The 288,358-nt window shown below is 35.9% G+C and overlaps 1 protein-coding gene across 3 annotated transcripts; it reads left to right on the top strand.

Annotated features, from left to right (window-relative positions):
* Positions 1-64,330: 64,330 nt before the first annotated feature.
* ALCAM (activated leukocyte cell adhesion molecule) lies at positions 64,331-286,300 on the top strand. 3 transcript variants are annotated; one of them, XM_004606735.3, is made up of 16 exons: positions 64,331-65,033; positions 223,059-223,159; positions 229,357-229,576; positions 236,336-236,400; positions 238,266-238,353; positions 238,979-239,161; positions 246,404-246,531; positions 248,293-248,425; positions 253,773-253,885; positions 256,609-256,744; positions 256,854-256,987; positions 260,111-260,243; positions 262,058-262,096; positions 262,389-262,506; positions 282,227-282,342; positions 283,862-286,300. In XM_004606735.3, the coding sequence occupies exons 1-15, from the start codon at positions 64,961-64,963 to the stop codon at positions 282,312-282,314; spliced, it is 1,752 nt and encodes a 583-aa protein (XP_004606792.2). In that variant the 5' UTR covers positions 64,331-64,960; the 3' UTR covers positions 282,315-282,342; positions 283,862-286,300. The 3 variants fall into 3 exon arrangements, with proteins under 3 accessions (XP_004606792.2, XP_054983114.1, XP_004606793.2); XM_055127139.1 differs by having other exon boundaries at positions 64,332-65,033; positions 238,982-239,161; XM_004606736.2 differs by lacking the exon at positions 262,058-262,096 and having other exon boundaries at positions 64,332-65,033.
* The last annotated feature ends 2,058 nt before the right edge of the window (positions 286,301-288,358 follow it).

Here is a 288,358-nt window from a genome sequence, read left to right as displayed (position 1 = left end):
AAGAACAAGCTAGGCCAGCTGTCTCCCCAAATTCCTGCATACGGAGAGTGGGAAGGACTGTTATGTTGATTTACAGAAGCTATAGTACCTAGGGTTAGCAATGAATATTTCTACAATTGTATGTGTAAGTTTAAATTCATCCTCTCAGATGTCCAACTTAAGAGTATAAGTAAATAATGTAATTTCCTAATACAGAAATCATAGTTATAATATATATTTTATTTTAATATTAAACATCATAAGGCTGACTTAAATATCAGTACAGTATTTATGCCACAATTCTTTTGTATCTACAAATAAAGTGATACCTTTGGCAACTAATTCAGATTGAATTTTCAATCACAGAACTCTAAAGAAAAATTGTAAACACTTTTGTTTTGAATTTGACAAGTTACCGATGTTTAGTAAAGGTATGTCCAAATTGCACGTAACTACTGACAGCAGAGATTTTTTTCAGAAGACTCTCATAGTCTCACAGTATAGTTCTTGGGAAAACATATTCAATTCTTACCTAAAAGAGGTATATAGAAGAAATCTCTAAGATATCCAGCTGCTTATCACTTTGTAGTGAACAGCTGGACCCCAGCCTAGACTCAACAAACTAATTTAGGAAGCATTTCAGGATAGGCATACAAATTAGGAATGTTCTAACAAGGATACAGACTCAGAACGCCTTTTACGTGTAGTGGATTTAGGAATATCCTTGCTGAATTTTGTAAAGGGAGTTGGAGCAAGAAAATCTTTTCAATTGTTGAAGCACACATAAAAGATGCTCTCTTTGTTAGCAATGACAGGAATAAATGCTTTTCCCCCCACGAAGTATTGACACTGGAAGAGAAATGTCATTGCTTCCTGCAGGACCTCCTCATGTCCTAGATTTTCTGAGAAGAGAGAAGTCATATGTCAAGCAAAATATACTGTCACCCTGGTGACTGAAATATTGTAGAAATGATTTCAAAAACAAGTGTACTGTATGTGGTCTGGAAAGCTCTCAGATATTTCACATTCTTTCATGAAATTCTAAGCTTGGTATTCTGTACAATATTTGATTCCAATAAAAGAGAATGATATAATTCTGTATGAATTCATGCAGTAATCTCATACTTCAATGCACATAATTATATGAGGTTAAGTTAATGCAGGTGCTAATTCAGTAGGTTAGGATGAGGCCACTGGACTCTCCATTTCAAAGTTGCAGATGAATTTAATAGGCTGATTAGTACAAACACTTGGATTTTGAGATTTTTTTGAATAGTCAACACTGACAGGTGACCACTGTCAAATCAATAATCTATTTGGACAGTGCTAGTCTATTACTATTGATGAGGTTTTGTTTGGTAAGAAAATAGTATCTCTAAACATAACTTATTAATTTGAAAAATATATGTTTGGGGTAAGAAAGAATAAATAACATAGAACTAAGTTTAGATCTTAGAGACCTAAAAGGACTGCTAGTAGAAACTTTGGCTGGGAATTTTAAATATCTATAGTTAGTGTCACCTTCTTTGAGCCAGTATTATTTAATAGAACTAAATGATCTCTGTCTACATCTCTATACATTTTTAATATTTTAATGCAGGGTTTTGCTTGGTGGTTAAACTAAGAAACTTGAATTGTTCATTTAGTTGATTTTTTTAAAGATAACACTGTAGCACTGTAGTCCCTTGTTCATCGATTTGTTCGAGAGCGCACCAGTAACGTCTCCATTGTGAGACTTGTTGTTACTGTTTTTGGCATATCAAACACACCAGGAGTAGCTTGTCAGGCTCCGCCCTGCGGGCAGGATACTCTCAGTAGCTTGCCAGTCTCTCCAAGAGGGATGGAAGAATCAAACCTGAGTTGGACGCATGCAAGGCAAATGGCCTACCTGCTGTGCTATTGCTCCAGTTCTTTTTTGGTACAGAAAATTTAAAGTTTTGGTGAATAATCCAATAAATATCTGTCCCAAATCTCTGAACATCAATTCTACACTTAGTTTTTCATTTTAATATGGTTTCTAGAAATATGGCATGGCAGTTCATAATAATAATAAGGTAGTATTGTAATTTTCACTATCTTTATATTTCCTATGATGCTGCAAAAGCTAGAGTGGTTAAAATTTCTGATGCCTATACCAAAACAAAGGAATAGCACCCAATGGAATGAGTGGTCATTGCATTATTTACTGCCACATGCTTGCAGTAAAAATGTCAGTTTCACTTAAGAATGTTCTTGATGATGCAGTAAAGATTATTAATTTTATTTCATCCCAACCTTTGAGGGCATGACATTTTAAATATAAATCACCTTTTCTGTACCCTGACATGTAATAGTAGTCTCAAGAAAAAGATCCTGTAAAATTCTTGGAGTTGCAATATGAACTAGCTGTTGCTCATTTAATGGAGCGGTATTTACTTTTTTAAAAAATCATAGAAAAACTACATTTATTCAAATAAGTATTTGGCAGATATTTTCTCAAATGTGGATGTAGTAAGTCTTAACACTTCAAGGAAAGAGATGACAGTATTTGTTGGCAGAGATAAAATTTGAGCTTTCAAGGGCGAAAAAAGGCAGAATTTTGAGATATTTATATCTGCCTCCAAGAGTTTGACAGCTTTTCAATACAGAAAGACTTTTCTAATGAGATTAACAAATGTTAGTACTTAATAATGTATAATAAAACACTTCAACATTTGGAAATCTGCATAATTCAGGGGACCAACATTTTCCAGATGACAAATACACAACATTTCAAAAGCATGTTAGAATATGCAAAAATGCCCTGCTAGTTTTAATATAATGGTGTCTAAAGGTTTATTGATATGGCTCCCACCACATTCAAAGTTTGGGTGATACAAAAAGAGTAGAAACAAGTTGACTAAAATACCAACTTATTTATTTCTTTTTTTTAAAAGCTATGTAGCTTTGTAATGTTGCCTATTGTTTCTTATGCCAACAAAAACATTACAAACAACTAAATAATGAAGAGATCTGATGCATACAATTGTCTTCTATTAAATCAGATATTAAATAAATTTGAAAACATATGTAAAATAATTCCACTGTGCTCGTTATTTTTGAAATATACATTGGAAAGTATGACTGTATTTATTGAACAGATTTATTGGGCAAGGAGATAGCTCAAAAGGCTGTAGCGTATGTCTTGAATACTAAGTGATAGTGCACTTAGACCCAGTTTCAATACAGCCAACCTGGGGACTTGAGTTCCATCCCAAACACCCTATATGATGAGCTCACCATGAGTAACCATCCTGAGAGCAGAGTCAGAAGTAAGTCCTGGTCATCACATATGTGACCCCAAAACAAGGAAAAATAATTACTACCAGACGAAACTATGTTTTAAGATGACTCAATGGACAATGAATATAAATTTAAATTTAGCTGAGAAGTAGGTAGCAAGAGGGAGATGCCAGACCCAGAGTCTCTATGGGGGCTATTCCCAGTTCAGTACTTAGGAGTAAACCCTGCCATTGTTTGGAGGACTATACACAGTACCAGGGAGCACACTAATATTGGCTACATGCAAGATTAGCAACTTATCTCCTGTATTATGTCTATGACTCCCCAAAATGCATGTTCTTTTATTTTAGCTGGGTATTCTACTCAACTCTATGTAGTCCTTTTGAATTGAGCTATCCTAAAGAGCCCCTTTTATATTTCTTTGCCTCAAGACAAAATAGAATTTGATCTTCCTTTTCCTGAATTTAAAGGAGTCATCTTAATAAGCATTTGTTAACCCTTTGATAAGAAATGTCATTGAATCTTCACCACAGCCCTAAGAGGTAGACATTATATTATGTTCATGTCATTGGTATAAAGCTGATATTGGCATGTTAAGAAGACGACTCAAGGTTTCAGGTAGTAAGAGGGTAATATTGAACCAAACTGAGAGTTTACAAATTAACAGAAGAACTTCTCTGCTTTCTATCAAGTTCACATATAAAAAGGTTAATATTATTATCCTGTTAGGTCACGCTTGCCATTATGATTTTTGTCAAAGTTCCATTTCTCAGAAGGAAAAGGGAGTAGAAGGGATCATGTTCAAATCAATGCTTATAACTTTGGGAGTTCCAAAAACTTCTAGTGAAGTTATGAAAGGACCAGATTGACTTGGAATGATTTTATAAAGTTGTTTTTTATATGCTTTCATAGTAAATAAAAATTGTTTTATGTGTCTTTCACTTGCTGATAAATATCATGCACATTTATCTGGTGAAACATATTTTTCCTCAACACAAAATTTTATGAGGACTTTATCATATAGAGTCTTATGTGATAGATCCCAGATATATAACAGACACTGCTTTCAACTACCATTCCTCAAGCAATAAAGAAGCATTGTTCAAATAACCATTTTTAGCAGCAACCTTCTATAAAATCTTAGGGCCTAACATTAAATCATATATCCATGAAAGTATTCTGAAGGGAACTAAGCTAATAACACTCAGTATGTTATTCGGTTTGACCTAACTTGATAGAAACTTAGTTTAGAAACCTAGAGAAATGAACAGGTAATATTTATTTTCTGGCATTATTATGCCTCAACAGAGCTAATGGCAAGTGTTGACTCACAACTCTTGATTAGACTTTCTGACATTTTCTGAAGAAGTGATATGTTTTGTTTATTAGAAAGAAATCTTGTGCTTTAGGTGCCAAACATTCAGGCAGTTGGCAGACCTGATTTTAAAATGCAGACATCTGTCATATACACTAAAAAGAAGCATCCTAAATTATACCTAAGTAAGTACAGCTACGCCTGGGGTTTTGTCTTTTTTTTTTGTCAAAAGATTACCATTTTGTTCATATTCCTTGAAAAGAACCAAGATCCAGGATTATAAAACTGAGATTAAATGATATTGGTGCTCAAGAGATCAGTTATTAAATTAAAGATAATAATGATATGATGTCCAGGATAAAATGTAACCAAAGTACCAGTGAATTTTTCATCAGAAAGGTGCAATGGAGAAAAACAAAATCTCAGGAAAGAAGTCAGCCAGATAGATGATTAAGTGACCAAAGAAAAACTTCTGAACTCTAAACAGGTAATGCAGGGCCCAAAGTTTAAATGTCTCAAAACCCAATCTATTTGAAGAAAGGTATAATACTATGACACTTCTGTTCAAAAAGAAATCCGATCAAGATCTAAAGAAAGATTCAGAGCAAACCTCAACTACCACCATTGCTGTCAAGTCCCCCTTCCAGAAGAGAAAGTTATATTATTTCTGGAACAAAAATCTTATTATGACCTATAAAAGTGGAATTATAACCTTCTACTATCTTTTTTTGAAGTTACTTAAAATAAAAATGAAGCCACAATCATGAGTCAATAGAGAATGAAGACCTTTGGACAATGAATTTGATAAAATAAATCTTTCAGTATGATAAGAATACTCTTTTCCTTTGGCCAAATAAAGTATGAAATTAAAATTTATTTCAATTATATTAAAAAATATAGAGCTAAATTAAATGTTAGAATATATACGTGTCAAAATTTCATGTGTTAATAAGATATTGTTCCAAAGCATATACAATAAAATTTTAAAAATTTTGATCTTATAATCATTTTAATATAGTTTTATATAATTTTTCATAAAAATTATTAGATTCATTTGTTCATTGTGTTCCAATAGCCAATTTTATGTGTATGTATGAAAATATAGATATAGACACATAGCTATTCATACTAATTATAGAAAATAATATTTAAGATTAAATCATAAAATGATACTCATTCACACTGCATTCTGTGAGAATATTTAGGATAAAATAGCTTTATAATTTGGTATAGGGGAAGCACTTTTGATTTTTTTAGTTCTCTTACCTAAGCAGTTCTGAAGGCTTACTCTTAGCTCTGTGTGCAGGTATTACTGCTGGAGGTACATGGGAGACCATATATAGTATCAGGAATCAAGATGGGTTAGCTGAATATGAAGCAAATTCCTTACATTCTGTACTACCTCTCAGGTCCAGGAGATTCCCTTAATACAAATTTTTCTAAACTTTGATATCATTTAAAGAAAATATATTTGAATTGTATTTGTTATAAAATATATGTGGCTCAATCATTAGAGTGGAGATTTAAAAATTTCTCTTTTAAATTTTTTAATCATTTTCTCAATAAAAATTCCTTTTTTTTCTTTTTTGGGTCACACCTGGCCATGCACAGGGGTTACTACTGGCTTTTCACTCAGGAATTACTCCTGGCAGTTCTCAGGGAACCACATGGGATGCTGGAATCGAACCCAGGTCAGCCACATGCAAGGCAAACGCCCTACCTGCTGTGCTATCGCTCCAGCCCCAACATTGAAATTCTTAAATTAATGCTGTTACTAGACGAAACTACAGAAAATTCTGAAGTTAGAAGATGAAAAGAAGTATATCATAAAGTTGTCCAGGACCTAAAATAGTAATATCTCATCATCAATAGATGACTTTAATCATTTATTTTACAATAATGATTCAAAACAGAATTCCCTTCTTTGTTCCATTTTTGTATTGTATCCTAAGAATGAGGCTAATAAGCTCATTGATTTGTTCAATTTTTTAAATGTTACTTATAAAACAATATTAGCATAATACATTTATGTGTGGCTTCATCTGAATTCCATTTGAGGTGTTGTCTCTCCAAAGTTGCCAATTATTTTTATGAGTTTTGTTTTATTTATCTTTTTCTAAACTTACTGGAAGTCCTTATTAATAAATGGGGGCTGAGAGGCAAACTTATGCACAGAGCAGTCAGAATTAATTTAACTATAGTTCTTTCTTAAATACAACTGAGAGGATTTGTCATAGCTCCTTGGGCTGAAAACACTGCTTGCAAAATTAAAGCAAGTAATTCTCTGTTTTAACCTTCTTTAGTCCTCTAGTGAGACTTAGGGATAACAAGAACTTCATGATTGAGGATTAGGGACTATGGCCATTTTCAATCATAAATGTATAATCTTCTCAAGAATTGTCTTAAATAGTAAAAAGGAGGGGAGGATGACTTTTAGGAAATAAAGGTTAAGGACCTAAAGGATAATAAAAAGAACTAGAGTACGTGGAGTTGGGGGTAGCTAAGGTTTAAACTCATTACCACAGGTCCTGGCTCTGGGCTCAGGGATCACTCTTGGTGGGTTCAGGAAACTATATGTGGTGCCAGGGATCAAACCCAGGTCGGTCAAGTGCAAGGCAAGTGCCCTACTCTGTCTATCTTTCTATCTCTCTGAGCCCCAAGAATTAAGTCAAAAAGTTATACTGTACTCTTACACTGTGGCTAATCCAATAATAACCCTATTATTTTTATTATATGTGTAAATTATTGAAGCAAAAACTAATTTCTTAAACTGATAACAATAGGAAAAGTCACCATAAAAAGTTGAAGGGCTACTGCGTTTCAAAAATGCTGCAAGTGGTTTAGATTCTCTTTCATTTCTAATCAATCTTTCTCATAGAAACCATTCCAACACTAGCTCTTTTCTTCTTGCCAGGGCAAGACCTGTAGCTTTATTTTTTTTTTGGTTTTTTTTGTGTGTGTGTGTGTGTTTTTACCTTAACAATAAAAGAAGTTGGTAACTCAGTGGACTTATGACCTTCACAATGTTATAGAAAAGGAAAAAAATGTAGTTAGTAATCAGATGCTGGCTGACAATTTTATTGAGAAAATTCGGGATGAGAAATAAGAGTGTCTAGGAACTGCAACTCTAATTGTAAATAGTAGTAAGTTCCCCATAAAGAAAAACAAGCAATATATGAGAGGAATTGTAAAACGAAAATGGAGAGAGAAAAAGAAAGTGAGAGGGGGCTGGAGCAATAGCACAGCGGGTAGGGCGTTTGCCTTGCACGCAGCTAACCCGGGTTCGATTCCCAGCATCCCATATGATCCCCTGAGCACTGCCAGGGGTAATTCCTGAGTGCAGAGCCAGGAGTGACCCCTGTGCATCGCCGGGTGTGACCCAAAAGGCAAAAAAAAAAAAGTGAGAGAAGGGAACTTAGTAGTAGTCTTTCCCTGCCTACCAAACCCTTTCAACAAAGCTAGAACAAAATCTAGAAGTAAAATTAACAAAGCATTGACTACATGTTATCTGTTTTGATTTAAGTATAAACACAAAAGGACTGGAGCAATAGCACAGTGGGTAGGGCGTTTGCCTTGCACGTGGCTGACTCGGCTTCGATTCCTCCTTTCCTTGGAGAGCCCAGCAAGCTACCAAGAGTATCCGGCCTGCACGCAGAGCCTGACAAGCTACCTGTGGCGTATTCGATATGCCAAAAACAGTAACAACAAATCTCACAATGGAGATGTTACTGATACTGATCGAAGATCAATGGGATGACAAGTGACAAGTGATGATTATTAGCAAAGTTCTTTTCTTCTTTGAACGTGTTTTTATATTAAAAATAATTCTTATAATTCCTAGTGATTTTCTGAAACATATTTCAACATTAAATAATTGTTAGATATACATAGACTAGTTATAGCTTCTTACTTTTTATAAATCTGTATTTGTAATTTACTCCATATGTTTATGTTTATATTAGCATGTTTATATGATTGACATCATGTGATCCTGAGGCAAAGAACAATCCAGATTCTAAGGAGAGTTAGTTTACATGTAAGACTCAACACACATGATGCTCTGGTTTGGTGAACATATCCCTTACATTAAACTTTGCAGTAGTGATCTGGACATGCAGAAATAAACTGAGGCATTTTATATGCTTCTGACATATAATAAGACTAAATAAATTAGGGGGCCATAGTGATAGCACAACGGGTAGGGCATTTGCCTTGCACGTGGCCAACCCAGATTCAATCCCTGACATCCTATATGGTCCCCCAGCACTGCCATGCGTAATTCCTGAGTGAAGAGCCAGGAATAACCCCTGAGCATCGCTGGGTGTGACCCCAAAATGCAAAAAAAAAAAAAAACTAAAAAAAATTTAAGACTAAATAAATTATATAACCTTCATGCTACAGAAGGTCCTTAAACATTCCTGCTGCAGTTTACCACACATACCCCAAAATATTTCATAACATTTACAGACCTATTTTCATATAAATAATCAGTATGTCTCTTGTACAGCTTTTATTTGCATCAGTCATCTGAGAACAAGCTCTGGCATACTTTTTACAATATAGACTTGTGCCATGAAAGAACAGGATTTAACTGTAGATTTAAAGAGATACTAAGCAATATTTGAAGTAAAACTGTTGCAGCAACATATATATTTCTCAACCTATGTGCCCTGTGGTATCCTTCACAACTCTTGCACCCTGTCTGCCAATGCCAATACAGTTTATTACATTTGATTGAAATCCTTTGATTTGCATTAAACAGTTTTTGTTTGTTTCTTTTGGCTTGAGATCCTGTTATCATTGAAAAATGCTAATGTCATGTAGACAAGCCAAACACTTTTCCTCATAAATATTGGATGTGCTAGCATTTTGCATGTTTTATACTTCTTTTGAATTTTAACATTTAACTCAACACAGTATTTACTTTCACTACTCATTGAACTAGAAACAGGACTGTAAAAATGATAATATAATGCCTGTGATAATTTTTATAATAAAGATCAATAACGTGACTATATTATGTATCATATAAACTGGACAATACTATCTTAAAACAAAAATTACTTGATGAAAATCAATATATGAAAAAGTTTAGGTGACTTACTTTGCAAAGGGAACTTAATTTATCTTCCACTTAGTCATCATTCTCTTCAGTGATTTTTAACATTTAGAAAATTCCTATTTTTAGTTATATTGGCTTCACCCATTATCTACCATTCCTAAATCAGTAATCAAGTATTTAATTGCATATCAGAGGCATTGTAAAATTTTAAGCTATTTATATAAAGCTTTGCAATTATAGTTTAGAATATTTTATGTTGATTTTAAATATGGAGTATGTGCCACACATTTATTTATTTTTGCTTAGTGGAAAGTTAGCATATTTTTCAGATTTTTTAATTAAAATATTATTTTTTATTAAGGCATCATGATTTACAAAGTTATCTGTAGTCGACTTTGGAACATACAATGACCTAGTATCAATCCCACCACCAGTTCAACTTCCCTCCACCAGTGTCTTCAGGTTCCCTCTCACTCCCCCACCACCTTTTAATCAGGCTCTGTGACAGGTAATTTACACCTTTTACTTTCAGTGTTTCTAACTATAGTTTGGATATATAGCTATACTACTATGTTATTCACCAACTGTACCAAACAATTTAAAACAAATCAACAGAAGTCTATATTATTTTCAAAAAAAATTAATATTTCATAGCAAATATTAAACAAAAATAGGTTATATTTTAATTTGTTTATAAAATTCTGATATAGATATGTAAATACATAAATAGGTACACCTCTCATTAATATAGTCAACTGTCTCCTAAAGTGTCTACCTGTGTTTCTGGACGTACGTCATTTTTTTGTGATTTTGGACTCACCTATGACATGATTCAGAATACTGCGAACCAGTAATCTCTTCAAGGAAAATTTTTCCCCAGGAAATCCAGGCAAAATCTAAATGGTTTCTTTTTTTTTTCCAGGGAAATTCAGGCAAAGTCTAAATGTTTCTCTCTGGGTCAGATATGAAATGATCTCTCTCAGAAGTAGTATATAAGCTATCGGCAACTGTATTGTAAACCATAATGTCTAAAATGATAGAGAAAAAGAGAAAGAGAGAGAGAGAGAGAGAGACTGAGACAGAGACAGAGAGAAAAGAGCTGCCTGCCATTGAGGCAGACTGGGGTGGGGAGTGGTTTTAAGGGGCAGGAGGGAAACTGGGGACACTGGTGCTGAAAAATTACACTGGTTGAGGGATGGGTGTTGGAGCACTATGGGACTGAAATGCAATCATGAAATCATGAACAATTTTATAATGCTCTATCTCACAGAAATTTTTTTTTAATTAAGGGGGTATGGTGCCACCAGCAAGTCAACCTGTACATGTGGGGAGAGCGTGTCAGCAGCCTGATGGTGCTTCATACATCCAGATACCCCACAATTGCTGCTGTGCCTTTGGCCAGACCCCAAAGGCCTTTGGCCAGACCCAACAATTTAGGGTCAAGTTTACCAAGAAATTTAATGGCCAAAAGTTAGGTATGTGGGAGCCACACCCAGAAACCAACTCTGGCTCAGCTATATAAGCTATTTATTGACCTTATTTCAGAGACCCATAAATCTCAAAAGAGATTAAAAGACGCAATTAGGGCCAGTGGCACAGAGGTAGGTGGAAACTCGTGACTGAGATCTCCAGGCCTGCTTGGATCAGGACTGGGGCTCCTCCTCCCAGGTTCCCCTTTTTCCAGTAGCTTGGCAGTCACACACATAAACAGCCCCCAGTGCCATGTAATCTCATCAAAGGCCAAGACCCAGAGACTATAAACTAAAGTTCCTGGGAGAGAATAATGCGGAATTTCCTCGACATTATATTCTATCCATATCAGGCAATACAAAACAAATCGTCTAGCATTGCCTTTTCAGCAATTTTGCGCAGTGGTGAGACTGGTGTCAAAATATCAAATGTAACCAAAGTAGAGAGTATGGGGGAAATTATCTGACACACAGGCAGGGGAAGGATTGGAACGGGTCGGGGGGGAGGGGGCCATACTGGGGATTTTGGTGGTGGAAAATGTGCGCTGGTGAAGGGATGGGTGTTTTATGATTGTATGACCGAAGCTCAAACCTGGAACCTTTGTAACAGTATCTCGCAGTGAATCAATAAAAAGAAGGAAAAGTAATAATAAAATAATATAATAAAATTAACATTCTGAATGTTTAAAAAATAATGTAGAGTTCATGCCCAATTCAATCAGCTTAATAATGGCTGAATAAGTAGCAGTATTCCTACATTATAAAGATTAATAAATAAAAGAAGTAATATATAAAGGAACAAATTAGGGGTATGACAAATATTCAAAAGCAACAGAAACTGAGAACCATTATTTTCTGGGAAGTTTGCTCTGGAAGGGGACAGATAAGATAAGATGGGGGGCAGGGACACTGAGACAATGGTGAAGGGAAGTGGGCACTCTGATGGAGGATTTGGTGATGAAAAATATTATGCATGAGACCTTATCATTAACTCTATTGTAAATCACAGTTCCTAACTTTTTTTCAAATGGTCTCTGACAGAAAAATACAGATCAGAAAAAAATAAGCACTTTGAGAATCATGTGATATTATACACCAGCAAGAGATGGTACTGTCAGGGCCCTGGAGTGAGCAGCCTCAATCTACATGGGAAAGGGTTTGCTCAAGATTGCTTTGATGCTCAGTTCTTTCAAATCCCCAGGAAAGCTCTCGTTGGGAACATGCATTTCCTTACCATATTGACTGAAAGGCACAGTGACCTAGACAATAAGAAGTGAAAATAGTCAAAGACTGTTCTTGGTTCTGGCACTTATTGTGTGCCTCTTGGCAACCTATCTAACTTCTCTGAACATCTGTTTTTTCAGTGTGTCAGCAGGAAATGCTATTAGCAATGAGTGTTTTTATGATAATTAAATAAGAGAATATATCTAGAGCAGAGTTGACACGTAAGTTTTAGGAATCACAAACAACATTGTAGTGTTTCCAATTATTATGTTACCAAGAGACAATCTCATCAACCTAAGTCATGACTCTGGGTTTTAAGTGGCTTATCATCCTTTTAAAAGTATTAGACTTAAATCTTTAAAACAGTCATTGTTTGAAATATCACTCAGTCTGTCCATGTTTTTCGCAAACTCATTTGATCAGGAATTTTGTTTATTCCTATGCTATACATGACTATGATCAGGGCTTACTTTTGGAATCACTCTCTACAGGGACAATATGAAATACCAGGGATTGAACCTGAACTGGCCACATTCAAGGCGAGTGCCTTGCCTGCTGTTCTATCTCTCCATCCTCTCAGGAATTTTATCAAGTAGTGATGTAGTAACACAAAGCAAAATACTTTAGTCAATATGTGGAAAGTGAAAAACTATGCTTTTAAGTGAGCCTTATAAAATATTAGAACCCTAAATACATTGCTTACCATATAATTTGGATAATGATTTAAATTTCCCAAGCCTGGATTTCTATTTCTTGGAGTCAAAATAGCAACAGAATAGTTTGAGAATTAAATTAGAGAGCATCTTTAGTATATAGTAAGCAGAAATTGAAATTATAGACTATCAACTGAGAATATCAATGGAGAGACAAAAGGGTAGAGTGTGTGGTACAATTATAAAATTATGAAAAACAAGGCTCTATATGGGGCAAGAATTACAGATGGAAGCCCAAGAGAAAGCCTGACAGGACAGGTCGCACGCTTTGCAAGCCCCATTGCATGGTTTCCTGATCACTACCACAAGCAACACATGAGTAATGATCTGAGAGTAGCCCTGGAATATAGCCCCCAAATTAAAACCAAATGTATATAGAGAGGAGAATGATTACTGTGAAATACATAAACAAATGGCTAATATTTTTACAGGATTTGTTTGTTTATTTCTTGTTTGGGGTCGACCCCTGGATGTGTTCAGGGATTATTCCTGACTCTGTATTCAGGGAACACTTCTAGCAGGCTTGGGGGACTATATGGGGTGCCCGGGTTTGAAACTGGGTCAGTCATGTTCTAGGGAAGTGTCCTGTCTGCTGTGCCATTGCTCCAGCCTCACATTTTTCATTTTTAAAAAAATATTACTCGTACCCCATTAGTTTATATAACATGGTTTTAAGAGTGTCACAATTTATGGTGCTGATGATGTACAAAGTTATTGCCTCCACCACTACTCTAATGTCATCTCTGCAAAGGAAGAACAGAAAGATGAGAGAAAGAGCTGAAGTAGCACAGTTCATGTCTGCATGTTCAAGACCCTACGTTTGATGCCTACCAACTAATGCTACCCCATCCTCTACTCTCACAGTGTGACTTGTGTAGGCATTGAGCTAGCCCACAAACACCAGGAGCTCTGAGGTCTCCTACTGGCAAAGAATTGTGAGTATTGACTCAATTCTCCTGACAATCACCTGTGATATGATCCCTGTAAAAGTAAATAAATATAAAGAAATATTAGAGTTTAAATCACATAGATATGCTATCAGACTAAAAGAAGTTAGCTCTATCAGAAACCATATTTTAATTATTGACTAGAGTGCATTCAAAAATAAATTATTGGAATATCTAATAAGTATATCATGATTAATTCAGTGTTTTCAGATTATCAGGTCTTACATTTAAATGTAATACAAATTAATAGTTCAAAAGGGTCCGTAATGATATGTGATGTGAGTACAGAAAAGGAGAAACTAAAACTAGGATATGTTAGGAAAATGTAGTGGTTCTGTATTGAATATCACAGTTGATAGCAGTGATATATGAGAAACACTTCAAAAGATTAATTCAGTGGGTTGGATGTTTGTATGCAAGCTTATTTCTGCTTGATTTATGAAATAATGTATATTATAGAAGAACAGAGAACTGAGAATCTGATTGAAGTTTCTGGCAATGACAAAAATAAACAATACGATAGTGACAACATTGTTGTTTTAAAGCATGTTTATAAAGATATAATATTTGGTCAATAGAATTAAAAATCCAAGTTTATTGGTTTAAATAAAAAGTCATTTTCTCACAAGAAATCTAAACAAACAAACACACAAAACTCACAAATATCAAAAGATATATTAGAAAGAAAAGGAAGGAAGGAAGGAAGGAAGGAAGGAAGGAAGGAAGGAAGGAAGGAAGGAAGGAAGGAAGGAAGGAAGGAAGGAAGGAAGGAAGGAAGGAAGGAAGGAAGGAAGGAAGGAAGGAAGGGAATGTGTCCATAATTTCCTGGTACCAAAAGTAAATTTCACTAGGTTTCTGATCTTCAGGAAGATTTTTTAAATCTCATATCTTATTTATATATTTATAAACTGGTGGCCATTTAGATTATTTCCATATATTAGTTACTATGAATAATGATGCAATGAATATACGGTACAGATATCTAAAAACCAGGTTTCAATTCCTTTGAATAGGTATTTAGAAGAAGAAAACTGAGAAACATGGCTGTTATATATTTTAATGGTTGTGAACCCCTTATATTGTTTTCTATACTGGCTGCATCATTCTATATTGTTTTGTTTATTTTTTAATTATTTTCATTTTTATTGAGTCACTGTGAGACACGCAGTTACAAAGCTGATCATGGTCAGGTTTCAGTCATACAGAGTTCCAACACCCATCTCTTCACCAATATGCATTTCCCATCACCAATGTCCCCAGTTTCCCTCCCACCATCATCCCCATGGCCTGTCTCTATGGCAGGCACTTTCCTTCTCTCTCTCTGTATCTCTATCTTTCCCTCTGCCTCTGTCTCTCTTTCTCCATCCTTGGGGCATTATGGTTGCAATACAGGTATGGAGTATGGAGATGTTATTACATTTGTTCCTTCACATGTTTTCAGCATGCAGTTCTTATCCAGAGTGATGATTTCCAACAATCTTAATCATGGTGGTCCCTTATCTGTCCCAACTGCCTTCTTCCCCAGCATTGAAGGTAAGCTCCAACAGTGGAAAAATCCCTTGTTTCTACTGTCCTTGGCTATTGGTCTTACATCAAGAGATTTTTTTTTAATATCCCACAAAAGATTCCAATCATTCTATGTCTATCCTTCTCTTTCCTCATTCAGTGTGATATTATCCATGTCCATCCATTTATAAGCAAATTTCATAACTTCATTTTCCATAACAAATGCAGAGTATTCAATTGTATAAATTTTATTGTGTACAGTCAAGTAGAATATCCTGACACAAACCCTCAAATATATGATCACCTAATCTTTGATAAAGGAGAAAAAAATATGAAGTAGAGCAAGGAAAGCCTCAACAAGTGGTGCAGGGAAAACTGGGCAGTTACATATGAAAAAAATATATATGTATACGGGGCTGGACCAATAGCACAGTGGGTAGGGCATTTGCCTTGCATGCGGCCGACCCGGATTCCATTCTCAGCATCGCATATGGTCCAATGAACACTGCCAAGAGTAATTCCTGAGTGCATTAGCTAGGGGTAACCCCTGTGCATCGCCGGGTGTGACTCCCCCCAAAAAAAAGCCAAAAAAGGAAAAGTGAACTTAGACCTCTATCAAACACCAGACACAATCAAAATGGATTAAAAACCTCAATATCAGACCTGAATTCATAAGAAACACAGAGGGAAATGTGGGCAGAAGCTTCCATGACAGTGAAACTAAAGACATTTTCAAAGGTGAAATACCACCAACCAAGTGGAAGCAAAGATAAACACATGGGGCTACATTAAACTAAAAAGCTTCTGCACCTCAAAAGAAGCAGTAATTAAGATACAAAGACAGCTCACAGATTGGGAAAAAAACATTTACCTAATAGCCAACTGATAAAGGGTTATAATCCAAAATATATAAGGCACTGGTAGAATTTTATAAAAATAAATACTCTAACCCCATCAAAAAATGGGGAGAAGAAAATGAAAACAGAAACTTTCTCAAAGAAGAAATACAAATATCCAAAAGTCAAGCGAAAAATGTTCTACACCATTAATCATCAGAGAGATGCAAATCAAAACAACAGTGAGATATCATCTCATACCACAGAGACCGGCACACATCAAAAAGATTAAGAGCAACCAGTGCTGGTGTAGATGTGGGGAGGAAGGAACCCTTCTTCTTTTTTAATTAAATTTTTTATTGTTTAATGAATCACCGTGACGTACACTTACAGACTTATAAACTTTTGTGTTTATGTTTCAGTCATATAATGATCAAGTACCCATGCCTCCACCAGTGCCCGTTGTTCACAATATCCCTCCCATCCCCTCCCATCCCCATCCCCCCACCTCCCCCAAACCCCCACCCCCGCCTCTGTGGCAGGCACATTCCCTTTTACTCTCTCTCTAGGAAAGAACTCTTCTTTATTGTTGGTGGGAATGTCCACTGTTCCAGCCTTTTTGGAAAACAATATGGGCTTCCTTAGAAGAGTAGAAATTGAGCTTCCATATGACCCAGCAATACCAGCTCTGAGAATATACCCCAGGGGCCAAAAAATGCACAACAGAAATGGTATTCGCATTTCTATGGTCATTGAAGCACTATTCATAATAGCCAGAATCTTGGAGAAGATATTAACTGACTACTGATTCATGATTACTTTCTACAGGTTGCTAATTAGCCATTAGTGCCATTCACACTTCTTAGTCTGAGTTTTTATTCCACTAAATGACACCACTTCTCATCCTCTTAGTTACCAAAGGCAACAGAAAATGGGAATTGATCTGTAAAACAGATCTTATCTTATAGTTAAGATATATAAACAAGATCTTACTAATCTTGCAGTGGAAAGGAGGAGGGAACTGAGATAATGGTGGCAGGAAGATGGTGGAGTTTATGGTGTTGTGGAGGATGTAGTGATGTGGAGAGAGTGGTGTCTAAATGTATGCATGAAAACTTATTGTTAACAGTATCATAAACCAAATTTAAAACATTTACAATTGGGGAAGTGACAAGATAGTAATGTGCTTGCTTGTCTTAAACACGCTGATTGGGATTTATCACAGCACACAATATGGTCACCAGAGCTCTGTCAGAAGTGATCTCTGAGCACAGAGCCAAGAGTAAACCACGATCCCCATCATGCGTGCCCCTCCCAAATAGCTAAATAAAAAAGGCTGGAAAAATGGTACAATGAGTACAATGAGTAGGATGCTTACCTTGCACGTAGCCCAAACAGATTTGATTCTCATTTTCCCATATGTTCCCTTCAGCCGAAAAGGAGTGAGTGATCCTTGAACAAGGAGCCAATAGTAAACCCTGAGCTCCATCAGGTGTGCCCTTCCCAAATAACTAAATGAAAGGGTTTTCAAAAATAGTACAATGAGTAGGACACTTAGCTTGCACGTAGTACAAACAAATTTGATTCTCATCTCCCCATATGGTTCCTCCAGCCCAAAAGAAGTGAGTGATCCCTGAGAACCAGAAGTAATCCTTGAGCACCTCTGGGTAAAGAAAGAAAGGAGGAGGAGAAGGGGAAGGGGAAGCGTATGGGAAAGGGGAAGGAGAAGGAGAAGGGAAAGAGGAAGAGGAGGAGGAGGAGGAGAATAAGGATGAGTAGGAGAAGAAAAAGGAGGAGGAGAAGGAGGAGAAGAAGGAGAAGAAGAAGAAGAAGAAGAAGAAGAAGAAGAAGAAGAAGAAGAAGAAGAAGAAGAAGAAGAAGAAGAAGAAGAAGAAGAAGAAGAAGAAGAAGAAGAAGAAGGAGGAGGAGGAGGAGGAGGAGGAGGAGGAGGAGGAGAAGGAGAAGGAGAAGAAGAAGAAGAAGAAGGAGGAGGAGGAGGAGGAGGAGGAGGAGGAGGAGGAGGAGAAGAAGAAGAAGAAGAAGAAGAAGAAGAAGAAGAAGAAGAAGAAGAAGAAGAAGAAGAAGAAGAAGAAGAAGAAGAAGAAGAAGAAGAAGAAGGAAAGAAGGAGGAGGAGGAGGAGGAAGAGGAGGAGGAGGAGGAGGAGAAGGAATAAAGAATAAATGGGTGGGGGGAAATAATATACAGAAGATGAGATCATTCTTTTTGGATGAAAATTGGTTTATCAGAGACATATTTGATAAGAAATTATACTTGAAAAATGTTGGGCAGAGCAATAGTAAAGCAGGTAGGGAGTTTGTCTTGCATGTAGCACATCCAGTTTGATCAAGGGCATTCCATACGGCTCCCTAGTTCCCACAGGAATAATTTCTGAGTGCAGAACCAGGAATAACCCTCGAGTATTGTCAGTCTGGCCCTAAAACAAAACAAAACAAACAAAACAGAAAATATATCTAATCTACATGAATCACTTGTATCATTTGTCATCCCATTGTTCATCAATGTGCTCGAGTGGGGGCCAGTAATGTCTACATTTGTCCCAGTCGTGTGCTAGTGTAGCCCAATGGCATCTGCTCGCTCCAGGAACACAAAGAACCTCAAACTGTTCATTTAGGGTTTTGATGAAGAAGTCTGACCATCTCGTTGGTGGGCGGCCACACAGTCTTTTGATGTCCCAGGAAATCCAATCCGTAACAGCTCCAGCCCAGCAGTCATCTCTAAATCACAATATGTGTCCGGCCCATCTGATTTTTGATGCCTTGGCAAACGAGACAGCGTCCCTGATTCTTGATTGTCAACGGAGGTCAAAACTCTGGATTCCTTCTCTGACTTGAATGAAACGTGATACTCCAAGAATAGCTCGTTCGATTCCTCTTTGGGATACCTGAATAGCATTCTTGTCCTGTTTTCATAGGGCCCAGGTCTCTGAGGCATATGTTAGTGCAGGAAGAACAGTGGAGTCGAAAAGATGTGCCCAGAGCCGGAGATTCTTTGTCCTCTTAACCACTTCTTCAACGCTCTTGAAGGTGTTCCACGCTGCTCTCTTCCTCCTGCACAGCTCAGGTGCCAGGTCGTTTGTCATGTTGAGTTCTCAACCCAGGTACACATAACTGCTGCATTCGGAAATGTTCATTCCGTTGAGAGCAAATGGAACATCCAGAACTAGTCTGTTTCTCATGAACATTGTCTTCGTGAGATTCAGCTGCAGTCTGACCTTTCCACATTCACGGTTAAAGTCGGCCAGGATTCATGCCATATTTGCTGATATTCGCTGTTATGAGAAAGATGTCATCAGTGAAGCAGAGGTGGTTTAGTCTATCTTCACTCCCATTCCTTCTCATTCCAGTCATCTCATAATGTTCTTGAGGGTTGCACTGAAGAGTTTCAGTGAAATGGTGTCGCTCTGCCGAACCCCTCTCTTTACGTCAGGGATCACTTCTTTGTAGAATGATTAATTTACATGAATGCAAAATATAATTTTATTCATATGACAACTTTATCTATGAATTTAACTTGCTTTGGAGAAGATTTTGCTCATTTTAAGAAGAAATATCTTTGGATTTTTAATTTTTGCCTTTTGATAAACTTACTTGTTTGGTGCAGGCGTCAATCACCTGGTGGTGTCCCTGGCCCTACACTGACTTATCAGGTGTACCTCTTCACCCTTACATGTAGCCGGTCCATCAGTGAGAACAGGAGCCTATTCCACTGGATAGATTCTTTGGGGACAATGATATTTAGTGTGAACAAATGCATACTTTTATTCTGGGTCACTCCCTAAAATTCACAGCAATCAGTCCATTGCTCAATGTTAGGCTGAGAATGCTGCACTGCAGCTGGGGACCCAGGGGGTGGGCTAGTAATGCTTGGGGGTCCTGCCTGGTGCCAGATATCTGATCGCACATGCACGGCAATGGCCAACTTCCTTTTTTTTTGTTATCTGAAGGAGCAGTGAGAACTACACATAAATCTCACATTGAGAAAAAGGCAGTTCTGACTACTCTTAGAAAAAAAATATTTTTAACAATGTAAGAATGAGTGCATTAATAATAATCTTTATAAGTCTCTTTTTTAAAAAGTCTTCTTCTGATCTTCTCAAGATTGAAACTCCACTGAGATAAAACTGGTGATTTGTCACCTTTCCTCCTGCAGGCCGTGGGGACAGGTCACCCCAAGCCCAGTTATCTATAGTTGTAGTGAGAAAGCAGAACTAAGCTTTCACTTCCTAGACTTCCTCAAGTGTGCAGTGATCTTCTCTTCTGGCTCACACTATTTTATTTCGTTCGCTTTTTCTATTATGCTTGGGTTATTTAAGATTTTAGTTCAGAAATTATAAAAAAATATTTCAAGTATCCAAATAAATATCACATTATTTCTCTTGAATGACTACAAAATGCTTCTAATATCATCTCCATGGAATGACCATTACTTTCTCTTTTTTTTTCTATAAAAGATGTTGGTTTAGTGTAAATAGTTAGTGAGATTCATCTTTTATAAAGCAGTATTTTGAAGTCATGGTAAACTACCTGAGTTATAAATAGAAATAACTGAGCAAGGAAAGCCTCAACAAGTGGTACTGGAAAAACTGGGCAGTTACATATGAAAATATATATATATTTAGGCTGAAGCAATCGCACAGGGGGTAGGGTATTTGCCTTGCATGTGGCAGTTACATATGAAAATATATATATATGGGGCTAGAGCAATAGCACAGTGGGTAGGGCATTTACCTTGCACACAGCCAACCTGGGTTCGATTGCCAGCATCCCATATGGTCCCCCGAACACTGCCAGGAGTAATTTCTGAGATGCAGAGCCAGGAGTAACCCCTGAGCATCTCCAGGTGTGACTCCCCCCAGAAAATAAAATAACTGTGAAATATTTTGTTCTATATAAAATAATTTTTCAGACTCAGCACTATGACACAAACACTGAGAAGCGAAAATGTGATTTCATTTACAAACCATTCAATTTTGTGGATGAGATACTACGGTATATATACATATATATACATACATATATATGTATATATATATATATACACATATATATAGTGGGTGTAGTTCATCAGTGGAATAATGTTAATTTTAAAGTATTTCCCTCTAAACGATACAAGGGGAACTTTAAAATGAATAACGACAATTTAAGATATAATGATCTAGTTAAAATATTTTCTATGTAAGCTGTATAATAATTCAAACATTTTTTCAAAATAATATATATCATCAAAACATCACGACTATCATTGTAATATCCAGTCACAATGATAAATATTCTCAGTATTTTTTAACAATGTTTGCAATAAATAGAAATATACCACTATTGAAGAATGTTGTAGTTATATTCATTATTACTTTCTGTATTATTAGTATTATATATGACCATATTTTATAATATATGAGATATAAATATATTCAATAATTTAAAAATTAAAATATTTTTTCTAGATGGCACTGTCTTTAATAGCTATCTGAAGCAGTCTATAAAAACAGAATTTATTTCTGTAGAAAAATTAATGAAGCTTTACCTAATCACTAATTAGAATGGAGTCCTGTTTTTAAAAGCGCAATTGAATGGAAGATTATTTAAAGGCTTATTTTGTGCCCTAATTCATGGAAATATGAATATGAAAACAGAGTGATATATGTGAACAGATTTAACTTCACTAATTTATTCTGATTAATCAGAGTTGATTATCAGCAATGTATAAAGAATCTTAATAACTTGAGAAAATACAAGGGTAATTGCCATGCATTGTCTTGTTAGAATAAATAATAGTTTAGAACACAAAATGACTCATCAAAAGAAAATTAGGACACATACACATGCCCAAGAAGTGCAGGTTATCAGCAATATCCCTTACATATTTTTGCCTTAAATGTTCTTAATTAGATCTGTTACAGAGCAAACATGGTTATTGATTCTTTTTTCTTGTCAAAGTTCTAATCTATTTTTATTTTTGTTTCCATGTTCTGAAAATTTATCCTGGATCTCTCCTTTTAGTATTTTTATGTAACTTTCCTTCACAGAACCAATATGATAAATCAGTTGGAAACAAATTCCGTTACTTTCATTGTTTCTAATGCCTTAACTATGTTATTTTTTTTTTGCTTGAAAATAAAATATGTAGGAAAAAAATTGCTTCCTGTCTCTTTCTACATCACCAAATACCACATTTTGCCAGTTTATTTACTGGCCTTTGAGAAACTTATGAGCCAAGGATCCAATTAGCAGAATCAGAAGCAGCCATTCTTGAAGGTAAAGCTATTTATCTCCACACACTCCCTTGTTCTTACTTCCTTTATAGGAAAATAAATTCAGAGATTTTTTGTTGGTTTTTTTCCCAAAACTTATTTAAAATTCCCAGTGATATTTCACTTATCTTTCTGAGTTTCTTCTTACCATATGTTTTTAGTCACTCATTCAAGTCTGCATCTGCTCATTATCTAGTATAGCATGTTCTTGGTATCAATTTCAAAACAATTGGAGTTTAGTTTTAAGTATGCATTGCAGTAATGAATCAACTTCTGCTTCAAATTGATTTTTCCCTTAGAAAGAACTATAACAGAATACTTGTTCATTCTGCTGAGAGTCGTATTAATATATTTGTACATACTTCGTGTATTAGTGAGTTTTTGGACACAATATTTTAACCTGAGAAAATCTTTTCCTTTATTCTACTCTAAATGCTCTATCATACCATGTCTCCTTGAATGTAATAAATACTGTACACTGTCGTCCTGTTGTTCATCGATTTGCTCAAGCGAGCACCAGTAACATCTCCATAGTGACTTGTTACTGGTTTTGGCATACTGAATACTCCATGCGGAGGTTGCCAGGCTCTGTGGTGCAGGCAGGATACTCTCGGTAGCTTGTATATACATACATACAGACATATATATTATATATATACATATATATATACACACACACATATCTCTCAGAGAGCCCGGCAAGCTACCGAGAGTATCCTGCCCGCATGGCCAGAGCATGGCAAGTTGGCGTATTCAATATGCCAAAAACAGTAACAATAGGTCTCATTCCCCTGACTCTGGAAGAGCCTCCAATCATTGGGAAAGACGAGTAAGGAGATGCTGCTAAAATCTCAGGGCTGGGAGGAATAGAGATGTTACTGGTGCCCACTCGCTGGAGCAAGTCGACAAACAACGGGATGACAGTGATACCATAATACAGTGAAATGCCATACAAATAATAATCAAATAGTACCATAAAATTTTGATATGGTTGTTATACATCACAGTTTGTCGTTTTTACAAATGTAAAATATATACATCTACACAGGGCATTAATATACATTTGCTAAACTGCAGACATCAAGGGATAGGGGATGAGTCAGCCTTCTCATCCACCTCCCTTCCCCTGCCCCCACCATCCCTGTCCCAGTGCCCTGGATGTCATGGGACCCTGGAGGTCATGCCCACAAATTGCCTCTGAACTAAGCAGCTTGCTGCAGAGATTTCTCCAGATCCAAATTAACTAAAATTTTACAATTCCAGGAGTGGCCGTATGACATCTTATGCCATTCATAACAAGCAATGTAAAAGAGAGTATGGGGGAGATTGCCATAGAGGCAGGGGGAGAGGCGGGATGGGGGAGGGATACTGGGAACATTGGTGGTAAAAGATGTGCACTGGTGGAGGGTTGGGTATTCGATCATTGTATGACTGAAACTCAAACATGTAAGCTTTGTAACTGTATCCACTGTGATTCAATAAAATATATATAGCACAGCGGGTAGGGCTTGCAAGCGGCCGGCCTGGGTTTGCTTCTTCTGTCCCTCTCAGAGAGCCTGGCAAGCTATCGAGAGTATTCCACCCGCACAGCAGAGCCTGGCAAGCTCCCTGTGGTGTATTCAATATGCCAAAAACAGTAACAAGTCTCACAATGGAGACATTACTGGTGCCCACACAAGCAAATGAATGAACAACGGGACGACAGTGCTATACTGAGCTATATACATTTGCGAAATGAATAAAGTACCTTAGAGCATTTTCGGTTTATCAGCAGTTAGATGGGTGTTCTTTGAGTTCCTGTATCTAGTGATAAACAAATTTTTCACCCTGTATGGTCCCCTGAACCTGCCAAGAGTGATCCCTAAGTGTAAGAGAATGTAGGGAATACCTTACACACATTTAAAAATATTTTTTTTAATTGAGTCACTGTGAGATACAGTTAAAAAGCTGTTAGTGATCAAGTTTTAGTCATACAATGATCCAACACCCATTCCTCCACCAGTGCACATTTCCTAACACCAATGACCCCAGTTTCCCTCTTGCCATCCCCCACCCAGCCTATGTCTATGGCAGGCACTTTCCTCATCTCTCTGTCTCTCTATCTCTTTCTCTCTCTCTGTCTCTCTGTCTCTCTGCCTCTCTCTCTCTTTTTCTCTCTCTCCCTCTCTTTCTCCCTCTCTGTCTGTCTGTCTCTCCTCCTTTGGGCATTATGGTGTGCAACACAGGTAACAAAGAAGTTATTGTGTTTGTTTCTGCATGCTGAAAGTAGATAAAGGAAGGGAACTTACAAATTTTTAAAATAAAATATTAGGGACCTGAGTGATAATACAGGGGCTAGGGTGTTTGCCTTGCACATGGTCAACCCGGGTTCCATCCCCAGCATCCCATATGGTCTTCTCAGGAGTAGTTTCTGAGTGCAGAGCCAGGAGTAACCCCTGAACATTGCCAGGTGTGACCCTAAAAGCAAATAATAATAATAATAATAATAATAATAATAATAATAATTTCAAATGAATGCACTGAAATTGTCATCCAATCAAGGGTTTGTTTATGTTTTGGGGAGTTGCCTGGAGGTTGAGGGTTGGCACACCAAGTGGTGTTCATGATTTACTCCTGGTTCTGCATCTAGGGATCACTCCTCCTATCTCAGGGGACAATATGGGGTGCTGGGGATCAATATGCCATGTGAAGGCAAGTACCCTTCCCACTGTACTATCACAAGTCCTATTCTACCAGATTTTTTAATTACTGTATTTGGACAAATTGTATTGCCTGTTAATAATTTGAAACAGTTTAATATGAATTTTATCTAAAAACAGCTAGTAAACATCTGTTGCACTGCCTAGATAATGGATTTTTGAAATTGAGCTAGTCATTTTATTTACTCATGTACAGGAAGTCATCTAACTCTCAAGTCTTAAACTTGACATAAATAATTTTTTGAGGGATTCATATTGGTGCTTTATGAAAAAACTGAACAAAAAATACTACTGTTAAAATTGGGCAGTCTTCTTGGTCTTTTTAATAATAGTTTTTCTGAAGTTATTCTTACTATGAGATTTTTTTTGTTTACTTTGTAAGGGGCAGAATTGCCAACAATGCATTTTCCTTTTTTGCATATCTTTTATAGATAAAACAATTCATGCCTTGATGTTTATGTTCTTACTAAGTTGCATAATATCAACACACTGTCTAAAAAGGATTTCTGTTGGCTGAATAAATTTAATGTTGTAGGGGTTTGTTTTAGTTTTGGTTTTGGTTTTTGGGCCACACCCTGTGGCATTCAGAAGTTATTCCCAGCTCAGCTCCTGCATTCAAAGCAGGCTTCAGCTCATTGAACTATCTATCCGATTCCTGAGAAACTTTAATGCTTTTATTATAACATTCCACAAACACTAATTGCTAGTCTTACTAGGAAGGGGTTTTGTTTTGTTTTTTCGTTTTTTAAGTATTCACTCTCCTGTGTTCATTAACTTCCTGTTATTTGAGAGAAAAAAAAACTCTTTAGGAATTTAAGTAAACACCAAGATGTGACATAACTGAATGTCAAAAATTATCACATTACAAAGTTTAGAATAAGATACACTTTGTTCTGAAGTGAAGAAAGATGATACATGGATTATGGGCAGTGTAAACCATTGAAAAGACATTTTAACTACAAACTGCGAATCTATATAATTCATCAGTTGATCTTTGGATAAAGAGAGGAACGTCCTAAAATGTCAATAATAGGTTGATATATCTTTTAGGATATGTTTAAGGTTTAATCTCCATCACATTGAAAATATGAGTAAATGAATTACTAATAGAATCAAACAATTTTTGTATAATAAATATTTGAATATACTATATTCTTTTTAGATTTTACTACTAGGTCTGTGAAGTTATAAAAAACTGAGTAGAAGACACTTAAATAAAAAAAAAAGAGTTCTTGGGAGAAAACATTAATTTAAAACCCATATCTTGTAGCTTGAATTTCCTTCTCTTTGTTTCCCCACTCCCTTGAATATTATTAACACAAAAAATAAAAAAATAAACAATCCAAAATAACACAGTGAAAAGATCTTTTAGGCAAACCCTAAGTACGCAATACTTAGTGTCTTCATGCATGAAGGAACAGCAATTAATCTTGCAGGGTTTTTTTTTCTAATATCCCTATCTTTACCAGTAATTACAAGCAATCTCTCAAAAACACAGTTGCCACATTTACTCCCATGTTGTAATGTCAGGCTTCTATAATCAGTCTAATAAGTTAGGAAATAATTTAAGTAGAATTTTAATTTCAATGAAAATTAAGTTTTGAATATTTTACCACCAATTAGAGTTAACTAATCTTTCTAAAATTTTTGCTGTTTGTTCTACTTTCCTCTTTTATTCATTTAAAGACACAAAATATTCTCACAATTTTAGATATTTATAGATCAACCTTTTGGGGGGTATTATACAAGGTTCTTAATTACTTCTCATTTACTGATCATACATTAGTGAGGATTAAGAGTGCAAGGATAATATAATTGATAAAGTCATATACTGCAGTTCTGAATTAGACTGACCTACTATATCATTCATTAGTCATGTGTCTTAAATTCTTTGACCTTTCAATGTCTCAGCATCTTCACTAATTAACTGAAAAAATTATATATTATCACATTGAATTACTATGACCTAATGCAATATCATATACTTTAGTACCATTGTATCTAGCATGAAAAAACACTCAACATACTTTAAGCACTATCATTATATTTTCAAAATATTATTTGTGCCAAAGGTCCTTTCTATTAGAGTGGACATTGAAAGTTTAGTACATTTAACTCAATCAATACAGTAAATAAAAAGCTTGAAATGATAAAGTTAAGTAACTTTAAATTACATAACCATTACTCCACAAATTAATAGGGACTCACCACATGTTTTTATTGGGGGGAAAGTGAGGAGAAGCTCCTAAGTAGTGCTCAAGGGGGTATGTGCCATTCATAACATAACTAAGCCACCAAATCAATGGTTCAATATAAGGGCCAGAAAGGGATACTGCTCAAGCTCTCCAGCACCAGAGACCACCTGATCCACATTGTTTCTGGGGTCTCCTGGGCCATACTTGGTAGTATTCAGAGGGCTATGTAGAGCCAGGAATAAAACCAGGATCACCAGATGGAAGGCATACATTCTAACCCCTTTACAATCTCTTAATCTCCCTAAAGTCATTTTTTCACCAAATCTAACTTTATTAAAGTATCATGTGTTACAGTTTGTAATTGGGGTTTTGATACAATGCTCCTTCATCAATCCCACCACCAATGTTTACTTCCCTCTATTGTGTTCCCAGGTTCCCTCACCCATCCTCACCCACCCCAGCCCCAGCCTGCGATCTTGACAATCACCTTTCATGTTTGGCTATTAAAGTTGGGTCTTTAATAACATGCATGGTGTGACCTGGGGGCTCTCCCTTTGGGAGACCCTGAGCCATAATCAAGTATGTGCTCTTTAGCCCAGCACAGCACAAGCAAATCTGTGCAAGGTGCACAACTTAAAGTATTTGACTTCCAGCAAGCACTGGAAAAAAAAGTGTACATGACAACCACAAGTGTGTGAGCATTGTAATTAAGTGTATGTCACCGCTGGTCATTACAACAACAATGAAGAGAAAGTGGGGGCAAGGCATCCTAATTTTCAATAAATATCTTCCTCTTCTTGTATCAAACATGATTCTGATGATTTTTTTTTAAATCTTTATAGCAGTACCAATTACTCAGAGCAATCATACTTGCTAATCTATGGTATTGACATCTGGCATCATTATAAGAAAGCTAGTTATTCTAGGCAATTCAGTCTACAAAGTAGAACAAAGGTAATATACAGGTAAATTCCTATGACTGGTCAGTCTTGTAAAGGAGAGATTTACAAAGATAAGATACTTGCCTTGCAAGCAGTTGTTTAAGTTTTCATTCTTGGTATCACATACTGTTTCAGAGCCAAGAGTGATCCTTGAACAAAGAGTCAAGAGCACGAGATGTGACCAAACATTTTTTTAAAAGAACAGTCTCCTAATCTTGCTACCAACTATAGGCACAGTTGGTCCATAAATTGTCACATATAGTAAATTCAGTCCTTCTATAAATGTCTAATTAGACCTCTTATATGCTATTATCTGTGTCAACACAAAGCGTAAGTCACAGTCTTGATGACTTTGTGTTTAGCAGGAAATGGAACATATGTTCCTTTTACAGTATGAAAAGTAAAATAAGTAAGGTCTGGCATTTAATACTGAGAAAAGCTGAAAGAAAGTAAAACATTTCTGATTCTTATAAAATGAATAAGTTAGATAAATGAAAGTGTCCAATATGGAATAAAAAATTACTGATGGCAGGAACATGTAGTGCAAAAAAGCATGAAAGAAAATAAGTGAGAAATTTAAGGAACTAATCACAGTTCATGCAGAAAAGAGGAAAAGAGAGTAAAACAATTAAAGTAAAATTATTTGTAAAGGCTAGAAAATCATTATGTAAAAACAGGTTGATTGAAAATTATCCTAAAGAGACCAAAGGTTTTGATAAAAATATAGTATTTTGCATACTTATAGTATAGACATTTGTATATTAATATATATGCAATAAATACATGACAATATATGCAATTATAATGTAGATGCTATGTACAGAGCATATGACATGTTTAATATTATGTTTTTTTTTTCTTTTTGGGTCACACCCAGAAATGCACAGGGGTCACTCCTGGCTCATGCACTCAGGAATCATCCCTGGCGGTGCTCAGGGGACCATATGGGATGCTGGGATTTGAACCCGGGTCGGCCGCATGCAAGGCAAACGCCCTACCCGCTGTGCTATCACTCCAGCCCCGACATGTTTAATATTATGGATTTATATTATAAACAATGTAGCTATATAGTACTCTATATTTACTTATCTAAATCTATACCTACATATGTACCCAATATGCTTTAGTTATACATATTTATCTGTTTATGGAGTCATAGATCTGTATAAAGGTATTCAGACATATCTACAGTATATATACATAAATATATTAATATATATGTACAATCTGATATATATGAGTATATATAGATAATAATGTGCATATATATAATAAGTGATACTATTTGTATACCATAACATATACATAGACCATATAATGCTAAACTAAGCAAAAGTACCAAGCAAAAGTCCAGGAAAAATGTACTAAGATGTAAAGGGTTAATCACTTCTAAAAGAGAAGAAAGTACATAGATTCATGAAACAAGCATTGCCTATATTCATCTTTGTGCTATCCATGGGATAGAGATCCAAGAGAACTAACTTATGATTCCTCCCTGCTTGATGGGCAGATAACAACCTTTCACCCAGAAAAAGTATCCCACATTAAAGAGATCTATATAATATGACTATGTATTCAAATCAGGTATCTTTCTAGTCTCAGATCCTTGATTACTGTGGCAATTATGACTGCTATTTACCAAATATTCCCAGCTGTCTTCCCTGGGGACACATGGGAGAATTATGTTGCCCAATCCATTTTAAAGTTGCACTGTGACACTTCCAGACTGAAGATTAAATAGTCAATGTGTGATTAACCAAAGCATTTATTTTCTAACCTGGAAATCATTGAAGCATACTGTTGATTTATTGTGAAGCAAATAATAAATAATAATAATAAATCTTATCTCTTAGTAGTAGTACCCCAAATGCAGTGTGTCTCTGACTTTAAAAATCTCATGAACACAGATAATAAAATGTCTGTATCAGCATAGTGATAGCACAGCGGTTAGGGCGTTTTGCCTTGCACGCAGCTGACCCGGATTTGATTCCTCCATCCGTCTCGGAGAGCCCCGAAAGCTACCGTGAGTATCCTGCCTGCATGGCAGAGCCTGGTAAGCTCACGTGGCATATTCGATATGCCAAAAACAGTAACAAGTCTCACAGTGGAGACCTTACTGGTGCCTGCTCAAGCAAATCGATGAACAACAGGACAACAGTGCTACAGTGCTACAGTATCAGCCTACTCACCTGATACCTACTCACCTGATATCATTAGCTCCCTTCTGACAAAGGTTAGACACATGTGAGCAAGCAAACAAATTTTGTTTTTTCAAAGCTCTAAAACAGTGAGATTGTTATAGCTGCAGAACCTTGATTATCCCAACTATACAATTAATGATATAACTCACTACAAAGGGAAACTGTGCTAGTGAGTGCAAAGTAAACAATTGTTTCAACAATTTAATGTTAAAATATAATTTAATTACCTAGAATTTGCATTCATAAATCAATTGTTCCTAAACTTATGTAATTACTCCCTCAATCAATAAGGATGACTTTGACAACAGGCTATAGAAGAAGAGTTTCCGATTTCTAAGGCTGTTACGAAAAGCATAAAAGCATAGAACTTGGACTCTAGGTGCCAGAAGCTATGTCATGTTAAGAATCAAGAACTAAGCAGAGGGGCTGGAGCGATAGCACAGCGGGTAGGGCATTTGCCTTGCACGAGGCCAACCCAGGTTCGATCTCCGGCATCCCATATGGTCCCCCAAGCACTGCCAGGAGTAATTCCTGAGTGCAAAGCCCAAAAAGAAAAAAAAAAAAGAACTAAGCAGAGACCAGCATAGGAAGGAACTGGGTCCACCAACCACTTCCAGCTTGACAGTCATGTGAGCAAGTCCTTGTAGAAGCCCATTGTTCTTATCTTATCAAGCCTTCACAAGATTGTAGGCCAAGTCACCATTATCATTCTGCCTCATGAGTGACCCTGAATACCATAATTGTTGACTTGATCCACTGTCAAATTACTGACCTACAAACACAGAGCTATCAAATGTTCACTTTTACTGAGTATTGGGATAATTTGTTACATAACATTAGATCGCTTATACATTAATTTATTCTAAACTAATAAAAATCATGACTACTATTTTAAGAGCAAATTTACAACCACAGAGATCCTTTAAATCAAACAACAGTTCTTATACTTCAATATGGCTGCTATATTGAGATTCATTGATGCTTAGGCTTTATCAGATTGTAACAAAGAGCTCAAGATATTAGCCTTTCTGGCAATAAACATAAAATGGTTTTCTGTGTTCATTTCCCTCTATTTGATTCATTAGCCTACTCTAGCTATTTAAAGCATAGCAACTGCAGAAAAAAATATATCATTCTGAATAGTGGCACCTTGATCACATTGTTTCACTCCATAGCTAGTAAAGTGGCTCTTTGTCTCAAAATGAACACACTTTTGACAATAGACACCAGAAACCTCCTGCAAATCATCTACCATGAAGTTCTCGAGTTAAAAATTAAATGGGGGAGGTTGAGAGACCTTGACTACTCCAAATCTCATTCTTGGCAAGACTACCACAGGGTCTGCAGCCAAGAGTCACAAAATTGTAACTTATGAAAGTACTTTATGTGCCTATATAGCTCTCCATTCATTAACCATTGATTAAATGCCTGTGAATGCCAAATATTGTGCTAGGTACTAAACAGACTAGCAATTTTTAGGACTCCATTTTTCCTCCCCTTGACCCCTTATTGTTTTTTAAAAATTCTAGTGTTGGAATAAGGCAAACAGAATGACTTTGAAATGTATATAAAGGAGTGTATGAAGCAATAACTCAAACATATTTTCCTAACATTTTACTTGGGATTAGGATAAGTAAACTACTTGTTAAAAATTACTATTTAGTAGAATATAATAAGGAACAAATGCTTGAATATATTTTAAAGATTATTTCTACCACATTTCCACTATTTGATTAATCTGTACTGTTTGATTTATAATCATTCATGAACTTAATCAACTTATTTTTATAATACATAAGAATCTCATGGAATTTGATAGAATTAGTTACGGTTTAATGTACATTAATTTACTGGATCTAATCTTAGAATTATTATATTAGAATTATTGAGATCCTTTATTTTCTACACTGCAAACAGCAAAAGTACTTGTCAATTGATGGTAGATATATTCGAAATATTAATTCAGTGCATGTAGCTAATTACTAAAGAAAGACTTTTGGTAATTAATTATTCCAAAGAAGTATCAATTTCCTGTTTTAGTCATATAAAAGAGCTCTCTTTATCGGCATTATACAGACTACTCAAGGTAGTCCAAGTGAGAAATGCCAACACCATGAACCTATTGGACAGACAAAATAATTTACAAATTGAATCTTGTCAGCTTCCAGTAATAATCAGAATTGTCACTAATTGTAGTGCTTAGCCAGGGTTTGAGTCCCTAAGTTAAATTTGGGGCAAGGAAAGCTAGGAAGTTAAGAAAACCATATTCATGAAAGTATAGGTCAGTGTTTAGTACTATAAACACCATAATTTTAACAGTTTAATTGTTAATATGGTTGTACTGCACTTGGGTGAAGTCACTAAATCATGATAAGATGGAAAGCTGTTTTTTAAAACATTCAAAGGATGGAGGGATGGGTTTTGGAACACTGATTGAAACCGGATCATGAACAGCTTTGTAACTGTGTATCTCACAGTGACTCAATAAAAATGAATAAATAAATTAAGTATTCCAACAATATTGCTAGTGCTTTAACCATATGTGGAATTCCTTTCATCATTGTGTTCAGTCAGTTTACTAACAGCACAAGTAGACGTCTCATTAGTTTCATAGGAATTTATTTACTTGTTTGTTTTTTTTGGGGGGTAACACCCAATGGTATTCTGGACATATTCCTGGCTTTGTATTTAGGGATCACTCCTGCTGGACCATTATTTACCACAATTGACTATTAATGGTTTTAGCTATTTCCAACAATTAGACTGAAATTTTTTAAAAAAAGATATTAGGGACATACATATATTGCAATATTTTTGACAGTTTCAAAATCAACTCCAATCAAAGAAAATTCAACTGCAATATGTTCCTGTTATATACCATATAGTCATCCCACTTAACATTGCATTTTTTTATTTGACTCGGCTGACCCCTCAGAATTCCAATTTCAAGACAAAGTAACATTTTCAAAACAAGTTTCCAACATTCTAGAGAGATTGACTTTCTGTTGTGTATATTTTACCTCTTGATTACTGTTTGGAACTCTAATTAGTAGATTCATAGATAATAATATATTGAAACAAGAGGAGAAAACTTCCAAATATCTTTAAATGAAAGGAAACCAAGATTTATTGAGAGTCTATTATAGGCTAGAGCTATCACCTGTTACAACTAGTTTTTGCACATATGCAACACAATTTAAGCTTTCTATATTTAAATAGGGTGTTATATTCCTACATCTCTTGGTACCAAGTAATTTCTACTGAAAATAAACATTTGTGTAAGCTAACTGAGCATGCTCAAGCACTTAAACAGATAGATATTAAAATATGTAAGTTTATATATTCTATATGACTATATATTTTCAAGGTATATGTGAAATTTTACATTATATATGACTCACACTAACCCTTTTATTTTTTCTATGTTTTTTTAAAAAAATTTATTAGTAAATCACCATGAGGGACAGTTACAGACTTACAGACTTTCATGCTTACATTTCAGTTATACAGTGGTCAAGTGCCCATCCCATTTTCCACCACCAATGGTCCCAGCATCTTTCCCACCACCCCCACCCCATCCTCCCACCACCTCACCCCCCTTCGTGGCAGTCCATTCCCTTTTGCTCTCTCTCTCCTTTTGAGTGCTGTGGTTTGCAGTAGAAGTATTAAGTGGCCATCATGTTCAGTCTAAAGTCTACTTTCAGCCTGCATCTCCCATCCCAAATGGGCCCTCCTAGGACCCTTTACTTGGTGGTCCCTTCTCTATCTGAGCTGCCTTTCCCCGCAGCATGCAAGGCTGACTTATAAGCTATCACACTAACCCTTTTAAAGTAGATATTATCAAAATTCACATTTTATAAATAGATAAATGTATACTAAATGATATTGATGATTTTTTATAGTTACAGCACAGTGCCAGCTTTGTGAAATAGATATCCCTGTAGAACTATACCATTATCACTGCACTGCATTGAAGAAAATGATAAGCATCTTGACACAAGCTTAATAAGCATAAAAACAGAATTGTCATATATTTCATGTAGAATCTGAACTTTGTTATATGCTTTACATTGATTGAGCACAGAATGAGCCGACCTACCTAATAAACAGAAGAAAGATTATGTCACATGAGAAATGGCAAACTCATTCCACAACATTAAAAAAAAATCATCTTCAGGAGCTAGACCTGGACTCAGAGCCAGGAAGGAATAACCCCTGAGCATCACCAGGTATGACCCCCCCGTGAAAAAAAAATTCCAGAGTACCAGCAATACCAGAACAGTCAACCCAAATTCAATTCCTGCAACCTTATATGGTTCCTCAAGCATATCTAGGAGTGACACATGAGTAGAACACAAGAATTAATTCTTAAGCACTTCTGTGTATAGCAAAAAAAAAATTCCTGTGTTGTAAATCATTGTTAAAAACAATTAATGATATTTATGCAAAATATGGAGTTTTGCAATATACAAGTTTTTAAAAGTATCATAAAATAAAATACCTCAGAATTCTTTTCGTTTTTTGTTTTGGGGCCACACTCATAGTGCTAAATTGTTTTTTTTTTGTTTTTTGTTTGTTTGTTTTTCTGTTTTTTGGGTACACCTGTGATGAACAGGGGTTACTCCTGGCTCTGCACTCAGGAATTACCCCTGGCGGTGCTGGGAATACCATATAGAATGCTGGGAATCCTAGCCAGTATGGCTGCATGCAAGGCAAACACCCTACCCACTGTGCTATTGCTCCAGCCCCTCATTGTGCTAAGTTTTTACTCGTGGCTCTGCACTCAAGGATTACTCCTGAAAAGGATCAGAGTACCATGTAGGGTGTCAGGGGTTGAAACCAGGTTAGTAGTATGAAAGGCAAGTCTGTATGGACTCAACTATATATTCAGCCCTTAGAATTGTTTGAACCTTCAATCACACAGATAAATTTTTGACAAATGAGCTTGCTTTAATATTTTGGTTAAATAAAAACACTTGTTTTATGATTAAAAAAATAGTTTTGTTCTGTTTTGTTTTCATGCACCCCAGGTGGTGCTTAGGTCACCCAAGTTTTACATCTGATGAAACTTGGCCATCTCATCAGAGGCCCAGAGCGAGTATGGCTATGCGGCTATGTGCTTGGGAGACTATGTAGCATTCGAGATATAACCTACATCAGCACATGCCTTCTACCAAATCCCTGTGGAGAACCCCTGGCCCCAAAGATATAGAATTTTCTAATTTACTTCCTTAATTTGTTTTTTTTTTCATAAAAGCTTTAATTATTTCTATATGCATAGAAAATTATAACAAAGATATATAGCTTACACAAATAGGGAAATCTTATGTGCTACACCACCAAGTTAAGAAAGAACAATGCAAATAATTTTTTCTTGTTCCTATCATCTTCCTCCTGCACATAGAAAATAATAGCAAATTATTTTCCTGACTTTTAAAAATTCATTGTTTAATTTTTTTTAGCTTTCTAAGGTAATCAAATTGTAATCTGACATTTTCAGTTTTTCTTCCTTTATACTTTTTGCAAATGAAAGCATCCTGTGTTTATTCTGTGACTTACTTATTTTTTAATATTGCTGTGACATTCAACTATGTTGACCTATACCTCTATTTTTGTTACTTTATAGTGTTTCATTGTATACTTCAATTCATGAATTATATGCATTGTTAATGAATACATGAATTATTTCTCTTTTTCTCTATCTGTTATGCTCTTAATATGTTTGTACAATGTCCCCTGGTGCAGAAACCATTTAGCATGCATATGCACAAGCAGAGTTGCCAGGCCATAGAGCATAGTAGAGTGTAGGATAACATAGCCTCAGGTAGTTTAGGTTTATTGGGTAACTCCCATCACAATGCTCCCATTCCTCTGTGTTTATTTGTAGCTTCTTTCTTAGTGTTCTTTTGACTTGTAAATATTGTTTTCCTCTTCGCCTTGAGTCCTTTACATAGTTTATTCAGGGCAATGTCCTTTTTGTATAGACACAGGAAAACTTAGCAAATGCTATGATTTTGTAACCTGGGAGTCATTTGACTCTACATGGTATTTTCCTCCTGGGCATCTGTTCTCTCAGCTAAACCTCAGCTGCCCTTACTTCCTAGCACCCCAAAAAGCAGGGTCCCTATGAGGGATGGGATGGACCCAGGGCAAGCGGTGAGTTGTGTGCTACCCCAGCATTGAGATGGGCCTGGCCAAAGTGCCTAATGCTTAAATATAAGTTAAGAGCTTGGTCATGGACAAATGCTATCATGATCCAAACAGTGATAACTTGATTCGGATCCTGCTAGGGTTAGGAATGATTAATCTGGCCTGAGTGCTGTAGTCTGAGTCTGTGGCAAGATGTTGCCAAGAGAACTGCCTTGCAAGCCTCAATGTATCTCTTGCTATGTCCATACAGAAATAACTAGTATTCAGATGTGAAGAAGTTCTTGGACAAAGGAAAGGAGAAAAACCTTATGAGGTATTTTACCTGCTGGCAGTCAGGAAGGGCTTTGGAGTGCCCGCCAGTAGGTTGTGTTCCCTTTGAACCTGGCTGCCCTCTGGAAGGGCTTTCTTATGTTGATCTTGCTACCTGGCTGTGTGTAGCATAGAGGGCAAGGTGAGTAGAGACAAGTAGAGGGAGAGACTAGTGAAGGAGGAGAAACCAGAGATGTGGCAAGTGCGGGAGATGTGGCAAGTCTCTTAGCTGAGAAAACAGATGCCCAGGAGATGAGAAAGATGGAAGATTGAATAAACGGTAACTAATCAGCAACCAGCTTGGTCCTCGTTCTTCCTTCGCCGGTTCTTGGCCAACGGCCGTCCCAATTCAGCCCATACACAGCGGTTACAGAGCACTGAACATGGGCGGTGAGATAGAGCCGCCTGGAGAGTCTGCAAGTGCACATGCCCCTCAGAGTGTTTTAGTTTTTTTTACAGTAGAGTTTTCTTTTTGCTATCCATCCTCCATTTATTCCATAGAAAATAGATTTCTTTAGTAGAAATTTTCTTCTCTAAGATCACATATGACTGGAACACAGTTCTTACAGATTTAATGAAAGTACAAAAAGAAATAAAGAGACACTTCCCAGTCTAGTTCTAAAATTCTGGACATGTGCCCTGATATGTTCTCTTTTCCTTTCATGAACTAACTTTGAGAAACTTGTGTGCCTGCAACTCAGCTAACAGACCATTAAAATAATGAACAATAGCCTAAAAAGTGACTAAAGAGATAGATGATAATGTGTGGAAGGTGCCATTCCCCAAAGTCCCATTCACTTGGGTTTGTTATATGAAAAATAAATTTCACTAAGACTTTATATGACAGCATCTTAGCCTCAATCCTGGATTATATGAGCATTTCAATTTGACTTAGTTACTCCCAGTATATTTAAAATTAGTAGTATTAGTGATGCAGATAATGCTTGGAGAAGTGACAGCTGATTTTTGTTCTTTTCTGATTCCCAGGTTCTTCAATATTCTCAAGAATGAAAATATTGAGTAATAAAGATGCTCAGGGTTCTGGAGCTATAATACAGCGGGTAGGGCATTTGCCTTGCACATGGCCAACCAGGGTTCCCAGCATCCCATATGGTCCCCCAAGTAATTCCTGAGTGCAGAGCCAGGAGTGACCCCTGTGCATCCCGTGTGTGACCACCTCCCCCCCAAAAATGCTCAGACTCAGAGTTGGGAAGTAGAAAAAGTTTAGTGGAAAGTAGAAGAGAAAAGATGAAAGGATCCCCAAGTGGGGAGGAACTTAGTATAAGACTAAGTTACCTAGGGCTATTTTTTGTGGGGTTTTTATAGGAAAACTGGGCCTTTGGGTTACAGGGAATGCAGGGAAGTTAAAGATATGAGTTTTCCTGTAGACACTTTTAAATGAAAATTGGGTTCTTGGCAAGGGTTACAAAGGATGCAAAGATCTGACAGATCCTTGTCTGACCATTTGCCTTAGGAATTTCCCATTTTTTTAGCCTCCTGGTGAGTCTAGAATTTTATGATGGAAAATTGTTCACTCCCTATTTATCAGAAAGAACCCAGGAATTTTCAGGAAGTCAAAAGTGTTGAATGGGCCTACCAAAAAATGGACTAGTCACAGAAGCTGGCAAGAGTAAATTGAAGGATCCTCTTTCATCACTCTTACCAGCTTAGTAGGAGAGTTACTGCCATTCTAAGTCTTCCTTCATATTTGATACTGTCAATCATTTTGTTTTACTTTATTTTATGACACACCCAGAGATTGTCAGGGTTGTCTCCTGGTTCTCTGCTCAGAGATCATTCTTGGCGGTGTTCAGAGAACCATATGTGGTCTTGAGGAATGAATCTTCATCAGCTGCAGACAAGAGACTTACTAGTATCTCCATCCCCTTGTCAGTCATTTTAACTGTGCCACACTAGGAGGTATCAAATGCGAGTTCCTTGAGTTTTAAGCTGCATTTCATGATTTGTATTACTATTTTTATTGCTTTTTTTAAAATCATGTTTCTACTAAGAAGTCCACATTTCTCCTTTGCCATTTCCTTACTAATGGTCTTTCTTTATTTTGTATAGACTTCTTTATAATTTGGGGGAACACACTAGTCCTTAGCCAGATATATGTGATTTAAATATCTTTCATTTTTTTCTATTGGATATTGTGGATAAGGGGCTGGAGTGATAGCACAGCAGTCGGATGTTCGCCTTTCACGCAGCCAACCCGAGTTCCTCCGCCCCTCTTGGAGAGCACGGCAAGCTACCGAGAGTATTGAGCCCGGGCAACAGAGCCTGGCAAGCTACCTGTGCATATTGCATATGCCAAAAACAGTAAGTTTCTCAATGAGAGATGTTACTGGTGCTCGCTCGAACAAATCAATGAGCAACGTGATGACAGTGACAGTGACTGTGGACGAATATTTCTTTTCAGTGGTAGAAGATGGAGGTGATGTTTGAGGGAGCACACCCAGCTGTACTCAGGGCTTATCTCTGGCTCTGTACTCTGTACTCAGGGATTACCCCTAAAAGTGCTTAGGAGATCTTATGTTATGCCCACCATCACAGTGGAGTTGGCCCAATGCAAGGCAAAAGCCTAAAACCCACTGCCACCCATCTGCCCAGCTCTCAGCTTGGTTTTTAATAAAGCAAATGCTTCAGTTTGTTTTTCACTTCAATGGTTTTCTTTGTTTTTTATATTGATACTGTGAAAGAAATACTTGTCCTTCCTAATGTTGTGAAGATATAAATGTATGTAATCTTCTACAAGCTTTAGGCTATTGCTTAAAACCTTTAGTTTAAATGTTTGGGTTTACTAACTCAAATTCTGATAAGCTTGTTTGAACCAAAAAGTAAAGGGTGGAGTGAAAATTAGCAAATTGTAATTTCAAATAAGTACTGGTATCCCCTTGGGCATTTGTATTTCATGTGATTACCCTCATTAATGTGGACTGGAACAAGCAAACAAAAGCCTGTGAACAACTTTAAAGACACTGATTCCCAAAGTTTCCTTAGGTGACATAACAAGAATGGATGTCAAGCCCTTCTGTTAGATATACACTTAATTACTTACGTGAAGAACTGTCTGGACCTGCTTAATAAAAGGTACACATGAAAAAAAAAATCTGGAGTTTATATTCTAGTTCTAAATGTGGTTGATAAGCTAGACATACCTCCAACTGTGTAACATGGTTGCCAAGATATCTAATGAGATGTCAGCCTCCATTAAAAATAGAATGTCCAATTCCTGGGGAATAAATTTTCTCCTGTAGTTTGTATTACTTAGGCAGCCATTTGTGTATAGCATCTTATTCAGCAGCAGTTCTTGAAGAGGCACACAGGTAAACTAGATGTCACCAGGAAGAGAGGTGTCAGTTGTTTGTGGGTTGAGAGGCTGTTACAAAATTAGAACATCTTAGCTTGAAATAAGGTGATAGATGGGTTACGGCAATTATTTAAAAATGATCAGTGTCTCCTTATGAAAGAGAGGACATATGTTTGGATAACTTGAGCTGCTATGACAAAATACCAAAACAGGCTGAGACATCTGAGCACATGTCTGATGATTTGGTGAGGATGCTCTTCCTGGTTTGCTCACAGCTCCTACAGTGCTGTGTATTTGCCCTGCCTTTCCTCAGTGCATACCTCAGGACAAAGATCTCTCCTTTCTCTCCTTAGTATCCTTTTATTTTAGGACACTAATCACATCATGAGGATACTCTTCTCATAACATTACTATAAATTGTAACGTTACCTTGCAAAAGATCTATCACCAAATACTATGACTTTCAGGACTACAGTTACAGCTATAAAGGTGGGACCTAAGGGAAGGAAGAAATACAAATCTTTAGTCCATTGGACAACAAGAATATTTTGTTTTTCCATGTAAACACTGAATACCTGAATACCGATAGATAGACTTTCTAAAGATCTTCAGAGCAATTGACAATGTCTTTAAACTAATCTGATTGATTAAAGAAAGTGGTGACTTACTTCCTTCAATGCTAATGGAGTCAAAGTGGATTCTGCAGACCATTTCCCAAGGATATGTCTAGTAATAATTAAAATTTCAAGTACATAGTACTGTCAAGAATTTATCCCCATTACTATGTCTGAATTTTCTTATAAGATACTCATAGTCACCATTAGATGAGATCTATTTTGTCATCATCCTATAAGCTTCTATCTGAAGCTTAGAGAGGTTTGGAACTTTACCCAAGCTCTTAAGAGACACCTGGATGAGTGAGAGGAGATCCAGGTTCCATTCCCAGTACTGCATGGTCCCCTAAGCACCTCCTGGAGTAACGCCTGAACGTAGCGTCGGGATTAATCCCTGATTTCCACTGGGTAAACTCACCAGTAAAAACTTTACCCAGTCACATAATGTGTAAAAAGCAGAAAGTTTGGCTGTCATCTGTCCAGACACTGAGTTCTTAACCCTTCCATTTTCTCATTTTTCAATAGTGTAGAGTAATTTACTTCTGCACCAGGAGACAAGCTATACTACCCAGCTTTCCAATTCTGAGGCTATTTGATCACAACAAAATAGAAATATATTACCTTAGAAACATAAAATAGTGTGGCTATCAGACACTAGAGAAAATGGAAAAGGGAGTAAGTAAAATTTAATGAGAGAGGGAAAGGTCTGGAACAATCCTAAGTGCAGGGCACTTGTCCAGGGAAAATACATTCCTGACTGGGTGTAGATAGGGGACATTTCCTGAAAGTTGTGCACACATGAAAAAGAGCTAAATGGGGTGTAGGAGGGGGCAAAAACATAGACATACAAAATTTTTCCTTGACATGCAAAGACAGCATTTGGAGATCTGAAGTGATAGGCCAAACATCACAATTTGTTAAGAGAACTAAAGGAAACAGGGAAAGAAATGTAATTTCCAAATTTGGTGTTCATGACCTGCAGTGAGTTTACTTTAGTGAATTTTTTGCCTTGTAATTAAATAACACAACCCCCCCTTAGGAAAAAAAGAAACAGTAGCAGAAAGATGCTTATTAGCTTCAAATGCACTCTTATTAAACATTCATTAATTCATGCATGTGTGCATTCAATTAACAAATATTCACCGAGTTCCCAGTAGGCAATTTTTCAATTTACTGGGCATATTTCTTGGCACTAAGGATATAACCGAAAACTGTAGTTCTATCTGCACCCTACAAAAAAGTAATTTTCTTTTTTTACTGAATATGTTCTGTTAAGCAAAAAAGCTCATGCTAAAAACAAAACACCTAGCATGTGGGAACTCCTGAGCTTCATTCCCAGCACTGCATGGCTTCCTTTCCTGGTGACCCTGGAGTACTGGGAGTTGTCCTTATTAACAACAAAAACAAAACTCAAGAGATAGCCCTGCAGATAAGGCGCTTGCCTTGTTTGCAGTCAATGTGGGATCAATTCCCAGCACCATATATGGTCCACAGAGCCTGCCAGGAGTAATCTCTGAGCATAGAGCCAAGAGTAAGCCACGAGCACAACAGGCCTTGGCCCCAAACCCAAAAAAGTAGGTTGGGGGTTGGGGTTAAACATAGACGTAGTACAGGGGTTAAAGTCTTTGCCTTGCACATGTTGATCCCAGTTTGAACTCTTACAATGAATGTGGCCACAGAGTGATTCCTAAGCACCAAAGCAAAATAAACCCTGAGGTATGACTTAAAAACTGAATAGGCATAAAACAAAGCAAGCCAAATATGTTCAATATAAGTTGTGTTAAATAGTCAGAAGAACTAAGGAGGAAGAGGAAGACAGAAAGACTAAGAATCATGCATGAAAATTTGTTGGAAATTTTGGGAGGATTTTAATCAGTCAAATGTTAAAGGAGGGGAAAACGGACAAGAAAAGAGGATGTGTTATGAAATCCCATAAAGATTTAAAGTTCATGTTTATGAATCACAGATACTGCAAAGCTCTTGTGGCAAAGTAAAAAGGACAGGAGAGAAACTCTTCCCTCTTAGCTTCATTTCTAAATCGTTAAATAGGATGTATGACATTAGCCTTCTAGGCCACATAGTGCAATAACTCTTGTACATCAATACCACAAACATGAACACTATTGTAACATGTTACCCAGACTGTAATAAACTAAACTAAAACAAAAACAAACTAAACAACCTCCATGGGCCACACAGTGAGGAATCTGGCAGGTGAAATATAAAAATGTATACGTGTAAGTCTGTTATAAAAAAGTGAATTTTGGAAGACTCGTTCACTATTCTGTGTATATTAATATATGTAAACACAAATGTAAATACAAATATCCATGAAGGAAAGAAGAGGAAATTTTTGTGAGAAGGACACATAATATAAAGCATACACATGTTCACATATGTACACATGTTGCACTCAGTATATATCCTACCTTCTTTATTTCACCTTGTACAATTACTCCGACAAAGAATTTGAAAATCTGTAATGGATTTAGACTTTCTTTGAGCCTCACAGGAAACTCTGAGGAGGCCCAGCACTACATATTCCTTTCACATTCAGTTCTCTTCAGATTACTGTACACTTTGCAGAGCTTTTTTAATCACCCCCTGAAATACTGGTTTCTACCTCTGTCTAAGACATTCAACAAAATGGAACTTGTCAACTGTGTTTATGGTAATAAATCTCCTTTCCAACATTTCTCCTGACATTCTAATACCTTCCTGAACATAATAAAAAGGTCATTTTCCACCTGAATTCATCTTCTCCAAGCTACTTTATATTTTTGTAAATCCAAGTTTCAACAAGTTCGATTTTCTTCTTTCCACAGCATTTTATTTTCGGTAACCAGGCTAAAAATCCCAACTGCAGCGCCCCCTCTCCCCCACCCCCCAAGCTTCTCTAATTGCTTGAGTGGGGATTATATTTTATTGGCTGACTGTATAATGTAGATACATTGTGAAAACTGAACTATTCCATTTTTTCTGGAGTGACAGAATGAAATGCTTCCTTTCGCATATTACCCAAGGACCTCTTATGATTTTACTTTGCACATCAATTCAATAACGTTCCACGAATCAGTTGTGTCAAGATCAGTATTCTCAGCCAAATATAATACAATCCTCAGAACCCCTCGGAAAGAAAAGAAAGGCCTTTCACTTTGTGCAACCACCTCCGCACGCTTGCCAGGGATTTCACAATCAAGTCTGGGATTTATAGCAGAACAACTCTGGGAGTTCAAGAATCTTTGGTTGCTGAGAATTTCTTCCGGTGATGTATTCTTGGTAAGTTCAGGTGTTGATTTAAGCGCAACTATGATTTCTAGACAGCGACAGCGTTCTCTGGTGTCATTTGGAATGAAAGAATAGGAGAAGTGAAGCTCTGCGCACAGTTAAGAAAAAGCCTTTCACTTCTTGCAAAAGGCTCCACAGAGGCGCATCCTTGTTAATTCCGTTTAACGTAACGCTCCTCGCTGCGTTAGCTGATCTAGGGCTGCCAATGAGGATTCCGGCCTTGAACGGAATCTACTGACGACTGGAAGGAACCAAGACCCGGATTTTTTCTGCAGGAGGAAGGGGCCCAACGATCTGGGGCACTAGTCGCTCTTCTTGTTCCTGGAAGGCGGCATGGAAGTGTGAGTCCACCGCTAGGGCGCCACCCGCCGGCTCTCGCCTTGCAAGTTCCCGCGCCAACAGCCCGCAATTTTGCGGGTCCGGATGGAGACAGGATCATCCACAGAAAGTCTTGGCTCAGGGAGGCAGCGATTTCTTATAGAAAAGGGGTGCAGGGACCGGGGGTGGGATGGGGGACTGGGGGGACTGATCAACTCTCCAGGAAATGCCAGGGGCCCAGCTGGCCCGCGGTCTGGAGCCGCTGGATGGGAGTGAGCGCCAGGGGGATGAGTGACAGCTGCAATGGGCAACTTTGGAACTCACGGAAGAGAAGGCAGGGAGAAGGGACATGGAGAGAGGAAGGTCGGCTGCCCGGCACGTGCAAGACCGCAAGCTCCAAGCAAACTCTTCTTCCCCAAAGAAGAGGAAATCAGAAGACAGGAGCACCCTCTTTATTTTCGTTGTTTCTGGTCTCTATCCAGCATCCGCTGTGACACGCAACGGCGGCATTATTTTCTTCTGTAAATAAAGTCAGCAGCACTGCTTCTCTCTCCACCCCTTCGTTCTACTTCTATTTACCTCATTTATCTTCACCCACCTCATTGCCGCAGTACCACATCCCTACATCTCCCCATTGGATTTCTCCCACCCCTGTCCCACGTCATCCCCATCCCGGTCGGTGTTTTGGACATACTGAAAGAAGTTGACTCATTCCTATGCTCTATGTAATCAGGGTTTTGATTTTATTTTTTTCCCCTGCATTTACTACTCTCACTAATTTGTGGGCTTTCACGCTTAAATGTTCGAGTTCTTTTTGATGCCAAGAGTTTCATTACTGAGCTCTGCCCCTCCTTTGCTCCCTTCCTTGCTTCCGGAATACACATTTTCATTCCAAAGCACTTGCATTCCAACCCCTCGCTGGGTAGCTGTTTTGCCCTCAGGCTCCCAGAGCACATCAAAGGAATCGGCTTTATTGCCCTTAGACCCAGACTTGCTGCCCACTGGTAGGGCTGCTCTTTAGACTGAGAATCTTCACCTTTCACTCATTAAAAAAAAAAAAAAAAGTCTCTTTCAGTACTTGGTGGCAAAAAAAAGCAACTCAAAAGTTTAAAACATAGTTAGAAGAATTTGAACCATACTCTGTACCTGGAGCACAATACATTCCCTCCTCTCCCCTCCTTGTCCTTCTCGCCACACCCTCCTCTTCAAGACTGCCTCAGTCTCTATCCTCTGTAAAGTTAAAAATCAAGATCTTACTATCAGACATCAGATAGCAGGAAGAACTGGTGTCCGGACTGGAGTACAGAGGTTAAGGCAGTTGCCTTTCAGGCTGCTGTTCTAAACTCCCCCCCTCCCCCCAAAGCACGTCCAGAGAGATTACCCCTGGCAAGCACTGAGCCAGGCAGTACCTACAGCACCACCTGCTGTGATCGAAATGCCCCCAACCTCCCCACTAAAGAACTGTCACTTAGTAGTGCTGTAAATGAGCACAACCATTCAACCCACAGATTCCTTAGTTGCTCCCGTCTAGAAGTCATTGAAGGTTTGAAATAAATGTGTTTTTTTTTTTAATGTAAGAAAAAAAAATCTCTTGTTCTTCACTCTCCTCCTCCTACTTCCCCAAATGTCTTCAACATTGTTGAGATAGTTAATCTTTTAATTGATTGAGTCCTTAATCTATGCCAGGTTTAGAGGGAGAAACTTAACAGGCATTTTTGTCTTTGAATTTTGTAAGGACCTTCATAATGAATGATGTGAACTCCATTTTACAGGTGAGAAAACTGGGGATTAAAGAAGTTGAGGAGCTCCCTCAAGCTCATCTACCTGGGCTGTGCCAGTACAGAGGTTTGAAAGTCAGACATCCTGACTCCAGTCTTGTGTGGCCCAGCACTTCTGGAGAGTCACTTTTCATTTGAGGAGTCAGACTTGTAAACAGATAAATCGAATTCAGAGAAGGTAAGTGCTAGCACTGTAGAAGTACGGAGGAAGCATGACTAAGACTGCCTCCGGGAACCAGGAAAGGCTTTAAAGACAACTTGACATTTGAGGTGGGTCTTGAAATATGAGTAGGAGTATCTCAGGAAAACAAAGGGATGGAGGGGTGGAGAGAGGCGCATTTCAGGTTGAGGGAACCCTAATAAATAATGACCCAAGTTAAGAAAGCCTGCACAGTATGTTTAGGCAACAGTGAGTTCAATCTGACTGAAGCCTAGGAGTCAGGAGTGTTGTGAGATGAAACTAAGATAGCCAAAGATGAAACCAGAGACTAGTCAAGGACTGCAGTGATGTTGCTAGCAAATTTAGATTGCATCTAATAGGCAAAATGACTCTGGTGGAAATTTTATTTATTGATTTCAGGGGGAGGGGCTCCCAGGTGGGACCTGGGCCAGTCCCAAGGATATGAAGCTAACTGGGCTGACTGGACTCTAGTTCAATGCTGTGGCCAGAGGATTTCATGCTGCTCAGATCCTGCCATGCATAATTAAGGTCACTTGACAGTGCTCAAGGGTTTTCAAAGCTACACCCTGAAATTCTTGAGAGGCCCTTTGTTGCAGGGGGATTGAATCCTAAGGGGCTAGGATGCATACCCTACAGGTGACACTACCTACCTGCCCTCTAGTAGAGATTTTATTTTTTAATTGAGATTCTGTGGCTTATAACACTATTAATAATGGTTTCACATACACATAGTTTAAGATCACTCCCATCACCAGTGTACCTCCTCCCTTTTCCAAAGATCCTAAGACCCCTCCCGCCCAACCCCTTCCCCAACTCAATTGTATGGATCAGTTTTTCCATTCCTTTGGACATTTGGTACTACCTCACTGTGTATCTGTGAATCCCACACATGAAGGAGCTGATTCTTTATCTATCCCTTTCTTTCTGACTGACTTTTAGCAGTGATTTTAATGACTTAATCAAATCTGTCTACCTTAAGATTACAAAGGAAAGTCTAGAGGATGGTTAGTAGATTATACCTAGGGAAGGTAGATAGAAACTTGCTATGCAAACAGTGGAGACCTGCAATAGAAGCAGTGAGAATGAAAAGGAGATTTTATTCGCCGAAAAATATTGGTCTTAGAGCTTTTGTTTACTTGCAATGTTAAGAGTACTGGGGAACCTGTAATGATCAGTGGTAGAGAACTTCTCTTGTTCATATTAGGTCACTAAATCAATTCCTGGCACAACCCTCTTTCAAATTCAATCCCGGCAGTACTAGCCTTGGTGATCCTCATCATCACAGCTAGCTTTAAATCTGGCCCCTGTTCTTGACAAGCAAACAACAAAACAGAGGGAAGGTGGAGGACATAAGAAGGATAAAAGAGTTTTAAGCATATGGTATTTAATTTGCAACAAAATAAGCCTTCAGAAAACTATCACATACTCTTTTAAAAAGTTGTCTATGTAACATTATTACAATCGTTGTGTATATATCTTCCTGTATTGGTGTTTTAGCTTTTGGAAAGGTAGATGTGGGAAAAGTGGTATCACTGGTACATATGGGAGTACTATTTTCATTTTTTTGGAGAACTTTTCATCCTGCTTTTCATGGAAGAAAAACCAGATAACATTCCCAGCAAGCCTAAATGCTGTTTCTTTTTGCTTTTAACACATCCCCACCAATACTACTTCCGGTATTTTTTTCTTTTCCTTATTTGTAAAATATTTTAATTTTTCACATTAAAGATTTAAAATATTAAGGTATTGTGATTCACACGGTTATTTATATTTGAGTTTCAGATGTACAATGTTCCAATACAAATCCCACTACCAGTGATGACTTCCCTCCATCAATATATTCACAGGTTCTCTCCAACCCCAAGCCTGGCTCCTTGAAAGACACAGTTTTAAGTTTGGTTGTTAAAGTGTGGATCTCATGCTTACTGTATTATCAGCTCTGTAGTTAAGAAATATCCAACTACTACACCTCTCTATCACCTATGTGATCTCTATCACCCTGATCTCTAATTTTGTTATCTCTCTTCTGACCCTTTTTACTCTCACCCTCACCTCCATTTCTTTCCTCCCTTTATGTCCTGTCTCTTTGATATATGACATTTATTCTCACTGGTTTGACATGAAATCTCATTGTTCTTTTGAGTTGAATTTTCCTGATACATCTATAAATTTTTTCATAGGTCTATATAATTCATCTAAGAAAATGTCAGTTCATCTCTCCCAATTTTTTTAAATGGAGTAACTGGTTTTGTGTTGTTGGGTTTGTTAGTGCTTTATGTAGCCTGGAATTTAGGCGTGTTTGTGCAAATAGGTGCTTCTATTCAATAACATATCTTTTTATTTTAGCCACATTTGTTTAGTCATGTAAAACTTTTAATTTGATGTAGTCCCACTTGTTTGCTTGCTGTCACTCTCTATGGAGTTGAATCATAGAATATGCCTCTGAGGTCCATACCCAATCAAGTTTTGCCTACGTTTTCCTCATTGTATGGCATGGGTTGTGGCAGACTCTTGAGGACTTTAACCACTTAGAATTAAATTTTGTGTATGATATGAAATATAAGTCCAGTCTCAAATTTGTATATATGTCTACAAGGTTTTGTCAGCATTATTTATTGAAAAAGTTTTACTTGTTCCACTTCATGAATCTAGATCTTTTTTCATAGATTAACTGTTCAAAATAAATCTCTGAAACATCAATTTTATTCCATTGGTCTCAGAATCTGACTTTATTTAAGTACCATACAGTTTTGATTATTATAGATTTACAGTATAATTTAAAGTTAGGAAATGCAGTATTTTATATCTTTTTAAATTTTTTTTTATCAGAATAGCTTTGAATATTTATGGAGTTTTAGCACTCCATATGAATCTTTATAGATTTGTCCTGATTGCTTGGAGAATAGCACAGGAATTTTTTTTTTGGTGATTGCATTGAATCTGTATAATGGTCATTTAGACAGCATTAATCCTTCGAATCCATGAGTATAAAATATTTCTGATATCCTAGTGTTTTATTCTTTTTATTTCCATTTTTCAGTTTTTGATTTATGTTTTTCAAAACCTATGCTAAATTGACTGCTAGGTATTTGATTTAGGGAGACAATTTTAAATGGGATTGTCTTTTTCATTTTTTTCTCTTCTATCTTATTGTCTGCATACAGAAATGTAACCACTTTTGTATCACTACTATCTTGCTGTATTAATTTCTAGTTTCAAGCACATGTAAATGGAGACTTTAAGGTGTGCTAGTATATTCTTATGTCATCTGCAGATAATTTAACTTTGTCTCCAATTTGTAATAACTTTTTTTTTGCCTGATTACTGTAGCAAGAACTTTTTGTCCTTATTATTATTTTGATAAAATTTTGTTGTTTTGGTAAAATTCACTAGCAAACTCACATGAACCTGGGTTTTTGTTTTTTGATGAGATTTTTAATCAATCTTTCAATTTCCTTATTCATGACTGGATTATTCCAGTTTTCTAGTTCCTTTCTATTCAGTTTTGGGAGGTTGCATGATTCTAAAACTGCATCCCACTCTTTTACGTTATTCAAATTAGTGAGCATAAAGTTATTAATAACAATGCTTATGATCTTTTGTCTCCCAGGAATCTGTTGTTATTGTCGCCCCTTTGATCTCAGAAACTATTTTGGTTTCTTTTATTCTATTCCTCATGAGTCTAGTTGCTACAGTTTTTAGATTCATTAGGAATTTGGTTCCATTTATTCTGTCAGTCATTTTCCTTATTTCTATATTATTAATTTCTGCCCTAATTTTTGTAATTTCATTCTTGTACTTACACTGGGATTTATTTATTTTTAGTTACTTAAGCTGTAGCATAGAGGCAGGGCATTTGCCTTGCATACGGCCGACCTGGGTTCGATTCCTCTGCCCCTCTTGGAGAGCTCGGCAAGCTACTGAGAGTACTTCGCCCACATGGCAGAGCCTGGCAATCTACCCATGGGATGACAGTGACAATGACAGTGACTTAAACTGTGAGATTATTATTTTGAGATTTTTTAAATTTATACATGTAAGCCTGTATTGCTATGAACTCTCCCCTTAGTGCTGCTTTTGATGTATCCTGTACTTTCTCATATGTACTTTCTTTTCAATCTCTGACTTTTATAGGTATAGTTATAGCTTCTGAATTCAATAAAGGTTAGATTACAAAATCAGGCAGTATATAAGAATGTTAATATCTTCCATTCAGAAACTTCTATGCACATATTTTTAATATATTTAACTCATAATTTGTGAGGGCAGGTCCAAAGTTACTCTTAAATCTATTTAACAGAAAATGAAGCTGAGGTCAATAATTTGGTGAAGTATGTTTATATAATAATATATGGAATTGGGATTTTTAAACTATAGTTATCATGTTTCCAAATGCAGATTTCATATGCTATGTTCTGAGGTAGGAAATTAGAAGTTCTTTCTTCTAACTGAGTTCTCTGATCTTTGATGCCATTATTATCTTTTCATAAATGTACTTTGGGCATCCTTGATCTCACATTCCTTATAGCCTATTTTATGAATGAATATGTCTTAAATAGTCTTACTGTGGATTCACTGTATTGCCAGTATGCAAGATAATATGATTCTTTTTTAAGATTTGTGATTTACTGCTGAAAGAAAGAACAAATACAAATGACATCAACGTACAATCAGAAACATAGTTAATCAAAACTCTTTTTAGTGTAGACATGAAGGATCAAAGGCTATTGGAAAAACAGCTAATGTTATTCAACACTTTTCTGTGCCAGGAACTTCATGTGTATTATTTTACTTAGGAAAATTGACTTGGGTGAAATAGCCTTCACAGTCTCACATGAATACTAAATTGATGAGCCAGAACTGGAGCAACACTTTATTTGACATGAAACTCAGGCTTTAAACACTATTAAGTAGACAGTGAAGACTGAAGTCAGTTCTATGTACAATAGTCTGCTAGAAAATGTTTACTCAGAAAACAAACAGAAAAAAAAGTCTTGCTCTTCACTGTTCGCGCCGATATCCATAAGATATAAATAGTAATAGTGGACTCAAGATGCTAATGTTGCATCACTGAAGGCAGTTTTTGGCATCTTTGAAAAATTCCTTTCCTAGTATACCAAGATAGAGATACTTGGTCAATGTGTAAAAGAAGTGGGAGAGATTCTGAATAATTCTTGGACAATGAAAATCTGACACAGACACATGAACAATGAAGTTGAGATTAGATTAGTTATGCTGTAGATAGACTAAATTAATGAATTACTAAGTATGCATTGATATTTGAATAGGGAAAACTACTTGCTTACAATCACTTGAGGCAATTTGCCTGAAAACCTGAGCTTTATTATTTTATTTTATTCAGTTATTTTGTCTGAAACTTTTGTTTGCCTGTGTTTTGGTCAAACCTGACTGAACTTATAATTCACTTCTGGCTTTATATTTGAAAGAATATCAATGCTTGCAATGCTCAGGGGACCTTATGCAATCTGTGGGTTCAGACATGGTCAGCCACATGCAAGCAAGTGCCTGCCCCAGCTCCCTTATCTGGAACCTTAAAGTAGGCACTTGTCTTAAAGATTTGCTAAAACTTAAAACACTTAAAATACTGAAACTGGACCTAGATAAAACAAAAGAATTGACAAATATGAATTCCGATGATCTACTTTTCTTTTACTTTTTGACAAATCCAAACATAGACTAATGAAGTTGATAAATTGATATAAAAGAACCTTAGCAAATATGGACAATTAAGTCAAAAGAGTGAGTGGTTACACTTTAAAAGAACTCCTGGGGCTGGAACAATAGCACAGAGGGTAGGGCGTTTGCCTTGCACCTCGCACGCAGCTGACCCAGGTTCGATCCCCAGCATCCCATATGGTCCCCTGAGCACCGCCAGGAGTAACCTCTGTGCATCGCCAGGTGTGACCTAAAAAGCAAAAAAATAAAATATAATAAAAAAGTAAAAGAACTCCTAAGGAAATGCTTGTTGTTTCATACAGTTGGAATGTATCTTATATTGTCCTTTTATCCAGAAGAAGTATATATATTTACAACAACTCACAATATTTCTTTCACCATTTATTCAACATTTTTCCATGAATTAATATCAAAGCTTCCCTAATTACTTATATAACCATATTGAGCATAGGGCAGTAAGGAAAAACAGACTAATAACAACGAATTATCAACTACCAATACTAATGAAGAATTCCTGTCTTCTCTGATGCCAATATTCTACTTCTTAAAAGAAAAAGAGGATAAAAATGAAATTAGATTTGCCATGTTGTAAAATATTTCAATATAACCCACCTCTCTCCTACTGTTCCCCAGTAATCAAAAGCTCTTGTTTTATACAACCTGAAGAAAAAGCACATTGGTATCAAGTACGAATACAAAAATAATACAAAGGAAATGACATGCAAATTTGTTGTTTTTGTCTGTTCTTTGGGAAATAGTTCCAGTTCCTATAATTTTGAGGTGCCAACTTTAATGTAGAGGGAGACAGGGAAGGGAGTGTTGCCAGGTAATGTAAATATCTCCAAAAAAAAAAAAAGGTAGCCAGCTGGATAATGGAAATGCCTAAGTGGTAGGAATATAAACACTGAGAATGGAACATAGGGCAGGTAACTTCGTCTAGAACCCATTTTTAGGTCTAAATGAACAGGGCCTCTTTGAAGCCTGTGCTTTTCCAAATGTTCTGCAGAGTTGGGGAGAGCATAGAAAATCAGGTAATGATCAGAGAAACAAGGAAAGCCAAAGGGACAAAGAGTGCAAGCACAAACATGGAATAGCAGACCACGGGTTGCCGGCAGGCCGTCAAGAGCACTGAGGGAAGAACAGCTGAGGGGGCAGAACCTGCACGACACAAGTGTAGACCAAGAACCAGTGAGAAATCAGTATGAGGCTGGTCATAGGACACGGGGGAAACCAAAGTTATCTTCTTAGAGCTATTAAATAAATGGTTATACTTTCATAAACATGGAGTGTTGTGTGTTAATTTTATGTACAATGACTCAAGAATCCACACAGGAGCTAAACCAGTTTTTCAGCAAGAACAACAGCATGTGTCAACACACAGTCTGGTTTCAAGGGTAAATATGATTCTGACCGGACAATCCTGGGTCTGGATCTTTGTATTCTAAGTAATTCACCCAAGATATGACAGAACCAATCAATGAGGTAGAGGACTTCTTTGTCTATTTTCTGTTTGGATTTCAATCTCTGGGAATACAGACTCCAGTCTAAAGGTTCCATCTTTCCAGTATTCAGGAAATTGGGCAGCAGCAAAGGAAAATGAGAACATAGTCAAAACAAGCGGAGTCCTGAAGAGCTAAAAGATTTGAAAAATCCTGAGAATTTTTGCTCAAATACCCCTGTTGGGATACAAAGGAAATCACTCCAGATCCTAGGGTCTCTGGGTTCAATTACTTAAATTGAACTGAGCTGGAACAATTACTCAAATAATCATCAAACAGATAGAGGGGAAAGCATAAAAACCTTCTGCAGAGGAGAGACTTGGAAAAAAATGAGTAGCACCACCTGGTCTTATATGGCATCTTTAGATAACTTACCCAGTGTAGAGGACATTAGGAAAGAGAAAAAGAAAGTTCTGTTAATCTTGAAGTACACACTTAAAAACAATTTAAATTCTGCTTTTTCCATTGATTAGATCTTACCCCAGGAGACTCCCATAAGAGAACTGTTTATATGTAAATATCTCTTTCAAAGGCAACCTTCATACCTTCAGGGAGCTTCCCACAAAATTCACCTTTTGCAAAAGTCATTTTTTCCTGTGTCAGATTTTTGCTCCCCTACATGCTGTGTCCAAACACACACAAACACTTTATTTCCCAGATAATTAAGCCAGTAAATTATGTCCCTCTTTATCTTAGGTGTATTGTAATGGGTTTTTGTCACTTCCGGTTGAAGAAAGTTTTATATTCTTACAAAAATCCACAGAAAAAAAAAAATTTGGACCTCATGAAAAACTCCTAATATAAGACAAAGATTGTAAGAAATCTCCCTTACTTAAAAATCAACAGAAAGAAGGAATAGAAAAATACTGAGAACTAAATCTCATCTTTGGACTACATTCTAAGATATGTTAATTTGTTTTGTTTTGTTTTTCTGGTCTATGAATCATGTCTCTTTGGGCATCTCTTTTATTGACACACAGACCACAATGCTTTCATTTCTGTTTTCCCACATTTATCATGGCTTTATTATTTAATGCATAATCCTGCACCGTATGGTATACATAATAAAGACTGTGTTCATTTGGGAAGAAAAAAAAGAAACAATGATGCTGCTGATTATTTTTGAATCTGAAGAACTCATTGGCACTAGAAAATAATTTTTCATCTTATAATCCATATAGGAATTTGAGTAGATAGTGAAGAATCACCTCCAAATATTGTAACTTGAGAGTTGTTCTTGTTTTTCAGGTAAGATACCAGAAGTTGAAAGAAGTAAGCAATGACTTTTGGTGGTGTAGAGTAAAGAGCTGAGGAACTCACAACTTCTCAGACATACTAAATAAATCTTCTTTTCCTCCTTCTCCTTTTTCTCTTCCTCCTCCCCATCCTCCTCTTCCTTCTCCTCTTTCTTCTCCTCTTTCTCCTCCTCCTTCTACACTTTAGCAGTGTTCAAAACTTACTCCTGGCTCTGTGCTCCCTCAGGGATTATTCCTGGCAGGGCTCAGGAACCATAAGCAGTGCTGGTAATTTAATTCAGGTCTGCAGCATGCAAGCCATGTAACTTACCTCCTGTACTATCTCTTCAGTTCTCATTATGCTTCTTGATACATGCTTCTCAGCCTTGGAAAAAAAAAACATAAAAAAAACACCCTAAGGAATAAGCCTGGACTTCGAATTCTATTGAAATATCCTTCGATCTAAGAAAAATAATTGAAGATATAATCCACTCTTGAACAGAATGTTTCTGTTCTAGATTTGTAACTCAGATGCCAGTCCCTATAAAAAGTCAAATTATTTTCCTCAAGAGATGTTTCAATTAATTAGTTTTAACTGAGGTACAAATCTAGAAACAATAGCCAGAAGATAATTTAATTCATCCCCTGCCAGGTAAAAAAACTTTATGGATTCTGGTGATTTTAATGAAAATACTAGTTTATAGTATTTTATGTTTTGACTTATTTAGCTGTTTTATGTTTTGTATTTTATCATCACTTTAACCTTGAGGTGCAATTATTAGGATAATGGTTTGCCCTTACAAAGAGAATAAACACATTAAAAACCTCCATATAAAGATAAAATGCTATACATTAAATATTTGTCCTATAGCACTGCTATCCAAATAGGCAATGAATCATCTATGTTTGTGGAATATATTACTTCAAAGTACAATTTTGCTAAATTCACCCTGTACAGAACAAAGTATAAAGTACATTCAGGCTTATAATCTTGAATACTGAACCATCTTTGTAGACTTTGCAATATTGATATTGCATTCATAATCATGAGTTAATAAATGTTATACAGAATGTCATTCAGAACATGTCTTTTTTAGAGAGTTTTGATAAATGCACTGCTTTTAAAATTAATTGATTATAATATGCGAATATATAATCCTGAGACATTGACCTAAAATCTATAGGATATCTTGTGTATTTACCCTACCTGAAAGTGGTTAATTTCCATTTAAGCAACAGTATTATTCATAGCTATGTACATTGTTGTTAAATCTTCTAGATCCTGTGATATCTATTAATTCATACCTATCATACGTAGTCTAGCACTGAATTTTGTAACTTTGCTGGAAATATTTAGTGTTTTGAAGGTTAAACTTCAAGCTACTAAATAAATTTGATTCAAAGAAGCTGACCTGTATCATTTCTATAATTATCTTGCACAAAAAAGTATTATTTGAGTTGGGAGAGATCACAGTCAGGAACAAATGCTTTCTTGAGCAGGACTCTAGTTTGATTCTCAGCACAGAATGTTCTTATTGCCACTCCCAGCACCACCTGTGTAGATTTCGAGGTTCCCTAGCATCAGTGGGTGTGATCCTGGTGGTCCTCAGTATTATATGGCCAGAACATTAATCAGTGCAGCCAAATTAAGTGATCATTGTCCACCAATAGTGGGCTTCAGAACACCACACAATTCTTAGGAGCCCCCAAATAGTTTTATATTCATTTGTGTCTTCATCAATATATTAATCAAATATAATTGTATCCCTATGTTTATGTATAGTCTTGCCAAATAGAAACTAAAAATATTTTGCCCTTTGGGTTTCATTTCTAAAAGCAAATAAGCAACAAGCAAGATATCCAAGGTCCGTATTTATTATGTAATATGGTAATAGTTGATGGCAAAAATATAGCGAGAAAGATAAAGAGTATTGAAGATTTGGATTGAAATGTTAAATGTTATTTATGGATAACTTCATTTGGAAGGTAACATTTGAACAAATACTTCCAATGAGTTCATGTAGTAAAACACACTAGTAAATTAAAAAAAATAGAGTTTTAATGATTTGAAATCACTGTCACTGTCATCTCATTGGTCATCAATTTGCTTGGCCGGGCACCAGTAACGTCTCCATTGTGAGACTTGTTGTTATTGTTTTTGGCATATCGAATACACTACAGGTAGCTTGCCAGGCTCTGCCGTGTGGGCGAGATACTCTCAGTAGCTTGCCGGGCTCTCTGAGAGGGGCGGAGGAATTAAACCCGGGTTGGCTGAGTGCAAGGCAAACGCACTACCCACCGTGCTATCGCTCCAGCCCTAATAATTTGAAATACTGAGTAAAAAGGTCCTGAGGTGGAAAAATTATTTTAGGAATAGTAAGTTATCTCTGTGGTTCAAATTGATCAAACAAGAGGAGGTAAAAGGACACTGATCAGAGTAAGTCTACATTAGAAGGAAAAGATTTATTTGTATTTGTTGTTTTGTTTTGTTGTCTGGTTTTGAGGTTACAACAAGCAGTGCTCAGTGATCACTCCTGGTGGGGCTCAGGGGATGATATCTGAGCCAGGGAATACCCTCAGATCAACTGATTATTTCTCCAGTCCAAAGAGTTGTATTTAAACAATAAAAACTCATCTAAATTACTTGACAAGTCTTGGAAAACATTAAAATTCTAAGATTCTTATATTGCATCAATGATTCTTCTTTCAGTGTTATTAATACTTCTTTTCTACTTAATATCACTTCTCATTATACATTTAGACGAGACATATTCTACACTGCAATATTATACAGTGCCGCTTTCCTGTAAACTCAATGGTCTTACTTAATTTAGGGGATATATTATGACTGTCTTGGGTCTAGTGGTTAATTAATTTGGCTTTCCAGAAGACCTTAAGAGCATGGTGAATTGTTTGTTTTAGAAAATGAAATATACGTTGTTTTCATGATTCAAAGTCATATGCTTATCTCAAATTCTTGAATGAATTTATCAAATTATAATGTCTGGTGTGTATATGATAAATCAGAGATAATTCTAGGAAATGTTTTTGAAAATAATTGTTGGAATTTTTCTTAAAGTTGTCAAAACATTTGATTAACTCATACTGTAACTCATTTTCATCTTATTCAAAACTGGAAGAATTATTTACCTCAGTTGAAGGATGAGAGCTCTGAAGAAAAACTCATAAGTTTTTATACCTTTTGAGCAAATTTTGTGCATATTCAAAAATCACTAATGATTTATAATTTTTTTATACTGAGAAATTTTGACATTTATTTCAATTGCAATAGTGATGTTCCATAGTCAAATAACTTAGCGATGCAGTTGTTTTTTTTTTTTTAATTGCTCATGACTGAAACAGGAGGAAAAATGACTAAGTGGGTTTCTTCTGAAGCTAAAATAGTTATGCATTTCTTTTTGTTCCCAGACATTTAGCAATCTAGTTGAACATAATGTTTACCATAGGCTTTGAAAGTTTTAGCTCTCCTGAGCTCCATGATATATCTTTATAAGCTAATATTATTGAAGATGTGACTTGGAGAATTTTATTACTATGAAAACTGACACTAACTACTAAAGTTAAACAATAAAATCTAGGAAGCATTTCTTAGGACAGCCAATTTATTTTCCAGTGACTATCTAGAGTGACTTTGGGGATTCTTAGGGGAGGGGCACAGTCACACCTTGACTCTGTGCTTAGGGGCCATACCTGATGGTGCTCTGATATTATGTAACTGCTGGGATTTGAACCAGGGTTGCAGTCACATTTCTATGCTAGTCAAGCACCTTAACCTTTAAACTATATTTCTAGCCCCAAAGTGAGCTTCTTTTTTTTCGGGGGGGGAGGGGTATGATGAAATTGGGCCATATCTGATGGTGCTCAGGGCTTTCTCCTGGCTCTGTGCTCAGGGATCACTCCTAGCAGTGTTTGGGGGACCATATGTAGTGTTATGGATCAAATGGGGGTTGGTCATATTGAAGACAAGCACTTCAACCTTTGTACTATCACTCTGGCACAAAAAGTATTGATGTAAAAAACTTTGAGGTCTAGAAATAGTGTATATATTTGTATATATGCATATATGTACACATACATACATATACAGACTACATATACTCACAGATATCTGTGCCTATTTAATAGCTATATTACTCTAAAATTAATATAATACCACTTAGTTCATATTTAACGTATGTCATTATTAGTGCAAAAGCCTAGTCCATATCTTGCCTAGTCACTTAGAACCTTTGCTAGTCAAATTTATATTCTTAACAGGGCCTTTTTTGTTTTATTCCTATTGATATAAAAAATTTTCATTGGTCTCTCCTTACAAATAGTTTCCTCACTATATTTCAAAGGTCAATATCGTAACTAGGAATTGACTCTCTTTGCCTTTCTTAAATCTTACTCTGCTTAGTTGTGCTATAACTGTGATTTATAATTAGAAATATGTATTTGCCTTAGATCCTATTTCTGGCACAGAAATGCTTTAGGAATTTCCTGAGGAAAGTGATAAAGGTGTCTTTTGATACTTCAATGAGCTGCTTTTGGAAAGTCCCCATGTAACAGAAAGGTAGGGGCTGGTTGCCAAGGAACCCAAACCTGTGATTAAGGGTTTGGTACTTTCAGTCACTGCCCTGAACTACCTGGGAGGGAAGAGGTGCAGGAGATGTAGTTCAATCACAATGGCTAATTTAATTAACCATGTCTACGTAATGAGGCATTTATAAAAATCCAAAGGCAAGGACAGGGAGAACTTTTTTGAGGTCAAAACACAGAGTCCAGGAGAGATTGTCTATTCAGAAAACAGAGATTATCAGCCCTTTCCACATTCCAATGCTGTATGCATCTTCCATCTGACTGATGCTATCTCTAGGTAGATAGGTCTGGAATTCATTTGTATTATAAGACACTCAGTTGTTATCCCAGAGTTGTTTTGTGACTTGTACAGGAAATATACAAATCTGGGATGGTGCTTAAATTACAAAAAAAAAACAAAACAACAACAACTAATAAAGAGCAAAGAAAACATTTTTCTTCTCTTTAAAAACTCTTTATGACCTTTTCCATAACTCATTTAAAAAGTATTTGTTGTTTAAATTTATATTTTTAGAGAACACTTTAGCACAACCTAACCATTTATACATTTTATGGAGCAGCCAATATATATATATATATATATATATATATATATATATGAAGCATTGACTAGAAATGCGTATTTGCTTATTCACAAAAGCAAAGGTTAGAGAAAGAAGAAAGTGAATCAGATTTTTGTAGATCTTGAATTTTTGTTCACACACTAGGAAGGCTCACAGAACACCATGATCTAAGGTATAGAGGAACGAAATAACACTGGCTTTCAAAGCCATCTTTATTAAAAGTATCTCTGGAAGAAAAATTACAGCAATCAGAAGAAAAAATAACCACTTCAGAGTTTCAAATGGTGGCATGTCTGATGGGACTATGTTGTCACATACTAATGTGTAAATATCTTAGTACAGGAAGGTTCAGTCCTGGCCTGAGCCTTCAGGGCTCTGAGTTCTGATCTCAACAAACTGTCAGTAGGAAAGTTGCCTGCTGTGCTGCTTCCCTGCTTTAAGCACATTGACCAGGTTAATGATGAATTCTTTTATATTTAAGATGCAAAACTGTATCAGGTAACCTGAATTGTTTTCCCTTTGCTGAACATTATTCATTGTAGCTCTTGTAAGTAATAAGTACCCATACTGATGTCCTGGTGCATGACTAAACTGTCTGAAAAATGCCATTGGAATATTATGTATTCTCAGTAATAATATAAGCAAGTCTGATCCAGATACATCTGTAATGTTCTTCCTCTAGGCAACCTTCCCTAAACTTTGACGTACAAAAGCTCTCTTTTCTACATTGTTTCATTAAACTTATGTTCTTACATTTACTTCTTACTCTACATGATTGAATATGCTAAATTACTTTCGTTTTTGTGATTTTATAAGCACTGTGTCTGGTTCATGAAGAGAGGGTGTATTTCTTTTTAACTTATGTCAAGGAAACTATGATAGAAGTATTAAATTTTTGTGAAGATGAGTTTATCTTGAAATCAAGGGCCTCCATGACCAAAATTAAATAATAAACTTATTATTAACATATTAAAAGAATTCTCTTCATTTCCCCTTGTTATTATCATGGTTATGACCAAAGATCACACACACTTTGTTGCTGTGATCATTTGCTTGTGATTCTTGCCACAGGTCACATACTTTATTATGATACACATGCACATTTTGGCTACCCTGTCCCTCAGGGTTATGCATTTTGTTGTGCCACCAAGGATTGGGATTGGGTGGTGAGGAGACTAAACTCAGAGAATGATAAACCTCAGGTTTGCAAGGTAGTTGTTTTTGCCACCAAGCTGTCTTGGGGCCCTTAAACTTTTCTGCTAAGCAAAGAGAATAATGATGATGTCACTTACCTATGAAGTACATATTAAGCACATGTGAGACCCTAAGTACTGATAAACTAAATGGATGATAATGAGCAAAGTAGATAGAGATGGAACTCTACAGTCAATGTGCCCAGGGTAGAATTATGACTGTGTAATTTAATGAATCACAAGGTTTTCCAATAACCTTGGAAAACATACTTCTATCTTGGCACTTCAGTTCATTCACAAGTAAAATAAAGATGATAGCACCTACCAAATCAGTTATTTGGTGAGGGATGATTAATCAATTAATTCATATTAATTGCATACAATAAATTATAGTAAGAGTTCAATAACTTACTAATTGATAAATTAAAATATACTTGAAGGCCTCTGATTCCAGATTCATGAGTATTGGCTCTATCCTTATCCTTCCCTTTTTAATCAGCATCACTGACCTTTTCACTTCCCAGCCAAATTCCTAATTAAATTTTTATTAATTTGTAATTTCTATTTCTATTTTTATCAGGTGGTTTCATATAGAGTAGTTTTAACACCATTTCTGTGACTTTAGCAATATACGACTGACTAATATTTTTGAAGTTACTGCTCCAAGTGGTGTATGAAGGGATTTTCCTACACTAAGACACATTTCTCTGTAAAAACAACTCTGGAAGCAAGTGATTATACATATAAATATGATTATCCACACATATGTGTATACTTAGATACATGCATAACACATATTTAGGAAGTCCTTCTAGAATTCTATTAAGTATATTCATATATGTGGAACAATATTTTTAGTTTATGTATTTTGTTTCTACTGAGCTGTACACTCCAAGGTAGTACTTTTCACACCTTGATTATGAGAGGCTGGCTTTTGCTCAAGGATTCTCATTGAAGGGAGTACAGAGCCACGATTCTAACAAGACTCTGCACTACTTACTGGAGCCCAAACGATTGTAACTGACAAGTTATTTGTCTGATCCTGAAGCGTACAGCAATCACCGGAGACTTGCAGTATTGTTATTTTCTACAAGTAAGGAAGCATGGTTTAGGGAGGCTAAGTTGGCCTCAAGATTGAGTAGCTAGTAAATGTCAGAGACCAAATCAGTGTCTTCCACAGATCTACTTTGTAGCAATTATGCGGTATTAACTCCCGCCCACACCCGCTAAAAGAAGGTCAGACAAAGTCCAGGAGATATCCTAATGGAGTTAAGATGATTTGTTCTAACAGAAGCTACTCAGAGTCTCAGTTAACAATTCCCTAAAGGAATTCTACAAGATCCCATCAAATTCTAACATTTCAGCCAAACTTAGCTCAAAGAATATAAAATTAAAGGGCATTTACCCCTCAACATTAGCCTTCCAGTAGATTTCTCAAATGCAAATGAAATGTTAATCCTAAAATCATACGGGGAAAACTTTGAGAGGAAAAATTGTCTGAGCAGCTCTATTCTAATACTGCTAATGTAAGGTGAACTGGGAGGACAGGACTGACAAGTTTCATGCATGAACATAAAATGCATTCAAAGACTCTAGTGAATGGTGTTTGTGTTTATGTGTGTGCGCCTGCGCGCGCTGATTTTATTAAGCTTCTCCAGCCTACACTTCTTCTAGCCCCGTTCTAGCTGCCTACTCCAAGCCTTCTAATGAAAACGCTGTTTGTGATGATTACTAGTTGGCATTCCCTGCCGAAGATCGGTCTCACAGAGGCGTGATCCTGTGATATAAGAAAGACTATTCGATGCCTTAGCTAACTGGTTCTGCGATCAAGATTTTATTATGCTTCTGGGATGAGACCTGTGATTTCCAATCCTAAACACTAAGAGTCACTGAGGGCGTCGTCAGCTCCACCCCTGTGTCCTAGAGGAAAATACTTCATGCTCTCTGCCTGATTTCAAAGCGACGCAGCTTCCTGCTGTTCCGCCTGGGAGGCGATTCCACCCTTAGAAACTGACCGAAAAGCCGGTGCGTTTAGCCTGGGGTGCCTGGCTGTGGAATGGAAAGATAGGAGCTGGGTGTTTCATCTGTGTAACTTGAAGATTCTGGTTAGTCACCTGAAATCGCCGTTTAATTCAAAATTGAGAGGCAAACGCTCTGGCTTTTGTAGACTTTGGGAAAATCCTTCTGACGAATTTCTGAAAACAAATTTCTGATTTCATTTCCCGGGGAAGGAGCGGTTCCAGCCGATCTGGCAACGGCCAGTCGACTCCAGAGATCTCCCCCTTGCCCTCCGTCCACCCCCTCACCCAAGGTGTGTGCAAGAGAGAGCAATGCAGGGGTGGGGGGGGGGAGAACGCTATAGGAATCAGATCATTACGTGAACTGCCTTCGGTCAGAGACGAGCTGCTCAGAGCTCCCGGGGGACGAGTTTCCACCTTTGCCACCTCTTCCAGCCCCTTTTCCTAGTCTCCAGCCTTTGGACCTGAGGTGCTCACCCCACGTGAGCGCCCCAGAGTCACCGCCCAGCCCCCATTCTTCTTAAAAAAAAAACAACAAAACAACAACACAAAAAAACTATCGCAATCTTTCAGTTGGTCGAAAACGTCCCCGAGGTGTGGACTACTGGGATGGGCGTCAGCGAGAAAGGCCGTTTGACTTCTTGAACCGTGGCGAGGTTGGGTGGGGAAGACGGTCAGAGAAAGGCGCTAGTAAAGCGTCAGGGAAGTGGCGGTGCCGGCGGCCCACCGGGCGCGCGCGACTCTGGTGTCAGTTCCCTATTGGCGGGCGTGGCCAAGGGGGCGGAGCCTCGAGAAAGTCCCGCCCGCTCGGGAGCCGGGCGACCAATGAGCGGCTCCTGCACCTTGTACCCGAGCCGCGCTCGGAAACTCGGACTTGGTCCTGCAGCGCCTCTAGGCTGCAGATCCGCGCTTCAACCACCTGCTCGGCGTTGCGTCCTGGGAAGCCGGGAGGAGGCAGAAACGGGAGGAAAGAGGCGGGAGGGAGGAGGAGAGAAGCCGCTTACACACGCCTTCCAGTCGCTCCACTCAGAGCAGCCGGGAGATCGCTGCTGCCGCCGCTCCTCACACTGCCGCTGCTATCCCTGCCACCGCTGCTGCCACCTGAGGAGACATCCAGGACCCGCCGCCTCCCTTGCCGCCACCCCCGACGATTCCTCTCCAGCACCAGGCTTTTGATGCACATTGCCGCTACTGCCAATTAGCATCATTACTATTATTAATTATTATTATTCCAAGACCCGGAAAAATCATAGTGCGGACAGAAAGAACTACGTCCACCTTTGCGAATTACTCAAGTGTCTCTTAGGAAGGAGTCTGCAGGTCCCGGGAACCGCTGCAGCCTCGGGAGCCGAGGGCGGCAGTTGCAAAGGAGGGAGTAGTTGGGGCATCGCCTGGTGGAAAGTTGCGTGCGGCCGAGCCCCGAAGGTGCCGCTCCACAGCCTGGGGGAGCTGTGAGTCTAGGAGAAGCCTCTGCCCCCCGCGTCCGGACCCCCGGGTGTGCAGGCCGTGTGGGGCCAGGGACGACGCCCCCTCCTGCGGCGCGGACTCTGTCAGCGGCCCCCTAAGGAGGAGGAGGAGGAATATGGCTTCGAAGGCGGTCCCCTCCTGCCGTCTGGTCTTCTGCCTCTTGATGTCCGCTGCTGTCCTCAGGCCAGGTGAGAGGGATCCCCTGCGCTGGCCTGGGGGAGAGGGGGCTGGGATCTGGGTCAATTTCCTAGGTTCCGGGCCTGGGCCTCGCGCCCCCCGGGGCCGTGCGTCCAGACGCTTGGGAGAGGTAAGAGGACCGCGGTCCGGTCCGGTGCTGGCCAGTGGATCGGTCACTTGGGCCATGCTATTTGGCTCAAGTTTTGGGCAGCGATTGGGGGCCACTGGGTAAATGTCCAGGAAACTTTGGGTGAGGCCGGGAGCAGGTTTCGGGGGCCCGCGGGCAGGATTCCTCCGGCCCTGCCCTCTTCCCTTGGCCGCGACACCCCTATTTGTGGGCGAGCTCGCGGCCTCAGACAGTCTCCCCAGTTGCTAGTTACCCAAAGTCCACGTCACTGAGCTCCGGGCAGTTTTTCTTTCCCGTAGCTCTCGGAGGAAATCACCGCTGCACTTTTTCGTGATCGAACCTCCTTAACTTCCCCTTGGTGTGGGATGAAGAAGGGGGGAAGAGGGGGTGGAGGAGCCAGGGAGGACTTTCATCACTCCCTTGAAAACCCGCCTAAAGCTTTCAGCGAGTTTAACAACGCGCCCCCTCCCCCCTCCGAAATGCCAGTGGGGTGGCCTGCTGGGGCTCGTGGATGTAGGGTTGACGGCTGGCAAAAGGACACGGTCAGAACGCAAAGGAACAATTTGTGAGCCCATGGGGGGTGGGGGGTGGATTCTCCACCCCCCACCCCGCCCCATTACATGTGATGTTTCAGCACCGCAGCAGCTCTCACTTCTGTAAATGAACCTTAGGGGGAAGAAGGAAGACAAATAAAGGCAAAACCCCCAACAACTGAAATACCTCGCTGGGAATCCCACCCTAGGGACGTCCCCTGGCGTTGTCATCCGGAGACCTGCCAGGCGTTGGACACATGTTGTTGCTCGCGGGGCTTTCTGCCCTGTTCGCTGTCACTTGGTAGACCAGCAGGTTCATTTTCCTGGCGAAACTGGATGGATTTGGGGAGTGATCGGGGTCATTTCCCCCACTGTCCTTTGAAGTTTTGATTCGCGGCCCCGCTTAGCAAGAACAACTCCTACTTCCTGTTATTTGGACTTCAGTTTCTTTTCTTACCTTTTCTTTAGTTTCAAAAAAAAAAAATTACTAAACATTTACTTCTCTTTTTACATGTTTTTGGCCAAGGTTGGCCAAATGTTTAACCGATGTTACTCTGAGGCCAGAGAAGGGATTCAGAAAAAAATCCTGTGGATCTCCTCAAGGGAAGGGAGAAAGTGGGGCTGGGATCTCGGTAGATCCTGAGGGTCACAAGTGTTGGTGTGAGCTAGCGCCGCTGCGCGCTGGCGGGTGCCCGCGGGGTGCTCTGTCTCGGATCTCTTTATGAAAGTTACATTTCTAGGTGAAGCAATGACGAGTTTACCTGCGGCTTCGAGATAGGAGGAAGTCGTGTCCATGACAGATATCGGCTTTGGCGCGGGGGTTGTGGAAGCAGAAGTAAAGCGGGTTTAAAGAGAAGGAAGGTGGAGGTAAAGAGCCCCGGGAGGCAGCCAGGACTGACCCCCACTTGGGTTTGGGAACCCAGGGGATTTCACTTTGTTTCAGGATCCGGGTGTCCTAAATCGCAGGGAGGGAAGGAAAGGAAGGACGCTCACTGGCGCCCAGCTAAGACAAGGTAGGCGGAGGGAGGGAGAGGTAGTTTGTAAAATGCAAAGGTCCAACGCCCACAGCTGGTTTTCAGTGTAACCCCTTCGAGACCTAGAGAATGTTTAATACAACCTATACCCCACCTCCGGACCACAGTCCCTTTCTTTCCCCGTGCTCCGGGGCTGAAATTGATTTCTGGTCTGGCCACATTCGAGGAGAGGTTTTTCCGCCACTGGGGGTGAGATTCTGCTTTCAGATAGATCTTCATTGAGATTCTTCTGGTGCCCGCAGGCTCCGATTCAATCCGGCACCGAACTGCGCCCTTGTAACTAAGGAATATCACTCTGGCACCGACGGCCAACCTTGGCAGATCCCGGGGACAGGAGCTCGGGGTCTCAGACTCCCGGTTTCATTGAATTGACCGGGATTGGCGTGGGCTTGAATTTCTCCTTGCGGTGCCCGTGCCTTTTAAGAGAATGCGGTAGGACCACTCACCACTGTGTGTGCCCAGACTCAGGACTCAATCCTGGATGGCCAAGTGCACCTCCTTAAGAGACCCAACACAGTGGAGGCCAGCGGAGTGCAGTGCCAGTGGCAGGCATTGTCAGAGGGACTCACTGACTTCCCTGCCTATCTCCCTTCATTTCCGGAACAGTTTTAATTTTGTGTGTCCAATAGGAAGAGGACCCCAAGACTGAGTTTGTGGAACTGCACCCGCAGTTCATTTGGTCTGTCATCACTACCTAAGCGCTGATAATATTTGAGGCATGGCATGTTACCTGCTTAGAAGAGGGGGGAAAATAGACATGAGCCATGAAAACTGAATTCAGAGGAAGGCACTGAAGTATGTACTCAGCTTCCCAGGGAACAAGAATCTCATTATTCTTGTAGAAAGAGCGTCAGCCTGTGGTGGCATTTTGTATTGCTTAAAAAAAAAAAATTTAAAAAAAAAGGAAAAAAAAAGAAAAAAGAAAAGAAAAGGCTTTCCTTGATTATTTACAAGGCAGTGGGATCTGCAATATGCTGTTAACTATTTCTTCACTTAAGAGTCATCTGTGTGTTCCCCTATGTGAAATTTTTCTGATTCATTCACTGATACAAGGTTCATTCAAAGCCAGAGACACAGAAGTAAGCATACTAGAAGCTTCTCCCGCTGCCTCAGGGAGACATGATGTTTGGAACACATCAGTTTATCGCAACAGGCCTTGGGAAAAGCATAAACTCTTAATAATGACCTTTCAGACTACCTGAGGTGGGGCTATTAAAAATTATTAATTAAAAAACTGCAGGCTGCTGAGTCGTCAGTAAATATTGCTTTTTCCTTGATGCTTTATTTATTCCAATAGCAATTTACAATTTAATGAGGTACTATTTTCAGTTAAACTGCTTTTCTTGGCTTGGCTCAGAACCATCTGCCTTCAGGCACTTGAGCAAGTCATTTCGCCTTTTGGGGGCTCAGCTTCTCACATGTAAGTGCAAAGGTAGACTCAGGATCTACCCTGAGATTTCTGCCTGCTCAAAATTCTATTCCTAATTACTCAGGGTAAAAGCTGATCTGGGCGAGGCACATGCTTTTCCCAGTCTTTATTTTTCTCATGTTTTCAGGCAGTGTGGATGAACATGATTCATATAAATGTAGTACTAGAAAAATGTCAGTGAATCTGAATAACTTTTTTTCCATTTCCCCTCTACATTTATAAGCTCACAATATCTTTGATTTCTCCTCCATATATGAATAGAGAGCTAGGTAGGTAGATAGGTAGATGTTGATGTATAAAGTGACAGAGAGGAATTTGATTCTCATTCCTGGGAAAATAGACCCCATCATGAGAAAGATTTTTTTGGATTCAAAAAACTTCATGAGTGTAACCTATCCCATCTGCAAATTGGCCTCTATTCATATAAACTGTGTATGTAAATTGTTCTATAAACCATGCATTACCTGGAAATGAACAAGGGCCTCTTGCATGTAAAACATGCAGCCAACCCATTGAGCTATCTCTCAGGACCAGAGTCATCTATCTTTTTAAATATATTTTTGGAAAAGAGTCCTTGTCAAATCTTTACATATTAAAATTTAGAAAACTCATAAAAAGATCATAAAAAGTCCAATAAAATTATATATGTTTAACTTTTTAGTTATGCCACATAAGAATGCTATGACACTGAGGAAATTATATTTTTGCTTTTTTTTCTCTTGTAAATTTTTCTCTTTGTGTAAGAAATGGCCCTACTTTTAGTAAAATCAGTAATTCCCTTGCTCAGCATTTAGAATTTTCAAACTGCTATATTTATTGAGATTTTTAGTATAGTGTACATAGAATAATACTTTAATTCATCACACTTAATTATTACAATGAGCACTTTATTAAAGGAAGGGAAAATGCTTTTTTCCCCCACCCCCTTTTCCTGTTTGTTCTTCAGTTTTCATGCCAATAAACACAGCCTTTGCAAAACTGAGCACTCTGAATTGTCAGCATTACTTGGCATATAAGATGGCAGCATTTTTATTAGATAGCATTTTCAGTGCTTTATATAATTATCTTGTCTCATATTCTCAAAATCATCTCACTCAGTTGTGGTCATTTATTTAGTATAAAACATCATCAAAGAGTTCTAGCTCCTTGACTCTCTTAAGTCAAGTAGACACATGTGTTATAGATCCCAGATATGCAGAGAACAGTAGGGGTGTAGTTATGACACAAGGCACCTTTGCATCACTTCCCACAAGTTTTAATTATTCATTGTTACTTTTCACTGTGGTCCATCTCATTTTTAAACACATAAGTGTATGTGGCATATTAGATGATAAGTGAACTTACTGGAATGAAAAAGGAAGTTTTCTTGGGAGTGGTGGATGATGATGAATGAATGTAATTTGAGAATTCCTTTGATTATCAGCATTTCAAGTAGGAAATTATAAAGGAAGGGCTTGTATTCACTCAGTGGTGAGCACTTCTTTGCGTGTGTGAGGCCCTGGGTTCAGTCCCTGACACTGCAGCTTTCCCATGCACTGAGGACTGCTGAGAGCAGGCCATCCCCCCAAAATCCCATAGCCCCCCCCATTTTTTTCTCATTCATTTCTTCAGTGGGTCAGAATTTCTCTTTCCTATGGAGAACAAAGTCAAGGCTAAAATATGTTTTCTTTACTTTTGAGGTTTATGCAGTAGGTTTTGATAAGGTTAAACCCTAGTGTCATTACACATATTCTCATAGTAGACAAAATATTACTATATATTTGGGGTTATTGATATTTTATGCTGCATAAATTCTGTATTTAGCTAACATTTGTATTTTCTTTGCTTTCACCTCCTGTATTGCTAGAGAATACCATATGTATTTAAGTTAGGTTCCCACTGTGCTGTGATTATTTCATAATCTATTATAATAGTCCATTATTGTAGTGTATGATCCAAGAATGAAATTAGCTTTTAGCGCTTCTTCTTTTATTTATTCCATCAGTTCTCAATTATGCATTCCATTGAGAATCAGTGGGAATCAGAGTAATGCAAAGTATGTAGCAGTTAAAACCTTTCTAATTAAAGGTTACTTAATTAGACTTGGAGTTGAGGTACTTGAATGTTTGTGTATGATGATCTAAGAATTTATAGTATTGTTACATATTGAAACTTAGCTTTAGAAGAATAGTCAGAAATTAGATGTACAGATTCTCTGGCTTGCTTTCCCTCTACAGTCCTCCCCCGACAAAGCTCCTTTCTGTACCACTTCATGAAGCAACCAGTCAAATATCCAAGAGACAATCATGGCATATGCCTGATGTGCTGATTCAAGTCTTAATAGTGTTCTTTTTTTAGTCCCCAAAGTGCAGTTTGAATGATAAATTACATGGTCAACATAATTACTAATGACTTGCTTGTCTGCATTTCTCTCTTAGAGTTACTTAACTATGAGATATACAGTCCTCATCATGACTGCATGCATATTTCTAACCTTTTAAATTTAAGTATTATCTACAGTGTACTATCAGTAAGGGACTATATACCTCTTTAATGTCAAGTATGAAAGAAACAGAAGGTTAAAACCTGGTTCCCCGCTGTTTTAGGTGTGAAGCATTAAAGATCCCATGATTTGGAAGGGAATCGAAATTGCCCTGGTATGCTATAACAGTGATGTTTGAAATTCGCCTGGAATATATTGAGTATGGAGTTAATAGGGAAGGCCTATTAAGTGCTTTGGTTGATTGCATCACTTTAATTATTCTTCTATAAGGTTTCTTAGAATCTTCAATTTCAATTTTGCTCTAAAAATGATCAGAAATATATACAAAACTGAAGGAAACCATTCAGTTTTATTATACACTTAAACTGTTGTATCTATTTGAAGTGTTTATTTAACTTTGGACAGTCAATAATATTAAGAAGAATTTGTGCCAGGACTGACCACTCTTACTGAATCACCTATTTATTATCTGCTTTATCTATTTTGGAGAGTCTCAAACACTCAGAAAACCCACAAAATAGATAGAAGTAGGAAAGGAAAAAGAATATTATCTAAGCACACAAAGTAAAGGATGCTATAGTTTGTCCTTGTTAAATAGTAGAGAATTGGCCATAGTGACTATTTTCACTGAAGCTAAAGAAAAGTCTTGCTAGTATATTCCTAGTATTTTCCTAAGTTACTGGGAAGTTTTGGGGTATGGAATCCACCTATTTCCAAATGGGGCAGCCATGAAATGAATTGGTAGCTACTCTTATTTTTCAGCTAAGGGCTAAAGAGATAGTATAGTAGGTAAGGCACTTGCCTTGCATGTGACAGACCCTACTTTTTTCCTGGTACCACATATGGGACACCATTAGGAGTCACTCCTGAGCAGGAAAACCCCTTGAATATTCCAGGTATGGCCCAAATTTCTACCCTAAATTATCGTTTAATATGCTGTGTAACAATATCTTCCAAAAAACAGTGGTTTAAATTTAAAAAAATGTTTTAAAAAAACCGATTCTATACAGCTTATTATTTTGCTGGTTGTCAGGCTGGACAGTTGGATATTTTCTTGATTTGAGCTGGATACCTTTGTTCTACTGTAGTGTGCTGTAGATTTTCAGGGGAAGTTTTGTGCAGGAAATTAGGTGATTGTTGTTCAGGGAAAACTGACTCACTGCCATGGTCTTTAATTCTCAAATAGTCTTCTTAGTTGAAGCAGGCTTCTTTGAGAAAGCAAAAGTATGCAAGGATTCTTCTGGAAAATCATCATTTCTGCCACAGTCTGTTTGTTCGTGCAGACAAATCACAGATGCAGTTCAAATTCAAGGGTGGAGAAATATTTGTGCTTTGCAAAAGGTGTGGATCAATAGAATAGGGACAACTGGGAGGACTTTTGCAATATTCTTGCACAACAGGGCCAGGGAAATAGCTCAATCAGTTGGCTGGAGTGCTTTTTTTTTTTTTTTTTTTTCCTTTGCCTGGAAAGCTCAGTTTGATGTTCCTAGTGTCACTGAGAATAACCGTTTGCACTGAGGCATGAGTAGCTCTTGAGTAGCACCAGGTGTGGCATCAAAGCCAAAAGGAAATGTGGTTTTTACTTTAACAATAGAAGTGGATTATGTGGTAGCAGCAGAGACCTTTACTACACCTCCTTACCTATGTTCACAATTTACATTCTCTGTTTTTCTAAATCCTTGGGCAAGAAATTAGATTATAGTTTCAAGCAGTACTCAATAAGATTATTGTTGCATACTGCTCAAACCTTAACTTCTCCTGGAATAAAATTATGAAAGGTTCTAAGTGAGTTTATGATGTACATGTGTACACATATGTATGCCTTTGTGTGGGTTTGGGTGGGTGGTGAGGGAGGAAAAAGAGAAAGAGATAGAGATAGAGAAAAGGAGGGAGTGAGAGAAGAGAGGCGGTGATGTTTAAAGTCATGCAAATCATGGTCAGAAGCAAACATGTGATGAGAGTTTGTTGTTAAAATGCTGTTAAATGTTCATTTTCTTACATTCTCTTCTTTGACATTGAAGTAGATGAAGCCACGGGTTAAGATTTTACTTAGAATTCCATAAGGAAGTATAAAGAGGCAAAAACTATTCTTGGTTTCATTTAATCCTGGACTTGAAGAATCAAGGTTTTTAATCTGTAAAGAATCTTAGAGTCACTTAGTAATTTGTTTACCATCACATCATTGGCCAGTTCAAGACTAAAACTCATGTGAACTGATGATTGAAAGATCAATATGTTCAAAGTACTGTCCTTGTTACTAGCAATACTACTATAAACTAGTTACTAGACAGTATTTAAGGTCTTTTCAATTCAGGACATTTTGTTCTCTCTGGAAAGTAGAGAATAATCAACAAATTGTATAGTTAATTATTTGCTAGAAGTTCTGATAAGGATTATGATATCTGATATAAATATTTTAGATCACATTGACCATATTTGATTTGGAGGTAAGAAAGGAGTCAGAGAGCTCTTTTGGGAACTGTTATCTAAGCTATATTTTCAAGAAGATGAGCTAAGAAAATGAAATGAATAAAAATATTACAGTGTAAGCAGCATGGCTTCTGACTTTAGGAGGTGGTCAAGAATTTCTTGACGTTGCTCAAATACTTTCCTGTAATCTCCCTAGTTTGCTTTCCAGTGTGGGGTTCAGAAAAAAATCTCTTTCATCCTAATCAAATACTCATTCACTAGCAAATATTTGCCTATAATATCCCCACCTTTAAACAAATCAGTGGGAATATATACACACCATTTGTTACCTTGCCTTCTTAAGCACATTTTATGGGTTAAGAAATTATCCCATCCAGTACATGTATCTTACAACTTTGTTAACATGGGGCATGGATTTTATTGTATGCACCATAATTTATTGAGTTCTTTAATTCTTAGAAAATAAGATTGTTCCCATCAGTGAATGACCTACTATATGTGTTTGTCCACATGTGCAATTGGTTTGTAGAAAAAATGTTCTGGAAGTGAAACTGTTTAGACAGAGGATATAAAATGTTTATCTGCAGACCAAACAGTGTAGACTGTGTTGTGTATTTAAAAGTTGCTTATAGAGTAGATCTAAAAAGTTATGTTAACAAGAAAGAAATTTAAATGTGTGTACTGATGGACCTTAAATAAACTGGTAATATTTAATAGTGTATTCATATATAAACTAACATTTCATATGCCTAAAGACAATGCTTTATTTCAAAATCTAAATAGTATATGTATTTATAAAATTAAAAAAATATTATAGGATTGTCCTTTGTTTTTAGTTCCTCTAAAACTCTGTAATAATAATATCACCTAAAGAAGCATACAAAATAATAGGTTGGTTCTCATTTATGAATAGCTTATGGGAAAAATGAGAAAGATAAAAGTGATAGCACACATCCTCACGTACAAGGCAAGAGTATATGCAGATTGGTGTATTACCAGGGCCAGAGATGTGGAAAATCAATGGATTTATCATTTCTCTTTCAATGTAAGAGGCCAACCTTAAAAACACTAACTATATATATGTCATATTCCTTTTTCTGAAACAATGGGCTAAGAGACAGTGACATGTGACCTCTACAAGTATTGATAGTTTTTGCTTACACAAATAGTTTCCAAATTACTTCCAAGGTTCACTTGTAGGTGTGTACAACATTCACTTGGAGGTATATATTGTTTGGATTGTCTTAACCAGTGACATTTCATAAACCCTGTAAGTAGATGTTATTTAACAGGTTTCAGTTCTTTTAGCAAATTGTATGTATTTGGTTTTGTGGTTTCACCCAGCAGTTGTCAGGGCTTACTCCTGGCTCTGTGTTCAGGCATCACTTCTGGTGGTTTTCAGGGGACCAGAGATAGTGCCGGGGATCGAGTTAGGATTGACTGAGTGCAAGGCAATCACTTGAACCTCTCTACTATCTCTGAGGCCCAAGTAAATAATATTTCAGACTTCTTCTAAAAAGTTAAATTTAACAGATTTTTGCCAAAACAGTTTAACAAACTGATAAAAAATACAGTCTTCTATAAATTTTAAAGAAAACAGTGCCCTTAGATATGCCTCAACCTATCTTTTATGGACCTATTTAGAAAAGTAAGAATAAAAATATTTTATCGTTCTTTGTTATAGAAAATTTATAAATATTCATATGCCAAAAGTTTATAAGTACATGCTGCTGCTATACTTTTTAAAAGCACAGTAATGGATATGTATAGTAGAGCTGATGTTAGTATACATACATTGTAATATCATGAATAAAGAAAACTGTCTCTGCCTGGCTTTTAATTTTAAATGTTCACACCTGTAGCAAATCTACTTTATTTTCAAGTATATTTCTTTGCCTGGTGATAGGTATGCAACTTTCCAAAAATGTTTATGTTGCTTTTACATTATTTCAGATCTGGGCTTGACTCAATGTAAAGAATGGTTTTGCTATCAGATCTAAGAACAAAATGTAATACATATTTGGATTTACCCTGTTAGATTAATCCCTTACTCGACCCAAACCCAATGGATAATAATCTCCTTCTCAAATGGAATTTTTATTTAAGAAATGGCTGTTTAGTATAAGATCAAAATTGTTTTCCTTATCATACTAGAACGAACGACAAGTAAGTGTTTATTAAGACAAACCCTGTATCTGCTCAGCTATTTTTCTCTTTGCTGATAAGCACTATGTCTCCTTTATAAAATAAATGATAAAATAGCATAAAAGAATAGAGTTTTAGTATGTGGTTTGGAGGTTATCATTTTTTAGAATTGATCCAAAATGGTGAGAAAGGATTTGAACTGCTTGAATATTAAGTATTTATTTCTATCTTTCGGCACCTAGTATGGTTATACTTCCAAGCTATTTTAAAAAACAATTTTCTGCTTAGTTTTATAGACATACAGTGCTCACAGGTCTCTGTTGATGCGTAACATAGATTTCATTGCCAAGAACTGAAGAGGCTGGGCTTTGGATCAGAGCATTAGTTTGATTTCTCTTCTTTTTCTTTTCTCATTTGTAAAATGAGCAGAGCAATGCAACCAAGTGAATCATGAGTCACATGATTTAGTAATCGTATAATATGTCAGCTTATTCATATAAAAATGGTATGTGCAAAACTTCTTTTACTGATTGGAAAATTTACTTACATTGCATCTAAAAATCTTTGACGTTTCCAAATTAAGAATCTTTGTAGGATGTTTCATAGCCCCAAAGTCTAAAAATAAAGTTTAAGTTTTATCAATTTAAGGAAAACAGAAAAATACAAATCGGAACTGAAAGTCTTAAATTATAATTTCTTCACACACAAAAACTATTAAGAAAAAAAGGAATGCATGTTCTAAAAGAATGATTTATTTAATTAGTGATACTATTCCTCAGAATTAACATGTGTATGTAATTTAATCATTTGAAAGGTTTTAGACCTTACAGGAAAAAACTAAATTGTTGTAATATAGTCTTATTGAGAAAAAAATTGGATTTTAAATGCAAGGCACATTTTCCAAACTGTAATTCAATAGAGGGAGCTCCACTACTTTATTATTATGAGCACTGTTGGATGCTTATACTTATTATGATTTTCTGGTGACCTCTACTTTAATACTGAAATTATTAAAAATCTGTCAATTTATTCTTAATGGTGTTTTAGAAATAGTGATATCTTTTATTATTGGGATTAAAATTTGTATCAGCAAATAACATGTGTTTAAATCCCCAGTTCTCAGTTCTTTGTGACCTTTAGAGTATAAATAAAGAGAATATTTTAAAGTAGGAACACTTGGGGCCGGAGTGATAGCACAGCGGGTAGGGAGTTTGTTTGCCTTGCACGCGGCCGACCTGGGTTTGATCTCCGGCATCCCATATGGTCTCCCAAGTGCCGCCAGGAGTAATGCCTGAGTGCAAAGCCAGGAGTAACCCCTGAGCATCGCTGGGTGTGACCCAAAAAGCAAAAAATAAATAAATAAATAAATAAACTGATAAAGTAGGAACACCTTTGAAAAGCATACATTAAGATAGAAAGACATCCAAGGACAAAACCCACTAGTTTCAATGATAAAATACTGAAAAAAATTTATATTAATTTTGTAATACCTATTAGATGGAAAGTTACATATTTGAATAAGAGAGAAAAGATATCTGGTATTTTTCTCCACTACTCTGCAGAGAATTTTAGATATGTAATTATCAATTTCTACCTCGAAGTAAACTATATTCACTGTATTTTTTACTTCCCCAAATGTCCCTTTCATTTTTTTAAAGATGATATTCATGTCTTGACAGTTCACTTACTTTTTATGGGATTTACTTTTGTGAAGTTTGTATAGGTTTCAACTAGAGGTAAATAATAACTTATTTGAGGCTTAATTATGAAAATGTTTTTTCACTCTATAGACATTTATAAATATATACATACACCTTGAAATTAACCATGTGAAATTAATTACAAATTAATTTTCTATTGGAGAAAAAGTGAACTATTGAATATGTGATAGTTCTTTTAGTTTGATTAAAATGTGGGCAAATTAATAAAATATCTCTATTTTTTAATTCAAAACATAAATTCAAAACAAAATATTGCATTCCCAGAAAACTGCATCATTCCACTGAAATAGATCCCTTCATCTTTTACTACACCGCACTATTATCAATGAAAGAATTTGCTTTGATCATGTCTCCAGCATAGTTTAGAATTATCAGTACAGGAGAAACTTTGTAAACATTTTATATTAAAATTAGTTCTTATGGAATACTGGGAGTTGAGGCAGGTTGCTTGTTTATTACAGTTTAAGTATTCTTTAGGGTAAATGTTTATTTTATGTTCTGTTTTGGGGGGGTCATAGCCAGCAGTCCTAAGGACTTATTTACTCCTAGCTCTGTAGTTAGGGATGACTAAGGGACTCTGGAGTGCCTGGGATCATACCTGGATGGGCTTCATGCAAAACAAGCTCCCTATTCATTGTACCATTGCTCTGGTCCACAGAGGTTTGCTTGTGTGTGTGTGTGTTTGTGTTTTTTTCTTTTCTTCTTTTCTTTTTGGTGTTTGAGTCATACTTGGTAAGGTTCGGGAATTATTGTCAACTCTGTGCTAGGTGTCGCTCCGAGTGGTTCTCTGGCGACCATGTGATACCAGGAGTCAGCTGCATGTAGGGCAAGCAACTTGACCCCCTCTACTGTTTCTTTGTTCCTGTGTTTACTTTTCTTTTGGTGGTGGGGAATGTGCACTGGTGAAGGGATGGGTGTTTGATCATTGTGTGATTGTAACCCAAACATGAAAGCTTGTAACTATCTCATGGTGATTCAATAAAATTAAAAAATACCCACAAATGATCTGCTCAAGGTCCTAGCAGATGATTATAAGAATTTATGGAATAAAACCCATATCTTTAAAAAAATTGAGAATATCGGTCCTTCACACAAATTATGATTTTTGAATCCTGCATCTTCGTCTTCATTTCCCACCCTCTCTGCTAGGTGACTTCAGACTAATGGTCCTAATCAGTACAAGAGGGATAACAGTACCTGTTTTATAGGGTTTTTGTGAAGGATAAATAAACTAATACATATGAAGCTCGTTTAGTAGTATGATTGTTAAATAATGTTTTCATTAAATTGTTAATGTTATTCAAGTGTTTAATTTTAATATTCCCACTTTTGTAAAAATATGATTACAAGCCCATTTTACTCTTATGAGAGCAAAATGAAGAGAAACTTCGTGTTTACCAAAATTATAAAATAGTCAGCTTCTGGCACTTCCTTGTTTTGCCTTTATTTTCCATTCAAGAAATGGCTATAAATTAGTTATATTATTAAATGGCCATAACGCTTGGAATCTACTGCTTTATAAAACAAGTTATTCAGGAGCTGGAGGAATAGCATAGGGTTTAAGGCTGCTTGCATGCAACCTACCCAGATTCCATCCCTGAGCAAAGGAGCCAGGAGTTGCCTCAGAGCATCACTGGATTCAGCCCCAATTGCTCTCTGAGCAACCAGAAACAAACACCAAGTCCTTTACATTCAAAATTTATACATTAATACATATTACTTATGATAGTCTTCATCCAGAAATACAGTGTCATTGCATTGCATTCCTGAGGTTGAGTCTAAATTCAAAGGAAAATTTAAAACTAAAATGGAGTCTATAGTTTATGAGTCTGAAAGCTTATTGCTTTTAGTCATAAGTGGAAATAAACCAGCGGTAACTTGTGTAAGTTGAAACGTATGTCCTTAAAAGGCAGGTATATTTATATATTACTTGATATATTATAATAATTAATAATATTGTATATTACATAGGTTCAGAATAAAATGGAGCACAGTGCCCATGAGATAAAGAAGTTAGAAATAGTTTGATTTCCAAAACTTCAGAGTAGTACCTCTCTGTTTTCTTCTCCTTTTTGCTCTCAAAATGATGTAAAAGTAGAATTGTAACTTTTGGACTTGAAATACTTCAGTGGGTCACTACTAGTCTATGAATGAAATACACACTTCTTAGCATCACTTGTGATATATTATTCAAATGTTATAATATTCTTATATTATTTAAGACTCTTTTATAAGTCCATGCTCCTAATATGTTTGACATTGTGTCCTGGCCTTCTGGTTCCCTGCAAAGTAATTCATGTTACTGCCTTATGAAACTCAGGGCTATACCTGGCATCGCTCAAAGTCATGTGATGCCAGGGATTGTACCAGGTCAGTGGCATGTCTTGTGCACATCTGTACTGTCTCTGTGATTCTCTTGCTAACCCGTGGACTATCACCTACTCCATCTCTTTTCTATCTTTTTGGCTCCAAAGAAATGGCAGTTTCTTGTGATCCCTTAGGAGAGAAATCATAAACAGGCAGCATAACAAGGACTGAAAGGGGTCCCTTTATCGTGGCTAAAAGGATCTGAGCTGAGCTGACACTCAGAGGAGTGTTTCTGTGAGTCTTTTGATTATTTTCAATGTAGTATTTAAAGTGGGGAGGTTTAATCGTGAGATTTCTGAGGAGTGTGAAGGTTCCCCCCCCCCCCAAGAAACTGGGTTTCATCCTTTTATCTCTTTATACGGCTCTATTTAGCAGTTGTCAAAAACAATTGCAAAGTACTGTGAATGGGTAGGTGTATCAATTATCATGTGAATATATTGCAGTGAGGCTGTAATGAGGGAAAGTGGGCCATGTGGGAGAAAGAGAAAGACAACAGCATGCTGTTGTCTCTGGATGCTATCTCGGATTCTGCTGCTAGAAACGGGTCCAGAACCATCCCTCCGAATCCTTTGCTGTAAGCAAAATGTCAAAGGACAGCTATAAAACTGAATTCTGCCAGCGATTTTCTTCCCTTTCTCACTATTAGGAATATTGCCTGAATTATTAGATTTGGGGGATATAGAAAAAAATACAGACTTTCTATTAGCAGTGCTATGATCCCACCAAACGATTTTCCCAAAAACATCTGAGATAGTTGAGAATTCTCAGCTTTCCATGGCAGCAGAGTAATAATGAAATGATCTGCAGGTTAATTTGAAATTATTTTCGTCATAATCAAGGATTGTTTCTTCTCTGTAAGTAGAATTGTCTGGGAGTTGTGTTTCAGAGACTCTGACTTCCATCTTTGATTCTTAGTCACTTGACCTGGGGGTTGAAGGCAAGGCCAGTGGCTGCTCAGGACCTATGATGCCATGAACAGTCTGGCTCACTCCTGGCGGTGCTGGAGTCCTCAGGGATGATGTTCAGGGACTAGGTGGTGCTGGAAATTGAAGCTGGGTCTGGCACATGACTAGACAGGCATGCACTCTCATAGCTTACTGTTTCCTGCCCCCTTTCTCTAAATAGATTTTAGAAGTTGTTTGATGATAAGGGATGTGATCACAAGAAAGTTTAGTGTTCTAATGAAAGCTGTATGGGGAAAAGTAATGCCGAAGGGCAGCTGTTATTGCTGAGAAAGCTCTTGGAGAGAATGGGAAGATATCTCTGCAGAGGGGAAAGAAAGTTAAAACTTGTTACCTGTCATGAAAGAGAACATGCTATTTAAAAAAAAAGATTGCTATATATTGTTAAGGAGAACTTGCATCATAATATAAGACATTTTTTTCTTTTTCTGCTTTTCTAAGATAACTATGTGATTATGCTACCTGATAATCCCAATTGGAATCTTTTATCCCAGTAACTAATGATAGCCTGATTTGTTTCTTGAATGGGGCTGGAAAGAAAATTGTAATAAAAAATTTTGATGTCAGTGCCTCTTAAAATTCAAAGAATCACTGACCTAAATTAACAGTACTTATGAAATTTTACAATAACAGAATATGAATTCATTTTCCTTTGTGAAGATTAGGAATACTAATGATATTAACTTGCGTTATTCTAAAGGTAAATTAAAATTAAATTAAGTAATGCTAAATATTTAGTGATCAAATATAGTGTATATATTGTTTTCCAACTTAGTATATCTGATATACTTTGATCTGTTGTGAGTGGAGAAGGTTATTTATACTGATTCAGCTTCTGACTGAACTACTAAGTATCTAGAAAAACTTTTTGAAATGCTCTCCCTCAGGCAGAACATGTACTATTCATGGGCTGGTCTTTTTCTTTTGTTTTGATCACCCATTGTTGATCAGGGGCTACTCCCAACACAGTGTTGTGGGAACTGTGTTGTGCTGGGTTTTGAACCCTGTGCCTCCTTCCCATGAAGCAGATACACTCCTTCCCAGAACCACCTCCAGGCCTTAGTATGCTACTGAATAATCACTTGCAAACCCCAGAGATCAGTGGGCTTGACACAAGATTTGGCTTTTGTGCTTCGACTTCTCTCCACCTGAAGAGTGGAGTACAGTTAGAATAGTTAAGTTCCCAAACTAAAGTAAAGAAAAATGAGTGTTGAGTGGGTTGTTCCTCAAATCTGAAAGGAATGTTTTACAGTTTATAGAACTGAAGTAACAACAAAAGAATGTTTTAGAGTTTACAGATCTGAAGTAGCAACAATAGAAGAAAAAAAATGAGGAGGATGGAAAATGAAACAACAAAAACGTTGAAATGTCTTTGGTTAAACAGGTGCTTCTATATTTGGGTTCAACTGCATAATAGTTTGCACATGTGCCAATTGAATGTAGCCATTCAAAGCCAACATCCACCATACATTTGGTTAGAGGTTTCTTCTGGTTGGGTTATTATAGATAGAACTCAATTAAATTAATCTCATTGATTGGCTAGGACATTATTCCCTACATTTTCATTTTATAAGACATTCTCTACACACTGCTTTCCAACTATTTTTGTCATGATTCATCTCCTAGACTAGACTGATCATGGTATAAAGTCAAATATGCTTTTAGTTTCTTAGTGAGTTGTGAATTTTTACTTTAAAAGTTAAAATTTTGCAGAAAGGTGTGCTCTATTTTCTCATATTGAATTAGGCAAATTTATAAAAAGAAAGTCTTTTTTTTGATACAAAAGCATAATGCAGAAACTCCTAAATATTTGGTACCATTATATTAATTTTTCAGGCAGTTTTCAATGTGAAGAATGCTATCATTCTGAACTTAATCCTTTAATGTGAAAGCTAACATCAAAGCTTGTATGAATAAATTATTCAACATACATAATTTCTTCAACAGTTTTAGTGTCTCTGGATAATATGTTGCATGGACGGGATTTCAAATTGGTAAATTTTTAGGCTTATTTCCTTTTTTACCCCCAGTCATTTTCTAAATAGAAAAGTATAGAGCCTTTACAAAAAGAGAAGTAGAATAACTGGAGTAATTATAATTTCCACAGCAATGAATAGTAGTCAAATAGGCTACTCTTCCATAAGTTTGTCATAAGAATGACAGGGGGAAATTAAAATAAAACAAGCAATTTTTTTCCACTTCCACCCTTACCCTTCACCTTCTACACACACAAAAGAACCATCAAAACAGAGCTCAGAAACATTTCAAACATGAGGTCATCTTTTACCTTCTTGTTGGTTATTTACTTTACTAAATATTACACAATCTATTAGCTTTTATTTGTTTGAATGTTTGCAGGAAACGGAATGTACTATTAAAAAAATAACATTGATTCTCAAACAGAACCAGAATATGCTTGTTAGCCATCATCACTGGCTACATGATTAAATGTGATTGCTTCACAAATAAGAAAATAGAACAAAAGAAGAAGTAAAGGAAACAAGTCCCAGGCAAACAGGTCATGCCCTTTATATAGAAAGATTAGGAATGAGGAAAAAAATAGTGCTGGTTTCTCACTCTTTAATTGAAACAGTTATCAGGATCATTGTGAAGTTAATAAAAACAGTGACCAGAATCCTTTTTCTCAGTGAGCACTGAATGCCAGTGGTCAGCAGCACGTAAAACTGAGTAGGAAATAGATGACCCATGTTTTGATTCTGTCTTAGGGTTAGACACTTCTCTTTTTGTTTTTTCTCGTTTCTGCTTTCCACCGTCCCTGTTTAATGATAATGCTAGGCTCAAATTGAGTGACTTCTTTTCATGTGGTGGTGACAGTTGTGTGATTTTATTCCATTGACCAACAAAAATGATCTTTGCACGGTTTTACTTTTGTATTATTTGTACTCTTATCAGTCTACTCAGTGATGAGATAGTCATATAACATTCTGTAGATTGAAATCTCAGTCACAGTGGACCATAAGTGAAATAATTGAGCCATGGAAATATAAGTGTAATAAAGGCAAGCATTAATAAAGTGTGAAATTAAGATAGACAAGGAGGGATACATTATTATCCTACTGAAAAACTTATGAGGCTACAACAATAGACTTAATTTCAACCTCCTATTTTAAATAAAGATACAGAGAAGATAGATTTAATTTAGACCAAGATTTGATTTATGGAGTAGTAAGGTTTAGAGAAGGAAGGAGTAAAGAGGGAATTAATAGTCAGGATGAGAACACTGACCCAGGAGTCCTTTTGTGATAATTTGATCATGATCAAACTCATTTGCAAATTGGTAATACATATACTTTTTCCTCTGAATTAATAATACAACTAAACTTCATTAGTTCCTGATGAAAAGAAATTTGTTTAGCAGTTTTTTTAATTGAATCACCGTGAGATACAGTTACAAAGCTATCATGATTGAATTTCAGTCATACAATGATCAAACACCCATCCCTCCGCCAGTCTACATTTTCCACACCAATGTCCCCAGTATCCTCCCGCCAACCTTAACCCCCCCTCCCCCAAGCCCTGACTCTGTGGTGGATAATTTCCTTCCTACTCTCTCTCTACTTTGGAACATTATGGTTTTGTTTAACAAAAAGAAAACAATATCTGATTTGAGACTCTTCCAGAACCAAAATTTAGGAAGCTATTTCTTTTGAAAAATAATTACTTAAATATATAAATGACACATATTACTCAGATACTGAATTATTTTATTTCTGGTATCAGCTAAAATTATATTTCTTCTTTATAAACAAAATACAACAAAAGAGTAAGAGAAACACACTATTTCTAAAAGGCTACATGAACTTTCTCCAAAAGTTTAAATTTATATTCAGTTTTAATTCTAAATGCCTTTAAGTATGGGTTATTTTAAATTTGGGTAAGTTGCTAATAGGTTATATTTTTGTTTGTATGGTGAATTCTTGTCCTCATAAGTGGAAGTCTCCAGGATTTTAAGGCTGTAGTAATATACAGAATATAGAAAAATTTTATTAAACATTTTTTATCAATCACTGTAAATTTTAAGACATGTATACACATGTATATACACAGACACATGTGAAAAAGTAGTTTTGTTGCTCTAATTTAGAAACTGTAGACATGGAAGAATATTTACTCAAGTCTGTTCAGTGGAGATTCAATGAAAGAAATTTACCAGGGCTAAATTCTGTGAGACAGAGTTAACTCTTCTGGAAATTACTGTCCATTCAAAGCTAATTCTTTTTAAACATAAATTCATGCAATACCTTATTTATAATTCACCTGATTCAAAGAGACATTGCTTCTCTGAAGTTTCTCTATATTGGTATATTGAAGTTTCTATATATTAGTGTATATGAAGTTTCTCTATATCTCTATATTTCTCTATATTAGTAATGCTACTAAACCTTTTAGTAGCATTACTAATAAAAAACTTGATTCTTTCAGATTTTGGCACTCTATGTAAGGAGTCTTACTTTCAGATTGTGTTTTTGCATTTAGGAATTGTTTTCTTGCTTTCCAGACCCTCCTTTGTAATTGATGTTCAGTGTATATCTAGTCAAGCACTTATTCAATGGACACTAAATTTCAAAACATTTATAAATGTGTTTAAAAAGGAACACCTGAAAGAAAAGATACTAAAACTATGACAGAGTTTTTTTAAATATTTTTTAAAAATTGAATTATTACTAAACCTCTATAGATAATCAATAGTTCAAGATTATTTAACTGACTTCTTATTATGTATTAAGGCTGGACTGAATTAATAATGATTTAGTTTATGAGCTGGGTTAACTGGTATATAAAAGTTACTTTGAATGCCCTCAAATGGCTATAGTAACTTAGCAGATAAAAGAGCAAACAAAAAGATTGTGTGTTTGTCATACAGTTCTAGTCCATTTCTTCCAATTCATATCTTAAAGAATGCTACATCAGTGGCCAGAATATTATGTCACTCATTCTAAATATGGTAATAGACTGTAGAACACCCCAAATTAGAAGGATTTCAAAATGAATTCTTAGAAGATTGAAACCACCTAAAAAATAAACAGAATAGTTGGGAAAATATGCTGATTGTGTTTTGTTTCCCGTTTTCATTTCTGTATATACTGGAAACGCATGACTCATCAATAGTATATCAACTTGTATCTGAGTTGCTAGTACTCAGTGGTTATGTGAGGGGGGAAGGAAGCAACAATATCATCTGAAACATTTTTAGTTACCTGTTGTAGGTACACAGTCAGGTTCAGGAAGTCTAAGATTACTGGGTTTTTATATGTTCAAGAAGCAATTTCTGTAATTTCTGTGATTTTCTTGAAGATATATAAGTGTATGTATATATGTATATATAAAGAATTTCCTTTATCTTTTTTAACCTCAGGTGATTTTGTTAAAATACATTTTTTAAAAATGCAATTTCAGAGAATTTTTTCTAATTGTCATTTTTTTTGAGAAAACCTGAAACGTACGTATTCTCCCAAAAAATCCTCCTGAACATTATTTTTCTTATTCAAGTTACTTTATGTACACAGCTCTATGACCTTTACTTAAAACTCACGAATTTATTATCATGTGAAAAGTTATTTAGATCAGAAAATTATTTTCATTTTAAATATTAGATTAACTGCAGCCATTCAGGAAGTATGGCAAGGTGATGACTGTATTTTGGAAAATAATTTATTAACTCAATATCTTACAAAGATTGTCTTAGTTAAATCCATGACCTTAAAGGATTTTTCTCTAAGTACAATATAAGTATTTTTATAATTGACAAAAATATTCAGGGTTGGTAATAATATCTACAATTTAAGTATAAATATACTCACATATATTGTGTGTGAGTGTGTGTATGGCTATGGGTTTACTTCTGGCTTTTGTTCTTGAGGGTCACACCTGTTTGTATTAGGGGCCTATATGCTAAGTCCAGGATCCAGCCTTGATTGGCAGTATACAAGACAAGTTCCTTAATTGCAATACCTATCTCTCTAGCACCTAATACAGAGATTTTTTTCAATGATAGTAAATAAATCTTGGTTTTCAAAATAATGCTTAAACTTTATCACGGAAAAACATTTAGCATTCGTGATTTAAGTTGTAATCAAACAGTGCCTGCCAACTTACTATAGTTTGGGGATTTCCTAAGCAGTGCACAGGAATCCCACCCAGTGACACTCTGTGTATCATGGGGTGCTTTGGAATTGGGACCTAGTCATCTGTTCATGGAACTTTGGTTGTTTGCAGATCCTGGAAATTGTCAATAGTGCTGCAATGAACATAGAAGTGCAGATAACATTTCTGCTGTGTGTTTTTGCACCCCAGTGTATATTCTCGGAAATGGTATTGCTGGGTCAAATAAGAACTCAATTTCCAGATTTTTGAGGAATGTTCATATTGTTTTTCAAAAATACTGAACCATTTGGCATTCCCCCCAGCAATAGAAGAGAGTCCCTTTCTCCCTGCATCCATGCCAGCACTGGTTGGTCTTGTTCTTTTTTATGTTTGCTGGTCTCTATGGTGTGAGATGATACCTCATTGTTGTTTTGACTTGCATCTCCTTGATGATTAATGTTGTAGAGCATTTTATCATATGTCTTTTGGGCATTTGTATTTCTTCTTTGAGGAGGTTTCTGTTCATTTTTTCTCATTTTTTGATGAAGTTGGATGTTTTCTTCTTGTAAAGTTTTATGAGTGCCTTTTATATCTTTGATACTAATCTCTTGTCATATGGGCATTGGGTAAATAATTTTTTTTCGTCCTGTGAGCTGAGCTTATATCTATGGTACATCTACACAATGGAATACTATGCAGACACCAGGAAAAATGAAGTCATGAAATTAACTTATAAAATGATGGACATGGAGAGTATCATGCTGAATGAAATGAGTCAGAAGGAAAGGGACAGACAGAATGATTGCACTCATTTGTGGAATATAAAAAAAAAATAGTATGAGACTAATGGTCAAGGGCAGTAGAAACAAGGGCCCGGGAAATTGCTCCACAGATGGAAGTCTGTATCAAGTGCTGAGGGAGAAGGCAATTAGGACAGAGAAGGGACCATTATGATAGTGATAATGGAAATGATCACTTTGGATAAGACCGGCATGCTGAATGTAGGTAAAATTACATATAGTAACCTCCCTGTACCTCTATTACAAACCACAAGGCCCAAAAGGAGTGAGAGAGAGAAAGGAGAAAAGTATCTGCCATAGAGGCAGACTGTGGTGGGGGTGAGGGTGTTGGTGCAAAGTAAACTGGGGACATTGGTTGTGGGAAATGTACACTGGTGGAGGGATGGGTATTGGGACATTGTATGACTGAAACCCAACCATGAACAGCTTTGTAACTGTATCTCATGCTCATTCAACTGAAAACAACAACAACAACAATAACAATGCTAGTACCCAGTGAAGGTGCTGTGCTGCTCAATACTTGTGCTAACCTGACTGTGCTCCAAACATTCAGGTTTGCACCTGATGATGTGGTAGACCATCCAGATTCAACCAGGCTTAGTGACAGGCAAGACATGTACCTTACCACCTCTATAGCTCTCAAGCCCCATTTGCTAACTCATTAATAAAGGATTTGTGCTGGTAAAATACTTTAACATATACATTGTACCTCTGGGGAAGAGGTCAACCATTTTGACCATGGTTGTGCAAAATTTTATATTTTAGGTTGAACAATATTCAGTGGAGTTTTTCAAGTGATGTTTTACATAATGTTTCCTTAAACCTATAAAGTTGATATATAAAACTTTGTCACTAGGAAATGTAAAGAAATGTAAAAATCCAAAGACATTTGGTCACCTATCTACCACATGCAGATATTTTTTCTCTTATAAGTCTTTCTCTGGGATATAGTTATTCTATCTGATTCCAAGTATTTTTATAACAATTTCAAAGGAATTGATTCAGCATAGCATGCGATTCAGCACCTATGCTATTTATGATTTTATTTCTGTAATAGGAGTCAAAGGAATCTAGCCTAAGATAAATTGGGAGGTATATAATGGTGGGGGGGCAGATTACAAGAAATTTTTATAACTGAGGGAGATGTTACAAATAGAACTGGGAATAAATTAGAATCAGGGTCATGGATGTTGTCAGTCCTGTCTCTATCTCTGTTTCTCAGTTCTTTCTCTGTGCCTTCTTCTACTCTCTTTCAGCAGACTATCAAATTTTGGTTCAACTGCCAGATGGCAGTCTGTAGCTCCTGTATTTAGTTCTCTTCCTTTTGGTAAACTGACCACCAGTGTGTGCTTAGTTCCAATTCTGAATTCTAACAAAGGATCTGTTTGACTTAACTTGGATCAGTACTTATTTAGAACCAATCACCTATGATAGAAGAAGAAAAATTTGGCATATTTCTGTGTAGTCCTGTATAAATCAGCAATGTGTAAGAGAGGGAACTGGGAAGGTAAAATGTTTTTGCTTATTATTGCATTCTTTAATTAACTTAATATCTATTGTGTGTCCAATATAAAAATGCCATGACATCTACTTATTGTGCTAGGTAAAGGTGAGAAAGTTACAGTGTTGCATTCAAATGGTGTAAAAGAGCATCAGAGATTGCTCAGTGGTAGAGCACTGATCTTGCATGCATGAACTATAAATCAATAACTGTCACTGATCCACATGCTCAATGCAATCCAGATGGCATTGCTATTTGAGATCCTTGGTACCACATAAAATTGTACACTCTGATATACCCAAAGCCAAGTGTGTGTGACTCTTAAAATTAAAGTGTGCTACTTCTGGCAAGTACCACAGCCAAGTATGTGAACACTTAAACTAGGTGTGGATATTGTCAGCAAAAGCAAAAGGAAAGGAAAATGCAAGAATTTTTAAGAGAATACAGAGTGTGCACAAAATCTTTGATGAGCAACATGGACAATGAATTGTGGTGAAAATCATGACTCATAAGGAGTTGTAAAGTAAAAAGTTTGACCATTTTGAGAATGTTATGATAGCAGAGACATAAATTTGTTATAGGTACCATCAGAATAAAAGGAGCAAATTAAAGGGGAAGAACCAATTTGGAAGCACTGGGGAATGATTGAGCAGTGTTATAATCAGAGGAAGAGGAGAAGTGAAGTGGAGAAGTGGAGTGATGCATAGGAACATTTTGAACTTCTTTCTTAAAACCTAAGGCTAGAGAAAGCTGTTAATACTGCTTCAAATTAAAAAAAGAAATATATGTATGTATTTAATTTTTGGTTTGGGGCTTACCTGGTGGTGTTTAGGGCGTACTCCTGGCTCTGTACTAAGGAGTCATTCCTGATGGGGTCGGAAGACCACATGGAATGCCAGGTATTCATGCAAGGCATATGCCTTACTTGCTGTACTATCTCTCTGGCTCCCAATGCTACTTCAAATTTTAAGTCAAATTGTAGTGGAGTTAAGTTTATGCAAAATTTGGTTTTGATCACAATGTTACAGCTTGTGAGTTAAACTAAAGTGGGTTTCACTGCCAGCTGTTTATTTTTTTGATTCTTCTCTTTGTCCTTATTGTGCAGGATGTCAGTAGTAAAAGGCATGGCTAACCCCACAGATGGCTTTCAAGGAAAATAGATTGTCTCCTTCTGGCTTATCGTTCTTTCCCACAAATTATGGCTTCTGGATTCATCTTTTAGCAGTTTTATAGATTTTATTTTGTTTTCACACCCAGTTATACTTGTGTTTTTTTTTTTAATTGAATCACCATGGGAACAGTTTCAAAGCTTTCTGCTTTAAGTCTCAGTCATACAATGATCAAACACCCAACCCTTCACCAGTGCACATGTTCCACTACCAAGAACCCCAATATAGCCCCCCTCCCACCCCCCACCCTGCCTGTGTGGTGGATAATTTTCACTTTACTCTCTCTTTACTTTGATTATATTCAGTTTTTGAGAAAAAACTCACTATTATTATTTGGTATTTCCCCCCAACAATCAGACCTGCCAAAAAGGCATCATTAGATAATTTGTTTTCTATTGCTGAAAATGAAGAGGATATGATGTTAAACGACCACGAGAGCGGCCTCGTGATTTTGGAATTCTGGTATTTTAGTAATTAAAATATTTTAATTTAAAATTAATATTAAAATAAATACTCAGAGGTATTTCTGCCAGCAGCCGCTGTGTTCTGAGATTAGTTTGTGTGCCTCTGGGATCATGGCTATTCAGGAGTGGAGGAGCCGTTCATGGGCGGCCATTCGGGGTCTTTTCTGGGCGGGGAGCAAGGCCAGTTCTGCCCCCCCCCCCCGCCATTTCGAGGTTTCCCTACTGTCCCATCACTGCAAGCTCCTACCTCTCTGCCCAATTGGCTCCGAAAGGTGGTGGTTGCCATGATGCTGCAAAGAGGAAAAGGCCAAGCGACAAAAACCCTTCCCCTCCCGGGGTGGCATGGGGCTGTAGCTTAGTTTACAGTCCAGAAGCATTTCTGCCAGCAGCTGCTGCATTCTGAGATTGGTTTGTGTGCCTCTGGGATCATAGCTGTTCAGGGGCGGAGGAGCCGTTCCTGAGCATTTTTTTGTATATCAGGAAAGGTTTGGAGAAATAGTCTTTGTCCCCACATACCGGAGCCTGTTTGTAGAAGCTCATGGTCGCCAGGATTCCATCAGGAGAAGGCGGGGAGACTACACCTGCTCCATCTGGGGCAACCCGGTGTTATCGGCTCTGTCTGGGGTCTGGAGCATTGTGGTGCCCACCGGCCAGGATTCTTCACTCCCATAGGTACTTGTGTTTACTTCTAGCTCTGTGTTCAGGTTCACTCAAAGGACCATGCCTGTGCGGTAGACTGAACTGAGGTCAGCCACATGAAAGGCAAGCACATTAACCCCTCAACCATCCATCCATTCCCTACATATTTTCTTTCATATGCTAATATATACAAAAGCAATTTTAATTTTGGTTTTCTTGTGATGAGTAGTTGCACTCAGCCCTTCTCCTGTGCTACTACCAGTTCAGAAGTTTTCCCAGTAATGCTGGGGGCACTGCATAGTGCCAGGAATTGAACCTGCATTATGCAAAACATTGTTCCAGTCTATTTAGCTGTCCTCTCATTTCCTAGTTATTTTTCTGAGCAGGTTTGTATATCTTTCAGTGACAAACTGTATGCATTCTTTCATTGGCTTTCAACCATTTTTCAGATTATGGTGACAGGTTTCCTGTTGCAGATGAATTGGATTAATTTTTAACAGCAACAGTTTTTTGTAAGGCTATATCAAATGGTGTGCTAGAGTCAAAATATATTACTTTGCCCAATTTCTCATTTCTTCTAAAGTTTGTAATTCAAATAAAAATACATTGAAAACATGTCTCTTAAAATTATACTATTTGAAATGATGATGGCCATTACTCTGCCCCTTGAGGTTCATAGTTTTTCCTTATAACATTTGTTTCCTTATTTAATGGGCAATACAAGTTTAGAGTTTATAGATACAATTCATTTTACTTTTCCAAAATTTTATTTTTATTCATTTTACTTCAATAATTATTTTGAAAAATAAAACATCTTTTTGTAGGTTTTGCAAACATATGTAAAATGAACCTATTTAAAGTGCCAGTCTTGTTTTTTGATACATAATTCCGTGAATATTGTGTTAATAAATAAGAAACAGTGAACAGTTTAAGTAGATGACTGTATAAAATATTTTTTCCCAGGTATAGAGAATAATTTTAATTGAAAGCATTTTTCAGGACCAATACTTCTTCAACAATTTTTTCACCACAAATAACAGTTACAGAGTTTCAAAGGATACCTGAAAAGTAAAAGAAATCCTGAGACAAGAGAATAAGAATGGAAGCATCACATTGCAGAACTTGAAACTGTATTAGAGAGCAATAGTAATCAAGACAGTGCAGTATTGTACTAAAAATAGATACATATATCACTGGAAGAGAATTGAAACCCCAGAATTACATTTTCACATAGACAGTTAATTTCTGGTAAAGGAGCTGAAAGCTCCATGACATGGAAAAAGAAAAGTCTTTCAGTAAATAGTGCTGAGGAAAGAGGAGAGCCACAGGGAAATGAATGAAACAGAATTACTATCTCATACCATGAAGAAAATTAACTCAGAAATGTATTAAAGTCTTGGCTGTTAGGCCTTAAGCCATAAAATGTATCAAAAAAAACTTAGGCAAAACAGCTAATTATATGGCATCCTAGTTATATTTGGGGAGTTGACATTATTGGCAAGGGAAATAGATAGATAAGTGGAATTATAGCAAACTAAAAAGCTCTGAGTTGTGAAAAAACTCACTAGCAAAATGAAATATTAATGAGTTAAATGAAATATTTATATACCATGCTTATGACAAAGAGTTAATATCAAAACTGCATGAAGAACTCATAGAATTCAATGACAAAAAAACACCCCTTGTTAGAAATTGTGGAGAAGACATGCAGATGGTCAATGGCGCATAGGGAAATGCTAAGTATTACTACCATCAGTGAAATAAAAATGTAAAGAACAAGGAAGTACACTTCATGTTAAAAAAATTAAAAGAAATTACAATGTGGGGGTATGGAGAAGTAGAAACTCTTACACACTGCTGATCTCTATGGAAAATTATTTTGGAGATTATGTGGAGAATAATTCAAATGTTAAAAGTGAATCTAGTGTATGGCCCAACAATTCTACTCTAAGGTATGTATCCAAAGAATACAAAAGCACAAGGCTGAAAATATAGATACATTATGCTCATTGTAGCACTATTTACTATTCTGAAGACCTGTAAACAAACCAGTGCTCAGCAATAAATAAGTGAATATATGTAGTCTATATAAATTGTGGGATACTATGCAACTATAAGAAAAATGAAACCATTAGCCATTATCTGAATATAACTGGAATGGTTCAAACTAAGTGAAAATATGTCGGAAGGATAAAGACAGTTATCAGATGATGTCACACATGTACAGATTATAGAGTGGCAATGCATAAAAAATGGAATAAAAACAATTTTGGAAGCAAACTTCTGGACTCAGTGGTGACAAGATGGGGACCATGAAAACAGACTGAAGTGGAGGAATATTTTTACTTTAATTGGTTGGGGTGTAATAGCATCCCTATGAAAAGGCTCAAAAGTGTACCCCTAAAACACATTCCATGTATAAAGTTCTGCTATTGCATTAGAAATTTTTTAGAAGAAAAAATAAGAGGATAAGACTAGAATGACATGCAAGGATGCTATAAGATGGTACAAACAGACAAGAATCGAGAAGCATTTAGAACCAATACATTCTAAGAGTTTTCTGGCAGTACTAGAAACAGAGAAAATAAAGCAACAGATTCTCCCTTAGATCCATTAGACAAAGGATAGCCAGCCAATACATTGATTTTGGATTTTTGCTTAATTTTCTTAAACAATAAGTTTATCAATGCTATTTACAAAACTATTTTTAAACATTTAATTAAACTTTAAGAGAAGAAATTTATGTTGTTTTAAGTAAAAAGCAAATAAACTAACAACATATTCCCCTCAATAATCTAAAATTATTTATGAACTTAGGGGATCTTTTAAAAGCACATTTTTTGGGGGACTGTGAGTGGTGGTGGAACATATCCAGTAATGCTGAAGGGTTTTTCCTGGCTCTGTCTTGGTGCATGCTTAGGGGACCATAACATGGTGCCTGGCATTTGAACCAGAGGTGCTGCATAAAAACATATTTTTGAATACAATAGATTATAAATTTGAATAAAAATTTGCCATTCTTATGAATCTTTAAGAAAGTGACCTTTCCTTCCATAAGTGGAATTTACTTACCACTCCTTATGATGCCTATATTTATGTTTTGAAATATATATATTTTAAAATCATCTCTTAAAAATATTTATTTTTGGTACATTTATTTAAAAAATATTCAGGTAGTATCTGCTGTGGGTTAGTGTATATAGTGATTATTTAGGTAGCGAAGACAGTGTGTTCCCATTAAGCATTTTATGTCAGTGGTTCTCAAACTTAGACATGCGTAAGAATCACCTGAAGAGTCAGCTAAACTATGATTTGTTGAATTCTGAACCCCATTTGCTCTGAGAACTTGTACTATGGGGTCCAGAATTTGCATTTCCAGTGAGGTTCCATATGTTGTTGATGCTGCCGGTGATGAAACCATACTCTGAGAACAGCTGCGCTAGGGCAGGGCAATGAGCTTTCTCCAACAGGTCTCCAATTAGCGTACCCTCTGCTGACCCACGCCCACTTTGTAGTCATTTCCAGTAGTTAAAATGCTGTCCATAATGTAATCTCGTGTGTGTGCCTTGAGTAGAGATTGTGTAGATCCTTATGTGATTATCAAGAAATTTACAAGGTCAGATAGATGTAATCTTCAAAGACAAAGCTACCTTGTTTATCCGGGTAAAAATGTATCATCAGCATTATGGCCTGATTTCCAATTTAATCATCACTTTATTTTAACATAAAGCTTTTTCTTCTGATCTCTTGGTAACACTCCAGCTTTCCATAGTCTTTTAAAAGTGATGGCCAGCAGTTCATTTATTGCAATAATTAAGATGGATAGCAGCATGCCAGCTGGAATGACTACACTTGTGTTTGTTGTATAAATTATTTTCCTAGTATGAAAGCCGCTTTTATGGCTCTTGCTTTCGTCATATCTTTTATACCCTAAACGAATAAATATAACATCATTAGGGGAGATATTTGCAAAGAAGCTGATACTTTTTACCAATTTTTAACACCATTAATTTGTGTCTGCGTTTTTCTTAGGATTGGAAATTGCTTTTCACTTTGTTCCTTCTGCCAAGAACAACAAAAAGTCCTTCTAGCCCTTATAAGCTCTCTCTCTCTTTTTTAAAACTACCTTTCCTTCCTTTATTTTGTTCAAATTCTTGACCCCTTTTTCTTGTGAATCTTAAGTGATTTGGTGGTTCATCCAAAATACATAAAACCACAAAACCAAGTGTGAATTTCTTAGTCATATTTGAAATTCCCTTAAATCACAGATAGCAAGAGGCTTATTATTTTTTAATGTTACTAGAACCTGATGTTCTTTGCATTTAAAAAAATATAGCATAGATTCAACAGAAATTATTTAGATCTAGTTTGGATTGGATTTCTGTATCTGTCGCAGAAACTAACACATTTCAGTAAATATTTTCTGACCTCACTAGTTCTGTTCTTTGCATTTTGGTTTCAAAGGAAATTGCATGTCTCTTATCTCTTGGTAGTTTAGGGTAGTCATTGTTGATAGGTTTACAATTTTATCTTTCTTTCATACTTAAAAGTTAAGTGTGACATTCAGGATATAATTATCCACATGCTAGATAACTAGTTTAATTTAGATTAGCCAGCAAGCAATATTTTGTCACAATAAATTATAATATTGCACATGTGTACGTAAGACATAAAGGACTTACTATCTGTAACACCTTAAATTCATTTACCATATTTCAACTTAAAGGAAAACAAGGCTATATCATCTTTATTACTGTTAATTCTTTGTCCTGTAATACTTTAAAGCCACAGTGTGCTAATGCTTCCAGTTCAGTCTTGCAGGTTGGACTTTCATGACCACCCAAATTGTGAAAACACTGCTTTCCCTGAAAAATCCAAAAGAGCCAGTCTACACAAAGACAACAAGGATCACTCTGTTTAGAAATTTGGCTTCCTTTCAGCAGAGTTGTGATTGCCCTGAGAATACAGAATCATTCTTACCCACTGGCTAAAGTTAACTTAACAGACAAGCCTGCATCCTCATATGTAAATAATTATCTTAAAAAATAGCAGATATTGCCCAAATCTATATATTTAAACACCTACTATGAGTAGTTACTCTCTATCATTGACTCAATGACTTTCTTTTTATATAAAGGTTATTTTTGTTGCATAAATTTTATTTCATTTATTTAAAGAACCATGATTTAGAAAGTTATTATAGTTAAGTTTTAGGTTTGCATGTTGTCAATTTGCATGCTTGCAAATAATTGAAGTAACAGCACAACGTGTGGCAAGAAGTAACAACATTGTCCTGTGAGAGCTGATAAAGTTCATGTAGGTGAATTTAAACCACAAAAACAACATCTCTCTTTTGGATTATCAATGATATGAAGTATACTTGTTATAGAATAATTTGGATATTTGAAAGCTTCTAATTTGCCATTAGTAAAACAGATATGTTTAGACTTTGAATGCTAATTTTTGTTGTCTATTAGAAATGTCAGTTATATGTAAATAGGTTAACCGGATACTATTTTGGGAAGGGAGGTTGTGTTTAGACCACACCCAGTGGTGATTAAGGTTTATTCCTGGCTCTGTGCTTAGAAATCACTCTTGCAGTGTTAGGTATCAAACCAGGATTGGCTGGGTTCATGCAAGGTAAGCACCTTCAACCCTGTAATAGCTCTTGGCCCACAAAATACTATTTCTATATATACAGAGTATTTGCAGGGATTTCAAAATAAAAAACAGTGTTATTGTTCATTTATAGTGTTGAAGGAAAACCTGTAAGTTGGAGACTAAGTAAACAGGACATGCACCACCTCCTCTGCCCACGCCTCAGTTTCATTGAGAAATAGTTGATGTGATGTTGTGTAAACTTACAATGTCCAGGAGGTTGACTTGGTGATCTGATAACTTTATAATATACAAAGTTATTACTGCCAGAGCAGTGGTTACCACCTCTATTTTATCAAATGGTTACTATTTCATTTTTACATGAGAATAATTAAAATTTATTCTCTTAGCAACATTCATGTGTATGATATAGTTTTAATAGCTATAATTACCATGTTGTACATTAGCCCCAACTTTATTAATCTTACAAATGCAAATTTGTAGTTTTTGAGCAACAATATTCTATTTTCTCTACCCTCACTCCCTGACAGCTACCACTTTATACCTCATTTATCTTGGTATGTCTCTATTAGATTTTACATGTAAGTAATATCATACGACATTTTTCTTTCTCAGCCAGACATTTGATTTAGCATAATATCCTCAAGGGCTCATCTGTGTTTCTAACTGTAGGATTCTGATTTATATTAGTTAAGTATTTTAATTATATTTAACTTATTTTATATTATGTCATCCAATTAAGTTTAATCTAACCTATCTAGTCTCTTATTTCTTTTTTTTTTTTTCTTTTTGGGTCACACCCGGCGATACACAGGGGTTACTGCTGGCTCTACACTCAGGAATTACCCCAGGCCATGCTCAGGGGACCATATGGGACGCTGGGATTCGAACCCAGGTTGGCCGCGTGCAAGGCAAACGCCCTACCCGCTGTGCTATTGCTCCAGCCCCTAGTCTCTTATTTCTTAAATATTCTACTCACATACACACAAATTGACAAACACAGCCTGTTTCCATATATTGATTATTATAAATAATAGTCCCTTAAGTATGAAGTGTAGTTTTTTTTAATATTCTGTATTCTTTTTGTAAAAGTACTCAGAGGATAGAAGAGAATATCACATGATAGTTCTGTTTTTAACGTATTGAGGATCCTCTATACCATTAACTGCAATGCTTGTACCAAGTGCAATGTATCATTTGTGTTTACTCATTTTACTTACTTAATTTGTGTGTATTCACATGCTTCTGTGTACATGTCTCACCCAGCTGTGCTCAGTGTTTACTCTTGACTCTCTACTCTGTAATCATTTCTGAAGTTGTTCAGGGAACTATATGGTGCCATCGATCAAACCCAGGTCTGCCATGTGCACACAAACGCTGTACCCACTGTATTATCTGTCAATCCTACTTATATATATCCTTCAGTAGTTTTATAGATTCAAAATAGTAAGCATTGATAGTATGGTAAGCATTAAGCATTAAGAAGAATGTTCAACGTGTTTCAGTTTCAGTTTCAGCAATGAGTAAAGGACCCTCAGTATCTGATACGGAGTCCAGGTGGAGGGAAGCCCTCTTCCTAGATAGAAATGAGGAAATATTCAAGTGAAAGTTTTCTGAAAATAAGAGTGGTGGTGGTGGATTTTTGGGGTCATGGAGAATAGATTAGACATTAATGTGTTACTCTGAGACTGAGGTCAGATGGATCTTAGCATCTTAAACCATGCTTGGAACCCACTTGGACTTATGTAGCTGAATGGGGGGAGGGGGGTGCATAAAAATTTTGACAGCAATAAAAGGCTTCTGAATCACAGCCACTGAAAAAAAAAACTAAAAGTGAAACGCATCATGTATCTAAGGTGTTTCTGGAAGCTCTTGCCCATGTTTTAGGCAAAAAGGGGTTGTGAGTGGCAAAAGTTTAGGGCATCTGAGATAGATCAAGGATTAAATTTCTGTTTAGTCATCAGCTAGGCAGGGGCTCTTTCATAAGTTATTACAACCTGCTCCTTTGATTTCCATCTGTAAAGGGACAACGATTATACCTTTTTAGTACAGTTATTGAGATCATTAAATTTTAAAATGTACATTAAAGAATTTCATACATAAGCTAAGTACCCATTAATGAGTTATTATTGCAAACTCATATAAGGAAAATAAAAGGGAACAACCTCTGAACTATAAGAATTTTATAAGCAGGGATAAGATGTTGTTATAGAAGCTAGACCTTGATCAGAGTATAATAAGAAGGTAATGTAGGCCTTGATACTGGCTCCAAATGGAAGACTTAACATTTTGGTCGATGGTGACCTCTTCCGTGTTGAAAGAAGGTGGGTAGAGCCAGATACTCAGTGACAAATAACGATATGAACTGTCCAAAATTTATATCTTGTATTTGATGGATCACCAATGAGATATACAGTTGTAATTAACTTTTATATAAAATTTCCTGGGATATTTCTTTAGGGACTAGAAGATAGAAGTAACACAATGTCCAACAGGACAGAATTTTCAAGAAAATATAGTACTTGATAATTTTGTTATAATAAATATATTTTCCTTATGATCAGTGATTTTCACCAGTAAGATTGGTTGTGTATCCACTTATCCATTAACTTTTTGTCAAGTTTCTAATAAGTTATACAGGGACTTATAACTGTATAACTCTTATACTGGAGCAAATAGCACAGCGGGTAGGGCGTTTGCTTTGCATGCGGCTGATCCGGGTTCAATTCCCAGCATCCCATATGGTCCCCTGAGCACCACCAGGAGTAATTCCTGAGTGCAGAGCCAGGAGTAACCCTTGTGCATTGCCAGGTGTGACTCGAAAAGCAAAAAAACAAAAAAAACCTAATAAGTTATACATAAGACATTACATTTGGATATATGATAATATCTAAAACAAGTGTAATCCCTGTTTCCAGAGTACATACTGTGTAATAATTTATAAAATACTTACCTAAGGATTTGCATAAAATGACAATCCCTTTATATTTGATTCCAAAGTGGAAAGTACCAAGTAGTTGGAGAAGGAGATTGCAGGGGAAGGAAGAGATAAACTAGAAATGATGTAGGACAGTTGTGAAGGATATTGGGCACTTGGATGGTGGTGAAGTTCTTTTGTGCAGCAAAACTATAAAAGATAACACTATTGTAACCATTTCTGCTAAACTAGAATAACTGAAAAACAAAATCTCCCCACTTTTTCATGTGGTATTTTTTATACTAGATAGAAGAAATTAACTAACACTGCCAATATCATAGTAAAATGTTTTCAATGATAATGGTCTTTCTCATTAATAAATATGTAGATGCTTTGAAACAGACAAGATGCTTCTATACTTTTGAAAAGTTTTGGCAGTTGAAGAAAATATTAATAACTGAGTTTCATCACTGGCAATTAAATAAGAATCTCGGAACTTGAAACATAGACATCAGTGTTTTTTTTTTTGTTGTTGTTGTTCTTTTTTTTTTTCTAAATAAAGACTCTGGATTTGATTCTGAAGTATAATTGTGAACGAAAACCATTGTTTGAGAGAGAAAAGTGAAATAGCAAGGCCTATATAATTCTGGAATAATGACTAATAGCAAATACTAAGGGAAGAGAATGATAGAAATACTACTTCTGAAACTACTAAACTCTCCCACATTCCCTTTTCATATGTTTTAAGTATGTTGCTTATATAGAAAACTACCAAAGTAATTTATGCGTATATATTATAGTAATTTTATTTATATTAAATAGAAAGTTCTGTCATTCTAGTACCAATTCTAGACACAGTGTGAAGACTCTTATTTATCCTCACAAAAAATAGGTCATTGTGCCATTTCTTGAAAATGCAAGCTATATTATTGCAAAGAATTCAGGCTAGATATATATATATACATATATATATATATTTGATATAATAGTGCACACATGAATTAAATTTGACACTTAAAAATTTTAAGTCACTGGTTTTATTTTATCCTCATAGTCACCTTTAATGTTATAATAGTGTCATTGGAACAGCTGTACCTTTTGCAGTTTCATTCTCCCAAGATTGTCAATCTGGGTCACCCAGAATTAGCACAATGGGAAAGGCAGGTTGGATAGACTGTTTGAAATCACAAAGGCAACTTGTCTTAATTTGGAGGAAAGAAGGTAGTATCTTTCATAATCATTACCATAAAATTCACCAGAGAATCAGAGTTAGGTTCAAAGCAAATCAGGACAGAGAATAAATGATCATTATGTGTGCACTTGTGTGAAGTCACATGCATGTTTATGTTAGACTTTACTAACTTGGTTTATGATCTACTGTTGGTTTGTTTGTATATCCAAATGCTCACTTACTTATTCTGTTTACCTCTCTGAATCAGGCAGGCATTAGTTGACTTAGGAGCATGTTAGAAACTTTAATCACTTTAAACCCATACTTAAAATGTTTCTTATCCATCATTTGTGGAAAAATATTTGATGTTGCCCTATTTATTCCCTATAGGGATTTGTTTGAGGATCAAATATTATAAATGACTGTAGGATGCTTTAAAATTTTATGAACAGTTAATTTCAAATGTTCAAAAATTTCTTTAACATCAACATACATAAAAAAGAGCAGTGTTTTCTCATAATAGACCCTTTAATATTTAATTTTTGGTTTATCCCTATAATTTTCTATATTCTTATGCTCAGTACTTCCCATAATCCATTAATCGAGTAGGTAAACATCATATAATATTGAAAGACATTTCTATTAGATGATCTTTCAATTATTCATATTAATGGAAGAACATTTATGCAGATCTTATAACATGACAGACTGTCAGAAAGATCTAAGGGAAGATGAAGGTGCATAAAACCAAGAGATTTTGATCTTAATACATTTGCTGCTGTGTTTCTGTACACTGTGGATAATTTTGTTAGAGGATATTTGATCTGGGAAGCTTCAGCTCATCTGTACAATCAAGGAAAGCTGGAAGTGGGGAAGATGTCAACCACAACTCCCAAAACCCTGTGAACTCCTCTCTTAGTATAAGAAAGTGTTTCTGTCATAGTATGATAATAGGAGAATAAATAGTAGTGAAATAATAGTAGAAATAGAAATAGTAGTAAAAGAATAGTAGTAGTAAATGCAGCAGACATAGTAGTAGCAGCAGCCATTGGAGTTGAAGGACTCATAGAAATAGTATCAGTGGGGGGAAAGAAAAATATCTGTCATCTGCTGACTAGATATTGACTATTTTGAAGTCTTTACATATTTGAACTCATTTAGTTCTCACAATAGAACTTATAAATCGATCATGTTCTGTTTTTTTTTTTGAGTATTGGGAGTATTATCTATAAAAACACTATTCATCACCAGCGAAGGGCCAAAGGGTATGAAGTCTCAAAGCTTCCAAGTGCTAGTTGATCCTTTGAGCTGAATAGAGACTTTTAGCAGTGTTCTTTTAAAGGCAGCAGAAGTCCTCAGGTGACTTTGAGTACCTGCAACCGAGGATTTTGCTTCTGATGCTGAAGAACAGTAAATAGAGAAAGCAGCACAGTTCACTATGTTTGGGCATGAGAAGGAAAATATAACTTAAAAGAGTACAAGATGTTTTAGTCTAAAGATGAAAGGTATAAAAAATGTATAGCAAAATATAAGAAATCTAATCACCAAAGAAGTTTGTATTGTAAACAGGTATAAAGGAAAAAGGACCCATTTGGGGCAGGTCATTTTATAAATGGAAACAAGTTGCTGAGGAGAAATTGAAATTGTTTTCCCTGGCGACTTTTAGTGTCAGAATTGATAGTGTCAGCATAGAATGATATGAACAAGACCTGGAGAAAGAAGAGATAAACTTCCAGACTCCTTTCAGATTTATGAAACAATTTTTTTAGTTTTTAATATCTTAAAAATTAGTATCTCAAAATAGTGTTGATAATAAAAAAGAAATCTGTGTATCTAAATAACTAAGATTTCAATTTTGTTAGTATTTTAAATTAACAACCTTGAACTTAACAACCTTGAAGGCCATGGCGAAAAAAAAAGGAACATGGTAAAAAAGAATAAGACTAAAAAAAAAGTATTAGAAACAAATGTGCTGTATCTCCTTGTGATAGGTAATATTTAAACTATATAATTATAATAAACTTGAAATACAATTCCCTAAATTTAAAGAAGTATATTCCTTTCATAGAAACATTGTAATAAACTGGAATGATTTTTGTACTTAAAACTAGTAAAATTAGGATGTATGTACCTTGCTTTCATACAAGAAATTAATCTTTAATTATACTTTTGTGTTTGGCAAATACCTGAGTTTTTTTTAATAAATTTATTTATTTTTAATTAATGAATCACCATGAGGGTACAGTTACGGATTTATACACATCTGTGCTTATGCTTCCCCCATACAAAGTTCGGGAACCCATCCTTTCACCAGTGCCCATATTCCACCACCAGTAAACTCAGCATCCTTCCCATCCTCCCCAATCCCATCTCCCCCCCACCCCACCCTGTCACTGTGGCAGGGCATTCCCTTCGGTTCTCTCCCTCTAATTAGCTATTGTGGTTTGCAATAAAGGTGTTGAGTGGCCACTGTGCTCAGTCTCTAGCCCTCATTCAGCCCGCAACTCCCTTCTCCCACATGGCCTTCGACTACATTATAGTTGGTGATCCCTTCTCTGAGTTGCCCTTTCCCCAGAATGTGAGGCCAGCCTCCTAGCCACGGAGTCAACCTCCTGGTAGTTGTTTCTACAATTCTTGGGTGTTAGTCTCCCACTCTGTTATTCTATATGTCATAGATGAGTGCAATCTTTCTATGTCTGTCTCTCTCTTTCTGACTCATTTCACTTAGCATGAAACTTTTCATGCCGATCCACTTAAATAAAAAATTTGTGACCTCCTTTTTTCTAACAGCTGCATAGTATTCCATTGTATAGATGTACCAAAGTTTCCTCAACCAGTCATCCGTTCTAGGGCATTCGGGTTTTTTCCAGATTCTGGCTATTGTAAACAGTGCTGCGATGAACATACATGTGCAGATGCCATTTCGATTATACTTTTTTGCCTCTCTGGGATATATTCCCAGCAGTGGAAATACCTGAGTTTTAATTCAGAATCATATTTTTTGAGTTGTCATATTGTTTCCTTCACATGTGAGATGATTTACAATCTTAAGGCTGTGTTCTCTGGAAGAAAAGTGACTTAGATATAGGGCTAGAAGTCAACATGAGCAGAAAACAAATGATGCTTTCATTTAGTTTACAAAAAAAAATCTTAAGGGCCCAGAGAGATAGCACAGCCTATAGTGCTTTGTCTTACAGGTAGCAAACCTGGGTTTGATGCCACACCTTATGTGGTCCCCTGAGCCCACCAGGAATGATCCCTAAAAACAGAGCCAGGAATAAGTCTTGAGCATTACCTAGTGTGGTCCCAAAGCAAAACAAAATGAATCAAAACCCTAAGCAAAACAAAGAAGACCAACCAACCAACAAACTTTTTAATTCTTGAAAATACTAGAATATGTGAATAAATTAATTATATATTAATATCCATCAACATTTAAATATTTTATTATATATTTGGGGCTGAAGTTATAGTGCAGCCGGTAGGGCTTTCACCTTGCACGCAGCCGATCCGGGTTTGATTCCTCCGCCCCTCTTGGAGAGCCTGGGAAGCTACCAAGAGTATCTCACCCACACAGCAGAACCTGGCAAGCTACCCATGGCGTATTCGATATGCCAAAAACAGTAACAACAAGTCTCACAATGGAGACATTACTGGTGCCCGCTTGCGCAAATCAATGAGCAACAGGATGACAGTGATACAGTGACAGTGATTATATATTCAGTAACAGCTGATGGGTTTTCACCACAGGGAAGATTAAGTCTTTGTCTGAGGATTTGCTAAATTTTTGTTGAAAGTTAATATTTCTGTACTAATGTTTTTGTATTTGAGATTAATTGGCTTCTGCGCTACATTCCCATCCAATTTGGTGCTTCTACTGGATGTTAGTATTGTAGAATTTGGAGATATTATGTGCCTGTGAATCATGTGGCCATGTGCTCCAGAATATTCAGAATATGGAACTGGGCAGTCCAGCTGTTGGGGTGTGATTACGGCTATTGGGGCTGTGGTAGGGTGGAAAGTAGGTCTGCTCTCTCCTGAGATCAACCCAGAGGGGTCTCAGCTGAGACTGGAGTATCAGAGAAATGTTTGTGGCTGGTTGATCTCTTTGGAGATCCATATATGAGTCTCTGAAACGGGGCTGGTAAATGAACTTACATGGTAGTTGTGGGTGGTGGGCACTGCTTCTGCAGCTTCTGGAAGTATGTGGAGGTAGGGGAACATCACCCATCCCAACTCTGAGAAGGCCCAGAGTTTTCAGAAAAACAAACAAACCAGTAGTCAAAAACCCAGTGTACCTGGAATGACAGCACAGCGGGTAAGGTGTTTGCCTTGCATGCGGCCAACCCGGGTTCGATTCCTCAGTCCCTCTCAGAGAGCCCAGCAAGCTACCGAGAGTATCCGCCCTCACGACAGAGCCTGGCAAGCTACCCGTGGCGTATTCGATATGCCAAAAGCAGTAACAACTTCACAGTGAAGACGTTACTGGTGCCCGCTTGAGCAAATTGATGAGCAATGGGAAGACAGTAGTACATAGCTACCTGAATTTTTTGGCAGGAATCTCTGTGGAGCTCAGTTGTGAGGTGGTGGCGTTCCCCAAAGGGATGCTGTTGAGGTGTGAGTTTGGCTGCAGGGGCTTTGGTAGGGTGGGGACTTAGCCTGCCCCCATCCTGAGATGTTCCCAGATGGAGCAGTTTAAATCTGCTACATCAAAACCTGGTTTAAATCAAAGTTTTACAACTAGCTGGTTTTATATCCTTAGGTAACATCTCTTAAGTTTTTTTTTTTTGGCTTTCATCTGTAAAATATGAAGTGTTATTATTTACCTATGTTCTTCTAAAGATTAAATTAATTTCTGAGTTACCTGTTTGGGACAATGACTAATGTTAAAATGTCATCAGAGATTCTCTTTTATATGATTTAAAATGTCTGATAACACCATGTAATTTAATTATTGAGAAGGTATATTTGTACAGTAGTTTTCTGGCACTGGATTTCTGTATAAACTTGGTGTATGAATTGAGATGCAAATTAGTTTTTCCCTCTTTTATATACACATCTATTTCAGTATTCCAACCTGAAAAATTGTGCTTGAGTCTGGAATATGCCTAGACACAAGAATTAAAACAAATCTGATATCTAGTTCTTGCAGGCAATAGAATAACTTCCCAAACACATCTCTGAATTCATTTGCCATTGTAAACTTAAGAGGGTTGGTATTTATCTAATATATCATTTAGAATCATATATATAGAATGTCAAGAATTTCCATCTGTGTCAGCTAAGATTAAAATTAAGAGTAAATATAAAATATGTCCATAGCTGATCCTTTTGCAATGTTTGATCATTGTATGTTCCTTTACTTACAATCTTTTTATTAAATAAACACAAAGGAAAAGAAATAAAAATAGAATGCATAACATTTTTTAATTAAATATATACTCATTGAGTGGGAATCAAATGATATAGTAGATCATTATCTTTACTTAGCCTTATAATGAACATGTGGTAAGGTGTTATTAAACATTAATCAGCTCAATTTAGCAGTTTCAATTCCTACTATATGCAAATTATGCCCAGTACTGATATAGCTAACATGTGAAAAATGACAAGTCTAATGTGAAGTTTGAAGCGATTTGAATATAGACAGATTGGAGTTGAAAAAACTTAGAACATGTTGCCGGTACTGGAATATAGGGAGTGAGTGTGTGTGTGTGTGTGTGTTTGTGTGTTTGTATATTTATTTGTAACAAATAGCCAAGGAATCAACTAGCGGCAGACAAAATCATGAAATAAAGCTATGTGTAGAGAGACCCTGCAGGTGGTAAAGTGCTCGCCTTGCATTCCTCTAGCATTGGTTTAAGTCTCTGGCATCAGATATACCAGGCATTGCCATGGCTGACTCCAGAGCAGGGTCAGGAATAACCACTGAACACTGCTGGGTATCCCAGCCCCCAAATATGATCTAGAACTAAAGTTAAACTAAAGTTATAATGCAAGCAAATGATTTAAAATTCAGGTTAAAAGTTTCTTTGAACTAATTTTTGAGAACATATTAAAGGCTTTTTGAATAGTAGTTATGAAATGAAATGAGTCGTGTTTGAGAAAGGCAAACCTGCTGCTAGAATTAAAGAATGTGTATTAGAATTGTTCTTAGTTTTTGGCTTCAAGCATTTCTGCCATGGACATTTTAGACATAGTTACTTGACACTGAGATAAGACAATTTGGATGTAAAGGATTAAGTAGCTGTTTGACAACTTGGGTTCAGAATGTGATTTAAAATAGTGGTCAAGGGCCAGAGCCATCATAAAGTGGATAGGGTGCTTATCTTAGGTGCCAACCTATTTTTCTTTAGAAAACTGCAAAGTTTTCTTTAGAGAGCCTGTTGGTATAGTTGATGGATCCATGTATGACCCACAGCACCACAGATGACCCTCCAAATCCTGCCAACAGTGAGCCCTGAGCTCAGCCAGGAGTAATCTTGTCCTCATCCCCTCCCCCCCAAGAGAATAATATATGGACAGCAATAATTTATGTATATTGCCTTGGTAAAAAATATGGTAATAAAACTCACTGGAACTATAAAGTGAGAGAGTATATAGTCAGTTTGCAAACTATATTAGAAAACAAAATGATAATGTAAGTTTGCAATTCCTTGGTTGAACACAATTATTCCTCCCACCCATCACAAACAAAAGTTTACAAGCCAAGACTATAAGAGAAGCAGCTAGTAATTCACAACAGTCTTTCAGAGCAGTAATTATCAATTCCCTCGCTAGTTTATACACAAAGCTTTTTCTCTGATGCCATCTTTACCACACTTGCAGAACAGATGTCAAATTTAACACAAAAAATTAAATGCATTCTATAGTGTTAGGATTTCTTTTCTTTTTTCTTCTTTTGTTTCTGATGTTTTTGTTTTTAGTTTGTTTCTTTTTTAGTTTTGGTCACACCTAGCTGTGCTCCGGGCTTGCTCTTGGCTTTGTGCTCAGGAGTCACTCCTGGCACAGCATGGGGGAATATAATGCAGTGTTGGGGCTTATCCTCTGGTCTGCTCCATGCACACAAGGCAAGTGCCTCATGTGGTTGACTCTGTTTTTCAACTCCCTCTTCCCATGACTTTTCATGTTTTTGTTTTCTGGGTTTCCCAAATGGTACTCAGGAGGCTTAGGAGCCACCCCACTGTGTGTGTTTAATCTGTTGCAGTTCAATGAGAAGGCCTGGAGATGAAGTGCCGCTTGGCCCTGGAGTGCTGACGATCACAAGGGTCACACTCAGTGTTGCTGGAGTAAGGTGGAGGTATGTGCTGATAGTTTATCAGCCCCAGTACTGACTGCTGAGCCTGACATTATCTCAGTATTTTTGTTTGATTTTTTTTCTTCTTGGGTCACACCCGGCGATGCACAGGGGTTATTCCTGGCTCATGCACTTAAGAATTACTCCTGGCAGTGCTCAGGGGACCATATGGGATGCTGGGAATTGAACCTGGGTTGGCCGCATGCAAGGCAAATGCCCTACTTGCTGTGCTATTGCTCCAGCCCCTGTTTGATTTTTTTTTTTTTAACAACAAAATTACCTTAGTCAATTATGTGGTGAAGTGGTTTAGGTGAAAGTGCCTCTGACAAAGAACGTGAGGTCCATTTATCTAGAACAGTTTTAGGGAGTTTGGAAATAGCGGAAGCCTTCTGAAAGCTCTGATGCTCAGAGCAAGAAGCCAACTTGATCTGATCCACAGGCTGAGCAGTGACCGCAGAGCTGACCCAACGCTATTTTAGGTAGTAGACCATAGGGCCCATACCAGCTTAGAGAGTCTTGGCTTCTCTGCTGTTCTGCTTGACTTGTCAAGCTAGTAGCTGAAAATGCTGCAAAGTTTTCTTTAGAGAGCGTGTTGGAATAGTTGATGGATGCCCATTTTCTATGCTTATTTACTGAGAGACTCTGGGCAGGGTGCCTGAATTTGCTCATTCTCAGTAAACACAAATTACTCGCCTTCATCTCTTTGGTCTCCAGGAGGTTAAAGGATTAATTAGCTGAAATAAAGTTCTTTAGAAAGAACTATGACCGATATGCTTTTTCTGAAACCATAAATCATACAGATATCTTTCATTTTGTGTTTTGTAATTAATGATTATGTTTTCAAATAAATTTTTTAAAGTGTTAAGTGAAAGATAATCAGAGATCACTAAATAATAAGCCTCCGGGTCTAGTTTTTACATTAAAAGTGAAACTCATGTTCACTAATAACAGTTTCCAAACATCATTAAAAAAGTAACTGTTGATCGGCCCAACAACCATATTAATGCTAGTTATGGAACATTAACACTTCTCTGAAAACAGTCAATTTGTTGAATTCAAGTGGTCCTATATATATCTCAGTTCTTAATTATGTTTAACTTCTTAAGTATTTGTGATGTAAATTTTTTCTGCCATCATTTTTGTTGACGAATCTACCCTTTCTTTTTGAATTATTTGTACAAATTTATGACAAAATATCTGTCTTTGTACTTTTATTAGAGACTTGTCTTTGATGAAACATTAAGTGACTGATGCAAGTAGTAAGCACATTTTGCAGACTGAATTTATACTGTCATTCTATATGTTGTGTGATTAAAATATAGTTAGTATAAGTCAGATAATTGGGAACCAAAAGTGTATGATGTATTGTTTTTCTTATATCTTTCAATTGACATTTCCATTGAACCGTATGTATTTCTACTAAGAAACACTAGTATTCTAGGTGGTGCTCTTTGGGGAAATCATATAGCTCACCTGCTCATCTTCTGCTTTTTTAAAGTTACTGTACTCCCATGCATTTATACCTGATTCAAGATTCCATCTGATATCCACAACTTGTTATCTCTCTTTCAAGGATAGGATAACCCTTCTCAGTTATTTGCATAGAAGAACAAGTTCATTAGGATGTCCCCTTAGAACTCTAGACTTCTGTGTGGAAGCTTCAACCATGCCTTGAACTATCTTTCTGCATGTAGTATTTATTTAGTTATTTATTTATTTCCCCCCTTTTTTTGGGTCGCACCTGGTGATGCTCAGGGGTTTGCACTCAGGAATCATTCCTGGAGGTGCTCAGGGGACCATATGGGATGCTGGGAATTGAACCCAGGTCAGCCTTGTGCAAGCCAAAAGCCCTACCCACTGTGCTATTGCTCCATCAATAAAAAAATATATGTATAAGATTAAATATAAGATAAAAATTACATTTAAACATATATGTATATATATAATTACATATATATACATTTATATCTATCCCTTAGTACAGTTTTTGGCACATGGTTAAGAGTTCCACAATTGTTTACAGATAATATGTTTTGGATAAAATAACTTGGTGGTTGCTATGTTGTTGCTTCATATTGCTTTTCCTTTCTATGTTTCTAATCTTTATAAGTGATATCCAGCCAATTTTTAAATGATTATCTGAATTATATTTGAGATATATTTACTTATTATATACAACAATAAATAAATTACTTGTTTTTACTTTCTAGATATCCTTTAAATAAATACTTTTTCTCTGTTTCCATAATAATCATTCTCTTAATTCAAGCCATAGTTAAGTATTCCTTGACTGTCAGGACTTCACAACTCATCCCCTTACCTTCTTTTTCAGACTTTGCAATTTTCATATTATAGCTGCAAGAGCTTTTCCAAAAATTAAAATCTAATCATTATCCCTTGCCTAAAATATTTCAGTAGCCTCTCATAACTTCTTATTTTTTGCTTTTTTGGGTCACACCTGGCGATGCACAGGGGCTACTCCTGGCTTTGTACTCAGGAATTACCCCTGATGGTGCTCAGAGGACTGTATGGGATGCTGGGAATTGAACCCGGCTCAACCGAGTGCAAGGCAAACTCCCTACCCGCTGTGCTATTGCTCCAGCCCTCTCATAACTTCTATATATAATATTGAAAAATTTTCAAACTGAGATCTGAGAAAGACCCAGCAGGATGTGTCTGTTTCAGATTGTCATCTGTCTCACTGCACCCAAGTTTCAACTTTACTGAACTTTATTTCCCTCCAAAACTCCCTGCCCCCATTCCTCTAAATGCTTTTTAACATTATTTCCTCTGCCTGGAAGGCACTTCTATTTCCCCTGATTAATCCTTATCCCTCAGATTTAGTGACTTTGCCCAGAAGCTTTTCTGATACTTTCCTCCCTGCCTGCTCCATGTTTGGCAATTTACTATTAAATTCTTTGTAACTTTTACATTTCTTTCACTTTATTTTGTTATTTGGATTCTAATAGCCTCCAAAATATTTTAATTTTTCTTGAATTTGAGATAATTTCATTTCCTCACCATTTTGGCCACTATGGTAAAGAACATACCTATAACACAGACCTAGAATGGTATTTAGTGGTTGAATAAAATGAATGAGCTATAGTGAGAAACTTACAGACTTTTGTTAGCCATTCAAATCCGAACTTCATTTCCAGTTTGACTATTTGTTATATTTACCTTGAACAATTTTAGTCTTAAGTATTTTCTAATCAGGAAATGGGAGGTAATTATACTTTCCTCTGGTGGTTATGAAAATTAAAGGAACATATGTAAAGCACTTAAAGAGGAGTGTATGTTCTATAAATGCTACTTCTTTGTTCCCCACCCCACCCACCTCCAATCACATTTAGAGCTGTTCTTTTGAAAAAGAAATTGATTTTGATAAATGTGAAGTTTTTGTGTCCTTTCATTATATATTTTCCTCTTATATACAGAATAAAACTTCTTCATTCTTTTTACCAGTCTTTTGTGAGTGATTGATAATGAGCTATTTTTCTGCCTCTGGGGTTGGGGAAATTATCCACATCACATTTTCTCCAACAGTACTTGGAATTTCTTTTTCTCTATCTAACTTCAGGAGAAAGGGTGATCTAATGGTTAAAAGTCCCCCCAGAAAGACCCTTTTCTGATTAAGTACTGTGTTTGTATGGTCCCTTGGTGCTTACTCATCCTGAGTGAAGAAATGTGTTTCATTTTTATTTCCTTTACTGTTGTATGGCTCTTCTTATTCTTAGAAAGATCTTTAAGTTCATTGTTTGTAAACTCTGATGAAAATCTCATGTGTTTTAAAAACGTCTCTATTTCAGTTTTTAGAAAAGGTAAATCATATATAATAAAGAGGGTAAATATGTGCCTCTTGATTTTTAGAATATTATAAGGCAGTCTTCACCAGCCATCTATAAAATTAGATTTCCGTTTATAACATGGGACACTGTGTGTTGCCTAGCCTGAAAGAATTATTTAAATGCCCCAAACTTGCTGAGAGTTTGAGTCTGACATCATTTTTCCTTGGATCTTCATTGAGTCAAATAGATTTGCTTTTTTCAATAAGCTTGCATCAGGAGATTTAAAAAAATGACAGTTGAAATTCACTTCATAGAGCAAACTTTCCCGAAGACTTGGATTGTGATGATTGAGGAATTGCTGCCTTTTTTCTTTGAAGACTTTGTTTCTTTGGGTTGATTTTGCTTTGATGTATTTGATGTATTAAAACTCATCTTCCTCTGAATTTGGGGTGAATTTACGTTAATTGTGACTGAAAATGCAAATGAGTGTTATAATGTTACTAAATTGCATTTGGAACAAAGCTAGCATTTGGTATTTTTGGTGTTAAATGATATTTTCAGTTTTTCTCTCCTAAAAAAGTAGAAAATAATGCTAGATGTTACATGTGGATCTTTTCCTGATTTAGAAATTATATCTACTATATCAAATATCAGAACATTTCCTTACATTTTATATGTCATGATATACATACTCTTTAGTTTCTACCATTTTTTTAACCTTCATTCAGATTTCCATTTCTGTGTTCCCTTTAACTATTGCTAGTCTACTTTATTTCAAGATCATCCTCTCTTCTATTCTAGTACATCTACAGGACTTGTGATTTTATAATCCCTTTAAAAGGGTGCTGTAAGATAAAAAAAAACAAAGTTCTGTTATATCAATAGGTATTATAATTATTGCAACACAATAATTTTCCTTTGTTTTCTTCAAAAGTGCAAATGTCATACTATTTGTTGAATTACCATTTGTATTATCACATGCTGTTGTTAGGCCATACAAACTATTAAATTTAGAAATGAATTTCTGAAAGTTTATAAATTCAATACTCAACTTATTCTGAGTCACATTCAGATTGGTGCCACTTTTCATTGTTGCATTTTGGAAAATTTTCAGTTAAGTTTGGACTATAAAAGACATTGCTAATAAAAAATGAAGGCTGAGCAGGAATGGGAAATGCTAATGGTTTTAAAGCACTAATGGGAAAATACGATAATAAGTGAAGAGAAATGTATATTAAACTTTCCCTGAGAAACTGTAAGAGTGATGACCTGAACTATTATACAGAAAACCCAAGAGCTGTTATATCCAAGGATTATTTTGACAGGGAGAATTAGAAAAAATGAAAATGGATAACACTGTAGCACTGTCGTCCCATTGTTCATCAATTTACTTGAGCTGGCACTGGTAATGTCTCCATTGTGAGACTTGTTGTCACTGTTTTTGGCATATTGAGAGGAGCTTGCCAGATTCTGCCGTGCGGGAGGGATACTCCCGGTAGCTTGCCGGGCTGTCCGAGAGGGACAGAGGAATCGAACCTGGGTAAGCCATGTGCAAGGCAAACTCCCTACCCTCTGTGCTATTGCTCCAGTCCTTAAATGGATATATAGTGTTAAATTTTTGTAGGCCTTAGTTAAAAAATACAATTACAATAATGTCCTTTTAGTTGTTTAATGAAGCAAAGAACAGAGAGCAGAGAGTTTTTTGTAGAATACATGCTTTGCCCTGAGTTTTATCCCTGTCACACAGAGTAGCACCAACCTGAATATTGCTGAATATACCCTTAGTGTAACAATATATGTAGCATGCTAGAAATTTTAAGGATTCCCAAAGGGGTCTTTTATTTTCAGTCAAAAATCTGAGACAAATAGTATATTATCATAAATATAATCAGCGGATTATAACCAGAATGAATATAAGCAGAGACTTAAAAGGCAGCTCCCGGAAGAGAGCAACGCAGAGAGTCTTTTGCCCGCACGCCTGGCTGTGTTCCCCAGGGCCCCTCTGAGGGGATGGGCTCCAGCTTCCCTCCCCGCCCCGAGCAGAGCTCCTGGTGGCCAAAGACCTCCAGAGCCTAGCCACAGCCATGCTCAAGGCCCCTCTCCACATGTTCGGATGAGCCTCACATATGAAGGAACCGGCAGAGGAACCCAGGTGTGTGGGACCCGGGGCTGAGACCTCCAAGGCCCCTTGGATCCGAACCGGGCCTCCTCCGCCCAGATTTCCCATCTCCCAGTAGCTAGGCTGTCACATCCATGGACTGCCCCCAGCACCATGGAATCCCATCAATGGCCAGCATCCAGAGACTTAAAAGCAAGCTCCCGGAAGCGACCAAGCGATATCTCATATCCTACTTCTCCTTCTGGTAGAACTTGGCTAACTACTGGGAGTTTCCTGCCTCACAAGATCCCCATGGTGTATTAATATGCCAAAACCAGTAACAAGCTGAGTCTCATTCCTCTGACCCTGAAAGAGCCTCCAGTATGGCATCATTGGAAGGATGAGGAGAGAGAGGCTTCTAAGAATCTCAGGGCTTGGACGAATGGAGATGTTACTGAGACTGCTCGAGAAATTCGACAATCAATGAAATGATGATGATGATGATGATGATGAGATGATGATGACGACAATCAACTGACTATAAAAATTAAATTTCCTTAGAGAATGAACAAATAATGACTTACAGATTTTTGCCTTTTTAAAATTATTTTTGGTTTGTGGGCCATACCTGACCATCCTCAAGGTCTACTTCCATGTGGGTGCTTGGGGATCGATCCTCTTAGTTCTTGGGTATGTCGTGCTGGAACTCAACCCTTAGTTCGTACATGCAAAGTATATGTACCAGCACTTTGCATGATCTCTCTAGCTAAAATTTCACATTCGGAAAGTCACACACTGTAGGTAATGTTGAGGGACATTCCCACAATTGAGTATTTGTTGAGTGCCTGCTGTGTGACATGGACTGCTGTAAGTTTGCTTTCCTAGTAGTGTATGTATGTGGAAGGTGATGGGACAGAGAAAGAGAAATAGACTTTTTCATGCTTCTACTAGAAATTCAGCTGTACAGGGAACCAGCAGGAGTATTCTTGGAGATGCTAGGGAGGACATGCAGCGCTGGGGTTTGATCCTTGAATTTTTTTCAGTACAATTTTCTTGGTTTCTCAAAGATGTCTTCATGTCTGAAAATAAAAAATCCCAATATAATGCCACAATAGGACTTCAGGGGAAAAAATAAAGACGAGCAGACACTTTGTGGCTGCCTCTCTCAAATAGGAGATATGTGAGTTTTACTCTCTAAAGAACTGCCTAAGAATTGACTCAGTTTTATTCCCCAAGAATCCCTGAAGTTTCTTCATTTCACATAGTACAATGTATAAAAATAGTTGCAAGGTACCAAGATACTCAAGGTCCATGTGTGGAATATGAGAAATCTACCTTTATTTATTTTTTGCTCTGGAAGTGGCAGTTTTCCTATCCAACTTGCCATATTTAGAACATTGTTTGAAACAAACATATTCCTGCAAAAGAAGGGAAATAATTTCCTTTAATATTCAGTACCTAGATGACAGATATGCGATATCATTTGTTACATACATAGAGTTTTGTATTTCAACCTAATTGTGAAGACCATATTGACTTAAAGATAGTCAAGGCTAGATTCTACACTGGAAACCACTTTACAAGAACTCTGGTTTGTCTAAGGGAAGTTGTTTGAAAGAATCAATCTTTCTCTTTTTGGTATTATAAATGTTATTATGTTTATAAAGATTTTTATTATAATATCTAAATATCAGCCAAAGTGACTTAATTATAAACTGAACTGTCAAGGGGCAGAATGCGGTGATATACTGGATAGTAGTGAAATTATATATACCATGATCTTGGAAAATAAATGTCCTATCAAGTAATAATTTTACTTGTAAGTCTTTTGTAAGTCTTAGAACATCACTTTCTCAATGCCACTCCTGTAACATTCAGTTCATCAATCAGGTAGAAAAGATTGTAAGGTTTCATTTCTGAATGTGCTTACAGTGCAAAAAGGACACACACATTTATAAGAAATCACTGTGTTGTGGAATGAGGAATCTGTTCTATAGGAGAGCTTTGCCATGGTAACATAGATAAGGGCACATTATATTTTCATGGAAGTGCCTAACTTACCTGTACTCTACAGAGCAGGGTGTGAAGAAAGGGATTATCAACTTTATGGGAACATGTTATAAGAGAATTCAGATTTTAGACTCAGTTTAGTTGTAATTTAAACTAGGACACAAATGGTGAGTTAACAATAACTTACATCTGGAACAATTTCTTTTTAGGATTGTCATCCTATGAGCAAATGATTGTTGAACATTTATTTGTATTTTTGACTATTTAAAACACATTTTAGATGGCAGGTGTTTTACTTATATTACTTCGTTTTAGTAGCAATAACTCTTAGAGGTAAGGGTTATTGGCTTTATTTCAGAGAGGAAGAAGTAGCTTCACAAAGCATACGTGCATGATTCTATTTATTTGGTTAATATTAACAGCCCGTAACTAATTAAATTAAATGGATAAGGTAACTTGAAAATGGGAAGACAAATTCTGGAATTGAAAAAATAGTAATTGTCATGTGTTTATTTTATTTCCATAAAAATTAGGTTTGTGTTGAGCATAATAAAATAGCAGATATCAATCACCATATAATTTACTTGCAATATTTTTAGTGTAAGATGATATTATAGTTGGAAACTTGAAGAATCTTCTTCACTCTTTTAAAATTAGAAATGAAAACAGTTTACTCTTAATAATATCTACTTTTTATGCAGCTTCTTCTACTCCAATGAGTGATCAAAATAAAGAAAGCACTGATAAGAAAAAAAAGTGCCATAATAAAAAGTTAAGATTTGATAACACCTAAAAATCTTTGCTTCCACAATCTAACCCAATCCATATTATTTAAAGTGGGGCACCAAAGAACTCTTGTTGAAATGACTTGTGGGAGATTTTTTTCCACTCATAAGTTAAAACCTTGATGAAGTTAAAAACATTTTAGTCCACTTTTAGGGCTTCAGTTTTAAACAATTTTGGCCTCTTCAAGGTCTAATGCTTTTAACCATTAATTCCAACATTATTTCCAGTGGCACTGGTAATGCACTCAGACAGAAAATGTGTTGACTTTCCTTCTTTTTACTTGACTAAATGTACCTTATGGAGACTGATTAATGAATTAATGCTTCTGAATTTTTGCTTTGCCTCCTAGATATTTTATAACCTCTAGCAAAATCTGCACTCTCCCAGACTATACGTGATAAATGGTAAAAAGAGTGCCCTTTCCCTTTATGGGGCTTAAGTAATCATTTAATGTGTGCAATATGCTGGTTGTTATAATTACGGCATGGTATTAGCGTTATTTAGTGAAGTAAGAGCAGAATACTGAGCAACAATAAGGTAAAACAGTTCAACTAGTGTTTTATTGATAATTATAAATTTATACTAGATAAATGCCTCCTTCCACCCCCCATCCCCATTGGTCACTTCCAAAAAAGTCAGTGTGATAAAAATGTTCTAGTGGTGAAAGCACTAATGGAGAGAAAGAGCAAGAATAGTCATTACTTTAGGGAAGGATTTAGTTCAGCAACTAAAGATGCTTTTCAGGAGTTACTAGATACATAACTAACAGCAGTATAGTTTTCTTTTAAATTAATAGTAGCCATCCCATTTTACAACATAGTATATAAGTTAGTCATATAGTTTTACTATAATCTTATAATGTAAGCGTCTACTATTACTTTTGAAAACAGCAACTGGTCACTAGTGCATTTTTGAAAAACTAAGTGAAATAAAAATTGTATATGGGATCTTCATTTATATGTTACAAATGAATTTAAAAACCTTTAGAATAAAACTTTATTGTAATAAGTTATTAACTATGTTAAGTTATAGTATCCTTAGTTTCTTAATATAATAGCCTTGGTACTTTGTAACATTATTTCATTTCTGTTCTTCAATAAAAATATCTAATATACTTTTTTTAAGACCTATGGGAAAATACAAATAAATATGTAAATTTTGTGACTTTGACTTTATCTATGGAGTATCATTTCTTACAGAATATTATAGTGGGGGACCGAAAGAGCAGTGATCTAATGAAGGCATTAGTCAAATGAGTTATTTTAGGATTTCAGTACTGTGTACTCTAATTGCAGTTAATATTTAACCACATTTTCCTGTGTATCACTGTATCACTGTCATCCCTTTGTTCATGGATCGAGCTGGCACCAGTAATGTCTCTATTCCTCTCAGCCCTGAGATTTAAGCAGCCTCTACTTGTCTTTCCCAACGATTGGAGGCTCTTTCAGGGTCAGGGGAATGAGACTGAACGTTATTGTTTTTGGCATATCAGATATACCATGGGTAGCTTTCCAGGCTCTGCCCTTTTGGGCGGGATACTCAGTAGCTTGCTTGCCAGGCTCTCCGAAATATATATATATATATATATATATATATATACACACACACACATATATATATCCTATATATATGTATATATGTATACATATATGTTTGTATATATATTACTCTATGATTTGTTGCCTATGATGTATACTGTCTGAACTCCATAAGATATGGTGCTAATTACAGATATGTAATTATGGAAAATGGGTAGGAAGTGTCTTATAATGTGTTCCGTTGAGTCCAGAGTCCAAGGTCACAAAGTTCCACGTACTTCATTCATGCGTGAATCTCAGCCGGAACGTGTGGAAAGTGGCCTGGATTGTTGGGTAGAGGTGGTCGGCTACCAGGGCTGGGTCCCTTGGGGCGGGGAGGGTTCTCACCTGCTCCCCTCTGTGGCGCCCAGAGTGAAAACAGCCTGGCGCAAAGTCCCCTGTGTATCTTTTTTAATATCTGTTTATTTCAGAAAAACAATCAGGTATTCTAGAATTTTGTACAATTTTGTACACTTGTACAAAACAGGCATGTCTGTTTCTATATATTAGTATTTATAGTTCATTATTAGTCAAATTACTTCATTTGACATCATTGTCTTTTCAAATGACTAACTAGAAAATATAATGAACATATATCATCTTATTTTATAAATAAGTGTTCTAATTCTATAACATAAAAATATATTTTAGTGTGTAAAGTCCAAAGCAATATAACTTTAATTTGGAGTCTGTAGTTATGGGTTCATGTACTTTCATAGAGAGAACAGTACACTAGTGAATGTCTAATTATGTTATAAATTACGGTTTCATAGTGACAAATTTATCTTTGGTCAAATAAACTACACTTATCTGAATTATTTCGGATAAATGCAAATAACATTGTTATTTAAATAAACACATTTTTGTTAAGATTTTAAATTATTCACTCACTAATATTTTTGGCATATATACTAGATGCATTTTTCTAGATACATATTTGTGAGTAGTTAACTGCAGCTTTGCGGCCTCGGGATATCTTATAACCTAACTTCTCCCTCTGGGAGAAACTAGCAAGCAACTGAGAGTTTCCTGCCCACATGGGAGAGCCTTGCAAGCTTCCCATGGTGTATTTATATGCCAAAGCCAGCAACAAGCTGGGTTTCATTCTCCTCTGACCCTGAAAGAGCCTCCAATGTGGCATCGTTGGCAAGGCCGAGTAGAGAGAAGCTTCTCAAATCTCAGGGATAGGACGAATGGAGTTGTTATTGAGACCGCTAGAGAAATTCTATGATCAACGGGATGATGATGATGATGATGATGATGATGATGATGATGATGATGATGATGATGATGATGAATTGCCAGCTCAGAAGCCACATACATACTATTTGTTAGAAACTTGCTTTTACTTTCCTTCATTTTAAAAAAGTTTTAAAGAACTGTGATTTACAAAGTTACTGATAGGTTTAAGGCTGTAAGACTTCAGCACCATCCCACCACCAGAGTCTGCCCCCCATCACCAACGTTTCCATGCTCGCCTCCAACTCCCCAACCTGCCACCTTGACAAGAAAGTTCAGAGTTCGGTGGTTGCAGCTTAGATCTTGTGTTTTAAGTGTTTTTGAGTCAGTGCTTTGTATTTATAGCAATGCCATTTTCCCAAAACATCTGTATAACCGAAGCTCCAAAGCTCTTGACCCCTGTTCACCCCTGCTCTTCTTCCTTCCCACCTTGATTTCATTCCTCTATACTTCTCCCTTGACCTTGACCCCAGAGTCAGGGTCAAGATAAGTAAGTCAGAAGGACAAACACAGGAAGATCTTACTTATCTGTGATATGTCGAATAATTGGACGAGGAAATGTAATATAGTAAAGGGGGCATGCCTAGATAGGAACTGCTGTAACTTTCTGTGCAACACTTTCCATATGTATGAGAAATTGTGTCTTCTCTAGGGTAATTTTGATTATAAAATGAATACATACATGTAAAAATGTATGAAACTTGGCTGAATCACAGTGTGGCCTCAATGTATCCTATGTATTATTTACTATTTATATCTCATGTTACCACTATGAGAAATCATTGAGTAGAAATCTATTCCTATTTTATAAGGAGACAAGCTGTCATAAGTTAGACATGTAGTCAAAAGTCAGAATTCTGCTTAACAGATAATTTTTAGTCTAAAATCACACTTTGTAATAATCTGAGGATTAAAGAACACTTCAAAACATTTTGGTATATTAAAAAAACAAAAAAACACATGTTGGTATATGGATGAGATTATTTTTTTTTTGTATTTTGTTTTTTAACCTTAATTTTTATATGGACAAAAAGCCATAAATATTCAATTATTCAATTTTAGAGTTGAAATTGATTAGATAACAAAGTTCTAATATTAAATAAATAAGTATAAAAATCTATTTTTATATGAAATTTTTGCATATCATCAAAGTGTTGAGTCTTTTATCTAAGAATTTACTAAACTGGGGCTATAGCACAGCTGGTAGGGCATTTGCCTTACACGCTGGCCAACCTGGGTTTGATTCCTCTCTTGGAGAGCCCGGCAAGCTACTGAGAGTGTCTCGTCCGCACAGCAAAGCTTGGCAAACTAACCGTGGCGTATTTGATATACCAAAAACAGTAACAACAAGTCTCACAATGGAGACATTACTGGTCCCCACTTGAGCAAATCGATGAGCAACAGTGGCAGTTTTATTGCTAGTTGAGCCTTGTGTTTTATTGTTTTTGTATTTTGAGTTTAGTTGGCTTTTATGTTATTTTTCCACCTAGTTTGGTGTGCTCCTACTGAAATTTCAGTATTGAAGAATTAGGAGATTTCTTCCAGTCCAGAAACTTCATATGGTTTGGGCCAATGAGTTGACATAGTGGTGGCTGTACGAAGTGGGTCTTGCTGCCGGCTTTCCTAGAAGGACAGGGCTATGCCAGTTTAGGCTGCCCACCTCCACTCTGAGAAGACACTAGAGTTTTCAGCCTGAATGACCTGAAACTTCACAGTTTGGCATCTCTGTAGAGGATATTATTGAAGTGATGAAGTTGAGCTGTTGGCATGGCTGCAGATGTGGAGTGTGGGTGCAACTGCCAGGCCTTTGGCAGGGCGGTGCCCCAGCCTGCCTGCATCGTCATGGCTCCCCAGAGTTTTTGTTCATGGGACTGGTGTGGCATTTATTCTATCTGCTTGGCTTGCATCTCCTCAGAGATTTAGTCGTGAATCAGTAGAGCAAGGCTGCTGGATGAGTCAACACAGCAGTGGCTATGGGAGATCAGGAATAAGATTATTGATCATACTGAACCATTGGCTTTACTCTTTTAAAAGCAAATTTTTTTGATTTTAGATTTATAGCTAGATGATATTGATTAATTACAAGTCCAGTTGAGAGTCTATCTAGAAAAGGCACTGTGTGCCAGTTGAAATTTATTACACTTGGTGTTTGAAGGCATTAATGATTTGGAGGTGTGTATAAAGGTAACAGAAAAAACAAATTCTTCAGAAAGGAACTTTGCAAAAGAGATTAATGAGAAAAGTGAACAGGAATTCAGGAACTTCTCTTTTAAACTATGCTAGATTAAATGGCAGCATACATGGAAACCATTTTAGATATCAGAGACATTTTGAAGGAACAATTTGGCATAGACCAAGATAGATAAAGAAGAATAAAGAATAATATTATTTCTAATGGGAGATGCTGATTTGAATCCCATTAGAAACAAATCAGAATTAAAGACCCGCTGTGTTTTAGCCACTCGCCATAGCTAAGTATTGTGGAGTTAGTGGTAGAAGTAGAACTGGAACCATAGGCATTTGCATTATCTCTATTCATAATTTCACTTTTATTCCATCATAACATACGACAGAATTTTAAGCTTTTTGGATTCTACTTGTAGAGAGGATGATTGAGATTTTAAGGTTTCTTTACGGTATTTCAACAGAAAATAGAGATATTGATGCTAAAATGAATAAACTTTGAAATCATGATTTGAATTCCTAACGACTATTAAAATTACAGTTCTTTGAATGTAGTTGGTGATCTCTGAGAAAATTGCTTTCTTACTTTAGTTCAAGTTGCACTGTATGTTTAGTGATACAGTGGATCTATTTACTTAGTTTTTTGCATTTTTTTTTTAATGTATACTATCTAACAAGGTTTTGGTTTGCCAGGAAATCTAGAATTCCCTTGTCTTGGAGGAGTTTCTCAGCTGTCAGAAAAGAATCCTTCATTTAGTGGAATCTTGTTTTTTAGTATTTCTGCTAAACACTTCTAAGTTTTTAGAGAACTTATCTTTGTTCTCTAGCAATAACTTAAATAATAATTTATTGTAGAAATCAAATTCATTATACTGTTAAAATCATATAATTACTTCTGTAAACTACAGATGAAAGCAAGCACAGAAAATTATATTATAAAGTTTTTAATCAGTTCCTGATTAGCTGTAAGCTTATGTTTTGAATGTACCATGCAGCACTTTATAATAAGTAGGCATAAATTAAATAGCCACTAATATGCACGTGGCAAAAAGATTAATACTACAGCTACTAGACATTTTTTTGTTGTTGTTGGAAGATTTTGTAGTGTAAGTTTCTATAAATGCTTATAGAATAACAGATTACTCTTTCAGAACATGGATAGCAGTCTTTACCTATTTTCTATATGGTTGGTTATTAGTTCATCTTTTAGAAAACAGAAAATTTTTTCAAAAATGAGATTGCTATAAAATTTCACTTGTTTGTTCTTTCTTAAAATGCTCATTCTTCCAGTTGGGAGGTACAATTTTTTTAGTATTATTATAAAACTTTTTATTTTACTCTTTTTGTAGGGCTTGTGTTGTGTCTTTTTTTCATTTTACATTTGTAAATAAGAAACAAAAAACCCAAGTTGAGTATAAATTATTTTTCATTCTATATTTCGTGATTCAAACTTTCTAAGTCATTTAAGCAAGTCAACTAATCTGTTCATTACATGCTTTTCTTTCATTTCCACACCATCCAAGGAATTGCTAAGGACTGGAAATGGGTCTTTGTGATGTATAGTTAGTGAACATATAGATATAATTTTCTAGTGGTAAAATTATTTTTCTTATTTTCAATATGATAATATATTAAATATATTTTTAATATTTTCCAATATTTTATAGAAACCAAAAATACTGAAAAGTGTATTTTTAAATAGCCCTCAATATTGTTAATAAAAGAAGAATATTCAATTGCTTTTCAGTTATGCATATTGACTTATCAGCTGATTAAACAACAAGGATTCTTTTGAGTTAGACTTAGGTGTTCACTGTGCAAAAAAAAAAAATCAATAGAATTCAATAAGATTTATAGCTAAGCCCTGGACATCTCTACTGGCACAATGACCGTATTTTTGATTACCTTTAGGATTAACTGAAAATTGAACAAGAATATAACATTCAGCAAAGTTCTAGAGTGTATGTCACTTTGTGTTCAAAAAGGCTGTTACCTCATTACAATGTGTGTGTGTGTGTGTGTGTGTGTGTGTGTGTGTGTGTGTATGTGTGTGTTTTGGACCACACCCAGTAATGCTCAGTTTTTACTTCTGGCTCTGCACTCAGGGATCATACCTGGTATTGTTCAGTTTGGTGGATCATATGTGGTGCTGGGCGTGGGATTCAGGTTGGTAGTGCATAAGGCAGACACCTTACCTGCTGTACTATTGCTCCAGCCCCAAGACATATATTAAAGGAGGCTTCTCCTTATGCAGTTACTATTTCCCTCAACTGTAAAATATAAATGAACATATACGTATATTTTTTCTTAGACAGTATAAATATGCCTGGGATTAATAATGAAAAATGGCCCTTAGAATTATTATTAATAATCTTTTAAAATTTATTTTATTATTTTTATTATTGACTGGGCTGGAGCGATAGCACAGCGGGTAGGGCATTTGCCTTGCACATGGCCAACCTGGGTTTGATTCCTCCATCTCTCGCAGAGAGTATGTCAAGCTACTGAGAGTATCTCGCCTGCACAGCAGATCCTGGCAAGCTGCCCATTCGATATGCCAAAAACAGTAACAACAAGTCTCACAATGGAGACATTACTGGTGCCAGCTCGAGCAAATCGATGAACAACGGGACGACAGTGCTACAGTGCTATTATTGACTAAATAATAAGTTTACTAAAATGTTGGCAGTCTGTACTTTATCTACAATTATTGGGATATTTATCTAATGCTTAAAGAGTCTTTAAATATTAGATAAACATAAAACAAAATAAAAAACATATTTCATCTGGAGAGATAGGAGCTGAACTCAAGGTAAAATTACCATCTTGTTCTTAATGTAGAAGGAGTGGTGAAGGAAGAGAAAAGGAAAGTCACTTTCCTAGCACAACTACCATTGAACTTTCTCCAGTTTCTAGTAATTCCTTTTGGAGGGCAAGTGGAGGGCAAACAAACCTAGAGAGGGAAGATAGTGAACTAAAAGAATAGAATAACCAGCACGGATAATCTTTCTCAAGTATTTCTATTAGCTGAGCTTTATCTCTTTTCTTGACATGCCTCAGATATATCTTTGCTCCTAATGTGGTTATCTGAAAGTAATAGAGCAAAAGGAAGGAAGAGTAGTTGGAAGACAGGGTGAAAATAAGCCCCTTCTATCTCTCCCTCCCACGAAATAAAAGGATACTAATTTGAATCCAGGGTTGTCTTAGAAGTTTTTTTTGTGGTGGTGAGAGGTAACTGCGTACATCAAGACTATTAATGTCAATACTATTGTAAACACATAACCTAAACTATTATCAATTAAGAAAAAAAACTCAGAACAAAACCCAAAAACCCCATCTTATTAAAACCTGGAGGACTTCAAAACAAAACAAAAACCAAACAAAATTTCCATTGTTGCCACTTCTTGTCCTCAGTCCCCATCTCTATCTCTCAATTATCACCTTTGGCTGAAGAGTGTCTTTAGTAGAGGAAAGAAAAGTGAACCTAGAGACAGAGAACAATAGTCTCCCTTAGAGTCAACTCTTAATCTAGTTTCCCTGCCTGACATTTACCTAGAGCAAAGTTTCTTAACCCCTTAACTTCTGGAGGAATCTTATTTTTGTGTACTCTATGGAATTGTAGGCAAACTTTGTGAGGTCTTCGAAAACTTGAAGGAGACAATCTATTAGCTTATTAAGAGTCTTAAATATTACCTGGTATTTATTTGGGTTCAACATAATCTAATTCCTCTGAACATTTTAACTTTACTCCTTAGCTTTTCTCTCCAAGTTTTCGCCAAACATTTTCTTCCTTCTGTGCCCTCAGAGTTCTTTTCATTGGAAAATGCTTATGAAGAAGTTTCCAGACAGAGAATTTTGAGATTAGAAACAATCTGTATTATTCATTAAAGTTAATTTCTAGAAAATTAAATTTTGGATTGAGATTATATATCTTTTACCACCTTCACACGTAGGAATTTTGAGAAGAAAGAAAAATACTTTGAAATCTTTCATTTGTGATTCTGAAGCATCTGAACTAAATATTTGAATGTTCTCAAAAGCCTGGAGTTGCTATGTGCACTCAGGATCACACTACTCAGATCCTTTGTAAACTCCCCATGACTGAGTAAATATTATTATGCAACCTTGGAATTAGAGCTTAGTTTCTTTTGTCCGAAAGATTTTTCCAGAGCTAAAAGATCGTTTGGACATAATGTTCTTCACAGGGCTTAATAAACCTAGAAATAATAAAATCTAAAATGAAAACCTTGTGATTATGTTTTTAACTCTTAAATTTCCCCTCTTATACCTTATAAAAAATTTTAATAAAAGAAAAAGATTTTTCTAAATTATTGTGATAGTCGTGTTTTCTTGTATTGGAGTAGCCTAGTTGAATACTCTGTACACATTATTCAATAATATATTAAAACATACATAGGTGAATACTGGTAATATGTATACATATATATACACCATTGTTTAATTCTGCTAATTTTATTAGAAAGGAAGTTGATATTGAGTAAAGTACAAGTAGACTTTACATTGTTGACTTCTAATCAATATTTCAGAACTGCTGCTTTAAAGAAGTATTTTGTGGAAAAACTACACTTATCCCTTACTAATTCTACACATTCTTTCTTGAGGTAACCTGATGACTTCTATGTGTGGGTTATTATGCAGAACAAAGGTAAAGTAATAGAACTATTTTCTGAAACTGTTAGCCACCCCCCACCTACCATTTACTATAAATAGAATGCATTGTTGAGAGGGCTTGCAAGAAATAAGGTAGAGTTGTATTGCATTTGAGTTGTCACCAGTCTGGAATTGGGTAAACAAGCCTTAAGAAAGAAATAAAGAGTACTGTATAGATTGCTCAGTAGTAGAATATGTGTTTCATTGCATGTGTGAGTTCTGGGGTTCAGTTCCCATCATGGACAAAAAAATAATAAATGAATCTTTAACTTTTATGATTTAGAAACTTGTATTTCTCCATTTACCCAGTAGCTATTCTTTTTCCTTCACGTTAGACATAAAGGAGACACTCTTGATAATTTTATTTATCAAACTACAGTGTGATTTTATTTTAAACTATGGCTAGAATCTATAATCTATGCTTCTTTTATACACTGTTCAACTTGAGCAAAAAATAAATCAACATTTAAAATTTTAATATAATGGTATCTGTAAAAAAGTTTATTTGCTTTTTAAAACTTAATATTATATTTCAACCATACTTTTTCTAACATCCTTTTAGTTGCTACATCATTAGATAAAGACAATAAAAGTATCTGCCTGAAGCAAATTTACTGTAGTTCATTGTCAAACAGATCTCCAAGAAACCAAACAGAAAAGGAATAAAAAAGGAGAGGCATGATTTATTAAATGTCTTCTACACCTGCTTCCTTTATCTTCTAGACCTGTTTACCAGAGTTCATTTGATATCCTTGATATTTTTAAAGACATACGGTATAGGATCCAATGGTTATTTTTATCACAGCTTTTGAACATTTGTCTCATAATATTAAATTATTAAGGATAATGGCCTAGTATTAAAAAATAATAATGTTCCATATGTAGGGGATCTTCATGAAAGCTTTTCACTGAGAAAAGGTTAGTTGCCAAGCAGATTGGTTATTTATTAAGCTTGCTTTGTAAATATAAAGAATATTTAAACAGCTGGTAGCTCTATGATTCTGTCATTAATCCTTCCTAGAAAATGTGACAAGAAGGGATATTTGATAGTATTCACAAGATGATGGTTAAAAAAAAATGCTTATGCAGTTTTTAAAACATTTCTGCAAAAATAATGTGCAATCTACTTTTTATTGTACTAAAAGTTTACTTTTAGAATATATTTGCTTTTGTCCAGAATGATAGTAGGAGGGTTAAGGAGCTTTGCTTGCATGCAGCTGACCCAGTTTGACCCTAGTGTTATGTCCCCCAAACCCTGCCAGGGTGATCCGTACATGTAGAGCATTGGGTAAATCCTGAACACACCCTGGTGTGGCCCAAATGAAAACAACAAAAAATAAAAAATAAATGAAAGAATAGTATTTATTGCTAATTTATCTGGAGCGATAGCACAGCAGGTAGGGTGTTTGACTTGCTTGTGGCTGACCCAGGTTCGGTTCCTCAGTCCCTCTCGGAGAGCCCGGCAAGCTACCAAGAGTATCCTGCCTGCAAGGCAGACCCTGGCAAGCTACCTGTGGTGTATTCGATATGCCAAAACCAATAACAAGTCTCACAATAGAGACGTTACTGGTGCCCACTCGAGCAAATTGATGAATAACGGGATGACAGTGCTACAGTGCTTATATTAAGATATTAAATCAGACATTTGTTAAAATTTTTCTAATATTAGGAAATTTCAAATTTTCAGACTTTAAAAAAAACGATTAAAAGGATTTTATAAAACCTAGCTAGATAATGAAAGACAAAAACCATCCATTAATACATTAAAAAAGCATTGTACATAATCAATAAAACCAGTCTACAATAGAGTAGATTATAATTTTCAAAGACATATTCTATTTGCATATTTAATTCACCGCTGTATTTTATTTTGTTTTTTTGCTTTTTTGGGTCACACTCAGTGATGCTCAGGGCTTACTCCTGACTTTGTACTCAGGAATTACTTCTGGCGGTGCTCAGGGGACCATATGAGATGCTGGGAATTGAACCCGGGTCAGCCGAGTGCAAGGCAAAAGCCCTACCCGCTGCTATTGCTCCAGTCCTGCTACTGTATTTTAAAATATGTTTAATTACCTAATATTTTTTTGTTTGTGAAAAATTTTTGAATATTGTACACTCTCTACACTCTCCTTTCCCTGTTGCTTTACTACTGATGACTTATATTATTATGTTATATTTGTCACAACTGAGAAGTTCATTATGGAGCAGAGGTAGTATAGCGGTTTAGGCATATGGGTACATGCTCTCCTCCATTGTCTGCTTGCATTACCTTGGCTGTTACTCTTGTGCACAAATCCCAAAGCTGGGAATAATTCTTGAGCACCACGGCTATTGCCCATAAACCAAGAAAAGACAAAAAAATGTAATTAAATTATTTATTTCAATGTCTGGGCTTGAACTTGGGGTCTCAATGAGACAGATTTTCTACAGTTGAACCAAATATTAACCTGACATGATTATCATTAGAATATCATTCTTTACTCAGATATTCTTAGTGTTAACCTAATGTTATCTTTGGGAATATTAGGGTCCGGGTTACATTTCATCATATCTCTTGTTTTTGTTGTAGTATATATTGTTTTAACTTGAGGGGTTTCATGCCTCGAGGTGTTCAGGGCTTACGCCTGGCTCTGCACTCGGAGATCACTTTAGATGGTGCTCAAGTGACCAGATGTGGTGCTGGGGATCAAACCTGGTTCGGCTGGGTCCGAGGCAAGTGCGCTACTTGTAGTACTATTACAATGACCTCATATTATCTCGTTTTTATAAAACTAAACAATAATTTCAATTTTTTTGTTTAGGCAATTTGATTGCATCGGTGTTAACACAGGTAGTTTTATATACAAAGTTGTTGCTCCTACTCAGAATGCTCAAGATCCTCCTCCACTGTCTTTAGGTCACTTCTAGTATGTTTCCTCTTTCTCCTCTTTTGCCCTCACTGCTCTGGTAATCACAATTTTGTAATCAAAGACCATGGGTTTGTCTATTCAAGGAGTGCGAAACATATTTTCTGCCAAGGGCCTTTTGGTTATTTCTGAATATTTATGGGCTATACAAACAGGCAGATTGTTTGGGAGAGCCAACGAGAAGTATTATTTTAGTCCAATGATATGCCAGAGTCAGAAACATTCACACACCTTATATAGCCCTTATATAGCTATTCCCCATTCCTGGTCCTTGTTTACTTTCTATCGATGCCACAGATGAATGAGAACATCTGAATGATCATGACTCAGAACTGCTTCTTGGCAATGATTATTGATGTATTCTTACCACCCCAAGCCCATAGCTCCCATAAGCCCTTTTCTGATTTTGACAGTTTAATGGCTGTATTATTTTACTGGGGTTTGCTGTTCTCATGACAGCAAAATGACAGCTTTTAAGGAGAATAATTAGTGGCAAAATACCATTCTCAGATATACCAAAGGTGTACATCAACATGATTTCTTACGATTGATACTCATCTGTAATCATTGGTTTAGTTAGTTCTTTGTAGTTTTCTCCAGTGTAACTTATTTTTGCCTCTTTCCATGCGTGTACCCTTTGAATATGTGCAGATCCACTTAAGAAGTAGATATTTATGCTCCACCTCCTTGATGGTGAATTGACTACCTTTATTATTTCTTATTTCTGCACCGAAGATTTACTTATGCCCCCACTTACTCACTTATTTAATAATGTATTTATATCATTGTAGGTATTTGTTATGCTTTTGATTCTTGGGCATAGCTCATAATTTCTAATTTTGTTGCTCCAGTTTCATACATTATCTTAATTGCTTAGGCATATTTGAAAGTTCCTAGCAGTGACAGAAACATAATAGTGACTCAATAAATAATTTCCTGTGAATCTAAATGTAGAAAAGTGCCTCTGAGCTATATACACTTTATTGAAGTGAATTAAATCCTTACCTGCAACTTACCCCTCCCCCTTTATACTCAGAAAGAAAAGGATAGGTGATATCATGTGTAATTAAACACTGCCACTGCAAATGTAGCAATATAAGCAATCATCAAAATGTAACAGTAAGAACAATAAAATTTTATTCAGTTTACAATTTTGTGGGTTTAGCTGATTCAATCTGAGTTTAGAAGGTCTAGATTTCATTTACTCAAGTATAGTTTTATATGAGTGGTGCAAGATTGGTCAGGGGAATTAGCTGACACTACTTAGCCTTCTGTTAGCATGACTGGGGCAACCCAACTCCAGACTAAATTGCTTCTCACAAAGGAGCCCAGTTTGGTATGTTCTCATGGCACTGCCACAGGCAGAAATATGTAGCAGTGGGCATATGCTCATTTCCAGTCTCTGCTTGCATTACTTTTGCTGTTATTCTTGTGGACAAAGCAATGTACAAGATGAGCCCAGATTTCAGAAGTGGGAAACAGATTGTTCCTTTTCCATCATTAGGCCAAGTGTGGTGAATGTTGGAAGGAATAAAGAATAAGACCATTAAAGCAATCAGTCTACCGTGCACATATACACAAGAGAAAATGTCTAAGCTTTTATGGGTGTGTTCATTGTGTCTGAAATGTTTCCACCGTTTTGTTTTTTTATGAATTATGGTAATAACTGGAAGTGCTGCTTATCATTAACTGACTATTTCAAAAGGTGTTCTTTCCAAACTGATGACCAAATCATTTAAAAATAGAAGATGGTAATTTATTTTTCAATTTTGCACACATTTTGGCTTATAAAATGAAAGCTTATTGAACAAAGACTTTTAAAGAGGAGTTTATTTCTAATATGAATGAGAATTTCATGCAGCAAAGCTTGAAGAGTAATAATGAGCAGGTCTGTAAAACGAAAGATTCAGCTAAGCCTGTTAATCTCCATATACATTTATGCCAGAATTAAACATATGAACAATTGGTTCTCAGTGAATATTTGAGTAAAGACAAACTCTTACTTTAAAGAGGTCTCCATGGAAATGCTCTTTCAATTAGAGTTATTGACAATGACAAAATTTACAATTTGCAGATTTGTTGTTTTAGTTTATTTAAAATAAAATAAGCATTGAAGAATTCATGCATGTCATATCCTATTTTTCTCTAGAAGAAAATTAAATGAGAAAGAAATTACTTTTTTCTCAAAATATTTGAAAATAATGAGGTGTAATTAAACACAGACTTTTATGCTTACTTCTTATATTCTAGAAATAATTCTGAAATAAGTGGTTTCCTTTATGCTTCCTTTCAAAAGCTGTCTGTATTTGAGACAGCATTTTATAGTGAAAAGTATAGAAGTTTCAGGTCTGAGGAGATACAGGTTGAAATCCAGATTTTTCCTTTGTACAAATGGCTTAGCTGGGAGTTTTAACATCTGAAAGCCTCTGTATTCTTATGTGTAAAAAGTAGCATAATGCCTGTCTGGATTTTAATGAGAATTGAATGAATTTTTTTATTTTTATTAAAGAACTGCAATTTACAAAATTATTGATAGTTGAGTTTTAGGCCTATAATATTTCAACACCAAACCTACCAGTATCAAATTACCTTCACTGGTATTATCATATTCCTTCCCCACCCCCAACCTCCGCCCCATCCCTGTCAGTCAACATGATATGTACATTACAGAGTTCCAGTGGTTTCAGAGTTGTTGTCTGTGTTTTGGATATATATGGCTATACCACTCACCCATATTACCAGTATAACTGAAGCCCTGATGCCTGTCCTCCCTAATGGAGGACTTCCTGTTCTTTTCAACTCCTCCCCTCCACTTGGTTTCTTTCTTTCTCTACTCCTTTCCTCTCTAAACACTGGGGTGAAAGGTAATCTAGGCATCTTCCCTTTATTACAACACATTTTCTTATCCATTGGTAATTAAATGATATTTAAAAAGTCAAACTTGGCACATTGCTCCACTTATAACAGGTCCTTCTTAATATTGTGATATTGCTGCTTTCTAAAGCTTAATACTTTACTTCTCTTTAGCTACTTAAGATATTTATGATCTTGGAGAGGTGGCTCATGGGCTGAGCACAAACTTAAGATGCAGGAGATCTGGGTTTGATCGCCAACACCAGATGGTTGCCTGAGCACTGCAGGAATTGATCTCCCCAACACAGAGTCAGAAGTTGCACTATTTTCAGGGAGGACCCCCCCAAACCATAAAGAGAATAGAATAATATGAGACCCACTGATTTTAGATAAACCTTGTTTTCTTTTTTCTTTGTTTTTTTAGGTCCACCTAGCGATGCTCAGGGGTTATTCCTGGCTCTTCACTCAGGAATTACCTCTAGAGGTACATGGGGGATGATGGGATGCTGGGGATTGAACCTGGGTTGGCCGCATGCATGCAAGACATGCTTTCCCCACATGCTATCGTTCTGGCCCAATAAATATTTTAAAAAATTAAGTCTGTCTTATGATGGGCCTTTATTATTCTGAATTTCATAATGCTTGCTATATAACAATGTAACTGAAATATGAGCATGGGAAATAGTTTTTTAGAAAGAAGCTTTAAATGCTGCAGAGTTTGTATAAAAAAGCTTGTACACATTAGGAAATATTCTTGTTTCACTCTGTCTAAAATGAAATAGGAACATATATAACTTGTTTAATATAGCGAGTTTACCCCACTAATGTCAAAGACTTTTATGCATGTATATGTATGCATGCATACATATACTTGCATTATATATATATATATATATCACTGTAGCACTGTCATCCTGTTGTTCATCGATTTGCTTGATCGGGCATCAGTAACGTCTCCATTGTGAGACTTGTTGTTACTGTTTTTGCATATTGAATATGCCATAGGTAGCTTGCCAGGCTCTGCCGTGTGGGTGGAATACTCTCGGTAGCTTGTTGGGCTTTCTGATAGAGACAGAGGAATCAAACCCGGGTCTGCCGCATGCAGGGCAAATGCCCTACCTGCTGTGCTATTGCTCCAGTCTATATATATATATATATATATATATATATATAAATTATATGTATTTGAAAATTTTGTATGCATATACATAATATCTTGTAACCTACTTCTCCCTCTGGGAGAAACTATCAAGCTACTGAGAGTTTCCTGCCCACGTGAGACAGCCTTGTAAGCTTCCCATGTTGTCTTCATATGCTAAAGCTAGTAACAAGTTGGATCTCATTTCCCTGACCCTGAAAGAGCCTCCAATGCAATGCGGCATCTTTGGGAAGGCCTAGTGGAGAGAGGCTTCTAAAATCTCAGGGATAGGACAAAGGAGAGGTTACTGAGCCCGCTTAAGAAATCGACAATCAACGGGATTTCGTGATTCGTGATATTTTATATATGCATGTATATTATATGTAAATGCTGGGAAACTTCACAAGGACTTGAGCTTTAAGAAATGGCCACATTACAAACAAATTTTAAACTTTAATTTACTCTAGTGACAATGAAAACTCTTGCTTTTAGCTATAATAATCAGACTTCAATGTGACATACATTTGTACAGTCTGCTCTTAGTTAAACTTGTCTGCTATTGCCAGATGCTTGTGGGAAATCCTAGATGATGCCAGATTTGTACTGCCAAATCAGTAAAAGATAGTTTTAATCAATAATATATATGTTTGATATGCAGTTTTCAAATAAGAGCTTCCCCTGTATGAATGAAAGATTCTGGTTATATAGCCAAGGAGTTTTCTACTACAAGATGCTGAGTATTATGCTGGATGGAATCCATGAATAAGAGTTTTGTCTAAGTCATTGGATTCTTAGTTTTAATTCTTTGGAGCTGAGTTGTCTGGGGTTCTAAACAGAGCTTGACATGATTTCCATCTGTGTAAGAAGTCTATGCATACTTCTTGAGAATCTGATATAATTAAAACTGGAATATAGATAGTGTATTTGAGTTAGGGTGAGTTAGGGGGAGGGTGGCTTGAACCATATACAGCGATGTTCAGTGGCTATTCATGCTCCTGTGAATAGAGCTATTCTCTCTCGAAGTGTCTCCTGGTGGTGCTCAGGAGCCCATATGTACTGCAGGGAATCAAATCTATTTCTGCTACATGTGAGTATCTGCACTTTCTCTCTGGCCCTTTATTTAAATTTTGAGGTGTGCATTTGATGAGCTGGTAAGTTTACAAACTAAAGTATCCCGATGCAAAAGCAAGTGCTCCTGGCTGTGTCCAGAAGACTGAGTGATTAAGAGAAATAAAAGTGTTTATTTGCAATCCCATTTCCCTCCCTAGTCATCACTTACTTCATTGTCCAGCAATAGCAAAATAGAAAAGGGTTTTAATTATAACTTGCAGTAGCGAAATAGGAAAGGGTTTAATAATAATACTGAGTAGTCTTAAAATATAAGATAAAGATGTCCTTGGTATTCAGAAGTCATGATGCACATTAACTTTAAAATTTATTCTCCCCATGAAATGACTTTCTCTTTTCAGTTCTTTGGTATGTATGGAATTAATAATGTACTGCATTAAAACAAAGCCTTTCATCAAGGAACTTCAAAGCACTTTGTATTTGTCCCATTCTTTGTTTATTTCATGTGATAGTAAATTACTTTTATATATTGATGTAATAAACATGAAAAATAAAGTGAAGTTGGGGAAGTTTGAAAAGCACATACAGGACTTTGTCTTAAGTACTTGTTTTTTCCGTAGTCCATGCTAAATTATATTTCAATATATTCTTTTAGTTTGCTAAGATCTCTTTCTGTCAATTAGCTTTTAATTTAAAATGTTTAATCCTTATTTTGAAAATACAATAGTGTTTTACTTTAGATTTTGAGTTTACTTCACTAAAATTTTATATCTTAAAATATGTAAATGTATTCTACATTGGCCTTTTTATCCTCTTGGCCAATTACTAAAGTAATTCATAGATATGTTCTTACTGGTAAGTAGGGATAAATTAAATTTGTCAGGACACTAAAGTGGCATTGTATAGATTATGTTCCATTGACCTAAAAGATAGCTAATTTTCTACAAATGAAGCAGTTTATATCTTAACTCATGTGTAAGTTTATATTGGAATTTAGAGGTTGCACATGAAATAATTGCTTAATGAGGTCCTATTTAGTAGAATACACTCTGCAATTCCTTGTTATTCCTCCCCTGATGATATTACACATATGCAAAAACGACAAGCTGTTCTGCATGTGAATAGCAATCTAAGCTTAAATATTTTAAGCTCTTAGGTATGTTATTCAAAAGCAAGTCTTTAGCAATCACCTATACTACAAGAGCTTTTAAATTATATTATGATTTGCTGTGTTATAGTCTTTCTTGACTAATAGTGTTATGACATTGGCGAGTCTTTTAACATTGTTTAACTAATAAATGAGGGCATGTATATTGATGATTCCTGAAGTCATTTTCTGCTACAATATAACTTATTAAATTTGCTAGATTTTAACTCCTAAAATATCAGTTGTTCTTTCTCTGTCTCTAAACCAGCCTTGTTATTGGCATGAACGTAAGGGTTTATTGTAAGTTATTTCAGTTTCATAGTCAGCGGTGACAAATAGCCAATAAGAAATCACACAAGGTGAAACATGTTACCTAGAATTGTTAATAACAACTACAAAATGAACACTTCTCTTTATACTTTTAAAACTTAACTGAGTAAGTTGAAAGTGGCCACAGAACTTCTGGACATTTTGGGAAGTGAGACACTATGACTCACTTTTCCCTATCATATTTGTTGTATGACTTAACATCATATAGCATGATGCCATTTATATTTTTTCTACATGTAGGGCCATAGCAATTAATATTATGATTTTGGAGGTTATTACTCAGTAGCACATAATAGCACCTTAAGTCAAATGAAATACCAAAATGAAGTATACTGGGTCAGAGCCTTCAAAATAATAGGATATGATTGATTTCAGACAAAAATCAAAGGTTTAGATTGTGTGTATGCATGTATATATGTGTGTGTGTATATATGTGTGTGTGTATATATATGTGTGTGTGTGTATATATATGTGTGTGTGTGTGTTTAGTATATATAATATAGTTTAAAATTGGGGGAATTGATAGCTTCAGTCTTCTTTTCCTCAAGATTTCTTTTACTATTCATAGTCTTTCGTGGTTTTATACACATTTCAGTATGGTTTGTTCTATTTCCTTAGAGACTGCACAGGAATCTTAGAGATTGTATTTGCGTCTCTAATGTTGTCTTTTGTGTTTTGTTGCTTAGTTTTGTTATTTGTCTTGTTGATATTAATACATTTATTAATACATTAGTGTATTTCTGGGGAATTACGTTCACCAGGTTATGATATGATGTTCAATGTTTTGTTGAATTTGGTTCAGCAAGAATTTTCTGAGGATTTTTGTTTATATATTCATGTGAGATATTGGTGTAGAGTTTTTGTATGTTTGTTTTATATTGTCCTTGTCTGATTTTACTATTTGGGTTATATTGTCCTCTTAGAAAATGTCTGAAGTTATGCTCTCTTTTTCAGTTTTCTTGTTGAACAATACAGTTAGGTATTTTTTTAAGATTAAAATATTTTAAGATTAAGTTATGTTTTTAAGATTAAATTTAAACAGTAAGATTTGGCCGAAGTCATTAGTGAAATCTTCTGGTCCTCAACTTTTCTTGGGGATGTATTTTTTATTTATATATTACTATTTCAAATTCCTTGGTTTCAGTTGATCTCAGATTTTCTACTTCATTTTGACTTAATATTTGAAGGCTGATGAGATTATAATTTGTCTGTTTCTTCAAGTTATTTAGTTTATTGGTATAAAATTCTTCAATATATCATGGCACTTTGTATTTCTGTGATAACTGATGTGGTATCTTTCATCTTTGTTTACATTATTTGAGTTCTCTTTCTTTTTTCTTTTTTAGTAACCCTTGCTAAAGTTTTATCAGTTTTATCTGTCCTTCTGAAGTATTAATTCAGTTTCATAGATATTTTATATTGTCTTTTTGATTTTTAGTTTATTTATGCTCTAATTTTCTTCTGTCCTTTTACTATTTTGGGCTTAATTTGTTGTTCTTTATTATATATATTTAAGCATAAGCTTAAATTATTTTTTCAGATTTTCTTGTTTCCTTAATTAGAAAAGTATTGCTTGAACATTCCTCTTTGTATTAGGGTTTTATGATATCTTGTAGGCTCTTCTACTTTTGACTATGTCATAGACCCAGTAGTTATGGTACAATGCTTTTTATCTTTTATATAGTTAACCTATTTTTTGTAATTGATTTCTAACTTTTACTATTATGATTATAAAATATACAAGGTATGGTTTGAAATATTAGAAACCTCTTGGTGCTTGTTTAATCTTTCAACATGTGGCATATCCCAAGAATGTTCCATGTACACTTTATCAGACCGTGAACTTAGTTTTTTTTTAGAGCTGGCATGCCCTGTAGATGTTTGTGAAGCCCATCTGAACAAATTTATTATTTAAGGATGTTATTTATTTTTCAGATTTTTTTTTGCTATTTGATCTGTCTATTAATGAAAGTATGCCGTTGAAGTCGCTTAATACTATTGTCATAGGTTTATTAATAATAGATTTATGTATTTTGATTCTCCTTCATTTACTGCATATATAATAACGAGAGTTGACTCTTCTTAATAAATTCATCTTTCCTTTATTATAGAATCACCATCTGTCTCATTATCTTTTTTATCTTGAAGTTTTTAAAAATGTGATGTAAATGGGCTCTACCTAACTTTTATGGTTTAGTCTTTATTTGTAGTGTTGCATTTTAAATATTTTACTTTGAATTTATCTTTATCTTTGGATCACATATTAGCCCCTTTACAACAGAAAGTCAAGTTTTAATTTCTGATTCAGTGAATGACTTGGTTTTGTTTTGACTCTCTTCTCTTATATAGTTTCTTTCAGTTGATGCTAGATGTCCTAGATTACAGTCCATCAACTTAGCAGCAGTTCATAAAAACAGAAACTTCAATAAAAACATCTTTTTTTTTTAAAATAGCTTTACTCAAAATTTCTTTAGCAGAATTTCCGTGGCCTGATGTGGGTCACGTGCCCATCTAAACAAGTCATATGGATTACTCCTTTGTGTCTTTCCTTTGGCTCAGTTATGTGAGTTCTTGTCCCTAGAGCCTGTTTGGTTCAGGAGTGGGAACATTGTCAAACTTACTGTACTGAGTTCACTGAAACCAAGAAAAAACGCAGTCACAATCTGGTTTTGTTTACACAAGATAAAATGACTGCTGAGCTAATTCAAGCCATGTATATTTACTCCAGTAAAGTCAAGGAGGAAAGAAAGTAAGAAAGGGAAATTCCATTTTCCAAAAACTACATTTTGAATGTTTTTAGTGTTCTACACATTGATGCTCATTATTGAACAATTAAAAAAAAAACAACTTGTTTATGTGTTTTTACCAACACATTCTATATGTGTGTGTTGAACTCTGACAAAATATCTTATATTTTGCTTTACTCTTTTACTTTTTCTAGCAGTATATCATTAATGTATATTTTTGATAGTCAGCTGAAGTTTATAATTTAACAGCTTTGGCAGTTGAGAAACTCAATATCAAGATGTTGTCAAATCTTGATATTGAAGGTCTGCTCTCCAATTCCTAGCTCACCTCTTCTCACAGGATCTTCACATTATGAACACAGGAGATTTCTAGAATTTTCTAAAAAAAATTATGTAACGTGGAGCTGAGCTTGGCCACACCTGCTGTGCTTTGGGTCTTTTCCTAGCTCTGTGATCAGTGTTTGTTCTCTGCCCTGCTCAAGGACCCATGTGGTGCAGGGAATCTAGATCTGACCAGGTTCTGCCATATGAAAGGCAAGCACCTTGTACTATCTTTATGGCCCTGCCATTCCTTCACTCTTTTGCGGCAAATATCGTGGTACTAATGAGCCACCTTAGAACATATTGCTGTCTGGGGGTCATGCAGTATTAGGATTCAAATTTTGAGCCTCATATCTACAAGACACACATTCAACCACATGAGCTATAGGCCTTGGTACACTAGGATTTGTTTAATCATCTCATTCAGGAGCATTCCACTTTTAAGATCCAATCACTTTTTAGTGATCAACACCTCCAAGTACATTTGAAAATAGTACTTAAGTATAAATTTTAAGCATGAATAGTACCTAAGCATACATTTTTAAGCATAAATAATACTTAAGCATAAATTTTGAGGAACAAAAAATATTAAGCTGCAATATTTGGTGTAATGTAGTTTATAATAGAAGAAATTCTTGGATATAGTTGAACTCAAAACTGGTTTTTCTCAATTAATTCAGTCCAATCACTATAAGTTTGAGTGTAAATTTTAACAATTTTTTGCCTCATTCTCTTTATAATTCATTAGTACCAACAAAAGTTATATGACTGAGCCATAAACCTGAAAACTTTGTAACTTTCCACATGGTGATTTAATAAAAAGTTTAAAAAAAAGTTATATACTTCTGAAGATGTCATAACAGAATTTAAACTTATAATATGTCATATGTTATGGTAATCTTTATAGTTTTTTATTAAAAACCAGATTATTTTAATATGCTTTTGGGGAGCACATTGATTATATTTTTATTATAGTTTTTTTTCATTCTGGAATTCTTTTTCTATGGTAATAATGTAGCTCTGTGAAAAAGGTAAAATTAATTTTTCTTCCTTTTTCTTCTACCTCACTGTATCCCCAGAGTACATTTTAGACAAAGCAATTCTAAAAAGAGTATTTCTTTTTTTACTCTTGATATTACTTGAAAGATTATTTTTTTTCTTTTGTAAAGGAATTAAATCCAAATGATTCAAAGAAATCCTTGACTCTTTCTGAAAGAAGCATTGACTAATTTTTATATGTTAAAACATAACATTTCATTCATATTAGTTAATAGAAAAGTTTTATGAATAAGAACATTTTTATTAATGCAATTAATGAAATCAAAATAACCTGGCTCATAAAAAATGACATTTGCACTGGACGCGTGGACCGTTTCAAATAAAATTAAAATGGCAAAATAAGATTAAATCACTAGATACAATTTTGATATGTAAACAATCATGTGGAATTCAGTTTCTACAGGGTAATTACTTAGTTATATGTTCTGTGATTTGTCTATAGGAATGGTCTTGTTTTAAAATGAGCTCTGATTGTACAAAGTATAAGTAATGTAAGTAGCAAATGAGTGGAAATTACAGATGTGGAGAATGTAGGCTGATATGAAGATTGAGCTTTTCATATTCTATCATGGAAACTTGGAGCCAATGTTGCTCCAGATCTGGAAGGTTTTGTGCTCAAATATCAGTGTACAAGTATTCAGAGCACAGAATGAATCCAATTCTAAGTCAGAGTGAATGACTACTGTGGCTATTATATATTTCCTCAGGGAGTCTTCCAGGCTGAAGGTCAGAGCAAATGTATAGTTAGTTTACAGAGAAGAATCCCTGTGGTAACAGAACTTGATATTTTTGTTGTTATTTTTATTACCTGTAACATAGCTAGAAATTCTGGTGATAGAGATATTTTTACAATTTTATCTGTTAATATAAAGTTAGTTTAATAAATGCTAGTATATATTCTAGTGTGATGACTAATTTATGTTGTCATGTGTTATTTTTATGCCCAAGACTAACATTGCTTCATGACTTGTAATTGAGTAAAACTAGGGATTTCAAAGTTTTTAGCAGAATTTGTAGAATAAACGACTCTTTTATTTTCTTCTATACTTTTTCATTTTGTGCTCCATCATTTTAATTACAATGCATTTCAATAATTACTGTTGAAAAATAATATAACTTAAGGTTTCCATAATTAGAGGCTGATGAAAGTAATAGAAATCAAAGAAAAGCAATCTAGTTTTTAAGTCATCTAGATAGCATGATTTCTTTAATTCTTAAAAAAGAAAGAAATGAATAAAACTGAATAAATTTTGCCTTTTAGAATTATAATTTTTAATATTTACATTCAAATTTTTTCTAAATGTTCTTAGAATACATTTGTATGACCATTCTGTATTCTAAAAACTGTTGGATTTCAGGGTCTAAACAGCTTTAATTTTGAATTTAAACAATGTATTAAGCAGTTTCTGAGGTTGCATGCTATAATCTCTTCTCTCATTTCATTATTTAGTTGAGAGCATTAATCAGAAATATTGTAAAAATTGAATAGCTTTCCTTTTAGTCTCATTGTAAATTATAAAAAATAGATTAAAATGACAGTATATATAAGATATGCTTTTGGCTAGTACCTTTGGAAAGGTTAACCATTGCTTATACCTCCTCACAGTCATTTTCACCAAATTGTGAGCTAAAGGTTCAGTAAAACATGAATTCTTTTCTTGTGATAAGTTCAAATTATATTTTCTTCTTTTTTCTTTATTTTATTACAAATTAAAGCAATTTCTTTGTCACAAAGCATCATTTGACTTGCTTTGCATTCAAAAGCATATAAATTTATAAAATATGAAAAGACTATTTCCTTTGATATCAATTGATGTGAGTTGATATGTAGTATTGATAATACTAATTGATATTTTGTACTTGCAGGGGCATATGTGTATCAGTGAATATTAAATTGATCAAAATTAAATTCTTGAGAAGTTAAGGAGAAAAGACTTAGAGAAAACATTCTGGTGTTGTACACAATAGTATGAAATAGCAACCAAGTTACCCACTCAGTAAAATTTGGAGCCTAGAAAATCCTAAGAGACCGTGAAAGAAGAAAGGAAGGCTTCTTTCTTGGAGGTGGTATGTAAGCTGGGAAAAGTAAATTAGTGAATAATGATAAATTTGAAGGACAAAGCATTTTTATCTTTTTTAGTTCATTTGTGAGTCATCGGGGTCTTCTCAGATCTGTATTTTACTGTTTTTTTTATTTATGATAGAATAGAAGAGGAGCAAAGGTGAATCATATTCTCTAATTTTTTTTTCTTTTTGGGTCACACCCGGCAATGCTCAGGGGTTACTCCTGGCTCTTCAATCAGGAATCACTCCTGGCGGTGCTGGACAGACCATATGGGATGCTGGGAATCGAACCCAGGTTAGCCTCGTGCAAGGCAAAAGCGCTACCCGCTGGGCTGTCGCTCCAGCCCCATATTCTCAAGTTCGAACTTCTCAAGTTCAGGGAGGGACAGCAAAGTGTCGTCTTTCAGCCCAGGCTCCGGGTGCAGCAAATGAGAATTTTTCAAGTGAAATAAAGAAACATAGTGTTTGGCCAGCTTTAAAGGTTTGCCAAGTTACTGACCTCTTATCTCTAACATGTCCTAGAGAAAGAAGTTAGCTAGTAGCAGTAGGCCTCAGGCCTTCTGTGAGTAACCAAGATTTATTTGTGTTAATTATTTCCCTCTTAAAAGCATGTTAAACAAGAAATTTAAGTCTATTCACACAAACTTCTACCTAAATTACCTCTATCAGATAACCAAGCAAATTGCTTTTTTTTATGTTATCTTAGATCTTCATCCCAAGGATTTTTTATTTTCCCTAAGGAGTAGAAAAAAGGTATGATACTTGGCTACTTGTTTCTTGATGAATTTGTTTGAGTAAGTAGAATGTGGACTTGGAAACAAGAAAAGAAAAGGTGAAACAGGAAGAAAGCACTAAAAAAGAAACAATTTTTATGTTTACCTAGCATCATGGGATGAATTAGAAAATACTTTAAACATCTTGTTCTTGATTGCTGATGCCTGTGCTAATGTGAAATAAAAATAAGTGAATTTATGACTTTGGTTCTCTGTATCAACCATAATCACAAGGTTATGAGCAGAAGCTAAAATATCATTTGAACATTTGCCAAAAATGCACAACACTTTGAAACCAAATAAGAATAAAAAGAAGCATGCTGGAGCTGGAGTGATAGCACAGCGGGGAGGGCGTTTGCCTTGCATGCGGCCGACCCGGGTTCGATTCCCAGCGTCCCATATGGTCCCCTGAGCACAGCCAGGGGTGGTTCCTGAATGCAGAGCCAGGAGTGACCTCTGAGCATCGCTAGGTGTGACCCAAAAAGCAAAAAAAAAAAAAAAAAGAAGCATGCATGTTCTGAATTTGATTATTTTGTGAACTTCTCGTATTTTTTTAGCTCATAACCAGATAAATGGTTCTGTTTTTTTCATGTTTGCATAGCAATTGACTCTTGTAGCTAAATGATCTCAACAGTGTTGTTGCTATAATGGCCTACGTTCCTAGACCAGCATCTATAGCAATCCTTGGATCCTTGGATCAGATTGGTACTCCCGTTTTGGTAAAAGGAAAAGACTGACTAGAAGAGAACATTGCTGCCTTATTCATTATGTATAGCTCATTAATTCCCTTGTCAACTTTCCTTTGCTTTTAATCAATTGAAAGAGAATGTCTTCACAGATTTTCGGTAGGAAACATATGGAGCTGTAGCTCATCAGTAATGTGTGAACTTATATTTAAAGGTGCGGCTGACCTTGACTATGCATCCTTCCCAAATTGCCTCTTATAAATCCTGTGATCAATAAATGAAACAGTAATCCAGTCCCTTCACAACTCACCTTCAAATGTCGGTTTTTCCCACATCTCATCTACGCTTTTGTAAAACATTTTCCCCCTGTAAACAAAGTCCAATCTTAAAAAAACTTTCACACAAGAGGGGCTAAAAAATTCTTGTTAGTATACAACATGGTAATAAAAGAATGAAAAGAATGATTTAACAAGGTTGGTGTGAAATTTCTAAATGGATGCTGCATTCTTCTAAGAAGTCATCCTTAATGACAATAGATTAACTCTGGGTACTGGAATAGCATGTAGGTTATGAATGTGTCTCCTTTAGAATGACATTTAGAATGTATTTTCAAGTTGCAGTACCTTATATGTGAACTTTACTTTTTCATATTTTGTTACTTGTGATACAAAGTTTTACTATAGGTGAGCTTATATCATCATCAGTGTTAGGGTAAAAAAATACAGTAGTATTTATAGTACATCAGGGTATTATCTTTTACATATTTATGAATGTCACTGTCACTGTCATCCCCCATTGCTCATCGATTTGTTCGAGCGGGCACCAGTAACGTCTCTTCATTGTGAGACTTATTTGTTTATGTTTTTGGCACATCCAATATGCCACTGGTAGCTTGCCAGGCACAATAATCTCGGTAGCTTGCTGGGCTCTCCGAGAAGGGTGGAGAAATCAAACACGGGTCTGCCACGTGAAAGGAGAATAATAATGATAATGATATAATGATAATAATAATGATATGGCTGGGCTATCGCTCCAGGTCATTTATGAATGTATTGGAAAAAATTAATATTGGAAATGAATTAACTTCAGTTTTTGAACTGGGTAAAATTTTATATTATTAAAAACATTGACTAAATACAATGGTTTTGGCCTATAGTAGTTGTTTTGTTAGTGTTTGTCTCCTGTCTCCTACTTAAACTGTTGTGAAAATCACATTGTATGTGTTACTGTGTTTCTGTGTAAAGTATGATGAGCAAATGACCTTTGCCAAAGATGGAAAAGTATTTAGAAGCAGTCATTTAAATCATGGCTGTCTTAAGTTAATAAAAGGCACATAATAGAATTTAATTGCTAATAATTAAAACCATACATAGGGTTTTTCTAAAACAGTTTTAAAATTGGGAAACATGTAATAAATAATTTGAAGTTTTTTCCTTAAAAGTATAGTAAAGCATGTGTGTGTGTGTGTGTGTGTGTGTGTGTGTGTGTGTGTGTGTGTGTGTGTGTTTCAATTCAATTGTAAACACTGGATAAATGTAGAATGAAATGTCTTAGCTTTTCAAAATAGGCATAGACAAGTTTCAAATGGTTCTGCATAGCATATAAGCTTGCTGACATACATAATTTCAATTCAGGTCAGTTAGAGCTTTCATTCTTTGAACTGAATTCAAAATTCTCTTACTTTTGCAGTATTACAGAGATAAATCAAATGTTTCCTTAATGCCTACTTTCATTGAATTTACACCCAATTTGGAGGACCGCTGTCACAGTGCCAAAATATACAATGAATGTTTAGCAACATTTTCTAATATGCTAACAGAGATCTGGTGCAATGGGAAAGCATAGTCTAAGGACAGAACTTATTTTTTACCTTTAAAACAAAATTCAACCTCACTTAGCTTCTCACCTCCCTCTGCTTCTGGGACTGACAGGATTAAATTAACAGGAGGGCAACATTGAAGATTAAGCTCTCTGTTTCATCCTACTCTAGTAGACCTAGCTACTGAACCATTTTCCGGGTCCTTTCTTGCTGAGAACCCTTTAAAAGCAGAGCTTTGAGAATTGCCTCAGCACTTGTGGACACTGCCAGATTTGAATTCACAGACCTGAATTTTCTGCATAAGTGTTTTAATCCACATAACTATAGTCTGTCTCCAACTAGTTTCTTTAAGATGGTTCAAGGCCACTGCCTTCTCCATCCTAGAGCAAGTATTGGTGCTTTCTCTAATGCATTCAAAATTGAGGTGGTTCCTTTCACAATAACATAGCATTTTCTTTTCTATAAATTAACAAAGTACTGTTAACCACATAAATTAAAAAATACATCTCATGCTTATTCTGAAAATGAAAAAAAGAGTTGTGTAAAATGTTCAAGTAGGTGAGTTAGTGTCTTCAGTGTTCCCAGCACTAGTTCTTCCAGTGAGGACCAAAGGGAAGGATTATTTCAGTTTGTGAAATTATTTGTTAGAACTCATTCCCTTCTTCCTTGCTCTTTTATAATATTTTTAGCATAAAAATTAAATGCTAACTTGTCAGGTAAGCATTACTGATATAGGGGCTGGAACAATAGCGCAGCAAATAGGGTGTTTGCCTTGTACACGACTGACCCGAGTTTGATTCCCAGCATCGCAAATGGTCTCCCAAGCACCTCCAGAGTGATTCCTGAGTGCAAAGCCAGCAGTAACCCCTGAGCATCGCCGGGTGTGACCCAAAATGCAAAAAAAAAAAGCATTACTGATGTAGTTTTATAGTAACTCATGACTCCAATTATTTTCTAAATAAATATAAACAATGACATCAAAATATTCAAAGCATCTCTACAATTTTATATAACTTTAATAGTGTTTCTAGAACATTTAGAATATAGCAGTTAATTTGATGTATGATAAATTAATATTTATTTTTTTTAAATTAAATATTTTAATTTAATTTGCTGGAATGATGATGTCACTTATGGCTGTGCATGGGGCTTAGTGTGGCCCCCATGCTCAGGGATTACTCCTTGTGGGACTCACAAGACCATATGAAGTATTGGGCATCTCATCAGATCTGTGTGCCTTACCTATTGGACTATCTCATAGACCCCAAAACAAATAATTTAAATGAATTTATCTTTGTCTGTAATCTAAACAATATTTATAAGCATCTCAAACGAAGAACAGAAAGAAAATGGAAACATTAAGTTTGAAGACATAAAATCACCACATCACAAAATTTTTATATATTCACATACAGTAAATGCTGGTTATGATGATATAATATATATAATATGATATAATGTAAAATATTTTAAAAAATTAATTATGAGAGAAATATGTATAAATATTTCTTAGAAATTAATTTCCAAATATTAGAAAATGAATATTTTAAGAAAAACCTACTACCTTTCCATGAAAAGAGAGATATTTCTGTTTATGATTTTAAAGGATAATTCTAAAAACTCAAACACATTTTGTAATATGCTATTTTTTTACATTATTTGCGACTCCATTTCAGAATAGATTGGAGTTTAATAGTTAAAACATTCACTAATAAGCACATGATTCATAAATCTATGTAGTAAAACAGTAGTTATAAAAAGAATGAAAATGTAGTCATCTTTTTATAATTTTTTAAAGAGTGGACCAAAAATATAGGAAAAAAGAATTTGATGGCACATACTGTAATTTTATATAGATTTATGACATTGGATGGTTGCTCAACATAAAACCTGTTATATAGACATCACTACCAGCAAAAAGCAGCTGAAAAGGTGAATTGCTAATGATATAGGAAACACTTTACTTAAAAGAGAATTTAGTTATTTAAAGACCAAATGACACTGAAGAATATTTTGGTAAAATTCAGAAAGTATTTGGATTTACAGTGCTGGATTTTCTGATCATTTAAATATTTTTCATATACACAGAGAGTCTCTTGCCTACACGCCTGGCTGTCTTCCTCCGGGGCCCCTCAGAGGGGATGGGCTCCAGCTTCCCTCCCCACCCTGAGCAGAGCTCTTGGCCACCGAAGACCACCGGAACCTAGCTACAGCCATGCTGAAGGCCCCTCTCCATATGTTCAGACAGGCCTCATGCATGAAGGTACTGGCAGAGGAACCCAGGTGTGTGTAATCCCATCAATGGCCAACATCCAGAGAGAGACTTAAAAGCAAGCTCTCAGAAGTGATATCTTTAGCCTATTTCTCCCTCTGGGAGAAACTGGCAATCTTCTGAGAGTTTCCTGTCCACCTGGGACAGCCTTGCAAGCTTCCCATGGTGTATTCATATGCAAAATCCAGTAACAAGCTGGATCTCATTCCCCTGACCCTGAAGAACCCCCAGTGCAACATCGTTATGAGGGCCGAGTCGAGATATACTTCTAAGATCTCAGGGAAAGGACGAAATGAGATGTTACTGAGCCCGCCCGAGAAATCTGTGATTAACAGGATTTTGTGATTTTGTGATACACAGATGATGATTGTATGCAAATAATATAATTATTATAAAGTCTAACACAATTATTATTAGAAATGACTTTTTTCTTTAAATTGAATCCATCACTAACTAAGAAATATACAATAGCACTGTTGTCCCTTGCTCATCGATTTACTTGAGCAGGCACCAGTAATGTCTTCATTATAAGACTTGTTGTTACTGTTTTTGACATACCCAGTACGCCACGGTTAGCTTGCCAGGCTCTGCCATGTGAGCGGGATACTCTCAGTAGCTTGCCAGGCTCTTTGAGAGGGATGGAGGAATCTAACCTGGGTTGGCCGCGTGCAAGGCTAACACCCTAACCCGCTGTGCTATCACTCCAGTCCATTATACAATATTTTTATGTATTTTTATTTATAAAACTTTCAACTTTAGTATATTATAAAAGTAGAAATATGGTAATATATGTTTACATATGTACATACTATATTTAAAAACTTGATATCTTTGACCAACATAAAGTGAATATCCACACAGCTGTGCTCAGAGGTTGCTCCTGGTTCTTCGCTCAGGAATCTCTCCTGGCAGTGCTCTGGGATACCTGGGATTGAATACAGGTGGGCCATGTGCAAGGCAAAAGAGCACTTTACTTGCTGTACTATCTCTCCAACTCCTGATGGGAGTCTTTTTAAGTTAAAAAGAAAAATATCACTTGCACATATTTATTATCCTTCAAAAACAAAATAAAAAACCCAGAAAGCAATAGGACTGGGGAGATTGTTCAATAGGTAAGGCATTTGCCAGGCAAATCGCTGATGTGTGTTGATCCCTGGCACCAGACCGGGTCCCCTGAGTCCTGCTGCTGGAAGTGATTACTGAGAACAGATAACTGACGCGTAAACCCAAAAATCAATAAAATCAGAATGCAATTTTACTTACCTCTGAATCTCCTATAACTCTAACAATCTTGTCTTTCTCTGTGACCCTGATTTTTTTTTTAAACCAATTCTTACTTTGAGACATGACTGTGTCTCCACCCAGTGATCCAAATAATGCTGTGGCAGTGGAAACTTTACAACAGGGTCTTTCTGGAGTGCTCTCCATTAGGTGGAGCTTGAATTTCCGTTATAAAAAATCATTGATTTAGGAATTCAGTCAACACTGCACTTGAGCAACAAGCTACCAAGGCACAGATGCTCACGAAGCCATCTTTCTTATCTCTGCAATTTTTTTTAAGTGAAGCAAGATAGTTTTTATTGAACAAAATATACTTAGAAAGATGTGAGGGGGAGAAGGGCAGAAATATGTGTTCAAGAGAGAACACAAGCTTGAAGAACCAGCGAAGAGACAGAGAGAAGAAAGTGAGATATGTGTTCAAGGGAAAACAGAGGCTTGAAGAGGAAGCCATTATCTCTGGCATTTTCTGCCCTTCCCCCGCTAAGCTCTGTTTCTGCAGGCTGGCAAGGGCACTCAGCTCTGGAAGAGAGGGTGACAGATCCCCTTTCATGGTGAGCCTCCACAGACACAGGGAGAGACTCTCGCTATTCATTGAGTCGCACAGCTGTGGCTACTGGATCCTGCTCCTCTGTCAGAAATGAGGGTGACGTTTAGTTTAAAGAAGAAAGAAAAGACCGTTTAAGTTCTAGTGTACTGTTTTAGTCTCTCTGAATGTATCTTTCTTCAGTTTCCTTGGTTTAAAATTCACCTTCTATTTTATTTTATAGTTGTCAAGTGTGTAATGTCTTTTCCATAGGCGCATATAAAAATAAAGCCTTTTTCATGCTTTTTAAAACATGTTTGTCTTGATGGCTGTTTGACATTAATATTTAACCATGATATTTTTCTTTATTAAACTCTGGACTCAGCTTAAAAATAGATCCTTGTTTATTCTATTTCAATTATATTGACTAATTTGCTGACTTCAGTTTGTGTGAAATAGTAATGGTTTGGTGCGGTTTTCACCTTTTTTGGTGAACTGAAAGCTTTCATATTTGATAGGAACAAGGAACATTGTTTAAATCTTCAAGGACTATAAGCAAGTTTACCAGGCATTTTTAGAAAGATAAGCAAGAGGTGGTAATTTCAAAACTGGAGAAGTTTTAAAAGTACATGAAGAGTTAAATCAGTAGAATAAATAAGTATGCTAATTAGGGCATAATTTATCTCTGAAGAAACATATTTATTGTGTCTGCTATCTGATTAGATGGCTTCAATGTTCAATTAATCAGTTTTCTTTCAATATCATTCCTGAGAACTCTTAATTAATCTGTTGCACTGCAACCCTGTTTATTCTATTAGCAATTCCTTGCCCCGTTTCAAATGACAAAACCCAGGAACTGTGCCATGTAAAGACTTTATGTCAATGTCAGGGGAAGGTTGATAAGTGACTGACTTTTTCCTTTATTAGGTTAATCAAACCAATCGGCCTTATAGGATTTACATTTGTCAAACAAATGTAATAGGTTGAAACTAATGAGAAATAGAGGAAGGAAATCATTGGGAGAGTGGTGGTATTTTGTGTGTACCTCGATGTTATATTGCATTCATCAAATGGATTTTTATTCCTATTTTATTTTCAAATAATGAATTTGAAAATTACGGTTAACCTAAAGCCAAACTTGTCTGTTAGGCTATGTCCCCGCAGCTCTTATCAGCTAATCAGAATGATAGGTTCATGTGCTATGAACTACCATTCATGTACCATTCATATTGGTTCATGTGCTACCAATCATATGCAGCCACATAGGCAAATATGCAAATCAACCAACGGAAAGAGTAACCGCCATTTAAAGTTACAGTAACCAAAACATAAACCGTTTACATCCAGGCCTAGCTAGGCCTGAGATTATGGGATGTTGTATACCAACATTTCCCCCTTTTTTGTTTAAAATGACCAGAAGCAAAAGTGATTTCCTCTTCTATTACTTTCTTGGTACTATTTATTGCTTTTTGATATTATTCTTAATTCGTCTTGGAAGCTTTAGCAAAGAGTTATCTGTTTGAAAGTACTCTGTATAACAAGGAGTAGGTACTGTTAATAATGGACGGCTTGTGTACCACACTCATTAGAATCACAGGACCTCAGAATCTTGTCTCGTCAATCCTTCCTAGAAAATGTGACAAGAAGGGATATTTGACAGTACTCCCAAGATGATAGTAAAAATAAAATTGTTTGTGCAGTTCTTAAAACATTTTGTAATTTTGTATAAATTCTGCAAAAATAATGTGCAATCTACTTTTTATCATACTAAAAGTTTATTTTTAGAATGTGTTTGCTTTTGGCCAGAATGATAGTACAAGGGTTAAGGAGCTTTGCTTGCATGCAGCTGACCCAGTTTGACCCCAGGGTATATGTCCCCCAAGCCCTGCCAGGGTGATTCATACAGGTAGAGCCATCGGGTAAATCCTGAGCACAGCCTGGTATGGCCCAAATGAAAACAGAACAAAAAATTAAAAAATTATAAAAAAAATAAAATACCCTGTGACATCTTTCCTTCTCTTTTCTTTTCTCCTAGTATTGACTTAGACTCAGATTATTTTTCAATGTTCCTTTCTTGCTTTGTATTTGCAAGAACATGTTGATATACATGGCAAAATTTACTTAGCGATCTTTTTTTTTAATCTTCCCAGAGCCCAAAGTCAACTGTCATTTTATCAGAATCACCTCACATAGACACACTTAGTGTTCCAAAAGGGTATTAAAAATTTTTACTTGATCACTTATTACCCCACTTAAGGTCTAAAATACCTCTGAAAGCATAGGGTCGGGTTCCTTTAATTGTCAGAGTGCCATTAACTCCTTGAGGGAAACTAATAGTAACAATTATGTTTGCATTATGCTTGAGTACTTGTAATTTGCCAGATAATTTTTATGTAAAATACAGGTTTTTAAATTAATTTTACCTTAAAATCATCCCACATGCTATTATTTCACCCAGTGGCAACTAATGAAAAGCTATTTTAAGTTTAAAAAAAAGTTAGGCTTGGTACAGTAGAAAATATGGGGCACTAATACTAAGAATGGCTAACTCCAGGTATTGAAAATGTCAAGTCATTGCCTTTCCAATTTCTAAAATGTTATCCTCTGTATCAACTTTACTTTTGAACATGTCAACTTCATTTTATTATTGGTTTAGTTATAAGACACTATGTCTACCTGTGTTCCTGTTATGACTCCTTCATTAATCAACTGCTCTGTGCTATCTTTTAAGGGAGAGAGATTATGTGTTAGTACTTTTGCTTGCTTGCTATGAATAATACTTAATATAGTGCTAGCACATGGTTAAATATCCTTAAAATGTAGCGTATGAGTGACTAATCTGACAACAAACTTTTTTCTGATTACCTGATTAGGATAAGATATTTTAGTATTTTAAGACATTTAAACTAAAATGTTATTTGTATATTTTTGCTATGTGTGATATTATTTTGCCCAAGGTCTTATTTTTGTTAGAAGTTTTTTCAGAGTTAAGTTTAAAATCACTTGTATCACTTGTTATCCCGTTGATCTTCGATTTGCTCGAGCAGGTACCAGTAACATCTCCATTTATCTCTGTCAAGTGCTAGTATCTACTCACTCCAGGAACATGAAGAGCCTCAAACCGTTTGTTCAGGGCTTTGATGAAGAAGTCTGACCATCTTGTAGGAGGATGGCCGCATGGTCTTTTGATGTCCAGTGGAATCCAGTGGGTAACAGCTGTAGTCCATTGATCCTCTCTAAAAGGACGAAGAACGTCCGGCTCCGGGTACATCTTTTCTACTCCACCATTCTTCCTGCACTAACATACGCCTCAGAGACTTGGTCAGAACTCCGGATTCCTTCTCTCACTTGAGAGAAACATAATATTCTAAGCATAGTTCTTTCGATTCTTCTCTGGGAGACCCGAATAGCATTCTCATCCTGTTTTCGTAGGGCCCAAGTCTCTGAGGCGTATGTTAGTGCAGGAAGAATGGTGGAGTAGAAAAGATGTACCCGGAGCCGGAGGTTCTTCGTCCTTTTAACCACTTCTTCGATGCTCTTGAAGGCGTTCCACGCTGCTCTCTTCCTCCTGCGCAGTTCTGGTGACAAGTCATTTCTCATGTTGAGTTCTCGACCCAGGTACGCATAGCTGCTGCATTCGGAGATGTTCGTTCCATTGAGAGCAAATGGAACGTCAGGGACTAGTTCGTTTTTCATGAACATTGTCTAGTGAGCCACATCTATTCAAGCATAATCATCCAATTCGGGTTTTTAGGCATTCGATTGAATCAATGCTCATGGCGAAGTTCGTATTGACAAGGACACTGACACCACCAACGCCTCTGTTGTCCCATGTTCCGAGGAACTGTTCTCCAGTGTCAAAAATGGCGTGATGTGATCAGTGCCTTCTCATTTCGGTCGAATCATTGATGTCGTACTTGATCTTCTGCGCTTGCAGCATTAGGTCCTCAGTGGATGCTTTTGATGCCAGCATACGTGCATTGAAAGTACAGACAGTCATTTTAGTCTTTCTTCGTTTTGGCAGTCTAGTTTGTTCCTGAGATTTTATCAGCCTCTCCTTGCTCATCCTTCTTAACGCTGCCATATTGGGGACTCTTTCGGTGTCAGGCAACTGAGACCCATTGTTGTTACTGCTTTTGACATATCAAATATGACATGGGTAGCTTGCCAGGCTCTGCCGAGCGTGTGGCGTAGTCTCGGTAGCTTGCCAGGCTCTTTAGAGGGATTGGAAGCTTTTAGGGTGGCCTCCAATCACCCTTACAGGTGTTCACATGATTCACGCCATATTTGAACCCCATCAAATATGGTGCAGAAATTATGAAAAATGTATCAAGTGCTGTGTGACGCATGGCAGTGTCATGGCTCCGTGGTCTGGAAAGTGACCTGGAGCGGGGTTCTGGATGGGTAGTGGAGGTAGTGGAGTTCCACTGGTGATGTATCTATCTGGTGCCAGTAGGGTGGGGTGTTTGGGTTTGATCTCTGGGGCGCCGGAGATTGGAGGAGGCAGACAGAGGATCTTGTTCATTGAAACAGAGGATCAGGTTTCCTTGAGACTGGAGTCCATGATCATAAAGTTCTGCTTTACCTGGTTCTGTGAGGTTTCACTCATGCGTGAGGTTCGACCCGAGTGTCTGTCTGGAAAGCGGCCTGGAGTGTGGCAGTGGTTAGGTAGTGTAGGTTTAAGATATGTATTGTCAAATTTAAAGTATATAAAAACAATGCTTAAATGGCACAAGTGGATAACAGATATGAATATAAATGGAATGAGTTACAATATTATAAGTTGACAATGACAAGATACTTGTAAGTTAATAATCAGATTGAGTCCTAAAAAATTATTTCAGTGTTATAGTAGGTAGAAGATGTCCTTTGTGATATTTTTTAGCCAATTTCAGGAAAAGTTTATCAATTGTTTGTGTAGCAATTATTTATTCAAGCTTGAATCAGAAGTATCAAGCCACTACTTGTAATATTTTTGGACTCATACGTAATTTTCATTTGATTATACAGTCATTCTTACACTTTGAAGTTCAGAAAGGTGAAATGTTTCTTCTTAATATGAATACAATAGAATTCACAGATAGACTTTTAGCTACATTAGATTAAAATAAAACTAAGTCAAATTCACGAACAGCTCACCCTTCAGGTAATAACAATTTCATTTAGGTAGATAAGTTTATTCATGCATACATATTTGTAAAATTGACTCCATTTAAAAATGATTTGGTTCTTCAAATGTAATGTGCTTTATTATGTAGGACATACAATGTTTAAATTTTTCTTAAGGACTTAACGGTGATCAAACGAATAGCAATTACACACTATGTGCTCAGGGACTCTTTTTAGGTTTTAGAGGATTTCGTGTCTTCTTTGTAAATTATATATCTACTGCTACAACCTTCTTTGACTCATTTTTCATTATTTATTTTATTTTCTTACCTGTACCACTTAAGGTGCTTTCAATCTTTTTTAAAAAATAGTGCTAGGAAGATAAGGAAATCAGAATGCAAATGAGTAAAGCCAGTGCAATAAGATTATGGAGGATATTAGTGCAAAGTGCTTAATGGGGTTTCTGTTTTTTTGTTTTTTTTTTTTTTGCTAGAAGAATTGCAAGCAACTAGCAGCCCACAAAACCAGGAAAATGTTTTGATTCTGCAGATACTTGGGTAGATCTCTGCAGAAGAATCATAACACTTTCTGACACAGAGAAGAACATTCTGTGTCTCCATGCTTCCCTTATGCCCTTTATTCTCCCTGAAATGTCCTACCATACCTCACTTGGCTTATTTGAAACACTGTTTAAAAATTGCTCATCCATTCCCAAACGGTTTTGTTAGATGAGGCTCCTCTGTACCACTGTCAATTGAGACATAGCACTATCTTTGTGCTTACAACATTGTTTTATAATTATTTGTTTAATAATCTTTTTCCTCCATGGCTTTGAAAGCTTTTTAATGGAAGTGGCTATGTGCTATTCATCTTTTAACTTTATAATTTAGCACAATGTTTGGAAATTTATAGATAATCAATATATATAAATAAATAAATATATATAATAAATGAAAGTCTCCTGGTATTGTGCTAAAAAAATTCCTAAACAGCATACTCATTATAAAGATAAAACACTAGGTTTCTTTGAGCTATTTATATTACAGCTTTCCTTACTGTGCATGCAATTCAGTAAAGATAAACCTTTCAGTTGAATTGAAACAGTGCAACTGAATCTCAGTACTCAGGGAATTTACCTCAGTCAAATTTTAGAGAAATGTTTGGATTGCTCATCATCATACAATCTTAAAGATTTCTTAAAGCAAAGAATTAATATATTAAATACTAGGGAGTTTAAGGTTACTTACTCTGGAAAGTACCTCATGTTTTTATTTTAGGTGTATATATATTTTCCTTACCATACCATGTTAGAAATTCAGACATCAGTGGAAGAGGGCAGGGTTCTATTCCTGAATACAGGGAAATGGTAATTATCTTTAAGTATGCAAGAGTGCCCTAGTTGTTTTATCTTCCATATTTAGTTATTATGTATTTTTTTTAATAAGCTACTGCTGTCAATACTTATCACTCTGGAAACACCTACTTAAGAATTTCAGTTTTTACTTTGTTGCATTGGTTAGCTTGTTGTATAATAATTTTTGATTGTTCTTTTTGCCACATGTAGTAATGTTTTGGAATATTTCCAGCTTAATTTTTGAGGGTCGCTCTGAGTTATGCTGAGTGGACCATATAGTACTAGGGGGTACAACCCAGGTCTCCCCCATGCAAATAATGTGCTCCAGCCCTTTGAATTTATCTCTCCAGTTCCTAAATAATTAAGGTCTGAATATATATATATATATACATATGTATGTATATATGGAAACACATCCATTTATATGTGTGTATATGTACATACATATATATGTAGTTAAGATATACTTGAAATAGGTAACTAGTCTTTTTGCTGAGTGTGTGGTAGCAAGGGTTTATATTAAATCTATATTATGGGATTTCATATTTAAATGTAGAGCATCATGTATTCAGTTATCAAAACGTAAAACCAGAGAAGCAGTTATTATTTTATTTTCAATGTCCTAGTTAACAATCAGTTATTCAACAAATGCTATCATTTTACTTATGAAACAGTTCTGCCCCAGATTTAATTGTCTCTTTATTTGGAACTCATGTAATTTTTCATGACCTTCTACAGAAATAACCTGTCTAGTAGCTCTAACATTAATCTCAGTTCCTCCAGCCTAACCATTATATGCACCTCCTGGAGATTTTTCCAAATACAAATACTTTTAGAATTACCCAAAAATTTTTAGGAAAAAAAAAGACCAATTTAATCATTTATTAAAAAGAATTAACACTATGTTTTGAGTACTGTGATTAACACATATAAAAACGTTTTCAGGTTCATATTTCTTCTCTGTTTCCTCTCCTACCACCCCCCTTGTCAGATCCTGTTAGTACATTCATTATTCAGAATTATTAATTCTTCCTGAATGCATAATGCTGCCACTTACATTCAAGTCTCTGCACATCATAATACTTTCTGTTAAATACCCTTCTCTCCTTGCCCCTCAAGACTTATCTTGTCTAGGAGGATTTTCTTGACACAGCTGCTCATTCTTGGGTAGAGATACTTTTTCCCTTTAATGTTCATGTAGTTATGCTTTTTAAAAATTTATTTATTTATATTATTTTTTAATGAATCACCATGGGGAACAGTTACAGACTTATAAACTTTCTTGCTTACGTTTCAGTCATACAATGATCAAGTACCCATCCCTCCACCAGTGCCCATTCTCTACCACCAATGATCCCAGTATCCCTGCCACCGTCCCACCCATCCCCCCCATCCTACCCCACCTCTGTGACAGAGCATTCCCTTTTGCTGTCTCTCTCCTTATGGGTGCTGTGGTTTGCAGTAGAGGCATTGAATTGCCATCGTTCGTTCTGTAGTCTACTTTCAGCATGCATCTCCCGTCCTGAGTGGGCCCTCCAAGCACCCTATACTTGGTGACCCCTTCTCTATTTGAGATCCTTTCCATTTAAATGATCGTTTAAATCATGTTCTTTGTATCTATGTTTCCTTGCATTACTTTCCTAATAGACTGTGAAGATGGAATATTATCTTGATCATCTTAGTATTTCCGTGGTTTTACACATCACATAACAAATAGTAAATATTTAGTTAAATCTTCTGAAGAAATTCCTCTGAATGGCTATTTGCCTGTGTTAGATTGGTGATAAGTTGGTGGTGCTAACATGGTGCAAGCACTATTATATGTCATGGTTATTTGAAAAAGTCTCTTGCATTTTCTCTTCCAATGAAATTGTGAACTCCTTTAAGGCAGATCTCTCTTTCCCGCTCTCTCCCGCTCCTCTCTCTCTGTCTCTCCCCCGCCTCCTCCCTACTAAAAACCCCTGCATGTTGAAAGTACCCGATTTATAATTGAATTAAATTTTAAAGGAACTCCAACAAATTTCCCTGTGGTATATTGGAACTTCCAAAGTGATGACCTCATTGCTGTGTGCTCATAAAAAAGATATAAAGACAGAGTTGGATAACTTCCTAGGGAAATCATTTCTCCTCTCAGTTCATGTTTTCCTCTGGCATCTTACTCACTGACTGACTAAGCTTTAGTCTTGGGCAAAGAAGTCAGGAAACTGTGAGAGGAAAATTTGTGTCATATAGAAGAAGCTCCATAGAAAGAAAAAGTAAACTGAAATTTTGATGGCAGAAAGAATTTGAAGAAAATCCTAGGCATTTTCAAGTAAGAAGCTTCTTCAGTGAGAGAAGGCAGAATGAGAGAACAGTATTCAGGGGAAGGAAGCAGTCAAAGTGAGGTAGTTTTGACAGTCTGTGGTGGATACTCTCTCTGGTATGACTAATTGAGAATTGATTGCGCATGCAGAAAGGTTATGTTTTATTAAGGGAAACCTTTTTTCCCCTTTGTCTTTATGAAATCCGCTTCTCTGCAGATGCTATTCCCTTCCCATACTAAACCTTCATTAATTTATAATTCACCGCATTGCTTTAAAAGCGCTGTGCAGATTTCCTGTTTCTCTCACATGCAGTGCTTCTAATAGAGAAAGTCAAGTGGGATATAGGTTGAAATGTTGCTCCTCTTGAGGGCTGTATGCCAGACTTGCTGGTGCCAAAACATTTCACCAATCATCTCTTAGATCATAGTTAATATTACGAAGTACCATTTTGCAAGTGCTATGTAAGTAAATTGGGGTCCTAAAATTGCTTTTACTGTTGAGTATAATTTTACTCTAGTTTCTAGAATCTGTAGTCAAAGCTAAATGGAGTCTCCAAGTGGGGATTCTGGTAATTTTAAGGATAAATATACCCACACTGGGAGGGACACCATTTCACCAAAAGCAGACACTTTACAGAGGTAATGGGAATGGTTAGAAAGATATAAGTTCCAGTCCATTATCCTAAATGCTCCCTCTGTTAGAATATTTGATAGAACTCGAACAATCACTGGGTGCAGAGATAGAAAGACAAGTCAAAATGTATTTTCAATTTCTAAGTGCCCATCATCCCATTAGCGAAGATAGGAATTGAAGGATTTTATTTGGCAACATTTTTCATTGAATCCCACTTTATAGATCTAGCTAATTATCTACTTGTCTTATGTATTTACATCTATCTATGAAGGAAAATTATAATTCAGGTAAATTAAAAAGTTTTTAACTTATTAACTAATAAATGCATACAAGATATGTAGAATATTAACTCAGGTCTTAGAGATTTCAAGTAAATTTAATGTGTGTATGGGGGAAAATATATGTGTATATTAGCATGGCATATGATGCAACAGTTCACATACAACAGCACACATGTTCTAGGCGTAAACTAAATAATAAAGCAAACTCTTTTGCAATTAGCAGACATATGTGCCTTGAATCAAAGTGAAATCTTTATTTAGCATTGACTGATCACTGCCCAAAACCAAGTCTAGTGGGCAAAGATCTTGTAATTTTCTAGGAGATAGTAGAAGATTTTTTATTGCTTAATTCCATGCTGTTACTGTCACTAGGTAATGCTGAAATTTTGTGAGAGCCAAATAAAATGCATCTCTGAGACAAGTTCACCTTCAAATTTTTAGACCTTTAGCCATACTGAACTAAAAAAATAGAGCTTTTGAGCAATTCAATAGTAGTACAAGCAATTCATAATTAAATTTTAGTTTAAGGAAATGAGGTATCAATTGTTAATGGTATAAATATGGAAAAGGAAGGACCATTGGGACTGAGACTAAATAATAATTGTGTGTAGAAGTAGGTTTTATTGGAAACTTGGAGAATGTGTGACAATTCTCTTGTCAGTGGCCATAACAAGGGAGAAAACATTCTAGCAATAAACAGTATGGATCCTAGAAGTAAATTTTTAAGACAGTGAATAACATAAATGGAAGCAAAAGTAGGAATGGAACCATTTCATCTAAGATCTAGTTTTCTGTAATCTCTTCTGTGATCTACCAACACCTACTGACCTAAAGTAACATAGATATTCATTAATTAAGTATATATTGATTACCAACTATATAAAAAGCACTACTCCATAAGGTTATGGAATATATGAATATAAGGCTATATTCTTAGCTCTCATACCTGTTACAAAGGTATCACAAGAGTTTTGCAGAGAAAAAAGAAGAATAAAATACAGAGGAAGAAAAACTATTTTGGGAAGGTTGATGTTGGTATGATCTCTAAAAGATTTTCAATTATATAAATCCTTAAATTTTATTCAAAACCAAATTACATGTATAAAAAACATATTTGACTTTCTAATTTTATTCTGTCTGTCTTGAAATATAGTGCTATAATTTACAGATTGAATTACTTCATAAGCTGAAGGATCTATGTTTGATGATATAAAATATTTGAAAATATTTCTACAGATCATAAAGAATATGAGATGTATTTGAGAATATTCATGTTTATTCTATATAACAAAGTAAATTTCAGTACACAAAGCTAACTAAAGTCTATGTTGATGTTTAAAACTGAATTTTGCTCTTAAATTACAAGCAAATTGTTGTCAATGGTTCCAAAGCATGAGTTGAGGTTTACGTAGTGTAATATAAAATATGTACTTAAGAAGCTTATATTGCATAGTGACAGTCAGTTCAAAATGCTGTATTGCTGACCTAACCTTTCCAACCGTTTCTCAGTCTTTGGATCTGGGCATTTTTCCAAGATACACAGAATATTAGCTGTGCAGTCTCTAAATTTAACTTGAAAATCGAGAGAGATCAGATCTATACATACAAGAAAAATAAAGTGTCACCATGACCATCTTAAATATGCATTTTGGATATTATTTTTAAAAGCTCTTCCTTCATAACGGCATATAACAAAAATCAGTTTATTGTGTAACTCATAAAACCATATTTTTAATCATGAAACAGGACACAAATCAATATTCTTTAATGATTTTTATTAAATACTTCACATCTCAAAGAACATCCCAGTAATTTGAATTTCAGTAATATTCTACTTTCCTCATTTCTTTTTCCTATTGTGTCAGCATATCATCTCGGGTGACAATCATTAGGAAGTTTGTGTCTCTAAGGTTGACTTTCTTGCGTTCATTTTACCACCTGCTATGTTGGAATTTTTATTTTGTCTTTGTTTTGATTTTGGAGGCCACCACAGTGGAGCTTGAGCACCCAATGATGGTTGGTGCCTGAGGACCTGATGATTGGTTTCTCTTGCTTCTTGATTTGGTGATACCTGCATTTGGCATCACTCTGGGTCCACCATGGCCACACTTGGTGGGGTTGGAGGCATAGATGGGCATGGATCAAATTCAGGCTTTGTGCGTGGGATACATGTTTTCGATCTCTCTGGGTCCTCTGAAGGATTTTCTGTTTTTTTATCTTCACAGATATATTTCCCTTTGTCCCTCCCCCAATTTTATTTTATTAAAACACTATGAATTACAAAGTTATCTATAGTTGGGTTTTTGACATGCAATGTTCCATCACCAATCCCACCACTGTGTCAGCTTCCCTCCACCAGTGTTCCCAGGTGCCCAATCTAATGTTTCTTTTTATGCTCAGTAAGTCTATGTGCAAGCAAAGGTGTAGCTATCTTCTTTAGGTTAAGTACCTTTTAAAACAGAACTTTCCAACAGTAAACAACTTGATGCACTTTCTTAAGACGATGTGATAGGAAACTAAACTTCCTTTTTTTTTTTTCTTTTTGGGGCACACCTGGCAATGCACAGGGGTTACTCCTGGCTCATGCACTTAGGAATTATTACCACTGGCTGTGCTCAGGGGAACCATATGGGATGCTGGGAATCGAACCCCGGTCGGCCGCATGGAAGGCAAATGCCCTACCCACTGTGCTATTGCTCCAGCCCCTAAACTTCATTGTTACATATTTTTTAACCAGTACTTTGCAAGAATTGGAAGATTTTGAGAAAGGGATCATTCATAGTTAACACCTGCATCACAAGGCAAGGATAATTCTCTTGAAAAGTTTGAAATCTGCAATTACTCTAAGAAAATAGTCTGTTGACTTCTAGAACACAGATGTCCAACTGTATTTTTCAAAGTGAATGTGTTAAAATATGTAACTTTGGATTATTGAGACCACAGATTGAGAGATGCAATAAAGTTATTTAGAAGTTTTGGGAGATTTTGTTTGTCATTGAAGTACTTTCTCTGAAGCTAATTAGTCAGTGGAAGGAATAGCAATTTATGGTACTGCAAATTACTTTATCTGGATGATTGGCAAATTATAAAATTTGCATCTTTCACAGGGAAGGCTTTATGTTGTACAGATATTTTGTTCACCAGCAGTAAGATTCAAACATACTAACAAAATGTGCACCTTGTTTTGTTACATTTGGTACCTGTAAAGTGTCTGGTCCCCTTGAAAAAACAGTAAGTCTCTATACTAGTATAAGTAGTTCATGGGATAAGGGCAGCCACGTTTTAGTTAAATCTGTTGTTTTCTATGTACCAAAAATGATTATAAATGGATATGTTCAAACATTTTATCACCAGATTTTTACTGAAAGCTATTGATAAAATATTTGACTATGAAATACAAAGTAATATCAATAATTCTAAACATTTTGCATATTAGCTTAATACTGTGAATAATCTTAATTTTCTAACCTAAGATTTCTGTACATTGAGTATTTTTTCTTTTGTTTTGTTTTGGGTTTGTCTTTTTCACCATACCTGAAGGTGCTCAGAACTTTATTCCTGGCTCTGCACTCAGGGATCATTCCTGGCTGTGCTTGGGAAATTCCATGTGGTCCTATGGATTGAACCCAAGTCAGTTGTGTGCAAGGCAAGTGCCTTACACACTGCACTGTCACTCCAGCCCCTGCATACTAAATTTCTTTGTGGGAAGGTATACTAATATATTCTGGTATTTGGGAGCACTCTTGGCAGTGCTCATGGAAACTTACCTACTGCTAAGGACCAAACCTTGAGCTTCTGCTTATAAAGCATGTTTTCCATCCCTCTGAGAAATCCCCCTGGCCCCTGGCGACCAATTTTTTTTTACTTTCAAAACTTGAATAGAGGAATTATTTTCTGCTTAAAAAGCATGTAAGCAAATCTAATAATCTGACTCCACAAAGACATTACAAATCTCTTCCAATGAGGGTCCTGGCTTTTTTCCCTTTATAACGTTATGTCACACTAGGACAAATAAGTTTATTGCCCTGGTTACTCTTGGAATGATGTAATCTATCTTCTTTTATAGGAAACTATTTTTTCATTAAGGGACAGAACAAATATTTGGAGGAGTAACACTTTCCAGTAAAGGTGACTGCAATTGTTAATTGATAGCATTTTAAGATAAGGGCTCTGGTTTTCTTTCGGAAAATAGCCATAAAATAATGTTATAGTAGAAGTTATTGAGTAGAGATCGAAGTATAAAAGAGTGCTTGATGAAGGTGATATTAAATATATACTGCACTTTTCAAATATTTTTGAGGTATCATTTACATGTAGGCATTTTTTATACAGTTTGATAAGTTTTGAGCAGGAAACTAACAGTCTAGGCAGAACATACAGCCTGTCAATCATGCACCTAGCTTCATGCTTTTCAGTCATCCTCCCATTTTCTCTGTACAGAAACAGTGTTTTAATTATGGACTAGATTTGTCTGTTCTTGAGTTTTCCATAGAAGAATTTTATTATTTAGAAATTCTGTTAATAGAAATAGATGAGAAACTAAATAAAGCATCTTATATTTCATTAAAAAATGTAAATTGTTGTGCCAAATTAGAAGAGATGTGTTCTGGGTTCAGTGAAAAGAACTTGTGTATAGAAACTGCTAGAACATACAAAAGAGTGGGTATAGTAATGGCATAATCTTGAACGAAGGGAAATATCTTTCTGAGCTGGAGAAGATAGGAAGATATGAGAATGCATACTCATTTTGGTGTTCATAAGCACTATCACCTGTCTTTTTCTAGGAAAATTCAAGAATTGGTAAGGATCAAGTGAATGAGGGATGCTGTGTAAGATTCAGTTGCTGTTTGTGATTTGTAGACTTTGTGACCACTTTCAGAATGATGTCTGGAAACAGCTCTCTCCAGTTTGCACAGGTTTTCTCGTTCCAGCTTTAAAGAGGCAACTTGTTTATCTGAACTCAGCATGGCTGATAATTCTTCGGAAAGACTAGGTGGTTTTTCATTTTGGTCTCAACTCCTAATATTGGCAGTAAGCACTAAAATACATTTATCAATAAAATTCTAATCCCCTAGTTTGGGACGTTTGTATCTTTAAACTCTTCAAATATAACCTCTCTTAGACTAAATCTTACCAAGGATCTAGATAATTGAATAGGGTCCACTGAATAGAGACAAAGGGATAAAGAAGTTGTATCACCTGAAGAACTACAAGAAAATCGATGTCCTTCAAATCTCAATGCTTTATATTCAGTTTCACTAACAGAATGATATAGGTTTTTAAATTGTCATCTATGCCACTAATTTTGCATTAATATTTTATTGAAATCAATTTATACAAGATTGCTTTTTAATTAAAATGTTAATCTACTTTAAAATTTAAAATCTTATTTGTTTTTTGATCCTTAATGTCTAACTCAAAGAATGCTATGATAGTTGTCTTTATGTCTTACTCTACAATTATACTTTAAGTATTCAGCATTGGAAAGAGTTCCTGCCCTTCTATGTGCAGATTCCCCTAATTTTCAGTGCTTTTTGCAGCTAATAAGCGCCCTTCTGGTCATCTTGAATGTTCTCCAAGAAATCATAGATGAATAGGCCAGTGTAACTCTGCTCTTAAGTGAAAATAGCAGCTATTTCATCAATCAGGGGCTAGAGATCAGGTAAAAACATTCTTTAACACTGTGCCATCTTCACATTTTTATTTAATGGTTACTCATTTATTAAGACTCAATATGTTCTGAAGATTCTTCTCCTTGTTTAAGAAGAGTCTAAGTGCTTTCTTATATTCATTTTTATATTAAAATTTTTTCCTTCCCAGATCCATTACTTATCAAAGCAGTTCTTTTTTATGTGCCAAGAGACAGCTCAAAGGTTAACTTGTCCATCCAGTTTAATCAGGAGGTGACTGTACTCTAGTATCCCTGAGACATGCAGAATGAAAAGGTCATGGACCCCAAATGTTTAGAACATGTTTCAGCACATCTTAATTAGTGAAAAATGACCTGAATTGACTCTGTTTAGGTCCATGTCAAATGAGCAAGCAGATATTTGACATCCAGCCTTAGACACTAGAAGCCTGAGTGTGGAATTTGCCCAATAGGAGTCCAGGGGTCTAGTTCCAACAATTTGAATAAATAAGACTTTTGAGTTTTATCAATTCTGTTTAGGATAAATAAGTAGGATGTGCAGAAATGATTTACATTAAGCAATATGTCAGAGAATGACTTAGATCAAAAAGTCATTTAATCAGTTTACTGAGAAATAGAAAGATCCTGGACTCAGGAACCTTGTAGAATGAGGTACAATTGTCAACCTCATCATTTAGTAGTTTTGTAATTTTGGTGGGTTAATGTAATCTCTTTAAATTTAATTTTCCTATTTGTAAAGTGAACATAATGTTAATTCAGGGCTCTGGTGAGAGTGATATTGGCAAGACATGAAAAATCCACTGGAACCTCTCTGGAATATATTACATGCTAAGTTAATATTGGCTTCTCTTCCTTCACACTTATTGAGAAAAGAAATATTCATGTAACAAAACTCTGGTGCTTTCTGTGGATAGAGTCCTTCAGAAAGTCAGTGTATAGATGAGTTATTTCATGAATATAGAATCAAACAGAGGGTGATACTTTATCCTAATACTATATTAATATATTATCTTTCAGCCTAGGAATATTCTTTCTCTGAGATTTTTTTATATGAAATAGTATCCTTAAACCCTGATTCGTTTAGCCAGTAGGATAATGCATTTTAACTGTTAGTTTGTAACTTAAATGAACTTAAAAGTAAGCCAAAAGTAGAGACAAGTTACCAGTTACACTTAGGAAAAAAAATGTAAATAGCACAGGGTAAATTCAGGTAATATTCTTGATTTTGTTGGTTTTGCCAGAGAGTCAAAGTAATAAGTAAGCTATGCACTAAATTGATTGGTTTGTTTGCAACTATTTTTAAAAATCAACTTTAAGTTTTAAGATTTTAATTGCTTACTATACTTTTCTGTGGGCTGGAGTGATAGTGCAGCGGGTAGGGCATTCGCCTTGCACGCGGCCGACCCGGGTTCGATTCCTCTGCCCTTCTCGGAGAGCCCATCAAGCTACCGAGAGTATCTTGCCCGCACGGCAGAGCCTGGCAAGCTACCCATGTTGTATTCAATATGCCAAAAACAGTAACAAGTCTCACAATGAAGACATTACTGGTGCCCGCTCAAGCAAATCAAAGAGCAATGGAATGGTAGTGATACAGTGATACTTTTCTGAAATACCTCCCTTTAGAATCCCTCTAATTTATTTTGTATTTTCTCGGTTTATTGACATTAAAACTCAATTCTAGACCACAAAGAAACCTTTTTTCCCCTTCAAGGATAGGGGGAGTGGCTAGTAGTTTGTGCCACACCCAGCTGTACTTTGTGTTTACTTTTGACTCTGTACCTAGTGTTAGCACTTGGTGATGCTCAGTGGACCTTTACAGATGCTGAGATTACAGCAGAGTTTTCTGCGAGCAAGTCAAGCACCTCATTTCCTGTATTATTTCTCCAGCCCACGAAAGCTGTTTTAATGTACCAGCTAGAAATGTGATCTTCTCTGTCATATTTGAGGGAAAAACATAAAAATATTGGCTAACTTAATCTCCCTGAGCCTGACAGAGTTTTGATATCTAATTATTGTCACCTGCTATTTATACTATGCATATTAGCAATGGGCAGTTATAATAGAACAGGGCTCGTCAATGTTTTCTTATATGGTTATGCTTCTACCAAAAAGCATGATAGCTCTGGAATGTAGTTTTTCAGTTCTCATCCACAGAGGCTCATGGCACATTCCATCTCCTGGCTGTCCTCCCACATTTATGTGCTGGAAAATATTTGGATCATTTTAGCTTTGATCCATGAGATTTATGTGATCTTTTCTATAGGCTCTCAAAACCAAACAAATCTGGTCATAAGAGAGAACAAGATGGTTTTGTTTTAGAAAGCTAAAATCAGTCTCTTCAAATATCTATAAAACCCAGCTATTCAAAAGGTTGCACTCATGTTTGAAGCCAGGCTTTAAGGATCAGTGACTTCATAATTGCCATCTCCTCCACTGTGGATATGCACCTTTGGCTCTGTCATTGCCACAGGTAGTGGTTAGGCTTTGTAGCATTTGGTTTAGCTAGGTAATTGGGATGTATCCTTTGAGGTTTGAGCAATTACCTGAAACATATGCTGTTTTTTCAACAACATCAAATAGATTATGTAGACTTTGTTACAAGAATTTTGATGCTGTTGTTACTTGCCCTCCCATAATTTTGAATTAAAGATGTAATTAGTCTCTGAATAGAACAGTTAGTATGCACTCTGCATGTCAACTCCTCTCAGTGGTGTTCATGAAAACTGCATCATGTGTTCCATACGGCAATTCTTACACTAGATTGAGATATTATGTGGAAAATTTTGTGAGAATATATTTTCTCTTGTTGTGTGAACAGGTATTAAATCTGGCAAATTGTCCCCAGAACATAGTTAAATAATACCTTGGAGATTCACAGCAACGGTATGCAATAATTGGTTTAATTTTTTAGGTAGCTGTGTTTTCAGTGATAAATAAAAATAATTAAAGTTTCTTCATCCATAAAAGGAAAAGTAACATGCATTATTTTGTGTGTAGAAGTTTTTAATTTTACCTCTTCGTTTGTGGGATTAAGTGATGTTTCCCTGAAAACTTAATAGTGTAAAAGATTGAGATTATTGACATGTTAAACTATATCTTAAATTATATAATTATATTATTTAAATTATATAACTTTACTTCTGAATATATTTTTAAGAAATATTTTTTGTTGCTTTGTTTTTGTTTGGAGACACACCCAGTTATAATCAGGGCTTACTCCTGGCCTCTGTGCTCAGGAATCAATTGGCAGGGTTCAGGGCACCAGATGGTGTGCAGTGATCAAAACTGGGTCTGCCTCATGCAAGGCAGTAAGCCTGAAAGTATTGCTTTAAAATGTTCTTTGATATTTATTTTTCTTCTTGTTACAAATAAAATTCTAGCCAGTGAATTTATTTAACTGTTCGGTTGAATATCACCCCTCATAAAACCTGAAATAGAGCAAATGATAACATCATTTAAGGATTCTGTGAATGCTTTGGGGTTGGTGTGTACCTATGATTATTGTTAGAATAGTTCTGCCACATCTGTGTAGTTATAGTCAGTCACATTCCTAGTACTGTGATGAGGATAAAAATTCAGCAAGGCCTTCTCTGTAACCGACCATTCTCTTGGAAGTATTTGCTCGCATGTCAGTAGGGAGAGATTGTTTGTTTGGAAGCCAGGATGTTGGCTTTTAGCCATAGAGAGAAGTCTATTAATGCAGAAGGTTTTAAGTGTATTGTTTCTTCATGAATACATTTTTTAAAATGGCACACATAACTCTTTATAATATGTTGCATGTGATGCTGGGTATATGCTAGCAAAATTTAAAATGAGATTTAAAAATCATTCCAGTTGCTAAGAGGAGAAATCACTCAAGTAAGTCTGCATAAATAAAACACTAAATTGCAATATGTGTTCTGTTCATATGTTTCTGTTTCTTACTTACCTGAAACTAAATTGCTTGTTAAGTTAGCATTTTTCTTTAAATGTTCCTTGCTACTGAGTAAAATAAAACATATACATACATATATATGCATATATATGTACATATAACATATACTTAACTGGAGTTTGTGCTTTAAATACAAAAGAGTTCATCACAACATTCACAAAATCTGACTAAAAGTTTTACAGCAACAAACATAACTGCCTTGTAAATTTTGTTGAAAATTATCAGATTATGGAGTAAGACTGAAAGAAGACCTTAACTACATGTTGTCTCTGATTATTGGGCTAACTCATTGCACCTAGGAGAAAAAAAACAACCACAAATTGATTTTGACTAATCTTACCAGCCTTCTACAAATAGCCAGTGTACATGATCAACTGACAACCATTCTCTCCAGTCCTTCAAATGCATTTTTTGATTCATAACTTCACTTATTCTTTCCACTCTCTGAAATTATCTCTGTTGAATAATATCCATTCTTCAAAGCTGTTTTTTTTTACTGTCACTTGAAGATGCATGTTTTTGTAGCACCATTTACTTCACTTTAGTAGCACTGTTATAATTAAATAAATAGCTGTTTCATATTCTCATACATTTACTTTTCCATAAGAATGTAGGGTATTTTGACAGAGAATATTCTGAGATCCTTAAATATTGATAGTTTACATATGGGACATTCTAAAAATAATTACTAAACTAATAAATATATAATGGTATGAGTGTATTTTAATTATTCTGAAAATGGTTAATTTTTAATTAATTTTTATTGTTTGATTTTATACATGTAATAAAATCAGTTTCTAGTTTCTTAACTATTGGAGTAATTTTAAACTTTCTGCCTTTCACATTTAGAGTTAAATTAAATATTTTGCAATTTGGACGACTCTCAAAAAATTAGATATTGAATTCCCATTTGACCCAGCAATACCACTGCTGGGATTATATCCCAGAGAGGCAAAAAAGTACAATCGAAACAACATCTGCACATGTATGTTCATCGCAGCACTGTTTACAATAGCCAGAATCTGGAAAAAACCCGAATGCCCCAGAACGGATGACTGGTTGAGGAAACTTTGGTACATCTATACAATGGAATACTATGCAGCTGTTAGAAAAAAGGAGGTCAAGAATTTTGTAGTTAAGTGGATGGGCATGAAAAGTTTCATGCTGAGTGAAATGAGTCAGATAGAGAGAGACAGACATAGAAAGATTGCACTCATCTATGGTATATAGAATAACAGAGTGGGAGACTAACACCCAAGAACTGTAGAAATAAGTACCAGGAGGTTGATTCCATGGCTTCGAGGCTGGCCTCACGTTCCGGGGAAAGGTCAACTCAGAGAAGCGATCACCAACTACATTGTAGTCGAAGGCCATGTGGGGGAAGAGAGTTGCGGGCTGAATGAGGGCTAGAGACTGAGCACAGCGGCCACTCAACACCTTTATTGCAAACCACAACAGCTAATTAGAGAGAGAAAACAGAAGGGAATGCCTTGCCACAGTGGCAGGGTGGGGTGGGGGGGAGATGGGATTGGGGAGGGTGGGAGGGACACTGGGTTTACGGGTGGTGGAGAATGGGCACTGGTGAAGGGATGGGTTCCCGAACTTTGTATGAGGGAAATATATGCACAAAAGTGTATAAATCTGTAACTGTACCCTCACGGTGATTCTCTAATTAAAAATAAATAAATTTAAAAAAAAATACCATGAAAAAAAAAAAAAAAGATAAAAACTTTTCTCAATAAAAAAGTAAATTTTGCCTATTAAATAATCATATTAATAAGAAAAAAAAAATTAAATATTTTGCTGTTGTTCAAGTACAAATTGCTCAGTTACAGTGCTTTAAATTGTGGAATCAATAGTTTGTAATAACTTTCAACTTTCATTGTAAAAGATATTATACATATTTTAACAGTGGTTTCTTTCAGGGTTGAGAATTAAATTTATAAATAAGCATAATCAATTGAATATACTGAGTACCATAGTTTGATAAATGAGTTTTTCAAACATAGTATTTTGAATCATAGCATAAATGGTTACTAAATTTCATAATTGTTTACATTAAGATCCTTAAAACATTTTATTTTATTTTATTTTATTTTTTTTTTGCGTCTTTGCATTTCTTTTTTTTTTTTTAATTTATTTATTTTTAATTAGAGAATCACCGTGAGGGTACAGTTACAGATTTATACACTTTTGTGCTTATACTTCCCTCATACAAAGTTTGGGAACCCATCCCTTCACCAGTGCCCATTCTCCACCACCCGTAAACCCAGCGTCCCTCCCACCCTCCCCAATCCCATCTCCCCCCCACCCCACCCTGCCACTGTGGCAAGGCATTCCCTTCTGTTTTCTCTCTCTAATTAGCTGTTGTGGTTTGCAATAAAGGTGTTGAGTGGCCGCTGTGCTCAGTCTCTAGCCCTCATTCAGCCCGCAACTCCCTTCCCCCACATGGCCTTCGACTACAATGTAGTTGGTGATCGCTTCTCTGAGTTGACCTTTCCCCGGAACGTGAGGCCAGCCTCGAAGCCATGGAGTCAACCTCCTGGTACTTATTTCTACAGTTCTTGGGTGTTAGTCTCCCACTCTGTTATTCTATATACCATAGATGAGTGCAATCTTTCTATGTCTGTCTCTCTCTTTCTGACTCATTTCACTCAGCATGAAACTTTTCATGCCCATCCACTTAACTACAAAATTCTTGACCTCCTTTTTTCTAACAGCTGCATAGTATTCCATTGTATAGATGTACCAAAGTTTCCTCAACCAGTCATCCGTTCTGGGGCATTCGGGTTTTTTCCAGATTCTGGCTATTGTAAACAGTGCTGCGATGAACATACATGTGCAGATGTTGTTTCGATTGTACTTTTTTGCCTCTCTGGGATATATTCCCAGCAGTGGTATTGCTGGGTCAAATGGGAATTCAATATCTAATTTTTTGAGAGTCGTCCAAATTGTTTTCCAGAAGGGCTGAACCAGTCGGCATTCCCACCAGCAGTGAAGAAGGGTCCCTTTCTCCCCACATCCTCTCCAACAGCGGTTGCTTTTGTTCTTTTGGATGTGTGCTAGTCTCTGTGGTGTGAGGTGGTATCTCATGGTTGTTTTGAAGATCCTTAAAACATTTTAAAATCATGCAAGCCTGAAAAATTGTTCTAAGAAGCTTGTAAGATCATACATATAAATATTTTAAAACACTTAGAATTAATCCTCAGCCTTTTGCTTACCTCCAAGCTCAGTTTTTGGTAAGTTAAATGAACATTTCATTCCAGTACAATAATATGTCTAATTGGGGAGGTTACCTTATGTAGTCTAAGTAACAAAGTACTTAGTACTTTAATCATTATTTTAGATATTTTGTTGTTATTTTCCTAATTTTATTCTTCTGTAGTTTCATTAGTAATTATTAGTAATTTCAGTCATTTTACACCCAGGACTTGTTTTATCTTCCAATATGCATATTTGTCTTGGTTTATGTACCATGTATACATGAACAGTTTGTGTAGTTTGCCCTTGCTGGGTGTAGTACAATGTAAATACAAATTAGGTCAGGATGGTTGGTTTTGTTTAATAGGTCATCTGCATCCTTACTATTTTGATGTCAATTTCTATGGATTGCTGAAAATATGTTAAAATCTCCAAAGATCATTCTAGAATTTGTATTTTTCCCCTTACTTTTGGCCATCTTGTACTTTATTGTGCTTCATGTACTTTTAAAAAAATTCGTTCAGATACGTTTATGATTACTGTCTTCCTATTTACTTTCATCTTTATCTTTTTTGGCTTATTTTCTTGGTTTTGGTTATACCTAGTTATGCTCGGGGTTATATGCTTTGGAGTCAGTCTTGGTAGTTCTCATGGAACCATGTATTTCAGAGGATTAAGCCTGAGCTTGCTGTATGCAAAGCATGTGCCTGGACAGTTGAAGAATGAATAAAGTTAACTGTTCAATGAAGGGAATTTCAGAGAGTTGAAAGAACAAGTGAAACTATGAATAAGAAAAATGTGTTTAAAGGACCTGAGGGAATGATTGTCAGTGGATTATGTACTCTGGCTCCTCATAGAAGGTAGGCAAGATTATCTGAGGCTACTTGTTCAAATAAAAATCACCTTATTCTTGACTAATGGCAGGAGTGATTCCCCCCTTATTTATTTAATTTATTTAACTAGGTCACCTGGAGGTACGCAGTTACAAAGTTGTTCATGATTGGATTTCAGTCATACAATGCTCTAACACCCATCCCTTCACCAGTGTACATTTCATTTTCCACCACCAATGTCCCCATTTTCCCTCCTGCCACCCTGCCCTCCAGCCTGCCTCCATGACAGCCCCCCCCACCTTCTTTCCCTGTCCCTCTGCCACTTGTGGTAATGTTCCAACCATGGAACAGCCCTCCTGGCCCCTGTCTTTACTGTCCTTGGGTATTAGTCTTATACTATGCTTTAATATATATTATTATGAACCGATTTTTCTTAGTTTCTGAATATCCATTCCTTATGAACTTTGATCGTATATATTAGTCCTCTAAAAGCCAGTCACATCCATTTGTAGAACTTTCAATCAGATCTCAGTCTACCAGGATTCCACTCACAGTTTTCTCTTTTCTGATACCAGAATGACGTCATCCTTTAATCATAGCAACTCTGCACTGCTTCAACTATATACATTCAAATACAGAACCGTACACATTTTGTCTGTAGTTTTGTTAACAGTCTGTTAAAAAATTTCTCTGGAACAAAAAAGCCAGTGGAAGTAAGGAAAATGTTAAAGCTCTGAAATTTCTACTTTAGACTGATTTTGAAAGCTACTATTTCTGGAGTGTGTGTGTGCACACATCTGCATGTGCACAAGTGTGTGTGCATATTGTACTCCTGCAGAAGCTTGGAAATAGTTCCCAAGAGGTGTTTTGAGAAGAGAGCTGAGTTCTGAACCATTGACTTAACAGAAAAGCGTAGTGTTTCGATCCAGATTCTTTCAAAGCAGGGTTTAGCATGGCAGTCGTCTGGAATCATTGAAAAGCATGCTTGGCCAACGTGCAACAAACACGATTGTCTCAGGCTGAGGGCTTTTCTTCAATCAAAGAATAAAGCTTGAATCTAGATTTAATTTGAAAAAGTGTGTTTTTACTTCAAACCTAATGTGTTATGAAGTAAGATTTCATATAAGATGTTTTTTTCCAAGAATAATATATTCATGTTGGAAAGTACCTCTTAGGGATACAGAGTGCTGTCAATTTGTTCCCCTGATCTTACACAGTAATTCTGCAAAATTTCTTGCGTGAAGATTTCGTCCTGTTTCCACTCTAGTGGAAAGAAGGCACCAGAGAGTAAAATCGTGTTGTCTGATTGATGAGATTTTGTTCAGGCCGTGGCAGTGCATAACTCCTCTCATTGACCTGTCTGTTGACCCCCCAGAGAGAGTAAGACTAGCACAACCTTGGGGCATAAAGTTTTGAATTTTTTTTCTAGCATTGTTTACAAGAATAATAATGAGCAGCAGCCATAAGAAAAGAAAGCTAGAAAGCTAAGAGAAAATCTGTAAGCTGAGGTTGTTTACTATAGTTAATAAGACTTAGACCTTCTAAAAACAAATTTGCATTAAAAAAAAAACATATACAAAAGCACTACTTTTCTGTAGCAAAAACCAAACCCATAACTGTAGCTCATAATCACCTTTTTAAGTGCTATTTCATGATTGTAAAGTGAAATAGGCAGAGTAAGACAATTGTATTTGTCATCATAGATCATTCTATGTGTCTTTGTATATTGAGAAACATCTAGAATTTTATTTTTCCCTGATAATAACGATGACTTTGCCTTGCTTTCTGAAGGACAAAAAATTCACAGGACTTCTTCAATAGGTCACTGTGTTAAAAATATATTAGACATTAAAAGGATTGAAAATTAAATAATGATGAAAAGTATAATGTTATTCTAAAATAAGTTTTTCTTAATTTTTCCAAGTGGCCCCAAACTAAATGAAAGTTGTAAATGTTATTTGTAATAGAAGGGATCATGTAGAGCATTATTTTTGCTTATTGACTTTTTCTACATATCTCAAAAAGTAAATTAAGACATATGGTAACAAATTTGGGGTTAAGAATTTTTGATGAAACAAAGCTATTTTCTTTTCAGTCTTTTCTACATAAAATCACAGATGTTGTTTGAGATGCATTATCAAAGATAATTTATATTTATAATTTAAAAATTAGAACAAAATCTATTGATTTCTTTGTTATTTATTCCTCTGGTTATTACAGAGTAAGATATATAAAATTTGATAGGTTTCATAATTGTAGACTAACACTGAAAACTAAGTTTAGTGAAAAACATTTTAAAAAGTCAAATACTGCTTGAAAATTGATTTTGTTACATTGATTCTAATACTATAATGGAAGAAAATTTCTAAATTTTCAAGGAAAATACATTTACAGAGGAAATATTAGGTAGTGCTGAATCATTTTCACAATAATCACTTATTATTAGTAAATGTGTGTTTTTTTTTTTTTCGCTTTCTGGGTCACACCCGGCGATGCATGGGGGTTACTTCTGGCTCATGCACTCATGAATTAACTTCTAGAGGTGCTCAGGGGACCATATAAGATGCTGGGAATCAAACCTGGGTCGGCCATGTGCAAGGCAAATGCCCTACCCCCTATGCTATCTTTCCTGCCCATTGTGCATGGTTTTTGCTGTTTGACAAACAACAAGTCTAGTAAAGACCACTAAAGAAACCTATTACTAATATAGTAGTAACTACAGAATGTTACTCCAAGGCAGAAATCAGGATAGAATTGGAATAGTCTTCACAAATGACTGTGTCAAAATCTGATGCAAAAGTTTCATCAATATTTTTGTATTACCTATATTTTATATGAAAAGATATGATTCATTTGATATAATTTATGTGAAATTGTATTAAAAGTATAATCGACTATTCAAAGCCTCACGTATCATGATTTGTGACTGAAATTGGGTCCTCTTCCCTGTGAATCATTAATTTTGCAAGACATTTATCTGAGATCTTGTAGGAAAAAATATATCTGAGAATATCTAGGCAGTCATGACTACTTGGGAAGTAGAAAAACCAAACCATCTTTCAGGAAACTGAGTTTTCATTTTTCCCCATCTAGCTTTCCAGTGCTACTCAGCTTAGAGATATTAGCAGAAACTTAGGAGTAGGTTAAAATGAGTTACTAAGTATACTCATTACTTCATTTTATTATTAGAAATGGCATCCTGAGTCCCTGGTAAAATATTTCTCACATATGACCTTTTCTGAAACTTAGCATGCTTGATATAAATTTCTCTTTAACTTTCTCCATTAGGGCAGGAACGGTCATCACCATCATTTATTTATTTATTTTTTTAATTAATCACTATCATTTGTGGAAAAATTACATATATTAGTCATTATAGTGAACGGTAATAGAATGGGGAATAAGAGAGGAGGCCAGATACTAATAAAATTGGAGGGACTTTGTAATTGATTAGGTGCACATGACTGAGAAAGAGATATCTAGAGGAATACCCAGAAGTCCCAGTTGCTTGCCTGCATAGAATATTTAATTTGTAATCAAACAGAAATTATAAACAAAGAAATCTAAGGATGACAAGTGAAGAAAATGAGAAAATAATTAGTTTAATTTGAACTATACTGAATTTCACATGTCTATGAAACAGTCAGATGAAGAGGACTTATGAATAACTGCAGTAGGGATCTAATAAGAGAAGTTCACTGAAGGTTGAATAGAGATAACTTAATGCAGTTGTTTAACCGAAGCAGCTAGCAGCAGGGAATGCACAAGACTACTTAGAGGATAGAAGAATAGCAGGAGTGTGAGGTGCCACGAATTCAAACAAGGATTGTGTGCTATAGAATATGTGACCCAGAAGATGCAATGTCGTAAAAGGGGTGATGTGAAATAAACATTTAAAAACAATTTTTAAAAGATCTTTTTTTTCTTGCTTTTGGATTACACCCAGCTATGCCCAGTGGTTACTCCTGGCTCTGCACTAAGGAATTACTCCTGGTGGTGCTCGGGGGAACGTATGGGATGCCAGGGATCCAACCAGGTCTGTCATGTGCAAGGAAATGCCCTACCTATTGTACTATCGCTCTGACCCCTAAAATATCAGTTTTATAAGATGATGTGCCCTCATTCCCAGGGCTTAACCTGCCAGGTTTTGTGCACAATGCAATTAAATTCCAAGTACTTTTAAACAATTGGTGTGGTTTTATACAAATCTCTTTTTTTTCTTTATTTGTAAAATTTAGAAGTCTAATGATATTTCTTAGCTTTATTATTTTTCATATGGTATTGGAAATGAACTGAAAAGCATGCCATCAGAAATTAATTTCTATGAGTAAACTAAGTCATCATATGGCAGGTTCATATTATATGTCAGAAAATTCACCATATACTAAATTGTTGGAATTACACAAGTAAGAATGTAGGAGAGTAATTGTTGGTGTCTTTGTCCCACTAGATGAAGTGTTTCTATTTTAAAATTACTGGTAAGACAAAGCAAGAATATATATATACATACATATATATGTATACATACATATATATTTTGTATTTCATTTCTCTAGCAGAGTTTCCCAACTTATTTGTCCTACCACCAATTTCAATGAAAAAAAAAATCACTCAATGCTCCTCTGGAAAGCTACCTTTTCTAAACAAATAGAAAGCACACCCCTCCCCCAATACTCGCCCCCTCAAACTGCACCCAGATGTCCTTGACCTTTGACCTTTTAACACCTTTGGGCCAATGCCTGTCCTTTATCTGGTTCCTGGGCAGTGAGAGCCTGGGTTCTGACCTTCTACACCTGCGGCCAATGCTGGTGCCTGAAGATCACTGGCCCAGGCGACCACCAGCCCACTGGGCCTGGCAAAGCCCCCCCGGGCGCCATCACAGCCACTAGGAGCAGCACTGCTTCAGAAACTGATTTATTGTACAGGGCCATAGAACTCCCCACAACAGAGTAAGTTTCAGAAACCATCTGAGAAGTTCTCCCTACTAATCATCACACACAGGAAGTTCCCTTGAGAGAGAGAGAGAGAGAGAGAGAGAGAGAGAGAGAGAGAGAGAGAGAGAGAGAGAGAGGAAGGGGGAGGGAGAGGGAGAGAGGAAAAGAGTGCCTGACACAAACGCACAAATATGGAGGGGGGGCAGCAGCAGTTGGGAGAGAAACTGGGGACATTGGACATTGGTGGTGGCAAATGTACACTGGCGAGGGAATGGGTGTTGGAACATTATGTAACTGAAACCCAATCATGAACAACCTTGTAACTGTATCTCACTGCGTTTCAGTTAAAAAAAAAAAAAGCTTTTTAGGGGCTAAAGTGATAGCACAGTGGGTAGGGCATTTGCCTTGCACATGGCCATCCTGGGTTCGATTACCTGCATCCCATAGGGTCCCCGGAGCACTGCCAGGAGTAATTCGAGTGCAGAGCCAGGAGAAACCCCTGTGCATCACCGGGTGAGACCCAAAAGACACTGCACTTTTGTCCCGTTGTTTGCTTTTTGGGTCACACCGGCGATGCTCAGGGGTTACTCCTGCCTCATGCACTCAGGAATTACTCCTGATGGTGCTCCTGGGACCCTATGGGATGCTGGGACTTGAACCTAGATTGGCCATGTGCAAGGCAAACGCCCTCTCCGCTGTGCTATCACTCCAGCCCCCGAACTGTATTTTCTTCCTTTCTATTAATTTTTTTAAGTGGTGGTGGTGGTTGCAGGGTGGTGGGGTTGGATCACACCCGGCAATGCTCAGTGGTTACTCCTGGCTCTGCACTCAGGAATCACTCCTGGCAGTGCTTGGACAATATGGGATGCTGGGGATTGAGCTGGGTTGGCTGCTTGCAAGGCAAATGCCCTCCCCGCTGTACCATTGCTCCTGTGCATAAGCTGTATTTTCAGCTGTTTACCTTCACCTGGGCTGGAGCCATAGCGTGGCAGTGAGGGTGTTTGCCCGGGACTGTGGCCAACCAGGGTTTGATTCCTCTTTCCATCTTGGAGAGTCTGGCAAGCTACTGAGAGTTTCCCAACTGCACGGCAGAGCCTGGCAAGCTTTCCGTGGCGTATTCAATATGCCAAAAACAATAACAAGTCTCAAAATGGAGACATTACTGGTGCCTGCTCGAGCAAATCGATGAACAACAGGATGACAGTGACAGTGACAGATGTATATATGTATACACACACACACATATATATGTGTATATAGATACATATACATACATATATATGCATATATGTTGATATATAAAACCTAAAGGTTGGTGAGAGTTTTTTTCACAAGCTTAATCCAAATGTTTGCTGCATTCAGGTGTTAGGAAAATGACTACCAAATCTAACTGAGTCAGATGAACAAAAATAGTGAATCGCTTTAGTATTAGTAAAAAATATTAATACATATCTCAATTGTGGGACAAAGATCTGACTTACACACATTAGCTGAAAAAATATTTATCTGACAAGCTTTCTTCACTGAAGCCAAATGTGATTACTTTAAGTATATTATCGCTGCCATGAAGAAACAAAAATATATTTGTACATAGTAATAGCAGGGTCAGAACAATCAAAAGAGAAGGGAGAAGTGGAATCATTAACATCCAAGTGCATTTATACAGGATGATAATTATCCCCAGGTGCTCAGGTTAATATGTTTTCAATGGAAACATGTGGAATAAACAGCTGTCGTGGATATGTGCCACAATAATGAACACTTTGCTCAGTCAGGGAAACAATTGTGAAGCTAGTGAACCAGTACATGCCCAGACCTTAGGAAAGCAAATAACTGAGCTCAAAAATAAAATTAAAATCATGAACAGCTTCTTTGGAAAGTAGTAGGAATCTCTAAAATATTCTCAATATTTATTTTTCATGCCAAAATATTTTCTCAAACAATTAAAACATAATAACCTTTTGCTCATCGCCTATTTTTTATGATCATATATTGAGTTATGAAAATAAACTCCATATGCAGATAAAAATTAAAGTAGACATTCTGATGAAATGCAGTCCAGCATCTCTAATACAACATAAAAAGAGGCCTGTGAATGCTTTATCCAGATTGCTGGCATCAGCACTCACAGAGAAACTGCTCCTGGTTTTAAAGAAAAAAATAGTTCCTATGTTTGCCTAGACAATATCTTCTATTGATATAAATTTGAAAGAAATCTTACAATTATAGCCCTGAATGACGCATAGCAGAGTCCAGTTAATTTTTTACACCTGTGTGCACATCACATATGAGTGAGAGAGTAACATGTAACCTAAATGTACCCCTTTCTGTATAAAATGTTTCTTTATAAAATGCTTATAAAATGTAACAGACTAAATAAATACAGCTTAACCCAGAAAATTAGACTGGAGCAGTAAGTCTAGATAGTCTATATTTTTACCTCAAAAGTGCAGTTTCATGTTGTTGAAACTAGCATTTGACTTTTTACTGAGCATTATAATAATAAATATTCATTTTTAAAGGAAATGAGAATTTGTTACATGAAATAACATACAAATATAAGTTTTGATGCTGTATTGATTAGTAACAAATGTCACTGTCAGTGTCATCCCTTTGCTCATTGATTTGCTCAAGCGGGCGCCAGTAACGTCTCCATTGTGAGACTTGTTACTGTTTTTGGCATATCGAATACGCCATAGGGAGCTTGTCAGGCTCTGCTGTGAGGGCGGGATACTCTCGGTAGCTCGCTGGGCTCTCCGAGAGGAGCAGAGGAATCAAATTCAGGTTGGCTGCGTGCAAGGCAAACACACTATCTGCTGTGCTATCGCTCCAGCCCTAGTTACAAATGTTATCAACTTATCAGATGTACAGTTCTTAAATCTAAATCAAGTGAGGACTTGCTCTTCTTGCTGTTTTATTAATTACCAAAATATTGAGATTTTTTTCTTAAATTTTTTTTTTTTTTTTGCATTTTGGGTCACACCTGGCGATGCACGGGGGTTACACCTGGCTCTGCACTCAGGAACCACTCCTGGTGGTGCTCAGGGGACCATATGGGATGCTGGGATTTGAACCCGGGTCGGCCGCGTGCAAGGCAAACGCCCTACCCGCTGTGCTATCGCTCCAGCCCCCTTTTATCTTAAAATTTTTAAAAATTATTTTAAATTTCTTTCTTTAAAAATTTATTTTATTAAGCACTGTGATTTAAAAAGTTATTCATAATTGGACTTTGGACATAAAATGTTCCAGCAATGATTCCTCCGCCAGAGTTAACTTCCTTCCACTAGGGTTAATAGTTTCCCTCTCTAACCCCAACCATTTTGACAGATACCTTTTTAAGTTAGGTTGTTAAAATTTTGCACCTCATGATATCAGTGTTGTAGACAATGGTGTAGATGTTTAGCTCTATCATTCCTTAATGCCACCAATGTTCCTGAATCCCTTTTACACTTGCCTCTTCTGGCTTCTCATCTATCTCTTCTCTTCCTCCTTGCACCCTCCCTCCCCCCTTGTACCCCAGCCCCTCATGCCTCATCATCCCTTTATTTCCTTCTCCTCCCTATAATCTGAGGCCAAGGGTGAAGATCAGATTTCTTGTTAGAAAGTTGTTAAGACAAACTTTTATTGGACTAGACGGTTGCTTCTATAACTTTTAACTCAAACATTCGAAAATTAAATATATTTGTAGCAACTTCAATCTTTTTAAAGTTAATTTTTTTTTAGATGAAAGAGTTGATCCTCCAATGCTTCATAAAACAGCATCCTGCTGGGATTATCACAGTCATTATGATGATAGCCCTATTGGAAAAGACACCAGTCCAATTTATTGAATGAAGACCTTAATATTGTAATAGATACTTGTAAAGCTCAGCTTGATTTTTTGTTTGTGTATTTTGAAGCACTCAAGCATAGTAGATACTTATTGTACTCAGCTCTTTGAAATGTTGTGGCACTTAACTGAATTTTCACAGAAATTGCTCTTCACTGAACCAGACTGTTATATCAACTCATAAAATTTAATATATATTTTACCTTGTAAATGATTATCCATGAAATTAAAAAAATTATATTTAACCATAACTAATTCTTTAAGGGGGAGGAAAGTTGCCGGAAACAGTAACTCTAATTCTTTAAGGGTGAGAGGGAAAGAGCAGGACAGGAAATCAAATGACAAAGTTCATATAAGGAGGAAGAAGGGATTAACATTTGATTTTAACAAGGCTAGTATGTATTATATATCATTTTGAATTCTCATCTGATGCATGTTGGAGAGAAAGCATCTGCTATTATCTCACTGTTTATATAATTTACTACAGAAGGGATGCATATTCATGTTTTTAAATTAATTCAGTAGATAGGAGGCGGTTAGGAAGGTCAGCCCCAGACAGTGAATGTACATATCCAAAGACTTTATTAAAAATAGAGATGGAAAATTTACTTCAGGAAATGGTTTCCATTTATCTTTCAGCCATTTTCAAATGTTAGCACAAACTCTATCTTTAAAATGGATGAATCACATTTTGAAAATAAACACTTGTATTGAAATTAGGTTATTTTTTAGCAGTGGATTATTCTTGTGCTATCTCTCTGAGCAGAGCCTAGGACATATTTATTTATTTTGTTGCTGTGCTTGGCTAAGATTTAAAATAGGTTAGTATTTAAGGAGGAGGAATTTTGCCTAGTCCTGTAAGATTTTTTTCTTTTCATCCTATGAAAGGACTTCCATGTGTGGAAAATAATATCCAAGAGTCATAAATTTTATAGGTAGAATACTTCTTTTACAGATTTAATCAGAGGTTGGAAGATAGCACTGAAATCAAAGGCACATGGGATTTTCATATTCTATACCCCTGATTTAATCCCGGGCACTTATGTCATCCAGAGGTAGCTCTGGCAGGCTCTTGAGCATAGATCCCAGGGACCCCAAAAATACAGAGCCTCAGCATTGAACTGCCAGGTGCAACTTACCAGGAGTGGTAATACGGGCCTCTAAGCACTGCTTGGGAGTAACCCCTAAAAGAAAATGTCTGGCATACAGAATTGTTTGGGCCCAATGACATTTTCAATAGAAGCCCACTGCTCCTTCTATTCCCTCAGTCTCAGATCCTCACAGAAGTATCTGTCTTCCAAATTCTTCTTAAATTTATGCCCAAAGGAAATTTCAAGTAAATTAATGCTGGTACTACTTAGGGTTTAAACTTAAATCTATATAATCTCAGTTCTGGGCTAGATGGTTTGAATTTCTATTTAGTATCATATACATCTTAACTTAAGCCTAGAGCAAAGTGTAATTTGTAGGATCAACTCTTGTAACTTTTTTTTGGTTTATGTTATAGGATTATCTGAAGTATTCCTGCTTAATTTTTCCCTATTGGCTTTACAGTATCACTGTATCACTGTATCACTGTAGTCCCATTCTTCATCGATTTGCTTGAGCAGGCACCAGTAACATTTCTACTGTGTGACTTGTTGTGACTGTTTTGGCATATCGAATACGCCACAGGGAGCTTGCCAGGCTCTGCCATGCGGGCCAGATACTCTCAGTAGCTTGTTGGGCTTTACAGTAGAGAGAAAAAAAAGAACTATGCAAAACTAGTGATCCAAGAGTTATATCATAGAATGAAAGAGAGGACGACACCTTAAGAGCTCTTATTATTTGTTTTTATTCACCAGAAATTGCAATTTCCTACAATTATGATTTTGTCACGAGTGACACTAGTACTTAAGAGTTAGGTTTGGGCTGAGAGTGGGAACTAGAGTTGAATTTTTTTATCCTTATCTCAGGAATGAGACTCTCAAAACTTACAGAGTGAGAGAAAGCACAAGAATAGGTGAGTAAAGTTTATGATAGTATAAGGAATGATTAAGTTGCTAGTTCAAGAAAAGTTTCTATATTAAGACAGGTAAAATTCCTGGCATTACACCAAGTGCCACCAAACTGAACATAAAGTTCAATCCAGGTCAAAATGGAGACTTTTAAAACTCCATGGGAAAATAAAGCTAAATATTAACATTGACATAGTCCATGACAAAATGAAAGTAAATAAAGTAAATATAAAACATCAGATTCCTAACAGTCTTGATAAAGGTACAGAGAGAAATCAAAATAAAATAAACCCATTAAACTGCCTTTTTACTAACACAGGAGAAGAACAAGAGCATGAAATTTAAAAAGCAAAGTTAAAAAAAAAGAGTTGAGAGAATGAGTATAAAAGAAGGAATTGAACTATGAGTAAGATAGAATAAGACTCACTACTGTAAACCAAGTTAACTTCTCTTCTCTGGACTTCACATATTTCTTGAAAAATGAGATTAGTTTGAACCAATGATTTATAATGTCTTAGGAATTTAGAGATTAATGATTCATGACTATAAGTTGAATAATGTATTTTCTGCAACAAATTTATTTAAGCTCACAGATTATTTACATCAAGATAGAAATTTTGTTAAATGTGTGTCATATTATAAAAATACTGCATGAAGTTGCTGCCGGAGTTAGAATATTAAAATAAATGAAGAGCCTACTAATTTAGGTTCCTATGTGAAAAATGAGAACTGCTAGATTTTAAAATTCCATTGTCGAATTTTTTCTTGTGATTTAATTCGCTTTATTGGAAAATAGTTTAAAGTAGCAATGAGAGGAATGGAAAATGATTAAGCTAGGTGTACAAAAGTATTTTTGGTGGCAATAAACAGATTGAAGAATAAGAATCTAGAGAAACAATTCAGAAGGCATTTAGGACATGGTCCAACATACTATCTATATGGTATCTCCCAGGGGAATTCATTCTCTTGAACACAAAGATAATAGGTATGGCTCCCATATCATCACAAAAAAACAAAATATGTTGAACATTTTATTAAGTTTGATGGATAAGTCATTCAAGTGTTTAATACATTTTAGAAATTTGCCACCCAAAGTGTCAAACTGTTTTATCATCATTTTTATATTAAATGGGTATATTATAGTTGTCTTGAAAAAATCTCATTCAGTGTATTACATTCTCCATGGGGAAATATGGCTACAAAGTGATGTCAGTGTAAATATACACATTTGGGCTACTTTGAGGCATACCCCAATCTATCTTATCAAACTGACTAAAAACTACATTCTTTAAAGATTGTCTTGGCATAGAAAAAATGACTTATTTCTGTAAAAAAAATAACTGGATATTTTCTCTATATATCATTTGAACTCACTCAGCTTGGTCTCACCTAATGATTTTCACCTGCATTTTCACATTCCAGTCGTTGTGCCAGTAATATTTTAGAAGTAGGATTAGTACTGTTGTTCTCATATCTGATTCCAAGTGCATCTTAAGATATTTTATTTTTCTAGCAAAGTAATAAGTACTTTGGAGAAATGCAGTTCAACAATATCTTCAATTGTAAGTGGCCTCTTCTAAAAGTTTTCTTTATTGAGTTTCTTGGTTGCAAGTGTTTTGGGCATTGCAGTTGTCTTAATCATCTTGTATTTTCTGAATACCAACTTTTAAAGCTACTTCTGTCTGGGCACTTTTACAAACATTCAGTTGATGTTTTAGCACTAGAAGAGTGATGTCAAATGATTATACTGGGTAAAGCTATTTTAATGATGAAAGAACTCCCACAAATAAAGATAAACTTTTACTGAATCCACTTAGCCTTCAGTGCCTTTGAAAACACGAGTAAAAATACAGTTCTTTCTTATTACATGCTTACACCCTATAATGTTTTGTGTGTATATGTTTTCTGCTGTCATTTAATGTGTCTTTTTTCACATGTTTTAGAAGTATGACTTAGAAAAAATGGATATAAATTAGGATTGTGGTAACTAAGTATTCTCTCCATATAAATTTTAAACAAAAAGATATTAGATTCTTTTCTTTATCACTTATTGAACTTACATAGTAAGTCATGGATATTATTGGCATTAACTTTTTGAGTAGCCATTATTTTTGACTCTTTATTGACTCTCTTAAATAAAAACAAATTTCCAGTATATGTAATTTACTCATTATATTAACCTAATAAATATCAATTAACAGGGAAGAATTCTTACTCCAAGAAATCAACTTCTAACATGCTTTGAGCATCATTTATGCCTATGCTTATACTCAGAACATTTGTTTATTTGCATATTAATGTATATATGAAGACTGCTATGTACCTTGATATACCTTATATTTATATGTGAGATATATGGTATATTAAGTTTATATAAAATATGTAAGATATATTAAGGAATATCATATCATGTATCATATATCTTATGTATATAAGATATATTTAGGTATATAAAAGCAAGAGATAGATAATTGAATATGGTTAGGGTATTGTAGAAAATAGGCTTGCCATTATCAATTACATGTAAGCCAGAAATTTCATCAGTAATGCATATGATAAATAACTAAAATGTTGCTAAATATCTTTTTGTTCAAGTAATACCAGGTATTGGTTTCATAAAGTAATCTATTCCCATGGAGGAATTCCAAAGGAAATAAAACAATGCAGAATTTATTTTAAAAATAATGATTAGTAAAAATAATGATTAGTAATAATTAGTAGTAATAATTAGTTTCATATTAATATGACATTTCTACCATCTAGCCAGAAATTTGAAAAGATCTTCTAGAAGAATAAGTAGACATTGGGCTTATTACGCTTAGTGCAGGAATAAGAGTTGATAGCTTTGAGCACTGAATAACTGAGACTTTAACCTGAAAACTTTGTAACTTTCCACATGGTGAATCAATAAAAGAATTAAAAACAAATAAGTAAATAAATAAATAAATAAATAAAAGAGTTGATAGCCATCAAATACCTTAGCATGACATTTTTAAATGTATTAGCTAATAAAATAGTTTTGCTAAGCTTTGCTCATGCCAATTTTGTTTATCTAGCAAAAAATAGAACTATTGACTTACATTAGGTTTATAAACCATCATTTTTTAATTTATTTTCTCCGTCAGGATTTATGGACATTTTTATGCTGTAAGCCATCATATTTCAGTTTTGATGGGTAGCCTATTTGAGTTAACAAGGAAACTTTCCGAAGGAAATGGAATAATAGGCTGGTGACATAATGCTATTATACAATTAAAAATGAAATAAATTGCTCCCTTATTGTGGTTTCAGTTTTTCCTATTTGAACAAGCACATTCATTCAAAACTATGGGGAGGGGGTGGGAGAGAAGAAAGAAAAATGCACAAAAACATGCAAGCAAAAACATAGACATAGATACAATATTTATGCGCTAAAACTTCATGTTTTCCAAATTAAAATTCTAACCTCCCTTATGTGAAGTTTAGTTCTTTACTACATTTTCAGAAAATTTCTATGTAAAATAGACACCTATTGTTTTTATATTTTTATGCTCATAGTTTTGCCAAATAAGTCATTTAATTAGATTTTTTGAGTCCGTCACAAATAAATTTCAAATTGGATATAAATATTAGTACACATTTTAGATTGCTGTTCTATGCACCGTGTATGTAGTGTCAGTATCTATGAAATGCACGAAATCAGCACCAATTGAATGAATGTTTTTTAGTAAAACACTTTGCATTTTTTAGTTTCTAACTTCTCATTTGAGGAATAAATGTTATGGGGTATATTGGACTACTGTGTCACTGTGAAATACCTAACTTTAAGCCTTCATGTATATGACCATGCTAATGCAGTAAAGGGATGATGATGGTCATGATAATGATAAAGCATGTGGTGCATAGTCAAATGTAGCAGGCTTAAGTATGTACAGTAGTGATACCCCCAGAAAAATATATGTTTTGTATTCCAGAACTCCTGATTGTGCTATTTTCTCATGCTAAGAGGATTTTTGCAGATGTAATTAAATACTGTTGAGATGAAAGAAATTAATCTGGATCCTTAAAGTCAGAGAACCCAATTACAAGTCTTAAAAGTATAAAAACTTGCCTGGAACAGGTTAAAATAGATGCAGTGTTGCTGCACCCTTTACCTAAATCTACCTCTGAAATGAAGGCCTGCTGAGGGCTTTAAAGTTTCTTTGTCAATGCCCCTGAAATGACGTTTCTGTCAGAAAACTGAAGCAAGTAGAGAGGAACTTAGCTTTTTGTTTCTTTAGCATTAACGGGTAGGGTGTTTGCCTTGCAGGCGGCTGACCTGGGTTCGGTTCCTCCATCTCTCTCAGAGAGCCTGGCAAACTACCAAGAGTATCCCGCCCGCAAGGCAGTGCCTGGCAAGCTACCCATGGCATATTTGATATGCCAAAAACAGTAACGTGTCTCACAATGGAACGTTACTGGTGCCAGCTCGAGCAAATCACTGAGCAACAAGATGACAGTGACAATGACAGCTCTGAAAATTCTATAAGTCCCTTAAGAGTTTGCTCTACCTCAGTCTCTTAGTAAGCAGGATCTTCTTTGATTTGAACTGTAGTACAACTGGAGCATTTGGTGTGAAGAAAGTGGGAAATGAGCAAGTAAAAGTATTTACTAGGTTTTAATATGGGAGAAATGAAGGAAGGAAGATGGTTAGAAATAGAAAGAGAACGTGTAAAAGAGATATTTTTCCCCCAGGAAATCTATAGATTCAAGTTTAAAAAAATAGAAGAGAGACTTCATTTAAATTTTTATAAAATGTTATTTTAGGTATCATGGTTTAATGATAGGTTTTTTGTTTAAGTGAATTCCATTCAAGAACTTTGCACCCCACCAGAGTGCCTGCTTCCTTCCACATTGGCTCACAGATCACTAGACTAAGTACATGTTTTCAGACCCTGTTGTCTTTGGAATGTTATTCCCCTACTATGTTTCTTTATATCCTACATATTAGAAAGAAGATTCTGTATTAGTCCCTCTCCTTCTGTCTAACTTCACTCAGCCTGATACTCTCCTGTTCCACCCTGATCCATCCAGCCACTTCATCTTTTCTCACAATCTTGTAGTATTTCATTGTGTGTATGTATCGTATTTTGGCTATTTCCAAATTTTGGGTGTTGTGAATGCCGTAGGTGTACAAATGTCTTTTCTGATAATTAGTGAGGCAGAGCATTTTTAAATACCCTTTTGCCCATATGTATGCCTTCTTTAAGGAAGTTTCTATTAATCTCTTCCCCCATTTAAATTTTTTTTCTTGTAAAGTTTTACTTTATATATCTTGGATATTTTCAAATGAGTGGCGCGTGAATATTTTTTTCCTCTCTGTGGTGTTCATTTTGGACGTTGTTTATTTTGTGACTCAGAAAGAAGCTTCTCAGCTTGATGTAGGCTGATTTGTTTATTTTGCTGCCATTTGTTGGCCAGTAGCATTGAATCATTGAAGATATCACTAGATTCAATGTCTTGAAGTGTTCTACTATGTTTTACTCAGTATAATATATGGATTCAGGCCTGATGTAGAGAACTTTAATCTATATTGAGTTGACTTTTGTAAATGCTTTTTTAGAAAGGAGTATGATTTCAGTTTTATGCCGGTGACAGATGAATTTTCTAACATCATTTGTTGAAGTGGCTATCCTTGCTGCACTTGATATCTTTTGTTCCTTTGTTGAAGATTATTGTTCATGTACCTGAAGGTGTCTCTGTACTCTCAGCTCTATTGTTGGTCGGAGAGTCGGTTCTTATTCCAGTGCCATACTGTTCTTATTACTACAGGTTTATAGTATTACTTCAAGTTGAGGGAAGAAAAGACTCCCAACTTCTTATTTTTTCCCTAGGATTTCTTTGACTATTTGCAGGATGCTTATTCTGCCATTAAATTTCAACACTGCTGATCTGTCTTTAAAAACTATTATGGGTATTTTTATGGGGAGTGCATTGAATATTTATAAAATTTTGGGCAGGTTTTTTGTTTGTCCATATTAACCCTTGAGCAGGTGGTATGTTTTTATTTTTGTGTGTCCTTTCCTACTTATTCTAGTAGTCGTTTTTAGTTTTCTTTGTTTCAGTCTTTCAGCTCTTTTGTTAAGCTGATCTGCAGAGTTGGGTTAGTGAAATAAAATACTTAGTGGAAATCCTCCACAACAGAGTAACAGCAGCTGAAGATAAAATCAGTGAGCTCCAAGAGGGAATGCAAGAAACCTCTTTGAAGCTAACAATATGGAAGGGAACCTCTAAAGATAAATGAAAAGCCTGGGAGGGAATTATGGGATGAGTTCAAGAGAAGCAATATATGAATCATTAAAATCCCTAATGAACAGGAAGTCAATTTCAATTTCAATGAAGATTTCTTAGCCAAAGGAATCATAGCCAAGCAGTCACCAGAGTTGAGTGTTTTTTATTTGTGCCTTTGTTTTAACTTTAACAGCCTGACTACTTTCTAAGCTTAAGTATCTCCATTTATAATTAGCTCATATATTTAGCATAAATTCTGATAGTTTCATGTGAATCTTGAAAATATCCAACTCTTTTCCCTATCAGATAAAAATAAGAGGCATTTGAAAATAGATTTATGTTTTTCTACAAAATTCAAGTTTTTATAAATGTGAAATAGTGCATAACACAACAAAATCAATGTCTTGCAGTTTCTTAACATTAAGTAATGTTTGTCACAAATAGGAATATGTCTGAATTTTGCAAACTAAGTAACTTCTTTTATAGCAAGTTGTTTTAGTTTCATAGAAAGATGTATAACAGTATAGTATAGTGATATTTATCATTCTTAATTATTATCTACTATCATGAAAATTTGTAATTCTTCCTTCCCCACAGATAAATCAATTCTGTCCAAATAATGTTGCTTATTTACAAATAATGTTGCTTATTATTTTGTTTGTGCAGTGAAAGGGAAAAAGGACAGAGATCTGTACCTACTTTTAAATAACAAATCTGTCGTCAGTCACTGAAATGGAATTACATTTTTTAATATCTCTCACTTTCTCAAGTTTTTTTTACATGAGATACTAATAACTACATGCTTTCCTCCTTATGTCCCCTCTTTTCTACTCTATAAGGTTCTTTTACATCCTTGATGTTAAGCAGATTGATAGAACAGAGGAACCAACATAGATAAGACGTTATCTATAAGTACAGTTATGAAGTAATTTATTATTGATGGAAGAGTTTATTCTAGTGAGATCAGTTTTCTCCCCTGCTTTATGTGGTTAGGTATTTTGGATGTTCATTTAAAGAGAATCAGGAGAGAGAGAAAAAAGGGAGGGAGGGAGAGAGAGAAATAGAGAGAAAGAAAGTGTGTGTGAGAGAGAAGAGAGAGAGAAGAAAGAAAGGAGAGAGAGGAGACAAAAAGAAATAAGAAGTGTTGAAAAGATTGGCCTTCAAATATGAAGGTAATAGAACAGTTATTTTTCATCTCCTCTGTCATCCTATTACTTCTTTCTAAGTAATCTTAAAAGCTATGAAAAGACTTCTCTATGTTTGAATAGAATCAATGAAGAAAAGAAAGTTTTATAGCATTCTTTAAGGAAAGAAATCCATTGAAGTATAATTCCCACTTCAACCCAGAAAACCATAAGCATGTTTTAAAAATTATTTTATTTAAACTACAATGAATCTTTCTCTATAGGAAAGTGGGCCTTTTAAAAGATCATAGAATATGGAGAAGGTAAAAAGCTATTTTTCTGTACATACAAAATAGAAAAAAAGAGATAGTGTAGGAAGAAAAGCATTCCCCCACCTTTCTGGATAATAACTTTGTATAAGTTCTTTTTCTCTTTATATTTTAACCTATGTTTAATATAATAGTTCACCACTGTAATTTTCAAAACATGAAAAGTAAAACACACAATACAGGTGTCTTTCAGATAAAAAGAATTTTTGTTTATATGTTGTTCTTTGGGACTGGAGTGATAGCACAGTGGATAGGACATTTGCCTTGCACGCAGCCAACCCGGGTTCAATTCTTCCCTCCCTCTCAGAGAACCTGGCAAGCTACCGAGAGTATCCCACCCGCACAGCAGAGCCTGGCACACTACCCGTGGCGTATTTGATATGCCAAAAACTGTAACAACAAGTCTCACAATGGGGATGTTACTGGTGCCCACTCAAGCAAATCGATGAACAACGGGACAACAGTGCTACAGTGCAGTGCTATATTTTTCTTTAGTTGGTTTGTATTTTCTCGAAATAAGGACATAAATGACTCATTTTTAAATAAATGTATTCTAGTGCTCTCCTGTTCACTTTGTTCCTTAGAGCATAACTACACTTGTTAAGGTTTTGCAGTGAAAGTTTCAGTTTCAGATATTCCCTCTTGCTGTAACCATGAATGTATTCATACCTGAAAGACTATGACCCAATTTTGAAATAAAATCTTCCCAAACAATTTCCTAGCCTCTTACTGTTTAGAAGGGGGGATGTGACAAGCCTTTACAATGTACCTGCTTTTTGCCAGAGTGACTGATGGTCTACATTAGTTATCTACTTAATGCTGAATTGTATACATGCTACACTTATTCCCATCTCACAATTGTGGAGTAGAAAGGCACAAATAGATTCTAGATTATAGATATAAAATGGCTTCATTTTTGGGTAAAACAAGAATAGTTGAACACCATCTCTCTGTTGTTTTTAAGTATTATATTTTGCCTAACTCCTCTGTGTTTTCAGGCCTGGTAAATAAAATGTAGAAGATCAGAATAGCAGAAGTTTTTCCAAAATTAAAGTGTTTTAATAAGTACTATGAAATCCAGGATTCATATTTTAATATTAAAAAATATGGGGCTGGAGCAATAGCACAACGGGTAGGGCGTTTACCTTGCATGCAGCCGACCCAGGTTCGATTCCATATTGACCCCCAAGCATTGCCAGGGTGATTCCTGAGTGCAGAGCCACGAGTGACCCCTGTGCATTGCTGGGTGTGACCCAAAAAAGCAAAAAAAAAATAAAAATAAAAAAGAATCATATTATAATTTGCCATAGATTAACTTGCTGCTATCATGATGTTTGTCACTTTGATATGGGTATGTGTAAGTGCAGGACTATATGTGTTTTAGTTATCAGCTTATTAGTACACTATATGTTTATTTGTATTGTAACAATAGGAGTCTTTCCCAGCTCTCAGCTCTGTTCCCCTGGTAGATAATCTAAGAGTATTCCTTTTTTTATTATGTCTCAATATTTTGTGCCTGGAGCTCTTCTCTGCAAGTAAAGCAGCTGGCTTTTGAGGAATCTAGTAAAACCTTCAACTTAAAAGCCATCAGAGACATGAGTTGACACAGTAATGAAATAAAAGTTTAAATAAAAATGTTTTAGGATGTTTTTAAATATTAAGTTAAATGATTCCTTGCTAAAGTCTTAATCTTCTATACTAAAATGCAATATAGACTATGATGCAATGCTTTTAGTGTTTTTCCTATTAAAAAATTGTTTTTCTAACATTGCTCCACTATGTCATACAAATGTTAATGTTTTCCCCAGTTTGTTCTTATGTATATTTTAAATGATGTGTATGTTCAGCAGTAGAGTGGGCACATTTTTTCCCTTTGTTTTTGGATCATACCCGGTATAACTCAGGTTCTGCTCTTGGCTCCGTGCTCCGAAGCCACTCTTGGAACGGTCAGGGTACTATATGTATTGCCAGGAATTGTACAAAGACCAGCTGCCTGCGTGCAAGGCAAGCTAACCCCTGTACTATCTCTTCAGCTCCACATCTCTTATCATTAAGCAAATGAATAGTAATAAATTGCAAACACATATTGACATGAGGTTATTCTCAAGTTCATGAAAGTTATTAAATTATCATCTGAATGGAAAGGATATTAGATCACTCTAAAATTACATGTGAAGCAAAATTTTCAAAGTCATGTAGAATGAAGAATCCAAATTTCTATATCTAAGAGCTAGGAAAAATAAATGGGGGTTGAGGGTCACACCTGGAGATGCTCAGGGTTACTCCTGTCTCTGCACTCAAGAATCCCTCCTGGCAGTACTCGGGGAACCATATGGGATACTGAGAATTGAACCTGGTCAGCCATGCACAAGGCAAATGCCCCACCCCTCACTGTTCTATTTCTCCGGCCCAAGCTAGGAAATTTTTTAATGTAGATTTTTGCTGGGGTTGTAGGTCAGTGAAAGAGCACATGCTTCACATGTGTGAGATCTGAGGTTCAATTAGGTGGGAGAAATTGTATGTGTTTAGCATCCTCTAAAGTAAAGACTAAATAGAGAGTAAATTTAAGTGAATTACCAGTTAAGACATGTGATCTGACAAGAATGTAATTTAAAAATCAGAATGTAGAAAATACATCCGAGGCTTTTTTTTCTCTATGCTTATAATATTGTCAGTTTAACAAATGACTTGTGAGATGTCTTTTCTGAATTTCTAACCAAAGATCTCACAGAAATAACATGGCTTTGATTTCCAAGCATGCATAGAGAAGGTTCTCAACCTCCTCTTGCTAGAGAAACGAAATATTTTATATTAAAGATGTGTTCTATAAAGCACTTTATATCTGTCTTTCTACATACCAATTAAATGCTTCTTAAAAAATATTTTTATTGAGGTCATCTTGTCTTACAAGCCTCTATGAGGTTTTAGAGGAACAATTTCACACTTTTAGAAAAATACACGCTGCCACATTCCACCCAGCACTGGAGTAGCAATATCCAATGAAAGTGTGTTTGTTGATTAAAAGCCACTAGGGTTGGGGAGATTGTTGCTCGATTTGATTGTCCTCTCAAGTTTGTTTCGATAATTATGCAGGTCAAAGGTCATCAGGGTGGCAAGCTCAATCTCACACATTTCCTTTTTCTTGTGAAAAGAGCTGATGTGATTGCCACAAAGAAAACTTTAAATAGTTAAGTTTGAATGTAACTACCCTCTATTCTAAATCTTTTCCTTCTTCAACTGCATTTAATGTCAGTAATTTCTAGGAGGACGCACTTTCTGAATTTGGATTTTAGAGTCTGGGAGGCTCAATGGCAGCACATCACTGGTGTAAGGCCCTAGCTGGCACACTGGATCCCTGCCACACCCCAAACCTACCCCACCCCCCCAATTTGATTTTCAGAATTGCTATTCTAATGAAAACTGCTCATGATTTTTTTTAATGAATGCCATCTTTTATTATTTTTTTAATTATCTAACAACTACTTAATTTTCAGAATCTTTTTCTATATCAATTTATTGTGGATCAGCTTCTCTCACATAATTTACTCCTGGTCTTCATTATGTATTTTGGAGAGGACACTCATTGAATAAAATTTCTCAGTTCATTTCTTACACGTTATACTTGATTTATCAGCATAGTTCCCACAAACTGACAGTAGCATAGCTTCTTTTGAATTCTGCTCCCAATGCTAGGTATGTGAATTATTTTGAATATGTGATGAAAATATATCAGCAAATATTAAAAAATGAATATTTTAGGAAGGAAAGTCCACTTTCTGTTGCTATTATTGTTCAGTATTAAACATAGCAAAAGTTAAATAGAAAAGAGTTAAAAAATTCATTTTCCAGAATGATATGTTATATACAATAATTTACTTTTTGTTGTTTGCTTTGAGGCCCTGCTTGCAGTGTTCAGGGATTTCTCCTGCCTCTGCACTTGGGGGTCACTGTTGTTGGGAACCAGGGGGCCATACGGCATGCTGGGATCAAACCTGGGTCAGCCATGTGCAAGGCCAGCAGCCTAACTGTTGTACAATCTCTCTGGCCCTTAATTTTTGTTTTGTTAAAATAAATTATTCTTATATTAAGGTAATTTTCTTCATTTTCTTTGTATTTCAATATGGTCATTTGACAAACAAGAGAATGTAATGGAGATAAGTAATTTTCTTCCAAATCTCAACACTTAATAAGTACTAATATCAAGTCAAAAATATAAGTACTTAATTGCCAAATATTTAATATAAAGTGTTGGTTAGTTGATAGTGAAGAATTTATGGTGAATAGTAAGGATTTTTAATAACCTTATTACATAGAAGTAACTAATTTATCTATGCTTTCCACCTGATGAAAAGTTTTAATAAAATATCTATGCTGACCAAATGGTATTAGTATCAAATAAACATACTAAAACAAAAATGACTTGACCATTTAATGTTAATATACCAATAATGGCTAATTTTTTCTTACCCTTCTTTCCTTCCTTGCTTCCTTATTTCTTTTCTTCTTTCCCTTTCTCTTCCCTCCCTCCCTCCCTCCCTCCCTCCCTCCCTCCCTCCCTCCCTCCCTCCCTCCCTCCCTCCCTCCCTCCCTCTCTCCCTTCCTTCCTTCCTTCCTTCCTTCCTTCCTTCCTTCCTTCCTTCCTTCCTTCCTTCCTTCCTTCCTTCCTTCCTTCCTTCCTTCCTTCCTTTCCATTTTCCTTTTTTTCCCTTCTCCTCTCCCTCTGTCTTCCTCTCTGTTTCTTCTTTTAGATTTTGTCTTCTAAGTAAAGGTTTCATGTGTGGTGAGTAGTTAAGTAACAAAAAAAAATTATGATTTTAAGTGTTTCCTATCTAACTTTAGAAACTATCAGAAAATACTGATAAAATATTTAGAGCTTAATAGTGGGAAGAGCATCATTCCATTACATGGTTCACTGACTGTCATACATACAGTTGAAAATATATTACCATCGTGCTTTCATTTGTGTCAACCTTCCAAAAACTCAGTATCTTAAAAATAGCAAGACCAAGTTTGAACTAATTTATGGTATAGTGTTAATAAAACAGAACGTCAGAGAATCTGAAGATTTCTTTTCCTTGTGTTAGTCCTGCTTTTTACACTGAAAGTTGTCTGTTATTTTTTTGTTTCCTAACTTAAATGATAAATGGCATGCTTTGAATAATCTCTTTTTTCTTACTTATATTCAGTGTCTTTCAATCATTAGCGATTTCCTTATAAACACTCAACAATAGAATATTTTATAAAGTCAGTGGCCTCTTTTTTGGCCATCTTACCCAACCAGAGCGCAGCCCAGAACCTGCAGAGGCACGGGAAGCACAAAGAGTTGAGCTGTTAAAATCAATGATTTTTGTCCACGATCTAAAGCTTATGAAGAGGACAACTTGGGTCTTCAGTAACAATTGTTTACCTTTTAAACAAAAATCTCTTTTTAACCTCAACTCTTTCCTTTTCAGAGGTTTGGTATTTTACTGACAAATTGGAAAGAGAGTAGAAGGCAATCACAATTTAAACCAATACGTGGGGAGAATTTGGTAGGCTCAGAAGTGCCAGGCAAATGTGAGCTATGAGCATTTGCAAGTGTGTCTGCTGACTGGACTAGTAAAAGAAATCATTTCGAACAACCCACTGCACTTTCAAAGCCTTATTGGGCTGAGGCTGTTGTACTGGCAAATAAGTTTAATCTCTTCAGTAGTTCTCAAGAGCCACACTGGATTATAGCAAACTGTATACTAAAAGAAATAATTGAGTTCTTATAGAAAAATTCATTTATAACTTGACTGTTTGGCTTAAGAAATGATGAACTTTGCAAAGGCTGTTTTTGTTTGATTTGTTTTGGGGCCACACCTGGCAATGCCCCGGGCTTCCTCCTGATTCTTTGCTCAGGGCTCTCTCCTGGTGATACTCAGGGGGACCATATGGGGTGCTTGGGAGTCAACCCAGGGCAGGAGCATGCATGGCAGTCCACCCTGTCTGTTGTACTAGCTCCATGGCTCAAGCAAAGGTATGTTTACATACTTCAGAAACATTATCGCATCATTTTAATTGAAATAAGGGAAGAATGTAATAGGATGCACATTTCCATCTAAAATAATTAAATATTTAACATGTACAGACAGGATATAAAAGTAGACAGATTTTAATTTCCAACAAAATTTTATCCGAGTGAACCTGAATACATGAAATATCACTCTAATTTTATAATGTATTTAATTTTTATTATCCATAAAAAGCTAATTAATATAGAATAGTAATAAGTCATTCTGTTCCATATTCAGATGGTTTATTTTATGCTTTGTTCAATTTCTTTAGCAACATTATTTTTAAACTCATGAGTGTCTGTGAAAGTACTATTAGAGACTTATAAAACATGGTCCATGACAATACTCTAAATATATTACTTGCTAAGGCAATTAATAAAATTTTCTAATAGTACATATGTGATAGTGATAACCAATCTAAAACAGAAGTTACATCCAATAACACTCATTGACAGTTTAGTCAGTTTCAAGCTACTAAAGTATCTAGTGGAGACTTGGACAACAAATTCAATTATAAAATGAAAATATGAAACAAAATATACTATTTTTAAAAAATTACCTTTGACCAGACTAGACACAAAAGTTCTATAGCCTCAAATTCATGCTAAAAATGAAATGTATGCTTTTGTCGTATACTTTTCTCATATTGCAGTGAGAATTCTACAATGTTTAAGTCTTATTTTTATGCTATATTTTATGTGTATACCATGATGATGATGATGATGATGATGACGATTTTGTGTGTATAAATTTAGTCCAGAGAAAGCAAGATCGCAAGCATGAGATTAAGCACTTAGGTTTTGACTCCTATCCCAGTGCTCTTTCAACACTTAAATTATAGAACTGGTATTTTATGCTGGAATTAGGAAATAAATACTTTACAATTTGTTACATAACATAAATAGCAGCCATTTTTAAGAATCAAGACTTAAATGAATACCATAGCGTATGAACCTGGGGACTTTGAGGTCATCACTTTCCAGACTTGAGCATTTAAGGAAATGAAAGTACACAAAAGCAATTGAATGAGGAACAGGAGCAAGGCTCTGAGCCAGATAGGTGCAGGTTAGTGGGCTGGATTCACTTCCCCAAGACCATAGCACAGATTGCTCAATTACCCTTTTGTGCAGCAAGGAAAGACAAGAACACCTGAGGTTGCTCACTCCTGGCTATCAGCAACTTTTGAAAGTGATTTTTGGAAGATACAGAAGTAATACTTTCCAGTCTCTCTTTGCATGGGAGAGGTATTATGCATCAAGTTAGAACTGAAATTCACTAGCAAGGAATTTAGCAGCAGGAGTATTTGGAAACCATCTTTTCTAATATTATCAGTTGATTAGACTAAATAGTAATAGCACAGTGACTTTGTGCTTTATATCAGAATGTTGTGAAAGTTCCTAAATTCTTTCATCAGTTCTTTTGAAAACACTTCAGGTATTCCAAATGAATTTTTAAAAACTGCCCTTGAAAAGAAAAATAGTGGGGGCTGGAGCAATAGCTCATCGGGAAGGGTGTTTGCCTTGCATGCGGCCGACCCGGGTTCGATTCCCAGCATCCCATATGGTTCCCTGAGCATTGCCAGGGGTGATTCCTGAGTGCTGAGCCAGGAGTGACCCCTGTGCATCACTGGGTGTGACCCAAAAAGCAAAAAAATAAAAATAAATAAATAGTGGTGACTGAAAGGTACAATTTTGTAGGCTTTAGTTTTTTTTCAACTTTTTTAAAATTAAAACTGATTGATGGGACCAGACAGATAGGACAGCAGGTAAAGCGTTTGCATTACAAGTGACATATCCGGGTTCTATCTCTGACACCCCCCCCTTTTTTTTAAGCTCCAATTGGTAAATTCAAAATGTAAAAAAAAAAAAAAAACCTTCCTTAGGACTATTTAAATTGTAGCTTTAGGCTTTTCTCTGTTTCAGCCTGTAGTTTTTAGTGTTTACTAACCAAGGCTTGCATGTGCTAGATCAAAATGAATGCTACATTAACAATTTGTGTTTAGAAATCCAGGCACCTAACACCACCAGAGTTAATATTTGCTTTGGACTGTTCTGTTTATTTAGTCTCAAATTTTTCCAAAGATCTAACAGAAAAAGGCAGCTTTCCTATTTGTCTCGCAAGTGTATGATTGCACATGTGACATATGATTTGTTTCTACAGAGACTAAGTCAGTCTTCACTGTTTTTCACTTGAGGAGTGTACTTAGCTATTGGAAATGTGAACTTCGTAGTTGCACAATGAAGCAGAATTCCACAATGAAATGCCTTCTCTTCTTTGTTTCATCTTCATTTCCTGTGTTTTACTGTGATTACATGCCCCTCTAAACATTTAAGCTTGCCAACAGGGTAACCTCTCCCTAACCCTTCTTCAGCTGATTATTTTCTGCTAAAGAAGCAAAAATCGAGCCACTTCACTGCTCTCCTTAAAAATACATCCCCAAAAGCCTATATTACGTCCATATTCCTTACAAAATCAAAATAAAGTCCAAACTCTCCAAGCTATTTAAAGCCTTTCAAAGCCTAACCCTTACCTGTTCCATCTCAGTTAAAATATTTCCCACCACTTCTTGGAATCCCTAAATATCAGCCACACTGGGTTGCCAAAATCATTTTGGAGTTTCCTTCATCATTTCACATTAAAAAAAAATCCTCCTATGTGATGATAGATATGAATGTCTTTTTTTATGTAGAGCCTAACCAATCTATTCATCAATCTATCCTACAGTAGCATTTAGTACATAATCTTTTCCATTCTAAAAATCAAAACACAGAATGATATATAGTTAACAGTGGGGACATTAAAGTATCTCTTTTGATATATTAAAGACAAGTAAAAAAATCATACAAATTTAAGGTATCCACTGTTATGTTTTGATATCTATGCATATGCATAATAAGTGAGTGCTATAGCCAAGCTGCAGCCAAGCAATTAGCATTTCTTCATAGATAATTACTCTTTTATCTGGAGCGATAACACAGCAGGTAGGGCGTTTGCCTTGCACACAGCTGACCCATGACCATGGTTTGATTCCTCTGTCCCTCTCGGAGAGCCCTGCAAGCTACCGAGAGTAACACGCCGGCACAGCAGATCCTGGTAAGCTACCAGTGACGTATTTGATATGCCAAAAACAGTAACAACAAGTCTCACAATGGAGATGTTACCAGTGCCTGCTCAAACAAAATTACTCTTTGTGAGTGGAGGTGTAATGGAATGGTAAGAACACTTGATATTCACTCTTCTAGCAAATTTTAAGTATACGATATATTATCACTAATAATAACATCTTCTAACTAAAAGTTTCATTTGCTTCTCCTACCCTATTGCACAGATTACCTACCCTTCTACTCTCTTCAGTTCTGTTTTACACATTAGATCAGATTGCATTTTATCATATCAAATCTGAAAACATAAATGTCTAGGCTCATCCATGTTGATGCAAATGCTAAGAATTATTTTATTCTTTAAATATCAAATAACATTCTACATGTTTATTTTGTTTAAGCATTTCATCTATGAATGTGGTATATAATAAATATTTTATGCCCCATGCATTCATGTCATTTGCCTATACAGGTACTGTGATAAAAAATAAAAAAATCTCTGATAAAATTGTATTTCCTTTGAATATATATATGCAAAATTCTAATTAGGTACACTCAATGAACTTTGATGTTTAGCATATGTCTTACAGTTTCTTGATTATATCAGAAACATTGGATAATTCTGAAGATAATTTTTATTTTTAGTATTTTAATGTTTCATACTTATTATCATAAAATGTCTTAGGGCTACAAATTTTGGAGTGGGTTGCAGACTTCCATAATAGCATCTTTCTGGAGTATATGTAAATTCTTTATTTCCAATGACCAAATATTGATCCCTGATAGGTACAAACTATTTGTGTTTGTTTGGGGCTACCAGTTCAGGAATTACACCTGGCAATGCACTCAGGGATCCCGCCTTCTCCGTAGGCTTGGGATCATGTCAGGTACCTGGGATCAAACCCAGATGAAGCACATGCAAGGCAAGCACCCTACCCACTGTGCTATCTCTGCATCCCCAGTATAAACTATTCTACGAATAAATTCTATAGAAGAGCTTCCAAGTTTTAAATTTTTTTTTTGCTGTTTGAAACTTTATTTTTTTATTTTATTTTTTATTTTATCACCATGTGGAAAGGTAGAGTTCTCAGGTTTATGTCTCAGTTATACCGTATTCAAACACCATCCCTTCACCAGTGCCCATATTCCACCAACCAAGTTTTAAAATTACCGGCAAATATATCAATGGATTTCTCAATAACAAATTCTCTTGTCATACAGATTACCTAGAAGGTATTTGCCACAACATATCTTGAGAATGTTTATTATTATGAACATATAAAGAACATATAAAGAATTAAATACTTTAAAGAATTATGAACATATAAAGAATTAAATACTTTAAAGTTGATTACTGAGACATTCTTTATTATCTCTTCTGTATGAAGAGAGAAAGCATTTTGATTAAAAATATGTTTATCTGGAGCGATAGCACAGCGGGTAGGTTACTTGCCTTGCACGTGTTCAACCCGGTTTGATTCCTCCGTCCCTCTCGGAGAGCCTGGCAAGCAACCAAGAATATGCTGCCCGCATAGCAGAGCCTGGCAAACTACTCGTGGTATATTCAATATGCCAAAACAGTAGCAAGAAGTCTCACAATGGAGACGTTACTGGTGCCCGCTCAAGCAAATGGATGAACAACAGGATGACAGTGCTACAGTCAGTAGGAACTGAAGCGATAGTGGGTAGGGCATTTTCCTTGCATGCGACCAACCTGGGTTTGATCCCCAGCATCCCATATGGTTCCCCGAACATTGCCCAGAGTGATTCCTGATTCCTGAGTGCAAAGCCACAAAGAACCCCTGAGCATCAACCCTGGGTTGATGTGAATGTGGTGATGGGAGGTGGGGGGGAAGAACATGCATTTATAGCATATTTTGTAGCACTCATAGTGGGAACTGACTTGAATATCACCATTGGATTTACAGATGGTGAAATAGTCCAAGAATTTCACTCCTTTTTTCACTTGTTTTGCTTGTTTTTCAATTAATTACCTCCTTGGAGGAAGCTTTAGGAGTTCTTTCAATTATAGAATCAAACGAGATTCATAAAACAAAGAATAAGATACAAGCCTTGCTGAATCTCATACAGCTCATCTCTGTAACCTGGCATTCTTCTAATGTGTAGAAAGAGTGAACTTTTTTTAACCTTAACATCACTATTGTCTTTAAAAGCTGTTAAAAATAGCAGAGCCAAAGAGGTAATATTATAATATTCAGTGTAGGAGAATTTTGAGTGTCATTATCTCCCTGAGCAGTAACCATGAACAAATTATCAAAGACATTGTCTCTTTTAAATGGAAAGATCAACCAAATGTATTAACACCTCAGTTGGGCTGGGAATATGTGGGAAACATAATCATAAAACAGCAATTGCCGGACTGAAGCACAGCCACCCAGGACACTGTTCAGCAGAGGTCTTTGTGTTGTCAGCACCTGCTGAAATTGTCTGGGGATTCAGTATTCTAGATTGTAAAATGCTAGTGAATGCAAATATATGCCCTTGAAGAGTTTTTTATGTCCTTCCCTCCACTGCATTGGAAGGAATTTAGATGAGACCATCTAAATACAAGAGTATTCCATAGGCTGAAGCACTGGGTGTGTATTAATTAAGAGGGGCTGTAGCACTGTCATTCCGTTGTTCATTGATTTGCTTGAACGAGCACCAGTAACATCTTCATTGTGAGACTTGTTGTTACTGTTTTTGGCATATACCACAGGTAGCTTGCCAGGCTTTGCTGTGAGGGTGGGATACTCTCGGTAGCTTGCCGGGCTCTCCGAGAGGGACAAAGGAACCAAACCCGGGTTGGCCTCGTGCAAGGCAAACACCCTACCCACTGTGCTATGTATTTCTAACCTTTTAATGGACAGAAAAGTTGTACGGAGAGTTTTTCATATATTTCTTCAGCACTCCCCACTTCCCCTCCTCCTTTTCATATTACTGACATCATTAGGATGCTGCATTTGCTATAACTAATGAGCCAAAATCAATATTATTATTAGCTAGAAGCCCTAATTTACATTTGAGTTTGTTCTTTGAGTGTATATTTTATGGTTTATTGTTGTTATTTTTGTTTTGGCACCACACCCAGAAATGCTTAGGGTTTACTTCAGGTTCTGCATTTACTATTCAGGAATCATTATGGGCGGGCCCCAGGGTATGATATTGGGTACCAGTTATCTAGCCCACAGGCAAGGCAACTGCCCTATTTGCTATATTATATCTCCGGCCCATATTTTATTGATTTTGATAAATGTTTGATAATTTGCAGTCATTATTAAAGTATTTGAATAATTTCAGTGCCCTAGTTTTCTGTGCTCCCCCTCATCCCGCCTTCTCCTTAGACCTATAATATTCATTTATCCTGGTTTGCTGTCTTCATTGCTTGCCTTTCAAAAAATGTCATTTTAAGATTGATACAGATTGCTTTTTCATATTGATTCTTTCACTTCACAATATCTTTTAATTTCTTTAATTTCTTGTGTGTCTGATGTCTTGGTAACATTTTTGTTACTGAACAATATCCTGTTGTATAACCTTATCAAGTGGTTTATTCACTTACCTACTGAAGTGCATCTTTGTTGCATCCAACTTTTGGCAATTAAAAATAGCATGTCAATAATAATCATATTTAAGGCTTTGTGTAAACTTCAGTTTTCATCTCACTTAAAAGCTGTCATTTGAAATATTTGATGGGGAGGAAAGACAACTTTTGTAGTTAGAAGGACATCTGAATCTCAACCTTTTCATTTTATCCATCCAATAAATTTTCTTGGTCTATCTTTATTATGTTATGCATATGAAATATATAAAGTGTTGCTCTGTCAGCTCTTCTACTAGTTTTACTACCTTAAGAAGTTTTGTACCTTTGACTTCATAACTCAAAGATAAGTACCTACCTCCTTGGTTATTTGCATGCTTCCAAATTATTTTGAAAATTACATGTTATCACAGATAGGACCAGTGCGTTTCCTGACATTGTAAACTTAGTTGCCATAAAATATCTCATAGGAAGAGAATAAATCAAATGTGATCATTTTCTCTTCGTTCCTCCAATATATAGTTCACGTCTTAAATTAGAGGTTTGAGTATGGAGAAATTGTAACATTTTCCCACAATTCTAAATCATCCACATTATGAAAGGAAATAAGTATGTGTAAATTTCTGCTCCTCTAATTATAATGGCAATAAGACTTGATAATTAATTTGGACTTGATGTTAGTTTAGTCTCTTGACTTTGCAGGATGAGTTATGCCTTATCAGTAGAGTGAAGTATCATAATATTTTTTCATCATACAGATTTGTTTGCTCATTGTACAGGACTCTTGTAGGCTCAAATGCAGACATGCACAATGCCTATAAAAGAATATTGCAAACAATAAATAATTATAAAATACCCATTATTATTACTATTAATTTTATACTCTATTTTTAGTTTTAATTTACCTGGCCTCTTTGTAAATCAAAATATAGTTTTTTTCTATTTTTACTACAGGTATATAGAAATCTGAATTTTTCTATAAAGCAGGAACACTGGGAAAATGACCAGACTATAGTGTTTTCTTAAGGGAAGCAACATGGAGAAAGGATGGTGTACTCACCCTAGACTGTCATGCAGTTTAAGGACAGTTTGTCAAAGTTTTAGAGAGTTCTTCAGTCATAGTCAGCCCTCAAAAAAAATTTTCTTCTTTCACATCCTTTCTTACCTCATCATTTTTGTGGTCTATAATGAGATAGAACCATTCATGGAAAGCCTGACTATAACAAAATATGCTGATGGTTATTATGGTTCAACAACTAGGGTCATTAAGTTTCTTGCAATTGGAGTGGATAAAGTACATCATCATACCAGTTCTCACCTCACAAAAAATTTCCCCTAAATAATAAACAAAGAGAATAATGCTTTGAATGGATATGGAGCAGAGACAGTTGAGATTGGATAGTTGCATTAATAATAACAAAAAACAAATTGAATGAAGGATATTTCTCAGAAGTTCGATGCATGTGGAGTACTTAGTAACACTGTGCATATATACCCCAATTTTTATGTGACCACATTCAAAAGAGAGCCATTTCACAATGATAGAACTTATTTTCTTTTCCTAGGTTTTGGGGGGAATTCAGGAAGGAAAAACTATTTGTGCTACTTTTCCAAATCTCCTTCTGTGACACATTAGCTCATTCCCTAAACCATAACATAAATATGGTATATTTTAAAATTATTATTGATCTGTGAAGCAATAAAGCACTAAGAGAGTTAAAATCTTTTGAGTAGGGGAAAGTTTTAAAGCTAGGGAAAACTTCAAATCCAAGTTTTTAGAAGATCTTTAAAGCATTCCTCTATTCTGACACTCTTAGAGCTGATAATACCTAACTTTTAATAGACCTTCCTATATTTCCATCTTTACTCACTGCTTTCCTAAATTACCTTGTTCTCCTTCCCACTTTTCCTCCCACTCATCAATTAAAAATAATGACTGTCAGGGAAATGGAATATATTAAAGTTATTGTTCATATTAATAGATGGCAGTATTGTCTCTCTAAGTTTATGCATTCCAGTTACTCCATTTGCTCTTACAACCGCTCAGTTGAGTCCAATCATCTGGTTAAAGTAGGTTGCTACATATAATAGGGCAGGAATTTAACTAAGCCTCTTGCAAAATGCATTGGAAATGATTAAGGAGATAAGTGTTTAAATGGTATATGTGTATATGTAATTTTTAGAGTACAGGTATTTTATATATGTAGTTTTATTTTTTAAATATTATTTGAAAAAATGTATTTCCTCTTTCTCCTCATGTCCAAAATTCAATTTATAACTAGACCTATAACTAGAAAATTCGATCTACAACTATAACTAGAAATAAAGACAGAGGAAAATGTCACAGAATGCCATAGTTTTCTTCCTGTGGCCTTAACTTGTATTTTAACAGCTCTTGGGAGTTGTCAATTAAAGACCGAATTTACACGAATCTAAGTTTTGAAGAAAAGCCAGCAAACTTCACTTAATAGTGGAAAAATCTGTCATATTGATTGTACAAATCTATATCCTCAAGAGACACAGAAAATACTAATTAAGATTTATATGAAGGAAAGAACAGAAAGCTACTTCAGTCTAGATAAATATTTTGTTATCTAATATGTAATATATCAGAAGCAACCATACTGGACAGATGACTCAAACAATCGGGATTGGGTGTCTATTTGTTTGATCAGTAGCCTTAACTTAATTTGCTATCCCCCGAATTCACAGCCTCAATGATAAAATAAACTTTCTAATATTGAATTTTATTTTAAACATTAAAGCAATATAATTAATGCTTCCTGTTCTTAGCATAAATTCTCTGAAAATCCATGTTGTATATATTTTCTAACTATCTCTGAGAGATATTAAAGCTAGAAATTTGTTGTTTGGAGGGTTAGAATTGTTAACAAGTGAAGCTTTGACTTTTTTCAGATCAAGAGCCTTTTGGTGTCATGGCATTAGATTGTTTATAGAAATAAAATTTAATAATCTCACAATAACTATGATTTCTTTGTGAAGATAGACTATTTTAATTCCAGAAGTTTCCATTGCTTCAGATGCTACAGTTAGGGTCTTTTATGAGGCATTATGCCTGCTTTTCTGTTGATAGTGCTTTTTTGAATACTGTGTTTGAATTATATTCATCATTTCAATGAAATTTATATAGCAAATTTATATAGCAAAATAAATAGGAAATTGTAAACTTTCTACACTTAAGTAGAATTGATAAGCCTAATAGTTAAATCTGGACTTTCATGCTGAGAAAGTATTCAGGGTAATGGAATATAAGCATAATCAACTTTCCTTTGTATTATTTTAACTTGGAAGTCTGTTTAAATTTTAATTTATTCTATATACCTATTTAACTACAGCTCAAATAAAGTCTTTAGGATTTGGATACAGACAGTGTAACACCTAATTCAAGAAACTGAATTGGAGAAAGGAACTACAAAATATATATATAGCAAAACAAATAAGAAAATGTAACCTTTCTCATTGTTTCATTTTACTGATTGTGGGGACAATTCCCTGTAAAGAAGTATACCAAACACACATTAAGTCTTAATTATGTTATATAAAATAATGAGATTTTTTTAACTTCAATGAACATAAATTACTAGTTATACATATGTTTTAATTTTAATAGTGAGCAAACTAAAAAGAAATGCTTGAACATTCTCTTTAGTTCCTTTATCAAGAAAACCTACTATAAATGTAGAATATTTCTTTCCATCTACAATCTTTTAAACTGTGGTTTCCATAGTCTCTATTCTTTTTTTTTTTTTTAATTTATTTATTTTTAATTAGAGAATCACCGTGAGGGTACAGTTACAGATTTATACACTTTTGTGCTTATACTTCCCTCATACAAAGTTTGGAACCCATCCCTTCACCAGTGCCCGTTCTCCACCACCCGTAAACCCAGTGTCCCTCCCACCCTCCCCAATCCCATCTCCCCCCCACCCCACCCTGCCACTGTGGCAAGGCATTCCCTTCTGTTTTCTCTCTCTAATTAGCTGTTGTGGTTTGCAATAAAGGTGTTGAGTGGCCGCTGTGCTCAGTCTCTAGCCCTCATTCAGCCCGCAACTCCCTTCCCCCACATGGCCTTCGACTACAATGTAGTTGGTGATCGCTTCTCTGAGTTGACCTTTCCCCGGAACGTGAGGCCAGCCTCGAAGCCATGGAGTCAACCTCCTGGTACTTATTTCTACAGTTCTTGGGTGTTAGTCTCCCACTCTGTTATTCTATGTACCATAGATGAGTGCAATCTTTCTATGTCTGTCTCTCTCTTTCTGACTCATTTCACTCAGCATGAAACTTTTCATGCCCATCCACTTGACTACAAAATTCTTGACCTCCTTTTTTCTAACAGCTGCATAGTATTCCATTGTATAGATGTACCAAAGTTTCCTCAACCAGTCATCCGTTCTGGGGCATTCGGGTTTTTTCCAGATTCTGGCTATTGTAAACAGTGCTGCGATGAACATACATGTGCAGATGCCATTTCGATTGTACTTTTTTGCCTCTCTGGGATATATTCCCAGCAGTGGTATTGCTGGGTCAAATGGGAATTCAATATCTAATTTTTTGAGAGTCGTCCATATTGTTTTCCAGAAGGGCTGAACCAGTCGGCATTCCCACCAGCAGTGAAGAAGGGTCCCTTTCTCCCCACATCCTCTCCAACAGCGGTTGCTTTTGTTCTTTTGGATGTGTGCTAGTCTCTGTGGTATGAGGTGGTATCTCAAAGTTGTTTTGATCTGCATCTCTCTGATGATTAGTGATGCAGAGCACTTTTTCATGTGCCTTTTGGCCATTCGTATTTCTTCCTTGGTAAAGTTTCTGTTCATTTCTTCGCCCCATTTTTTGATGGGGTTGGATGTTTTCTTCTTGTAGAGTTCAACCAGTGCTTTATATACCATTGATATCAACCCCTTATCTGATGGGTATTGTGTAAATATCCTTTCCCATTCTGTGGATAGTCTTTGGATTCTGGTCACTGTATCTCTTGCGGTGCAGAAGCTTCGTAAAGACTTTCAAAGTAGTCTCTAATGATCTTTTGAATCTCACTGGTTTCTGTTATGATGTCCCCCTTTTCATTTCTGATTCGATTTATTAGAGTTTTCTCTCTTTCTTTCTTTGTGAGACTTGCTAGCGGTTTATCAATCTTATTTATTTTCTCAAAGAACCAACTCTTTGTTTCATTGATCTTTCGGATTGTTTTTTTGGTTTCGATGTCATTAATTTCTGCTCTAATTTTTATTATTTCTTTCCTTCGGTCTGGTTTGGGGTCCTTTCTCTGGTCCTTTTCTAGGGTCTTGAGTCGTGAAGTCAAGCTATCTATGTGGATCCTTTCTTCCTTCCTGAGGAATGCTTGGAGAGCTATAAATTTTCCCCTTAACACGGCTTTAGCTGCGTCCCATAGGTTTTGGTAGCTCGTGTCTTCATTCTCATTTGTTTCTAAGTATCTTTTGATTTCTTCCTTGATTTCCTTCTTGACCCACTCATTGTTTAACATGGAATTGTTTAATTTCCAGGTGTTTGATTTGATTTTCCGTATTTGTGGGTGGTTAGCTTCTATCTTCAGCGCATCGTGGTCTGAAAAGATGGTTGATACAATTTCTATTTTTCCGATTCTATTGAGGTATGTTCTGGGGCCCAGTACATGGTCTATTTTTGAAAATGTTCCATGTGCACTGGAAAAGAATGTGTATTCTTTCTTTTTGGGGTGTAAGGCCCTGTATAGGTCTATTAGGCCTCTCTCTTCAATTTCTTCATTCAGAGTCAGTGTTTCCTTGTTGAGTTTTGTTCTTGTGGATCTATCTAGAGGTGATAAGGCCATATTGAAGTCTCCGACTACAATTGTGCTGTTAGTGATGTCCTCTTTGAAGTCTGTTAGGAGTCGTTTTAAATATTTAGCCGGTCGTTTGTTAGGAGCATATACGTTTAAGAGTGTGATTTCTTCCTGTTGTATATATCCCTTGATAAACAGAAAATGACCTTCGCTGTCCCTTTTGATCTTTTTCATCCTGAAATCTATGTTGTCGGATACCAGGATGGCCACTCCAGCTTTTTTAAGGGGGTTGTTTGCTTGGAGGATTGTTTTCCATCCTTTGACTTTGAGTCTATGTTTACTCTGTTTGTTCAGGTGTGTTTCTTGCAGGCAACAGAATGTTGGGTTTAATTTCCGGATCCATTTAGCCACTCTGTGTCTTTTGATAGGTGCATTTAGGCCATTGACATTGAGAGAGATTATTGTGATGTGGTTTTGTGTCATCTTTCTGTGGGATTTGTTGTTCTTATGGGGCTCCTCCTTGTCTTACAGTAGCCCCTTTAGACCTTCTTTCAAGATTGGTTTTGAGTCTATGAAGTTCCTGAGCTGTTGTTTATCCGAGAAATAGTGTATGGTTCCTTCGAGTTTGAGTGAGAGTTTAGCTGGATAAAGTATTCTTGGTGAGGCATTCATTTCGTTGAGTTTTTTCACTATGTCCCACCATTGTCTTCGGGCTCGGAGGGTTTCTTCTGACAGATCGGCCGTAAATCTGAGGGGTGCTCCTTTGTATGTGATTTCCCTCTTTGACCTTGCTACTTGTAGAATTGTGTCTCTATCTACAGCATCCGCCATTCTGACTATGATATGCCTTGGAGTCTTTTTATTTGGGTCTCTTTTTGCTGGCACTCTTCGGACTTCTTGTATCTGGACGCCTGCCTTCTCCAGCTCTGGGAATTTCTTGGTGATGATGTCTTTGACTATGTTTTTTTCATTGGGGTTACTTCCCTGTGGTTCTGGTACTCCAATGATTCTTATGTTGTTCCTCTTGAAGTCATCCCCCAGGGCTCTGATTCGCTCTATAGCCATTTTGAGGTCTTTGGCCATTATTTGTTGCTGTCTGTAAGCTTTCTGCAGCTCATCCTCAAGCTCGCTGATTCTGTCTTCGGCTGTAGTCATTCTGCTGTTGAGGGCATCTAGTGAGATTTTTATTTCATCTACCGATTGCTTTATTTGTGAGACTTCGGTTCGAAGGTTTGAAATTTCTGCTCTCATTTCTTCCTGTATTTTCTTGGTAGACCGTTCCAGCGCTTGATTCATCTCCTCCCTTAATTTATTGGATGTCTGTTCCATAGTTGCTTGGAGTAGGTCGACTCTCCTCCATATTTCCTCTCTGAATTGTTTATCTGAGAGGTCGTAGATGTTGGGAGACTCTTTTGAGGTTTCTAGTATCTTTTGTTCTCCCTCTCTTGGTGGAGGGGATTTTCGCTGTTTCTTCATATTGTCACGGAAGTGCAGAGTTGGAACCTTGTAGTTATTTATTCCTCTTCGTTTTTGTGGGAAGAAGGGGCTCTGATTGTGCTAAACTTCCCTTATTCACTGATAGCTTTTCTACTGTCAGCCTAAGCTAATGGCTATTTTGCGTAAATGTTTGAGATCGCAAAAGTGAGTTTTCAAAGGAATCCACAGTACGGATTGAGCTGAGGTAGCAAAGAATAACTGCGGCCGCGTTAGCGTTGGCCGCTCTGAGAGGAGGCCACGCCCACTTTAGACCACGCCCACTAAGACACAGATAGAATGAATTCTATCAATTGTGGCCAAAGGAGAAGGCATGGAATGTTAAAAAAAAAAAAAATAACTGCGGCCGCGTTAGCGTTGGCCGCTCTGGAAAGAGGCCACGCCCACTTTTTAGGCCACGCCCCCTGAGATGAGGACACGCCCCTAAGCAGCAGAGTGGGGATTGGTCAGGATTGGACGGCGGCGGCGGAAAGGTGCCAGGCAGGGGCTTCAGGAGAAGCCCCGAGCCGCAGCGGGCAGGGGGCGGGGAGGGGGGCTTCTCCACGCTGAGGCAGGCTCTCCAAGGGATTGCCTGTTTACCTGCAGGATGGAGATTGGTCAGGATCCGACGGCGGCGGCGGAAAGGTGCCAGGCAGGGGCTTCAGGAGAAGCCCCGAGCCGCGGCGGGCAGGGGGCGGGGAGGGGCTCCATAGTCTCTATTCTTAAAATCATTAAAAAGGCATGTCATGCTTTTAAATGATTTTATTGAAGTTTATCTCCCTGAAAGGACCAGTGTCATGGCATATTGGCATAGACCCCATCACCTAGTCAAACACCTGTCACTGAGGAATGATGACTCAGTAACACAGAGTCTCTTGTGGGACAAATGTGTGGAAATCCCAGTTTCATGATCTGAACAAAGAATATGAGGAGAGTGGCCAGAGAAACCTTAAAGCCTGGTGTGTTTAATGACATTGGAAACTAAGTCTAAATCTATACAATTTTGAATGCGTATCATATTCCAGTTAAATGATTTTTAAAGCAAAATATCGCTTTTTGCAGTCAATTTTAGATACTTATTTCGAATCAACTACTGCCATCACAACTTTGCTGTATCCTTATTAATTTAAAGGATTGTGTGTGGTTTTCTGGGATTCAAAGACTATAGACTCTCAGAATATGATGTTCTGGAGCTTCTTTCAATACAGTTCAGTTGATAATCACTTTACCCATTATTACTGATATTGATAGCTTTGCCTATTATTACTGCAACATTCATGATGAAGCAAAAGAGCTCAAAGTGAGAAAAATGTTGGCTTTCCTTCAAATAGCTTGTAGCTTAGTGGAGAAATTAAACTAATGATTCCCCCCTCCATTAAAAAATAAATTTTTAAATACATGAATATGTATCAGAACATTTAATTGTATACTGAAAGTTTAAATTACATGAGAGCAGTTAATTTTAAATCACTTCTGATTCCACACCCCAACTGGAACAGAATAAGCACTTGATAGGGAATGAATGAGTATTTTTTTGAAGATTATAAATAGGATTGTGTGCATAGTATATTTAACTTTCATTTCTTTTCACTGAGTTTGTGTAGGTCATTGTCTTATTATATACTTTATTATTCCCATATAAGTGAGCACTTATTTCTCCAGTTATTTATTGTTCAAAATAAAGCTGTATTTTCTTTGTGCATAATTGTGCATTGTGAAAAACTTTTGTTGGATAGATTCTCAGGAAGGAATTACTAGATCAAAGGGTGTTAGCGATTTCCAAATTTAATAGATAACAGCAGAGTGCACTTACATAAGTTTTATTTAATTTAAAGTTAAATTTATGCATTTTTTGTTTTACTCAGGGTTACATTTGACAATCTGATGGAATTAATGATTTATCTTTTTATAAAACAAATGTTTAATTATGTCAGTTTGGAAGAATTTAAAGTTACTTTTAATTGTTCCTAAATACACTAAACAGACTCCAGATTAAGAAATCATCAAAGAATTAGGCACAGATGAATATGCATATTTGCTGATTTAAATAATGTATTACTGTATCACTGTATCTCTGTCACTGTCATCTCATTGTTAGTCGATTTACTCAAGTGGTCACCAGTAAGGTCTCTATTCCTCCCAGCCCTGAGATTTTAGCAGCCTCTCCTTACTCATCTTTCCCAACAATTGGAGTCTCTTTCAGAGTCAGGGGAAGGAGACTTGTCGTTACTGTTTTTGGCATATTGAATAGAGCCCTGGTAGCTTGCCGGGCTCTGCCCATGTGGGTGGGATACGCTTGGTAGCTTGCTGGGCTCTCTGAGAGGCATATATGTGTTTGTGTACATATATATGTGTGTGTATATATATTTATGTATGTATGTGTATATATACATACATATGTGTCTATGTATATATATATACATACATATATACGTACGTATATATATTGCTCTATAATTTGTTGCCTATTGACTGAACTCCATCAAATATGGCATGGTAATTATGAAATTATTTCATAATAATAGGAAGTGTCTTATAATGTGTCACACGCGGTCTCTTTGCGGTCCAAAAAGTGGCCTGGAGCATGGCAGCGATTGGGTCGGCTGGCAGGGCTAGGTCCCTTGGGGTGGGGAGGGTTCTCACCTGCACCCGCCTGGGGTGCCCCAAGTGAAAACAGCCTGGCACGGAGTCTGATGGCATGGCTATGGGGGCCTCATTTTAAACTCCTGTCTGGGACGAGCAGCTGTTGAATTTTTTCTCAAAATTCATGATACATCTTTTAAAAATAAAATGGGTTCACAAAATAAATTCTAAATGAAGTTTTTGCTTGTGATTTAAAAGAAGGTCTAAAAGGAATCCAAATGGCAAAGTTGATGAAAAAAAAAGTAGAGATATCTATCGGATTTGAAAAGGAAAATTTTATGTGTAGGTATATATTTGAGAAAACTGTCCATTTTAGCTATCAAAGGTTTACTCTGTAAAAATTACTAGGCTGATTGGTGATGCAGAATGGGCAAGGTGGAAGGATAGGTACTTGAACATTGTATGACCGAAACGTAATCATACAAATTTGTAAGTCTGTAACTGTATCTCATGGTGATTCATTAAAATAAAAAAAAAAATTACTAGGGTTGAAAAATGAATTTGTCAGTAGAGAAAAATTTAAGGAGCATTCAGTTTTTTTACATAGTCTCTGGCTGTGTCAAACTGCTAAACTACCTTGTTATCTCTCTATTCAGAAAAACATTTATTTGTTGTTCAATTCAAGAGTCCTTCAACAATATCCTTAATTGAGATCCTAGTGGGAAATCCTTTCTCTGCATTCTCACCTCACTTAGTTTATCTGTTTGGCAGATCATAAAAATTCCATCATTTTACCTGAGGGAAAGGACTTTGGTATTTTATATCTAAGTGTTTTGAATATCTAATATCCATTAGATACACAAATAATATCAGCAGTTTGCCTGTGGTAGATGTTCAGTAAATATGTGATTCATGATTGAATGTCTAAGTAGATCACTTTTAAGAGAGACCTTGTAGAAATTTAAATAGAGCAGATGGACCTATGGAACAATGCTAACAGTGCAGTAGAGAGTGGAAAATCCCAAACAGATTGGGATTAATTCTGATTTATCCAGACTCATATATCATTTCATTCTTATAGTATAAACATCTATGAGGAAATGGCAAGTTAAAGTCACTTCACTGCAATAATGTGAATATTAATAGTATATTTAAAAAAATTGTAGTGCTTTTGCAAAACTTTTCTTTATGACATAATTGTTACATTAACCTATAGTTTGCTAAAATGGTAACTATTTAAACATGTTAATATGCCAAACATGGAAGTAAAGAGGCAGGTATCTTAAAATGTCATTCTAAGTAGTAGTTTTTAAAATGTATTAAGGTCTTTATTTTACCTCAAATGTCACTCCACCAGAACATAAGGATTTAGCTCAAACATATCGTGTATTTCCTTTCTTTTTTTTTTCTTTTTGGGTCACACCCGACGATGCACAGGGGTCACTCCTGGCTCATGCACTCAGGAATCACCCCTGGCGATGCTCAGGGAACCATATGGGATGCTGGGATTCGAACCCGGGTCGGCTGCGTGCAAGGCAAACGTTCTACCCGCTGTGCTATTGCTCCAGCCCCAATTTCCTTTCTGAAAATGTGGGGAATTATGAAGAATAAACATCACTATTACTCAAATTTTTAGGCATTCTATACTAGACCTACATTATATAATACTAATGAAATACAATTCAGAAAGTTACTTATGAACAAAGACAGTTGTACTTCAAGTTTAAGATCGCAACAAAGTTAAAGATAAACTGAAAACACAGAGGGTAGAAATATTCTTTTCTCCATTGTTTAAAGTAGTTTTTATATCTATATCTATCTACCTACCTATCTATATCTTACCATCTATAATCCATGCAAGATTACTTGCAAAACACACACACACACACACACACACACACACACACTAACATATACAGAGGAACCACATATACTTTGAGGAGGGGGTTTGGGCCACAGTCCATAGTGCTCAGGGCTTATACCTTTCTCTGTGCTCAGGGATCACTCCTGGCAGTGCTCAGGGAACTATATATGATGCTGATGACTGAAGTAGGGTTGAATGTCTCCAGTACATTCACCCTGTATAATCTATCTGACCCTACTTTTTATTAATTATATGTTGCATGACATCTTATATTATGCACAATTTGGTGTGTGTATGGGGTGTCACACCTTGCAGTGCTCGGTGCTTTCTCCTGGCTCTGCACTCAGGGATCACGCCTTGTGGTGCTCTGGGGACAAGAGACCTTATGGTGTACCAGGATCAAACCTAGTTTGCCCTCATGCAAGACAATAGCCTTACCCACTGTACTATCTCATTGACCCCTCATTTATTATAAATCACAAAACCTTGACAAAACTCTTATCTTTTCTTTGGTGGGATGGGACCTCATATGTGGGGTTAAGGAGACACTAGACCCTTACCAGGGATTCTCAGCCTGCTGGGGTCATTGACTCAGTATGAGGACCTGAGGATGCACTGCAGCTTGTGTCCTTTGTTGTCAAGGATAACCCAGGACACAAAGGTGGTTCTAGGGGCTCCCCAAAAGTTGCATCTTGAAATGTTGAAGAACCATGTGGTGCCAGGGATTGAGCCAGGTCTGTTGCATGCCAAGAGTATGCTCCAAGCCTTGTACAAACTAGCAGACCCGAAAAATTTCCATTAATGCAATTAAAGTCTGAAACTACTTTTGAGACAAGATATCTTCATGTTGGGGCTCATGTGAAAGTACAGTGGGAAGGGCATGTGTCTCTTATGTGGCCAACCCCAGTTTCATACCAGTCTTCACATATAGTCCCTTGAGAAAGCTCAAAGAATAAGCTCTGAGCACCACTGGGTGTGCCCCCACACTCAATAAAAAATTGACTTTATGTCATTGAACCATAAAATTAAAAGATTTGGAGATAATTTTTAATTTTTGCCCAATTTGTTAATAGACTGTGATCAAATATCAAATAGGATATTTGATCATATTTAAACATGATAAATGGAATTTGCTAAAACAGATTTTTGTGTGTGTAAGATATTGAACCTCAAATTCCCAAAGTCAGTAATTAATGGTCCTATTATAGTTTAATATATGAGTTTACCGTGAAAAACAAATTTTAAAATAACAAGGCATTATTACATGCCATTTCTGCTCTCACAGTCATATTCAGTGATTATCTTGTCATACACTAAGATTTTATTTTACAATAAATATCATTTTATTACAAAGCACTATTTTATTGAAAATAAAATAGAAAAAAAAAGTTGGTAGCTGTCGATCTAAACCAGTGCTCCTCAGCTAGCAGTGATGAGCTAAATGGACGATATTGCGTCACAGGGGACTTGGTTATATCTGAGACTTTCCTAGCTTAACTGGAATGGGGAAGTGTGATAGACATTTTTGAACTGAAATAGGCAAGCATAAGACATGCTCAAACAGCTCCCCGATAATAAGGAATGCTTCAGCCCAAAATGTCAGTGGATTTGAGAAACACTACAGTAAACTAATATTGCAAAGTGTTTACTTATTTTAATTAAAGTTCTGTATATCTTACTTAATTCAGTAATACATTAAATTGAGACAGCAGCATTTTTATCTGTCAAAAATTAGTGAAATAAATAGGAAAGTAATTTTAAAGGATATGCTTCTTGTTATAGCTATTTGCTTAAATAACTTTTCATAGAACTGGAATTTGCTTATTTTATGTTTAAACTCAGAGCCAGTTATAATGAACTCTCCCATAGTACCTACTGCAATAACATTGCCTAAAGTAAAACAAAAATTTAAGTATTCTTTTCAATTTTGAAAAACAAAACAACGTGGGGCCAAAGTTGTACTGCCTTAGATGCAGTCAAACCAGGTTATTTCCCTAACCTCACATACAGTCCCCTAAGGCATAGCCAGGACTGAGCACAGAGCCAGGAGTACGCCCTGAGCACAGTTGGGAGTGGTCAACAGCCCTCTACCCCCCAAAAGACCCTTATAAATAGCTGAGTGTTTGCTAAACAAAGAGAATATTATTCTGAACTTGATATTTTTTATTTATATAATAAAGTATCGTACCAATATGACCCAAATCATTATACTTTTTATTATTACAATTATAGCTAGGTTAGTTTACCTAACTTCAGAATTTTATCAGTCTGCGTTTAGTGCCTTTTACATTTTTTGCTAGATAAAATGTGTAATTCTACCTAGCTTGTGTATTCTGATCACTTGATTGAGGTTCTATGTTGGAAATATTTGGTCAAGAAATTTTTAATACTCTGTTCTTTCATTGCAGTTCTGGTGAATTATCTTTTTTTGTTTGTTCATTTGGTATTTGGGTGTTTAAAATATGAATATAGCTCTTTATTTTAAAAGAATCATATAATTACACAAATACTTTTCAGGTATAAAAATCTTTATATTTCTTATATCATTTTTCTTTGATAGCACCATAAATAGAATAATTCGTACTAACACCTTATATTTGGAGAATACAGTTAATTGAGAAGTTTTCAAACTAAGTTTGAACATTTGGACACCTGGCATTTCCTGGGTGCCTAAATGTAAGCACCTGAATCGCATGTGTGAGTCTGTGATTTTTATTCCTGCTGTTGCTCGTGTGCTCTGGGTATTCTGATGAATCTTCTCTGAGGCCTTCAGTGCCACGACAGTGTATGAGCTCTAGCACACAGGTGTATGCAAGCACCACATCTTTATGATGTAAACCCCTTCCTCCTCTTCCACGAGAACCACAAGTATTCGACCACCAGAACCAAGCATGTAACTCCCGGTCATCTCATCAACAAGAAATGAGAAAGGAAGGGGGACTTTATAGACTTTTAAAAATAAGTTAATTAAGTATCTTACAATATATTCTTAGTTACAGAGATATAGTGTATGCAACGGTACTCATTAATCACTGGGCTACAAAGCCATGAATAATTTAACCAACTGATATTACAGGGAGAAATTTGCAGGGAAATTTTGTAAGCTCAATTAGATTTCAGCTTGGCAATTCAAAGATAAAAGTCTCTTGCTTCTATTAAAAATATAAACAGATTCATCTGTGTTGATAGGTACTTTGGCACTTCAAGTCAAAGGCTGAGACAGCTGTAGAAATCAGGATGCCAATTCATTACCAAATCACACTAGTCTTTGAAGCCGCTTTATCCCAAGGTAGTTAGAGATATTAGCTCTCCCACCAGTGAACACCTTTAGTTTTTCTATCAGATGAGCCTGGAGTCATTATACTCTTATCAGAAGAGGGAAAATTGATGATTACAGCAAACCTAAAAATTATTTATAAAAGCATCATGAATGTGGCTCTTAATGCCATCTAGTTGATTATCATTCACTCTGTCCTCAGTTTGTGGATTAGTGCTTCAGTCTCTAGGCATTTGCCTTTCACCTCCTGCCATCGCTCTTGTCACCTGATTTATTTTACTTATGTTAATTATCCTCTGAAGTGTTCTGTCCTAGCATACTTGGATCTTGAATTGTCATTGAAAAGCACATTCATAAATTTTCAAGTATTTATACAACCTTTTTTCTTGAGGTCATTACACACATGAAAAGCAGTTAACAAAAGTATTCCCAAATAAGAGCACAAATGATTCTTAATTTCTTTTGACAGAAAGAGAGGAATGTTTTCTCTTGCAGTTTCACCCATGAACTCAAAAAATGTGTGCTTTATTTTGTTTCTTTTCAAAACAGAGTACCACTTAAGGAGAAAGTACACCCCCTACATACTGAAGACAATAAATGACAGGTTTAGCTGTTTATAGTTGGAATTAAAATCCTCAAGCTTCCATTGTTATCTACTCCTCCTCCAGTAGCAAAAAATGTTAATCTGATGGCCAAAAATGGAAAGAACTCCACAGATCATCTTATTAGATGCATTTTCAATGTTCATCATTGATCTTGGGGATACGAGGACTTATATGTCTGCTTCCCCTTTGTAATCTGCTTTTATTATGCAAATACTGAGTACTTGAAATCTATATAGGTTAAAAAATGATAATGAAATTTGGTGTGCATATATCACATTAGAGTTCTAGGGGAAAGAGATAATAGCCTCTAAAAAAGAGCAAATAATTAAAAGCTTTGGAAGAGGAATTTTCATCAAGTATTCTCTCTGTTTATACCTGAACTTTTTAGACTGTTTTTATCCCTTGACCAGCTATGGATGGGAACACCATCAATTGTCAGAAAGGGGGTGTGCTTTTAATAATGATAGGCAATAATTAGAGGTAGTAGGTTCTATCTTAATTGAAGGTGTCAATTCCTATCATTTAGAATTATCGCCTACTTACACCCTTGATTCATACTGATAAAACCAAAATATTAAACCACAATATAGGTTTCTTGACTTGACATAATTGCCCCTATCTAATGCATTAACAGATCTTAAAATGCATGGTAAAAGTTCCACATCGAGAGCCAAATTACTGTGGAAAACAAGTACTGCATTGTGAAATACAGCAATTTCTTAATTCTCATTAGTTTGCAAGTCTATAACCACATATTAAACCCTTTGTGTTTTTTGATTTTAACAGGACTAAAAAAAGTTCAAAAAATATTTCCATTTTATGTTCTTCAGTGGTTTTAAGTTAAAAGAAATTAAAGTTAGAACATGGAAATATTAAACATTTAAAATTACTGAGGCAGTTTTTCACCAGAATGTTGAACACATACTATTTTTTTAATCTTTGTTTTTTATTGAGTCATCTTGATATATAGAGTTACAAAGCTAGGGGCCGGAGCCATAGCACAGCGGGTAGGGCGTTTGCCTTGCACGCGGCCTACCCGGGTTCGATCCCCGGCATCCCATATGGTCCCCCAAGCTCTGCCAGGAGTAATTCCTGAGTGCAGAACCAGGAGTAACCCCTGAGCATCGCTGGGTGTGACCCAAAAAGAAAAAAGCAAACAAACAAAAAAAAAACAGAGTTACAAAGCTAATCAAGGTCAGGTTTCAGCCATATAATGTTCCAACATCAACCTTCCACCACATACACTATTTTAATAGATCTCTTATCCCGAATGAAAAATGAAAAATAAATTCTTACAGCTTTTAGTTGAAGTCTTTCTCTTAACAAGGTTAAAAGTGCTGAAATCTTGTGGACATGCGCCATATTTACATGGCATTTGTGTTCTTTGTTCACTGGGGCAAAAGTGTTTTCAGACAAAGCTGATTCCTCAATGGAGAGAATTTAAAAATATATATCTTATTACCTTTCTTCTTCTTTTATAGATTAGTTTTTATGGCGGCATAAAAATTTAATGTGTTATATTTGATGGGTAATAGTGACAGAGAGTACCCACCCTGTTCTCATTATTTTTTCACCAATTCCCCCCAAAATGGTTTTATGTGGCTCAGCTTATTTTAGTTTTGCACACCAGCACCACCTTGTGGACAGTTTTTTAAATACCCTTTTTACAGTAAAAAGCCCTTTCCAGTCCAAATCCAATTATGACGTATCTTAATAGCTATTTAATTGTGATGATATTTAATATTAAAGATAATTATAAACAAAGCATACAAAATTAGACTTCCTGCAAATTTCTCAAGGTAAATGCCAATGTTTTCAAGCTTCATGAGTCTAACTAGATCTGAATAGAATAGCATACATACATGTACAATTTTGGCAATTTTTTAATTTGTACATACCTCTTAATAAATTTTCCAACACCAATCCCACCATAATGTCACCTACTCTCCACCAATGTCCCCAGGGCACCTCCCACTCCCTAGGCTGTTTCAAGTTTAGCTATTGTGATTTGGATCAAATGCTTTCTGTTTTGTTGGTTCAGGGGGTTATTTAAATAGATAACCTACACATCTGTCCCTCCAAAGTGTTTGATGTTTGAGCCCCTGTCTCTTGCACCTATTACCCCATGTCTACCTCTTCTTATGTCTTCCTACAATTTTTCACTTTCCTGTCCTCAGTTCTATAATCTAGGTATCCCCTCCTTGATATCTTGCATTCCCTTGTCCTCGTATTTTAATTATCACAGAAAAGTGAGACTGTCCAGAATTTGTCTTTCTTTTAACTTAGTTTACCAAACATTATATTGTAAACTTCCATCCAAGTTGCAGTGAATTGCATTTCATCCTTCTTGCTGCTGCGTTGTATTTGATTATCTGTAATGGGCTGGAGCGATAGCACAGTGATAGGGCATTTGCCTTCCACATGCCAACCTGGGTTCGATTCCTCCGCCCCTCTTGGAGAGCCCAGAAAGCTACCCAGAGTATCCTGCCTCCACGGCCGAGCCTGGCAAGCTACCCATGGCGTATTCAATATGCCAAAAACAGTAACAACAAGTCTCACAATGGAGACGTTACTGGTGCCCGCTTGAGCAAATCGATGAGCAACGGGATAACAGTGACAGTATCTGTATATGCATATACATATACATATAGTTATGTATATGTATGATGTATACATCACACCTTAATTATTGTTCACCATTATTAGACACCTATATTAACTCCTATATTAGCTGTTGTGTGAAGTGATGCAGTGAATAATGGTGTTCATATGTCCCTTTGAATGATGTTTTAATAGTTTCTAAGTTTATTATGAGAGATTAATTTAACAAAGATTCATGCTTAAAAATAAATTTATTTTAAGGTCACTGTCACTGTCACTGTCATCCCGTTGCTCATCGACTTGCTCTAGTGGGCACCAGTGATGTTTTCATTGTGAGACTTGTTGTTACTGTTTTTGGCATATCGAATACGCCACGGGTAGCTTGCCAGGCTCAACCGAGCTGGCGAGATACTCTCGGTAGCTTGAAGGTAGCTTTGAAATTTTAGATATTTAATCTTTGTTTAGTCTTATATTTCTCTAAAATATAGTGAAAATGTCATCTATATGGACGCTGGACGATAGAATACACTTTCAGGTTCTACTATGTTCCTTTGGAATATATTGATAATCTATTTCCTAATAAAATTTGGTTTCTATAAATTTGGATCATGTGACATTCCAAGACTTGGCAGATAATTTATAAGAGTGGCTAATAACTATATAGAAAAGGTGTTCTAGGTTTATACTTTTTGTATATGTCATTGAAGATAAAAGTATAAAGATTACCTTCCTTAAGCCATGTATCAGTACAATTTTTTTTATAAAATAGAGATTCTGGTTAGAACTCTGAAAGAGGAGAGCTTGAGAAAAAATATATCATCATGAATTAAGTGTCTTTGTGGTGAGAAAATGAGAATCAGTTTTAGAAATAGAATATGTGATAATTATTATGAAATATTAAATAATCTGCCTTAAAGGGTGGTGGGGGATGGGGTGAGGGCTGTGGGAGGGATACTGGGATCATTGGTGGAGGTGAATGGGCACTGGTGGAGGGATGGGTAAACAATCACTGTATGAGTGAAATGCAAACACAAAAGTTCATAAGTTTATAACTATACATCACAGTGATTCTCTAATAAAATTTTTTTAAAAAGTCATATATATTGAACTGAGGTTATTTGCTGTTTTAGGAACACACTAAAAATATTTTTCTTTTTTTCTAAAGGTCTTGGATTGTACACTGTAAATTCAGTATACGGAGATACCATTATCTTGCCTTGCCGACTAGATGTACCTCAGAATCTCATGTTTGGCAAGTGGAAATATGTAAGTGTGACTTACCATAGATTTGTCTGATTTTCTGAAGTTTTGAAAGAAAGTTTCTTATGTGAATAAATGTAAACTTTATATGAAAACATGGCAGTATGCAACTGTGGGCACAAATGTTGGAAGGTGAAATTAATGCATTAAATGTCAAAAGAATAATTCTATAAGGAAATGACTACATTAAAATAGGATCAAGAAATATATATGTGTATACCTCATCATATTAGTTTGGAAGATTTGACCTGAAAGATTTGAAGTGTTTGGGGCAGTGAAGCATCCAGAAATTCAAAAAAAATCAGGGAAATTTAGAACAGAACTCAGTGAATGAGGACAATCTTTCCCTCATCTGCTCCGGTAGCCAGAATGCCCCAATATTCATTTGAATTTGTGAACTTTAGAAACGTATTCCTTATATTTAATCTCAGGACCTTATGTTTAGTGTGGTAGATACTTTTCATACATTACCTTATCGGTTTTATCAATTTCTCAAAGATCATAGCAAAAATTCTGTCTTCAAGATACAAGTGGATCTGAATCTAGAGAGTACATCCTGGTAAATTGGCTATGACATAGCTAGATAACTGTTATTGGAAAATGTCTCAATTTAATTACCAAAACCAGTGAATAGTGTCTGTTGACACATTTTCAAGTTTTGGATCACAGGGAACATGTGATAGTTTGCAAACTTTTTTATGTATTATTGAACCTAGTGACATTTTCCTAATTCCTATAAATATTTTAAAAATATATATTTGAATAGGAAAAGGACACGATAAAATCATTTTGGAAAAACTTCTTTGTTGTAAGAGTTCTAAAAGATTGTACTTATTCATGTATTACAGACTTGTTACTGTTTTTGGCATATTGAATATATAGCTTGCCAGGCTCTGCCATGTGGGTGGGATACTCTCGGTAGCTTTCCGGCTCTCTGAGAGGGACAGAGGAATTGAACCCAGGTTGGCTGTGTGCAAGGCAAACACTCTACCCGCTGTGCTCTCCCGCCCGCATGGCAGACCCTGGCAAGCTACCCGTGGCGTATTTGATATGCCAAAAACAGTAACAAGTCTCACAATGGAGACGTTACTGCTGCCCACTCGAGCAAATTGATGACAACAAGACGACAGTGCCACATGTATTATAATGACCAAGGATTCATTTCATAAAACATTGGTATAATGTCCTTCCTTTTTTTTCTTAAAAATTTTTATTTGGTCACTGAATTAAAAAGTTACTCATGATTGTTTTTCAGGTGTACAATGTTTGAGCACTAATCCCTTCACCAATGTCCACTTCCCTTCATCAATTCCTTTCCCCTACCAACCATTTATATGCTTCAAGGAGAGGCTTTTTTTTTTTAATTTTGGCATTATGCTTTACAATACTGTTACTATTTGGGGTTTGGTATGCTTCCTAGTGAAGACCAATTCTCTTTGTTCCATTGTCTTTGAATATTTTGTTGGCTTTTGGGGTCACACCCTGTGATGCTCAGGGGTTACTCGGATCTCTGCACTCAGGAATTACTCCTGGTGATGCTCACAGGTCCATTGGGATGCCAGGAATTGAATCGAGGTCGGCCATGTGCAAGGCAAATTCCCTACCCACTGTACTATCATTCTGGCCATTCCATTGCCTGTGAACATTCATTATTTATTCTATCATTATGTTTCTTTATATCCCACTAATTAGACTGGTAACATTCATTTCTTAGGTTTTTATTCAACTCACAACTTCCCTCTTCAAATAAATATCTGGAAGAGCTGAGCAGTTTTCAGACCTCAGTGTGGGGAATGAACTTAAGATTACACTACTGGGGTCAGCTAGCACAATTTTTCATACTGTAAGGCTTTGAAATCAGATTGGCAGAATAGACCTATAGATAACATAGGTCCCATTTTCTTAGATATAAAATGAGATGACCTTCCATATTGTATTATTACTCTTGCGTGATCTAATTTATGTTAGCACTGTAGCACTGTTGTCCTGTTGTTCATCGATTCGCTCAAGCGGGCACTAGTAATGTCTCTATTGTGACACTTGTTGTTACTGTTTTTGGCATATCGAATATGCAACAGGTAGCTTGCCAGGCTCTGCTGTGAGGGCAGGATATTCTCTCGGTAGCTTTCCGGGCTCTCCGAGAGGGACAGAGAAATCAAACCCGGGTCAGCCATCTGCCAGGCAAACGCCCTACCCGCTGTGCTATTGCTCCAGTCCATTTATGTTGGACTACCAAGTATTTGACAACAGTGATTGCATGAAGACTTAAGCTGCTGTGACTAGAGGGCTTCCAAGCTGTGCTCAGCACGTGTGACTGATGTGAGGGGAGTGGTAGAATATGAAGTAACATTGCACTTCTCTGTGCTCTTTCCTATTATTCATCTTGCATTGGGTAATTCAGAACTATTTCTGGTTCCCTACAAAAAAGTGCAGATGTGATGATTAGGCCTGAGAGGACAGAGTCTATTAACACACCTCAAATTCCAAAGGTCTTGCTGACTACTAGGTAATTCACATGCTGAGTCAAATGTATTGTCAAAGTGTTGTCAAAGAATATACATAGTCAAAAACTTTTGTGATCACAGACATTTTGGGAAAATAATTTTTACTGGATGGTAGTAGTGTAATAGTAATAGTAGGTTTGAAATTATTAATTAAATAAAATCCTTGAATAGTAAACTGATACAATATATATAATGTACCCTGTGCTCTAAACTGATAGAATATATGTATTTTATCATGTGCTCTAAAAATAGAGAGTGAGTATGGGGAATATTGTCTGCCGTAGAAGCAGGGGGAGGGTGGGAAAGAGGGGATTCTGGGGATATTGGTGGTGGGAAATGTGCACTGGTGGAGGGATGGGTGTTTGATCATTGTGTGATTGTAACCCAAACATGAAAGCTTGTAACTATCTGTGATTCAATAAAAATTAATATATATATATTAGTGATTTGTAATAGACATGTTCTAATTTAATCCGAAAGACAAATGAAAGGTTTAGAAAAATTGAAATGATACAAATATTTTCCCTTTTGAAATGCTAATCTGCATGTGAGCAGAGACCTTGCTCCTTTGTACTCCCTATACCCTGCTTCCTTCGCCATCATTAGCCTTGGCGCTTGGTTAGAAGAGGCCTCTATTTGCCATCTACAGTGAACTCAGAAAGAAACCGAGATGCTGAGCTCCAGGCCTGAGTTTACTTGTGCCAGAACCTCAGACAAGTTGTGTTACCAACCTGTTTCCCTGGTCTAACCTATAAATGAGCTAAAATTATAATTATCTATTGCATTGTTATAATCATTAATTAATGCATGGAAATCCCCCAAAACGTATCTGGTATTTTACTGAGTGATCAAAGTTAATAACTGTTATTTACTGCAAAAGTTAATGTGAAAATTTAAGGTACTAGTTTAACATTTCTCTTAATGAAGGGATGATTTAGGGAAAAGAAATCTGAGGATAATATTCATGTATTTATGTACTCAGCCAAATGAAACTTTGGTATTTGGTACAGTTTATTATTTTATTTCGATTAAGTCTTACGTATATATACTAACTGTTTAACTAAACACTTTCTTACTTATCTTCTTCTTTTAAATGTGGGTCATCATTCATGGCAGTCCTCAGGGTGTACTTCTGGTTGGGTGTTTGGGGATCACTCCTGGTGGTGCTAGGATAACCGTGCAGTGTAAATGATTGAAACTGGGCCTCCTAGATGCAAAGTGCAGTCTCCACAGTCTCCACCCACTCTTTTTTACAGTGGTAAAATGGTTTTTATTTAGAGATTAATCAAATTAGACCCAAGTGTCCAAGACACTTCACAACAGTCCTTGTGTTATTTCCAGTCCATCCCTTCATTCTTCTTTATGCTCTCTGGTCATCTCTTGCTTAGTATTCTGAGTTTTGTAATCTAGGGTAAACTAAAACTTTGGACTCCAAGACTGATATAAGTAATTGACTTAGTCAGCTTGGGCTGGTATAACAAACACCATGAACTGTTTAAACCACAGATCTTATTTTCTCAGAGATCTGGAGACTAGGGATTTCAACATTAGGGTACTGGAAAGCATGCTTCCTAGTTTGCATATAGCCACCTTTTTGCTGTAATGCCAACTAACTCTACGTGTGTGTGTGTGTGTGTGTGTGTGTGTGTGTGTGTATGTGAGAGAGAGAGAGAGAAAGAGAGAGAGAGAGAGAGCGCACATGTGCTCCTCTCAGGTTAGTACATTTTCTAGATGTGTATTAATCCCATCAAAATGTCAATCACCATGGCTATCTAAACTTAAGAACATCTGAACTCACCCTGGGTGTTACCTATCCATATAAATTTTTGGGGACACAGATGTGGTCCAATATAGTAACAAATACATCATCATCACATCATCACCATCATCATGTTGATCATTGAATTTCTTGAGCTGTCTCAGTAACGTATACATTCATCCTAGCCCTGAGATTCTAGAAGCCTCTCTCTACTTGTCCTTCCCAAGGATGCCACATTGGAGGCTCTTTCAGGGTCAGGGGAATGAGACCCAGCTTGTTACTGGCCTTGGCATATTAATATACTATGGGGACCTTGCGAGGCTCTCCCATGTGGGTAGGAAACTTCCGGTAGTTTGCCAGGTTCTCCCAGAGAAGTAGGCTGCAATATATGGTGCGGCAGAACATGTCTTTTTAAAATACAAATGCATGTCTTTTTAAAACACAGTTCCCCATTGTATCTTAAAATTTTCTATTAAAATGTTTATGATTATTTTCTTTGTGAACTTACGAGGTAGGTAGAAGTGTATTTGGACCCTATTTTAGATTTAATTGCTTTTTGAGGCGCTTAGAGAAAGTTACAGTAGGTATTGCATTTACTTTGCATGCAGCTGACCCAGATTTGATCCTAAGAATTACATCTGACACCTTTAGCACTGTCAGGAATAGCCTCTGAATGCAGAACAATGAGCAAGCCCCCAAGAACAGCCAGGTGTGTCTAAACTCAAACAAAGGATATAAAACTGAATTAAACAAATAATTAGCTTATTGGGTACGGGAACTTTTATAGAGGAAGAGAAAGAAATGAATTATATGTCTCACTGCTATATAGACATAGCTGTAGATGCCAGATTACATTTTATTTTAACAGTAAATTTTTATATGTAAAGGCTTTGAGCTAAGTTTTATGACTCAAAGAGCAAAATTATGCACAGTCATGATTAATTTGATTTCTGTTGCTTAATGGACACAATTGTTTCACAAGGACAAATACTATTGCTCCATGAAGACTCATTAAACTTTGTTATGTGTAAAGGTCAGTTATGTCAGTTTGGGCTAAAATTGAAAGATACAGACATTTACATGCATGTGAATTAAAATAATGATTATAAAAGCAATTGTCCAGGATTTATAAACAAAGTGTCTGCAAGTACATGTGGGTACTCACTATACTACTTAGCTATTACTTTATACACTTATATGTTTGCTTCCACTTTTTAAAAAGTATTAGACATAAAGCCAGCTGCTGTCAATATCAAGGCAGATGCCAGTTCTGTTTTCCAGATGTATGAAAAGTTCCTGTACCAAGAACTCTGGGATTTTATTTTCATACATTTTTATGAAAAATACATGTACTTTGAAATTACAGCTTTTCTTAAAGAGCAGTTCGCTGTGACTGAAGATATATGTGAGGTTCATAATCCTAAATACTTAAAACCATGCTATTGTATGGGGCAGAAAGGATGTACAGCAGGTAGGGCTCTCTTGCCTTGCATGTGGCTGACCCGGGTTTGATCCCCAAAGTCTCATGTGCCCCCCCCAAGCCCACCAAGAGTGATTCTTGAGGGAAGATACGTGATTAATCCCTGAGCACTGTAGCACTGTCATTCCTTTGTTCAATGATTTGCTCTAGCAGGTACCAGTGATGTTTCCATTGTGAGACTTGTTGTCACTGTTTTTGGCATATCGAATACACCACAGGTAGCTTGCCAGGCTCTGCCATGTGGGCGGAATACTCTCGGTAGCTTGCCAAGCTCTCTGGGAGGGACAGAGGAATCGAACCCGGGCCTGCCATGTGCAAGATAATGCCCTACCCTCTGTGCTATCGCTCCAGTCCATACCACCGGGTATGGCCTCAAAACAAAAACATTGTTGTCAAAATATCACCAAGAAAACTTTCCAATTTTGCATGTAATCCTGAAACATCTTGTTTTGATTTTTAGGAGAAGCCTGATGGGTCCCCAGTATTTATTGCCTTCAGATCCTCTACAAAGAAAAGTGTGCAGTACGACGATGTGCCAGAATACAAAGACAGATTGAGCCTCTCAGAAAACTACACTTTATCTATCAGTAATGCAAGGATCGGTGATGAAAAGAGATTTGTGTGCATGCTTGTAACTGAGGACAACGTGTTTGAGGCGCCTACAGTCGTGAAGGTGTTCAGTAAGTAGTCTGCAGTATAACTGCTAAGTGGGATTGATGGCTGATACTAGAAAGTGTCTTCAGAAAGAAAACTGAACTCTCTGTAGTGTCTCCGCAGCGGGCATCTCTATAAGAGGAGTTATTAGAGTTCTTCATTCTGTTCATGCACGCTGTCAGCAAGGAAAATAAAAAAACCTGAAATTCAAATAGGAATTGTGCTGCAGGGAATGAAAAGAATATTCTCTGTTGTTTTGTTTTGTGAAAATATCCTCTGAAATGAAGTGCTACTGATGAAAACTGGCGTGTGATTTATCACTGTCACTGACGTGTACAATTAAGTGTTCTATGATATATGCAGAGATGCATAATGCATACATATATCCACATACCTCAAGCGTACATATATCTGTGTCTGTTAAAATGTACCAGATCAAATTGCCATCTTGATGTACAAAAGACATAAAAACAAACATTTGTAACCTAAAGAGCCAAGCTTTCTACATACTTAGAAGTAAACACACAACACACACACACACACACACACACACACGTACACATACACATTCTGGCCATTAGTAAAATGCTTATTGATCTACATCTTCAAAGTGGACAGTTGGTTAAGAAATTGCCCTGTTTTAAAGAAGTTCACCACCCACTAAGTGTGTAAGTGGAATGCACCAAGGGGAAAATGTAGTAGTGTTGCCAAAAGAGAAGACTCTAGAAGAAACTTGGAATAATTATCATAGCCATTATGGTAAGGTTACTTTGCCTAATGATAATATATAGTCAGTGTTACTGTGAAAATTGCTATGTAAATGAATGACTTGAGAAATTCTAATTATGGCATTTTATCTTTTAACGTTCAAATAAAATGTCCCACCTGTAACATTATAATATTTGAGAAACTACAAAGAGAAAAATAGGTCACAGAAGGTTGAGGGCATCAGTCTTTTTAACTAGGAAAGAAAATCTCACTTTCCGATGTTTCTTTTCCTCTGTGATAATTTGGCAGCCAGTAGAAGTTAAAGTAAATAAAGAAGAAAAAAACTCAGGAAGCCTTCCTACCAAACCAAGTAATCAGGATTTTTTTCCCCTTTCTCTTGTAATAAATAGCCTGTATAACTAAATAGGACTACCCCTTAAATATTAACATGGACTTCAAAGCTTCCTGGACTCAGGTCACAAATTCAAAGAGCACTTACACTATGAAAGGAAATCTTTGTTCTCCAGAAGAACCTGTGAAGACATATTACATATTTCAGTTGGTTACCTTCCAGCTTATAAGTTGCTCTCCAGAAATTATCCACGCTTCTTAATAACTTTATTAATCAAACCAAGAACCAAGTACATGCCAACCATACAACTTCTTTTAAACACCCTAGATAAACCGTACTCTATACCTGCCAATGCCCCCTTTTCTTTTGTTTTTTATATTTCACTTTGTTATTATTAAGTGACTGTGTGGTGCTCTGCTTGAGACATTTTTTCTAAAGAAACAACCAAAATCTTTATTATTGAGCTATGAACCATGATGTTGCAAATGTAAGAAATTGTGAAGAGTGTACCATAGTAGGAATAGCTATTAATTTATATAGCCCTGCAAATCATGTGTATTGGTTTATTGTTGCCATGTTTCTTTAAAGAAAATTATTTGTTACTAAATTATTTCATTAAGACAGTGGGATTTACAAATATGCTCATACCAGTTTCTGGCATGCATTGTTTCAGTATCAATAGCCCCAACAGTTTCAACTTCCCTCCACCTATATGCCTGGGTTGCCTCCTAGTCACATCTGTCAGGTTTCATTTTTACTGTATCACAGTTTGCATATTGTAAAATAGCAGAAAAGAAGACTGAAAAAAAATAAGTCCATATTGTTTCATTTTAGAAGAACCATTTTGACAAGTTCTCAAGATATCCTTTTGTTTAAATATGACATGGAGCAATCTTAGAAAAGTCCGTTTGTCTAATTTATGAAAATGTGTAAGTTTCTCTGAAATACAGAGGATTTCTATGATTGTAAAAACAAACTTACACCCTGCCTACCATCAGAGCCCTTAACCCCCTCCTATTTTGAATGCTGCTAAAAACAAAGTGATTCTCAGAAACAGAATTTGCATTCCAGGCTCAGAGCCAGGGGGGATTTAAATAGACAAGCAACACACTCGCAGAAATTGTGTTTTATACTAGAAACTGCAGGGCCCACCAAGTCCCCCAAAACTGAGCAGTACAGCTCATGATAAAAGAAAGTGTTGGCAGAGCATATAGGGATTTTCAATTTTAAAAAACTATGAATCTACTTTGGATCTCTTTTTGTGAAGCGAACAGCAGCTGTGACAGGGAGGCTTTCGTTCTATGCATGTATATATTGTAGTCGCTTAAGAGTCACTAGACTCATCAATCAGTCCTCTGTTTCCTCTGTCAAATCACCTAGCAACATGCTCCATGTATTACAGAGGAGAATATGGCTAACATGAGCTAATCCCAAATCAGCTTCATGCAGAGTACCATCCTCACAGGCAAAATCACCCTGTTTTTATTCAAACTAGAGGCTGGGACTAAAGTTTTTGTTACCTCTCTTGTGAATTTGTTGATTTTAATCTAGAGCTTAGATGCAAAAATCCATGCCCTTCTAGAAGCTCAAATCCAAGCACATCGTGCCTTTGTCATTGCTAAAGCCATCTTTCTTCCTTTTCTTCTTTTCTTTCACTGAAAAAGATCAGAATTCACCTGTTTGCATTTAATGCACTTTTGAACTTCATGAAACAGCCCAGAAACAAGAGTAGATAAGATTTTAAAAGATCACAAAGATTTAAATTAGTAATTATGCAAAATTCTTGCAGGTCAAATAAATGGCCACCTAGATTGCTAAATGGTTCTTAGTGATATAATGAAAAAAAATCACAAAATTAGCATCAATACACAAGATTTGTTAAAAATACTGGTAATTTCTGACCTTGGTCAAGGACCTTCACTATTCCGAGGCAGTATTCCTTCCTTAACAATAAAATGAGCTCTTTGGATTTGAAGCTTTTTAAAAAAAAATAAAGAAAAAAACTGTGTTACTGGCTGGAGCGATAGCACAGCGGTAAGGGCATTCGCCTTTCACACAGCTGACCCAAGTTCGATTCCTCTGCCCCTCTCGGAGAGCCCTCATGGCACAGCCTGGCAAGCTACCTGTGCGTATTGGATATGCCAAAAACAGTAACAATAAGTCTCTCAATGGGAGACGTTACTGGTGCCCACTGGAACAAATCGATGAGCAATGGGATGACAGTGACAAGTGACTGTGTTACTAGGGTTCTCTAGAAGGTCTAATCATCAGTGTTAAGGAGGACACACATGGTTTCCTGTAGAGCTACTATAACACTACCATTTCCATTTTTTTCATGGTAAATCATTAAGGAAAAAGGTAAGGAGGGTTTCTACTTATGGGGGGCCAGAGGGGAAGAAGAAAGGAAATCCTAGTTCAGGCCAAAATGTAAACTCTTGTGTGCGGTGCCTTTGGAGTTAAAAGAATGACTTGCCATGACACAGCGTACATGTGGGCCAGCTCTTTCCTTAGTGATGGCCAGTGCTGGTTTGAGGCAATTGTTTTAGAGCTTTCATGTGGATGATGTTTTCTGTGTTTTATTAGAATTGAGCATCCCCATGAAAGCTGTCAAACTTACAAATATTTTTTAATGGAGGGAAACAAAGTAAAATGAGATAAACTACCATGTATTTCTTTTTGTTTCTTTAAAAGTGACAAGGGTACTTTTCCCATCTAATGAAGAAATAGAGCATGATTCATTTAAATTTAAATGAGTAGCTCACCAGTGCTTAATTTAAAGCCCCTCAGAACTTATAAGGAGGAATGACAAAGAACTGAGAGAAATACTCTCATGTCAGCATAACCAAAGGACCTGCATTTTCTTCCTTTTCCCTCCTCTCAAATGGAACTATCCTGTATGTGACTTTCATTAATAACATTAGCTGTTTAAAACAGTTTTGACCTCAACATTCTATCGTCACCTGTTTCTGATATCTTAGACAAAAAATAATTAATAATTCATGTAAGTTAGAGATATTACTGCCTTTCAATTCTGTATTTGGCTATGAATTCCTGAATCATATTAAGACATAATTCATATATTAAAAAAACAGTTTGAAATCAATATGCAATTTTGCTAAAATAGTATGTGTCTTCTTTTACGGGCCTCCAACTAATACTCATTGATTGCTGCAAGCTAATAGAAGAGCGAATTATATACAAAATATGTGGCTACTTCAGACCTTAAAATAAGTGTTCAAGGAGAAAAATAACAAAAAATACAATAGATATTACCATTGCTTCCACCTTGAGTTGACTCATCCATAAGCATTCTTTCATCAAATTTTCTGTTTGTTGCTTTTATTTAATTGAAGTATGAAAAATTTAAGTATATATGAACAACAAATAACATAGTAACAAATGATCAGGTGTGCACTGATTAAAAATATCACAGAGTTGACAAAGCAGAATTGAGGGTTACAGACAATTTAAGAGTAAGTAAACATGTGTCCAGCTGTTTTAATATTTCAGTTTGGTGAACTGGAAAGTAGCACAGCTTAGCAAAATTGATCAACCACATTTTGTATTGAGAACATTATTTTATGGAGAATATTCAAGATCTCTCTATATGTTCCAGGCATAGATACCACTAAAGAAAAAAAAATCCACTTTTTTGTAGAGTTGTTGCTAATTTTGGCTCTGGATTAACCATGTAAATTAATTTAATAATACCTCTCAGAGAGTTGTCACTAAGTAATTAATTTTAGTTCCCTAGAATTTGGGCTTTTTTATTTAAACTCCAAGAGATTAATTCTCTCAAATGTATTGGATGATAACCTATTAAAATATTAATTACAAACAATTTCATGTTTTATCAATTGCTCAGGGTTATAAGTATAAACATTAGTGATACTGCATGAAAATAATAAAGAACATTAAATCTTTCTGCTATATGGAAGGTGGGCTGGAGTGATAGCACAGAGGTAGGGCGTTGGCCTTGCACACGGCTGACCAGAGTTCAATTGCTCCTCCCCTCTCGGAGAGCCCGGCAAGCTACCGAGAGCATCTCGCCTGCATAGCAGATACTAGCCTGGCAAGCTACCCGTGGTGTAATCTGTATGCCAAAAATAGTAACAAGTCTCAAAATGGTGCCCGCTCAACCAAATCAATGAGCAATGGGATGACTGACAGTGATATGGAAGGTGATAATTCCTGACACTATATTGTTTAGAAATAGATTTTAAGATATTTTTGATCAATTTAATATTTATATTTGTCCACATTCCCAACAATCAGTCAGCTGTCATTTTTCATTTGTACTAATATAATTTTATCTGTAATGCAACTTTATTCTATTTTTTCCTGTCTTCCTTAATTTTGTTTCCAAAGGGGAAACAAAGGGGAAACTACAGGTATTATCCTGAAGAAAGCAACTTTTGTTTTTTTGTTTAGTGTTAGTTATATCCAACTTGCCGCTCTAGAATAATTCTGTCTTTATTCTTTTTTGTTTTGTTTTTGTTTTGGGGTCACATGACTCCTCGGGGCTTCCTCCAGGCTCTGAACACAGGGATTACTCCTGGCAGGACCCAGGGAACACGTGTGCTGGGAACCCTGTCAGCTGCATTCAAGCATCTTCTCTTCTGTACAGTCTATTCTGCCCCATTGTCTTCATTGTTGTTGTTGTTGTTGTTGTTGTTGGTTTTTAATAGTGGTCTAAGAGTTACTAGTTTGATAACAGAACTTCAAGTTAACTAGAAATTAAAACCAATTAGTTGATAATTCTAAAGTTTTCCAAATATAAAACAATAAGACTAAAGAAGAGCTTGTTTTTACTTTGTGTTCATTTAAGAATAGAATAATTCCGCTCCATGAGATTCATAAAAATTAATGGCAATGAGGCAATAGCCATTTTCTGCAGTCTAATTGGTAAAACTAATTAAAAACAAAAAAAAATCCATCAAGAATAGAAAACTGGCAAATAAGGGAAAAAATAACAAGTGTAAATAGTACCTCATTATTGCGATTTTTAATCAATTCTTCCCATAGCCTCAATTATAATTTACATTTACAGAATTCCCAGTAGTGCCTGTGTCATTATCTCAGGTTACAAATTTGAAAGTGTTCCCAACATTCATAATTTTATAAATTTAACTTCACTTAAAATATAAATTTAGTTATATATGAAACCTAGGTTTTATTAGCTTTGGGTTTTACAAAGTAGAACAGTGATTCTAAAATTGCACTTAGTTTCCACTTGCCCTATGGACCTTTTTTCATATATGGATTCATAGAATTTCCCCTTCTTCCCTAGTCAAATTTTGGTCCATTACAACAAGTAGGGCTCAGACATCCATTTTTAAGCAAGTGACTATGATATTCTGTTTTAATTTGAATTCAAATCTTCACCTAAGAATCAGAAGCTATCACTAAGTAAAAATGGGTATTTTCTGTTTCATTAGACATCCTTTTTATTATCAAATCCATATTCACTTTATAAAGCAGCCAGAATACAGCTTCAAAGTATTATGAAAATTGAAATATTTAAGATCATATTTAAAATGATAAAGCAAGCAATTAAAAGTAGATTATCAGATTTCTTAGTTACAAGTTCTTTGAGAAGTTGATTCATTATTTTGTTGCTTGCTTTTTCTCTCTGAGTGAATGAATCATTTGCCTATAATACAAATCACAAATGTCCTTTCTTTCCTTTCATGTGTGTTTAAAACCTTTCGCTATTTAATTTTAGAGCAGCCATCAAAACCTGAAATTGTCAGCAAAGCACCATTTCTTGAAACAGAGCAGCTTAAAAAGGTAAGAATTTGTTTTGATTTAATTGGCATTTGCTTAACTTATTATTACATATATCTCTCTTGGCATCCTAGATACTAGGACAAATGAGACAGACTGTTCTGTGGAGTTGACAAAGTGTAGGCAGTCAGAAATTTGCAGGGTACAGTGAATAGATGATGTGATCATTTTTGAAGGGAGGAGAAACAGATGACAATAAAAGAAAGGCATTTCCTTTCACTTACTTATTTTTAATGAACTGCATAATAGATTCATGAATGATGAGCAGATTTTATCCAAGACAAAAGTAGGAAAGACTTTCCATAAATTGTAAGAAAAGGAAATGGCTTGAAAACTATCATTTTTTTTCCTTTTATGCATTGAGGGGACTGTGTGTGCTCAGAAAGTAGGGAGGAGAGTACACAGAGAGAGAAATATCTGAAGGTGTAACAATGTTTTGATTAGAATAAACTTTATCTTTCAGGTAGAGAGTTTGCACTTTAGTCTATTGATTGATTGAAAAGTTAAAGTAAAGCTATGCGAAGATTAAATTTAAATGATCATATTAGCAGTGGATTCGAGGGAATCTTTATGAGACAATCGAAATGGGGCTGTATGTTTGGCTATATCAATTAATTTATAGTCTCATATTGGCCAATTTCAATATCTCAATTTTCCATTGCCTTAGAGTGGGAGGTAGGAATAAGTTTAGAAAACTCTGGAGCAGATGAAAGCCAAAAAGTGCAATGTGTAAGGCTTGCATAAGACCAACCTGCCTTCCATCCCTGGCACCACGTATGGACCCCCTGGTCAAGAGTGATCCCTAAACATAATGGCAGAAATAATCCCTGAGCACAGCCTGGTGTTGCTCACAAACAACAATCACAACAACAGCAGCAGCAACATATTAGTTCATAACACTTGATGCTTTCTATAGAGTTATAATACATTTGAAGAAAGGTGGGGGAGGGGAGTTATAGACTCCTTTGAGTATAAGTAGTCTGAAACTGAGAAGGTGGCCCTTTTTAATAGTGTTCATTCTGTTTTAATACTGTTAAAACTGTCTCATTCTTGCATGCACAGAACTGTGAACTGTGGTAATCATGTTAATATACTTGTATATTTTAGTTTGTTAGAATAATCTTGAAATAAATTTGTGATTTCTTTTTTAAAAAAATTTTTATTGAGTTGTCATTGCTTTTAAATAAATGTGATTATATTAAAAGTGGCAGTGGACATTTTAGTTATTATTTATTTATTCTTTCTATTGATTGAGGTATGATACTATTAATGATGGTTTCCATGCACTTGATATCAAAACCACACCCATAACCAGTATAATCACCTGCCCCTCCAAGGACCCCTTTCAAATCCCACCACCAACAACAATTAATTGTGTGGATAAATTCTTTTGTTGCGTTGCCTTTGACTCTATATTGCTGTTTTTAAGTTTCACATATCAGAGAAATAGTTCTGTGCTCCTTTCTTCTGACTGAACTCACTCAGCAAGATATCTTCAAGTTTCTTTCGTGTTGTGACAAATTGAATGATTTTTCCATTTTATACATACAAACACACATATATACATATATATCTCTGAGATGAGCACACCTGGCAATGTGCATGCAAAGAATTGTCTTCCAGTCCTTCTAATCCTTTCCCCAGTTATGGACATTTAACACACACACACACACACACACACACACACACACACACAAAATGAAAACATTTAATCAGTCCTTAGTCAATGTTTAGAAAATGAAAGGATCAAAAAAAGTCTGGAGTAATATTGCCCCATCCCCCACCCCACACACAAAAATGACTGTAACTTTTGAAGTTGACAGCCACTGATGAAACCAAGGTGCTAGCATTTCCTTTTTATTTTGCAGTTGGGCGACTGTGTTTCTGAAGACAGTTATCCAGATGCTAACATCACATGGTACAGAAATGGAAAAGTGTTGCAACCTCTTGATAGAGGTAGGTAATGAATGGGCGATAAATTTGGACAACTTGTTTTGAGTTTCTTTTGCCCAAGAATTCCTTATACCATCTGGTGTCTAAATATGTTGATCTGTTTATATTTTTGCCTGTTGGGCTACACCTGACAGTGTTCAGAACTCACTCCTGGCTCTGTGCTCAGGGATTACTCTTGACTATGCTCAAAGGACTATCTGGGGTACTGGGGATTGAACTCCTGTCAGCCACATGCAAGGCAAGTGGTATCATCTGTCTCGCTTTTGTGTTGCCCTCTTTTGATCTATGATTCTATTCTTTGTTACCTTAAGTATCCATTTAGTCATTAAGTAATTTTTAAACCACCTTATTATCCCATATACAGAAGAATAAGGAACTGAGAAAATTATGTTTGCATATGGAATTTTTTAGCAGTTAATTAAACTGAAACAGTGATAGACTTCTAGGATTCTATTTCAGTCTTTGATTTATGGTTTTGAAAAGTCAACCTAATTCACTACATGTCCATTTTCTCTTCTTTTAAATACAGCGAGGACAAAACCACTTCTTAAAGATACTATGACTTTTAATTAGGGATTGTGATTTTCTAATTAAAGATCATATCATTAGTGTTCTTAATTTTTCTCAGCAGTAGTCATAATTTTTACGAAGCAAATGGACCCAGTAACTCAGCTGTATACCATGACTTCTTCGCTGGAGTATAAAGCAACCAAGGCTGACATACATATGCCATTTACCTGCTCTGTGACATATTATGGACCATCTGGCCAGAATACAGTTTATTCTGAACAAGCAGTCTTTGATATTTACTGTAAGTAACTGAATATATAATTATGCACGTGTAATATATGAAAGAAAGTGTTTATGTGCTATCAACTTTTAAATCTTAGTCTAAATATGCTGCAGATTCTACTATGCTACCTTTAGTCCTTGGCTTCCAGGTAATTTCTTCTTTGGGAGACATAGAACAAATACTTATGCATTTCCTGATATATTTCACTATCTTGTTTCTGGGAACACCTCTTCTGTATTCTGCTAAACACTAAGTTCTTGAAAGACACATTCTCAAGAGTCTCATCCACTCTCAGTGTGACATACAGCCATGAATTTAATAGGAGTTCAAAATGGCATCTGAGACTTTCTGAATGATTGACACTCAACAGAGTTAAACTAGAGGAGTTGAAAATGAAGTATGAACTTGAAGAGAAAACTGAAGTGCTTGTTTTCAGTGTTTCTGAAGAAAAATGCATGCAGTATTGCCTACGATGTAACCACTCCTCGTAATGCATGTTCTAACCAGACTGATGGAGAAGAAGGTTATAAATTATTGTCTTCAAAAGAGAACTCTCATCAGGAATCTCTGGCAGTCACTTTCTTATCCCAAAGTTGCCACCCAGTTAAAAATTTAACTCTAGCTCTACCACCCAATTAAAAATTCTGAACTTCCTGGAGCATCTCCAAAATCTACAACACTGATAATCCGGTAGTAGCACACCAGATTGGATGAGATGTAACACAGAAGGCAACTGATCTCCACTAACCAAACAATAACAGAGAATGCTTAACCTATAACATCACAGTAATCCCTCAATTAGGACTTAATATCTCCATAGTGAGATATAACAATTTATACTAATTTTATTCTAAGGAAATATTTTTTATCATTCTATTAGCAAGTCACTGATAACAAGCAACATAGAATAAATTATTGTGAGCCTATGTAGGGGCAGTCTTGAGGGGTGATTACAAAAATTGGAGACAGTTGTGGAGGAAGGGAAGATGATGTTGGTGGGATTGGTGTTGGAATATTGAATGCCTGTAGCAAATCATCATGAACAACTTTGCAAACCACAATGTTTATATAAAGTATAGGGGGGAAATTTACATAACTAGGCCTTAACTATTATCATGTCAGTTCCAAAATATATGAGTACAGAATTTCTTTAGAAGTTTTATTATACAGGAAAGATATGATTATTACCATAATGTGATCCAAATATAAAATAAAATTTAATGAAATAAACTTTAGATTCCAGAGTTGAGAACTTACTTAGGTAAATGAGAATAAGCATTTTATTACGTCATATTAAAGGGTTTTGTTTTCCTTATTTACATACATTAAAATCATATAGGAATCACAAATTTGTGATTGGCTCTTACTGAGTTATTTTCCGATCATTCAGTCTGCCATTTCTTTAAAGGTTTGTTGGAGCAAGTCATATTTAGTAAATTTGTTATGTGCTAAGGGGGGCAGATTTGGGATGGGAGGGAAAGTGAGGTCATTTGTGGAGAAAAGGCAACACTGGTGGTGTTGGAACACTAAATGCCTGAAATGACTGTATAATGAACAACTTTGTAAATCATAGTGCTTTTAATAAAAGTAAATTTAAAAAACAAAAGAGAAGTCATATAAGGTAACATATTGCACTTGGAAAGACAGTTTCTTGTAACATACCAGGAGTCAGTCTCTCACTTCACAAAAAATGTGCCCATGTATATTCAGATAATGAAGAAAAAGAAATGTGCAGAAACTTAAAGAATTTTCTTAAGTGAAAGAAATCAAAACGCCCCTAATTCTCACAAGTTATCTGCTAAATCAAGGATTTATACAAGTGAAAAAAGGGAAATAAACTGCAAGAGAATGAGAAGAGGAAACTTGTAATATTCCTTACCAGTTCTTTGTGCCTTTGAAATCACCCCTGCAGCCTCAGGGCGCTTAGTCACAAAATCTTGTCTTGAATGAGAAAAAGGTATTCCTTGACCAGTAGGCTGCTCTGATGTTTGGTTGAAATTGTCTTTTTCGAAATCGCCTTATAGTTTCTTGTGTTTGTTTTTTTTTTTTTCTACTCATAATGGTGAGTATGATCCCATAGACATTTTCATTTTATTTTTATTTCATGTCAAAAATTGGTTGTGATTCTAATTGGGAAAATTCCTAAAGTAATGCCTTAGCATGGAACCTCTGTAAATCATCAATGTATCACTGTGTCACTGTCATCCAGTTGTTCATTGATTTGCTCAAGCTGCACCAGTAATGTCTCCATTGTGAGACTTGTTACTATTTTTGGCATATCAAATACGCCATGGGTAGCTTGCCAAGCTCCACCGTGCGGGCAAGATAGTCTCAGTAGCTTACCAGGCTCTCTGAGAGGGACAGAGGAATGGAACCTGGGTCAGCCGCGTGCAAGGAAAATGTCCTACCTGCTGTGCTATCGCTCCAGGGGACAAAATATTAGGTGAAAGGAACTTTAACTATTTGTTGCATGGGGATTTTTCATGTGATACTAACCCACTTATCATCAGGGCTTATATATTTTAAAAGAGAACAAAAAATCATTGACTGCTATGTTATCCTATATACTTTTGAGTAAAGTAAATAATAAACTATTAAATATGCTGAAAAATAGAAAGCATTTTTGAACTATACATATTATAATGTAATTGGATTTTGACTGTCTTTCAAACATGTTTGTATCCATACACAAGACTTAAATTTGAAGTATGTGAAGAAAGTAATTTTGAAATTTTAAACAAAGTAACTTTAAAAAATTGGGTTTCAGGATAAGGTACTTCCACTTTCGTGAAGAGATATATTTTAGTAATGAGATCAATTATGTAAGTTACTTAGGATGCTGTATTTAAAGATATTTCAGTTAAGCTCCATTTTACAGCTTTAAATATATACTATTAGACTTTGTTGACCATCTGCTCTAACCCTATTAATTCACTTAGCAATAAAATGAGGCCCTGGGACTTGCTCTAAATTAGCTGCAGAGACTGGGTTAAACTACTTTGCTTCCTCCAATGTTATGCTCTTTCTCATAAGACAGGTGCCAAGCTAATTTAATGATTAAGAGCAAACATGCTGGCAACTGAGTCCCAACGCTGTCAATTACTGTTTCCTGAAAATAGTAACTTAACTTCTGTAGGTCTCATTATTTTGAAATGGAAAAATAAAATGTTCACTTTATAGTATTGTTAAGTGAAATTAATGAAATATTCAATTTAGAATAACATACTGCATCATGCCTTAGATGCTTATCATTCAAAACTATACGAATATCACTAAATGATCATTGTTATTATAAAAGCATTGAGTTGGAGATACCTTCTTTAGGAAAAACACAAGAAAGAATTTTATATTATTTCTAATGAATAAATAATTATTGCAATATCACCATATATTACAGAATATTCTAGTACTTATATCTATTCTAGTTTTAAAAAATAAATGTAGTTGAGATGTCAAGAGTTTTTTCTCTTATATTTCTATTTTGATTCTATAAAGTCCAAAAATTTAAAATATCTTTTTGCTCTAACAATAAGGATTTATAACACCTGGAACTTTACAATTAAGTTTCAACTTGATTTCAAGGTCAAGATCTAGAAAATCATACTGACTTAGCTTGTTAAAATATCCAATTTATTTTTTCTTTGGGTAAGTGAAGGCAGAACTCCATCCCCAAAGTTTCAATTTGAAAGAACTTACCTAGAGATAAATATAGGAGTACAATATATGGAAAAAATCAAATTGAATATTAAGGATTTATAAATTAGCTTGAGAAAGAAGAAAATGAATGATTAACCTGAAGAATTGTTGGGCAGAAAAGTCCTTGGATGCATAAGAAGAAAATGATTTTTCTGAAACTGATTATGTGGAGCATAGTTGGCAAGTCTTCTCAGCATAATTCAGTAAGCAATGCTGAACTTTTGTGAAGACACAGAGGTGTTTAAAGATGTAATCCTGCTGTTCATAGAGAGAGACGGCATCTAAGGCAGAAGGAAACTATGAATATGGGTTGTGAGTGGTAACTAGCAAAGGGAGTTCTGTGATGTGTCCTAAAAGCACAGGTGCTCAAGAAAGAGACTCTCAAAGTCTGTTATGCATTAGAATTACCAAAGGACTTATTAGAATACAGATTTCTGGACCTTGCCCTGAAGATTCTCGTCTCAAAAGTGTGAAGAGGATTCCAATTCCAGTTTGCTGTGCACTGACAACAAATTCTCTGGTATTTACCTGGGAGCTGCTTTTGGAGAACACTATGTAGAATGACCTCAAGGCAAAGAAAGAGGGAGCTAAAATATAATGAAAAGGATATGAGTGCATTAAAAAAAAAATAAATTCGATAAAATTGTCTTGAGAAAGATACAATCTTCCACCCCCCCCTTGTCCTCTTTAATCACTAATGACATTTTATGGAATCTGCTCTTTTTTTCTCTGTGCATATTTGATTTCTACTTGCTGGTACACCATCGCAATATACCATCATTCTTCATTGCCTGAATTTCAATAATTTTCAAAATAGTATTCCTGTATTTCACCCCAAATTGTCCCCTCAAGCGGCTACCAGAAATACCTTTTTTTAAAGGCAAATATGATCATGCTTTGCTTACATTTTTCAGTGACTCTCCAGTCTTGTAGATTAACCTTTCTACCCCCAGTTTCAGTGTGCCTTCATTTCTTTACAGCTGTGGCCCTGTACCATTTCCCAACCATCATCACTTAACTGTACCTTCTGTGTGTTGTCTGTTGTGTTCCAGATTTCTTCTTAGAAAATACTACTTACATGCCTGTTCTTTTTCTGTCATTACTTAACCCTTCCATATACTTATTTCTTAAACAACTATTATGGGATAAATTCTTACTGAATGCTTCCAAGTTTCCTATCTATAAGCTATTGTTGATTACTGGATTTACATCATTTACAGTTTACACTGCCATAGTCTCAGTTTTCAAGTTTCGTGTTATAATAAATGTACTGAATATTTATTGAAGTCAGGGAATATTCTATATTTATGTTAGCTAAAAGAAATGAGAGGAAGAAAATTTTAGGGGATACAAGGTTATTATGTTGGAATGCATAGACTGTCCTGAAAGTTAAAATTTAAACTAGGTTCAAGCCATTTGTGGATGCCAAGGAAGAAACTTGCATATCTGTATTTACATATTCAGAATGTATGCAGGATTTTTAGTGTCATTGTCATATGCAAAGCATTTCTTCAGAAATATGAGCATTAAATTTGATATATCAAGAGTAGAAAAGAAGCTCTAAGAAGAAATGTGAAGAGATTCATTATGAAGAAATGAATGAATGTGAGGCAAAATACCAGGGGTAGATAACTTAAAATCTAAACTAGGAAAGCATTAATGGGAAAAAAGGGGGAATTAGATGTAAAATATCTAAATATTAATCTCTAATAGTTAATGATTAAGTAGGAGAACAAGGGCAAAGAGAAAGCAGCGTGGTAGGCAGAATCATGACTTATTAATAGAGCACAATTCACAGTAAGGGACAAAGAGAGATCAAGAGATAATTTATTTTATTTGAGTTGTGGTAGTGGACATGCAGATTACTGTTAAAAACTCCAACAAGTCCTGTTAACTCTCTACTCTCAGTTTAGTCTTTCAGCTCTTCATCAGAGCAATGTCCATTGAAAGGAGGATACAGAGAAGAATTTTGAAATAGAGCAGGAAATCATTTAGATGGTGACCCTTAATGTTATGGTGTCAGTTTTGATCAGAGCTATCGTACAGTGATGAACAACACACTGAAACTAGCTAGAGAGGGGTCATTCGAAAGAGTGAGTGGGGTCTGGAAATGGGAGGTCAGTGGGGAGGCTGAAAACACACTTTGTTTACTTTTCAACTGCTGTCCATCCAAGAAAGGACCACAGGCTGGTTCAGAAAAGCAAACAATTGTATTAAACCTATCACCACTTAGCTTCAGAACAATTTGGGCCAATATTCAGAGATGTGGAAATATGGAGAAATGGCAAAGAGGTAATCAAACAACCCTTATGTTTTATTCTTCCTGTACTTTAATCTGTGATGGCAAATAAATGACTGTAAATGATAGATTAAAAATATAGGTATGCAAATCTGCGTGTTATTCATCTGGCTTTCTTAGTTAATAATAAAATAAATTTGGGGCCGGAGCGATAGCACAGCGGGTAGGGCGTTTGGCTTGCACGCGGCCGACCCGGGTTCGATCCTCGGCATCCCATATGGTCCCCCGAGCACTGCCAGGAGTAATTCCTGAGTGCAGAACCAGGAGTAACCCCTGAGCATCGCTGGGTGTGACCCAAAAAGCAAAAATAAATAAATAAATAAATAAAAATAAAATAAATTCTCAACTAATTTAGAATATAGCCATAGACCATGGTATTTCCTAAGCCTTATGGAAAAGTACATTTCTCTTAAATAAACCTTTGCATTATATGATTTTGAAATGTATTATTTATTTTGTTTTGCAGTTATATAACAGGAGACATATTAAAAAATTGGACATATGTAACTGCCTACAGTACTTTTAAAAAATGTCATCTTTACCAGATACGGTCTACGCTAGCCACCCTTTTCTTTCTTTTACACTCTCCTATTGAGTAGGAGGCTCAATAAAGGATTAGCTCTACATTCTCTGTAAGAATGGTCCAAAAGAAATGAAAGTTGCATCTTAGCTCCAAAGAACAGTTCTATGATCTTTTCACAGTCCTGTTGATTGTGTTAAGGATTTCCCTCTGTTTATGGGATTCATCGTTTTGAAACCAGGTCTACCCTCCTGCTGCCAAAAATCTTACTGCTGTTTAGCTCGTGTCTCTTTGTATATAACATGAGTTATTATTAAGTAATATGATTGCATGGGGTGCCTAATAGCTTTAGCTACTTTGCAAGCTGGTCCAATTTTTTCAAACTGCAAGATTCATATAATACAGCTCTACTTCCTTATGATGAAATCATATGGTGAGATTGTTCCTACTGGTGTCTTTTGCACATAAAATAACTATGGTCATTCTTCCCTCTGTTAAAGATGTTTTGTTAAGAAGAAATTGACTTTTATGTAACAGGGTCTCTTTGTAGTTTGCTTCAACCAAGATTAGTACTTGGTATAGCAAGTAGCTATTAGCTTCAATCCTTCTATAAAAAGATACATTTAAGTAATTACCATTACTAGCTACTTAAGAAAATTGTGTATAATTTTGTAATTTACTTTGTATGTACAGAGTAATTTAATCCTTGACAAAAATGTTTAACTTGTGTCTTTGATTCTCACAGATCCTACAGAACAAGTGACAATGCAAGTGCTGCCACCAAAAAATGCCATCAAAGAAGGGGACAACATCACCCTTACATGTTTGGGAAATGGTAACCCTCCTCCTGAGGAATTTTTGTTTTACTTGCCAGTAAGTGCTTCAGTATTATTAGTTGAGCTAGATACTCTCATTAGCCCTATTTTTCAGCAGCAGCTGGCATCGAAAAGCGTCTGTATTTGGATAGCTCTAGTGAGAAGGGTTTCTCTTCTTGAAGACAAGGGATAGTTAGAAAGAGACCTTTGAAATTTTTTTCAGTGTAACATCGCTCTTACGTTTTCCATAATATTAAGAAGTTTTAGAAACAGTGAAGAAAAGAATGTGAACACAGGATATTATATTTAGAGAAATTTGAGACTTCCTTATTCAAATAAACTAATGAAAATTTGTTCTTAAGAAGCAAATCATTGTCAAATGAAGTCAGATCTCAGCAAATGACCTGATATGGAGTTGAAATAGACCCAAGTTCCTTCCCAAAAAATACCCCTGAGCCTCTGAAGTAGGGATCGTTCAATTGCACATTCTACTTAGCTTTATAGTAAAACACTATGAGCTATAATCTGCTACCGTATGTAATCAAAAAGAGCCAGTTCCACAACTTTTACCAATAACATACTTAGAATAAGTGCTATATACAGAGCATAACTTAGAAACTTTCTCTGGCTTGTTTTCTAGATTTCACTGTGCTATAAAGCCAGAGTAGGAGAGATCTTTGTCTGAAGACCTCTGTTTGCCCTTCATGATCTTTCCTGGGTTTGTGGTTCACAGTATTATTTGAGAAAAATGATTTGTCTATGCCATACTTACTTCTGGGGACATATTTAATTTTCCTCTATTATATTACTCAGTCACTGTCACCCCATTGCTCATCAATTTGTTCAAGCGGGCACCAGTAATGTCTCTCATTGAGAGACTTATTGTTACTGTTTTTTTGGCATATCCAATACGCACGGGTAGCTTGTCAGGCTCTGCCTTGCGGGCTCGATACTTTCGGTAGCTTGCCAGGCTCTTCGAGAGCGGCGGAGGAATCGAACTCGGGTCGGCCGCGTGAAAGGTGAATGCCCAACCGCTGTGCTATCGCTCCAGCCCACATTACCCAGTAGTTTTTTCAAATAACACAACCTACCACATCACTAAGAAGACTAGTACATAGTAATTAAGATATTGGTTGGAAAACAATTTCTTCTAATAAGTTGATGCATGGTTTTTGTCTCGCTATTAGAGAGAAGAGTCAAATTTGTGTGAGATTTTAGCTAGGGTATATGGTAATTATATATTTTTGTCAATATATACTTCTAGTTTATCTATTTCTATCCATCCTTGATTTGCTATTACTATTTTATTATCTTCTCCTTTGAAATGTAAAGAAAGTATGTTAATATATTTCTGAATAATTATATGTTCATGTAATTAAAGAAATGTTAGCTTATTTTCCCTGTTTCTCTCTTATTACCTCCTTCCTTCCCTATCTTCTTTCCTTTATTTTATTTTACTTCTCTTATTTTTATTTGGATACGTGATATGTTTTATTTTAAATTGCCTCAAATATTTTCTCTATTTAGGAAAGATACAAATATAAAAATAAAATTGAAATTTTAAAAAATCTGCTTCACACTCAAACACAAACCATGCTGTCAATAGAGTTGCACCAATTCAGTGTGAATTACCTCCTGTATTTCTTTAGAACCATCTTTTTCTTGAATCAGATAATACAAATGATGCCCTTATCTGGCCAATCTAAGACATGCATTCCCTTTTTTTCTGTATCTAAGAAAATGTCATTTTATAAAGCAATACAACTGTCCACATAGTTGCTACCAAGTGTAATCATCTGACATTTTCCTTTGTTAAAAGGGACAGCCTGAAGGAATAAGAAGCTCAAATACTTACACATTGGCAGATGTGAGGCGCAATGCAACGGGAGACTACAAATGCTCTCTGATAGACAAAAAAAACATGATTGCTTCAACAGCCATCACAGTTCACTGTAAGTTGTCTTATCCATCATTACCAGCCTTTAGAGTCCCAGAATGGTCTAACGTGGCTATTTTTTCAAATAAATTGCAGCTATACATTTTTAAAATAACATAGTTTCGGTAGACTTATTGAGAAGCATCAGTGCAAGTTCAACATTGACCGAGATTTTTACTACAAATTGAAGACTAGCATGAATCTAGTAACTGCAACTTCTGACAGTGATAACCTTTTCTCTTTCATAAAAGTCTTCAAAATGTATTATCAATAAAATATTCAAATAGTTATAAAATAAATCATGTCATATTTTAATAAAAGAATTAGGGATTCTTGAAGTTCATAAAGTTTGCATGTGCCCAGAAAAGTTTAATTTAGGAATCTTGTTTCAAGTGAAAAAAAAATGTTAACACAAAAACCCCAGTTACACAAAGTTTCTATAAGTTCAACTGTGAAGAAGAGCTAGAAAATACTTAAAGTTTTATTAGTTTTTATGTAAATGAATAGCAAATATTTATAGAAACAGAACCTCTTCAAAGCCAATTTGAACATAATTTTATTAACCTCTTTTTAAACCTACAGATACTCCAAACATTATATTCATTTCAACATAATAGAAAACAATAAACATAGAAAACAGAGCTTTTCTTTGAGTTTTTTAATTTTTAAATTCCTGACACTATATTATTGATGTACCTGATACTCTATGGGAATAGGAAACTAATTTGAACTTCTTCCTGTGGGCAGGAAGTATTGTGGGCAAATATCAGTCTTTCTCGGAGATATAGACCAAACTTTCTAATAATCCCTTTGTACCCAACCTTTCTGTCAATAAAATGTCTTTTAGATGAGGTTACCTATGGACCCATTGAATATGAGGGAATTCTGTGTTTCTGTATTGAAAGAGATATTAGAAATTGCTCTGAGATTTGAGCTTTGTTTTTCATTCTATAATTTTGGATATCTTGCAAGATAGGCATGAAAACTTTGAGGGAGATAGAAGGAGATACACCGGGGACTAGAGGGAGATCAGATGGTTGCTTCTGAGTGTTTGATACTGGGAGCACACCCTGGGGAGCCCTATAAAAACAATGGACTGGTAAAAAGTGTTCTAAAACTTGCCAGTTCTATTTGCTTCATTTGCATGTTGTACAGAATTGAGTTTGTCTGCCATCTGAGTTTACTTAGGCGAAAATCAATGATCTCTCAAGAAGACATGCTTTATTTCAAGAATCACTCAATTATTGAAACAATTATACAATCTGTTCTATAATAAAATTATATAGTGAGGTGAGGAAATATGTAAAAAAAGAATTGCATCCAGAATAACTCTACTGGCATTATTAATGGGATCTTAGGGTCAATAACCAATAAATTGGTGTTTAGAGATGTTATTAAATGTTTATGTTTAAAAGATACTCAATACTTTCATCCCTGGAAGGAGACGGTTCCAATTTTTTGTAACACCACAGGCAGAAAAGCATCAGAGATTTGTTTGCAACTATGTAGTGTATAGATGATTGAGCATCTGTGACAGAGAAAAAAATTAAACAAAAGCTTGTAATAATTTAATTGAATTATGGCTTATTTAACTGGATGTAGATGCTTTTTGGTTTTAACTATTGACTAGGCTTTGAAAGCTGAATAAATAATTGCAAGTATATCAGTTTTACTTGAAATTATAAAAAAATAAAACTTAAAAAATTACATATTCATTTAATTATACAGGATTATCTGTTTGTTTTCCAAAAGAAAGATTTGTTTCCTTTCCATGGATGACTGTAGGGCAGAAAAAAACCTACCCATACTTACCTGTTTGCAAAACAGACATTTCATGCCTAAGAATCATAGTTGCTCTGTTATATCTCCTGTTCCTCTGCCAACTTGCATGCACAGGGATGATTCATCAGAGCTTTTGATGTCATCATCCTTTAAAATCATTACTTTGATCTTTATGTAAAGTCAGCCATCCAGCCAATAAAAGTTTCTAACTCACACGGTGTATACTTTTATCTAAGAATAAGTTAACCTAATATTCTGAGAAATTCTACTGTTCTAGGAAATCATACATATATCAATATTAATGAGAAACAGAGTGTGTTCTTTCCTTATTCAATAACAGGTGTTAAGGACCTACAATTTGTTAGACACTGAGAAATTCACAGTGACAAAGCAAGTCATAATCCCTACATTCATGGCTTACAAACTAAAACAAGAAAAAAGAACTTAAAATGATGTAATCAGGGCCAGAGAGATAGTACAAACATTAAGGTGTTTGCCTTGCATGAGACCAAATCTGGGTAGATTTACAGCACTGCATGAGCACAGAGCCAGGAGTAAGCACTGATCACTGCTAGGTGGGGCACACTTCTTCCACCTTTCACCCCCAACCCTGCCACAGAGAGAAAGAGGGCGAAAGAGAGAGACAGAGAGACAGAGAGACAGAGAGAGAGGTGTAACCATCAGAAAGCTAAATGATTTTGAAATAAAAAGATGTATGTCCAGGGTGCAATGGCAAACTGTCATAAAATGAAATTCCAGCTCTCACTGTGGCAAACATGTTGCTTTATAGCCCAGTACCAGTGAACTCTATAGATTTACTTTAATGTGTAATCAATCATAACATGTTATGCACTACTATGAAATAGCCAGCTTTTTCACCTCTCTGCCTTTGTATATGTGGCCGAACAGAACTTGAGGCTGTTGTTTGATTTTTTTTAAATCCTGCAATCAACAGGGGCCATAGTTTGGCTCTGTTGTCTAAACCCTATAATCTTTCTTTTTTTTTAATTTATTTATTTATTTATTTTTTAATTTTAATTTTTTTATTGAGTCACCATGTGGAAAGTTACAAAGTTTTCAGGTTTAAATCTCAGTTATACAATGCTCGAATACCCATCCCTTCACCAGTGCACATATTCCAATACCAAGAATCCCAGTATAGCTCCACCCCACCCCCTCACACCCCAACCCCCCCACGCCCCTAGCTTCCCCACCCTAAGCCCCCCCCCGCCTGTGTAACTAATATTTTCACTTTACTTTCACTTTGATTGCATTCAATATTTCAACAAAACTCACTATTATTGTTTGGAGAATCTCTCCCCTAAAGTCAGACCTGCTGAAAAGGAAGCATTAGATAATTTGTTTTCCATTGCTGAGGATGAAGAGGTATGAGGTCGAGTGACCACACTTAGCGGCCTCTCGGTTTTGGGTTTCTGTATTTTAGTATTTTAGTAACTAAGTCCAGAGAGATATCTGTCAGAAGTTGCATCATTGCCAACTTGCACTTCTCAGTTACATTATATTCCACATATGAGTCCAATCTTTCTATGTCTGTCTCTTTCTTTCTGACTCATTTCACTCAACATGATACTTTCCATGTTGATCCATTTATATGCAAAGTTCATGACTTCATGTTTTCTGACGGCTACATAGTATTCCATTGTGTAGATGTACCAGAGTTTCTTTAACCAGTCATCTGTTTTGGGGCACTCTGGATTTTTCCAGATTCTGGCTATTGTAAACAGTGCTGCAATGAACATAGAAATACAGATGCCATCTCTACTATACCTTTTTGTCTCTCCGGGATATATTCCCAGGAGTGGTATTGCTGGGTCAAATGGAAGTTCAATTTCTAATTTTTTGAGAATCGTCCATATTGTTTTCCAAAAGGGCTGAACCAGTCGGCATTCCCACCAGCAGTGAAGAAGAGTCCCTTTCTCCCCGCATCCACACCAACACCGGTTGTTTTTGTTTTTGGGGATGTGGGCCAGTCTCTGTGGTGTGAGATGATATCTCATGGTTGTTTTGATCTGCATTTCCCTGATGATTAGTGATGTTGAACATTTTCTCATGTGCCTCTCAGCCATTCGGATTTCTTTAGGAAAGTTTCTGTTCATTTCATCACCCCATTTTTTGATCGGGTTGGCAGTTTTCTTCTTGTGAAGTTCAACCAGTGTATTGTATATCCTTGTTATCAACGCTTTATCGGATGGGTACTTCGTAAATATCCTTTCCCATTCTGTAGATTGTCTTTGTACTTTGGTCACTGTTTCTCTTGAGGTGCAGAAGCTTCTTAGTTTGAGATAGTCCCGTTTATTTATCTCTGTTTTCACTTGCTTGGCCAGTGGCGTGTCAGCTTTGAAGATACATTTGGCTTCAATGTCGTGGAGGGTTTTGCCGACCTTGTTTTCAAGGTACCTTAGGGATTCTGGTCTGATGTTGAGGTCCTTAATCCATTTTGATCTGACTTTTGTACATGGTGATAGGTGGAGGTCTAAGCCCATTTTTTTACATGTAGCTGTCCAGTTTTGCCAGCACAGTTTGTTAAACATGCTTTCCTTGCTCCACTTCGCCTTTTTTGCTCCCTTATCAAAGATTAGATGGTCATATATTTGGGGGGATGTGTCAGAGTATTCAACCCTGTTCCATTGTAAACCTTATAATCCTTCAATAAAGTTTTTTTCAAAATCTTAATAACAATTTTACTATGAGATGTTGGTTTCATACTGCTATATATTTTGATCAATTGATTATGTACTAAACCTACCTCAAAAATTATGAATTACAAACTCATTATTTATTTCTGATGATTCATCAGTGTTTATCATGCTATACCTGCATGTATATACACTAAGTAATTATGCTCATAGAAACTATATGCAATAAATTTTCAGTTGTCTTGGATTTCCCTATACAGATCATGTTATGGTAGTACAATTTAATAGAAAGTACTTTGTATTTGAAATATACAAAGCACTTCTCTGGATGTGCTTAACTATGTTTTTTAACTATGTTTTTAAAAGATGATATCTGCTAACAGGATAACAGTGTACCTAACAATGAATATAGTTAAAATCTCTGCTGAATGAGGAATGGGATAATATTTCTAAAGAATATATGTCTAACTTCTATAGTAGATTCTTTTTAGGGGGAAACAAAATCACATACTATCTCATGGTTTTCCAGTTATCACCCACTGTGAAAATATACTTGAGTTTTCCACTTTATGTCTTACCAGCTCTTTTTGTATTTACCTACTCATCATCTTTATTTTCTTCCAAAAGTGATTTAAGAGCATTTTTAAGATGACGGGTTCTAGAGGAATCAAAACATCAATGTGCAATCAAAACATCAATCATGTTAACTGCAAATAAAATGAATAATCAATTACATTGACTATTTTCTTGCTCCAAATGTCTCAAAGCCGACTTGACAAACTGGACTGATTGTGCTACAATTGTTATTTCAATTATATAATCAGTTCTAAGTTTTCTAGAGTGGGCCAGAGCTTTTCTTTTCATACTTTAAAGTATTTTGACTTACCTGGAGTTTGCGTTTCAAACAAATTTTTTTCTTTACAGATTTGGATTTATCCTTAAACCCAAGTGGGGAAGTGACAAAGCAGATTGGTGATACTCTGCCGGTGTCATGCACAATATCTGCTAGTAGGAATGCAACTGTGGTATGGATGAAAGTAAGTAGTATTTCATGGGGAAATCCCAGTGTTTAGACCCATCCTCCTATCTTCTTTTGTATTTGGTAGTACATCTTATCATGCATATTTGTGGGTTTTCACAGCAAATCTCATTCTACCTATACATCACAATACAAATCTTGTCACAATCAAATGTTATAACTAGAACATCTCTGATTACTTTGTTTGGACTGTCAATTTTACTGTGTCTATAAACAATATGTAGTTATGCACATAGACACATGGACAGGCACACACTGAGATATAGTTATATATTTTTACCAAAATATTCATGATTTATAATGTGTTCTAATCATTATTTTTACGTATCACTAAAATGCTATAAAATGTGTAGGACATTTATTTCTTCTCCAATTTAATTATAAAAACATAGAAGAGAAATCCAAAAGCTGGTAAGTAGCAAGGGCTCAAACAGAAGCTGCACTGAATATAAATACTGTGCTCTAATCTCTAAAATTTCATCTTTTTTGCTGATACCAATCTTAAGTGTTGAAATGCTGATTCAATTGAATTAGTAACTTATTGAAAGTAGAGATATCTTTTCATCCATAAGCATTAGGAGTAACTGGAATATACCTGGAATTCAGTATTTTCTAAGTGACTCTTTTATAAACAGTGTTAGTTCTTTATTAATGAGATTGTCTGATATATAGCCTATTAAATTGTGACCCAATCTTAACTCTCCTTTTAGAGTAAGAAAATAAGATTGATAAAATTTGTGATGAGGCAATGCTATTATCATAGGAAAGCTCGCAACTATATATAAGACTAATAGCGAAGAACAGTAGAAACAAGGGCCAGGAGGATTGGTCCACGATTGGAAGTTTGCTTCAAGTGCTGGGGGAGAAGGCAGTTGGGATAGAGAAGGGATCACTATGACAAAGATAGTTGGAAATGAGCATTCTGGATAAGAACTGCATGCTGAAAGTAGGTAAAGGAACAAACGTAAGAACCTCTCAGAACCTGTATTGCAAATCTTAATGCCCAAAAGGAGATTGACAAAGAAGAAAAGTAGAAAAAAAGTAGAATAGAAAAAAGTAGAAAAGTAGAAAAAAGTAGAAAAAGAAGAAAGAAGAAAAGGTGGCGAGGGGCAGGGTGTCAGGAGGGTTAATGGGAATACTAGTGGTGGGAAATGTACAATGGGAGAGAGATGGGTGTTAGAACATAGTATGACTGGACAGGTTTGTAAGTGTATACTCACAGTTATTCCATTTAAACAACAACAAAAACAAAAGATTGCAGCTATGACACCTCCCCTTGTATCCTTGGTTAAAATATCTAACCACCCTAGATTTATTACAAGAACATGGAATGCTAAAGAACACTTACTTAACCATGTGTTAACAAAACTAATTATAAGCCATCCAAAATTAAGATGATGGACAATAATTATTTTGGTTGAAAATATTGGAGGCTTTTATTTATAACATTTTTAATGGAAATATAAATTTTCAGTTATATATTATACATGATTTAGTATTGCTTTGAGATCACTTGTCATGCTGCTCCCTCTATAGCTTGCTCTCTTACTCTTAAAGTTCTGTTTCTGATATCACTCTCTTTTTAACTGTAGCATCATCATACTGCTCACTTGGACAATTAAAGTATCATTTCATAAACTATCAATTTGACACAACACAGTTGCAATAGTTGATGGTTACATAATGATACAAATTTAGATGACTAGAGCACTCAGTTAATCTTAAGAGCATTCATAGTGTGCTTTGCTACAAGACTGCTAGTGTCTACTTCATCTGCAGTCACTCTTATTAATTGAATACCTGTTATTAGTAGTGCTGGTCAATCCATTGTCTGGATGATTGATGGTTAGTGAAAAAACTTCATTGTCAACCAAAAATTTACACACCTTAGGCTTGTATATAGTTCCCTGCTTAGGAGCATTTTCATTCTTGAAATAATGGAACAGATTTTTTCCTCTAAGCACAGGCAAGTATGAAAATTAAGTGTTACATTTACTTTGTTTATAGAAATTTTATAGTAATGTGTTGTTAAAAGTTTCTTGAAAAGAGAGTTTTTGTTGTAAGGCTCATGACTCAGCAAGGTATCCTTTTGATACCACAATATCAATCCTAAATTGATAACTGTGCCATAAAATGACTTTTAGGCATTTAAGCCATCGATTACATAGAATATACTTAGATATCTGTCAATTCTAATTATCTATAATTTTACCACAAACTTCCTATCAATTGAAGTTTCCTTAATGTAGATCCATTATATTATTTACATACTTACCGAGAGTATCTCACCCGAACGTCAGAGCCTGGCAAGCTACCTGTGGTGCATTTGATATGCCAAAAACAGTAACAAGTCTCAGAATGGAGAGGTTACTGGTGCCCACTCTAGCAAATTGATGAGCAATAGCATGACAGTGATACAGTGAATCCTTATATTAGCTCAGTATGGAAAACCTATTTTACAAATAAGGAAACTGAATCTGAAAGTTGGTGAATTTGTTCTAAACTTAAAATTCAATAAATGGAAACTTCTGAAATAAAACTGTAATATGCCTGACTGTAAATTTACAACAGAAAAGAAACTCAATATTTGAAAATATCTGACATTAATAAAAAGAAACCTGCAATGTCTTTAAACCTAGAAAAATTAGTTTTGACTAAATTATCTCATAAGTGCATGTTATTATTGTACCAGGTGAAATAATTAACTTTCTGTTTTATTAGGATAACATCAGGCTTCGATCTAGCCCTTCATTCTCTAGTCTTCATTATCAGGATGCTGGAAACTATGTCTGTGAAACTGCTCTGCAGGAGGTTGAAGGACTAAAGAAAAGAGAGTCTTTGACTCTCATTGTAGAAGGTAACAAAGCATCTGAGCACCAAACTCAAACATGTCTTTGAGAACTTGATATCTGGTTTCTTTTACGATCTCAGTTTAATATTTTAGTTTAATTGTGATGATATTTTAGGAAAACCTCAAATCAAAATGACAAAGAAAACTGATCCCAGTGGACTGTCTAAAACAATAATCTGCCATGTGGAAGGTTTTCCGAAGCCAGCCATACAGTGGACCATTACTGGCAGTGGAAGCGTCATAAACCAAGTAAGTATTCATCTTTTTGTCATAGACTGTCTCTCCTTAGTCTGACAAGAGGTATTATGCAAGTAACTAAACAATAGGTTATCTTGTTATCTGCATAATATCTGCAGTATATTCTCAGAAGAAGCTTTTGTTTTTTGTGGGTTTTTTTCTTTTTTTTTTTTTTCATTTTGGGTCACCTGGTGATGCACAGGGTTTAGTCCTGGCTTATACACTCAGGAATCACTCCTGGCAGTGCTCAGAGAACCATATGGGATGCTGGGAATCAAACCCGGGTCGGCCTTGTGCAAGGCAAACGCCCTACCCACTATGCTATTGCTCCAGCCCCAGCTTTTGTTAACTCATTGATTTTTTTCCCAAAGGAACAATAACACTTAAAGAGGAATTTTAAATTTCAGGGCAGCGAAGAATGAAAGAATCTTTATTTTGTGGTCAATATGGATGTGTGTGTGTGTGTGTGTGTGTGTGTGTGTGTGTGTTTGCTTCTGCTTTGTATTTGGGTCTCAACTGACTATGTGCAGGGCTTACGTACTCTTGGTTCTGAGTAAGTTATCACTCCTTGAGGGATAAACTGGGATGCTGGGGAATTGACTCAGGTCAGCTGTGTGCAAGGCAAGTGCCATACCCTCTGTACTGTCTCTCCAGCCCAAGCTTCTAGTTTGAAAAGAATATAGAATGGGTATTTTTCTAGTTATTAATTTCTGAAACTTATGTAACTGAAACATTAAGGTATAAACTTTTCTGCATAATAAACTTGCACATCTAAGTGGTCTCCGTTACTTTGCTTACTAATTCACATACAGTGATAATTCATCTTAAAGCTGGTCTCTGGGGAGAAGTAAAAAATCACAATTCCTATGCTTGAACATGTGCCTGGTTTGTATATGATAGAGCTAGGATCAGAGTGAGGCTTACTAAAATATATAGTTCCTAGAATATTTTCTTCTTAACAAAAACAGACATAAAGCAAAAACGAATATTAATGCCTTTGGCAGGATGCTTTAGTAAGAGTAAAGGATGGAGAATTTATGAATGCTACCTGCAGTTTTTTCTGACAGAAAAAAAAATGGGGAAATAAGAGTCTGACCTCTCACTCGGGGTTCATAGTTGTTAATGTCAGTCGGCTTGGGTTACTACTGACACACTTGTTAATTCCATTTTCCTTACCAGTCTTCTGTGCTTCCTCGTAGAATCTCTAGTTAAAGACTCATCAGAGGAGCTGGAATGATAGCACAGGAGTAGGGTGTTTGCCTTGCATGTGGCTGACCCGGGTTCAATTCCCAGTATCTCATATGGTCTCCCAAGCACTGCCAAGAATAATTTCTGAGTGCATGAGCCAGGAGTAGCCTCTGTAAATCACCCAGTGTAACCCAAAAAGAAAGAAAAAAGAAAGGACTCATCAGATACACACAGAGAGTGCCATTTGATTATCTGATTCTATGCTGCCTTCTTTTGGATCCAGCTGAAATCTCAGGAAGCTTGAATAAAGCAGAGTTGCAATTTAGTTTTAAGTTAAAATTGCCACTCTTTTTCTATTAAGAGAAGCTGAGCTATCGATTCGGTTTATACAATGTAGTTTGGCAAAGCAAATTGAATTTTTGTTCTTTCACCTATGAGCGATCCATGCATGTATTTGCTTATCCCCCAAGATGAAAAGCCACTAAAGTAGTTGCGTACTTGAAGCAACTACTCCTCATACGGAGCTGGATAGGATGGGTATACAAAAGCAAGAGAACATTCACAAATTGGGTAAAGAGCCTAGGAATTCCTGAACTCTAAGGTAATAGTTTTCTTGGTTCAAAATAAAAACTTATGTCACTTGAATTATTGACACAGTATAGCTTTATTTTTGTGGCATGAAAAATTCTTTTATATTCTTTTTGCTTTTAGTTCAAGTCAATAATAATCACAGATTCCAAATTTACACACTGCATTTCAATTATGGAAAAGTTCCGAAAAGTGTTTATAAAATATGTCATTATGTTTAAAAAGAAACTTTAGTTACTGGTAATGAAAGAATAACAGAAAAATAATTTTACTCCTAATATATATTTGATTATTGAAAAATGAATGAAAACATTTCTAAAAGACTACTCTAAAAGTGAGCAAACGTGCTCTATAGAGCTGAAATAACAAAACCAAAAACTTTGTGAAACAATTACAAAAATACTCTTTGGAAATGAAAAAAATGCAGATAAATTTGCTATGAGGATGAAAATAATAATGCCATTCTTCATTGTCAAGGAGAAGAATTGGCTCTGCCCCTCTAGGTGATATGTTATTTTTCTTGTTCTACATTTGTGCTGATCCATCCATAATATTTCATTTGTTCTCTTTTCGATCACATGTTAGATCTCTTATTTTTCAATTCTTGATACCTCTGCCCCATCCCAGCCGTAGGTACTAGATGATATCCCTAAGCTTGACCTTTTCTCTTCAAAGCACTGGCCATTTCAATGTAGTTAGAGATAAGAACAGAGTCACATGATACATTATGTGTCTAATATGAGTAAGAACAGGGTGCAAGTCCATACTTAGTTACATTCAACTTAGGGATCAAGTTCTGAGGAAGACTGTAATGAATTGTCACCAATGTCTGTAGAAGTAAATGCAGTGATGGCCCTAGGTAACATTTCAGAAAGTCAAGTGCATTTACTAATATAGAAAAAGAAAAACACCTTCTATTATCTTGCTCATGGAAATGCAGGATTTTTTTAAATTTTTCTGTCGGCAAAGCTTACATACATAAACGCACATGGAATTAACCCTGGTAGAGAAGAACAGCGACTTCAATTACAAGTAAGATTTAAGTTTTTGAACTTGAAAGAATCCTTCATTGTTTTGTGACAGATAATTGCATACCAGTGTTAGCTAACCTGAGCTTCTAATGAAAGTTTAATTTAATTACTAGAATTTAAATTAGAACTAGAAATAGGAATCCAGTTATGAATTCACTAATCTTTTTTTCCTCCCTGATACAGATAAATGTTACTTTTTTGTTTTTATGGTATTAAATTCTAGATAGCATCATAGCACACACGCCTATCCAGTTTCACTTGGCAGTGCACTTTCTCATTCTTGTAACATGTTAAACTCTAAAACCATCTTCCTTTTTTCTATTTCCAGACAGAGGAATCTCCTTATATCAATGGCAGGTATTATAGTAAAATTATCATTTCCCCTGAAGAAAATGTTACATTAACTTGCACAGCAGAAAACCAGCTGGAGAGAACAGTAAACTCCTTGAATGTCTCTGCTAGTGAGTATTTTATTTCTGGCCTTTAAAAACAGTAAGAAAATTTGAAGTTATTCTTCATTAGTTTAAAATCTTCAATTCCATCTTCCTGTACTACATTATGGTAAGTTTTATTTATTTTACATTTGATATCACCACCATAAGGTTCTTTTGTTTTTCCCTTGGTATCCATTCTGTTACTATCTATGTGTTGGTAAATAAAATCATTTTGTGTTTTATAAGTCATAGAACTTATCTTTTACAGGATATTTTCTAAAATCAACAGAGGATAAAAATGGATTTGCTTTCATCTAATCCATATAGTTATTTAGAGATAAAGGAATAACTCAGAGGCTATTCTCAATATTTTATATCATTTTTAAGTTTGGTAAAATTTTTTATGACCTTTAATCTATTACTTTACAATCCAATTTTTGTTATATTTGTCCTATCCTTTTATTACATAAGAATGTGACATGTTTACAATAATTCAGCAAATTATTATTTGCATTCGTGAAGACTCTTCAAAAATTATTACTTCTGAGTATCCTACTTGAACCATAGCTATACAAAAGATAAAAACTATCTCAGAGAAAATGAAAAAGATTTATTCATGCTGAAACCTAGGTAATGCATAGATACCAATGGCAACTTCTAATTTGAAATATTTCTTCATCTTCAGTTCATTGTTTCTATTGTTGTGTCAAAAAAAATTGGGAATGTCAAAAATAAAGTGTCTTAGAATGAGCTTTACTTCTGCAAGACTGCAAACTTTCATTCTTCAATCGGAATCCATATGTGACTTAACAGGCAGAGACTATTTTTGCTACGAATTAGAGCTAGGAAAAAAAATAATTGCCTAAAGATAATAGTCATTTTGCAGATTACGATTAGAGCATAAAAGCTTATTTCGTTGACCTGGGAAAGGACCAAACAAATTTAATTCTAAAACAGGAACACTGACTTTTCACAAATCAATTCTGTAAACATTGATTTTTTTCTACCTAGAAAGAGAATCTATCCTTTATTCCTGAACACAAGTCTTTCTTTATTCTATCCCATTGAATAGTGCTTTTCTGGACCTTGCAGTGACTTGATCAACATTTAATTGAGTCTTTTTTCAAATTTGCAAGCACCTTCTGAGATTTCAATTTAGTATGTGTGAAGAAGGGTCAGAGAACCTGTATTATAACAACTATCAAAGGGAGTTTTGATGCAAATCCATATACATAGAAGACTATATATGCAGTTTAATATAAGATGATAATCCACTGCAGGGGCAAATACTAAAGTGTACTAGCAGAATTTTGCTGGCAGTTACATTTTTATTGGCTTTTACAAATATGTTTGTTGCCTCTTAATCTCTGAGACATCCTCACTTTTAACCATCACAACCACATCTTTGATAAATCCTGAGTGATAATTTTTTGGCACTGGGAAAAGAAAATGAATTCCCCTGTATTGAGACAGGAGGAGTTGTAAAACCCTGCATTGTAAATTGTATATGTAGTTACTTTGTTCTCTAAAAAATAAAATAAAATTCTAATAAAATTTGGTAGATAGTAGAGAAATTAATGTGAACTTCATAGTAATACTGCAGCTTATCAGTTTCTCAGATAAGCTAATATCTATCTTTGCATTATAACTACCCTCCTTTCCTTAACACAAGATTGACTGTAGGAAACTCTCCCTCTAGTAAGTGTAAATTTTTTTTGTCCTTAGTCATAGAATAGATCTTTTATCTTTGAGTGTTATTACATCATTCTATAATCGTAAAGGTAACTTTTCTATTTCAACAAATTTTGTTTTTAATTTCATATTAACATTTTTCATTTCAGTAAGTATTCCAGAACACGATGAGGCAGACGAGATCAGTGGTAGGTACTATGCTGCCCACTCTTCTTCCTTGACTATCAGCTCAAGATTTATGAAGTGTCATTGTATAAGTAATTTTCGTCACTGCCACAGTTTGGGCTGAAATTAAAATAGCAAATGAGATGAGATAGAAAGAAGGCTAAAATCGTATCCCTTAAAATCACATTTGCATGTTGCTCACAGTAGGAGGTCTTAGCTACTTTTAATAAGAAATGGGAACTAGATTGACTTTCCCCCAGCCCCAAAATACTTGACATTGTCTGTAATTGCATGGCCTTTTCTTCTTTGTTGTAGATGAAAACAGAGAAAAGGTGAATGACCAGGCAAAATTAATCGTGGGCATCGTTGTCGGCCTTCTTCTTGCTGCTCTCGTTGCTGGCGTCGTCTACTGGCTGTACATGAAGAAATCAAAGTAAGTTTAGAAAAGTTCACTGACTTTTCTTGCTGAGAGAAAATACGATGTCTAACTTTTATCCCCACCACTGTGCATGTAATTTCTATAATAGGAAAGAGATATCCCCCAACTGGGCCTATTATGCTTTACTTTCAACTCAGTGACTTAGTTACAGACATCAGTGGCATGGCCTGGAGTGTGATTTGACATGTTCCTCTATTACTTTTTATCAGCCAATATTCTGAATTCAGTTATGTGGATTTTTCAATAGCTAGTGGATTTTTTAAAGCTTATACTACCTAAAAGTCACCCATTTCAAACTGTTTTGCTGGGGTTGGAGGAAGGTAATTAGAAATGGTGAGTCCTTATCACTGTCAGGTTATCTGTCAGTAAGACTGGCCTAACTGAAAACTTTTGGTGAGGTAGAATTATCTTATCTACTCCCCTGTCACTGCATCTCTGTTCTAGTCATTTGGCTTGCTAGAAGCTATTTCAGAAGAAAATTCCTCATTATCTTGAATTAAACACAAACACACACACTAGCGTGCACATACATACACATACATACATAATTATACACCTATCTATCTATATATATGCTTAAATATATGTATTATAAGATTAATCAAAAAACAAGGATCACCTACTTTATAGGTGATTTAGATGGTATTTAGACTAAAAATTATTAATCATATAATAATGCAGATTGTATAAATCTTATAAGCCACCTGTGAAATTATAATAACCTGGTAAAGATTCTTAATATACACAAACATGACTATTGCTCCTAATTACACCTGACTTGACCATACATTCATAAATGATCAGAAAAAGAAGTTCTTTGTTTTGTTTTGTTTTTTTAATTTTATTGACTCACTGTGAGATAGTTACAAGCTTTCATGTTTGGGTTACAATCACACAATGATCAAACACCCATCCCTCCACCAGTGCACATTCCCCACCACCATTATCCCCAGTTTTTCCCCACTTTCCCACCCTCCCTCTGCCTCCATGGAAGACAATATTCCCCAAACTCTCTCTCTCTCTCCTTTTGGGCATTATGGCTTGCAACACATAACTTTGGTGCATCTACACCAAAGTTATGCAGCTGTTAGGAGAGATGCAGTCATGAAATTTGCTTGTAAATGGATAGACATGGAGAATATCTTGCTAAGTGAAATGAGTCAGAAAGAGAGGGACAGACATAGAAGGACTGCACACGTTTAAGAAGAGGTTTTTGTATTGCATTTTTAAAGAAGTTTCATTGGTTGATTCTTTAGAATGTTCTGGATACAGATATAAGTTTAGAACCTCTTGTCTTTCCAATAAGGAAACTGATCCTTTCAGGGGATTTATATAGCAAATACCAACTTTAGGACTTCATTTTATATTTTCATAAAATCTGATGTGAACCCTTTCACAACTCAGGTGTAAAACAGTGCTAGGCCAGGGGATTAAGGTAGGAGGCGGTGCTAAGGGGTGATACAGCCAAATGTCCAAACCATAGAGTCAACAACACTGAAAGCGAGAGACCCAAACTTTAATAATTAAACATAGGAAGGTGCCTATCACGAGGGCAGGCTGGAGGGGTGGGTGTGGCAGGGTATAGAAATATGGGAGGGAACCTGAAAATATTGTTGGAGGGAAGTTGACCTTGGTAATGGGATCAGTGCTGCAATATTTTGTGTGTAAACATCAGCTATCAATAACTGTAAATCACAGTAGCACTGTAGCACTGTAGTACTGTCATCCCATTGTTCTTCGATTTGCTCAAGCAGGCACTGGTAACGTCTCCATTGTGAGACTTGCTGTTACTGTTTTTGGCATATTGAATACATCATGGATAGCTTGCCAGGCTCGGCCATGCAAGCGAGATACTCTCAGTAGCTTGCCAGGCTCTGCAAGAGGGACAGAGGAATCAAACCCAGGTCAGCCTTTGTGCAAGGCAAACACCCTATCGACTATGCTTCAGTCTCTCACTCATAAACAAGTTTGAGTCATTTGGAAATTTTTTAGCATCATACTCAATTTTCTTTCATCTCTTCCATCCACTTTGTGTGAATCACACATTCATTTTTTTAATCATATTTGTGCCAAAATAAAATATCAAATTTAACATAAAATATTTTAAAATGAAATAGGCTATTTTGTTAGAACAAAATAAAACACTGGGAAACATTTTACATTAATATGATAAAGTAATTTTGTTATAATTATCTAATTAAAATAATAAATCCCTTTTAGTTAACATGTAAATATGCAATGGTATCTATATTTCAAAATAAACCTTTTCCCTTTAAAAAAATGGCAACAGAACAATCAGAGTCCATCAAGATCTGTGATCTGACTTTACAAAGAGCAATTTGAATAGAATTTTAGTGGAGCATTAATTAAATGAAGCTGCCATCAAGGGGAATCAGTAGCTTAAAAATTTTAAAATCAAGTAATATGATCTCGTATTTAGCTCTGTTATATTCTACCTATGTCTGAAGTAGGTAGCAATACTCACATTTTGCATTGGAAAATGCAGAGAATGATTTAATGAGTTGGTTAAGGTTACACAGTTTATGAGGGAACAGATGTATTTGAAGTCAGTGATGTTTTAGAATCATTGTACTTAATTGTTTCTTTAGTTTTTGGGTCCCATGAGACAAAAGCATGCTCTTATTCTGTTAAGGTTGATGTACTTGTTTGTTCTTCTATCCATTAAGGTCAGTCACTTCTGATCTTTGCATTTATTTCCCAATTATAAGCAGTCCCCTCTAGAACTTGGTTACATCTTCTTTTCTCAGTGAACTTCATTTTCTTTATTTTTTTTAATTGAATCATCATGAGATTCAGTTATAAAGCTGTTCATGATCGGGTTTCAGTCATACAATATTCCAACACCCATCTCTCTATAGTGTACATTTCCCACCACCAATAGCCCCCTAGTTTCCCTTTCACGACCCTCCCCACCCCAACCAGCCTGTCTCTATGGCAGGTACTTCTTTCTCTCACTCTCCTTTTGGGCATTATGGCTTGAAATACTGATACTGAGAGGTTGTTATGTTTGTCCCTTTACCTCCTTTCACCATGCAGTTCTTATCCAGAGTGATCATTTCCAAATGCCTTTGTTATAGTTGTCCCTTCTCTATCCCAACTGCCTTCTCCCCCAGCAGTGGAAGCAGGTTTCCAACCATGGACCAATCCTCCTGGCTCTTGTTTCTACTGTCCTTGGATATTAGTCACACAATATGATATGTTTTACTTCCCACTGATGAGTTTGATTATTCTATGTTTGTTCCTCTTCTTCTGACTCATTTCAGTCAGCATCATACTCTCCATGTCCAGACATTTATAAGTGAATTTCATAACTACATTTCTCATAACAGGTACATAGTATTCCAGGTATTCCATTGTGTAGATGTACCACAGTTATTTTTTAAATGTTATCTGTTCTTGAGCACCTGGGTTTTTTCCAGATTCTGGCTTTTGTGAATAGTGCTGCAATAAACATAGAAGTGCAAATAGCATTTCTGCTGTCTGTTCTTGCCCCCCGCCACCAAAGTTTATTTCCATAACTGGTATTGCTAGGTCATATTGAAACTCAATGTCCAGCTTTTTCAGTAATGCCCATATTGTTTTCCCAAAAGTCTGGATGAGTAAGCAATCCCACCAACAATGGAGAGAGTTCCTTTCTCCCCACATCCATGCCAGCACTGTTTGCTCTTGTTCTTTCTGATGTTTTCCAGTCTATGTAGAGTGAGATGGTATCTCATTGTTCTTTGGATTTGATCTCCCTGATGATTAGTGAAGTAGAGCATTTTTATTTTCCATGTGTCTTTTAACCATTTGTATTTCTTCTTTGAGGAAGTTTTCTTTTCATTTCTTTTCCCATTTTTAATGGAGCTGAATGTTTTTTTTTTTCTTGTAAATTCTACCAGTGCCTTAAAAACCTTGGATACTAACCCATTATCAGATGGGTATTATATAAATAATTTTTCCCAATGTGTGGTCTGTCTTTACATCTTGGTCACTATTTCTATTGAGGTGCAGAAGCTTCTTACTTTTATATAGTCTCATTTATTTATTTATTTATTTATTTTTGCATTTTGGGTTGCACCCGGTGATACACAGGGTTTACTACTGGCTCTGCACTCAGGAATTATCCCTGGTGGTACTCAGGGGGCCATATGGGATGCTGAGAATCAAACCCTGGTCGGCCACGTGCAAGGCAAATACCCTACCCATTGTGCTATCACTCTAGCCCCTCATTTGTTTATCTTTGCTTCCACTTGCCTGGTCAGTGACATTTCATTTGTGAAGATGCCTTAAGCTTCAGTGTCATGGAGGAATCTCCCCACATTTTCTCCCCATGTACCTTACGGATTCAGGTCTAATATGGAAGTCTTTAATCCACTTTGATTTGACTTTTGTGCCTGTCATAAGAAAGAGGTCTGAGTTCCTTTTTATTTTTCTTTTTTGCATGTAGCTGTTCAGTTTTCCCAGCACCAACTGTTGAAGAAACTTCCTTGCTGGTACTTCATATTTCTTGCTCCATTGTCAAAGATTATATATTTGAGGCTCTGTGTCACGATATTAAATTCTGTTCCTTTAATCTATGAGTCTGTCATTATTCCAACACCATACTGTTTTAATTACTACTGCTTTGTAGTACAGTTTGAAGTTGGGGAATGATGTCTTCCATTTTCTTTTTTCCAGGAATTTCTTTAGCTATTCATGGGCGGTTATTTTACCTTAAAATACTTTATGGATTTCTTTGATTTCCATGGAAAACTTAGAAACTACCTATACCATCAAAGAGATAGGAAATGCAGACAGTTAGATAGACAGACAATATCTATCTCATGGAAAAATCTCTATGTGCAAATTTCCTTGTCAAAATTATATCCTTTTATAATCCACATATAGTGCACACAAGTCTAACAGTATATGAACTCTAAGAGATTTTAACTGTTTTTATCTAGGATTTCTGATATTCTCTAAGGGAATTGCATACCTTAAATTATGCAATTTAATTTAAGATAGGCTTGAGATAAAATCTAGCAGGTAGAGCACTTGCCTTGCACATGACTGACCTAGATTTTAGCTGGGTGTGGCCCAGAAGGAATAAAGTAAATAAAGAAAAAATTCTTCTGTATCCTGTGAATTGAAACATAAATGGAAGCCCTGTGATATGATCAAATAAATGCTAAATTCTTGAGCAAACCCAACAATCTTAATATTTCTAATTGTCAGTATCTTAACAGATCCTAATAGTCCTTCTCTTTCTTTCTTTCTTCCCCCCACTCTCTTTGTCTGTGTGAGTGTATATACATATATATAAATTATTTATTTATTTATATTCATGTTCCTTTATGATTTGTTACCATATGGTTACCCAAATTTAAAATCATAATTAAAAGATTCTGGACAGTTGGCAGTTGGTTTCATAGTGCCAAAGATTAATACTTCTTGTATTTTCTTAAATTATCTCACTAAATAAAGTATAAATTTTGCCTTCTGACATGATATTCATCTAAACTACTGCCACTTAATTAAAAAGTACAACCTTTTTTAATTACTGGTATCGATCATCAAAGTAACATATTTCAATTTTCATTCCAAGCACCAAAATATTTTTGTTAAGTACATATGGATTCTTTGCATTCCCTTCCCACTTTCCTGCCAGGGCCCTCATATATATACCAACAATTTTGCAATTTTAGTTATGTTAACTCTTTTGTTCAAGGTAAATGCACATATGTAATGAGAGAATTTGTAGGGTTCTTTTTCATTTTTACTAAAATAACTGAATTCAGGATATTGACTGGAAAAGGGGGGGGCAGTGGGGAATTTGTCAAATCACATAGTGATATTACTGGTGTTGACAGTCAACCATTCTGGAATTTAACATCTTTTTTCTCTCTTCAACTTTACAAATCAATATGAGGGTTTATTTTCATTTTTAACCAATCCCTCACCACTCTATATGTATATTAAAGCTTGTTAATAATGATGTGATCCAGAATTTCTTCCTCAATTCTAAAGAAATATAGATTTTTATTTGTCCTCCTGCAAAATAATACCATTAGCAAAATTACTGACTCATCCATTATTTTAAATCACTCTTACAACAATAAAATTATTAATTAAACACTTTATTTAAAAGCTGTAGTCATACTATTATAAAAGTAGTGAAGCTTGCTCAAAATTAGGTGGAAATTCTTTCATTAAAAGTTGAAAAAATTATAGTGAGACATGAAAAAAATAATGCCTGTCTTTCAAACATGATAGCTTAGTAACTGTACTTGGTATTGTAATGTATGAATTGACTATTGATTATTCATCTGCTGCTTTGAATCATAATTTCCTTTGTTATTTTTTTATGGACGGCATGCTGTGTATGTGTGTGTGTGTGTGGGGGGGTGAGGCCACACCTAATGGTGCTCAGGGCTTACTCCTGGCTTTGCACTCATGAATCACTCCTGACGGGTTCAGAAAACCATATGTAGTACCAATGTTCTTATTTGGGTGGTCTGTGTGCAGGACAAGTGTTTTCCCTACTATACTGTCTTTCCAAAAATATTCCATTGTTGGATATTTGCTATAGTAGAGAGAATTAACTAACAGCTACAGGTGTAAGGCATTAATTGAGTAAGTTTTCTCCATGTTTAGTTTTTTCCTAGTAGGAGAACTCTACAGATGTGGTGGTAATTTTTTTAAATGTACCCCATTTCTCTCTATCATATCCTCTCAACAATGTTTTTAGCCTGTAAGAAGTTAAATGCTGTAATTTGACTTCCTTATACTGTGCTGTGTGCCTTTTATTCCAAGAGCTAATGAAAAAAAAGATCATGAAGCAGTGTAGAAATGTAAGCCAGTATGATGTAGTTCTTAAACATATTCTCAAGTTTATAAAAAATTATAACTTCTAATTTGGCTACATTTAAGAAACCCCAGCCACCCTACTTCTTATCACTAGACTGGGTATCATCGTTAGTCAGACGTTTGTAATCTCAAAATGCACATTGTATAAATCTTGGAAACCTTCCAAGAAATGTATCTTTACAACTATGGAAGATGGCTCTTTTTTTAAAAAAAAAAAAACTAAAATTGTGTGACATATGTAGCCAGTCTGGAAATCTGAAAATCAAGAATATGCTCTGTCAGCTCTGTTTATTTAAGTATGTTATATCACTACTGCTTTAGAATAAAACAGAGACAGTTCTAAATTTGTGCAAGGACTAAATGGGACTTGTCTAGAACACCAAAATATCAAGAAGCTGTGTTATATTAAGCCTTTCAAACCATCCTCATTAGCATATCCTGATATAGAGAACTTGACCGTTCAAGAAAGTTGATTTAAATGAGATTTCTATTTTGCTTGCAATTTTAAATTTTTTTGTTGGAGCCACATCCCACCAGTGTTCAGGGGCTAAACCCAGTGCTGTGTTTGGAGGTTGTTCGTCACAGTCTGGATTCACTTGCTACTGGGTACCAAACACTCAAACTCAAGCCTCCTATATGCAAAACACGTACTGGATCTCTTAGTGGATCTCTTCTATTCTTGACTTTATTTTGAGTCAACTCCTTCTAAATCAAGTCTATATATCTATATCCGTGAAGGAATATTGACTTCCCAACATATAATTACAGATTGCCGAATGATTACTTATCCCACATTTTAATGACTTTCTTCATTTATCACTTCTTAAGAAGCTACTGCTCTATTTATTTTCTACTCATTTACTCTGACTCAATAAGTTCATGAGGAAAATGTAATGTCTCACCTCACCCATGCCTTCCTACGTAAGAGTTTGTGAGATTAACCTACTGCAAATCATGCAAGTAGTATTTTTATTCTATCTCTCAAGTACTTGCAAATACATTTTGCTGCTTCAGCAGGACTTCTTTGGAATGCAAATCACATCTCAGGCTTTGATTGCCTATTGACATTTAACACAGAAGAATCTGCTCCAAAGTGCAGAGCTGCTGCTGTGGTCTCTCTCCTTTGTGTTAGAAAGTGGCCATTCAAAGGGCAGAACCATTCAGGAACCTCCTTTCTCCTACTCCATGTGATCATAACCATTTCCAGAAGACAGGACTTCTATCAAAATGTAATGTTTCCGATTTTAAAAATATCTTCTGGCTGTCAGAATGAAGAAATCTCTTCTTTTTTTCCTGAGTGTTTTAGAAATGATCTCTTAGAAGGTGAAGGGAAGTCCTGTTCCCTTGAGCACCAGCAGTTAGCCAGGCTTTATGCCATCCCAACATTATCCAACCTTAACACAGTGACACATGCTGCAATTTCTGCAATTTTTGTTAATTAAACCACATTCATGTTTGAGTCAGTATCAGTGTGTTAAGGATACACTCTGAACTGTGATATTGAATGCAGGTAGATTATGTCCTGTTTCCATACCTATTTGATACTGTTAGATTTATTTTTAGCCATCCCTTCCCCATCATTTTAATGAAATGCCCTTATATTTGCCATTCACCTAGATGAAAAGGCCATTTTCTTTATTTTATTTTCCTTTTTTTTTTCCTGAGGCCATACTGATTGATTCCTGATTTCAATGGAGATGTCTTTTGGAAAGTCTTTAAAAATTTTAGGATATAAAATTGAAACTTATAATAAGACCAACAGTATTCCTTTTTCATTTCTGTCTTTAAACCTGAAAATTGCTGGCTCCTGAGTTATAGTGGTTAGTTCCCTCCCGTCTTTCTCTAGCTATTTATTAAGTTTTACCGCAGAGGAAACTCATCTCTCTGATAGAAATGATCAGGAAAGAGGGAAAAATAACTATTATTTTGGACTTTGCCTTAATTACCTACACAGTTATTAATAGCCCACTTGCTGAAACAGAATTCCATACTAGCAGGGTTTAGTCCTAAATCCCCCCAGTCTTGGTACCCTTTTGTGTTGTGTCCAAGACTTCTATTTGTTAGAAATCATAGAATATACCTATCTGCATAAAAAGTAGCAATGATTACTCATTTCTGTAAACACCTATTAGATTCCTCATATTGACTCTAAATTTTCAAATATCCCCACCTAAGTTTCATTTGCCTGGATCCAGAATTTGACTTAGTTACTTATGAGGTTCACAGATCTCAGTTGAATAGTATCCCAAGACATTGATTTGAGAGTGCTGACTTATCACATAGTATAAAATCGCACGAATATGCCCGTGGCATATTCGATATGCCAAATACAGTAACAATAACAGGTCTCATTCCCCTGATCCTGAAAAGAGACTCTAGTTGTTGGAAAATAACGAGTGAGGAGAGGCTGCTAAAATCTCAGGGCTGGGACGAATGGAGACGTTACTGGTGTCCACTCAAATAAATTGATGAACAACGGGATGACAGTGATACAGTGATTATGCATGAGTGTACATTTAAAAAACATAAATCTTTTAAGCACTAACTTAATTTTTCAAATGATACCTCCCAAGAGGACTGGATGATAGCACAGCGGGTAGGGCCTTTGCCTTGCACGCAGCCAACCCAGGTTCAATTCCTCCATCCCTCTCAGAGAGCCCAGCAAGCTACCGAAAGTTTCCTACCTGCACAGCAGAACCTGGCAAGCTACCCGTGGCGTATTCAATATGCCAAAACAGTAACAACAAGTCTCACAATGGAGATGTTACTAGTGCCCGCTCGAGCAAATCTATGAACAATGGGAAAACAGTGCTACAGTGCTACCTCCCAAGAATGTGAAGGGTTGTTCATATTTACCTTTGACCCTCTCTTCACATTTTCTACTCTGTCCACTCCTCAGCCTCTAAATTAATTTTTCAGTTGATATGTTCATTAACAGAAAACTTGGATATGTTTAAGATGTAATAATAGACTTTGCAATATAATATACCACATAGCTGACCTCATTGCATTCATTTTGTGGTGAGAAGACTTTAAGACCTAGTCTCTTAGTTACTTTGAAATATTGAAATGAAGCCTTTCTTAAGGGACCCCCCACCAGATTAGTACCACTGTCTTCTGTCCCTTGAAGGGGAGGTCAAAGCAACTATAATATTGAAGAAAATCAAACGAGAGAGAGATCAATTGGTGGAGCATGTGACAAGTATGTGTAAGACCCTATATTTGATTGCTAATACTAGCACCCAGTGATACTGAGTCTGACCTGTAAAAATTATTGAGGGAAATCTCATTTTAAAAAGCCAAAGAATATATAATTTTATTCAAAGGTGATGAACTTTTAAAAGCCACTGCCTTTACAGAAATAACACAGAATAAGAAGATGAATCTTAGGTTTGAAATTCTCCTGCTCTTCAATAATACTATTCAAAGGCCATTTTTAAGATTTTTTTCCCTTTCATGGTGCCCTTAGACAGACACCCTTACTCATCTTTAATTTAGGGAGGCCCTTTTATCTGCCCGGGGCTTTTACATACACTGTGACATTTGTCCTTAGACCACCCCCATCCATGATACTTAGTTCCTCCTGAACAAGCTTTGGATGATGAACCTGTCCATTGACTTACACTCAGAATTGATTCATAGAGATGGGAACTCAGGTACATACCTGCCAGCACCATGCGTGTCCTTTGTGTTTCACAGATGAGATTACCATTAGAAGATGTTCTGACATTCATGTCTTGTACTTATCTGCTTTAAACATTCTCTCATGTCTAATGTTTCTGAAAAATACACTGTTTTAAAGTAGTTCAGACTAGTAACCTTAATAATTCATGTTTTAACTAAGCACTCAATCTTAGATGCCTAACCTTATCCATCTGATCAATTTTCTGGAAAACATTTTGCCGATGAGAATCATTTAAATATGTTTGTTTCTAGTAGCAGCTTGATCTCTAACTTCAGTAATTCCTTCGAATTCAGAAGTCCTTCCAAATTAAAGACATTCATTGCACTTTATTTTTTAACCATGCCCACCTCAAAATAAAATCAAATACAACTAATCTTGTTTTGGGGGCAATCACTCCCCAGCCATATTATTGGACCATATGGTGATGGAGGATCAAACTGAGGGCTTCACAGATACAAGCCATATACCACTTGAGCCATATTCTTGGCCCCAGCATAATTTATTTTGCTAAGGAGAATAGTTTCTCAGTAAGCAAAGGAGGAAATTTCATTATAAAATGCATGGACATTTGATTTCCAAATACTCCAAGAATACCTTTTTATCAACCGGTATTTTTATTTTTTATTAATATATTTTATAACAGTGATAAAAACACTTTGCATACTTGCCTAATAGTGGATCCTAAATGTTGGATGCTGAAGCTAGAATGTAGCATTTGAAACTGAAGCCTGACTTTGCTACTTGCTGGTGGTGTGATCCAGGTATATTCATGATCTCATTTCTAACGCAGGTGAACATAATTTTACATTTTCAGCATTTGAACAGTGCTCTAATGTAGACTTTTGAAAGAATAACTCTTGTTTTGGATAGTAAGATTAATACGAAGTTTTTACTTTTATTTGCTTACTCCATATTGTTCTGTAAACTTCAACAGAAATGGTTTAAGGGCAGGAGCAATAATATAGGGGTAATATAATTGCTGTGCACTCAGGGATCAATCCCTGGTACCTTATGTGGTCCCTAGAGCCCTGCCAGGAGTGATCCATAAGCACAGAATTAAGAGTAAGTCCTGAGCACTGCTGGGTGTGGCAAAAAATAATAACAATAACTTATTTAAAGTCATCTATCTTGGACCAGAGAGATAGTACAGCACACGGGATGTTCATCTTGCATGCAGCTGACCCAGTTCAATCTTGGCACTGTATATGCACAGCTGGAGTGATCCTTCAGCACAGAGCCAGGAGAATGCCCTAAGTACTGTTGGTTGTGGACCATACGTAAAACAAAATAAAAATAAATTTAGCAATATATCTAACTCTTACTCTCAAAATACATTTCAGGATTTATATTAATAACTTTTTTCCTTTAATTCCAACTCAGCAATGGTGATTTTGGCCTTACTGATGGATCGGTAGGCTCTACTGTGAGGATAGTGTGATTTACCCATCTTCCCTGCAGTAACATGGCTTCTCTAGATCAAGAAGATATTATTATTACTTACTTACTCTGTTACTTCCTTCTACTTAGTCAACTTAATGAAATCACAGAAATAATTCTTCATCTCTGAAAAAATATATCCAACCACAAAGTTAAATAGAATGGAAGATGGAAATTATTTTCAATTTCTTATTGAACTTTTTGTCTGATTCTTCTCTCCCTGAAAACAAAGAATATGCTTAGCTTTACTCTCTATACATTTTCATACTAAAGTAACATCAGGATTGGGGAAATAGTGCAACAGAAAAGGTGCGTGCCTTGCATACTGCTAAGTCAGGTTCAATCCCCACCATTGCATATGCCCCCTGGGCACTGCTAGGAGTGGTTGCTGAGCACAGACATATGAGTAAGCGCTGGTCACAACCAAGTGTGACCCAAAACCCAAAAATAAATTAACTAAATAATAACAGCTAATTTTAAATATACAATGAAGTGTGAGTTGATGAAGTTTTAAATCTTTTAAATATAATTTCATTAAAAATATAGCGCATCCTACCACTCTGGAAAATTCCTTTGGAGCATCCTACTCATCATTCTCACCATGCTGTTCCCTTAGGTAAACACTGTCCTGCAGTGTCAAGTTGAACTCATCAGAGGTCAAGTTTGCTTTATTTTGAATGACATATAAAGTGATATTACATAGAGTATACTCTCTTATGCCTGGCTTATTTCTGAAATCCTTGTATTAATTATTTCACTAAAAAATTGCTGAGTAGTGTTCCATTGTTAGAACTTATCACATTATGTTAATTCATTCAGTATAGAGAGTTGGATCATTTCCAGTTTGGGTTATTGCAAACAATATGTCTAAAATCAGCATCTTAAACAAGCATTTTTGTGGACAGAGGTGTTCTTTCTTTTGGATAAATATCTAGAAGTGGAATTGCTTAGCTAGGGGATAGATATCTGTTCAAGAGAAATTGTCAAACCGATTCCCAACTTAATTTTCCTGTGTGCAACTCCCACCAGCACTGTGTGAGTCTCCATCCTTCCATCCTTTATATAAATTTGATACTGTCACTTATGTTTAACTTTAAATACTATGGGAGATGTAAAATGACATCCAATTTTAGTTCCTTTTCCTTGACCTTTTTCCTTTTATTGGAATTTGGCGTTTGTGGCAGATTTGTAAGAAGTTTTATTGCTTTCTTTTGTTTTGTTTTTGAGCCACCAGCAGGCTTTGCTCAGAGTTTACTCCTGGCTCTGCACTCAGGGGTCACTCCTGGGGATCTCTGGGGATCGAACCTGGGTTCGATGCCAGAAAGGCTATTGCTCTAGCTGCAAAAGGTTTTTTCTTCATGGATGTACTGATGTACTGTGAATATTTTTATGTATTTGGTGATTAAAAGTTTTGTTTTTTAATGCCCTGGGGCTTTTATTCTATTTTTTAAAAAAATAATAAGTAAGGCAACATTTTTTCAATAACATTAATATTTATGCTTTTGGCCTGGAGCGATAGCATAGCAGGTAGGGTGTTTGCCTTGCACATGGCCGACCCTGGTTCACTTCCCGGCATCCCATATGGTCCCCCGAGTACCACCAGGAGCAATTCCTGAGTACAGAGGAGGAGTAACCCCTGAGCATCGCTGGGTGTGACCCCAAAAAGCAAAAAAGGAAAAAAAAGTTATGCTTTTATTATACTACTACCAACAACAAAGTGCCTAAAACCCTCAACCATTGTCTTTATGTCACTGTATCACTGTATCATTGTCATCTTGTTGTTCATCGATTTATTGGAGTGGGCACCAGTAGTGCCTCTATTATACTCAGCCCTGAGGTTTTAGCAGTCTCTCCTTACTCGTCTTTCCCAACAATTCGAGACTCTTTCGGGGTCAGGGGAATGAGACCTATCATTACTGTTTTTGGCATATTGAATACACCAACGGTAGCTTGCCAGGCTCTGCCGTGCAGGCGGGATACTCTTGGTAGCTTGCCAGGGTCTCCAAGAGAGGTATGTATACATCTTTTACCGTATTTGGGAAATGAATACGCCATGGGGGGCTTGCAAGGCTCTCCCATGTGGGCAATAGACTCTTGGTAGCTTGTCAGGTTCTCCAAGAGGGAGAAACAAGGCTATTAGATGTCACGCAGCCATAATATGTAATGACATATTTATGTCACTGTAGTTCCTGATATCCCTTACTGCCCACTAGTGCCCACACACTTGGAAATCTCACTTCTATTGGTCATTATTTTTTTTTGTTTCTTTGTATATCACTGTGAGTGAGATTATCTGACATTTAGTCCTCTCACCATGACTTATTTCACTGTGCAGGGGGCTCTTCATCAAATTTGTAACAAAAGACTAGATTTCAACTTTTTATATAGTAGTATTCTATTCTAATCTATCACAGTTTCTTTGTGTGTCATCTGACCTTGGTTGTTAAGCTGTTTCCAAATCTTTGCTACTGCAAATAATTCTGAAGGGAATGTGTGTGTGTGTGTGTGTGTGTGTGTCTGTGTGTGTGTGTGTCTTTTCAGTTAATGTACTTGTGACCTTCAAGAAATTGCCAAGTGGTAGAATCTCTACTCATATGGTAGTTTCTTTTACTATTTTGAGAGATTTCAAGACTTTTCCATAGATGCTGAATGAGACATTATTCTCACCAACAGTGAATGAGGGTTCCTTTTATATTGCATCATCATCAGTACTGGTTCTTTCTAGACTTTCAAAAATAAGTGTTATGTGCATTATCTCATTGTTGTCTATATTTCTCTGATAATCACTGATATAAACATATTTTCAGGTTCTTGTTTGCCATCTCTGTGTCTTTCTTGGAGGAATGTCTATGGAGTTCCTTTCCACGGTTTTCTATTTTTGCTTTTCTTAAATTTTCCCGTTTTCCAATTTTTAAATTGAGGCTTCATGACTTACAATACTATTATTGATGGTTCCTCATGCATATAATTCCTACCTACATCCATCACTATTGTATCTACTTCCTTTCCCCAATGACCCCAGCATCCCTCCCTCTCTACCCTTTCCCAGAAATTCCTCTCTGCATTTTTTGGTGGGCTGTTTGCTTTTCTGTCACTGACCTCGGTGAGTGCTGTCTTGTATATATTTTGGATGCTACTCCTTTGTCAGGTATATGGGAGGTGAGTTTTTCCCTCAAATTCAGTTTGGTGTCTCTTGATTCTTGTGTAATACAATAACTTTTGTTTGATGTAATCCTATTTGGTTATTTTTTTTTTTGCTTTTTGGGTCATGCCTGGTGATGCACAGGGGTTACTCCTGGCTTTGCACTCAGGAATTACCCCTGGCGGTGCTCAGGAGACCATATGGGATGCTGGGATTCAAACCTGGGTCAGCTGCGTGCAAGGCAAATGCCCTACCGGCTGTGCTATTGCTCCAGCCCCTATTTGGTTATTTTTGCTATTGTAATTTTTGCCAGTGAAATCAAAGCATTAGGGATACCTCTGAATTTCACATTATGAGAGGTCTGCCTATGTTTTTCTCAATGTATTTTATGATTTCAGAAAAAATACCTATGTCTTTTATAAATTTGGGGGGATTTCTTTGATTTTGTTTTCACTTGCGGGAGTTTGGGGCCAAACCCAGTGGTGCTCATGACTGTGCTCCAAGATCACTCTTGGCAGTCCTCAGGGGATAATATGTTGTATCAGCTGCATACAAGACAAACACCTTAACCATTTTACTGTCTCTCTAGACTCCCTTTTAACTTAATGCATTTAGAATTATCCTTTCTGTATGGTGTGAACAAGGCTCACTTTTGGCATTAATTGTCAGTTTATTTGAAGATTAACTTCTAGGCTCTCAGTTCTGTTTAATTGGTCTGAGAGTCTGATTTTATCCCAATACCACACTGTTTGGGGTATAGTAACATTGTAGTATAGTTTAAAGTCAAAGAATACAATGCTTCCAATCATCATTTTTGTAGAATTTCTTTGTCTATCCAGAGAGTTTTATGATTCAATAGAAATTTTAATAATATTTGTTATATGTCCTTAAAAAATGTCATGAAAGGTTTTATAGAAATTTCATTGAATTTGAGTAGAAACTGATAGAGAAAAATGTATCTCTCCATCTTTCAGTGCTGAAAGAGGGAGAAATGGTGGGAACTCAAACAGTGGATATATTTAAAGAATAGGGGCAGGGAATCATTAATTGGTGGAATGTCGATTAGTCCCACCTTTTTGGAAAACAATATGGACATTCCTCATAAATAACTAGAAATTGAGTTTCCCTACAGCCCACAATACCACTACTGGGAATATACTCTGGGAACCCAAAAACTCAATACAGAAAAGGAATCGGCACTCCTATGTTCATTGCAACACTATTCACAAAAGCCAGAATCTGGAAACAGCCCAAGTGCCTGAAAACAAATGAGTGGATAAAAATCCTATGGTACATATACACAATGGAATCCTTCACAATCATTAAGAAAAATGAAGTCGTGAAACTTGCTTATAGATGGTTGGTCATGGAGAGTATTGTGCTGATGAAATAAGTAAAAAGGAGACAGACAGAGATTGAATGATCACAGTCAGTTACAGGATATTAAAAACAACTGTAGCACTGGAGCATTGTTGTCCCGTTGTTCATCAATTTGCTCAAATGAGCACCAGTAATGTCTCCATTGTGAGTCTTGTTGTTACTGTTTTTGGCATATCAAATATGCCATGGGTAGCTTGTCAGGCTCTGCCGTGCAGACGGGATACTCTTGGTAGCATACCGGGTTCTCTGAGAGCGACAGAGGAATTGAACCTAGGTCAGCCATGTGCAAGGTAAACGCCCTACCCTCTGTGCTATTGCTCCAGTCCATTAAAAACAACATGGTATGAAAATAATACCCAAAGACAATAGAAATGAGGTCTGGTTCATGGTTAGAAGCTTGCCACCAAGTGGGAAGGAGCAGGGAGGAGATAGGATGGCAGTGCAATTAGGACAGAGAAGAGCCCATTGTGACTGTGATAGTTGGAAATGATCTAGACAAGAACTGGTGCCGAAAGTAGGTAACGTGATATACATAACACTTCAGTAATAGATATTGCAAACCACAGTGCCTGAAAGGTTGCGGGGGAGGGCTATCTGCTATTAAGGTAAGCTGGGGTGCCCAAGAAGAAAAGTGGGGACATTGGTGGTGAGAAAGGTACTCTGGTTAAGGTATGGGTATTTGATCATTATAAGACTGAAACTGAATCATGAACAATCTTGTAACTGAGCCAGATTGAAGCTGCAATTGAGTCTTATCCTATCTCTAGCCCTGATAGAATTGGAGTGATCATCTGTGTAACAAAGAGAGGGAGAAACTTTATCTAATGCAATAGATATAGCATTTCAAAAGTTCATTTACATGTGGTATAAGGCAAAATTCAAAAAGATTAGATAAAGCCAAGTCAGTTAAATGTAATCTATAATCAAGAGGAAAATAAAACAAGGAGATGAGGTCAGGACTTAGACATTGTAGTTGACAAACTACTATATTGAAAAAAGAAAAAAGATAATAAAAGGCATTGAATGAAGTAGAGAAAAATATCTTAAAATATCTTAAATCAAATTGACATTTACCGTTACATTGAGGTCGCTGTGATAGTACAGGGATTAAGGTCCTTTCCTGTACAGGCTTGAGCAGGGTTAGCACCCTCGTCCCACCTTTGGTTAAGCAGCACTTCCAGGAGTGATTCCTGAGTGCAGAGCCCTATCTGACTCAAATTCCCACAAATATAATTAATATGTATTAAATCTATACGAAGCATTATAAATTAAGTCTTCAGTCGATGGATAACAGCAAACTGCCCACAGTTGAAGTCAAGAGATGTGAAGTAGAATACACATAAATTAAACACAATATAATGAAGATAGTACAGAAAATAGGGCATATCTAGTCTGTGCTCCACCTAGGTTCAATTTCTAGCACTACCTGGTGCCTTGAGTATCACTGGGTACTGAAGAACCCAGAGCATCACATCCTTGGCCCTTGCACTTAGTACTGGTCCATTTGGCTGAGAATCCAGAGTGGGGTCCCTGGACCACTTGGCACCTCTTACCCCTGTAAAATCCAAACTGAAGCACAGACAGGAAATAATAGATATGTTAGATAGGGGTATTAGAAGCAAGGAATACAAATAAAAGTTCTAACTTTGTTTGAGTGAAATTTCAAAAGAAGTAGACACAATGCCCATCAGTAAACTGTAAATAAATCGTGATTTATTTGCACAATGACTACTATAAGCCTGAAAATAAGCAGCCAACAACTATGGTAGCAGCATAGATGAGTGTCACAGACATAATTTGAGTTTGAATAAAGGCAGACAGCAATAAATACAACTGGTAAAGCTCCATTACCAGTTGCAAATTACAAAATATGGAAAATTATATTGTACAAACTGCAGATTCTGATAAACTTTGGGAAGGTGCAGTATGGTAGTGAATGCAGTAAAATAGGGGAACTTCTAATTCTGAAACTATTTTCTTTCCTGAGCTAGCTACTGGTGACATTTGTATCCATTTTTTCATGCCTATTGAATTATATTCTAGACATACTCATTACCTTGTTTGGATATTATTCAACAAAACCTAAAAAATATTCATAGATTCATGTAAAATTTAGGCTTTTAAAAATACTTAGAGGGGCCGGAGCGATAGCACAGTGGGTAGGGCATTTGCCTTGCACGCGGCCGACCCGGGTTCGATCCCTGGCATCCCATATGGTCCCCCAAGCACTGCCAGGAGTAATTCCTGAGTGCAAAGCCAGGAGTAACCCCTGAGCATCGCTGGGTGTGACCCAAAAAGCAAAAAAATAAATTAATTAAATAAAAATAAAAATAAAAATACTTAGAGGTCAGGAGTATCTGTTTGACACGTACAGAAACCATAGTGTGAAATCCATCTTTTCAGACTGTTCCTCCACATAACCCAAGCACCACTGAGTGTGCCCTTGGAGGTCCTTTAGCATCACAAGACTGGCCCTGGTGGTCCCCTGAATTGCATTTTTTATATTTTTAAAGGATGTCTTTAAGATGTTACTATAGGGGCTGGAGAGATAGTATACACTCTAGATAGGTAGAGCACTTGCCTTGCACACAACTGACATAGCATCCCGTCTAGTTCCATGAACACTGCCAGGAGAAGTTTCTAAGTTCAGAGCCAGGAGTAAATCCTGAACATCACCAGGTATAGCCCCAAATCAAAACAAAATGTTATTAAATATTATAGTCTATAATTATGTTTGCAGAGTTAGTTTGCTTCCTTGTCTTATGAATAGATTTGAAAACTACAGTTTAAGCTAAATTAAACTTTCTAAAATCCCAAATTAAATGTAACATACTAAACATGATGAATTTTTTCAGTTTGAATGAACCATATGTCTTTTTTTCACTTGGACATATCTCATACACCAATTACAGCTCTCTTTCAACTAAATTTGTGATTCTTCACAAGTAAGTCAAAGAGTTTTATTTATAGCAAATAAGTACTTCTATGGTAAAATAATTCCCTAGCCCTGCTTCCTTAACCAAGAGTTACAGCTGTCCTTAAAAGTGGAAGTGCTACGAGAAAGACTAGTTAGATGATATATCACTCATTTGAAGAGTACAAAAGCACAAAAAAGAAAATAGAAAATGATCAGTAAAAATGAACACTCTTATCCTTCGTAGAGAATTCAGAAAATGAAGTAACTTCATAGTTCAGTGTGATAACTTTTAATTCTGTTACAGGACTGCATCAAAACACGTGAACAAGGACCTTGGTAACATGGAGGAAAACAAAAAGTTAGAAGAAAACAATCACAAGACAGAAGCCTAAGAGAGAAATTGTTCTAGTTGTTGTCCAGGTGGGTAGACGCTTTGAGGTTTATGGTAATAACTCCCAGGGAAGTCAAAACATCTTGAAGATATGAACGGGGAAGTTTTGAGATTGAGATGCTTCATGAATGCTGCTATTAGAACCAGAGAGACATTTTCCAAGGGAAACATTTGTAATTCAAAAAAGTACTCTCCAAAGAATGGTTTCCTCCTCCTCTGAAACATAATTACCATTCTCTGTCTGGTGGAAAGTTGATTTAATTCAACTTTCAGATTTTAACGTTCAATTACCATTTGCAACCTAATGCAAAAAACTTAAGTTTAATGCAAAGGAGTTAATTTTATACATTGATATTCTAATCAGTTAAATTAGTTTTAAAAGGAATTATAAGAATAAGTTTAAAATATGAAAATTTCAATATAAGGATTTAATATTATTTCTGTAAGTCTATTTATGTAGTCAGGCTCCAGATGGTTTTAGCAAAAAAAGCTAACAAACTTGTATGGATACATACACATATATTTTCTGCATAATGTATATATTATGTGTTTACAAATCTATATCCATATATGCACATTATATATGTATGTATGTATATAAAATGTAAATATGTTATACTAGTTGCATATAACTATAAGGAATAGTGATATATGGTTTTAAGACTATCTCCAGCAGGTATATTTCAGTATAGCGACTTGCAATTTGACTTTTAAATTTTTATTTAAGTCACCATTAGCCAATGAACAGAGAAGCCATTGGATGAATTATTTTGGGTATCCCGGAGAAAAACTGTTACTGTAGTTTATTCCTATATTGTGAAAGTCCCCAACAACATAGTAAAAGTTTGGTTCATTGTAAATAAATAATTTGGCTAGGGCAATCAAATTAACACTTCTTTCTAACACTATAAAGAAGACAGGAGGCCTGGGGAGGAATCATAATTGAAAGGATGAACATAGGAAAGAAAATTACCAAAACTAAAATGAGATATTTTTATCATCTGTAAATCAGAAAGTAAAGAAGTGAGCACCTGGATTCCTTCCCTTATCCTGCCTTACTGAGTCTTCTCCTCTGTGAGGTTTTGTTTTTTTTTTTTTCTTCTTCTCTGTGATTCATTCCTCAATCCATTGTAAACACAGATTTTTGCCCTCTTTTTCTTCATAATTGCTTAGAGAAAATTCTCAAACGATAACTGACTTTAAAGATAAAACCTCAGAAAGTCAAGTGTGTTTTGAATGGGTAAATGACATTTTTAAATCTAAGGAGAAACATAATGAAATATTTTCCAGGAAAAAGAATTGTAAAATCTTTATATAAACCTAGAAAATCCAACAAAAAATAAAGAATGCCAATAACTCTGGAATTTTCACTTGTAGAAGGCCCACAGCAATACCTGGGATTACAAATGGGCTCAGGGGCAATGGAATTTTTTAAAGCCCCTTTAAAGTAATTCCTATCACTTTTAGTACTAAGCTTCTGTTAATGGTGAAAAATGATTGCTGTGGGTACTTATCTAAACTATGTTTTTTTTCATCATATTTTTTCAGAGAAAATAACTATATAGACCAATTGAAGCATGAACGTGGATTGTATTTAAGACATATACAAAGACATTGACAGCAATTCATGGTTCAAGTATTAAGCAGTTCATTCTACCAAGCTGTCACAGGATTTTAGAGAATTATCTCAAGTAAAACAATGAAATGAAATTACAAACAAAAACAGGTTTTGGCAGCCATGATAATAGGTCATATGTTGTGTTTGGTTTGATTTTTTTTTTCTGTAAATGTCTGCACTGAGGATTTCTTTTCGGTTTGCCTTTTATGTAAATTTTTTACGTAGCTATTTTTATACACTGTAAGCTTTGTTCTGGGAGTTGCTGTTAATCTGATGTATGATGTAATGTTTTTATTTCAATTGTTTATATGGATAATCTGGGCAGGTATATTTCTGATTCTGATTGCTATCAGTAGTGCCCCAAACATTCTCACAAGCACCCAGATCCCAAAGGTGGCAGCTTGTGAAGAGGGGGGACAGACACACACATTGCCCTGTTCAAAAACTGTTTTATCACAAGAGAAGGAAAGTCAGAGAGTCAGACTGAGAAGGAGCAGACAAATTGATTCTGTGTATGTGTCACCAAGGACTCTCAAAAGTAAGCCACACACACGTATGGAAGCACTCATATAGTGACAGTACTCCCAAATTTGATCCTTCTGCTTATTCTCAAGAAACCATGACAGAATTTCGGTAGCACTTTCCTATAAAGACACTTGCTGGTAAATTAATTTATGTCAAAAGAATAACCAAACCAATGTGTGAGAGACAGTTTGGAAAAATCATGGAGAACATGGCCATTTTCATAGATCACAATGTCTATCACCATAATTGAAAATTGGTTTTAAATCCTTTGGGTTATCCACTGCCTTAAAATTATACCTATTTCCTGTAAAAAAAATTTTAAAAAGATATCAGTCAGAATTGGAGATTTTTAACAGTGGTCATTATCAAAGCTGTGTTATTTTCCACAGAATATAGAATATATATTTTTTTCGTGTGTGTTTTTGTTAACTACGCTACAGATATTGAATGCACCTTGAGATAATTTAGTGTTTTTAACTGGTACATAATTTATCAAGCCGTACATGAAAGTGTAATAATAAAATGTCTATGTATCTTTAGTTATATTCAAATTTGTAACTTTATAAACATGTTTTATGCTTGAGGAAATTTTTAGGGTGGTAGTATAAATGGATACTTTTTGCAGTAGACTGGATATGGGCCAATAGCTACTTGTGACTAGACTTTTAAACTTTGCTCTTTCAAGCAGAAGCCTGGTTTCTGGGAGAACACTGCACAGCCATTTTTGTCCCAGGATTTGCATAACTTTATAGAAAGAAAGGGAACATCAGATTCCAGGTATAGAACTCTGTTCTCTAAGGAGGGAAACAGAACCTGGTGTTGGTTTTTTAGAGTGATTAAAAAATTATGAAGGCAATGAAAAATCAATGAACGATTGAGGTTGAATGAAGGTTAGGAATGATATTTTGCCACTTCTGCATTGTTTAGAAACACATATTATTGTACATTTGTAAACCATTTACTGTCTGGGCGATAGTGACTCAGTTTCATAAAAGCTTCTTGTAGTACATTGATATGGATTAAATATAAGAAATATCCTATTAGACTCGATGCTGTATGGAATATTATGGGAAAAAAAGAAAATGTGTTATTTTGCCTCTAAACTTTGATGTATTGAAGTTTTATTTGGCAGGAAAAATTCTGAATCTTGGTCAATATTTAAACCAAAGTAAAAGGGGAAAAACCAAAGTTACTTGTTTTGCATGGCTACGCCATTCTGTAATCTCTGTAAATACTGTGATTTCTTTTCCTTTCATCTTTAGAATTTTGTTAAAGAAATTCTAAAACTTTTAAACACCTGCTTTTCACAATAAACTATGAACACTAAAATGAAAGTACATCCATATAAATATTTTTCTTTCTTTTCTGGTGTGGGAGATCAAAGGTTCAAAGTCTAATTCCTAAGATATATTTGCAGAAAGAAGCATTTTGACAAGAGAAACAGACGGTTATACCACAATTCTTTCTTGTTTTCCACTTGGAATGGTTAACCAAGTCCCAGAACAACTGTCAGAAGCGAGGGAGAATATGGGAACGTCAGAGGTCTGGATGGAAAGTGGAAGGTTTGACTGGAAAAAAGAGATAGCATTACTACTATCGACTCAGTGCCTGGATGAAAAGAAAACTGTGTAAAGGCAGCCTTGTACACAACTACTTTGAGAAGGAAGATTATGAACAATTCTCAACTTCTGAGGCTCCGTCCTCTCTCCAGTTTAAACCTGGCAACAAGAACATATTTTGCCAGTTCAAGTTCCCTCCCTTATCTGTGATTACAGGAATTATATGTGGAAATGGATTAACATACCCGTCTATGCCTAAAAGATAATAAAACAAATATGTCTTCACATACTGCTCACAGCTGTCTGCCTCTTGTCTAAACTAGGGAATGTTTGTATACAGAAAGTGTTCTTATGAAAGAGCTGGGAGCTTATTATGAGTCTCCATCTCTTTGGAAGAAAATGAAAAATAGTCATAAAGCTGTCCATAGTGTCTTTTTATGGCAGGTGTGATACCACCATAGCTAGTAATAGACAGTAATTGTGGTTGACTTTATTTCCAGTATTAGGACAGTGCTTACTGTGTGTGCTCCTGTGGCTATCCTAGGAATTTAAATTTGAGGATATTTCCTCTCCTGTTTTCTTCATTTCCATTATTACTGCACCACTCATCTTACATTGCTATTGCCTAGATGTGTCTATGAAAACGTTTAACCTTCAAAGTGAAATATAGTCATTGTACACATCAAGAAATTAAATTAACGTTTATTAAGCCCATATTATGTGATGGAGCAATCACCCTTTTTAAATAAAATACTTTCTTGTTGAATCATTTATGGTTATAAATATTAAATAGATCCTATTTGATAAACAAGGACTAAAATTTATAGAAGCTACGTAACTTCCAAATACACTTGGTTTCTAAGTAAAGAGTATGAAATCAAATCTGACCTTAAAAATTAGGAAATTGCTATTTACATATACACTGGTTAAACATCGTACAAAACATTATTCCAAGGTGTTCACATCATATTTAGAAGGCCAATATTTTAGATATTGTGCTAAGACATTATATATAATATAATATGTATATATAGTTGTGTATGCACAATAATAATTATGTTTGATATTCGTATATAATATATAACCACATTGAAAGGGGTTTGAGGAGGGGTTTGGGTCACACCCAGAGGACTCAGGGCTTACTCCTGACTCTGATTAAGGATCTAGTGGAGGTCTTGAGGACCATATATGCAGTGCAGGGGATTGAACCAGCACTGGACACATGCAAGGTAAGCTCCATACACATGAACTAATTCTCTGACCTGTAGTATAAAGTCCAAAAGCACAAATATTGCTAACATGTACTAACTGTCTACTACAAGACATATACAGATTTTATATACAGTGATGCCATTGAAACCCTTAGCATTCAGCCATGACTGGTATTATCCCTGTTTCATATATAAAGGCATGAAAATAATTTTGTCTATTAACTACAGAGATGGTAGGTAATTAAGCCAAGATCCACATTGAAAATACTAAAGTCCCAGTTCTACTTACTTACTTACATGGTTTATCCTCCCTTTTACATTTAGTAGTTTTTGAAAGGCTACCAAAAATATAGCTTGCATGAGTAACCTGATTGTCAAACCCTAGTAACTAACCTTTTGTATTCAAAGAAATGTGTTTTAAAAGCAAAAATAATATAACTACTATAATATGCCTGAAAAATCAAATGAAACTTACACTAGTATTTAAAATATCGATGCCATTGATTTGGCTTTATAAGCATTGTATTTAATACTTAAAAATACTTTAAACCTGAACTGTTTATTTCTCATCTAAACATTTTAACAAAAATATTTTTAAAACACACTATACTTGGGAAACATGAAGTCAGAAAATGAGATCATATTTTTTCCTAGCATGGTGTCTTCACATATTCATCATCTTCATTTCATGTAATTTATTTTTTCCTCAAATATATGCCTCTCATTTTTCCTCATAACTGCTTCTCAAATGCACAAATATGCATTAGAAAATGAACACATAGCCATGAACTCCTCAAAAAATACATTACATTTTCAAGTTATCTATCTTGTCTCTGGGACAGAGTCTACCTTATAATTTCCAAGCAGTTGAGTGAGGGGGAAAAAAAATCAGTTATATAAAAAGATGAGCATTTGTGTGTGTGTTCATGCATATAGTCACATACACTAAACACATAGTGATAATGCATTACCCAGTCTTCCTGAAAGAGAGGACATTGCATTTACTTAACAAAAAAGTAATTGCTTAAATTAATACATAATATTTGTCAAATAGAAAACAACTACGAGGAGAAAATATTCATGATACTCTGGTGGAGGAATTAATGAGTATAACGTCTTAACAAAAATAGTA

This window comes from Sorex araneus, chromosome 2 (genome assembly GCF_027595985.1).
Source record: "Sorex araneus isolate mSorAra2 chromosome 2, mSorAra2.pri, whole genome shotgun sequence".
NCBI lineage: Eukaryota > Metazoa > Chordata > Mammalia > Eulipotyphla > Soricidae > Sorex > Sorex araneus.
Note: the sequence above shows the minus strand (reverse complement) of the source record. Positions and strands in the feature narration are given on the sequence as shown.

What these genes read in the sequence shown, in the direction of transcription:
- ALCAM (XM_004606735.3), top strand. Translation starts at nt 64,961, where the DNA reads ATGGCTTCGAAGGCGGTCCCCTCCTGCCGTCTGGTCTTCTGCCTCTTG. An exon ending in TACAGTCGTGAAGGTGTTCA is followed by an intron (nt 229,577 to 236,335) that starts GTAAGTAGTCTG and finishes ATTTAATTTTAG; the next exon opens with AGCAGCCATCAAAACCTGAA. An exon ending in AGCAGTCTTTGATATTTACT is followed by an intron (nt 239,162 to 246,403) that starts GTAAGTAACTGA and finishes TGATTCTCACAG; the next exon opens with ATCCTACAGAACAAGTGACA.